Source organism: Chionomys nivalis, chromosome 1 (assembly GCF_950005125.1).
Source record: "Chionomys nivalis chromosome 1, mChiNiv1.1, whole genome shotgun sequence".
Lineage (NCBI taxonomy): Eukaryota > Metazoa > Chordata > Mammalia > Rodentia > Cricetidae > Chionomys > Chionomys nivalis.
The window spans coordinates 96,353,823-96,642,180 of NC_080086.1; positions in this window are offsets into that span (position 1 = coordinate 96,353,823).

Here is a 288,358-nt window from a genome sequence, read left to right on the forward strand (position 1 = left end):
TGATAATGCAAAGTTTCAGTTCTTAAAAAATTTATATTCTAGAGTGAAGAGATAGACAATAAATATCAAATATAGATTATCTTATTTGTTAAAAGCAGTAAAGAAAATTGAAGAGGAAAGCATAACTGAGGGTGAGTGAGGATGGAAATGAGCAAAGGGCCTCTCAATTAGAACACATTTAGGCTCAACTGCAAAGACAGATGTATCAAGATAATGGGAACTGCTGAGTTTATCCAGGGCTTTCCATGTGAGCATGGCTATTCAACAATTTATACAAGCACAGCAGGCTTTCCAGTGACTACACAACTGAAGATAATGGTTCCCGGGTTAGGAAGGAGGTAAGAGAAAGTGAAAGTAGTCATAGTCAGAATTCCTTATTTACTTGTATGAAATTATCGAAGAATAAATTTACCAAACACAAAGGTAAATGGGGAGAGTGTTTCCAGAAAAAGAAATGGGACCTGGTGCTAGAATGTATTTATTCCTTCAGAAAGCAGAAAACAAGGCCCTGTGGTAGAAGCTAACATCCTACAAGGAGAGAGAAGAAAGGTGGTTTCAGAAAGGACAGGAATCATGTGATCACTGCTGGGTGAGAGAAAAGAGTCAGGGTTTTATTTCAGGCTCAATGACAACTAGAGATCTTAAGCAAAGAAGTGACATACTTGAAAAGTTCAAAAAGTCTCTTGCTGTACAACAGTTTCCCTGGAGATAGAAACATTTCATTCTGCTGGGAAGCTCCTTAAGCAGAAAGGTAAAAGACTCAAAATAGCTTCAGGAAGTCCCTGAAACTGATGAGATTCACTAGACCCTTTCCAATTGAGCAATGAAAGCTGAGAGTCTGTCTCAGCCAAACCAAGAAGACTTTGAGGCCAGACTGACCATTGCCTGAAAGAAGCAAAAACCATCCCAGCTGCTGGGAAAAGGTTTAGACTTCTTAGGATACTCTTCAACCTGTTTAGTTACTTGCAGTATTACTCCTGTGCACTGTGCTCCAGGTTCCCATCTCCTGTGAGCTGTCACCTGTGCTAGGGTGGGTTTTGATTAAGTTGCTGTCTTTGAGCCATTTCTGTTCCTTTAAGTAGCCTTTCACCTATATTCCTGTAATTAATCCAATAAAACTCACAGGTTTTTAGGGTTGGATTTGGGGGTATCCATACTTTGTGCTGTGAGTTCCTTATCTGGGGGTGAACAAACATGTGCTGAGTCTCCCCAGGAAATGTGTTGTCATGCAATACTGTTCTGTAGGAAACTCATATGAGGAAAGTTCTCAAAATTCTTTAAAAGGGCATTACAACTGTTCAAGTAAGAAAGGCTGATGTACGGACAGGGTTAGAACAGTAAGATAAAGAGAATCTAGATACGATTGACAATAGAGCCCATAGAATTTGCCGAAGTACTGAAATATGGTCTTTCCACAAGGACCAGTGACATCCCAAGGGATGAATGATAAATATCTATATTCTTTTTAGATGGTTGCATGAACCTAGAATGGAGTATCACTAAGGGCTCAGGTAGTTTCTCAAAACTTTCTAAGATACAAACCTGGCCATGATTTTTTAAAATTGATTTTTATTGAGTTCTACATTTTTTTCTCTGCTCCCCTCCCTGCCTTCCCCAAGGTCCTCACGTTCCCAATTTACTCAGGAGATCTTGTCTTTTTCTACTTCCCATGTAGATTAGAACTATGTATGTCTCTCTTAGGGTCCTCATTGTTTTTATCTAAGTTCTCTGGGATTGTGACTTGTGGGTTGGTTTTCTTTGGTTTATGTTTAAAAACCACTTATGAGTGATTACATGTGATAATTGTCTTTATGTATCTAGGTTACCTCAATCAAAATGATGTTTTCTAGCTCCATACACTTGCCTGCAAAATTTGAGCTGTCATTATTTTTTCTGCTGTGTAGTACTCCATTGTGTAAATGTACCACATTTTCCTTATCCATTCTTGAGTCAAGGAGCATTTAGGCTGTTTCCAGGTTCTGACTATGACAAACAAAGCTGCTATGAACATAGCTGAGCCCATGTCCTTGTGGCACAATTGAGCATCCTTTGGGTATATACCCCAAAACGGTATTACTGGGTCTTAAGGAAGTTTGTTTCCTAGTTTTCTGAGAAATTGCCACATTGACATCCAAAGGGGAGAAAGCATATTTAACAAATGGTGCTGGCATAACTGGATATCAACATGTAGAAGAATGAGAATAGACCCATATCTATCACCATGCACAAAACTCAAGTCCAAATGGATCAAAGACCTCCACATAAAGCCAGCCACACTGAACCTTATAGAAGAGAAAGTGGGAAGCACACTTAAACACATTGGCATGGGAGACCACTTCCTAAATTTAACCCCAGTAGCACAGATACTGAGAGAAACAATTAATAAATGGAACCTCCTGAAACTGAAAAGCTTCTGTAAAGCAAAGGACATAGTCAACAAGACAAAATGACGGCCTACAGAATGGGAAAAGATCTTCACTAACCCTACATCAGACAGAGGGCTTATCTCCAAAATATACAAAGAACTCAAGAAATTGGTCATCAAAATAACAAATAATCCAAAAAAAAACAAAAAACAAAAAAAAAACAGAGTACAAACCTAAATAGAGAACTCTCAGCAGAGGAATCTAAAATACCTGAAAGACACAAGGATGTTCAGCATCCTTAGTCATCAGAGAAATGCAAATCAAAACAACTCTGAGATCTCATCTTACACCTGTAAGAATGGACAAGATCAAAAACACTTACGACAACTTATGCTGGAGAGGTTGTGGGGTAAAGGGAACACTCCTGCATTGTTGGTGGGAATGCAAGCTGGTACAGCCCCTTTGGATGTCAGTGTGGCGATTTCTCAGAAAATTAGGAAACAACCTTCTCAAGACCCAGTTATACCACTTTTGGGTATATATCCAAAAGATGCTTCATCGTGCCACAAAGACATGTGCTCAACTATGTTCATAGCAGCATTATTTGTCATAGCCAGAAACTGGAAACAGCCTAAATGCCCTTCTACTGAAGAATGGATAAGGAAATTTGGTACATTTGTACAATGGAGTACTACATAGCAGAAAAAATAACATCTTGAATTTTGCAGGCAAATGTATGGAGCTAGAAAACATCATTTTGATTGGATGAAGCTAGAAAACATCATTTTGTTTGAGGTAACCTCGATACAGAATGACAATTATCACATGTACTCACTTATAAGTGGTTTTTAAACATAAAGCAAAGAAAACCAGCCTACAAATCACAATCCCAGAGAACTTAGACAACAATGAGGACCCTAAAAGAAACTTACATAGATCTAATTTACATGGGAAGTAGGAAAAAACAAGATATCCTGAGTAAATTGGGACATTGGGGAAGGATTGAAGGGGGAAGGGGAGAGGCAAGGAGGGGAGCAGATAAAAAAGGAATGGGTAGAATTTGATTATGTATATAATAATGAACTGTGAGAATAATTTCTAGACACAGCTTAAAAACATCTTTTAAGTTTACTTATCTCACCAACTTTACTCATTAATGATTATTTTGCAATTTCAGATATATTTTTATTTTTCTGACAATTGTGATAATAGTGGTTGGTTTTGATTAAATCAATTTCTCTTTTTCTGAAGTTGTAATGTTTTTAGGAATAGTTTTTGAATCAAAGATTTCGTGACCTGGTACCCTCTTTAGCGATGCACTGAGCTTCTCAAACTCTACCTGTCGCCTTACTCTGATAATGAATGCCATATGCCTAGTCAGCACTCCCCACCCTGAACCCAAGGTTTGAATCCATCGCCATGTCTTTTTTGTCTCTGTAGATTCTAAGATCCTCAGAGTGAGGCTGAAACAGCTATGCCTGTTGGTTTGTTGGTTTGTGTGTTTGATTTGCTTTGATCTAACTTGGAGCCTGAGATCAGGGACAGAGTGAGGGCTGTGCACGAATTTGTTCAATAAACAAACCAACACTTCATCTTCTGGTTAGGGTTCTTCAATTTCCACCTCTGGGTAATAAAATCATACAGAATGATTTTCTAAACATATATCTACCTGAACTTGAAAAGGCAAAAAGGACTTACATAAATTAAAGACTATGAAATGTTATCACGCTAGGACTTTTGGGTATACCCTGAATCCCACAAGAAAACATCAGAGACTGAGAAGTTCATGTGAAGATTGAGATGGTATTGGACTTCAGTTGTCATGAACTAGGGAACATCTTAGGTCACCCAATGCAGAAAGGGGTAAGGAATATTCCTCTTGAGACTTCTAAAAAAATCTTGACCTTGATAACACATCATAATTTTATTGGGGGCCTTGACTACCAGCCTCAGTACCCACTCAGGGCCCAGAGTTGGATGACTGTGACAGGAGAGGGTAAAAAATTAACTTAAATACGTTACCTCTGCATGTTCTTTATTTTTCGGGAGAGGGGCAAAAGTGAAATGAAAGGGCACAGAGAAGAAAGAGGGGAAGAGTAAGGAGAAGAAAAAAGGAGAGTAAGGGGAAGAAGTAGAAGTGGCAAGGAGAAGAATAAGGGGTCATCTCCACCCCTTATTTTTTTTCTAGTTTTTGCAGAAACAGGTGGAAAATTCCATAGGTGAAGACAATGATAATATGCATACCAAAATCACAAAAAGGGCAGGTAGAACTTGACAAAGCAGTGTTTTGGAACAGGTAATGCCACCCAGGAAAGAGCCAGTATTCAAGGGGACATTTAAACAATTAGATAAAGTTACTAAAAATCCCTAATCCTGGATTCACCCATTCTCCTCATTCAATCTCTTTGGTGATAACCAGTTTTGGGGACACGCAGATTTGTTTATTAGCAAAGGTGGGGCATGCTGCCTTCCTGCTTAGTGCCTGTCTTCTATAGAAATTTCTATCTGGTTTGTTAACAGGTAATTTTGTGAGATTGACTCTATGTAAATTTGACTGTTAGAACAAAAAGTGAATGTTATTGCTCTAAGGCCTCTTGGTGTGGGGGAATGAAGCAAGGTCATTTGCAGAAGTCACACTGCTGAGGTGTTTTGGGATGAATCCCATTTTGAAGGGAAGAATCCTGGCTTCACAAGGTTTTTACAGATATGATAGTGACTTTCCCAAAAGACAAGTATTCCCGCAGCTCTGCAAAACGGGGTACCCCAAAAGTTATACACTCATGGGTCTGCCTTTATGAATCTGTCAGCTGTGCATTTACTGTATATTCTTGTGGGCTCTAACATAATTTGGGGCTTTTAGTCTAGAGATACTATGAGACAATAACATTTAGTTGTTGAAATACATTGGGGTACTTTGATATATCCACCCTTAAGAAATGACATGCAGCCTGTAGACACAGATCAATTAAGTTCTCAGCATAGAGCCTTCTGCCCAAACTTGCAGAGTCTGGGCAGTCTAAGAGAAGCTAGACTCTTTACCTGAAATAGTTCAAAGGGTCTTCAACTAAGCTCTTGCATGTTCTATGCCCGGCTTCACCAATGATTATCCACCCTAATTTCCAGATGGTGTAAGAGCATTTAGCAGTCACGACAATAAGAATATACCCACGGAAGTAACTTCATCTTGAATTTTAAATCCAATAGACAACTACAGCCTAGTCAACTTAAAAGCATTTTGATTGGAGTTAAAAAAAAATAAACCAAGAAATATTTGTATGACCTCCAGAGATAAGCCCCTGAGAGTCCATCAAAGCAGTTGACTAAGTTTTCGAACATTTCAGGCACCTCATTTTGAGAGGAGGGAAAAAGAAGAGAAATGTTCAGACTGTTGATAGTCGTGTTGATTTATTTTGATTGTCTCTGGTGTGCCAAACATAGACAATAAAGAGAAGTGTGATGTGGGGGAGAATAGGAATTTATGAGTGTTAGCAGTGGAAGTCCAAGGAAAAGGATGATGGAGGAAAAAATGATAAGCCAGAGCTCAGGACGTACGGGCATTTATCCTCAGCTGTTTTGAGTGTCAAAGTTATGTCACTCTGACTTGATATTGCTCTCTCTCTTTCTCTCTCTCTCTCTCTCTCTCTCTCTCTCTCTCTCTCTCTCTCTCTCTCTCTGTCTCTCTCTCTCTCTCCTGTTATAGTAATGGTTTGTAATGCAAACAAGTGAGCCACAAGAGTCTATTTCCAGACAAAATATTTCAGAAATGCCTCTCTTTAACTTGCAATGGAGCTAAAGGTTTTCTTTAACCCAAATTTGCACTTTATTGGCCTAATCTCTAAGAAAAGAAATTAAAAATCAAACATCCAAAGACCTTTTCCTGAGGATTCCAAGCAATTAGAAAGCTAGTACCATATAAAGTGAGGCAGATGATCCAATCACTGTGTATTTCATACAAAGTTTTAATAGCTCATCTTTCACATCCAACTTCTAAAATGTCTCCAATTGGCTGACAAAGGAGTGACATCTTCCTGCTCTTAAATCCATGATTAGGTGACTAGGGAAGTTCCCAGTATTTGCCTTCAGTTTATTTTTTCAAGTCCTTCTTTTAAAGAGGATACTTGTACAAATCACTTGTGTGTCCTGAAGGGCTCTAGCAGGCTCAAACATGGCAAACACGGCTCTGGCAGTCCTTGCCTTTCTCCTTTTTCCTTTTCCTTGCTAAAATCTGTGAGATGACATTCCTAGAGCTAGCCACCAGGGTCTTGATGGAGGAGGGTCATCTTTCTATCTGTTGTTTCATTGGTTAATTAATCAAGAAAACTGCTTGGCCTTTGATAGAACAGAAAATTAGGTAGGCAGAGTAGACAGAACAGAATGCTGGGAGAAAGAAGCCAAGTCAGGCAATCGCCATGATTCTCCCACCCAACACAGACGCAGGTTAAGATCTTCCCTGGTAAGCCACCTAGTAGGCTACACACATTATTAGAAATGGGTTAAAGCAAGATGTGAGAGTTAGCCAGTAAGAGGCTAAAACTAATGGGCCAAGCAGTGTTTAAAAGAATACAGTTTCCGTGTAATTATTTCAGGGCATAAGCTAGCCAGGCGATCGGGAGCTGGAAGGCAGAAAGTGGCCCGCAGCTCCATCAACAGGGTCTATTACCCTATTTAGTCACTCCTTCCCCATGAGACCTACTATCAAGGTCAAACTATCGAAGTATGGAAGTCCAACAATCAAAAGCTCTCTTTTAGATAACCTAATTGATCTCTCCAATAAAAACTAAACACTTCACCCTAACACAGGGTTTCCCGTTTATAAATTTCCATTTGCCTGTGGGGCCTTGTGTCTCCTCTTTATCCAGAGGTAGTCCTTTGTCCTCCCAGGGCCAATAGCCCTGCCCCACTCTCCCTTGTTCCTTTCCTCTTCTCATCATCTTCTATCTCCTGCCTTTGTCTTTTATTCACTGCCCTCTGTCAATGGAGAAGGCCACAAAGAAGTCCAGAAGGCCTCTAGGAGCCAAGGGTGGTCTTTAACTGGCAGTAAATAAGAATGCAAGGCTATAGTTCTACAAGCATATCAGATGAATTTGGGGAAGAAACTGAGAGAGCCTTGGAAGAGATGCTTTTCCAGTTAGGTCTTCCTATGGGAATTCAGCCATTCTGTAGACTGAAGTCTGTGACATGGTGAAACAGAGAAGCAAGAAAAGATTTGACGAAAGAAATGGGAGATAATCAGCGAACACTGCTCTCGGATTCTAACTTCATGCTAAGTTACTGCTCATCACAGCAAGTTCATGTGCCTTTGCTGTAACCCAGGTCCTGGGTTGGGCTACAGCAAATTTTAAAACCTCGCCACCAGTTTCTTCCGCTCTCAAGTTGGGAAACATTATAGAAGTACATCGCACATAATACATTTATAATTTTGTAAAAATGTTCACAGCAGTGACAGACCTGAGGTGACATAAGAAAATCCTCATCTACTCTCCTCATCCCAAGGAATCCTCTCCTCTTATTGCAGATTTATTTCTAGCCCTTTACTTTTACTGATAAGCAGTAGCAAATGACCACTCAAACTGACTATCTTATTTGTAGCTCTATAGCATAGACACTAAGCTAATCAACACCCATGACTTTCTTCTTCTTTTGCATTTGGTATGAAAAATTTTGCAGACTTCCCAGAGGTTGGAATTCTAGCAAAGGGGTACATTGATATACTAAGGGACAATACTTCCATGACAGGCTTTAAGTCCCCCATAAAAACCGGCTAACAGAAGGAAGATGGCCTGTTGACAAATTCCAAGCCCTGGAAATAGAAGGATCTGGGAGCCTTAAACCTTAGTGGGTACTTCCGCTGCTGCGAGAGTACATGGAGACAAATGTAGAGGGGGAACTCCATGTGCATGCACAGCTGTTTGTAACCTTTACCAAGGCAGGCAACAAGGCCAATGCTTCCAGCCTGCCCTTGGCATTGGCTCCTTCCCCAGCAGATCTGTGGTCTACCTTGTTCCTAGGACTCTACTTTCACAGAAGGGAGAGCCTTCCTAAAGGCAATTATAAACTCTGGGAAAGGAGCCAGAGTGCTTCATATTGTAATGGAAAATAATCCTTCTACCCTCAATCTGCACATTTTCTTCAAGGTGTGAAAAATGCTTTCCCAGCTTCGGCCGGGAGCATTCCGGTCTCCATGGGGATCTAGGCTAGGGAGGTGGGGGAGCCATGATTAGGTGAGGGAGAGAACACTCCCTGCATTGGGTTCCAGGGGAGCAGCAAGCTTGTCATCAAATAAAAACAAGGCTTGACCTCCAGCCTGCTCACATTACAGACTTCTCCTTCACCCTGGTGCCCAGAAGCTCCAGCTCAAACTTGGCTTGCAACCAAGGAGAACTGAATGGCTCAGGGAGACTTTCTGTGGACTAGGAATCCAGAAGTGATGCAGGCACAGGAGCCCGAGGGCAAATGAGGAACAAGAGACCCTCCTGCATTGGCAGTTGAAGGTGGTATACTAACATGCAGAATTCCCAAGTTTGGGAGGTGCTATCAAAGCTCAAGGTAAATCATTTTTTTCAAAGGGTCAAACAGGGCAGCCGGCAGCATAGTGTTTGTATTAAGTAGTGGTTAATTCTTTCATAGCTCTGTGTCCTCATTCAACCACTTCATTGTTGTATTTCCTTTGATATTTACATTTAAGTATGATGTATTTTCATCAATAATTTTCAGGCTACATGATTATTCTGCAATTAAAATTATATATGAAAGAAGTGAGGCACGGTTGTTATATGACACTTGTTGGGCATTGGTTATTACCTTCTCTGGATTATGTTTAAGGTTATTTAAAACTTCAAATGAATTGGCATCAACCTATGTCCAACCTGTGGTTTGGGGCAACACAGAATGAGAAGAGTTAGGAGAGAGACTCAGAAAAAAAATTATAAACTTAAAACATTATAAGATTTGTGTGTATATGTGTGTTTTATTGCTTTGCTCAATTTATTTGGTTTTATAGCTCAATTGCATGGCTCTTTGGTGTGAACTCTGTTGTTAACAATGTCTTCTTGCCATCTCAAAAAATTGGGCACATGCTCTAGAAATAAATAAAGTATGATTCAAAGTATGATTCCTTTTGGAAACAGTTTACAACTTCTTTTCACTTTATGAAGATGTTTTCTTCTACTTTGTTATCCATAATTTCTACAAAATGATGATGTGCCTTTTCTGTCACAGACTAGCACAATATTCATTTTACTCAGAGGCAACTATAGCTTAAGGAGGCTATTACACAATTATAAGTTGGTTTAGGGTAACAACATGAAAACTCTTTAATTAATGGCAAATGACTGCTCCCTGATTTTGTGTGCACCCACTGAGTAAAACTCCAGGGCTCTTGTTCTACCACAAAATGGATTCTACTTATCTTCTCCATTCATTTCCATATTCCCTTCAACAAGAGAAGCTTTCTTGCCCTGATTCATACCCATTTTCCTGGCTGCTACAGTGTGGAGGGCACCCTCCAATAGTACTCTCATTAGGACATTTCATCAGGCATGTCTAAACAGCTTATGAATTAATTTTTGCTGTGTATTGGGCTGTTACACAGTAAGTCCACTGACAATCTGTTTACAGAGTATTTTATAAACATCATTTTATTTGATATTTGTAATTCATTGAGGAAAGCAATTTTAACACTAGCTCCATTTTGCATGTGAGAAAAAAGGTTCATGGAGAGTGTTACTTGTTCAAGATCACGTAGGTAGAAAAAAAATCTAACTGGGCCCATGACTCAGTGATTTCCACCACTGGTTTCCTTGATTTCTCTCTTCTTACTCCTCTGCATTCCCATTCTATAAACTGATGATACTTATTTACCGCACAGCAGACCTTGAACACGAGTATGCCTTCCCATCTCTTCTACTGATGTCTTGTTTCATTCCTTACCTCTCTGGATGCATTCATGAGGAAGAGAATTCTCTTTGAAGCAGCCATTGGGCCAATATCTCATCAGCCATGAATGTCCAGCCCTCAGGGCCTCCTTTCTTATGTTAGCTTATCCAACGTGTTTCTACCTGTCTTTTCACTGCTTGGCCCCTACAGCTGAGGAGCTTCTCAAGGCCACACGTTCAAGTCAAGGGACAGTCATTAACTTTAGTTTGATCTCACCATCATTTTTCTTTCATTTTCCTTCATAACAATTTTTACTCAAAAATATAATAGTGGTACCTATTTCTTTGTCTCCTTTGACCATTTCTATAAAAGTAGTACCTATACATGTATGGACCCCTCCTAAATCTCTTTAAATAAATGAATAGGTATTTACTAAATTAGAAAAAATTAAATAAAGAAAAAATGAACTAGTCTCAGTTTCTCAAAAGTACATTTTTCAAATTACTTATTTCTGGTCTCTTATTTCCCAAAATAACACCTGACAGAAAGTATATGCTCAAAAAACCTTATTAATTAAATTAAGTCATTTAAAAGGAATCCTACAAAAGCTTAATATCCAAGGATAAAATAAAACATTTTACACACGATTATGAGCACACACATACATTATACGCTTATATGATTCTTTTTTTAAACCTTTGAAATTGAGTAGAAATAAGTACAGAAAGGAAAAATCTGTTCCTAATAAGCTAGAATATTAAATTTTCACCCAGGGTGTTGGTGGATGTGGAATGAGAACTGGTCTGGAGGTCAACAAGCCCAGCTGAGGGCATGTCTCAGTCCTTCCTCAGTCACTAGCAACATCCCAGAAGATTCCCAGAGCAATTTCCCAACCTCTCTTTAAAATGCGAAATTGATGAGTTCCTTATTTCCAGCCTAAAAATAATAATCTGAGGTCTCGGGAAGGGTGCTGATGTGCTCGCCTACATCTGAACTCCAGCTTGAAGACAATAGCATGTGGCTGACTCCGGGGCCGCATCCACATCACCAGGTCACTTTGAGTTCTGAGAGAAAGATTTGTTTACTACCTGCAGACTCAGTCCTTGTCAGCTTCAACTTTCCCTCATATTTAACACATTTCCAACATCTTTGGGTTTGCGGTACAATAAAAGGAGGTTCAAAGGCTTTGGCAGACAGTGGTCGTCAGTCCAGTTTCATCTTCCTGGGCACATAGTCAATCGTACCTCTCAGCTCTAGACTAGACAAGTCTGTGGTGTGTTGCTGGGTCTTGAATAAGGCAATGGCAGGCATCTCTTTTCAGACATAGTTAAGAGACAATGGTTTTTCTGTGGGGACCAAGGAGGTCATGGTAGCTGTTCCTTAAGACAAGACAGAAGAGAGGATACTTCTTCTATGGGGACTAAGGAAGCCATGGTAGCTGTCCGATGAAACAGGACGGTCCTGGGGTGATTTTATCAAACAGAGACTATGATAACTAAATTAGGCTAACACACATCAACAAGACGGCACATAATATATTCCTTTAAGCTAGTGATGTGTGTGGTTTTCTTTGTCAAGCTACTTCGTGATAATTGTTCTAATAGAAATGGTGACCTTAAAAGAATTGCTTACTTTGGTTGATCTGTTGAATGCTTAGGGTGAGGGTAAGAATGGGGATAAGGGTGATGACAGGGATGTTACTGTAACAGAATCATTTATTTATATATCTTCCATGTTTACGATGAGGGATTTTTTTATTTCAGTCTATATTAAGAACCAGTGGGAAGCTGAGAATATAGTGTAGTAGTAGAACTGTCTTAGAATACACAAAACCCTGGGTTCAAGTCTCAGTACTATACACACACACACACACACACCCCAAAGAGGTCAAATACAAATGTTTTCCTACCATGATTAGTAATAATATAATGAAGGTCAGTAATAAATAGGATAAAACTATGAATCTCCTGAAATTATTATTTCACACTTAAAGATACCTTTTACATTTTTAAATGCATATGCAATTTTACAATAAAGTATAAATGGAAATTCTGAATATATTGAATCTCACACACACACACACACACAAATTCATTTTCTGACCAAAACATGAGACATGGTGATCTGAAGTTTTTTCTTTTTTTTTTTTTCTGAGAAAGGAGGTATAGTTTATTTAGTGGGTTATGGAAGGAAAGGGAAGGGGGAGCAAGGGAGAGAAGGAGAGAAAGAGGGGTGGGGAGGAGGTGATCTGAAGATTTTCAAAGATTAGCTTTATGATTCATGCATGTCCTTTCATTCTGCCATAGTGAGCCCTAAATTACTAGGAGTCCATAGGTTTTCTTCTCCAATCTGTTTGTGCTTGTTCTACTTAACACTATATTTACACAATATAATAAAAGGATAAATAAGTGACAAAATATGAAGAAAGAGCTACTGTTTCTCTCAAAACTAGATAAAGGCAACCTACTAAAAGTAAATTTTAGTTGAACTAGATATGGGCAAAGCAGGATCATGCATCTTGGGAGTGTTGACTGTGTTACTAAGTGACATTTGTGGTATAACACAACAGCCATTTATTTATTTAGTGAATTGCTAGTCTGAAAGTCAATGATTTGGGTTAACCTAAGCAGTAATTCTCTGGATCAAGCTTGGCTGATCATGGTTAGGCCTGTTCATGTATGCCTAGTAGGCTGGTAGGTTGTGTGAGGACAGTGGAGGCGATTTTGACTTTCTTCACATAGTCCATCATTTGAAGGAGGGTACAGGGTTCGATAGTGCAAAGATAAGCCCTAACACAAAAACACCTATGCAGTTGGATATCCACATGTCTTCTACTTCATGTACCACTAGTCAGAGAAAATGACATAGTCTACACCTGTTGTCAGTATGCAAGCATGACTCAGATACATCAACCACAGGAAATGCTATTAAACTCAGGTTACAGTGTCACAGTCTTACACAAAGACACGTGCTTCTTCCCTGGGTCACTCCATTTTCTAGTAACAAATAGATTTTGCTTCCATGTTTTTTGTATCCTTTTGATAAAATTCAGTGAAGAGAATGTATGTCATGGACTATGAACTATACACATTAAGATAAAAAACCTCTTTGTCCATTGACCCAACATCATTTCTTCTTTCCACAAGCAATTTCTGTTAATGGTTTACCAGTCCTAACAATGCTCTAAAATGAATAATATTTCTGAATACTATCCCCCTTTTCAAACTTTCATAAATATGTCTGCATGATACAAACTGCTCTCTGTTTCATTTGGTTCTTATAACACTTTGGACATCTTTCTCTATTACTACATAAATCTGCTCAACATTTTAAAATAACTTGAAGTATGTCATAACTTTTGAAAATGTTTTAGCTTACTAGGCAAAAGTGATATCTCCTTGTTTTGAAATTCCTATTACTTAAAGTGTGCTTAAACGCTACTTTTCAGAGGACTAGTTTCCATTTTATTTCTCTACTTCATAATTTTCATCCATCACTGTTCTTGTATAATGGCTATAAAAGTCATTTTGGACAAAATGTACCTCACAGAGGTTACAGGAGAATATATTGCCTCTACTGTCCATTTCTGCCTTTGCTTCCAGGATAGGAGATCCTGTGGTGGTAACCAAGAACCTACAGACTCAGAGGCCTACAATGGTTCTCTCTCTCCTTTCTGGGTCTGGGAAGACGCATGGGACATACCAAACGTAGGCCTGGAAGTGATTGGTCCTAGGATAGCTAGCTTCTTGAAGATGTGTATGTCTCAGTTGTCATTGACTTCCAGGATGCTAAGGCAATTCTGAAAAGTTGCACTAGGTGTATTTTTCTTTATGAGTCAAGGATAACCTGGACATACAAAGACACAAAAGGAAAGATTCTTCAAGACACTTTTGCCAAAAGCCCGCAGTTGGTCTGCTTTTCCCCCATTGGTTCAAACTATCATGTGGGCTTTCCTGTGTTATATGAGGTTCACTTTCCAGGAGTGAAATGTTATATGAGGTTCACTTATCCCTCAGTACACACAAAAGTGAACCCTGCCCCCTTGTTGTTGGATGAATCACCTTACTACTGCCAGGCAATGAAATGTAACCTTAGGGTGTGAGTCATGTTTACATAATGCAAAAAAGTAAAACTCATAAAATATTGCAAGGATAAAATATTTGAAAATGAGGCCTAAGAAAAGTCATGAACTAAGAATCTAGAATGTGATAAAGGGTGGTTGGAACAAGTTAACAGGCAAAACATCACCAATTACTATAAACTTTAGAGTGAAAGAATAAAAAACCTTGAAGCAATCAATCAAAAACTTGAAGGGAACAAAAGTAGAAAAATCCTAGGCATATTTGGTGAAATATCTATAATCTAAATGTTTTTTAAAAATCACACACTTTGACTAAGAAAGTTGTATGATATGATTTGATGCAAGTTCTCACTGTAAGTAAACTAAATCTTATTTTAAAAAAAACTTCAAGACATTGCTTGGCAAGAAGACATTCCCCAAGCCTTATGAATGTTCTCTCTGATGCTGCAGTAAAATAAATTAGCAATGAAGTAAGAATCTCCCAGTGGTAAGCAAATGGTAGGATCAGTCTCAAGAAAAGCACTGACATCAGGGGCAGTCCAGGGAAGTGATGAGCCTAGCTTGAGGGTGTCCCGTAAGTAAGAACTCTTGAGGAGATAATGGGTCCCACACATTGATAGACATCCAGAAAAATCCAAGCTTGTGGGCAATGGTACATGGGTACATGTATGTTATGATGGTTGTGCAAAGGTGTGTGTGTGTGTATGTATGAGAGAGAGAAAGAGAGAGAGGAGATCTACAAAAAGATACTATATATTTTAAAAGCAGTAAACTAAAAGCCTTGTTTCGATCCTAATACATGAACTGGCTTTGTGGGAGCTTAGCCTGTTTGGACGCTCACCTTTCTGGACGTAGATAGAAGGACCTTGGTCTTCCCGCAGGGCAGGGAATTTGGACTGCTCTTCAGTATCGAGAGGGAGGGGGAATGGAGTGGGGGGAGGAGAAGAGGAGTGGGGATAGGGGGAGGGAAGTGGGGGGAGGGCAATATTTGGGAGGAGGGGAGGGAAATGGGATATGGGGAGCAGGTGGAAATTTTAATTAAAAAAGAATAAAAAAAAAAAAAAAAAGCTAGTTCCAGGACAGGCTCCAAAACCACAGAGAAACCCTGTCTCGAAAAACCAATAAATAAATAAATAAATAAATAAATAAATAAATAAATAAATATAAAAAAAAAAACCCACATATGAATGCAATTTAAAATTGGTCAAGAAGATAACATGTTCTCTCCCTGGTGGAAATATGCACATCCTCTCATTTTCCTTGTTAACATATGACAAGAACTTTAAAAGTATTCCTACCTAATTAATGAAAGTGGTCATAAACCCATATAAATGCTTTACATCCATTTAGATATGTGTTTAAAAACTCATTATAATGTAACGTAAATAAGTTCTGATAAAAAAAAAAGTCTTCACTGCAAAGATAAACAACCAGTGGTATTTGTAATTAAGGGAGCAATGGGAACTGCATCTTTTTCTAAAACTATGCAGTAATAAATTTAAAAGGTAAAATCACCTTACCAAAAGCATCAATGAGTTTTAAATGCCATTTATTACTTTATTTTAAAACATATACAATAAAATATGGAAGAAAGCATATTCATATTAACAATCATTTAATGAAATTATTATTGTCTATTCAAGGTCTATCTTGTTATTTTTATGCTAAGGTTTCATTTAATATTTTCCACGGTAGATTTCTTTCTTTTATACTGAGAGAAAAGTTATCTTACAAAAGAAAATCCTATGATGTTTTAAGTAATATGCATGATATCCCAACGAGAATCAATAACTTACCCTTACAATTCCTTGTAGTTAGCAGAATTGAAGACAATATTATCAATGACCGTGTAACTTTTCAGTTATCACTACATCATCCACGGTTATCATTGTGTCTACCATGATTCTACAGAAACAAACATATGACAAAACGCCAAGACTCTACCACATCTGTGTACTGGTAAATGTGCAAATCTTTCTCAATGTGCAAGTCATGGGGTGGCAGGAAGGCTAAATTGAAAATGAAATTCCATGGAAGCCTGAGGGCCTGAGTTGAACCCCTAAAATCCATGTGAAAAGCCAGGTATGGCTTAGTGCATCCATAATTGCAGCATTTGTACCTTGTCATGGAAAGCTGAGACAGGAGGGTCAACCTGGAGCTCAAGGACCTGCTAGTCTGTCATACTCAGCACAAAGGCAAGAAACAAGAGAGACTCTGCCTCAAGACAAGGTGAAGGACAGAATCAACTTTCAAAAGGTTGTTTCCTGACCCCCACAAGTGTGCCATGGTATGCATATGCTCCCTCTATACACGTTTTCACACACACACACACACACACACACACACTCTACAAAATCACAGCCATTTTGTCATTGTATCAATAAGTTGTATGTTTTGATAAAAATAATACTTTAAAAGGTAAACCAAACCTGAGTATAATATTTTTGTTTGATTTTTATATGGTTTGATAATTTCACACGTGTATATACCATGTTTCCATCAAATACATCCCCTAGTTCCTTCTCATCCAATTTCTTACCTATTCCCTGTGCCACTTTTCCCTCCCAACTTCATGTACTTAGAAAACAACGCATAGAAGCTCACTGAGCCCACTTAGTGCTAAACATTTGTTCATGCCTCTGTAGATGGCCCCACAGCCATGCAGACAGAGGTAACACTAAGCGCACTATGAGCCTGAGTCATTTTGAAAATATTCTGCTCTGCAAGAACCTAGAATTCTTAACGTGCTAAGCCTTGAATCAAGCTAGTATTATAATTACCCTATATTACTAGGAAATACCTACCTTGTTAAGTAGTTCTAATTTTCTGTCTCCTGAAACACTGTCTCTATGTCAATCCCAGTACTAGATTGGACTACATCATTTGAACGATGAAGAGATGGTTCTCTTCTTTGGGAGTCTTATATTTCAGAGAATAAGGAGGATAGAAAGGTGACCATAACTTAGCACAAAACAAATACAAATGTATCCTAAAGGGAGAGAAAGTATAGAAAAGGGTGTGGGAAGTTTGAAGAGAAGGAAAGATCGAGGAGCTGTTGAGAAACTATTCCCAAGGCCAGAAGTTGGGGTGGAGACAAGGGCTGGCTTTTTGCTAAGGCTACGATTCATATTGATGTTTGGGTGGTATTTGTTAGACAATCCTTAATTCAAGAACTGGATTGCAAAAGAAGAATTTTGAAAAATGGCAAGAGTCTCCCCCCATCTTTCATTATCCCACAAATGCTGCTAAGTGCTTATTTTGAAAATGAGAGAGAAACACAAGTCAGCTGGAGCAGGGTCCGCAGACACACCCCACACTCTGGCCGCTTTGTATCTCATTCCCTATTCTGCCTGCAAATGCAATCTAAAGATTCAAAGACAAATGACATTTACACTGTGCCAACCCCAGAAAACATCAGTAAGCAGCAAGCCTCTCTTTTCCTAAACCCAAGGAAACTCACAACAGTGGTGACTCATCCCAGACAATGAGAGTGTCTGGTCAAGCAGCTTGCCTTAGTACATGAGTGTGACACACTGGGACCTCTTGGCTCCTCTTTTTCAATGACAAGTTACCCCTTCGAACTTGTTGCATGTAAGGGTGATCTTATCATCTGTACAAAGGACTACAATAACCAAAGCGAGAATATCTTAGACTCCACATCTATCAATAGCTGTGTACAGGGAATGTTGTATTTTATAAGTGGTGACTCATAATATATGTAATTCTATCTGTTTTCACAGTGATCTTGGTGCAAGTTGATGATAAATCCTTTGGACTAATGTTTCTCTGCATTTCTTCCCATGTAACGCATAGGCTTGTAACTGAACCTACAGTTCACCTCTCCAGCCATTCCATCTTTCCTGCCTAATTGACTTCTTGGGTTGACTTTGCTAAAATGTGTTGAGCCAGAGCCTCCCAGTGCCAAAGCGACTCCCTCATAGACTTGGCCTCCCTGGGAAATTGCATTAATATTTCTTCAGGCTTCCAAGCAGTGACTGCTTCAAGAAGAGCTCATGGCTGCATTAGAAAAGTCAATACAGCTTGAAACAGGAATCCTTTCCAGACTTGAAATGAAAACATGCATTAGGTTTTTTTAAATGATGAACTGAGAAAATAGGGAGCTAAGAAAACAAAGAACACTGTGTAAAATCCCACTCATGGCTTTGAAATTTAAATTCTTGGTTCTGTGTGTGTATGTGTGTGTGTTTCAAAAATAAGCAATTCGCCCCCAGTACTGTATTACTCAGTATGTTCCAGAATGACCCATGCTAGCCATGGAATTAAAGCAATGTCACATTATATTGGAAATGTGCATGCTTGCAGACAGTTCTCTGCTAAACCCCATTTCTACCTCTTGGAAGCCATATGCCCTGTTAGGATATTTCTTATCCTTTTCTGAGCCACAAAACCCAAACCTAGAAAAGTAGAAATTATAACAAGTGAGATAATTTGACATTAACAAAGGGATGCCAGTACCATGTTTTAAACTGATTGCAAAAGTCCAACATGCCGTGGGATCTTTATTCACTGCTGGTGAAAATGTAAATTAGTCTGGCCACTCTGGGTATCACTACAAAGGTTTCTTTAAAAACTACAAAAAAGAATTATCATATGAGTCAGCTATTCCATTTCTGGGTATATGCCCAAAGAACTCCAGGTCAACCCATGGTAAAGATACTTGCACAGCCAAGTCAACTGCAGCATGGATAATGATAGTCAAGTTGTGGTACCAGTCCAAGTGTCCATCAAAGATTGAATGGGGAAACAAAAAGCATGTTGAATATACATAAGAGAGTTTTATTATCTGATAAAAATGAATGAAATCATGACATTTTCAGGGAAATGGACAGGACTGGAGATCACTATGCCAAGCAAAATAAGAAGACCAAGGAAATAATGTTTTCTTCCATTTGTGAATTCTGGGTTGTATGTAGATATACAAAATCATGTATACATATTATATGAAAGCAGAAGAGAAGGGAAAAGTCTAAATGTGAGTAGGAAAGGAGGAAAAGGAAGAAAGAAGAGAAAGAGTTGACTCTCGTCAAAGTACATGATATACTTGAAAGTGTATTTATGTGGTTCATTGTAATGTGCAATGAATCCCTGCTCATAAGATAAGTATCAGAAACCCATTATGGGATAAGCTGTGGTAGAACTTATTGTTCTAACAGAATGTCTATATGTGCATACATACAGAGAGAAAGAGAGGGGGTTGGAGAAGAGGGAGGGAGACAAAGAGGGAAGATGTTCATTTTCCTAAAAGTAGCTTACACCCATTTATTCCTTCATAAGCATATTGGGTCTAGCATTTTTATTTATTGTTTTTTGAGACTGGGTTTCTCTATAGCTTTGGAGCCTGTCCTGGAACTAGCTCTTGTAGACCAGGATGGCTCTGAACTCAACATCATTTTCTTAAAAACTTAGCATTTTGGCTTTTTGAGGTCTGCATGGCCTTTCATTTTCACTAAGTAATTCCATACAGTAATTTAATGCTGTATTTCATTGATTGATTATTACTGGTGGTGAGATATAGGACATTGTTTTTTTTATTTCCAAAACAAACAAACTTTCACTGATTAAAGAGGATGAACAGTGAAAAGCCTAGATGTTACTACATGATGGAACTTGGACTTCTTCCAATTTAAAATATTTTAAGAGAAAGTATATCATATCATAACAGAAGTACTGTATTCTATATGTTCCTAAATTTAAATTGTGTACCTATATCCTAGCACAGAAGATTATAATCAAATGGAAACTGCTCTGATTGGTTGGCCATACGCCTTCTTCCAGCAGTGACTCAACAGCTTCCCTTGAGACTCAGGCTTAGAAACAACAGACTACGTTCTTACCCCATGTAACACTAGCACGCATTTTTATCTGTAGAATCATATTCCTCTCGTTCTCTATGTACTCATCTCTCAGACACACATAGAATGATGCCCTTAAAAGTTGAAGGGGAGAACAAAACAAGTCTTTTTCCTGAACAAAAATCCCTACAAACTTTGATGATGAAAATCTGACTCAATAATACTATTTCCAAGAGAAGGAATTTTCCTATGTTTTCCGATGATTTAATTAGAGTACACTGGCATATTCATGCAGGCAGAAGCCAAGAAAACCTATATGTATTCTTTCAGTGCCAAGAACTAGAAACCAGGAGGTATTTAGAGTATTTAACAGTGATTTACTCACTCTGTACGATAAAATTTTCCAGTTTCAAGCTTAGCTAATAGTAATTTAATTACAACATTTTATAGAAACACAAAGCCAGATTTACTCAGTGGCCAGAAGCAGGGCCAGCTGGAATTATAGCACTGGTACAAGATGACTTAATACTCTCAGGCTTCTACGGTTTTTGCTTAGAAAATTTCCTTGTCTATAAAACTCGCTTCCTATGGACCTTCCTTCTATCAAGGAAACGGATCAAACTGAGTTTGTGCCGAAGCACAAATTGAGCCAAGAACAATCCAATTATCCTAAGAAATAGATTGTTAAGTCAGCCCTTCTCAGGAAGATGGGATGTCAGGGTTTTGGACCAGGGAAGTCAGGGAAATATCTAGTGTTGCCTTGGATTAAATTGTCTCCTGGCTTTATTCTCAGTCAAACTCTCTGCTACTGGCCTTAACTTTTGGTTCTGAGACTCCTTTGGACACTTAGAACTGTTGGATTCTGCTATTTCACTATACAGCATGAAATAAATGAACAGGGCTTTTTATATTCATTACTGACCTTAACCTTAACCAATTATGAGTGAGAAACTCTATTATTTAATGGAGAATCACAAGACAAGGACCATATTTTACTTTGAACAAGGAAGGTATAAGATAAAGGATTATCAATTTCCATAAGTTGTTGAGGTAATAAGGAATTGACTAGTCAGAAAGAGAACTCTGGATAATGAAGGCAGACAGAAGCAACCAAGTGCCTGGAGCTGAAGTGGAGGGTAGAAAAGCTTTTAACCCTAGGTTGAAGCCGGGCGATGGTGGCACACGCCTTTAATCCCAGCACTCGGGAGGCAGAGGCGGCGGATCTCTGTGAGTTCGACACCAGCCTGGTCTACAGAGCTAGTTACAGGACAGGCTCCAAAGCCACAGAGAAACCCTGTCTCGAAAAATCAAAAAAAAAAAAAAAAAAAAAAAAAAACAACAACAACAAAAAAAACCTAGGTTGAGGGGTGAGATCCAGACTTCATTGGAAAGTATGGCTGTGACTCACAGGGCAGCAGAGGAAGTTCTAATTAGGTAGTCATCTTCCCTTTGTGATGCCAAGAGAAAGTGGTTTACCTGAAGCCTTTGATTATAATCACCCAAGGGCATCATTTGGGAAAGTAGTAGGCTTGTGCTTCAGTTGTTTATGGACTGCAGAAGTCAGGTGCTATGAAACCACCCATACCCCAGGTACCAGGTTAAAGAAAATGCATGGGCTGCTGAAGCCAGCCACCAGACGCCCTGTGGACACCACAGGAGCTGAGCTGTGGCAGAAGGTCACTGCAAGGGAATACTAAACAGGACACAAAACTCTCTGCAAAAATGACTTGCAACAGCCTCTACTGACAAAGCTTAATATGGTGGCTATGGCAGGAAAAACATATCTGAAGAACCTATTCATAGTCTACTTGAGCAAGCAACAAAGAGGAATGTTGGATCTGATAGGCAATCGCTTGATAGTTGGCAAAGAACTCAGTGAGAAAGTTTCTTCCGATGGTCACTGAGAGCCATGTAGAGGAGGAACGGTAGCTAGGAGGCCATCTGAAGAGTGATACACTGTGTTTTCGTCTTTACCCCGACAGCCTGATTTATTCTCGTAGCATACCTTGATTGTTTGCAAGGTTGATGTTGTTGCTGCTGCTCTTCTCCTTCTTCCTTCTTCTCATTCTCATCTTTTTCTCCTTCTTTCTCCTCCTCTTCCTTCTTCTCTTCCACCTCCTCCTCCCCCTCCTCCTCTGCGTCCTTCTTCACCCCCTCATTTGTTGTTTGTTTTTATGTCTTCAGACTTCTCTCAGAGAAGTAACCCAGTCAGTGACTGCCACTGTAACAGCCCCACTCTCCTGGATTTATTGCAAGCAAGAGAAAAGACTGTGTGTATCATGTTGCTGTCATGTGTCAGGCTCTTTCATAGGCATTAGTCATCTCTAATGTTCATTAATCTTTGCAGATTATTGGGAGTTCATCCTCATTATTGAGGTTACTTGGCTTTAACCACATATTTAATATTTTATATGAATCTAATTTTCTACTAATAGACTGCAACTTTTAGAAAGCTACATATTCCTTAGATGCCTGTTTTCTCCTTTGTTCAGTAGAGATAAAAGTAGCATTGACTTCAGAAGATATTTCAAAGACTGATTTAGGTAATAGATGGTGCAAAGTCCTTAATACCATGTTTTGCACATTAGGCTACATGAATTCAGGAAGCATCGTGAGTGATGGTATTTATGGCGGTTCTGATAGTAACTCTCAGATTGGAATATTAATTTGTAGGGGTTGGGGTGGGGAGATGGATCATTAGTAAAATGCTTGCTGTTCAAACATGAGAACCTGGATTTGATCCCCAACACCAACATAAAGTGCCTTGAATGTCTGTAAGTCCAGTGCTGGGGAGGCAGACACAGAGAGATCCCTAGGATTTGCTAACTGGCAGCTAGTTAATCAAGAGGTGAACTCTAGGTTCAGTGAGTGGTCCTGTCTCAACAACTAAGAAGGAAAAGCAATTGAAGAAGACATTTGACATTGTCATCTGGCTTCCACAAAGCATGCCATTCATGTGTGTGCATAGTGCACATGAACACACACGTATATATACAAGAACACACACACACATACAGAATTCCTAGGTAGGAAGGCTCTGCAGTTCACAACCCTTTCCTTATGTGTCACTATTAACCTTTGCCTCCATTCTCCCATGGGAAGACCCTCTGTTTATTTGATGAAACAAAAATAAAATAAACTGCATAGGAACAATTTTTAAATCCAAAGAGGTATTGGCTTTGAAGGCTGTTTTAAGGCTGTACTGACTGATACATCTCTTTGCTGCTTCTCTATCCCTCCCTGTGAACCACAGAGATACCTTTAGAAGCCTGTGTGCTTGTGGGAGGTTTGTAACACTGCTCCACTGACTCTGCCTGTGACTGGCAATAATAACATTTAAGGTTTTAAAAGTAAAAGTCCAAAAAGCTGAGAAAGGGACTTGCCCAAAAAATTAAAAATAAAAATATATATACTTTTGCTCTGAAGTTTGGGAAAAATTCCCCTAACTGCCCACTGCCTTGGTGAGCTCTGAAATGCCATAGCAATTTCAAAAGTACCTTTGCACTTTTTCAGTGTTCAGTTTTGACAATATATATCTCTATTTTCGAATAGTTTTTAAATTATAATATACTTACATTGTTTCCTCTTTCCCTTACCTCCTTCCAAACCTCATCATGTAATCCCTTTCTCTGTCTCTCACGTTCATGGTCTCTTTAACTGTAGTTACATATGTACATATGTGTGTGTGTGTGCGCGCGCGCACATGTGTGCACGTATGTGTGTAATGTGTATTTCTAAATACATAAATGCAACTTGTTCAGCTGATACAATGTTTCATGTATTTATAGGATCTCTAGTCAGACCACTTGGCATTCTATATGAAAGTCTTCTTCCAAGATTCCAATCTCAGGAAATGCTCAGTGAGCCAACATTTCTGAGAAATCTTATCTGCTAGCATAAGCCATTCTGAGATAGACATCATAAGAAGCTACAATGTCAATAAAGCTTGCTCCAGTTAGATTCCAAGTTTCCCAAATACATGCTCTCCATTGTTCATATCACTGGTGACTGATAATATCAAAAAATGATGTTGACTAGCAGTAGGCACTGTGGGAACAGAACTTAGACCAATGAAATGTCTGACACTCCATCACTTTCCAGCAATAGAATGGTCATCCTAACTGTTGACTGTATTTGTCTTATCACTTCTTTTTCTTCTTTATGTAACAAATAATTCTGCATGCTAACCTGGAAGCCTACCATTGGCTAATGGATAATATATATATACTATATACCTCCTTTATTTGCCTTTTATAGAAACCACATTTTAATGACAGTATGAGCGATTTCCAGAATGGCTGACCCCAAACTGTTTTAGTAGTTACCAGTGAAGCTCATGAGCCAGTGAAACAACCCCACAGAGATGACTTCCATCTCTGACACAATAATTTAAAGGTAAAAATAATTACCTTTAAAAAAATGCCTTGATGGCACTCAGAATAGAATCTTACTCTGTTGTGTTATTGTACGAACAAAAGCCAATAAACCGCTCATTTTTATTAAGGTTTACAATACACGAGTTTTGTAGTATGAATATGAATGAACTACTTCAAGTACTGATAACAGAGGCCAGAGAGTTGTTTTAAAACTATCTTTTTCTTCTCTGCTACATGACTATAAACTCATTTTCCTGCGCTCCTTTCAATGAAGCATGGCCAAGGATGGGAAACACAATACAGACAGAAGTTAATTAGCTCATCCAGGACTGCTCTGTAAAAACTCTTTCCTGGTTTCCCATCCCGTCTCCATCTGTCAGCTGTGTGTTGACAATGTAACAGAGGATTCCAAAAGCCTGGAATTGGGAGATCTACAAGTAGAAAGACACTGGGTCCCTGAATCCCTCTGTGAAAGGCTACCTGCCAAATCCCCACACTGAAAATCACTGGAGTGAGTAAATAAAATGATTTTATGAAACTACTGAGGTCCGGGGCTTATTTGCTAAAGCCATAATCAATGACATATTGGAAAATGTTTAACAAGCAGCACTGTGAAAAACAGGCTCAGATCTATAACGTTTGCCAATTTCCATAGTGTAAATATTCCTATCTTGGCCAACTCCAAGTTACTAATGTGACGTTATTGAATACAGTTGCAAAGAGATTTGCACAATTAGTTCTCATGAGCCAGCAAGAGCTAACTGTGGGAGAGCATACTTGAGGCAATCATTCCTTAGTCTCTGTTGCCAATAAATATGGTCGTTTTTTGTTGTTATAGTTGTTATGTAAATTAGATACATTGTAATCAAACTTCAACTGGTTAATAACTGGTGGGACCTAGAAAATGTCTTGCTTATTTGTTTTGCATACTGAAGGGAAAGAAAGGAAAGAGAGAAAGAGAAAAAAGAGGAAGGAAGGAAGGAAGGAAGGAAGGAAGGAAGGAAGGAAGGAAGGAAGGAAGGAAGGAAGGAAGGAAGGAAGGAAGGAAGGAAGGAAGGAAGGAAGGCAGGCTAGATAGACCCAGACAGACAGACTATTTCACTATAACCAGGATTCTTATGGTTTGCTACTCTCATGTTCTCATTCTGGTGTGATCCTTTTGTTTTATGCTTTTTTGTTTTTCTACATAGACATCGCATTATAAAAAAACCTAGACAGAATTTAAAGTTTGTCTTGTCTACTCTGATTCCTCAGTACATATATAATGAAGCTTTTGTCTACACATTTCTCTTGGAACTACTCCAAAATTTACCCCCAAATGGAAAAACAAACACATGAATATAATATATTCTAGAGTCTTTGGATAGTGGCGCACTAGTTAGCTGTATACTTCTTGTCCTTATAGGCCAGCCCTTAGAGTTTCTTTCCTCTCAACTTTTCCTCCTAGAATGAAAAGTTGTTGTAGAGAAGTATAAACAAGTTTTTGTACATGAGGTCACTATGTAATCTGCTTGCTGGTGTACAGATCCCGGTTGGATAACAAATCTCTATTGAAAAAATATTTCCATGTGATTTACATAGAGATTATCTTCCTGGATCAATAGTTTCCTTTACACACTACAATTGCACGATGTTCAAAGCCTGCTCTCTTCAATATCAATGGACACCTCTATCTTGCAAATTTATGTTGAAAAAATGTTTGCCATGGATTTTTTTTATTCACACAGAGATAACCCCTAGGAAGAAACCTAAGTGATTGCTCAGTACTAATTACTTGTCATCTGTCAGGTTTGTGGCCATGATTTACCCTGTATTTGAGAAAAGGGAACAAGCTTCCAAACCTAGCACACTGAAATGATGGTCCTTTTCCAACAGCAGTCATGGCTTGTATTTGGGCTGCTGGTGAGTTCTCCCGAAGAGTTATGTGAAAGGTGAGGGAACACCCAGCACCCAGCCTATGTTGGTTGACCTCTTCCCAGATTTGGGGCATGGTGAGAAATGCAGGGAGTTGGCACTTATGATGGCCTGCTGAGTGCCCAACCCTGGGCAGGCTGAGTGCCCAACTCTGGACAGGATAGAGACACCCATGTGTCTCATTTACTCCTAGCACTGACTTTATGAGAGTGATTGGCCTTGTTGCCATCTGAGATTTAAAGACAAAAAATATGTCATTGATGGTCACAAAATGCAAGGGCTAGGCAGACATTTCCATGCCATTAAAATCAAGTTCCATATAATGCTAAGGAATTTTAATTAAAAAATTTCAATCCGAAGGACAGGAGATGAAAATTTTTTATTTATTCAATAATTATAAGAAAATATGTGATACATGGACATGTAAATCGAAATATATTCTGACAGGAAAAGATTTTCCCCAATATATACAAAGAAATAAAATAACTTAAAAAAATTAAAATTTAACCAAAAATCCGTATCACTATTTTTAACTATAGCTTAACTTTTTAATGAATTTTTTTTGATTTTTGAAATGCTAAAGATGAATCCCAGGACCTTGAACATGCTAAAAGATTGTTCTACCACAGAGTCGCATCGTTTGTTGGTTTTCTTCAAATAATCAAGTCATTTAGTGTATTGAAAGTGGTACTATTGACACACTCTGATCAGCACACATTTTGTAAACTAGTTTGTATTTGAACACCATTATAAGTCTTCACTCATGCACATGACATCATTTTATTAATTCCAAATAAAAGTAAACAATGCATGAATATTTATGACCAATGATATTAAAGCTTAGGAAGCATAGGGTAAAGTTTTAGTCACATGATTGGTAAACATGGGTCCTGGATATGATTGTCAAACCTTTCTGATCCCTAGGCTCTCAGTACCAGAGTGCCTTTCCCAAGCATGTCAACATGTTCATTTTTGTGGCAATTATCTCAACACACAGCAATGTATCTCCACTGCTACATTTTCCTAATGCTGCCAGCAAGCAGTAAGACCTCTTTGTTCTCACATTCAACTCAAGCAAATTGATTTCAATCACCTCTTGATATTGCTGATTTCAATTTCTACCTTTTTCTTTATGCCTTACCTCCTCTATGGAGTTTGCTAAGAATTCCATCAAAAACTTTAGTTCTGAACTTGTTGATCTTATTATCTCAAAAATTAAGTTTTATGATTCAAATTAGGCATGCAAAAGTAATTATTCTCATTAATTTCATTTTGAATTATTTAAATAACAGGAAGAAATATTATATATAATCTTTTTTGTTTTGTTTTTATTGTGCTATATATTTTTCTCTGCTCCACTCCCTTCCTCCCTTCTCCCCTTTTACCCTCTCCCATGACCCCCATCCTCCCAATTTACTCAAATGATCTTGTCTTTTACTCCTTCCTATGTAGATCCATGTATGTCTCTCTTAAAGTTCTCCTTTTGTCTAGGTTCTATGGGATTATTAATTATAGACTGGTTTTTCTTTGCTTTATGTCTAAAAGCCACTTATGAGTGAATACATATATTTGTATTTCTAGGCCTTGGTTACCTCACTCAATATGGTTTCTTCTAGATCCATCCATTTGTCTGCAAATTTTAAGATGTCATTATTTTTTTTTTTTTTTACCACTGAGTAGTTCTCCATTGTTAAATGTACCACATTTTCTTTATCCATTCTTCAGTTGAGGGGTATCTAGGTTGTTTCCATGTTCTGGCTACTATGAATAATTCAGAACATAGTTGAGCACATTTCTTGTATTATGACTGAGCATCCTTTGGGTGTATACCCAAAAGTAGCATTGTTGGGTCCTGAGGTAGATTGTTTCCTAACTTTCTGAGAAATTGTCATACTGATTTCCAAAGCAACTGTACCAGTTTGCACCCCCACCAGCAATTCAGGAGTGTTCCCCTTACCCAACATCCTCTCCAGCATAACTGAAATCAGGGGTTTTGATCTTTTTTGTTCTTTTTTAAATTACTTTATAAATAATACCAATCAAAATTTCCACTATCTCCCCTTCTCCCATTTCCCTCCAGCTCCTCCTCTCACTCTCCTCCCTCTCCCTCCAGTCCTAAAACACTGCTCAGCCTATTAGCTCAGGCTTCTTATTAACTAACTCTTGCCTCTTAAATTAACCCATTTCTATTATTTTACATTTTACCCTGAGGCTTGTAGTTTACTGAAAAGGTTCTAGGACATCTCTTTCTCCTTCGGCAGCTACATGGCATCTAGTTGATTCTGTCTACTCTCTCTCTCTCTCTCTCTCTCTCTCTCTCTCTCTCTCTCTCTCTCTAAATATATATATATATATATTTAGAGTTTGACTTAATCCTTTCTGATTTGTATCCGCTTGATCTCCTTTTGTTGTCTTATTGTTCTAGTTAGAACTTCAAGTACTATATTGAATCAATGTGGAGAGAGCAGACAACCTTTTCCTGTTCCTGATTTCAGTGGGATCATTTTGAGTTTCTCTCCATTTAGTTTGATGTTGGCTATAGGCTAGGTGTACATCGCCTTTATCGTGTTTAGGTATGTTCTTTGCATCCCTATTCTCTCTTTATATATAATCTTCTACAGTGATCCATAAAATATGCAATGGGCCAAGGAGAAATATATTTATTTAAAGGCTCAATAAAGGAAAAAAAATACTAAACCAATCTATTATATAGTCATAGATACATCTTGGGCTATGAAGTTATCAAAAGTACAAGCACTCGGTGCCAGTATCATCTTGGCCAAGCAGAGCCAATGGTAATTGAGTGCTTGCTATGTACTAGGTATTAAGCACAGATGCTGCTATATGGAAACCGTAAGCAGAATGAATAAGTTCAGACAGTCACAGCAGACTAGGCAAACACAAGAATGGACCAGTACAATAGAAAAAAAAAAAAACTTTAGCTTTTAGAGTTAGTTCCTAGACTACTAAACTAGTGGGTGAAATTTCGGTGGAGTAAAGTTAATGGATTTGAGCACTAGTTCAATGAAGGAGATGCTGAGTGCAAGGCACAGGACATGCTCAGATATACCCAAATATCCACAATGCAGGTAGACCTGATAGCATCTGGGAATAAAGATTTGAAGCCATCAGTACAGTGGAGTTGAAACACCACACACGGAAAATATGGGGCAGACAAGGCGTGAGTATTTTGAGGGACGTGGGTTAGCAGACACTATTTAAGTGACAAAGGAGGAAATTATCATAAAGAAGAATTCTTTAACAGAACAGAATAGAAAGATTCTTAGACACACATTTTTCCAATGCTTAGCATTTACATCTTCACAACTGGGGGGATGTTTGTATGCCTCTAGGGGGTGCTGTCTATGTCGCGAGCAGAGTCAATGGCTTCTTCAGGAGCTGTGTAGTTCTGGGATGGTGTGCTTTCCCAAGACCCCTATTCATTTCACCTAGTGCTTAAGACATAAAATGCCTTCCTCCATCTGCATTGATCACCATCTTGCAATCCCCATTGTTCTAGTCTCATTTCAAATTTCGCATTCTTTTTTAGCCCTGGGTTTTCTCTGCGCCTTCTCTGTATCATGGAAGTCAAGGCTGTACGAAAGCTGTGTGTGCATTCCAGCTTCCCATACGGGCGTGCTCAGAAACAGATGAGAAGCGAAATATCAATAAACCCTGCAGAGTCATTTCCACAGGGGTGTTTTGCCAATTCATCTGGGATTTGCCACGGCTGTGAGATATTTCATCTACTGCAGTGATAAAATGTTCAAAGGTATCATCAAATAGTGCACTCGGTACGTGCTCTATATGAGAAGATGTTCCGTTAAAGATGTGGCTCCTAATGCCCAATGTAAAATGCTTGTAGCTTTTATTATGTCCTGGATGGAAAACATGTTTTACTGCATACCAGAGTAACAGACGTCAACTCACTTTTCAAATTGGGAACAGCTTTTCATTTTGTTCTGTTCAACAATTTCTGGGTCCTAATTCAGCCCTTCCCAACCTCCATCCTACTCCCACCATCCTGAATTGGCCTCTGCTCCAGCAAAACAGTGTCACAAGCTGCGTCTTCAAAGGGCAAGAGAAATGGTCGCCGGGCAACAAGAGAAAGGTTTTTGGAGTTTAGGAGCCTACTGTGATCTATCCTTTCAGTCAGTTAGAACGAAAGAGTGGAACAGGAAGGTGAAATATTTACTACCTCAATATTGCCGACTGAACACAATCCACAGGAAACACAGATGTCCAGAGAAGTAGATCAGAGAGGGAAAACCATGTGGCTGCATTGCCAGATTTTCTAGGTTCCCCTAAAATGAAGAAGAAGAAAAAACGACTATCTGTAATGGTGTTAGATCCGTGCCTGGAAACAGTATCCATCATGGGATTCTTCCAAGTGCTACTTTTTTTTCTCTGATGACTAGTGCAAGTTCACTCCTTATAAAGTTTAAGTGTGTTTGAAGGTTTAATTAAGATTTCAGGGGTATAGTAATTCTGATATAAGACTTTTTGGAGTGTGAAGCAAATTGGTGCCTTTTACTCCTTGAAGGAAAAAAAATCAGTTCTAATTTGATTTTATAATTGAACACAAATGTTGAAACAAATGCAATTAATACACATTAGGCATGAAATTAACATTGTCTAAGCAGGGTATAACACAAACACTCATGTCCTGCGTATTCTCTACTTGAGAGACAAATAGTGTGGGCTTAATTTGAGGAGACAGGATAGATTTTGTATGGGATGTAATCCTTGAGATTCGGGCACCTGAATTCTAATACTGGCTCCCAATCTGCATGAGTTTGTAACTGTCCTTATTCCAGGCACATTTTCCCAGATGGAAAATGGGAAGATCTCCTTCTGCTCCATAAAGTTATTACAAACAGAAGTGAGGCAAATTGGTGTGAGGGCACCTTAACCTCTCCAGATAAAGAATGATGAGGAAATATAAGACAATGAAGTATTTCTTGAACAATGTATATTTTTTTCCTTCCGCTCTCTTAGATAGCCAAGTTGAAAGTCAGCGGTGCCCATTTAAAAAGAAAAATCGCAGAAACATTGAGAGAAATTTGGAATCAATTTATTTAAAGACATGTTCTTCACAGCTGTTGCTCATTAGGGAACTTTTATTGACGTGTCCAGAAATCGTTCCTAGTAGTTTAGACACGCGGGGGCTGTGAGCCCTGTGAAGTACAGCAAATTGCAGATGAATTGGTCCAGAAGTATAGGTTTGCGTTTTTTGAAAAAAAAAAATGCTTTGTAAAATAGAATATTCTCAAGGGGTTAGGGGTATGCACTGACACTCTCGATACCTTTGACCTTCTGGAATCTACATCGGAACTTCTGCAACAGTAGCTGGGAAGAACTGGAACTCGGCATGCAGAAAGAAAACCCGTAGACTAAAAAGGATCTCAAACCAAATGAACCAAGCATAATTAGTCTATAAAGGCCCTGCTTGCTTTAAGGGACCTGTTTACCTCAGCAGCCTCCGTGTCCCAGCACCACCAGTCTCCTGGGTTTCAGCAAGATTAACATTTTCTGGGTAGGTTTTGTTTAAAAAGAAATTGATAGAGCATAGAAAAGCCTAATTCAAAAGCTGACTCTTTTGTTCACTTTTTTTTTAACTCATGACCCAAGCATATATTGGGCTCCTACTGTTTATCCAACACCATGTTAGGTGGTTGATAAGAAACAGATATAGCACTGAGCAATTATCAGGGCAGTGGGGGAGATGGCAATACTGTATGTAAAGGTTTAGGTATGTATAGGAACAAGTCTCATGAGATCACCATGGTCACGGGGAGAACAGAGACTGTAAGATGGGTTATCAAGAAAAGACTTTCTAGGAACGTAGAGCACTTAAACTGAATCCTAAACAAATAGAAGGTAGCCATGGGGATGCTGGAATGAAAGCATCCTCCAGGTGTAAAAGCAATGCAGAGAAATAGATGAACAATACGTAAAATTTCATGTGATTTTGTGTGTGTGTGTGTGTGTGTGTGTGTGTGTGTGTGTGTGTGTGTGTGATTCTTCCTGGAATGCACTTATCTGGGAGGGTCTGGGTCTGATACTGGAGTCCTGGGTAAGAGAGGAAGTGTAACAAGAAGGATATGGAAAGGGCCACTGGAGGAGGAGGAAATCCCGAAGATCTTTAAACAGCATGAGCAGTACTAGACTACATTTGGAGTAATGAAGAATGTTATTAGGGACTCATGATGCTAAAACTAACTTTGGGAGAGGGAACTCTGTGTAGGGTATAAGCAAGGGGCACTCTGAGGAAGAGCAGTGGAGATTAGTGTACATTTGAACTACATAAAAGAGGGAAAGAGTCTACGAAACAAAGGCATCCACAGACATCTAAAGGCACAGATACCCTGGGTACCCACAGACATTCACAGACATCTGTAGGCACTCACGGGAACCCACGGGCATCCACAGGCATCCACAGGTATCTACAAGCACCCACAGGCATCCACAGGCATCCACAAACACCCATATGCATCCACAGGCACACACGGGCATCCATAGGCACTCATAGGCACCCATGGGTACCCATAGGCATCCACAGGCACCCACAGGTACCCATAGGCACCCATAGGCACTCACAGGTATCCACAGTGTGCACCTTGACTGCCTCTACTGTTGACCATGCCTTCTGACTCCTACAAGTTTGTATACACCACTCCCCCAGTACTCAAAAAATGCCCTATTCAGTTATTTTGGTTCTCTACAAAGGGTAGCTATATATCAGTTCTGCTAGGTTTTAGGATCTAGATTTTTCATTCATTAGATATTTACAGAATTCATTAGAATCTGATGTGGGGGTTACCACAGAGAACTGAGGTAGACTGTGGAGTGGAAATCCAGGACCCTAGCATGTAAAAGCTGTGTGAAATACCTACTGAAATGAATTTATAAACAAGCTGACAGTTCTTATTAGCATTGCCACTGGGTGCAGAGGCTTCAAACGGAGAGACAATCTTGTAGTTTGACCTACTGAAATAGAAACAGCATGTGCCTTTAGAGGTTGTGAGGCAATAATGAGATGTAATATAGGAAAAGGATTGAACAGGATTATAAATTCCTTAGTACACAGCTGAGTTTACCTGGGAATAGATAATGGAGATGATAACCCTCCTTGATCCCTCTTTGATGGCCTCATCGACTATTCCTGTTTCCTCACCTACATTTCCATAGTTGGCCATCTTCCCCTTGATTTACCGACAGGTTTTAAGGCCATTATACATATCTTCCCACATCCTAAGCTATGTACTCCCCCACTGCTGTCTTCTCCAATCAACTTCACAGAAGAGTGCTTTTCCCATCCCGAGGCAACATCTGCACACACTGCTACCCGAAGATCCTCTTTAATGATTCTCTCTCTTCTGACCCATCACATTCTCCTTGTCTACTGAATGGTTCTCATCAACTTACAACCATGCTTTCACATCCCCACCTTGAAATAAAACTCTCTAAACTATCTTTGATCCCCACCCCAAAAACCAAACACCTCAGAGTGCTCCAGGTCATGAAAAAACTTAATCGTTTTCTCCATCTTTTTCATCTCATTTTCTGTTCCTTATCTCTTATGATGGCATTGCATCTTTCTAAACCAAGAAGGATACTGTTTCAAAATCACCAATGCTCTCCATATTGTCAGATCCAATAGTTTCTGCATAGTTTTTTTTTTGCTTACTTGACTTCAGGAGCATCCAAAACAAAGGGAATGTTTGTTTTGTTTTGTTTTGTTTTGTGTTTTTTTGTTTTTGTTTTGATTTTGAAATCCTCACCTTTCTTTTAATGAATGATAATTTGCCTGTGTTTTCTCCTAACTTGTTCCTTGCTTCTTACTCTAAGCAAATGCTTAATCAGTCTTCCCCACCTAAGTTTTAAAAGAACGAATGCTTCAGTGGAAAAGGACCAATTCTTTTCTCTCCTGAATGATGTTTTCCAGCTTATGGTTGCATCCAAGTTCTAGGGGATCTCATCTAACCTGCCATTCACAGACCTCTCCATTTGTGTATACCTTCCATGTTTGCATTTCCAGCAACAAATATGTCAATTGCTAACTTGACATTTACACGTACAGATAATTAAAAAGGAAAAAAAGACTTTAGTTTTTGTTCGTTTTCTCATCACTATGACAAAAGGCAGTCCAATGGAGAAAGGATTTACTCTGGCTCACACTTCAGAGGAATGAAGCCCACCATGGTTGGGCAGGCATGGCAGGACCAGTCTGATCCATGGCATCAATCAGCAAACAGAGAAGGGGAAATGACAGCTTTCAGCAGGCTTTCTTCCCTGCCCATTTTTTTGTTGACCATAAAATGGTCAGGATTTATCTTACCTGTTCAGTTAAATCTCACTGGAAACACCCTTATAGATATAATCCAAGGTGTACCTCATTAATACCCTACATGCTCTTAATACAATCAAGATGATAATCAAAACCTACCATCACACACTCTATTACAGTGCTTATCTCGGAAAATGGTTTCATCACATCTACTTGGTATCTTTACTGTTGCATGGAGGCTGCTTATTGGTTCCCGGCCACTTAGCCCCGAAATAACCACACAGATAATGTACTAATTAAATCACTGCTTGGCCCATTAGCTCTAGTTTCTTATTGGCTAACTCTTGCATCTTAACCCATTTCTATTAATCTGTGTATCACCACAAGGTCGTGGCCTACCAGCAAAGTTTCAGTACGTCTATCTTTGGTAGCGGCTCCATTGCATCTCTCTGACTCTGCCTTCTTCCTCCCAGCATTCAGTTCTGTCTTTGCCACCTACGTAAGTTCTGCACTATCAACAAGCCAAGGCAGTTTCTTTATTCATTAATGGTAATCACAGCATGCAGAGGGAAATCCCACATCACTTGACCGTTTTCTTTCACTCAGCTGTGTACATATTTCAGAAGCCTGTGTTCTACTTGTTCCTTTTTACTCCTGGTCTACCTTGGTAATCTCCTATTTAGCTTCCCTTTGCTCTCATTTCCTTGTAACTCTTACTCCATATAATCCCAAGAGTGATAACTTAAAAGCTGACGATCTACCCATCCTAAGTTCAAAGCCCTTTAGGGATTCAGAACTGCATTTAGAATGAGCCTCTTCCCCCGGTGTAAATATCCTACTTGATATGGTCCTGTTCTGACCTCATCTCCTGTAAAGTCATTGCCAAGGGAAGAAAAACCTCCATGTGATCCAGAAGAGACAAGTTGATGACTCCAGTGCGTACAGTGGCCACCATTTAAGGACTCTAAACAAATCCACTTTCTATGACAATTCCATGATAAACTGCTATTAAAACCAGTTGCCAGATCCCTTAAAGCTAATATTTGTAACCATCCCTCCTTTTGTGTCATTTAACCTAAACAACAACAACAAGAAAAAAAACACAGAGGTATATGGGAAAGGATACTTAATAAATTTTGTTTAACAAAAAATCTAATTTTATATATTTATTGTGTATGTATATGATGGCATGATTAAATAAGTGGAGTTATATATTTACAACACCCAACCTTCACAAGAATTATAATCCAGTAGATTCCATAAGATCTTTAACAATCAGTCTCTCCTAATGGTACATTAATGAATGTCATGTGTTTTATTTTAGGAGAAAAGACATGAATCACAGGATATGCCTGGGAGTGGCTAAAAGATATCATCTCAGTAATCAACAATTTCTACTATTTGCTAATTCTGCAGTCTTTCAGGTACCCTCACAATGACTGAATTTTTATCTTCATAACAATGGAAATATTTTTGATGAGTAGATTATAGTTATCCACTGCTTAAACAGATTGAAAATCCAGAGCCACACCATGTAGCATACCAGCCATTAACCACCATCAAACTTCATTTTTTTTCACATATGATGAATACATTATCAAAATCCACTCTATGACATAGTATGTATGATTGACAATACGGGATTTGTGCACTTAGAATGTTTAGAGGATGAATATCATTCTGTGTGGCTGCCATAGAACAAAACAAGGTAAAACAGGTGGACATATGCAAGGTTGGTACAAGGAAATCTTTGATGATGATGGAGATGTTAAATCCTGACTCAGTTGACAGTCTCACAGGGATATGCAGATGATCAAATCCAATTTTTGTAATAGTAATGACCTCTATATGGCTACTTAAAATTTTATAGCAATAACATTTTAATATTGGAGCCATTGATTTTGTTTTATATCTCTTGCATTTGAGAGATCATTGGTTGACTGCATTATTTTTTTAATTAATTTATTTATTTATTAAAGATCTCTGCCTCCTCCCGCCACCATCTCCCATTTCCCTCCCCCTCCCTCAATCAAGTCCCCCTCCCTTGTCAACCCTAAGAGCAATCAGGTTTCCCTGCCCTGTGGGAAGTTCAAAGACCACCCACCTCCATCCAGGTCTAGTAAGGTGAGCATCCAAACTGCCTAGGCTCCCACAAAGCCAGTACATGCAGTAGGATCAAAAACCCATTGCCATTGTTCTTGAGTTCTCAGTAGTCCTCATTGTCCATTATGTTCAGCGAGTCCGGTTTTATTTCGTGCTTTTTCCGACCCAGGCCAGCTGGCCTTGGTGAGTTCCTGATAGAACATCCCAATTGTCTCAGTGTGTGGGTGCACCCCTCGCGGTCCTGAGTTCCTTGCTCGTGCTCTCTCTCCTTCTGCTCCTGATTTGGACCTTAAGATTTCAGTCCAGTGCTCCAATGTGGGTCTCTGTCTCTGTCTCCTTCCGTCGCCTGATGAAGGTTAATATTCAGGAGGATGCCTATATGTTTTTCTTTGGGTTCACCTTCTTATTTAGCTTCTCTAGGATCATGAATTATAGGCTCAATGTCCTTTATTTATGAAGCAAAGGACACTGTCACTAAGACAAAAAGGCAACCCACTGACTGGGAGAAGATCTTCACCAACCCCGCAACTGACAAAGGTCTGATCTCCAAAATATATAAAGAACTCAAGAAACTAGACCGTAAAAGGCTAATCAACCCAATTATAAAATGGGGCATGGAGCTGAACAGAGAATTCTCAACAGAAGAAGTTCAAATGGCCAAAAGACACTTAAGGTCATGCTCAACTTCCTTAGCGATCAGGGAAATGTAAATCAAGACAACTTTAAGACACCATCTTACACCTGTCAGAATGGCTAAAATAAAAAACACCAATGATAGCCTTTGCTGGAGAGGTTGTGGAGAAAGGGGTACACTCATCCATTGCTGGTGGGAATGCAAACTTGTGCAACCACTTTGGAAAGCAGTGTGGCGGTTTCTCAGGAAATTCGGGATCAACCTACCCCTGGACCCAGCAATACCACTCTTGGGAATATACCCAAGAGATGCCCTATCATACAACAAAAGTATATGCTCAACTATGTTCATAGCAGCATTGTTTGTAATAGCCAGAACCTAGAAACAACCTAGATGCCCTTCAATGGAAGAATGGATGAAGAAAGTATGGAATATATACATATTAGAGTACTACTCGGCAGTAAAAAACAATGACTTCTTGAATTTTGCATGCAAATGGACAGAAATAGAAAACACTATCCTGAGTGAGGTAAGCCAGACCCAAAAAGAGGAACATGGGATGTACTCAATCATATTTGGTTTCTAGCCATAAATAAAGGACATTGAGCCTATAATTCGTGATCCTTGACAAACTTCATTTTTAAATTAATTACCATGAAATAAAAGTAATAATTCAGTTGCTGCTCTGTACCAGGTGCACTTAATGTGCTAAATGTGCATATATATGCAAATATATATAGTCACTGGCTGTCATTTATACCACTTACCAGGAATATTTTTACTGCTGTAGAATACCATATTGCATAGTTCTGGCCTAGAGTTTTTCTGATCTTCTCTCATGAGCCAAGAAATTAGCAAGAGATAGATTTTTGTGCTCAAGTCTCTCTAGACTAAGTAGAAGAGACATTAAAACAAAATTAGTATTCTGTAATATGTAGGCTTGCTCTAGCTGGACACAGGGCCTGGTCCTGCCCCCAATTCTACAGCTAAAGGCTTTTGTCCAGAGCCTACCAGCTCTCAGGATCAGGGTCATGTTGCAATCAATACACGGGCTAAATTATTCACCCTTTACTAAGATTACCAAGAGAAAGGCTTACATTCTGGTAAAAGAATTTAATTTTTTTATTTATTGAATAAATGTGCATTGAAGACTTGTTCCAGATCAAGATGACAAAGATAGAACACTGGTCAGTATAGGCCAAGACTCGGAGTTCATATTGATCACGTGCTTAGGGTCTGGCACGGGCAATAGAACAATCAATGGGTATACCAGGTGGTGATCAGTGGAATGGAGAAAACTCGAATATAGCAGAACAAGGAAGTGTGCTAGGTAGTAAGGTGAGAACCGGAGAAGCTAGGAGAAGGGGTTTGCGCTTTAACAAAATGTCCATCAAACTCAGAGTCATAAGGTGATGTGATATAAAAAGCTAAGTGGAAGGAGTTATGATTCGATCTCTAGCATAATGGTGTCCTTTAGAAATTCATGTGTCACCAGAGACAGGGGATAACACCAACATACAATCTCCATTCATTTCCTGGGGACAGTATGCAGGCCCTTGTTTCTCTCTGATCCCCAGTGTCCCCTGAACATAGGAAGCATTTTGACAATGTAGTATCCAAGGACACTTCCGGTACCTTTAAGTTTCAGCTTGAGCACAGCAAGAGTGAGGGAGGAGTGCCAACGTTAGCTCACCCTCCTATTCACCAGGCAGTGGCCCTCCAATGCATGGAGAAGGTATGGGAACTACTACCCGAAGCTAACCCCCACTGTCACTGGGCTCCTGAGAAATGACACAGCAGATCCCTTTGTAACTTGGAGACTTGGTCTTTGCCTCTTCTCTGCTGGTTGAGAAGTGCAGGCTCGCTACCCTCCAGGCCTCCTAGTCATGCTACATAGTTGTGGTGGGGGCCACGGGCCCAAACCTATCCATCACCCCAAGGCTGGGGGCCAGACAGTCTGTCCTCCCCAGAGTCTAGCCTCTCCCATCAGAAGGGAGAACTGTCTCCATGGATGCTGATGGTGATGGATGGCCAGAGGAAAGCATTTTTCTTCCCCGCGCGATCCACGTGTGCTTTCTCATGCTGGGGCCAGACCTGGCCGGGATGCCTGCTGTTCTGCATTTGCCTAGCTGTTGTCACCTTTCCCTCTTTGCTGACAAATGGACCCATTTTACAGCCTGAGTGACTCATGACTGCTTGAGGAAGTCTAGCTTAACCCAATGTGGTGTAGGGGGAAGAGAAAGACACATTTTGTAGCTTAACGTCCTAAGCCCCTATCTTCATCTTAGCCCTCCACTCTGGAGGAAAAAATGTCAGTGGCTCCCTCTCAATTCTGGCATGTTAGCCAAAGCCTGTTTCCATCTGGCTCCAGCAATTCCAATCTTCTCTCCCATTGTGAAACTATGCAGGCGGGATGCTCTCAAACACACCCTTGATATTCTTACCTTTACACCACATTGGCATGGTTTATCCCCACCAATCACGTGGCTTTCTCTGGGAAACTACCACTGCTCATGCCAGGTCACTATCAGAGCTTGTCCTTTGAATGGTCATTCGGCACCAGCGGCACAAAGTGTGGATCTTTTGTTCTCTGAAGAAATTGAACTGCCAGGGAATTCTAGAGCTGAGGGGCTGTGTCCATCCATCCCCTCTCCAATGGCAGCAGCAGTAGCAGCAGGCCCAGTGCCCAGCACGTGGAAGTTGTAAAATGCAACTTAGCTGATGAATTCTTTCAAGTACCCTCTCTAATGTGCTCTAATTCCGTCAGTAAGTGGGCAGGGGACCAGGTTTCCTGCTTTCAGCCTTGGTCAGCCTAAGAGGAGGCTGGGTTTTCAGGCCCAACAACACAGCACATGACGCAGAGACGCCTGAAGTTCTGGGTCAAGGCTGACTAATACCAAGTGCTTCTGAGTCACTAAGGGCAGCTCTCTGAGTCGAAGGCTTTGACACCACCAACTTACCCACTGGTTCTACTATACCTGCACAAGTCTACCTTGGATAGCAGGTAAGTCTCTCTCGTTTCTGTTACCTGGATGTTTGCGATAGATAGATAGATAGATAGATAGATAGATAGATAGATAGATAGATAGATAGATAGATAGATAGATAGATAGATAGTCCAGAGGAGTGGGCTGCATTCCTGGCGCCCAGCTAGCTTAACCCCTGAAATAACCACAAGGAAATTGTATTAATTAAACACTGCCTGGCCCATTATCTCCAGCCCCTTATTGGCTAACTCTCACGTATTAGTTTAACCCATCGCCATTAATGTGTATTGCCACTTGACTGTGGCTTACCGGCATGAGTCTAACCAGCGTCCGTCTAGAAGAGGAGAGCCATGACGTCTGCCACATTATCTTCTTCCTCCCAGAATTCTGTTCTGTCTACCACACCCATCTAAGGGCTGCCCTATCAAATGGCATAGGCAGTTTCTTTATTTGACCAATGAAAGCAACACATAGAAAGAAGATCCTCCTATACCATAGATAGACAGATAATAAATAGATGATAGATAGATAGATAGATAGATAGATAGATAGATAGATGATAGATAGATAGTAGATAGATAGATAATAGATAGATGATAGATTAATTGATGGATAGATAGATATAGATAGATGATTGATAGATAGATAGATGATAGATAGATAGATGATAGACAAACTGATAGATATAAATGAGCTTTTATGCATATTACTTCAAGATTTTAAGCAGAAGAACTTTCATTTTTGCACATATGAAATTCTCAGTCCCTCGAGTAGTGGTTCTCAACTTATGAGTCACAACCCCTTTGGCAAATCTCTACCTCTAAAAATATTTATATTTTATAACAGTAGAAATATTACAGTGATGAAGTATAAACAAAAGTAATTTTATGTTTGGGGGTAATCATAACATAAGGAACTGTATTAAAAGGTCACAGTATTAGAACCACTGGTCTAGAGAATCGTCTCTCCTGGAGACATTGTTGAAACACAGGAGATTAGATCCATCTACAGAATTTCTGACACAGTTGGTCTGAAGTAAAGAAACTAATATGTTCTTCCAATTAGTCTCAGGTCGAAGGGATGCTGCTAGTCACAAATTGAAAGACACTGACCAATCAAAACACTTTTTTTTCACATAATTCTTTCTAGACTTTGATCATCAAGTGTCATTGTTTTACATAATTATTATCCAAGTATATGTGACATTGGTGCATTTTATTTCTCTTTAAGAATGATAAAGAGCCCCCCTTTGTTCAGGATATCTTCTTATGGGTTAGCATACCTCCAAGATTTCATTAAATTCAAGAACCTGTTGGACTTTGCAGATGAGAAGGCATCCAAAGAACACCTGGTAAGAATGTCATGGTCCTTCACAAAAGCAGACATGCCTACACAAAGTCAAGAAAACAGATTGACTTGGCATAGACTCATCTATTTTGTTAGTTGGTATAGTTCTAACCCCAAGAATAGTGGATGAACCTAGAGGTCATTCATTAAATACTTCTTGAATAAATGGATGGAGAAGATAAGTATCTCAGATATTTTGAAATATTTTAGAAACCTTTAGAATAGGTATGACGTCAGAGAGTTCATGAAGGCTTCGGCAGTGTTTACTGGATGCTGTGCTTCAACGTGAGTTATTGATGAAGAAGACTCTTCCCCAACCTGTATTTTATTCTCAGTCACTGTGAAGGATGTATGCCATTTGCATCCATGCTTAAATAAATATCAGTGTCCCAGCCCTGGTTTCCTTTCTGTCACTGTGATAAAAACTCTCTGGCCAAAAGCAACCTAGGAGAGAAAAAGAATGTATTTGGCTTACACTTCCAGGTCACTGGCTATCACATATGGAAGTCAGGGCAAGGATTCAAGTAGGAACTTAAAAAATCATGGAGGAATACTGCCAGCTGGCTTGTTCACAGACAGCTTTCACACACAGCACAGACCCACCTGTCTCAGTGGGCTGGACCCTCCAGCATCAATTAACAATAAAGACAACCCCGCCCCTCATATGCTCCTGCAGGCCAATCCAATTTAGGCACTTTCTTAATCTAGTTTTTTATCTCAGAAGACTCTAGGCTGTCTCAAATCATCAATTTACTCTAACTAGGACAGTACACAAGAGAAAAATATTCAACTCTTTCGTTGGCATCGTTATCCCAACAACCTTATATTCACTCAGGTGCCCTACGTGGCACACATATCTGTTGGTATCTTGATTGACACATAGAGATTATTATATGAATTGAGAAAAACTTCTGGATATAAAATCAGAAATTGCATGCAATGTGGAAAGCATTGCTCTTCTTCTGCCTATTATACATTCCATGGAGTTACCCATGCCTTTTATTTGAAGTCCAATTAAAGAAAATGTGATGGAGGTGGGTCTTTTATTTATCTGTTGCTTTCATTGGTTTAATAAAGAGAACTGCTTGGCCCTGATAGGACAGAAAATTAGGTAGGTGGAGTAGACAGAACAGAATGCTGGGAGAAAGAAGCCGAGTCAGGCAGTCGCCATGATTCTCCCATTCCAGACAGACGCAGGTTAAGATCTTTCCTGGTAAGCCAGCTCGTGGTACTACACAGAATATTAGAAATGGGTTATATCAAAATGTAAGAGCTAGCCAATAAGAGGCTGGAACTAACGGGCCAGGCAGTGTTTAAAAGAATAGAGTTTCCATGTAATTATTTCGAGGTGTAAGCTAGCCAGGCAGCTGGGAGCTGGGTGGAACGCAGCCCGCAGCTCCTACAACAAAAATGAACCAGGAGATGTTATTGGCAGACACAATGTCTTTTACCAAAACAAAATAACGTTCTCTACTCCTGTGACATTTAATATTTAATCAGGAACCCAGATGAGCCCCTGACTGTTGGAAACACCTGGCAGTAAATCTAAGAGAATGTATAAGGTGAGGAAAAATTCCACTATAGAGGTGACATTAGTCCAAGGCTTCCTTAGGACTGCAGGGACTTGGCCTTAGAGCAGGTGGGGAATTCCACAGAGCACAGCAAATGATGTGCACTGTCAAAACCTTCAGGAATAGCAATTCCCTTCCATCCTGCAGGAGACATTCCTCCTTGCAGCCACTGGGGCAGCTCTGAGGACCAGCTTTTGTAGACTGGGACAGCGTGAGTTTTCTCCTATCTTCCCTTTACAGTGGACATTTTGAAGGCTAGCAGTGTTTTCTCAAGCTTTCTCCTTAGTGGTCCAACTGTGCAGTCACTTGCCACCTGCTTCTCTGCAGCAGTCATTATGGGACTGTGTTCGCCTTCCTCACTCTCAGGCTAGACTTCCTCCATACCGACATACACCAAGCTTCATAAAAAGCAGAACTTTTATCTGCATAGAGGGGTTTGGAGAGTTAATTCCTCTCGCTCTGTAGGACGAGAGAAACCAATGTTTCCCACTTTGATTTAGAGGTGTGGTTTATGCAGGCTTTCCTGGAAGCCCTCTGTTTCAGACATGTTACTGGGGTAGGTGAGCACACATTTGCTTGGTTTTATTGACATGAATTTAATTCTTGACTTACAATCTGCAGGCTTCAGATGAAAAGCGGATTTTGATTTAGGGCAATACATTATACATAACTTCTCTTTTCTGCTCAACATTAACTACTAATTGACTTTAGGGGAATAATGAAGTATGGTTTTTGGCAAAAGACTATGTTCTGATGAAATTAATATGGACCTAAAGTGAAGCATTCCTGAACAATGCCCTGGAATGAGCGTACCTCTCCATACGTCTGACTCGTGTGGAGTGGTTCCCTTCACAAGGGAGAAGCCGAGTTCAACGCTCGAACCTTTCCCTCTGGTCACAGATTGGTTTCGTCCATCATTCACTCACAAAATACGGGCAAAAGCTGTTCACGTTATCACTACCACTCTGGGATAGGAAAAGGACCTTCTGTATGAAGGTCCCACGCCTTCTGATGCTACAATAAGCACCCAGAACTCTGAGTTAACGCAACAAAGCCAGTAAGTTAAAGCCTTGGGTGCCTCACATGTCATTCTTAATATACAAGTAATTTACTATATCCTGTGGGATCCAACCTACACACACAGCAGGGGCCGGTGCAATGGCTCAGTTAGTGATGTTGCTTGCTACCAAGCCTGACCACCAGGGCCAGGCCCTCAGAACCAAAGGGTAGAAGAACAGAGTGAACTCACACAGCTTGTCCTCTGACCTCCACACATGTATAGTAGAATATTTAAAAACAAAGACACACGATAAACACATAAATAAATGTAAAATTAAAAAACAAAATAAAGGTAGAATCCTTCCCAATATGGGGTCTAATCAAAGAGCTATGGCCTCCCATCTCTCTGATGGGAGTACCAGGCTGCAGTTTATATTAATATTACATAAAGAACTCCCAAATGGGAGAAAGACAAGCAGGCATCCCCTCTTACAGCTGCATACGCATCTATACTCACTTCACTGTTTTGGAGTTTAAATTTAATCAGGCTCAGTGGTTAAGAACACTAGTAGCTTTTGCAAAAGGACCTATGTTCAATTCCCAATACCCACATGGAGGCTCACAGTACCATAAACTCCAGTTCCAGGGCATTCGATGCCCATTTTTGGCTTCTGTGGTACCAAGCATGCACATGGCACACATACACACATGCAGGCGAACACTCATACACAGAAAATATAAAAAAAAAGACACTTAAAAAATCAGCTTTACATTTTTAAAATACACTCATCTCTTTAACCTGCTATCCATAGACTAAAATAGGACATAAATCAGCAAGTATCCCGGAAGTGGGCAGTTTAGTCAAATGTCTTAGGATGCTCAAAATAACGTCATCTACTTTGAATATCTTACAGATGGATTAGAAATATTTGAAAGTTCAGGATCTGAAAAACACAATAGGCACTCCAGAAGCCTCTTCTTGTGATCATAAAAACTATCAGTCTCAGAACACTAATCATGGCAGCGAGATTTGCTAAGCTTTCCCGTGTTTCGATATTCCTTAGGGATTATACTGGAAAACAATCGCCATCCTTGCCCCTCAACATGTACTCCCTGGCATCCTTTCACAGACCTTCAGGTCTCTCCCATTTACTTGGCCCAGGAGCAAAAATTAGGAAGAAATGGTGCCCTCCCTGAGGACTTAATAGTATATCTGCTCCTGTGTTAGCTCCTTGAAAGTGTCTTACACAGGATGAGGATTTTAGAGAGGAAACCAAAGGTTTATTGTTTCCAGAGGAAACAATAAAAAGCAACAAGAGTGACCATCCACCTCCGTGGCTTGAGAGTCTCTTCATGGTCTTTCCTTAGGTTTGTTAGCAGAGTCATCAGCCTTGACTGCCCATGCATGTTGCCTTTGTTGAAGGATGTCCCATCCTTCCAGAATGCTCAGCTCTTGCTGGCCTCTACCCTGAGGATGGCCGATCCATTTCTAGTCATGAAACCAGTCCATATCTAGATACTTACTAATATTGTCTGTGGGTAAAGTCATGCCTAGATACTCTGGTATAGAAAGATGCTCCAGGGCAAAGAGGACCACGGGAGCATGGTTTCCTGAGTGCCTGACTTCTTTAGCACAGTAGCATAGTGAAGCTCTCTGAGAGCAGAGTAGTTAAGGAGGCAGACTGAGGAAGACTGAGAAGGAGGCTGGATCATTGGTATTTGATACCAAAAGGACAGCGCTACCAGGGATCACAGGTTGCTACTGCTTCCAGGGTTCCACAAAACAGGCACAGTTTTACAGTAGAATGGAAAATTATATCTGAAATATATCTAGACTGAATAAAAGCATTGGTTTTAAAATCCATTCTTCGTAGCTCTCATAGTAAGCATGAAATAGCATCAATTACAGGTCTTGATTGCCATTCATACTACAGCAGATTGTTATTTTAACCTATATCCAAAAACTCTAGTTATTTCCAAATTCTTTGTAATTAGTTTTACTGGCACCTCACATGCATGCTTCATTTAAGCTAGCCGAAGACAAGAAGTGCACGCTAAGAATATTTTACACATCTCAATCTTCTCCATGTCTTTGCAGTTGCTTTAGCGACTCTTTAATTCTAAAAGGTAGTTACAGACGTCAGAGCAAAATGTCCTGTAAACGGAAGATACTGTTTCTGAGTCTAACACTGGAATTCACTGTCACTTTCTTTCTTCCTTTCATTCATGGAGAGCTGACCTGGGGTGACTTTGGGTTGGTCTAGGAAGCCTGACTGGCCCAGAAGAAGAGTTGAGAAGCTTACTTTTCCAGTAAAAACCAAGTAGACAGCAAAGAGCAAATGGGCAGAGCCCAGTAGTACAGCCTGGTATGTCTGCAAATGTAACATGGGCATGTGCAAAAGATGGGGACATGAGCAAAGGCCTGGGTGGAGCTAAGACCAGCATCTGACATTAGGGCTTTAGGAAGAGGCTGGGTCTAACTCTGCAGAGTGAATGCCTTGATCTACAGATTTTTCAAGGTCCCCTAGAAGACCAGAACAGACTGCATGAATGCATATTAAAGGGTGTTTTAGATATGCTTGAACAATTCAGTCTGGGTAGTCCAATGGTTGTCTCATACCTGAGGGTCTGAGAGCCACTCAGTCCATGAAGCTGGGTACTTGAGTAACCCCAATCTGGCACTGACAGTCCGGAGGATCCCTAGAGAGCTTCTGGTCTTCGGTCCTTCTTGGAAGCCAGAAATGAAGTCCTAAGTCCAGTGAAAGGAAGGCAGCGATGATGGCAACAAGGTAGATGAACTTGTCAGTAGGACTAAAAGCAAGCAGGCAAAAAGCAAAGCTTCTCCCCTCCGTCTTCTCAGCTCTGCTGTTATGGGAAGGTGTTGTGCACACTTAGGGTGTGTGTCTCCCCACTTCAGATGATTTGAGATCCTTCACTGAACTCCTAACTGCTTGTTCTTTGGTTGATTCCAAATCCAGTCAAGTTAAAACCAAGATTTTAAGACACAGGAAGAGCAGAAGATCACTGTCCTACCTCATGGGTCTCCTGTTGACACAGGTGAGGACATGTGGCAAAGGCACATCACAGGATCCACGCCCCCCTGCCACAGATGAAGTTGCCAGGTTGGAAAGAAAACAGAAACCCAAAAGTTGGTGGCTTGTCTGCATCATTTACCAGAGATGAGTTGTCTGAAGTGTCACTTTGTAGGAACGACCTGAACTTATCAGAGAGCCATGAAAAAGTCCAGAGAACAAGGAGAAAAAAAAAGTCAGAGAACGAGAAAGCTACTCTTCCTTTCCAGGCTCATTGATAACTCTAAGCATATTTATGACTTGCTATTATTAAAAACCCTGACCTCCTTGTATGTGTTCTCGCATTATCTAGGACCCTAAGGCTTCCTACAAATCTTTGGAAACACTTTAATAAATTATCTATATATTGTCATTTACAGGTGACGACATTTAATGGCATGATGTCTTTCCATGTTTAAGTTCATACTCCCCCGAGCTTTACTGAGACACTACTTTTCCAGATGCATAAATGATGCAAAATTTTCCTTTTAAGTTTTATCTATAAAAACAAGTAGCTTCAAAGGCTAAGAAAGAAAGGTGCAATCGAACAGCAAAGGTCACCAAAGCAATGGCATTAGTGGCAGAATGTCTTAAGTTTGAGAGGCAGTGGTTAAATGCAATTCACAGGGTCCTTGTACCCATGGGAATCTGAGGGGTGTGTAAGTACCAACACTTTCCCGTAGCTGCCAAGACTTCCACAGAAAACTGTGCCTATTGAAAGTCTCAAAAGGATAACTGGCTTTGGAAACGCTTGTCTCAGACAACAGGTAATAATGAATTGAAACACACAGAAACTTGAAGGAAACACCTGGCATATTCCCACTATGCACCAGTCCCACTGTGTGCCAGTGCTTAATACATCCATTCATGCTTAATCTTCACTAAAACTATGTGCTTGAATAGCCCAAAAGGACTGAGAGTTGTGTCATTGTTCCAAAGATCACTATGCAGTCAACAAAGAGAAAAGTGGAAAATCGAATAACCAACCTAGGATTAGGTGAGAGTCTAAATTTGTCAGAGATTCATTCTTTTAAATGTCCCCAGAAGGACATTAAGAAATAGGTGTGTCTCCTTTAAATTTGTGAAGCAACAGTTGGGTGTGGTGCTCTGCAGTGTGGGAAGGATAAGAAGATTCTCTGGACTGGTGCGTGAGGGAGGCAGTCAGACCCTTGAGACCCTGCAGTGGATCCCTGAGTAAACAGAATGTAAACATTGGCTACAGTCAGCTATTGTGGTTACCTTGTGGCCCATATGACTCATTGGGAATTTTCAATTCTCACTTCATCCAGTCTTCCATAGGATTCCAATAAGAATCCCAGTCTCCTAAGGATGCTTCAGCGTATTAATTGCACTGGCAAATGCTGCCATCTAGTGGCCAATTTCAGTTATCGCATGTAAATTCCACCAAGGACTCATCACTGCAAATTCTATTGCAATAAGAGACACACATTGTCCCTTAATGCCCAAGCATCCAGTTGTTTCTTAGCAGTCGCTCTCTGCTTTCTGGGCAGCCTTTGTGCCTTGAAGCCATCCAATCCCTTATGCTTCATACTTCATACTGCCTGCTCCTTCTCATTCGGGATCCAAACCTGTGGTTTTTCGTTCTTTGATATCTACAGACCTGTCCTGGAAGCCGATCTCACCATACATGCCTAGCGTTTATGTATAAAATTATCCAGATTCATTTTCTTCCTTGCCACACTTGGAACAAAACCCCACTCATGCATGCAAAATAAATACTTGGTGATTAGCTTTCTTTCCTTTTTATTCTCTTTATTTTTCGAGACAGGGTCTCTCAGTGTCCATGAAACTCACTTTGTAAACCATGCTGGCCTCTAACTCAGAGATCTGCCTGCCTCTGCCTCCTGAGTGTTCGATTGAAGGTGTGCACCGCGTGACTCTATTGGGAGTGACTGAAAGGAAAGTGGCATTGACAACAGCTGCAGCTGCCTGCACGACATCACATCAGTCTACAGAGAGCAAGGATCCGCAGGGGTGCAGGCTCCAACCGCTGGCTGAGAAGCTTCAAAGAGTTGGCGCTGCTAGGAAAGGGTGAGTCAGTGTTCTCTAGGGGTGTGGCCCCTGGTAGACTGAACTTGCTCCAGTGGCGGCCCCACACCCATGCTCTCCCAGAAGGCAACACTAATAATTAGACTTGGTGTGTAATTGAAAAAGAAACAAGCATGAGTTGAGGGTGTGATGGGGAGGTTCTAGACGAGTCAGAGGGGTGGTATAGGTAGTGAATATGGCTAAAATAATTGCATACGTGTATAAGATCCCCAAAGAATACATTTAAAAACAGTATACATTTAAAAAAAATCATCTCATGTTCCTTTTGGAGTCCACACAACCAGGTACCTCCAGCAAGAGCCACCAGGGCTTACACAGCCGAATGGAGCGTCCAAGACCCAACTGCTATTTCCCAAATAAATTGTACTTTGCTTATGCCAAGTTCTATCCCCCCCCCCGACCCCCGACCCGTCTTCACTTCCCAAATCCTCCCTCAGGCCCCAGCAGTCAGCTAACCTGCCTAGCTATGTGAGACACTATCGCTCTTCCCTCCAGCCCTGACTGGAGTAGCTATTACCCTCTCTCCCTCTAGTCCCTCGGATAAGGTTACAAACACAGATGCCGGTGTTGCTGCTGTGGCCAGTGCGCTCTTGTGATTCTCCAGTGGCCATTGGATGGTTGACGCAGCGGAGAGCAAGCCCAGCAAGGAAACACGGGAAGAGCTGGCCCAAGAGCCACAAGCCACAGGCTCAACGGAACTGCGCTTAGTATCCACTGGCCTTCTATGCTAGCTTCCTGGGCTTTTCTATCAAAACAACACGGTTTGGGTGTCTTAACAGAAATCACTTAACTTCTGTGTTCCAGAAGCTAGAAATACGGAGATAAGGTTATCACCAACTCCCACTTCTTCAGAGGTCACACCCAGCCGCCAGTCTTTCCTGTGTTGTCTCTTCTGCTGTGCAAAATTCCTCTGACAGCGCAAGTCATGTCAGCTGAAGACATTTACTGGCCTCTTTAAATGATCTATCACCAAATATAGCCCCACTCCGAAGTACTGACTTAGAGCATCCATGCGTGATTTGGAGGCAAGGACATATATTAGTTCTTCGCACTTGTTCATATGTTTCAGGATGGACAAACTCTCTGCTGGTTTTTGGGTTAGCAGGAGGCTTTAGATGTATTTGTTGCTCATTTGTGCCACATAGCTGGAGGACTGTGGTGTAGGGAACCGATGAAACATGGCAGTTACAGCCACCAATTAGATGCTGACTCTCTGGACTCCAGATCCTATTGATCTCCCCAGACAAGAATAAGACCACTACCACAACCATTGAGCCAATGTTGAAGCAAGCTTTATTACCTGCCAATACTGGCCAGCGTGATGAACACTGGTCAGATCCTTACCTAAGATCCCCAGACAATGACCATGAAGTATATCAGTCAAAGGCAAACCACACAGGCTATGTACTTCCCACCTTTGTCCAATTGGGGCACGCACACATCCTGACGTACTTCCTGCCAATATATCCCCTGCCTAAGTATCATCAAGCACATCCTGGGCCATTGGGATAACCAACCTTGTTTACAGAAGTGAAAACACGTAGCTTGCTATCTTACATGAATAACAGGATTCCAGGAAGTTATCCATCCTTGGGCCAGTATAGCTTACAGGTTAGAGGCATTTTTGCTTTATAGACCTCTTAAGCACAGCAATTTAAACTTAAAATGTAACTTTAGCCCTCACGATCTCTATCATCTATGGGGAGACACAGGTGATTGCTGGGGCTTTGGGTTCTTATTCGTTAAATTCAAAGAATAATTTCACCACAGAGAGTGAATGTAGAGAGAAGTTTATTTTAGATTCATAGGTGGGCTCTTAGGGGTGAGGAAACACACACACACACAAAGAGAGAGAGAGAGAGAGCTAGAGAGAGAGAGAGAGAGAGAGAGAGAGAGAGAGAGAGAGACTCAATAAGATGGGTCCCACGATAAAGGCTACACTGAGCTGTTAGTCTAAAATTTTTATACAAAACAAACAAACAAGCAAAAACTTATGAATGCCAGCAAGTTGAATGACATGGACGGGGGAGGAGCGAGTCCATCCAGTTGGTCCACCCAGGTACCTCCTCCAGGTGCTAGAGTAGGAGATAAAACAGGAACAGGAACCAGAACTCTCTCTTGGCATTCCTGACCTTCAGCAAAATAATGTACTCAAAACTGCTTACCTTGGGGAACCCTGCCCGACTCGATCAGCTTCTTAATCTAATCGTGAACACATTGATAAAGCAGCAGATTAACTTGGACAAGGTGAAAACACTTGCAATGGAAATAGCAAAGGATTCACTTCTAATTAAAGAGCTTCAGAGCACAGCACGTACTCAGTGGAGAAGCAGGGAAAGAGCTAACCGCTTCTAAGACGTAGAAAAGGCACATGAGGGGGGTTAGAGAGTGGGCTGGTAGCTAAGGGCACTCGTTGCCATTCCAGAGGATCTGGAGTTCAGCTCGAGCCAGGAACTTCCACTCTGGGAGATCCTCCAAGGATACACACACACACACACACACACACACACACCAATAAAAATAAAAATAAATCCTTCTTTTCCAAAATTAAAATGTATGAGGAGTAGAGTGGGGAAACGCTCCACCCCCAATTATCAAGGCAAGAAATGTGATTAAACATGAGATGTAACTTGTTATTATTTGAGAATATGAAGAATATAAGAAATGGCTGTTTCCAATAAGCATTGAAGGAGTGCAAATCGGTACAATTTCCTAGAGAAGCATTTGACAATATATGTCAAAACATGTCATAGGAATCTCCTTGGCATTTCTAGGATGTCAGATAACTTGACAAAATGCACGAAGAAATGTGCACAAAGTAGTCACTGGATATGAATTGAATTTGTTATCAGTCCATGTATAGCACTGATGGAAACTGAAAATATTTGTCTGTAAGAGAACACTGATAAATTAAGTTTTAAAAGACATATCTCATCAAATCCTTTATTTATTCCCATATGAATTTTAAAACTGTGCCCTTTGAGGAATTTGGCCATGTGTCTAGATTGGCAGAGAATTATTCATAGTATTATTATCTGGCTAGACCCTTGGGGTATGTAATGATGGCTCTGTTATGTTTCCCAGGTCACTTAATCAATTAATTCCATTAATATTTTCTGAAGTCACTTTTGCTTTTATTGCCCCTCCCCCCAACTTCTCTACTGTTTCGGTTTCTCTTTCACCCTGACCTTTCTTCCTCCTTACTTTGGGATTGATGTTCCCATCAGTTCTGAGTTCTTACTCTGTCCATCCTTGATGGCAGTATGGTGTTCTTTCCCCTTGACCAAAGGTTTACATTCTTTCGCAATGTCCTTCTTGGGAATTCTTCAGGGTTGGTGTGGAAGTTCAGGGGAGATTTGTGTGTGTGTGTGTGTGTGTGTGTGTGTGTGTGTGCGCGCGCGCGCGCTACTGTGTATTTGGAGTACCATTAGCCAGGGATCATAGATTCTGTGCTTTGGAAAGCTGGTTTCTGATGACCAACCATCAGGTTAAACAAATATTACATTTGCTGATAGTAACAGTATGTGAAGGTAAGTTCTTCACTAGTCCCTTCCATGTTGTAAGTAGATTTATTACTTTGTGTGCCATAAAAATGTAGTCATGGAGTCTCCATGAGGTGGGTGTGACGGTCCTTGTCAACTTGTCTAGATTTAGAGTCCTCATGGAAACAGGCCTCTGGGTGTGTCTGAGGGAGTGTGTCCAGAAATTCTGAAGAGAGAAGAGTCACTCCAAAGGCATCATCCACTCAGACTGGAACTCCGACCTGACTGAAAGAGCCAAGCCTGAGGTGAGTGTTCATCTCTCTGTTTCCTGACTACATATGCAATGTGATGGTCCCACTCACACTCTCTCTGCCTTCACTTCCTCACCACAACGGACAACACCCTCAAACTGTGAGCCCCAATAAGCCCTTCTTTCATTTCCTCTTTTTAGGTATCTTATCATAAGCAACATGAATCACTGTACAGCATGTGCTTCCTGGTCATTTACTGGACTGGCTTTGGATTATCTCCCCTCTCCTGATCCACACTCAACCACCAAATTCTAGAGCAATGGAGCTGGGCAGATTCCCCTGAAACAAAATCATTCACTGAGTTTGGGTTTCCCTGCCATCCTGCAGAATTAATTGATGGCTAAAGGAAAGGTTCTTTGTGACATGTTCAATAGGAATCAACAGTTCTTTTGGGGGGGACAGATGTTGTGGGGGGGACATCATGCCACAAGAAATGGAGTCAGTCTCTTTTCTCGGGGTTTCTTTTTTCCTTCTGCACTATCAACTGTACATGTGGATTTTTTTAACTTTTATTGATTCTTTGCATGCTTTACACCATGCATCCCAATCACACCCATCTCCCTATCCTCCTGCGTCCACCATCTGCTCTTGAAACACCCCTCAAAAATAAAAGGAAAACAAACAAAAAACCCAAACAAATCAACAAAAACCAAAGGAGGAAGAATGATAAGAATCGCGTAGTGGACGCTGCAGTGTGGCCCCGGGAGTCACACAGTTTACCCGTTAGTCCTTTCATCTTTACTCGCAGGTGTCCATTGCCAGGAGTCGTCGATCTGGTACAAGGCCTCTGGCTGTTGTCTGAGGTTTCTGTCCTCCACCAGATCCCACAGTCGTTTAGCCCCCAAAGAAATCACACAGAAATAAACTAATTGGCCCATTAGCTCAGGCTTCTTATTAACTCTTATAATTTATATTAGCCCATTATTCTTATCTATGTTAGCCACATAGCTCAGTACCTTTTTCAGTGGGGCAAGTCACATTTTCCTTCTTCTGTGTCTGGGCAGGACTGCAGAGAGAGCTTCCCTCTTCCCAGTATTCTCCTGTTCTCATTGACCTGCCTCTATTTCCTGTCTGGTTGTCCTGCCTATACTTCCTGCCTGGCTACTGACCAATCATCATCTATTTAAAACATAATTGACAGGATATAGACAATTGTCCTGCACCATCTGGCCTCTGCTACCCCATCACTAATGGGCTCTCACTGGGGCTTCTCTTGGGTATCCTGTTACTGTCCCCTTGATCTATAGGATCATCCCCTTTTCATGCTCTAACTGTTCATCAACAGGGTAGATGTTGCTGTGGGCCAACTCATAGCACTGGTCCTGGGCCTGGGTGGCCACTGGGATGGTCAGCCTGCCAGCTTTTCCCCATTGTCACCATCCTGGTGAGGTCCCCACACCCTCTCCCTGGGCTGGCTTACCCAGGGCGGTCTGCAGCAAAGAGGGGGGCTCAGTTTTCCTGCTCTCATGCCCCTGGTCCCAGACTCACTCACACTCACCACAAGGGCCAGCACCACTGCCCTGCCCAGGTGAGGCACAGGGCCCTCCGGGATCATGGCGGGTGAAGGGCAGCTCTCCAGCTCTCGTGCCCTCAGAGTTGATCCACCTGCACCCCTGACAACAGGGTCGGCTCTGGTATGGTGCCCTGGCAGGTGGCAGGGCCCGCTCTAAGAGGTCCAATTCTCCTGATCCTGGGGCCAGTTCTCTCACCCCTCTGGTGGGGGGGGGGAGGCAGATGGTCACATGCATCTCTCCCTCCCCCATGCCTCCACATACCATGTGGATTTTTGACTGAACATCTTCAGAGCAATTCCTTTATGTCTAGCAATTGTGTCAGAGCTGCAGACAAGACACGGAAGGGAGAGGGAAAAGACCGTTTCGTGTTGGTCTTTTCTTTTTCCTCAGGGAAAAAGAGCAGCTTTGCTGGAAGACTTACACCGACAATTCACTAAGTAGAATTATGCAATATGACCACCTTTGCCGAAAGAAAAAATAAGACATGGACATAATGCCGTGTGAACAATGGTCCCTGTCGGTTACCAAGGAGGAGTGAGAAATGGCTATCCGTGATGGACACAGGATGTGGCTTCCACAGCCTGGAATCACAATCACCAGAATAATAATTACGGATGTAATTTGTGCCATGCACAGTGATAAACTAGATTTGCAAAATATAGACAGATGATAAACAGCCATCAGAATTCCCCAAACTTAGCAATATTGACAATTTGGGTCAGGTGTTTTCTTGAAAGGGACTGACTTATGAGTGACTTGTGAGTGCAGGGTGCTGACGGAATCTCTGGTCTCTGTTGAAATTAATGGGGCACTGGTAGCTTTCAACCCTGAGGAAAAAAAAAATAAAGACAAAACAGTATAAGCTAAGGAGCCTGCAGCTTGTATCTTGTACATGAGTACTGTCTCGTACCACTGAATATCGTGGGTTCAGGTTAGGAATATACTCTTGTACTAAGCAAAACTCCATGTTAAAACCCTTTAAATTCCCTGAAAGCTTGCGGAAATTCCTCTTCAAACAGCAGTAGGAAGTGCATAGCTACATCACCCAAGAAAGCTGCCTAAAAGAGTCACCACGAATCCTTCCCAGATGAGGCATTGCCTCGATTCAACAGCAGAGGGCAGCAAAGCCCGCATTCTGACTCAGGGGCTCCTTGGGCAGGGATTTCCAACAGAGAACTTTTTCCTGTGGGCTTAAATGAGTTGAATTGTCATTCTGGAATGGATATCATAAAATCTTAGACAAATAACGAGTCCTGGAAGAATATCCCAGAGTCCAGAGGGTGGCTGACCCCAAACCCCAGAGCTCTACATCCTCAGTGCCTTCTTTTCTGGCTTCTTTGTCACCTAAAACGGGACACTGAGTCTTGGAGTACCTGTTTCAGCTTCCAGCTAACACGCTCTGCTCCCAAGGTTGATCACAAGGACACCTTGGCTTCTGCTCCGGGGCACATCTCAACTATAAGAAACCACCACCTCTCCAGATCCTGAATGGGTGGGCCTCAATCTTAGTTCTCAGAGGAATTCGAGAAATGCTAACAATTTTCACTTTGTGCAGTTTTATTTCTTGTCTGTGAGGCTGGGAATGTTTTCTGACGAGCATTTTACACGCGGACGCGGAACCCAGAGCTTTGGTTTGTTTTGCTTGTTTGGTTTTCAGCACTTAAGAGCAAGGGTAAAATTTAATCCCATATAAACATAAAAACCAAATGCCATCTGTGGTTACATAGCAAATGAGTCATTAAATTTTAGTTTAAAGGTGGATGGCAAGTTATCATTTCTGTTTGTAGGGCCACGACAATCCACTTAGGTTTTGATTTCTCAATAGGAAGCCGTCCTTCGTCGCTGAGGTTTTTATTTGCTACATTTTCCAGTTTGGTATAAAGCATAGATTTCTTTGTTTTTCTTTCATATACTGTATCTGGACTGCAACTTCCAACTGATAAAAACAGATGCAGAAACCCACAACCAAACATTTGGCTGAACTTGGGAAACCTTCAGGAAAAGGGGAGGAAGGATTGTAGGAACCAGAGGGGTCAAGGATATACTAGAAAACCCAAAGAAACAACTAACCTGGGCTCATAGGGGTTCACAGAGACTGAACTTACAACCAGAGGGCCTGCATGGGACTGACCTAGGCCTCCTACTGGGTTGCTTTGTCCAGCGTTAATATGGGTGATATTCCTAATCTTAATGAAACTTGATGTGTCATTTGAGTTGGTATCCCTGGGAGGCCTGCCCTTTCCTGAAGGGAAACGGAGGAGTGGATACGGAGAGACAGACTGGGAGGAGAGGGGGAGGGGAAACTTCAGTGCAGAAGTCTTGTTTTTATTATGCACTCTGCCAATCTTCTAAAATTAGAGTATTCTAACATTTATACTTCATGTATAAATATATGCATATATCAGTACAGTCAGGCTTTATACATACATACATACATACATACATACATACATACACATAGGTATCACATCTGTCATACATACAAATATACATACATACTTAGGGATCACATCTATCAGTATAGTCAGGTTTAAATCTACCTACCACATTCCTGCTGTTTTATATCTAAATCCTTCTGGTTTTCTTTTATTTCTTTTGAATTAATTAACTTGCAAACTAATTTATCTTTGGTGAGATGATTTTGTGTTTGGTTGCCTGTATATAGTTTTATCTCATTAGTGGTTGCTTAGGGGATTGGTTCATTGTTATACAAAAGACAAACTTTCCACAATGATAAAGAAAAATTAAAGGCAAAGTCTGTGATCTTCCCTTCCTCCCACCCATGCAGCCTATTCTGCCGTCAGACGCCTCTTGTCCCTCCTTACTTCCACGCCACACTGCTCTGAGTAACTTGTCATTTCCTGTAATTAAGTCACTGTGGTTATCCTCTCTCAGCCCTTTCAAGGTTATCACCACTGAAACACTGGTATTTCCAAAGAGGTTGTAATGTAGGGAGGAAATGGCCTTTAAACAGACTCGGGAGATCTTTAATTGAGATCCATAGTGCACATTAAGATGCAAATGTTTGTGCTGTTCATTGCAAGAAAGTACACTACCGTGCATTGCAATATTTAAGAGCCCGCAGTATCCCCTGGTACAGTTCAGTTGCAAGCACATTCCGGAGGAGAATGCGCCACCTTTCCCCTCTCACAGAAAATCTTTCAGTTAAGTATGGAGTGGAAAATGAAATCACAAAGCTCTGCTTTAATGTGGTCAGTTACAAACACCTCCCTTTAAAAACATTGCATTAAAGTAGCATTGAGACACCAAAGTCTATGCACAATTAATACAGTCAGCAAGATGACGCTAGAGATGAGCACACACCTTTGGAACCACCTCTATAACCTAAGCTATAAACATATCTGTGTACTCTAAAACTTTTCTCATGCTCTTTTCAGCAAGAGCATTCTTCAAACTTACTCATTGTGAAGAGTTCAAAGCAAATGAGAAGTTTCCTTTATGTGATCTGAAAACCCATTTCTTTTCCACTGGACCATATGAATAGTATGTTATAATGGTATCTTTCTAACTGTAATTCCATGGGATCTCAGAATTAACACCTCAAAGGCCAGCATTCTGAGCCCCTTCATTCACCTTGAGAATATAATCTCTTCATAAAAGGAGCATTCCAAAGCAGGTGCGCTTGCTTGGACTTGGTTCAAAGTTAAGCAGACCTTGACCAGATTCTTTAAGATTCCTCAAGGCCAGGTGTATCTGCAGCCTCTCCGGAGTCCTCCAGATCTTTCACATCAGTCAACTCACACTCTGAAAGCTATTCCAGGAGAGAAACTACAAACAATGGGGTGATAACCCTTCATGTCTTATGTCACAACCATTATATGAAGTCATGTGATTCAGTAAGGTATGCATGAGAGAGCTTGCTGGCTTTGGTGATTCTACCAGAAGACAAGGTACCTAAGAGAAGTGAGCAGCTCAGTGTATTACTGTGACTTCTGAAATGTTTTTCTTTGTTTATTTAATGTATATGGTGTTTCATCTACATGTACATCTGCATGCCAGAAGAGGGCATCAGATCGCATTATAGACTGGACCTTTGGGAAAAGTGGTCAGTGCTCTTAGTTGTTGAGCCATCTCTCCAGCCCCTGCTTGTGACTTCTGAACCCTGTTCAAGTTCATGTTTGATTTTTCAAAGAACTTTACAATGTACTGATAACTACATATATAGTCACTGTTGTGATATATATATGGATACACACACACACACACACACACACACACACACACACATATATATATATATATAAAATGTGTGTATATCAAGCACTAAGGACTCCTTTGGGAAACATGCAGACATACTTGTATAAAACATGAGAAATTGTACCCATAAAAACTATAGCTTTGTATTTCTAGGATCCAGAATCAGTTTTCTTGCCTGCTATGTTACTGATCGGCTAATGTCTGGATAGTTTGGCCTTTCTAAAACTTGGCACAAGGGAGGAATTAGCCATTAAGGAATTCAGGCTCACTATTTGTGAGAAAATGAATATTAATATTGGGAAAATGTACTACTTTAAGAGATTTCTTTCTTTCTAAGTTAGTGCATGTTGAACATTATGAAGACAGTCTTCCATGGGCGTTGGGGAGAAAGGCAATAACTACTTGCCAAACCCATTCTAAAATGGACCCAATGGATCTCAAACCCTTATGGCTGGCCTGTGTATAAGAGGTAGTCTGTGCTGCATGTCTTAAAAGAATCAGAGGAATAGTGGTAAATTCCAGGTCCCCCCTGCCCTCAATGAATGGGGCAGTGCTATGAGCAGGTAGCGCATATATTAATCCACTTAATTAGACTATAGCCATGGTGGCAGCCAGTGATGTGGTCTGAGAATGAGGCCCCACCCCATTCAACAGCAAGCCATGAATTCCTGGATTTGTCTCGTAGTTCTTTGGAAATTATTTACTCATTTGAAGATGAAAAGTAAAAGAATTATAAAACTGTCTTAAGGTGAAATATATGCATATAGATTTATTCCCTTCTTTCTGATATCTTACCAAATTTTTTAGAAGAATAAAAATAGTAAAGCAACAGTGGGAAACAAAGGAAAAGAAATGCCATCCATGTCTGCTAGTAAGCATTAGAAAAGATGACTGCAGGTAAAATCAGACCAACAGGTGAAATGAGTAGGCAAAAACAGCAGGGGAGAAGTAGCTGCCAACTATGCCAAAGGACCCCAGAGTGTCACTGCATTGCCAGCAGACATTCTACCCAGCTGTAAGATGCTTGAAAGAAAGGGATAAATACATTCATTGAAAGTGAAGATTTTGGCCAGATGGTGGTGGCACATGCCTTTAACCCCAGCACTCATGAGGCAGAGGCAGGCAGACTTCTGTGAGTTCAAGATCAGCCTGATCTATGAAAGCTAGTTCAAGGACAGGCTACACAGAGAAACCCTGCCAAGCAGTATGGCGGTTTCTCAGGAAATTCAGGATCAACCTACCTCTGGACCCAGCAATACCACTCTTGGGAATATACCCAAGAGATGCCCTATCATACAACAAAAGTATATGCTCAACTAGGTTCATAGCAGCATTGTTTGTAATAGCCAGAACCTGGAAACAACCTAGATGCCCTTCAATGGAAGAATGGATGAAGAAAGTATGGAATACATACATATTAGAGTACTACTCAGCAGTAAAAAACAATGACTTCTTGAATTTTGCATACAAGTGGACGGAAATTGAAAACACTATCCTGAGTGAGTTAAGCCAGACCCAAAGAGAGAAACATGGGATGTACTCACTCATGTTTGGTTTCTAGCCATAAATAAAGGACATTGAGACTATAATTCATGGTCCTAGAGAAGCTAATTAAGGTGAACCCAAAGAAAAACATATAAGCATCCTCCTGAATATTAACCTTCATCAGGCGATGAAAGGAGACAGAGACAGAGACCCACATTGGAGCACCGGACTGAAATCTCACGATCCAAAGGAGGAGCAGGAGGAGAGAGAGCATGAGCAAGGAACTCAGGACCGCGAGGGGTGCACCCACACACTGAGACAATGGGGATGTTCTATCGGGAACTCACCAAGGCCAGCTGGCCAGGGTCTGAAAAAGCATGGGATAAAACCAGACTCGCTGAACATAATGGACAATGAGGACTACTGAGAACTCAAGAACAATGGCAATAGGTTTTTGATCCTATTGCACGTACTTGCTTTGTGGGAGCCTAGGTAGTTTGGATGCTCACCTTACTAGACCTGGATAGAGGTGGGTGGTCCTTGGACCTCCCACAGGGCAGGGAACCCTGATTGTTGTTTGGGCTGACGAGGAAGGAAGACTTGATTGGGGGAGGGGGAGGGAAATGGGAGGCGGTGGCGGGGAAGAGGCAGAAATCTTTAAGAAATAAATAAATAAATAAATAAATAAATAAATAAATAAATAAATAAATAGAAAAGACAAAAAGAAAGAAGGAAGGAAGAAAGGAAGGAAAGAAGGTATCTATTCCATACCTTGTATCCAAAAGGTTCTGTTCCTGCTTTCAAATCCTAGCACCCAGGAGACACAGGAATGAAGATCAGTTGAAAAATATCATACATGGCTCCAAAGCAAGTTTAGGGCTAGCTTATGCTACATGAAACCCTCAGTCAAATAGAGACAGACAGACATACAGATAGACACAGAGATGATAGATATGATTGATTGATAGATGATACAGATAGAAAGATAATAGATAGATGGACAGACAGACAGACAAATAGATGATAGATAGATAGATAGATAGATAGATAGATAGATAGATAGATAGATAGATAGATAGATAGATCTGTTCCCACTCCTTGGATGCTTCTCACATCCTCCTTTTGCCACAGGCTTTCTTTGGGGAATACAAGTCATCAGCTTCCCCCAGAACCATGCATAGAACAACTTTTTAATACCTGATAAGAGCTTGCCCAGAAGCCAGTGGCTACCTTCACATTCATGAGGTGACAAGTGTCCCAAGTGGCTTCTGTCTGATCAGTTACAGAACTTGGGTTGTGGAGTAACACAACCCAACATTTTATTTCAACATTTCTAGGTAGAGCTGTGTGTGCTGAGATTGGCTCTCTCAGAACTTGCCCAAAGACCGAGCACCCAATATATACTGGCGACACATTCATTACCTGCCTATACCCATAATCCTCAGCCTGCCCACCTCTGCCACTCCAGAGACACTTCTTTCTTTCTGATCATACTTTTAGGTCTCACGAAATCTGCAACAGGATATCAGACCTGATTGGGATTTCAGTTACATAGGGTAAACCTCTCACTTTGTAAACTGAGTTGGGGACAGTCATAATCTTTATGTACACCTCTAAAGGTCAAGGTAAGGCAAGATTCACTAATCCCTGACTTCATGACTAAGAACATCCTCCTCGGCATCTAGAAATCCGTGTTACTTTGAACTCGGGCTTATAACCCCTCAGTTTCCATCTACTTGAACAGCTTCTTAGGATCACTGGGGACCTCCATGGGTGAGACTCTGCCATGCCCTCTAATATTAACTGTAATAGACAAAGGACTGAAGTAATCAGACACTTCCTATTCTTGGTCTCTGCAACCTTTCAAAAATCCAGACAGATAAATTTCCCTGACTGTGGGAGGTGACTGACAGGAAGGAGTCTGGCAGAGACTTGTCACAGGATGAATGACAGCTGAAGGCCTTCCTATAACCTTTCCCCATCAAAACAGGGAGACGGAAAAATAAAGCGTCTGCCATGAAGCAGGTCAGATTGTGTGCATGAAGGTAAGAGTAGGAACCGATGGTGTTCTCCTGGAGATGGAGAAATTGGTGTGGTCCTGGAGCACTGGTTTTAGGTCCTGCCTGAAATGAATGTCACACGAAGGATGAAACATGAAGGCACACTATGTAAAGAGCATCCGGTCCCAGTGGCAGCCAATTACTGATCTAAGGCACAGCACCTGTTTTCACGAGCTTGTCAAGTGGCTTCCTCCTGAATTAGAACAGTCTTACACACCAGAATGGCGATTCCATTCCTCTACGAGGAATGTTAATAATGGAATCGCTCATGTGGTAAGTCGCATAAAAATGCAGGTGCCAGGCTTTGTGCTGAGTCTTAGGCAACCACAAAGAGTGAGCATGATTCAAACAAGGCCTGTATCACAAACACTTTCTTTAGGTAAGCATGCATATGTGTGTAGCTGAATTTATAAACATGTGGACACACAGACTATACACATGTGTTGCACACATAATGTGAGCTTAGTAAGTGGTTGCATTTTATCAAGCCACATGTCAGGTGGCTCAACTACAGTTAGAACATAAAGCAAAATAACGGTTTAATGGAACGTAAAGATGCTTAGGAGTGAGAAACCCGATCTTCTCATTAAGCATTTACACCTCTTGTGAAATTATTTACCTTCCCAGATTTCCCCCAGCTCTACCCAACCTCCACACTTTTCTTCTCTGTTATGAGGCAAAACCATAAAGGCACTAGATGGGGCACCTTGCCGAAGGGCGTGTCAGACATTACTCATGGAGCACGGGGGATTTTGTAAGCCCCTCCCTCCATGTTGTCCATGAAACCAAGTCAATGCTGAAAGTATGTGTAGAAGGCATCTACCTCTGGTGTGGGAACCAACAAGTTGGAAGTGACGGAAACTTGGTGACTTCTGGGGCTGACTTTATGAAACCAATACAAAATGGTTTTATAATTTTAATAAAATCACAGAGCCAACTTTAAGGACATGGCTGCCTCTCAGGTATAAAGGAAGTGGGTTACAGAAAGGGACTTCATTTTCCTAGAAGGGACTTCCAAAGCATGACCAAAGTCAAACTAGCTAAGCACCACTAATCTTAAGAGGGGAGACTCAGGATGGACAATGGGGCTGTGGGTATCCCATTGCTCTGAGATAACACTTGACAAAAAATAGTTGTATAGGAAGAATGGTTTACTCAGGCTAGTGGTTTGAGGGCATGGCAGCAAGAGTGGAAAACCCCTCACATGTATTTGCAATCAGCAAGCAGAGTCAGGCAAATGATGGTTCTCAGCTAGCTGCCTCCATTTTCCTAGTTAGTCCTGGACCCCAGCACACAAGGCACTCCCATGTACATTCTGATGGGTTTCTTCTACCAAGTTAACCCTTCAGAAAATGTCTTCCATGGACACCAAAAGGTGTGCTTCATCAATGTCATGGACCTTCCTTAACCCATCAAGCTGACAATAAAGATTAACCATTACATGAGATAAAACTCCCAACTCAGAGGCAGACACTTGAACCCTTGACGATAATAGATTTAATGATAATCTGCCCAAGTTCTCAACTTTTTGCGTTCATGTATCTAATGGTTCTTCCTTCTAAAAAAAAAAAAAAAAAAAAAAAAAAAAAAAAAAAAAAAAAACTTCCAAACACACATATTGTTACCTCCCTGTTTCCACCACCACCACAGCTCGAGTCCTCAGAATTGTTTACTGGGGGTGGCATCTACTCCCCAGCTTCACCAGTCTCCATCCTCCTTCTGGTCATCATACGCACCAAAGCAGAATGCTATCTCTGAATCATAAAGTTTATGCTGTTTTCTTACCTAAACCCCTTCAACGGTTTCCAATTGCACTAAGTATAAAACCCAAAGGTCTCAAGAACTTCCGAAGCTCTCTCTTGCCCAGTAGGCATTCTTCTCAAATCATGAACCCACTTCCCCCTTCTGAGATGACTTTTCACCGCACTGTGCAAATGCTGTACTCCCCGGTGGTAGGATCTTATCCACTCTTTTCTAGAAGGCTTTGTGTGAGCATCATTTCCCAGCACCTTTGGCCCTGGGTTGTGCTCTTAGAACATCAGATTTCTGCCATCTCTGTGACTTTACAGCACTATAAGGGGTTACTTAGTGCTTGTGTGCTTTGCCTACTGGCCATAAGCAATCATTTCTTTCAAGGAGAGAGTATTCCTTCACCCACTCTACTCAAGATATTCATCTGAAAATTAGACCAGGATAGCAATGGCTTTATAGGGATGACATCGGGACCAAGAGGAAAGGCGTACATAAAGTACGTAGAAGTGCTGTTGAGACCGAGTATGATCTGTATCTGGATCAGCTATTCTCTCTAGCCGTAACAAAAACATCATCAAAAGCAACTTAAGGAAGCACAGGGTTTATTTTTAGCTTACAGTACCAGAGGGGACAAAGTTGATCATGGCAGGGAAAGAATGGCAGCAGGAGTGTGAGGCCTGGCTGCCAATCAGGAAGCAGAGAGATCACATTTCATCCATATCCATGAAGCTAAGAGTGAGAACAGGAAATGGGATCAGGCCATAAAACTCAAAGCCAACCCCCAGCTTCCTCCAGCAACTTCTCACCTTCTAAAAGTTCCTTAACCTCCCCCCACAGCACCAGCAACTGAGAACCAAGTATCTAAATATATAAACCCATTAAGGGCATTTCTCATTCAAACACCACAGTATATATGGCACACACACGTTAATTGCATATGTAGAATAAAGAAAGATACTTAGGTTTTATGATTACTACATCTATTTTACTATGATTGCATCCCTTTTCCTGCTACAAGTTCAGAATACAGTGTACTACATGTAAAACAGGGGACTCTTTCATTATTAATTTGTTGAGAATTCCATACATGCATATATTTTTTTATCTTACTTATAAAGAATTCTATAAGCTTTCCCAGGATGATTCAGCTCCCTAAGCCAGATCAAGTGTGAAGGGCTGAACGTGAAGGGGTTGAGGACCACTCGCATAGTAGGATTACTAAAGACGATACCTCTCATTAAAGTTGTGTCCAACTCTAATATGTATATATTCCATACTTTCTTCATCCATTCTTCCATTGAAGGGCATCTAGGTTGTTTCCAGGTTCTGGCTATTACAAACAATGCTGCTATGAACATAGTTGAGCATATACTTTTGTTGTATAATAGGGCATTTCTTGGGTATATTCCCAAGAGTGGTATTGCTGGGTCCAGGGGTAGGTGGATCCCGAAATTCCTGAGAAACCGCCATACTGTTTTCCAAAGTGGTTGCACAAGTTTGCATTCCCACCAGCAATGGATGAGTGTACCCCTTTCTCCACAACCTCTCCAGCAAAGGCTAGGCAGTTTGGATGCTCACCTTTCTAGACCTGGATGGAGGTAGGTGGTCCTTGGACTTCCCACAGGGCAGGGAACCCGGATTACTCTTAGAGATGATAAGGGAGGGGAACTTGTTGGGGGAGGGGGAGGGAAATGGGAGGTGGTGGCAGGGAGAAGGCAGAAATCTTTAATAAATAAATAAATAAAAGTGATGAAAAAAAAAAGTTGTGTCCAACTGTCCAAAGGATGCAGAGGCTGCACACACCCATCACACTGCTCTCCAAATATCCCAACGTAAGCCTTGTCAGACAGGCCCATGGTCACCTCCACAGCCTTTCTGGCTTCCTCATAAAAAGAGGGGAAGTAGACAAAAATACTAAAGAGGTGTAGAAATTACCTTCTAAGCCACTAACTAATTAAAGTGGGTTGGAAGATGCATACGTGCTTGGCCAATGGGAGCTGTGGTCCAGCTACCACACAGTAGGAGTGTGAAGTTGCACATCTACAATGGGTCAGCTGCAGATAGTGAACAACAGTAATTCCCTACATTTTCTGATGTGTGTCTTCATGGGGAGTTCGAAGCACCAAGCAGGCAGGTGCTGTGTCTTAGGAGACAATTGAGCAAGCCAGAGCTTAACCAATATTTCAGAAATCAAACAGCTGCTTGCCTTTGAGTCTTACACTATCTCCCTGTGTTCTCTCTGTTACCCCCTGTTAAAATGGGGTCCCTGCCATTATGCAATTGAATTATTGTGACCACTACAGAAAATGGCCATAGCAAGTGTATGGTGAAATATAGCTGCATTTTCCAGTCAGTTCTGGGCTCTCGGGCATATTTCTTGCTTTCTGTGGACTTCAGCTTCCTGGTACAAAAGGAAAAGTCTCAAGGAGCCAACCCAGGATCTCAGGCTCCAGCTTAATATTCCAAAGAGCAGAATTGTTTTCTATTTGAAGTGCTATTATGATGTCTCACTCCTCAGAGGCACTCAAGAGAGAGAGAGACCAAATCTACCTAATGGTCACTGGCATCTGTAAAGCTTGTGTCAGCTGAAATAGAGGCGCTCTTGCTTACCATAAAGACTGTCCTTCTGCTTGAAAAATTCTCTTTATGAAAAGGAAATTCAGAGTACAAAAATAGGAATGATACAAACACTTTAAGATGGAGAGACAGCCAATGGTTCTCATTATATATCGATTAGTGATTCATTGCAAACTTGGAACCTGATATCTTATTGAATGAGCAAGAGACCTGGCTTCAGATACACCTTGGGTAATATCTGTCTAATTAAGAAGCTTCAGTAACAAATTACACAGATTTTACCTGTTTTTGTGTCTTTCTATCACTTCAAAGATACCCTGTCTCTCTATATTGCAAGCATTGCCTAACTTTTCTATGACTTCCTTAGTGGACAGTTTTAGACCTTGTGAAATAAAGATACCAGTGTGGTTCTTTGTCCTCTTGCCTGGAAACCAGGGTTAGTCCTGCATGAAAGAGTAAGAAGGTGGAATTTGGGCCAAGTTGTCAGTTATCTGATGTATTCTCACTACACACACACACACACACACACACACACACGCATGCACGCACGCACGCGCATGCACACACACACACACACACACACACACACACCAGGAGCTCCCTTGAATGGTTTAAACCTAGGGAATACAAACTTAACCCTTCTCAAATCAAAGACAATTAGCTGTGCCTTCCAGAGAGGCACATTTTCATTTTGTGGTCATAAATGACTCTCTTCAAAAACCAAGAGGTCCCTTTAAGTTTTTGTGAGAGTTTTATGACACCGTGTGCTTCAGGGTTCAGATCATTTCATTGTGACTTTCAATAATAAAATTTAATGATTTTGGAAATAACTTTCTTCGGTTACTGGCAGGTATCACAAGCTCCTTTTGCATTATCAATGACTTACACCAGAGTTGTTGTGGTGCTATTATTCTATTCCGCTAGGATACTGTGTTAGCCAGCTTTATGTCACTATGACAAAGTACCCAAGATAAATAACCAAGAAGGAGGAAAGACTTATTGTGACTCATAGCTTCAGAGACATCTGTTCACGGTCATATGGCCCAGTTGCCCTTATGTCCATGGGAAGGCATTGCGTCATGGCAACAGTACATGATGAAGAAAAGCTGCTGAGGGTTCATGAACTCCAGGAAGAAAGGGAGAAGTGAAAGGAGTCCCAGAAGGTCTTCCAAGGACAAAACACAATGACCTGCTTTCTTCAACTAGACCCCTAGGCCCAAATTCTCCCACCTTCCAATGGTACCACCAGCTCAGGCAAAGCCTTCAACACATGAGATTAGAGGGGCCATTCCAGGTGAAAGATTAACATATGATTTAGACAAACTCAAGTATAGAGTCTAGATTTGTAGGGGAAGTTCCTGAAGTTTGCACAAAACCTAGCCCTATTCTTTCATATTTTCTATTTGCTAAGACAATACTGAATATAAGTGCAACATGCTTATCTTAAAGTAATCATAATAACGAATATTGATGACATATCCACCGCATTCTGGTACAAAACCGAAAGGTTTTTGCATGGGTTTTCTTTCTATTGCTATGATAAATACCATTACCAAAAGCAACACGAGAAGGAAAGGGTTTATGACATCTTATAGTTTATAGTCCTTCATTGAGGGAAGTTAGGGAAGGAACTCAAGGGAGTCTAGAGGCGGGAACTGGAGCAAACACCACAAAGGAACATTGTTTACTGGTTTGCTTTCATGGCTTGCCCAGTCTGCTTTCTTATACAATTCATGACCACCAGCCCAAAGATGGCAGCATCTCTGAGTTGTACTCTCCCACACTAATCAAGAAAATGCCCTACAGACTTGCCTACAAGCCAAGCTGATTGAGACGGTTCGTCAAATGAGGGTCCCACTTCTCTGGTGGCTCTTGTTTGTGTCAGGTTGACAAAAACAAACCAGCACAGCTTCATGGAAGTCTTATAATAATTGAATGGGAAGAAAAAAATACTGTTAAAACTTACTGTAGATGAAAAAAAACTAAGTTAGTAGAAGATGACTTATCCAAAATTCCATGCTGACCCTGGAGAAAGAAGGAAGAGCCATATGTGGTATCAACAAATACAGTTACATCTGCCCTGGGGCTGAAGGGATAAAATGTTCATTTTTGATCTATGCAAAACGGAGCTATACCTCACTGGGAAACAAGACTTGGGTATCTGGGGTGTCAGTGCTGGGGCGAATGGAACACAAAGATGGTACCCATAGGTTTTGTAATGATTAAACAAGTGGTATGTCGCTCAGAAATTGGACAGTTATGATCCTGGCAACCAGCATCTGATTACTGGAGCTTTCTTTTCATATTAGAAGTCTCATCAGTATTAGAGAGAGTAGCTCCCCTTTCTACACATTCCTCTGCAGTTCTTCAAGCCAGGCTTTGCTTAGTAGATTCTAAAAGGAATTCACTTAGGAAGAGTGTTGAGAGGGCATTAGAGTCTGGGACAAGGTGAATTTTGTCTGATGTGATGTCCCCTGTAATTCCACTGTTTTCTAGACTTGTTAAATTGATAACAAGGATTTGCCCTCTCTACGGAGGCAGAAATAATTTATGATGCCCATTTCATTATCTGGAAGGCTCCACATAGCTTTACATAATGGCTCGTGTTGTTTTTATGGATTTTCTTTCCTAGGGAACATTTTAATCTAGCTGGAGTAAATAATATCAATCACTTTGTTCATGTAATCATCATTGGCTTGGGTCTTTGATTGATTTTTAAATATTGTTTTCTTTGCTGGAGGCAGGCTAGTGGAGTAGAAACAACACTGGCCTAAAAACCAAATTGAAGTTCAGGATTCTCAGCCTGATTTCAATATAATAAGCTCAGGGTCTTCCCAAACTTTCCGTTTATACTCTGCTTCAAGCCCTTAATCGAACAGAATGCACAAAAATGGACAGGGACACCAAATAAGTGTGCACTGGGAAACTTGGTTTTTCAGAAACCTCTTCTACTCCTGCCTGGTTATGTGCACTGTGCGTCACTAGGGAAGCACGTCTCACATTCCTATGTCGGGGAAAGTGATAATTGAACTGATCATCCTCAGTAGTTAAAGAGTTGATGAGACCAGATTGGGAGTGTTCAGTGTGGTGCGACTGTAGACAATTAATAAAAAAAAAAAAATGGGGTACAGACCTAAACAGAGAACTCTCAACAGACAAATTTCAAAAGGCTGAAAGACACTTAAGGAAATACTCAACATCTTTAGCCATCAGAGAAATGCAAATCAAAACAAACAACTCTAAGATTCCATCTTCCATCTATCAGAATGGCCAAGATCAAAAGCACTGATGACAGCTTATGCTGGAGAGGTTGTGGGGTAAGGGAAACACTCCTCCTTTGCTGGTGGAAGTGCAAACTTGTAGAGCAGCTTTGGAAATCAGTATGATGATTTCTCAGAAAATTAGGAAACAACCTACCTCCAGACTCAGCAATACCACTTTTGGGTATATACCCAAAGGATGCCCAATCATACCACAAGGACATGTGCTCACCTATGTTCATAGCAACATTATTCATAATAGTCAGAACCTGGAAACAACCTAGATACCTCTTGACCAAAGAATGGATAAAGAAGATGTGGTACACTTAAGCAATGGAGTACTATACAGTGGAAAAAATAGCGGCATCTTGAAATTTACAGGCAAGTGGATGGATCTAGAAAAAACATATTGAGTGAGGTAACCTAGAAAGACAAATATAATATGTACTCACTCATAAGTGGCTTTTAGACATAAAGCAAAGAAAAACCATCCTACAATTTACAGATTCAGAGAACAGAGACAACAAAGAGAACCCTAAGAGAGACATACATAGATATACATAGGAAGGAGAAAAAAGACAAGATTTCCTGAGTAAATTGGGAGCATGGGGGTCATGGGAGAGGGGAAGAAAGGACAGGAGTAGAGAAAAATGTATAGCTCAATAAAAACAAATTTGATGAAAAAATTTCAATGAAGTACTTCAGAGAATTCCTGTGATCTCATACTCAACGGGCTGGCATTTGTTGTAGATATGTCCTCATTTTTGTTCCAGAGTACCCCTGTGTACCCAGCAAACACCTATAATGTCCCACCTATAAGCAACCTTCTGTGTGTCTTTTTCTGTCTCTACCTACATAGAATAGATAGATGACTTTCTCATTCTGATCACTCCAAAGACACTTTGACACCAAGACAAGAAGTGTTCACAAGGATGTGGGTATTCTGCCTGCTGCCATAATAAATCTACAAGGAAGTCACTGTATGGAGAGGTGGCAGGTGCACATAGTAGGGTAGCATGGTTTCATGAAGGTGGCATGCTTTCTGGTTCAGAACAGGAATTTCTCAAGCTGCAAATCCCAGGGTTAGTCTACAGGACCATGGAAATGGTATCAAGGTTTTCTTCTTGTCTCCACAGTATTCTCTTTCTCAACTTCCATTTACTTTATAATTTTCTCTAGTTTCTTCTCTTACTCATACTTAACGTCCTTTGGGTACTTCTTCCTACCTTCCTTCCTTCCATCCATCCTTCCTTTTCTCTTCTTCTTCCTTCCTTCATTCCTTCCTTCCTTTTTATCTTTCTTCATTCCTTTCTTTCTTCCACCTTCTCTGTCTTCTCCTCCTCCTTCTCTTTCTCTCTCCTCCTCTTTCTTTTCATACTCAGGCACAGGGGAACATCCAGGGAAGTCTTGTAGGAATGATAGTATCCAAGCTGAGTCTTCAAGGAAGAGTGGGATTTATACAATAGGTGTAATGGAGAACATTGGGTACAGATGGTGCAGAACAAAACAGAAGGACAACAGATGAGGTCCCTGGGAGGAAAGCACAAGAAAAAACTACATGAGTGGATAGTGAAGTGCAGAGAGTTAGCAAGGTCCAGGATGCCTCAAAGCTGGGCTGGAATTAACAAGAGAAAGTGTAAGCAGTTCGCAGATACATAGGCAATACTTGTCTATGGTGTGAGGTCCACACTGGGGCTTCAAAGGAGAAGATGATAGGAGTAAATCTGAAAGCCAGAAAGATCTCTATTTCTGGGTGTAGGAAACCAGGTACATACAGAGTGTTCAACTGTGGCCATGGGATCATCCAAGTCAGGGATGCTGAAGAAGGATCTGTGGATGTGTGGTAGTTAAGCATGTAAGTAACCTCTGCTTAATAACTAGGTCCTAATCCAGATTCTGCCACTCACAGAGGCCAGGACAAAGGACAGGCCACAACAATGCTCTACACTCCCAAGCAAATATCTCAGTGCTTGGAAATGGGCTTTTTGTCCAGGTGAATGACTATTCCATATCAAGAAACAGTGATTTGTATAATAGTCTATCCTTATACTTCATAGGTTAGGAAATGGGACTGACACTTTCAACAGTTATTTTAATATTCTACAGAAATGCCCTAAATGAAGGGTTTCCATCAGAAGGGAAGATGGGTCAAGTTTCTCAAATTCTGGAGATGGCATAGAACATAAGCAAAATATTAATACACATGGATGCCCTCATGATATAAGTGGGTTGATATTATGGAGCAATAAGAGTTTAATCAAATAAGGCAGCTTAATAAGCTATCAAATTTACATAGGATGGGAACTGAACACTCTTCTAAAGAAAATAAGTGAGAAAACTAGGCACGTGTTTAGGAGAAGAGTGTTCCAGGATAAAGAAACAGCAGATGCAAATGACTTAAAACAGGTATAGGGGTGACTTAAGCATCATCCAGGAGGCTAGTGTGGTACCTAGAGGGTACAGGGAGATGACTCAATGGGAAAGATACCAGAGCAGTGAGGGTTTCTTTCACTCTTAGCTTAGATTTGGTTCCTAAGTATACAGGGAAGGCATGGGGGCAAAAGGGGACAGAGAGCATTATTTATTGTATGACAACACAAATGTAGTCAAAGTCAAAATAGACCAAAATGGAGCAGAACAGACAGAACCAGCCTAAGAGAGTTTTGTCAGAGTTAAAAAAGAAGAGACGGTGGAATGGACTGGGATTCTGTGACAAAGAAGCAGTAGGAAGTGACAGAATTCTGGATCTGTGCTGAAGACAGAACTAACAGAACAGGCAGAAAGAATGAACATGAAGAAGCAAAAAAAGGGAGAGGGCTAGAGGGCTGCATGGTTGTTTCAGGGCTGAACCTGAGCAATGGGATAAAAAAAAAAAAAGCAGTGTTGAATTAAGCAAGAATAGGATGGAGTCTAATGTCCTGGGACTTGCAATTGCTTTTGGTTACCCACACTCCCTTCAGCAATAATGCATTTGACAGCCTAGTTCCTTCACATATACTACTACTACTACTACTACTACTACTACTACTACTACTCACACACACACACACACACACACACACACACACACACACACACGCCTACAAACAATGTATACAGATAGCATCCTGAAAACTCCTTCAGTCCCCACAGCTGCAGTGAGTCATACATACTTTCACCTCTGAACAACAGTGGGAGTTTACATGTCCCTGCTCTACCCAAATTCAATTTCCAACATTTCCAGGTATGAAGAATAAATAGGCTGATCCTGTTTGAACCCAATTTGGGTTGCAGTCACAGTAATGCAAAACTGTGTCCAGATCTATAACTTCATTCTGAATGAAGTCAATGTGGCATTTTGAATGAGAACAGCTCTCATAGGCTCATATATTTGAATACTTGGTACCTACTTGGTGGAACTAGTTTGGAAGAATTAGCACATATAACCTTGTGGTAGAGATGTGTCACTGGGAGAAAGCTTAGAGATTTTATAAGCCCACATCATTCCCCCCTCTCTCAATATCTCTCTGTGTCTCTGTCTCTTTCTATCTCTCCTTCTCTTTCCCTCTGTCTCTCACTCGCCTTCCTTTCCTCTTTCTTCCTTGTGCTTGCTTCCCAAGGTGGAAGATCTCAGCTATTGTTACAGCCCATGCCTTCCTGCTTACTGCCATGATTCCCACCATGATGTTCAGGGATACCAACCCTCTGAAATTATTAAAAGTCCACAATAAACTCCGTAGTCTATAAGTTGTCATGGTTATGTGGTCTTTTCACACCCACAGAAGTCACTGAACCCGTTAGCTTGCTTCGTTTGAAAATCTGTGTGAGCCCTTATTTTCAGTGCTTTATAGATAAAAGGCCAAAACCCTGAAAATATAGTCCCAGGCCAAGTGATCTGCAACAGTGTTGTTATAAGTGTGGTGATGGGAGGGATCTGAGTTTGGACATGATGACCTTGAGATTCCTAGTCTATACCTGAGGGACTGTATTAGTGCTTTTTTCTGTTTCTGTGGTATAATACCATGACCCAAGGCAATTTAAGGAAGAAATCGCTTATTTGGGCTTACAGTTCCAGAGGGAGACTCCATAAAGGTAAAGGAGGCATCGCAGCAGGTGGCCAGAATGGGACACTGAGAGATCCCATCTTCAACCACATACAGAAAGTGACAGAGAACTAGATGATGAGGGCTACAAATTCTCAAAGGCCACACCTAGTGACCTCCATACTTCCTCCAACAAGGCTAAATCCCCTGAAGTTTCCATAATATCCTCAAACAGAACTACTATACAGGGAACAGATATTCCATTATGTTAACCCATATAGAGGATATTTCTCATTCAAACCACCATAGGGACAAGGCAGATGGTAAGAACTGGTCCTAGACAGCCTGGAAATGCAGAAGCAAAGCCATCAGTAAGCATCTCCCTCTGGGACTTCATGTGCACATTACAGACACGAGAAGTTCTCAGGATAGGATGGAAACCTCGACCATTCCAGCAGACAAAGATTTTTCCAGCTGCAAAGAGGTGCAGCAGCCAATAACAAATGTAGACAAAGAACAGCATAAATCATTTCTGGAAGGGTAGAGGTTTTGAAAATGTTTGTGTGAAATCATCCTCCCCCCTCCACTTCTCATAAATCAGACAAACCCACAAGAGAATGAAAAGAAAGCTGTAAGCCACATATTTAATGGAACTCTCATACATGTTTAACCACAAACTGAGCAGCAGCATCCAAAAACAGCAGAGTAGTGAAGAGGGCTGTGCCAGGAGCAGAAAGGTGAAACCCAGGATTTCAGCTCTCAGAACAGAAGGCCAAGTGTACTTTTCTGGGTAGGAGAGAAGCTACGGTGCATAGCCAGGTCTTTAAGGACACTCCCCGGGCTCACATGCTTACAAGTCAAGAAATAAAAGGTAGATACAGATACCAGTCTCTGCTCAGTCAAAAGAAATGCATGCTAAATGAAGTTACATATCTAACCCTGGTGCATGAAACTGTTGCTAATCTTGTGTACCTTGCTATTCCTTCACCCAAGGAAGTCTTCCAAGAAACACCAGACCAGGAAAGAATCTACTACTAAAGATAATAAAAAGAGCCAATAAACGAAACAACAATGAAAGAATGAAAGAAGGAGAGAAAACACATGGGGGACAATGAATTTGCCAGAAAAGAAAAAAAAACTGTGTCCACAGAGAAAATGGAAATACTTCATGATCAAGTGTTTTGTTTTTTTTTTTGTGAAATTCTCATAGTTTTATTTCAAATAACTTATTAAACCTAAACCTAAGGAAGAACTCAGGCAAAACAGAATACCAGATAATCATAATAAATAGCTAGGCTCAGAATTATTTAGAAACAGAATGAGACAAACAACTTGAATTATTTCAGATGGCTAATTATACCCTCAGCCAGTTCATAGCTCAGCCTCATCTAATGCTGGTTACCAAGAAATATTTTTTAAAATCTCTTGTTTGAAGCAGTCAGAAAGGCCTACCTTCTCTGCCAGACTCTAGAACTTTGAAAGATACCTTTAATTGCATGATCAAGTGTTTTGTTGTAATGAACTATAGGCTGGATAATTTAAAATCAGATCCCATAATTTCTAGATTTTCTAAATTTCAAAGTATCATTTACAGACATTCATCTAGGGGTTTGCCCATGACAAAAATCCACCAGACACAACTATCACCTGCCATCTGAGGCAAGAATCAGCAAACAACAGGAACATAATTCTTGGCAAAGGCAGCTGTCAATGCTGCTCTCCATGTGCCTCCTACTGAATGGTTCTCAGCATCCTGGGTGCTGTGCAAGGATAGTAGCAACCACAGGTTCCTGTGAAAGCACAGACTTGGGCATTCTAGCTCTTCTGTCCCTAGCTGTCTATCCACGCTAAGTCCCCAGACATTCCAGGACGGTTTGCAAGCTTCCAACTGCCCTTTAATGAATACTTTTGCTTGAACCACCTGTCCTAAATTCTGTTTCTGGCAATGAGAGAGGCTGATCAATATTCATAGATGTAAAAAGGGAAAATTTAGCAAGGCAATTGCTGGTATTTAACAACTGGACTGAGCAAACCACACAAAGTTAGGGACTAGATAAAGATACATTAGAAAGAGATGTGTCAGAAGCTGCAAAACCAAGGTGATGAAGGGAGGAGGGGGTAGACAAATGAAGGCAAACAGAAAAATAGAAGAAAAGATCTCCTATCATGACTGCACATTGCAAAAAGTAAAACAGGATCGATCTGAGAATCATGAATACTAGCTCAGCCACTCATTAAAGTACAAGCACAAGGACCTGAGTTCAATTCCTAGAGCCGATGTAAAAGAAAAGAGAATGGTATTTAATGTCTGTATGAGGGGCATCCCGTGCTTCCAGATGTTCCATCATCTCTTACTGTGGCCCCATCTTATCCATGTGACAAGCACAACAAAAACCCAATTACATTGAGCAATATAACATGTTTTCATGTTCTTTCATCTTCTCTCACCTCTGAAAACTGCCATTTTTTTAAATCTTGGACCACATTCCTTATCATATTAGAAGCCATCCCTAGCCAGCCATGGTTGTGTTAAGTGTCCTAAGGAGCAAAATATGGAGATGAAAGAAGTATATGAAAACAACTTGACTTGGTGAAGTCGGGCTAAAATTGCCACATCTTTCTTCTCTTTACTTTCCCCATAATATGAATGGACTTGCTCCAAACAAGCAGGTAAAAGGCAGGAGAAACCACCAATAAAAGTGCTTTTCCAAAACTCTTCTATAACTGATTTATTCCCAGGGATACTGGGAGCATATGTGTTGTAGATAATTTTATAGGTCACAGGAAGCAAAGGGAACCTCAAGTGAAACCAAGAGCCTTAAGGAAGGAGAGCTATTCTAAGTTCTCACCATGGAGAAAATCACAAGGAAACTTGGGAACAAGGTTACATCTCATATGAAGTTCCTATAGATAACAACTTGACTCTTCAGCAAGTGTTAACCCTCAGTCAGTCTAAAAAGCCCACCCCAGGGTTGGAGAGATGGGTCAGGGGTCAAAACACTGGGTTCTTTTCCAAAGACGTGGGATCAATTCCCAAAACCCACATGGCATTGTCAGCTTTGCATTCATTTAATATGATGACTTGTCTCAAATGTGGATGTAATGAAATCACCATACTTCTAGACATAAGAAGCGAGAAGGGAGCCAGTGGATGGTGGCGCATGCCTTTAATCCCAGAACTCAGGAGGCAGAGGCAGGCAGATTTCTGTGAATTTGAGACCAGTTTGGTTTACAGAGCTAGTTCCAGGACAGGCTCCAAAGATATAGAGAAACCCTGCTTCAAAAAACAAAAAAAAAAGAAAAAGAAAAAAAGAGTGTGTGGGGGAGAAGAGTTCTCAATTGCACCATGTGCTAGAGAAAGTAGAGAAAAGTCAATGGGTACATAGTATGATGATACATGCATACAAAACATCACAATGAAGTATTTATTATTTATTTATTTATATTCTATGTAAGTAGATAAGCAAAGACATAAAAGTTAGAACATCTATGTGGAAGGCTGCATCTGGTAATGGCTCCTCTATTGAAATCATTCTGAGACGTTCTCCCTGCACCTGCAACTGCAGAATTGGCTGCTTCCTTCACTATACACAAAATGGGATTTTTATGTTCCTGGAAATAAACATTGCTTTAAAACCATACCAAACTTATCAAATAGACCATGGGCTTTCTGAGGGCAAAGGTGGTTCCATTTTTATCTTGCTTATTGTCTTAGTTAGGGTTACTATTTCTGTAATGAAATACCATGGCCAAAGCAATTTGGAGAAGGAAGGGTTTATTTCACTCATAGTTCTATATGATGGTTCATCATCAAAAGCAGCAAGGACAGAAACTCATACAAGGCAGGAACCTGGAAACAGGAGCTAATGCAGAGGTCATGGAGGGGTGCTGCTTACTGACTTGCTCTTCATAGACTGCTTGGCCTTCTTTCTTATAAAACCCAGGACCATCAGCCCACAGATGACACTATCTACAATGGGTTGGAGACTCCTCCATCAATAACTAATTTTAAAAAAATGCCTTACAGGCCTTCCTACAGCCTAATCTTGTGGAGGCATTTTCCTAATTGAGGTTCTCTCCTCTCAGATGACATTAGCTTGTGTCAATTTGACATAGAAACTATCCCATACAAGCTATTTGCCCAAGAATAGTCTCTTTTGACACTACAAACCGAGGGGTAAAACAATGGACATTTTTCTTTTTTTAGGGCATCAATATGTATGTGGCCTTTCCTTCTAAATGTATTACTAGAATATAAGCCCCATGAGGAGCGGAATCATTCTTCTCATTCACTATGGTACCTTCCTCATCTGAAACAGTTTCTGGCTTGAAGTAGACTAGAGTTCTCTTGAATGGATGGATGATGACATGAATGTATCCATATATTCTTCCTGTCGCTTTTTTCTTTGTTTTAAAAAGACTAACAATTTTTTTATCAATGTTACTCATTATTCTTCATTAATTCCCATAATACAAAATCAGGAAGATGGCAGTATTCTCCAAAGCTCCCGTGATGGTTGGTGTTGCCAACCTGACAGAATATAGAATCATGTGGGAGATGGGCCTCTTGAGGATTGGTTTGACTGTGTTCTTTGGTGTGAGAAGATGTACTCACTGTTGGTGAGTGTATTCATTGTTCTTTGATTCTCGATTGTGGATGTGTGACCAGCTCATCCAAAATCTTTATGGGTCTGGGTTCCAGGCTCTATTTGAAGATTTGAGTAGATGCAAGAGGTTTAAGGCTAATGGGACAGACTACCCAGGTTCAGTCTCAAAGAAAATAAAACATATCGGAAGTGAAAGATTTGGCTAAAATTAAAAACACCAATGATAGCCTTTGCTGGAGAGGTTGTGGAGAAAGGGGTACACTCATCCATTGCTGGTGGGAATGCAAACTTGTGCAACCACTTTGGAAAACAGTGTGGCGGTTTCTCAGGAATTTCGGGATCCACCTACCCCTGGACCCAGCAATACCACTCTTGGGAATATACCCAAGAAATGCCCTATCATACAACAAAAGTATATGCTCAACTATGTTCATAGCAGCATTGTTTGTAATAGCCAGAACCTGGAAACAACTTAGATGCCCTTCAATGGAAGAATGGATGAAGAAAGTATGGAATATATACATATTAGAGTACTACTCAGCAGTAAAAAACAATGACTTCCTGAATTTTGCAGGCAAATGGACGGAAATAGAAAACACTATCCTGAGTGAGGTGAGTCAGACCCAAAAAGAGGAACATGGGATGTACTCACTCATATTTGGTTTCTAGCCATGAATAGGGGACATTGAGCCTATTATGCATGGTCCTAGAGAAGCTAATTAAGAAGGTGAACCCAAAGAAAAACATTTAGGCAATGAAAGGAGACAGAGACAAAGACTCACATTGGAGCACCGGACTGAAATCTCAAGGTCCAAATCAAGAGCAGGAGACAGAGCACGAGTAAGGAACTCAGGACCGCGAGGGGTGTACCCACACACTGAGACAATGGGGATGTTCTATCAGGAACTCACCAAGGCCACCTGGCCTGAGTCTGAAAAAGCATGGGATAAAACCGGACTTGCTGAACATAATGGACAATGAGGACTACTGAGAACTCAAGAACAATGGCAATGGGTTTTTGATCCTACTGCACGTACTGGCTTTGTGGGAGCCTAGGCAGTTTGGATGCTCACCTTACTAGACCTGGATGGAGGTGGGTGGTCCTTGGACTTCCCACAGGGCAGGGAACCCGAATTACTCTTAGGGATGATGAGGGAGGGGGACTTGATGACTTGATGGGGGAGGGGGAGGGAAATGGGAGGTGGTGGCGGGGAGAAGGCAGAAATCTTTAATAAATAAATAAACAAAAAAAAGAAAAAAAAGATTTGTAAAATAAAACCTCTAAATTTCTGAAGAAAGAGATTGCAGAAGATATTAGAAAACGAGGAGATTTCCAAGGCTTATAAATTGGAACAGCTAATATTGTGAAAATGATCATTCTACAGAAAGCAATTTACAGAAATCACAGTCAAAATACCTATGACATTACTCATAGAAATAGGAAATAACGCCCTAAAATTCATATAAAACAAAAAAGACTCCATATAGCCAAAGCACTCTTGAGCAAAAGAACAATGCTATTAGGATCCAGCATTCCAGATTTCAAGGAATATTACAGTGCTATGATAATTAGAAAAGAATGTTCCTGGCACAAAAATAGACATGTGGGTCACTGTAACAAAGTAGAAGACTCAAACATAAATGTGTATAAGTACAGCCATCTGATCTTTGACCAAGATGCCAAAAGCATACATGAAAAAAAAAGACAGCAATTTTTACAAATGGTTCTAAAGAAACTGGATGTCCACAGCAAGAAAAAAAAATGAAATTATACCTGTATCTATTATGCTGCATAAAAAAGCAACAATAATTGGATCAAGGACCTCAATTTCAAACCTGAAATCCTGAAACTTCCAGATGCAGACATAGCCAGTATCCTACAAAACATAGATGTAGGGGACAATTTTCTGTATTGGAATCCATTTGCCCAGGAATTAAAGTCAACAGTTGACAAGTGGGACCTCATAAAACTAAAAGAACTTCTTTACAGCTAAAGAAACAATCAATAATTTATTCATGTGATCAGTCAGGCAGGCCACTGCTAGAAATTTATTTGAGACTAACAGGACCTAGGGACTAAAGTACATTCCCTACACATGGTTGGGTTAGGACTTGCCTCTCATACAAATCTTGTGCTGGGAAAGAAAGTCAAGGTCTAGTGCTCATGGAAAATTTTGCAGTGAAAAAAATTATAGCTTTATAAAGCGCTGTTTATTCTTCCTGAATTCTTACTTAGTGAATCGGTAATTTAAAATCCAATCTTTGATTTATAGACCAAATAATACTGTCTTGATTTAAGGACTACAATCACCACAGCTGTGAAAATAAACACCACCACTTAGACTGCCAGCACAGTGTGCATTATAAAACAAGTCCCAGTTTTGTTTATATTGAATTTGGATTGATGGGGGATGTGTCATCACCTACAAGGGATCATTCCAGGCTTCTGCTGCAGGAGGCTATATAAGTTCTCAAGAAAAGTCTACAGTTATGAGGTGCAACTGATTGAATTGCTCCTCAAGAAATGAATACCAGAATATCAGGTGTGTCTTAAAAGGACATCAGGATTCTTCAGGTACATTGATAGTAGGGAGAGATGCATGAAAAATCACCTGATTGGGAGCAGAGTTTTAATGCTCCCGTTTATCCTTGTGTGTCCTTGAACAAGTAACAAGAATATCAATTGCTTCTTCTGTATAACTAGTAAAACGGTTATCTACCTCAAAAAGTGGTTGTAAGACTTTTAAAAAGACAAGGTCTTTTTAGAGAAACTAAGTTAATAGCAGCTACTGTTCAGATTCAGTCAAACAATATTTGCATCGTCTTGATTAAACTATCTTTATTAGATCCTGTGCATTTAAATGTGTCCAGCACTTGTACATGGAATTCATATGAATGACTCTAAAGCTAATCTGCCATAAGCCCTAGAAGATTCTTAATCTATAAATAACACATGGTGATCACGATAGTTTTAATGTTCATGCATGTAACTGGATTTATTACCAGATTGTGATCTTTTTTTTTAATATAAGCAATATCCATCTGCTATGATTCATCCTTCTTTCTTTCTCCCTTCCTCACCAAATCAACTGGTCACAGACATTCTGTCCCATTCTACATGGCTTACCTTACAGCACATACATATCCTACTGGGGTGAATACTAACGGCTGATAGTTTTCAGCCATCAGCCCTCGCTAAGACTTCTATATTCCAGAAGTGCCTATCCAAGTGGACAATTTGAGTACAGTAACTAAACTGTGCAAGATTTAATGACCAAGGTGACAGCTTTCAATGTCCATCCTAGCTTTAGAGTCCACCAGAGAATGCTTTATATATGTCTAATATATAGAAATACTATATCTTTATTTCTCTGACATTCTGTCACTACCCGAGCCTTTCTTCCTTTACATCTGCACAGACACTGACCTCAAGAACACACCTGAACAATCCTTCAACTTTCTAGACTTCACTTCAAGGTCTGCCATATCAATGAGAGTTCATTTCCAGCCAATAGGATTGGCTCACCTCTCTCTTTGCCACTGTTTTCTCCTATTTCACCTCAACCTAATCTCATCTGCATCAAATTGCCTCCCACCTTAAATGTAGTCTTATGTAAGACGAATGATGGTCTATGCAATAAAGATCGAGATGTTTTAAATCAACTTCAGTTTAATATCGCGTAACCTGCTAAGTTCTTGAATGAAACACAGGTTATTAAGTTATTATAATACTCCTAGTGTATATGTGTTATTGAATCCTAGTTAATGTATTTCTCAGGTTAGTGTGCTACCACTCTTAAACAATACCATGTATTATTTCTTCCTTATACATTTCTGGGTCAGTTTTAGAATCAGTACTACAGCAGCCATTCAGAAAGACAGATACATGCTTCCTTGTCTCCTATTCTCCACAACTGTACAAGGCAAGTTAAGTTTTTTGTAGCTACTAAAACTCTAACTTAATGATTTTTTTGTGGACAATAAGAATTTTGCATGGGTATTATATGTAATAATGGAATCAACTTAACAAACACAGGTTTGCTCAATTTTTAAATTTGCCTTTTGACTCATTTTAGGTAAGAGTTTTCTAGAAAACTTTGGTTTACTCTAGGGTTGGAAACTCAATGATATGAACTTGTGACTATCAATCCATAATTATATCAGAAATAAATCTGATTATTTGAGATAATTGAACTGCCCACATATGCATATGTTGTGAATACTTGCTCCCCAGTGGATCACACTGTTTGGGGGAAGCAATGGAATCATGCGCATAGGGTATCTAATTGGTAGATAGATGATTAGTTGAATCTCTTCAGGTTACACTGGCCCGAGACCTGCCTCCTTCTCTTCTTCCTCATCTATTGTGATGTCACAGTCTTTCCAAGATGTCTGTTACTATGGCCCAAGCTCTTCCAAGCCTTCACTGGAATGCCTCTCCATTCCACCTCGAAGGACTGAGTTCTCTAGGCAGTGAGTTCTTAACTGGTAATTAGCATCTTTTAGTTGACAAGTAAATATATCAATTAGTGCATATTCATTTTGTGCACTGTATCCTGCTTTTCTGTGTTTCTCCATTTCCTGAGTTTTCCTAAATTAAAATTCCTTTATTAGTCTACTCTCTCTCTGTTCATTAGGATATTACATTTCCTCTTTATTCTTTTAAATTTTCTCTTAACATTTTACAGTACATTCTTCTCTTGAAATACATTTAGTAATGACTGATTCTTCCTCACTCTTTCTATGAAAGACTATTTAAAATTGTTCAACTATCTGTAATTACTTTATGTTTTGTATTTCTTTAATAACTTAGGATCTTCTAATTAGAAAAAATCCTATAAATAATGCAAAACTTGAAAAATAAATAGTGGCTACAAAATTTCCCCTGCCTCCAGATCCATCTATTTGCCTAAAAATTTCATAATTTAATTTTTGGCAGCTGAATAATTTTCTATTGTGTAATTGTACACAATGGATTTTCATTATCCATCAGTTAATGGACATCTGGGTTGTTTCTATTTCTTGGCTACTGTAAACAGAGCATCAATGAATATGGATGAACAAGTCCCAAGCCTAACTGGGAAATATAGACTGGACTTGATGAGGAAAGAAACAATCTCAAAATTGAGTGATAAAAGGTGGGAGGGTTGAGTGGGTAGTAAGGGGAGGAATTGGGGGATGTGAGCACATTAAAAATATATTGTATGATAGTCTCAAGGAATTTTATATAAATATATACATATATAAAATTCCTGTGGGAAATCGTGAATAGAGTAGTCCCATACTAGTAAAATAAAGGGATTTTTATTTAGGAGTGAATCACAGATCATAGTCCTCTGCATGAACAGGGAACAGGAACTGAATCCAGCAGCCAGGTGAGAGAGGAAAGAGAGAGGGTCCTTGAATGCTCACTTTTTTGGTACCCAAGACCATGCCCAACCTGGTTTAACCTCTCAAAGGCCATTGGCTAAAGGAAATTCACCAGGACTTACCTTTTGTGTCTAAATAAAAGAGTTCCAAATCCAAAACAAAACTATATACAATAAGAACAGATATCAAGTATAAAAATTAGAATTACAACCAGCATAAAAAATAAGCTAAATGTTTTAATAATTATGTTATCCTAAGGAGTCTAAGTCTTGTATTAGAAATGGCTTGCCCAACTCATGTGAGGAAAGTAACTACTATACTATACAGTCTTCAACCCCATCGAAGGCCTAAGAAGGGAGATAATATTACTTGAGTAGACAGGAAGTGCAATCAAGCAGCTTCCAAAAGATGATGACAAAGACAACCGGCTACCTGGGCAATCATCCAAAGTCTCATTTGTAACATTGGAGCTGTTGTGCTTTCCTGTCCCTTAAAGGGACAAGCCACGCCCACTCCCATTACCTCTGACCTGCTCATCCCCATCTTGCCCTTCCCTCTTCTGTTTCTTCGGCGTGCGTACGCGTTTTCTCTGTCTCTTTCCCTCTATCCCTCTTTCTCTCTTTCTCTTCTCTCCTCTCCTCTTCTCTCTCTCTCTCTCTCTCTCTCTCTCTCTCTCTCTCTCTCTCTCTCTCTCTGCCTCTCTCCCCAATAAAATGCTTTATGCCTATCTTTGTGTTTATGTGCCTGGTACCTGCTGCCACCGGCCGCACGGCGCGTGACCTCCCGCTGGTGGGAAACTTGTTGCTGGCTCCGCCAGCCCGCCTCGGGGAATGTTTTAGGAATAAGAGGAACAGCCAACTTTGACTAAGGCCTAGAGTAACTGACAGACCAATTTTTAGCGGCAGGAAAAATTTTAAAACTGTTTTACCCTGTTTTGGCAAGGTGTGGCAGTCTTTTTTCTTGTATCCTGCTTGTCCAGTCTGAACACCATGATTTTGTCACTGGTTGAGGTATGGGCAGTTTCTTGCCCAAAGGCCAGTTTTGTCAAAAAAAAAAACAAATTCCAAGTGGAGTGCTTTGGTATTCAACATTCTCTTGGGAATAGATCAGTGCTCCCAGGAGCAATCGTGTCTCACGTCAACAGAACCCTAAGTATTTGAATGTCATATTCTACAGTTCTTTGAAGTAGTTGAAGATTACTATCTATGTGTATTACAATCTCTATGTATCTAAAGGACCTGATTAGTCTAACTATAAGTATGACAAACGTGGATGACAATTGACCTATAATTCATAATACCTATATAGCCTAAAGACAAAGGCTTGATATTAAAACATTAAACAATCTTTAAACAACTGTGCAGCAAATGAGGAAAATGACCTCAAAATGTAAACAATGCATAAGTATCTTGATCAGAGGTAGAAACTTATAGTGCAATATGATAAATATATCCTAAAATTGTATCAATATACAAAATATCTCAAACAGAGGTAGAAGCACACATGATAAAATGTGACAAAATAACTTTGCATAGGTGTACAAATATTGTAAAGAGAAATAGGAGTATTTTCAATATAACAAATATAATTTGAATTTGTATCAATATACAAGAATCTATGTAAATGTAAATTGTCTATAAGTAATATCTTACAAGTATTTACTGTATTACTCACTATTATTATTAGAATAAGCTCATATTAATCTACCTACTATCCCATCCAATTTCCCTCTTTTTCAAAGAAGATCCTTGAGCCTACATGATTTCCACCCCAACCCCCAGCCCTTATACCAGTTATATCAACCACTAATTGATATTCCTAACCTTGAGAACAAACTTTGTTGGGAGAAAGGCCATTGCCTTTTATTGGCTGAAGGAGGTTACCTAGCAAATCCCCAATGTATTTGCTAGCAATATCTGTATATATACCAGTTTGTAAATGCTATATTAGGAAAACAATTAAATTATTTTTATTCAATAGTTACTCTGGCAATAAATCCTTAAGCAGGTTGGGCTTAGAATCTGAGTTTACAAGTGTGACTATGAATCAATGAGAACCTTCTTCCATGCCATAATCAGGGGTCTTGTTACAATGTAATAACCCAGATCTCTATCATCCTTTGACACATGATCTTAGCATATGAACATGGACCTCTTGAATGTGAAGACTGGATAGGAAATATGCCAGCCTTCAATAGCATCAGTTGGGACACAGATCATTGCTCCATTCATTATTGGTCACAAAGCCCTGAACTCACCATGCACACATTTAGGAATATAAAGGAACATATGAAATATTTGGAAAAGCTAAATCCCCATGCCATAATTCCAAAGAATGTCTGAGAACAGATGGAATCATTTGGTGATGGTAACCTTTGTATACTTTCACCTTCTGTAATACTGCTGACCCATAAAAGACTCACAGTTAACATGTACAAACAGTGACGGACAGTACAAATAGACAACAGAAAACTGCTCTCTCAGAGTGAGCCCAACCTCACAACATGAAGATCTAATCTCACTGTCCAGCCTTATCACCTTGCAGATCTCTGGGAACAACTCATTTGTTTTGTTTTCTCCCTTGTCTAGCAGACCAGAAGACTTAGGATTTTTACTCATAAATACACAGCAAGGAGCACCTCATTTTTTTATGTGTACATCCAAACAACTGCCTTAAGTTTCATCTGTGGGCTATAATTAAAGGCAAGAAACAGGTTTATGACAATGTACATTTAGAATAGCATCTCATATGTTTGACAGAGGATTTTAGAAGAAAACAAAGATAAATCACTCAACATAAATCTTATTCTTTTACAAAGCTCTTTTAATTTCTATTTATGTGTCCGTGTGTGTGTGTGTGTATGTGCACGGAGGCCTAAAGGGTTGTTATATCCACTGGAGCTGGAGTTGTGGCTAGTTGTGAACCACCTTCCATTTATACTTGGAACTGAACCCTAAACTTTTACAAGAGCACCAGCAGCACTTAACCTATTGCTTAGCCTGTCCAGTCTTCTACATCTTATTCTTGAGGATACAAGTGAGTGGCTTGTGCCTGTGATTCCAGCACCAGGAGGCTGAGGCAGTAAGAGTATCACAAGCTTGTGTTACATGGTGGGTTCATCCTGCTTAGATGAACAAACGAGACCCTACTCCTCCTAACTAGACCAAATAATGTACATTATTGAACTGTTCTCTGTGCTTCCAGAGTTTCCTGCCATCTGGCAGTAGGAGGAAATGATGGTTAAGCTGTAGAATCAACTTCTGCTTTCTCTACATCTGCAAGCTAAAAGAATCTCAAGAGAGAAGATGAGGAGTTTAGTAGCACGGCACAGCAATGTGATTTACATATATGTAGTATTAAGATCAATTTATGTGTTATCAAAATGGACCCCACCATAACATTCAAAAGTCATCATTATTTGTACCTTGAAAGGAACCTTCAGTTGTTTTATAAGAAATCTGAGAAACCTGAATTCCTTCAGCATCGTCATAAATCGGGAACTGAGGGAGATCCTATCTTAGACATTTAGCAGCATTGAACGGAAATTTCCTCCAAACAATAGCTTTCAGTGTGGTTAATTAGCCATGTTCCAATTTTTGGAAAACACTTTTTAATTGAAGAAAGTGAATATTCACGAACTTCGCTTCAGTAATTGCATGCACAATGGATTATCCCAGCTGCACAGGGAAAGCTTGCCTCTCATTTTGAGTGAGTCTTGGATCTTCATCAATATGTCAGTGAACTTCGTGTGAGGTCTGAACTGAAAGGCATCTCCCGAGTTTCTTGGAAAACATTACAGCTGCTTTAAAGGGACCGACTCAAATTGCTGCTGCCGAATGTCCTCTGATTTCACACGGTAATGTCACTGTTCTGAGATTACAAAAAGGACACATTCCTATGGCTTTTTTGTATTCTCTGAGGGCTGTACAGAAGACCTGTGTTATGCTTTCAATAATTCAAAATGAGTCACAGAGCAAATAGTCTTTTCCTCCATAACTGAAGACTTTTATTTCTAAGTATTTACATTGTTTCTGTCTCAAATAGCATCTGGAAACACTTGGAGCAGGATGTTGAAAAGTCTCTCGGCCTCCTTCAGTTCTTTATCTCAAAATTGTGGAAGATGGCAGAGAAACTGGTGCTGTTTTTCTCTTGGTGGGAAATTGAGTTTTGAAATTTTCATTACAAATACATTCTTGTTATTTAAAACATCAAATGATACCAAGCAACAGAAAAGAAAATAAACAGAGCTCTTGAGTCTCCCTATCCCAACCTCCAATTCCAGTAGAGGCAGCTACTGTTGATATATTGTACAGTAAGGAAAAAAAAATGTTTTATATAAAATACCCAATGTTAGTAAGTTAGAATATATTGTGTGATTTTTTTCACTTAATTATATATCTTTATATATAATTTTATATATAAAGTTAATACATAACATCAACTTTTTAAAGTCAGTCTTTTCATGTGTAATGATGAAGGAGGGTCTATGTGTTACTTTCATTGGTTAATAAAGAAAACTGCTTGGCCTGATAGGTCAGAACATAGGTAGGCAGGAAAGACAGAACAGGATGCTGGGAAGAAGGCAGGGAGGCAAATGCTATAGCTCTCCTCTCCAAGATGGACACAGGTTAAGATCCTTCCCAGTAAGCCACCACCTCGTGGTGCTACACTCATTAATAGAAACGGGATAATCAAGATGTGAGAGTTAGCCCGTAAGAGGCTAGAGCTAATGGGCCAAGCAGTGTTTAAAAGAATACAGTTTCCATTTCGGGTAAAGCTAGCCGGGTGGCGGGACACAGCCCACCGTTCCATCACTACAGTGTAAAAACAATATTTTAATATGGATTACTTTAATTAACAGTAATACTTGATTCAACCCCTGTGAATGAACATTTAATCATTTTCCAGGTATTTGTTTGTCCCTGTGTAGTTGAGCTACTTTTTGGATTGCAATATAATATGTAGTGAGACCGACTTGGAACTCACCAGACTTCTATTCCAGCCTCCCAAGTGCTGAGATTATGGGCATGTGACTCCCCTGACCTGATAGCTATTGACTTCATTCCTACCAAGAAGACTGATGCCATCTTTCATTTCTGCAAATTATGGTTGAGTTTTTATGGCTGTAATTAAGGGAATAGGACCTCGAGGTCTATTACTATTTATTAGTTAGTAACTAATTCTGATATCTTAAGCCAGCTCCAGGTTTGTACCATTTTTTTGTATTTATCATAAAATGGTCTTAATTTTGTGGGCCTTGTCACACATTTCATGGAAGTTCCCTCCTATAGTCTTTTCTAAATTGAAAACAAATGAAGATAATTCAAGTGAATGGTTACCGTGGATGATCCAAGGTACTTAGATTATCCAGACACAAATGAAATGCATTGCATATCTTTTTTTTTACTACATTGCTTTTCAAAGTGCAATGATGAGGGTAATTAATTTTTAAGTGTTAAACACTACATTGAATCTGCTGCTTTCTTATTAACTGGCTGTGTGATTGAAGAACATCAATTAATATTTTGAAATCTCAGCATTGCTTTCAAAATCTGAGTCATTTAAAAAAGACAGTTTTGTATAGATATAGGGAGAGCAGCGAATTTCAGAAGATCTACAAGCTAGCACAAAGTTTAGGACATCGTGAGTGCTTAGTAGCTGCCAGCCATTATCACATAACCAATGCTCAGCAATGTAAATTCTTTATTCTGCTTGCCTTGTGGTTGACTCTCTGGCAACTGCACAGTGAAGAGTTCTTAATACCTCTACCTGAGCATCAAGGACAGGTGTCCACGCTCTCTTTGGCTTTTCATTTCCCGGACATATAAAACGCTACCTCTCACATATGTTCTCTTTTTATTTGGGGGTACCACCATCTTAACCACAAGGGAAAATCATTCTTGATGTTCCAGGTTTCTGTTAAGCATTTATTCTTTCTGCTACAATTTTGGGCATCATGGATGTATGTTTAGAAGTAGCTATTTGTGCTAATTACTGAGTACAGTGAAAACTACAGGTCTATAACAGAAGTGTACTCACAGAACAATGGGTTCACCACCTCTGAAGAGAGAAATGGCTGCAGTGGGGATGAGAAAGCCATAAGATCTTTATAAAGAAAGGCTTTATGGAGAGTAATAGTTACTATCCTGTACTATTTAAATGCTAAGATTCTTTCCAAAATTACTTTTAAAAAAGACTATATGGAGCAAGGATACGGAAAAAATATGTCACAAACAGAGAAACCTAAGTCAATGAAAGTACAAAGGCTCAAACATGACTATGTGATGAAATCTGGCTTACTGGTTTAAGGCGAAGCTCTATGAACGAGTTATAAACTACTCCAGCTTTAAGTGTCAAGTTTAAGTCATGACCATAGCGGGCATAGCAGAAAAAAATTGACAATTTTTATAAAGAATCTGTCAGATGCTTAGGATTCAATTATTTATCCTCCTCTGGCCCTTCTCCAATTTAGTAGCAGTCAACTGAACAGATATAACCAAGTGAGAACCTAAAAAGGAAGATTTATCAAGGAATGTAGGGATATAGCCCCACCCATTGGGGGCGTGTTCTCCTCGGGCTAATGTTTACTGATAAATCTGCCGGGCGTGATCCCAGCAGCCCCTTTTCTCTGTTTTTCCTGTTCTCCGCTGGAACCTGTGGTCCTGAAAGTCTATTTCCCTATTAAAGCTGTATATATTTTTATAATCTGTCTGCATTCGTTTACGTCATCACAAAGGAAGATGTCTTTCCCTTACTCCTAATTTCACATGTGGAATTTACACCAAGCTCATTGTTTAATGTATTCCTGAGAAGTCTGATTCTTGACTCCAGTTGTTTTCAAACAAAAGCTACAGGAGACAAGAAAACTGTTCCTTTCTCTCTTGGCTTCAGACTTCAAGCCCTACTCCTCTGATGCTCTCCACATGAAAGCCAAAGACAGGAAGCGAAACAGAACATAGAACTCTCTGCTTTATACAGGAAAGCTGCACGTATATTTCATTCCACATATGTAGAGGGAAGACAGTTTTGTGTACATGTAAACGTGGTTAAATGAATGTCAGCCATTCACTGTATTAAGAGGAAGAATAGCGTCTCTCAGCAACTGAGGGACAGGGGGAATGGGGAGGCTCTACAGAGCCTCCCTGATGGGATCATGCTCGCCATAGATATTATGTTCTCAGTGGACTTGAAGAAAGGACAGGGAAAGAAGAAGTGACTCCTTCTTCTAAGGTGTGGTTCTCCTTCCGTGATGACATCTTCCCTGACTCTCTGGCAGATTCAGGGTCCCCTTACTCTCTACACACAGAACACAGCTGCTTTTGAAGAACTCATCACACATGCTCTAGATATTGTTCTCACGACTTTCTTGTCCTAGACTGACAATTATCAGCTTAGTCCAGGATGGAAGAATGAACTTAAGAATTCTTTTCAATGTAATGATTAGAGCTGTTTCTTTTGCTCAGTCTGCACCAAAGATCTCATCCCTTTAAAAAAATCTCATGACTCTGTGTGTGTGTGTGTATGTGTGTGTGTGTGTTAATGTATGTGTATGTTCATTATATTTATGGTGATTGGGGTTAAAAACCAGCACCCCAAATACCAACTTTGTATAGCACTTTAGGAATGTGATCAAAAAATGTAAAAATAAATTATTGCAACCTAAGTAATCACATGAAAATTATACTATGAACATTAAAAGAAAAAAAGTAAGATTTTTTTCCCACCTTACATCTCCAATTCCAGCTATCATGTTTGGTTCAGGAATAGCTGAAGTAACACTTTTTGAAATGGAGATTAAGGCACAAGAAAAAGAACATGCTGAGTAATACAATAGCCCCTATAATTCAGCACAATCCAATTTCATAGTTCTTTTATGAACTTCTGCTACTAACGTTAGTCCATTTCCTTCAGAATAATTTGTAAAAATAAATAAAGTTCATTTCGGGAGCTGGATAACTGGTTCAGTCCTTAAGAGCTCCTGTTGTTCTTACAAAGGACCTGAGTTCTAGTCCAGCACCTACATCAAGCCAGCAATAACTGCCTGTAGCTACAGGTCCAGGGACTCTGAAGCCCCCTTCTGGTCTCGATGAGCACCTACTTGCATGCTGTGTAAGACACATGCACATAAATAAGTAAAAGGACAAATAATTCATCCAGAATTAAGGGCTTCTATTTTAACTAATTTTAAGAAGCAAGAAGCGGGGTTTCAATGTGCTGTACACAGGGCACAGGATGAGCCGTATGGCAAACAAGAGGTGTCAAACAAATATCTGCAAGAAGAAACTGAGCAAACAGTCAAACCACCCACAATTTCAAACAACAGAACTCTTGTTCTCGGGCCCTTGTAACACAACACTATTGTGTACAAAGTTCACACTTGAAAACTACATAATCAAGTTACCAAACAAAACTGTAAAATAAAAATCTTATAATGTTTTAAGTCAATTCAGGATTTTATGTTGGGCCATGTGACCCCCTTCCACATGTGGTGTAGAAAATAGTGGTCATTGGGTCATGTGATTCCCCTTCCACATGTGGTGTAGGAAATAATGGGCATGCCTGCAAGTGTGAATACATGCTGCTCTTATGATGTTACCATGGCAACTAAAGTCAACTTCAAAATGCACACTCCACTTAAAGTATCATGTACAAAACAGTTTTTTTCTTTCCTAAAGTGGTAAGTAAATGCTGTACAATCACATGCGTGTATGTGAAGGATCTAAACTACAAGCCCAAGGTCTTCAATCAGAAGAGCCTGGAGCCTGGAAGTTGGTCTCAGAGTTTAGCCTATGACAGGAAGAAGCAGGGAGTAGGGGCTGTAAGAGTGGTTTGTCATCTGGAGGAGAGCAAGATTGTGACCCAAAAGACCATTTATTGCTGAATGTCCAGCTACACAATGACTTAAATGCCCGAGCCAAAAAAAGCAGAAAAGAAAAAAGAGGGTGTAGACGTGAAGAGACAAACAAAGGACACCTCACAAGAAGGATGCACCAAGTAGCCCAGATGGAAGTGACACTACACAGGCATCATGCCCTTGCCATCAGAGCTGGTCTGGAAAGTGACTTCTCCCCCACAAAACCTTATACAGAAGCTGCAGGAAACAACCAGCAACCTGCTGTGTTCAACTAGGTTGTGGGATGGGTGAAACGACATCATAAACCTTTCACCATACTTACTTACCTATGACCTTTTATAGTTCCACTACTACAGGGCTCCAAATCTAGACTGGAATTCTTTGAGCTTCAATAAATACAGTTTCTAACCAGATGGTCAGATTAGTGATTATCCAGTCATTCATTACCATAAGGAAAAAATTCTTTGAGTGTGTAAATGAAAAAAAAATACCTAATCTCTGCATTCTGGGTGCTTTAGAAGCCACGAGAGAGGTGAAGCCTCTCTTAGAAGCCATGAGAGGTGAAGGAGAAATACATGTCAGTCTATAAAAGTCAAGAAGGGAGTTGCTGCAGTTAATGGACAAGATGAACAGGTTATGAGCCTTAAAGACTTTTGGGACTGTTCCTAAAGGACTAGAACTTTTCAAAGTTCTAAAAGTGGATAGTTATCCCTACCACAACCCAGGGAGGGGACAACGCATTGAAAGCTTAGTGTCACTGCTGTGCCTCAAGCCTGTGTAGGACAGGACAGAGAAAGTGATCATGCTGGTGATAGCATTGCTGCCATCTTTGTGTACCCATTACATGCTGGATGTTGTTATTCTGCCGTGTTGAAAATTAGAATGCATTCCATTTATGAAACAAACTGACACGAAGTAAATGTGTGTTTTAAGTATTACATTCTATGCCATAGTATTCTTTCCAAAAATTTACAAGAGGAAATGTTAGCATTAGATTTTCTTGATTATGATGGTGATGAGGAGGAAGAAGATGATGGTGATCATGAGGAGGAGGATGGTATTAATGATGGTCAGTCTAGAAAAGTGATTGTCCATCTGTGGGTCAAGACCCTTTGGAGGTCAAATGACCCTTTCACAGGGGTCACCTAAGACAATCAGAAAACACAGCCACTTTTCTTATGCTTGGTTCACTTACCATACCCTGGGTATTTTGCAGACAAGATGGAGGATATCAACAACAAAAGAAAGACCTGTTCTCTGCTTCAGGAAATTTATGTGTGAGAACTTCTATTTCTTATCAGGCTAGAGAATATGAGCTAGATTCACTTTCACGTCTGACACAACTCAAAGAGCAACATAGCATAGTGTAAGGAATTGCTTAGACACAGGCCATGAGCAGGGAAAGGACTATGGAGGGGGAAACGCAACAGGTGATTTCCCACTGGTTCCTCAGGGTACTCTTTTGAGGGGCCATCCAGGGACCCTCGGTGTGCTCTTTTGAGGGACCATTCAGGGACTCCCTAAAGGGAGAGGGAAGCCAGAGTCTTAGAGTAGTGGAGACTCAACTGGAGCTACAGGACACAGAGACAGTAACTAGCTTCACAAAGAGTGAGCCCCAAGCTGCGTGGTGGTGGCACACACCTTTAATCTCAGCACTCAGAAGGCAGAGGCAGGCGGATCTCTGTGAGTTCGAGGCCAGCCTGGTCTACAAGAGATAGTTCCAGGAAAGACTCCAAAGCTACAGAGAAACTCTGTCCTTGTCTTGAAAAACAAAAAACAAGAAAAAGAGTGAGCCCCAGAATGTTCAGTTAAGCTGTACTTCATTAAAATCAAACATTTGTACTCTTGGAAAGTTAAATCACAGACTAAGAAATGGCTACAAATCATGTTTCTGATTGCAGACTTTTAAATAAGTGACATTCAAAGCTCACTAATAAAATGACCTTTGAAATTAAGCAAAGTAAGTCAGGTGGGTGGTCTACACCTCTAATCCCGTCTTTTAGAAAGTGGAGGCAGGGAAGAGTTCAAGGTTCCCTAGAACCACCCTGTCTCAAAACAAAAGCAAAATACTTGATTTGAGAATGGAAAGGAAGCACTTTTAAAATATGGCCTTCTTCAATAGTTGGTGTAGAAGTGCCCATTAAGGTCACAGTGAGGTTCTACTGTGCATCAGTTAAAGTGGCTCAGCCTGAAGAAGACCAGCCATGAGATACTGATGGAACAGAGATTTTCCCGATGCTAGGAGTGTAAAATTGCAGCAATCACTTTGGAAAGCCATTTCTGAGGCTCTTAAAAATTAAACATACACTGCCTGTATGATCTAGACATTGTACTCCTGGGAGTTTACCCCACAGAAATGAAAGTACAAGTCTTTGAAAAATCCTTATGCATTAAAATTCACAGAAGCCTGTTTGTTCCAGCCTCAAACTACAAGCAGCTCAAGCTCCTATTAACAGGTGGACGTGTAAGCGAGCAGTGTGCTGTCCACATGGGTAAGGCAACTTCTATACAAGAAAGAAGGTTGGCGATACTTGTTGTACAAGAGCGGAAGATTCGGTGGGTGTTAGCTGCCAGTCTGTGTGTGAGGTCCCTTTCTCAGATGTGGATGTGTCACCTCATCTGAGTCCCACAGCAGCTGAGAGACATGGGAAGTAGTCAACTGTTACCTGTCTCCTGCTAGTTCAGGGGTTCTTAACCTATGGGCTGTGAACCCCCACAAGACTCACATATCAGAGTATCAGACATCCTGTATATCTGATATTTACATTATGACTCATAACAGTAGCAAAATCACTGTTACAAAGCAATAACAAAATAATTTTACCGTTGGTTGGGGGTCACCACAACCTGAGGAACTCTATGGAAGAAGGGTCGCAGCATTAGGAAGGGTGAAAACCACTGTGCTAGAGACTTTTGTTTGTTTGTTTGAGACAGGGTTTCTCTGTAGTTTTGGAGCCTGTCCTGGAACTAGCTCTTGTAGACCAGGCTGGCCTCAAACTCAGAGATCTTCCTGCCTCTGCTGGGAATAAAGGCACATGCAAAGAGACTCTTGCCTACTTCTGTCAAATATATGCGATTTGGGTAGAACCAACTTCCCATCACCAATGTTTAGACCTGGAAAGGAACCAGTATCAGGCCAGAATATGTGACCACCCCATCCCCAATTCTCTTGACTCCAGTGACATATTTGTGGGAGGTTACAATACATATCCAGGAAAAATGTCTTCCACAGGTAATTGAGTGTCCTGGTTGGTAAAAGGCAAACTTGGTTCCCTAGGATTTTTCTCAAAAAGGATAAAATCAAGCTAAATGTTCTGAATGGAAAGTCTGTCTGAGAATCTAGTCAGTCCATAAGGAAGCTCAGTCAAAAGATGAAAGAGTTCTGCTGAACAGACCCACCCACAACACTGTTTACTTCTGGACGGAACCATGCAAAAGCCTCACTGTGCTTGACTCTGCAGTCATTAAACAGACTATTTCTCTCTCTTTCTTTCCTTTTGATTTTGTGTGAGTTATATTTCTGTCTCTTGAAAATCGGGTCTCAGGAACTGGAATTCTGATGAGGTCTTTGAACCTGGGGTGCAGCAGTGTTAAAAGCATGCGAACAATAAGAAAACATAAAGCCAGACACTTCCTCTTCCTGACGACTTTCTGACCATTTCCTGAATGTCTTCCGCTGACTCTTACTCTTCACACTACAGATGCTGTAACGATATCTGTTAACAGCGTTGTTAGAGCTAAAGATGCAACTCAATGGGAGAGCATTGGCCTAGGGTGCTCAAGACCCTTCAATTTAAACTCAGAACACCAAAATAGACAACTATTATTACTATATATATATATTATTTCTATCAAATCGCATAATTGCATAGCTACTGTGAATGATAATATTGTTAAAGCAACTATGCAAAATATCCTTAGTTAAAAAGCATTCTGTATGACAATCGTGTAGCTTGATTCCTTAGTAAGGCTTCTAACAGTGAGAGCTGGACCTCTCCCTGGTTTTTGGTAAACTGTACCCTATGCTGGATTACCTGGTCCTGCCTTGGCATATGCAGAGGAGCTTGGTAATGCCTCACCTTGATGTGCCATCCTTTGTGCAAGCCCATGGGAGGCCTGTTCCTTTCTGAATGGAGATGGAGGAGGAGGGGATGGGGAGAGGGGTACATGGGAAAGGGAAGGGCACTGGAGGAGAGGAGGGAGGGGAAACTGGTTGATATGCAAAATAAATGAAAAAATGCTATTTAAATTTTAAAAAATTAAATTAAAAAACATTGTGCAACTCAATCACCTTATAGATAAGGAAAATAATATTCATCCAGTCAAACTCAGAATAGTGGGTACTCAGATCTTTGCTGAACACATACTGCCCTTTCTGGAGGAATGGCCACCCCATCTCTTTGTGCTAAAGGACAGAAAGGGGCTGATTTACACCTCTGCTGGTTTCACAGCAGCTCTCTTCCATCTGCTAAAAATATGAACCCTTTACATCAAGAAATTTGGTTCAACCAGGCGGTGTTGGCGCACACCTTTAAGAGCACTCATGAGGCAGAGGCAGGTGGATCTCTGTGAGTTCGGGGCCAGCCTGGTCTACAAGAGCTAGTTCCAGGCCAGGCACCAAAAGCTACAGAGAAACCCTGTCTTGAAAAATAAAAAGAAAGAAAGAAAGAAAGAAAGAAAGAAAGAAAGAAAGAAAGAGGGAGGGAGGGAGGGAGGGAGGGAGGGAGGGAGGGAGGGGGAGGGAGGGAGAGGGAGAGAGAGAGAAAGAGAAAGAAGAAAGAAAGAAAGAAAGAAAGAAAGAAAGAAAGAAGAAGAAAGAAAGAAAGAAAGAAAGAAAGAAAGAAAGAAAGAAAGAAAGAAAGAAAGAAAGAAAGAAAGAAATTTGGCTCCTGTGTCCAGCTCCCCGAACACCCATGGAAGTGCAGGGTGGGCATGACATCTTGCGTGTGACCCCAGCATTCAGAAGGCAAAAATCATAAAGTCTCCAAAGCTGTCGAGGTAGGCTAGCCAAATCAATAAGCTCTGGATTCAATTGAGAGAACCTGCACTATAGTGTAAGGAAGACACTGATCAAGAAAGACACCCAACATTAATCTCTGTCCTCCATACATGTGTATACATGAGAACATATGTACATGTATACAGACACAGACAGCACATGTACATCTCACCAAAAATATAAGAAAAGAATAAAAAACAAAACTAGGAGGGGGAGAAAGAAGAAGACGGAAAAGGAAGAAGAAGAGGAGGAAGGGTGTCCAGAGACAATTCCAAAGCAAATCATCTAAATGTATTCATAAATAGAAGCAGAGATATTAGATTAAAAAAAGAACAGGGGAGGATGGCTGGCCCTTGAAGTTGATATGGTTTCTCATGATTGATGACTTCCTGCTGTTTATTTTTGCTGTTATTTTAAGTTTGTTGTTATTTTTTACAACTTTGGTTATTTGAAGATCTTTATTCTTTATAATCTAACAAACCTGATTAGAACTCCAAGCTATATGGTAGATACTAGCTTAAGGCAAAGTAAATACAGTGGCATTAAGAAAGGTTTTGCCTTAGTGCTAGCCGAAAGCTAATCACAGGTGACGGGACTGATTGCAGAGCCCTCTGAGAACTAAGGAGGCAGATGTGACCTAAGTTATTAGTGAATATTAGTTCTGGAAGATAGGAAAGGTATTCGAGCATGTAATGCATGAATTGTTTCGTCCTTCCATAATCTTCCTGTCATTGTCTTGTGTGATGAAAATTTATGTCTACAACAAGATTGGTCCAGGAGTTAACTTCAGAATTGCATGCCAGACTTTCTACAAAGTATAAATGAGCATTAAAAAGGTTTGACTAAACCAGGTATGGAGTGTTGTTCCATCAGTAAATCAGAAACACCAGACATCTCTGCAAGTTCACAATCCCCCCCACGCTGCTTTCCCATGGAGATTTCCTGGATGCATATCAAATTTGAGGCTGTGCCAAAAGAACAAATTGAAGCCACTCAGGGTGACATTTTGGAAGGACAGAAGAGATCTTTACCAAGGAGACTCCACCTCCAGAAAAGATCAGCTCCTGGAGCCATTAACTTCAGCTGAATCATTTATATTCCATGGGCCCTGTTTAAAGCCCTGTAAGGGGAAACCTTTCCATTAATGTTCAGCATCTTCCTTTGCTCTCTCCTTTCCACTTACAGATGCCCCCGGGGAAAAGCTGTTTGGAAATGTCCTTGCTCCATTGGGGAAACATTCTACAGCTGACACAGCATAAAGATGGCTGGGGCTGAAATTTATATTGCTTTTCTTGAGTCTGGATCAATCCTTAAACAGAATTTCACTAAGTTAAATGAGCAATGAATTCTCCTGTGAGAGTCTAGACCAGGTATTGTTGTCTGTTGCCATGGTACCAAATATACTAGAAAAAGGAAGGAATAGATGCTCTGTGATAGACACAGCACTTACCTGTCAAACAAATGTTGCTAAATCCTTTGTGTAACATGAGGATCAAATTATATAAGATAAGCAAAAGTAATTGAAGAAGTGTTATATCCATATAATTTTTCTCCGGTTTTAAGCACGTACTTTTTCAGCAAAATGCTTTTGTATAATATACTTTATGTCTTTCTTTTTATACATGCATCTCCTCCTAGTAGTTTTAGATGCTTAAATGTGTGCACTCTTAAATAAAACAATAACCACAAAACCTGAAACTCCCAAGTTAAAGCTTAATCAAATTGAGTTATGAATACACAAGTCCTAAATATGCATCTTATAATGGCAGGGTTATTTAGTTATTACAAACCTAACTTTCAGAACTCCGAGAAAAAACAGTCCCATAAAAAAATGTTTAGAAATATCTGGTAGAAAAGAATTCACCCCTTGGTGTCAGTACCACCAGGGCTCGGCTAACTTAGGGGAGTGGTCTTCAACCTCTGGTCAAATAGTTCAGTGTTTGCACTGGGAAGCATTGACCTCTTTAAAACTAATATAAGAAAGATTTGAATACATAAAAGATTAAAATCAGATGGGATCCTCTCATTCAGAAAATGTAAACTATGTCCCCAAAAACCTTTAGTCCCCAAATTGGTATCTCTAATGTTTGAAGCATTAATGCATAAGAAAAGCATGAACAGCTGTTAAAAGAAATGTTTGCAACTTCATTTTTCCCAGTTTACACCTTTTTAGTCACTACTTTATTAAGACAATAAAGAAAATGAACTGAACAGACTAAACAGTAAGTAGATAGTAAGTTTATTAGTAGTTATGTTGTGATAATAACATGTTATTTACTGAGCTTTCAGAATCAATGAAACCTCAAACATATAACTCAATGTAGCAGTTATAGACATTTAAGTGTATCTATCTCATTTTGGTTGTATGAATTATGAAGAATGCAACTGCCCATATATATAGTTCCTGGTCTCAAAGCACATATGTAACAGTAATGTGACAATGCCACATAAAAGAAAATTAAAAAGTAAAACCAACACAAAGTTTATTGAGCATACAACATAAAGGGAGGTCAATCAATATGAACATTCTGCTGATTTTTCTTCATTTCTGAGTCAGCAAGATCCATCCCAGACCTGTCTGGGAAGATGTGTCTGCTCACTAGTGCTGACCAACCACTTCATCCTCTCTACATCTCATTAGAGATGGTTAATGAATTGGAATAGCCCTTCTCAGCATCTTGGATCATTTCTTTTAGAAGCATATATAATCTGTATTTCATTAGACATCTATCAGATAGCCAGGGCTTTTTTTCCCCGTTAACATAATTGGTGACCTCAAATTCACTTTAAAAAACTCATCATACTTTCTCTCCTCATTAAAAGGATAATCACGGGAAAGATCATTGGTTCTCGTGATACTCTATCTCTTGCTTGCCTTTAATGGCATTCAACTGATGCTCAGAGATACCACATGAGTTTCCCCTCAAGGATTTTCAAATGTGTTTATCTTACGGTATTAAGAAACTTATGAATTATCTTGATACTTATTTTTATTTTATACATTTGAAAATATAAGCAACCTGATAAAGTACTAGGTAATGGACCCCAAATTACTGTTTTATTCATAGTTCAACCAATTTTTCTCATTGTATGCTGGAGCCTGTGATAAGGACTAAAAATACAGTGGTGATCAACCCAGTATTATCCTTTCATCAAAGTCCTCATGGTCCAGGGGGATACATGGACAGTTTGGCTAGAATTTGAATACTATCTACATAGGGTTTACATACTGATCTTGGTAATATGGCAGTGATGTCTCCAATTATGCAATAGATGTCCTAATATTTCACATTAGACGGCATTATGTTTTCTACCCACACTGCCTCTTATAATGGCTATGTAAAATATCTCTATCATCCTCGTTTTATAAAGAACATGAAACTGGAAGGATGTACAATTTGCTGATAGTTAATCGGATAATGTATGGAATTGATGTATCTTTCTATTGCACTGAACAGTGCAATCTTTCTATTATATCGTGCTTCTGGGATGTTTTCTTAATGCCTCACTTTCAATCTTCCCATGGATGTTATCAATAATAAATTATAAGCTGGATTTATAGTTAAAATTGAAGACTCCAAAGGTCTAGCATTTTAAGACCACACAGCAAAGCTTTCTGAGATGTTGTGCCACAGGGTAGCTTTCCAAAGAGCATGTCTTTATGAGCTGGGGTTGAATAGTGAACAAGTAAGAAACTCAATGCTTTCTAAAAGTGAAATGACATCATCGTGTCATGGGGAGGGGGAGATTTTGTAGCCATACTTGTATAGTTTTAAATCCCAGTATTGTTCTTCTATCAGTTATCTTGGCATGGGTCTCAAAAACTTCTATGTTCAGCTTTCTTGAATATAAAAATGTAGCTGATATTTTTTATACATAAGAGGATACAATGGGGATTAAATTAGGCCAAGAATGTGGTAAGCCTAAAGCAACACCTACTGTAGTGGCTGTTTAATAAAGATCCATCCCCTAAACTTGTCAGTTAACAAAGTTAGGAGACTAATGAAGACAATTAACTTCAGAAGTAACACACCAAGGTGGTAGAAGAAACACCAATAAAGCTCTAGCTCCTAAGTAGAGTGAACATCCCAAGAACAAGCTGGGATCTGGCCAGCATTCCTCATTGGAGAGAATTAGATGGGACCATTACATCGTTCTCTCTTGCTGGGAAAATAAAAACCTGTTCTTTCTTTCAAAAGTGATCAGAAGGCAATAAAGGCAATGGACAGAGTAGCTATGGTAGTATTAAAGGTGTCAGAGGGCCTTCTCTAGACCCCTGAAATCACCATATTCCCGAGCTTCTCTATCTTGAGGCTGGACTTAGGCTATGGAAGTAGCACACAGTGGGCTTTATCTGCCCAAGGGATGGAAAGAGGCCATGTTGGTATCTGTAGCCCAGGACATCTCTTTGCACTACATCCTCTCTTGAAAGCAAGGGTAAGCACCTTTAACAGAACAGAATAAATGAAACTGTGTACAATAAAAATCTACATCCTCTGTGAGAGACTGTAGAGCTGTGCTGTTAGGTACAATCTGGGCATTATATTAAAAACAAAGAAGTGAATTTTCTGGAAGACAAACCAAAATTATTTTCCACATACACCTAGAAGCTCCTTATTTCATGGACCCCAGTCTCATACAAACTAGTAACATATTCAAGGGTATGAATTTGACAAGGATGCTTTGATAAGCTACTCATGTGTTATCTGTGACACATGCATTAATCTTGCAGAGCAGATCATATTGTAGATGAGAAAACTGAATCTGGGAGGAGGCAGTAAACTGCGCAACTCTAAAAGCTAATGGGTGGTAGATCTAAATTGGGAACCCAAGTCTGTTGCACCTTTAACAAGTGACCCATGAACTTTCACAAGTACAGAAGTAAAGGCACCTAATTGATCCCACTCATTGAGAAAACAGTTCAGAGTATTGTTTAGATTGTGTATCAACTGTGAGAGTGGGAAATTCCATCCAATGACATGGGGAGATTGAGCAGAAGCTCTACCAATGCTATCATCAAATGTTAAATAACAGAGTATTTGGCTCTTGCTTTATCTACCCCTGTAGTAGCTGGGCCTTTTAATGAACACAACACTGCAGAACTCACTTATATTTCTGACAGATTTCAAAAACAAAACTGAAAGGTGAAAAGTATGTTTTCTGGATTGAAAACTGAATGTTTACAGCAGCTTACTAATAAAGATGTCCATTGTCTCCAAAGTCCCTGTACAGACCTGCCTACTCTGACTGAAGGCATCTGAAAGAACAAAGCCAACATCTTCAAATATTTAAATGATAAAAATGAAAATTAAAAATAGATTTCCTTTCAACAAAAGTTTTTAATTGAATCCATAAACCATGTTTGATTTCTAAAACGAGTAGGAATGCATGTTAAGTATTAAAGATATTTAACGTGAGACATGCATCCAATAAAAATAAATTAGTGACTCTCTTTTATATGTGGTTTCTTACTTGATTTGTTGAAATCAAGCTGCTATTGAGAATATGAACGTGGACAAACACTTCCCATATACTATCTGTCTAGGTACAATTAGTTTTCAGACTGTTGTTCTATATTTAGTTCCATGCCAGACATCATAATCACTACAGAAAGGAATGCATGAGCCTGCCTGTGCCCTTCAGGAACCAACTCTTAGGACAAGCAGTGAGGACTCAATCATTAAGATTTACCCCTGACATACAGTGTACATGACTAAGAGACCAAAGAAAGATAGTCTTTTCCTAAAAGTTGGATACAAGACACACAGAAACCAAGCTAAAAGCTGGAAGCCTGCTCCCCCCCCCCCAACGGCCGGTTGAAGCCCGTAGTACAGGAAGGTGATACCCAGGCTAAAGGGGGAAGTTACGTCATCAACAAACACATCCAACTGTGAACCCTGTCAACTACAACACCGAGCTGCCTAGCAAGATGTACCCACTAGGACAACAGTGACATGTATGTGTTAGATGTAAACAACCACCTCCCCATTGTGTCTGATGCTGGCTCCAAGAGAAAGAATGCTGCCACTGTAGAACTGATTGAAGGCATTGGACTAGGGAGGTTATAGGCCCTATGGGGAAACCTACTACTAACACTGCAGCAATGGACAACCAGTTAAAGAGCCTTACAGAACATTGCTGCTCATATCCACAGACTAGTGTAGCTCTCAGTCTTTATCAGAGAAACCCCTCTCGGCAAAAATCAAAGAGGGGATTAATAGCAGACAAAAGCGCTGAGGATAAGTAACTTGAGTGACAAGCACTAAACAGGACATCAGCATCATCCCCTCTGAAGCCCAGCGAACATCAAATAATCAGCAGTAGTAGGGAGTGAATGTGGTCACAAAGCACAGTGTGCAAGTTCAACTACCAAAAAATTACAAGGGAAGCCACCTAGATAAAAATGACAACTTCAGAGAGGCATTTGAGCCAGCCGGTCCTGAGAGATATGAAAAAGTTGAAGCTAGATCTTCTTTACAAATCACAGACAACAGTGACTGCATCTTCCTAGACAAGTGGGTGTTGCCCAAAGAAACTCATATAAGTCCTTGAAAGTCTGAAGCCATGTGATGTGCGATTTTATTCTGGTCAGATGATGCTATTGATCGACCAGACAAGTGCTCACTGTGTAAGAATACAAGAGAAGTGAATTTCTGAGTTTGTCTAATCTTTTGACTCTGCGATACAGCACTGTCATATACAAAGTTTTTGCTTAAGAATTGTATAATATTTAAGTCACACACACATACACACACACCTGTGTACATGCACAAAAATCTGTTAACGTTCTAGGTAACTGCACAATTTTGTGGTGAGCCACCATCCTCAGTTCCATGCAAACAGGCCACAATTTGGACACACCTGGAACCTTGAATATCTAGCACTATTTTCCTTTTAGAGATGTTTTATACTACTTCTTTTGCTCCTAAAATAATACCATAGACCATGCAGTGGAAATAGTTTTCCTGTGAACTATCACTTTGAAATCCACAAATTATTGGGCTGCCATTACTTCTATTTCAAGAATGAGGAACAATAGTCTTCTTGATTGCAGTTTCCAGTGTTCTGAGCTTGCACAAGGTATTGTATGAGTGACAGGGAGCTTGTGGGAGACCTTGCCAAGCTAGCTGTTAGGTCAGATCACTCTTTAGCTAACCACTGTACCTGCTAGTCCACTGACATGAGTAGATAAGTTCATTCATGAAGCAGTCATAGCTCTTAAAGCATCCACCTTTTAGTACCTGATAGTGGGACGTAAATTCCTATGAGTTTTAGAAAGGACAAATCACATTCAAACCATAATAGCCTCACTCTGGCTCCTTGAATGTCATCTCCTTCTCACAGACAAAATGTAATCAAGCTATACAAATAGCCCCAAAGCTCTGGTATTAACTCTAAAAGCCCAAAGTTTCATCTGAGACTCAGGGCAAACTTTATATGCTGTGAACAGATATATTTAAAAATATATATATATGTCAGCTCAGAGGCCTCAAGGCCTGCATCCAGAGTGCTGGTGTCTTCAGCAGTGGGGACTTATCTTCTACATCTGAGGGTTGGGGTGGGAACAACCGAGAGCTATATCAATAGCCTGTAACGTTTTGGGAGTCTCTTGTACAACCCTGACCAACAACTGAAAAAAGGGCTTCTAACACCAGATGTTGGAGATTTTGTTAGATGGTCTCTGGCTCATAGAGGGAGCATTGTGTAACGGCATAAATGAACGTCAGATGGAAGTTGTAGTAAAATATTCAGCTTTAATTGGTAAAAAGACTCACAGAGACCAAAGTTCCAGCGGAGAACAGGAAAGCTGAAGGGAAGGCAGGGAGCAAGCCAGAAGTGTGGACTTCCTTTATACAGAGACCAATGAACATTATAGGGTTTTTCTTCAGTCAATAATATGATTGTAAATTTTCCAGATGTTCTTACTGTAATTTTACCTTCCCTTCTCTTTCTCCCTTATTTAGCTTTCATCCCCCCATAATCAAAGGCCCTTCCCATTTTCCCCATTTTCCCACTTTTCCAAATCAGATCAATCTGGCATACAAGGCAGAGGCAGAGATAGATGCAAAACACAGTGCTATTGCAAATGGGATACTCAGGAAGTAAGGAAGAGTGAGTAATTCCACCCAAAGTGATGTGGGAAGGTTATTTGTCAATCTGTTGTTTCATTGGTTAATCAATAAAGAAAACTGCTTGGTCTGATAGGTCAGAAAATTAGGTAGGTGGAGTAGACAGAACAGAATACTGGGAAGAAGGGAAGTGATCCAGATACCATGCCTCTCCTCCCTGGTCAGACGTGAAGAAGCTCCAGCTCAAGATGAACGTACACTAGAATCTTCCTGGTAAGCCACCACCTCGTGGTGCTACACATATTGTTAGATATGGGTTAAAGCAAGATATGGGAGTTAGCCAAGAAGAGGCTAGATATAATGGGCCAGGCAGTATTTAAAAGAATATAATTTGTGTGTTGTTATTTCAGGTCATAAGCTAGCCAGGCAGCCGGTAGCTGGGTGGCAGGAACGCAGCCCTCAGCTCCTTCTACACCAAAGCAGTGGGAAACATATTATACAGACATTTAAATCTTTCTGTTGCTTTGAGAAAGATTCTCACATAACACAAATTGGTCTTGAACCTACTATGCTGCTGAGAATGATCCTGAACTCCTGATCCTCCTGACTTGGCCTCCTAAGTGCTGAGATTATAAGCATAGGCCACCATGCCACCTTAGACTCTTCACTCTTAAAATTCCATACTTACAGTCTTGTGCACACTAAGGTAGCAGTTAAACCCCCAAGACGTCCAGCACACCCACAGATGTAGCTTTTCTGGGCTGAGCATTTATTTCAGTTCTCTTGGTTTAGAATATCATAGATCTGGGATCTTTGTGGCAGCCTTGAAGTTTTAGACATTGCCTTTGTCCATGGTAAACAATAAACTAGAATTAAAAAGTGGAATTATTTCTGATTCATGACTAAATTACATATACTTACATATGATCTCTCTCTCTTTTATACACACACACATTCACATTCATAGCTACATACACGTAAAAGCCTTTTTTCCATGTGATTTCTAAGATTGTTCATTAACTTGACAGTCCAAAGACATAAACATTAAATGGTTCAAAATACTGGGTAACATATTCCTTGTCCAATAGTTGGAGGCAAGTTCTTTGAAAAATTGAACATTTTATTGAAGTTCTTGCACACAACAAAGATTAGGACTGGCTGTTCTCTGGCTGCCTTGGTAGATAGTTATTAGTCTTTGTGTGATCAAATGTATTAGTGACAAAGTCACTGCCAATGTGGAATTCTGATCATCCAGTTTGAACCCAACAAAAGGCTCTTCCAGACAATTGAACACCTTTGAAATAATTTCACTGGGCCAATGAAGCATTTTGTAAATATATCCACATAGTTCTTATAATTATTCAGAACTTTCTACAATCACTGACTTCCCTATCTTAAAAAGATAAACAGCTCAAGTAAGTTTATAAAATTCCTTACATGACTGGGGGTAGCTATTTATTTATTCACTGTATTCTGTCTCCCATGATAATTGTATGCACTCACATGGGTTACCTCTCATTTGTGCATTGATGACTAGGAAATATTTACCTCCAGCTCAGGCCTCTTATACATGCTTACTAGGCACCATCTTAAATGTTTTGAATACCTGTATAAACCTTAACTCACTTCTTCATTGCATGTCTCCTCTCTTTGTTCTTCCTCTGTTCCTTCTCCTCCCTTTGTTCCTCCTGGTTCACATCTTTCATTTATCCCACCCTTTTCCTCCTTCTGCTTTTCATGTTGTCTATACATAAACTAGACCTACCTTGCTGCGTGTCAGGCTATCTGAGAGCTCTCCGGTTCCCTTTTCTGACTTTTCTCAAATAATAGGAAATGAAAGCCCAGTGACTCCATCAACTAAGCATTCTCAAATCTTCATGATCACCTTCATCTTCAACACCCCTACTTAAGTTCAGGCCTTGCAGATAAAAATATTCTAAATGTCCTCCCAACCACAGTGTCCTTCTCTAACCTGCCTAATTTTTCAAGTACCACCAGGTAAAGATTTCTAAAATCAAATATCCAGACCACTTGAAGGTCTGATTACAATTACAAGACAGAACCCAGAGGAATTCCCAAGAGTTTAGGCAATATCATTGACAGAACATCTGTATATAGGGAGGAATACACACTGATTGTGTGGTTAGTTTTCATTGTCAAGTTGACTAGATTTGGAAGCACCTAGGAGACATGCCTGTGGGTGTATGTAAAAGAGGTGTCCAGAGGTCTTCAGGTGAGGAAGGATTACCCACTGATAAACCAGCCTGCCTTCATCTTAGGCTTGAAAGCTGAATTATAGTAAAGACAAACTAGATTCATTTCCATTTATAATAAAATCTATTTCTTGAGGATTTTCTATATGCCCCACTTGTAAACTGAACTACAAATAGTTCTGCACTGCCTCTTCCAGGAAATGGCAATCATGTTTCTGGTTCAAACATTATATCGCTTCTTGGCCTTTTGGTTAAGATCAAGTGTAGTAAAGATTATGACTACACTTATTTGACTGGCTTCCAACCCCCTCTATTGGAAACCCCCTATCCTGAACTAAAAAAACCTTATCTTCCCTACGTCCAATGCTGATCTCTTGATTCTTGCCATTGAGGGAGTCGGCCCACGTACACAAATGTTTAAAAAGTTTGCTTTAATTAATTGCTTGCTTTAATTAATTTGACCATGATTTGGGTCAGTGGTCTTTCTCCTCCAATCTGTGGGTTAATACCACCCTGAATGTGGTGGCCCAATGGTATCAGCTGAGATGCTGGACTGAGTAAAAAAGAGACAGTGAAGTGAATACCAGCATGTACCTCTCTGCTTTCTAAATGGAAAAAATTGTGGCTCACCGTTCACATCCCAGCAAGCCCAGCGGTAACAACTCTCACCACTGTCTGTATCCTCAACCCTTGAGTCAAAAGAAACCCTCCCCTTATTAAACAGCTTCTGTTATGTATTTCATCAGAATGGTGAGAAAATAACCAATGTAAATAAATAATAGTTACCAAAAGACCAGTTCTGTTGGCTCCTAGCCAGACTGTTACTTGCTGAGTTCTGGTTGGGGGTGGTGGTCAGTCTGGGGCAGGATGCTGCTTGGGCTACAAAGATTGTAAGGGCATCGATGTCAAAGATACATTGCTGGTACAGGTTCTGTGAGCTGGACTCTGAGCTGGCAGCATGGCTGCCTACTAAGCTGGATGCTGCAGGCAGTATCACCCCACACAGGTGAGGACACAGGCCCTTACAGAATGGGAGGTTTTGGAGTTGACAGGTGGCCCAGCGGAAGTGCCAAGAAAGCTTTCCGCAGGCCTCTCATACTGCAAGATTAATTAAAACACACTTTTGACAAATTCCATAGCGACAATTTAAGACAATCCATTTCATTTTTAACTCACTTATATAGAATAACAGATGGCAAATTTAGAATGTGATTAAATGCTTTTATAGGAAAGTTTTGTGAAGTCTAAAGCACATGGGCACTAAATGAATTTGTCCATCTTTTATCCCTGATCTTTTGCAAATATTAGGAATACATTACCACCTAAAATAGGCGTAGGCAGTGTTATAGGTGTGCTCTACGTTAGTATACCATCTTTAAGTAAATCACTTCACTTGTCTGTGCCCCAAATTCCTCATTATTATGTGGGAAGACATCCACTGCAGTAATTCTTTCTCACACACACGCAAGCTTATTTAAAGAGATCTTGATGGTGATAGTAATATTTATCAGATATGCTGTTCCACATGCTTAAAACCACTATCTCTGTTTCTCTCCTTGGCAGGCATCCATTTCACAGAGAAGTAAACTGAGGCAAAAAGAAAATATTTTTTTCAGTTTCTAGGTAGCTGTGTTAGTCTTAAGCAAGAAGCCTTTTAAGCAGAGAGGCACTGTGCCCTCCTCTTTCCCTCTTACCCTTGCTAATTGCAGAAAACAAAGACAACTGGACACGTAGTTCTCTCTTACTGGCATTTTTGCTAGTAGCCCTGTCCAAGAGCACATCACTCTCAACCAAGAACAACAGAAGCAACATTCTGAGCTGCTGAGAATGACTTCTATTGTTTATCCATGTGTGCAGTCACAGAATGAGTTTGACAGAACAATTACCACTCCTGTTGGCTTGCACGTATGTCATTGCTTCACATGCCTGACAGGAGCTCACAGAGGCTCCTGAATCCCCTGAAACTGGACTCATGGATGTTTTTGAGCCACAGTGTGGGTGCTGGGAACTAAACCCCATTCCCTGTAGGAGCAGCAAGTGGTCTTAACCACCGAGCCATCTCTCTAGGTCCTGTTTTTAATGGCAACACTTAAACTTTGTTTAGCTTTCCCTTAGAAGGTTTTGGACACTATTGATTTAAAATCCCTAACCAAACTTTTCATGATTTAAGAGGAAAACAAATGCCTAAATTGTTGGAATGTTCCTTGGACGATCCATGGAATATTTTAAGATGCCGGAATGCAAACTTAAATTCTCTTCATTTCTGAGAAGCTTGTACGTTTAAGTCAACTAGTACAACGTGAGGGAATTAACAAATCCCGATAAGTCAAAACAAATATGTTCTCTTCACTTGAAGAAAGGCAGTTTCTGTTTTAAACAAATGGAACAAGAAAGTTCTGTCAATGGTCAACAGAAGGAGGCACACAAAAATGCCCTGTCCCCTCTCCCTGGGACTGACAATGAAGAGACCTTCAGTAAGTTTATGATGGACTACACCAAAGTCAGAGTCCTAAGCCCCAGGACTCTAGGCTATTTCTAAAAAGACCTTTAGAAATGTATAGATAGAATGTATTTGTTGCTACCTTGTTACCTCCTGGGGTCTGTTCCCAGAGGTGCTTGGGTTTTATTAAGCATGTGTGTCAGAACAACTTCAGGCACCTAACTGCCAATCAAAACCTTAGTGCCAAAAGGGCAAGACAGAAAGTAAGCAGAAAGCTTCTTGGCTGGTGAGGACCTGAAAGCATCACTTAGGACTTCATTTCCAAAATATTGCAGCCCTGTGGCTATCAGTGGGTCTTATCCTGCAGCTTGCAGCTGTGAGATGTCATGTGTGCCTGCCTTTATAATCGCGTGATGTATCCTGTGAAACAAAGAGCCACCACAGTCACAAGTATATGGCATGTGGAAGAAAGTTATCTAAGCAGCAGCAGCCTCCTGCACATAGCTATGCATGCTTTCATGATCCAGTGTATGTCATGGGGAGTTAAATCTCTTTGGGACGCTTGAGAAACGTGAAATAGTAACGCAGCATGTAGCATAAAATTCTGGGCCAGTTTCTGACTGGGACACCAAGAGAAACTCCTGGAATTCATCTTGCACATCTGGAATGGGGATGATAACCTCTGGCCCACCTGCCCTAGGAGATGGGGGCATCCTTTATAGAGAGCCACTCAATGGTCCTCCTGAATGTGGACTCTCCCCTCGTTGGTGCTCAGTACACATGGTATGAGAGGAAGTATTCCAGCATGCTCTGCTTCTCATACCTTGCTCATGTGATTTGATGTCTGATCCCTACTTCTCTAGATAATTTCCACTCAGCTCTTAACTGACACTGCCCTTCCTTCCCCCAGTTCTAATCTAGACATTTCCTCTAACCATACCACATATCCCATCGCACTAAGATATGCCACAACGGTGTCCCCCTCGTCCACTCCACACTACTAGAGAGCAAGATGGAATTCTTCTGTGCTTATTGCGAGAATCTCTTAGAGCCATGGGCATAGTCAGCAGTGGATGATCAAGAGACTGGAACTGTCTTAAGTACTATCTATGCTTTGTGTATATTATCTAATCTTACCCTTTAAATAACTGTGTATAGTTAGTGCGATTGTTATCTCCAGGTTGAAAAGTGGGCCATGGATTACAGAAAGAGAATGGAAATGGATAGAGAGACATGTTCTCTACCCCTCACCCTAAGGCAAAGCTACATATAGGCCATGTACAGATGTTGGCAAACAAAGGGATGAAGGTTCAAATTTATAAATGCATTAAATTCTGCAATCCTGTCACCCAATAATCAGACTGGATGTCAAGCATGAAACCTACCCACACTGCTCCAGAAATTCATTAATAGTCCTTGAGCCCCGTGGATCATATACACCTGGCCTCCACCAGTTTTCCATTTATTTCCTCATTCCAGTGCTCTAGGACAGTGGGGGAAAAAAATCCCATTTCAGGTACCACGGGTCTCCCCACCACCATGGAAAATCTGAGCTGGAATATCACTTCCCTCCGGCACGTGAATTAACATGCTGTGTATAACCCTGCCGGAGAAACCACTACAATATTTTACATGTCTTTTAATTTATCTCCCTCTTGCAAAAGGATGGCGAGCTGCTCAGGGGCAGAGACTACATGTGACTTTTTCTCTATTCACATTTCTAGCTTAATTAAACCTGACACTAAAGGCTCAGCAGAATAGGCTTGTCATGCAAATGAGCAGGAAATGTTCATCATATACAGGAAAGTAATATTCACTGCTTGTCTTCCAGTCAATCCTTCAGAGGCCAGACTCTTTAGTCATCAATGGCTGGGATGGAGTCCTTGAGGGGTATCTTTACTACTCTTCCCTACATTCCATTATTTGCCACCTATTAGTGGAGAAACAGGCTATATTGGTTACTTTTGGTGGCTATGACCAACGCTGTGACCCAAAGGAACTCAGGGAGGAAAGAGTTTCAGAGATTACATACAGCTCATCACTGAGTGATACTGCCAGTACTCAAAGCAGAAACCTGGAGGTGGGAATTGGTATAGGCCAGGGAGAGTGCTACTCGCTAGCGTGTTTCTGTGGCTTACTTAGCTATGCAACCCCGGACCACCTGCCCAGGGATGGCACCACCTAAAGTAGGTTGGGCCCTCCCACATCAACTGCTCATCAAGAAAATGCCCCAGGAACTAGTCTGATGGCGGTAATTCATCAACTGAGATTCCCTCTTCACAAGTGAACCCTTCTTGGTGTCAAGTTGGCAAAAGCTCACCAGCACCCAGGTGGAGAGGCATGACATCACTGCGGATGTGGGGTGGAGGGTAGAAAGAAGAACAGAAGAAACCAAGGCAGCACCGCTGACTCTTCTACAGCTACTCAGTTGTTCAGCACAGCGCACTGATGAAAAGGTACTGGGCGTAGGAACAGCTCAGCATTTCCTTGAACACTTGCCTCAGCTTGTGAAGGGACACCATGACCACAGCAACTCTTAGGAAGGAAAACATTTAACTGGGGCTGGCTTCATTACTGTCACAATGGAGGCACGGCTGCATGCAGACAGATATGATGCTAAAGAGGTAGCTGAGAGTTGTACATCTGGGTCCATAGACATTAAGAAAAGGGAGTGAGCCACTGAACCTGACCTGAGCTTCCAAAACCTCAAACTCCACCCCTACTGACACACTTCCTCCAACAAGACCACACCTACTCCAACAAAGCCCACACCTAATAGTTTTACTCCCTGTGAGCCTATGGGAGCCATTTTCATTCAAACCACCACAGTCTGGTATGACCAAATATCAGTCTGAAAAGTGTAAGCTTCCTGCATCATTTGGAAGTGGTCTGAGAACCCTGCTATACCTGGCCCATATAGCAGGTGTGGATTTTGGATCCCAACGTTGCTAAGGAACCACCATGTCAAGTTCTTGATTTTTCCTGTACCACTGTGGGTCTATATTGGTGGGTCATTCTCATAATAGCAAAGAGAAATAGCAGATCTCGCTGTATGGTCCCAACTGTATGTTATTCTCACTTAACAAGCCAGATTTATGATCATTTAAAATTCCCAGAGTAACTCAAGCCAATTCAACCTTAAAGTATTATCAAGGAAGACACTGAAAATCTGAAAATCAGCCTCCTTGCTTCTGTTGGCTGCCCCGTCCATCAGAGAACTTGGTGATGGATTAAGACATTTCTCCCTGTGCCCTCGTCTGAGATGCTTCATCTACTCAGTCCTGCATGTTCTAGTAGGGAACTGAAACAACAGAACCCTGTTCATGGAAAATCATGGGATGCAAACTCTCAGCTCTCATATTTGATTCTCCTTCCACTGACAGCGCTCACCCCAACTTTAGCTACTTCCTGTGAGCTCCCATCTTCCGGTCTTGATGCTCTTTCTCACAGATGTCTGAGCAGAACATCTGTGGTCAGCAGGAAGGGGGTAGGCTGCATCGGAGGTGGATAGGCTTGGGGTTGTAGTGTGACCTCAGCAAGGAGCTACTACCCCTGAGCTCACTTCCTCACCTGTATCTAGGTCACGACATTGCTCTAGAGCCGTGCTTCTCAACCCATGGGTTGTGACCCCTTTGGGGATGGCATATCAGGTATTTCCATTACAATTCATTACAGTAGCAGAATTAAAGTTATGAAAGTAGCGATGAAATAATTTCATGGTTATGGGTTAGCACAACATGAGGAACTGTATTAAATGGTCACAGCACTAGAAAGGTTGTGAATCTCTGCTCTAGAGCAATATGGTTCAATTCAATAAGATGAGATTTGTAAATTCTCTGGCATATTCTTGGTATATTATAGTTAATCTGTAGAGGACAGTTTCTTCTGGGATACCATGCTGTTTAGTATGAATTAGAAGTGATTGAGTTACTATTTACATTGTAGACTAGGGTTACTTTTCCTCTTTGTAGGGAAGGTTTCCTTTATGGCCAGGGCTATTTTCAGCACCTTGGGGAGTCCTGGGAATGTGAGAGTTGGGATGATCATTCCAAAACCGTAAGTCACAGATCTTACTGCTCACTACTGTGATCTGAGAAATATCATTCACCCTCTCTCTGTCTTACATATTACCTTTTAAGATTATTATTTCAGTTGGGTGGTGCTAGCGCACACCTTTAAGCCCAGTACTTAGGAGGCAGAGGCAAGCAGATATCTGTGAGCTCGAGGCCAGCCTGGTCTACAAGAGCTAGTTCCAGGACAGGTTCCAAAGCTACAGAGAGAACATGTCTTGAAAAGGAGAGAGAGAGAGAGAGAGAGAGAGAGAGAGAGAGAGAGAGAGAGAGAGAGAGAGACAGAGACAGAGAGAGAGAGAGAGAAAGAGAGAGAGAAACTATTTCAAATATTATAGAAATGATCAGTAGATATACCAAATGGTTTAGTGTTGTATATTGTCTCTCAGCCCAGGAAAAGCCCCATGGAACAGCGTGTGTAAAGTCACTCCTACACAGCAATGTCTGTGAGCCACGTGCCAAGAAAATAAGCCTCTCTGCAGATCCACCAAATGTAACTGCAATTCACTGCATCTGATTCCTCCTCCACTGGACACTTGGAATTCTTGAACATTTCAGCTGGGTATCTCTGAGTCTAACATATCATTGATGTTCAATAAATGCTTGATATATGAAAGCATAAATAAATAGGATGTCCTGAAGTGAGACCTAAACAGTAGTAGAGGCGGGTCATTATTTAGTCCTGCTGCATCCCTCAGCATCCTCCTTTACAGTATAAATATGAGTGGTACCCATGGATGCCTCAGGAAGCAAATATTTCTACAGCAAAACATATGTTTACTTTCTTCCCTTTCATCCTGTGTTTACTTATTCACAGCCTATTAAAAGCTGTTAGCTGCAAACATTCAAATTCCTTCATTACATTCCCTAAAATGGGAAGCTATTTTCCCTTTCTTGTAACACCTTTCTCAGTGTTTAAAAAAATTTTCTAGGAAACGCTTGTAGAAGCTTATCACCAAGGGCCAGGAAGATGCTTCAGTAAGAGAAGTACTTACAGTCCCTGAGAACCTCAGAGAACAATGGCTTTCACAGAACCTCAGCAGAAACTTGTATCTGTGTGTATAAATACAATTACCAGGGCGTCCACAGAAGCCACATGGCCCAGCATACATGCCTAGCTGGGGAATATAGAAAAGAACTACCTTTATCTGACAGCTAGGCAACCTCAAGGATCCACATCACTTGCACAGACTTCTGTGTTCATCTTTCACCCATATCTTCAGTGTTAAACATTTTATCACACTTTACTTCTGTTCCCCTTCATGATTGGTCCAGAGACCTGAAGTCTTCTTAAAATCTAGTCATCTTCCGCTCACATTTTCTTCACCATCCCAAATTGATCACTATGTCTCATTATCATATGGCATGCCTTCCTTTCCCTGACTCTTGTCTTTTCAGTAATTATATAACCTATGTTACTCAAATACATCCATGAAGTAATGAGGTTAATTTTTCCATTTCCTTCCTTTGGGATGTCCCTTTGGATGGATTATTGAAAACATCCTTCAATTGGACATCTTTGCCATCCGTCTTGCTTCTCCTGATCTTGGTTCATGTTGATCCTTCTAAAACTAATGGGAGACTAATTGCCTTACTATGTCCTATAGTTAATTCTCAAACTTTGTAACCTCACACCTAGCACTCCTTTAACACAGCCATAAAGGTTTTATTGTCTACCTATTACCACTTGCACCTGTAGTTATCTAATTTCATGTTCCGTACATGCCTTAGCTTGTTTTCTGTGGCTATAATAGAATGCTCAAGACTTGGTAACTGATAGAACAAGAGGGTTATTTATCATGATTTTCCTGGTTGGGATGTTGGGAAGCATAAAGTCGGGCTTAAGCTCAGTCCTTTGTGAGGTCCTTCCTGCTGGGTCATGGTGCAGCAAAAGGTCTCACTTGAGGCAGAGGAAGAGCGCCACCTTCTCTTGTGGGTTAAGTAAAATATCATCATAGTCTCGGGCATTTGAATGCTTACCTCCAAGTTGGTGGCACTAATTAAGGAGGTTTAGAAGATGTGGTGTTGTTATAGAAGTCACTGGGGGTGGGCTTTGAGAATTTAAAGACATGCCATTTCTAGTTTGATCTCTCTGGTTCTTGCTAGCAGTTCAAGACCCAAACTGAGCTCTCAGCTGCTGCTTCAGCTGGCATGCCTACCACTACTGCCTCTGCTCCACCATCATGGATTCTAACCTTGTGGAACCATAATCCCCACTATACCTTCCTTCCATAAGCTGTCCTGATCATGGTGTTTTGTCACAGCAATAAAAAATTTTGGGACCAGCTCTAAAATGATTTCTTTTTCATTAAATTCTCACTTGTCATAGGTGTCCTGGCTGGAGAGTGACATTTTCAGCAGGCTTCAGAGAAGACAAAAGCAGCAAAGATAAGAATGTCTGGAGCTCTGGAAAGAATTTTTTTTTTTTTTAACAAATCTGATGGTAAACTGTTATCCAAAACATACAAAGAGCTCTTAAAGTAAACAGTGGCAATAATCAATCTGATTTCACAATAAATAAAACAAACCCACATAAACATTTAACCAATGAGCATATTAACACATGTATGACAAAGAAACACGTAAAAAGAAAGATGCTCAGATGCAAATTAAAGCAACAGTGAGATCACACCAGGTACCTAATTAAATGATCCATATTCTTAACAAAGGTCAATAGGGACATAGATGCTCGTTTGTTGCTGGTAGAAGTATAAAATGGTACAGTCACTTTTGAATACATTTTAAAGTTTCTTATAAAATTCAACATATTCCTACCGTGTGATCCAATAATCATACCTCTTAATTTTTACCTAAAATGAGCTGGATATTTAGGTCTACCTAAACACACACACAAACACATTTTTATTCATAATGAATTAAAATTTGCAAAGATTCCACATCTCCACCACAGAGGAAAGGAAAACTATGCTGTGGTACAAGCAGATAATGGACTATTACACAAAACTAGAAGAAATGAGTTATCGAGCCACAAGAAAGCACAGGACACAGGAAATGAATATTACTAAATGAAAGGAGTCAATCTAAAAGTGTTACATATTATATAATTACAACTCCAACATTTTGGAACAAAACATATGGTTATTTAAAAGAAAAGAGAAAAGAATGGTTGCCAGAGATTAAGGGAGAAGGAGGGCTGAGTAGTCAGAACACTAAGGATTTGGGGGACAGTGACAGTGACCACTACAGTGGTTACACTACAGTGGTGGATATGTATCGTATGCTTGTCCTCAAGTAGAGCCTCGTGTGAACTCTAAACTTTAGGTGCCAATTGGGCACTGTATATTCCTCAGTTATAACATGTTTTACTCTGGAGTAATGAGAGAATGAGAGATGCTCCGGTTATGGGGAGACAAGAAGTATAAGGTAACTTCATATTACATTGGCTAAGTGTTGTCATAAATCAAGAACTTCCCTTTGAAACATTAAGCATGATTAAGAAAAGGATGTACATGCTCACTAGATACCTCTGAATCATATGCTTAGTCCCAAGCTCCACAATGATTACAATGCAGTAAATCCTCCTGAAATTTTCCCTAGCATGCCTCTACCACTTTTAAATCTGTGATCTGCATTCATGACCAAATCTACCCAATGCCAAAAATCAATTCTCCCTCTTTTACAGCTGAGATATTCCAGTCATAATACCTTGTTGGATTTGATTTATTTCCTTCAAGTCAGCCTTCTCATTTGGGTTTCCTGGCACTGGGGTTCAAGGATTCCTCATTCTGCCCCTAGCATCCTTTCGTCTTCTATCTCCCCACACTCCAGTTCATGGAACTCCACAGTGGTTCTTGCAAATGCTGGATCTATGTTCACCTAGTGCTTTTATATATACTGGGTCTGGTAGTCATAATAATTTTCCTTCTTCCTATAGGCACAGCCCTCTCTTCCCTCCGATACATGGCACAGTACTCTCCTCTTCTGGTGAACAAACCTACAGCCCTTTACACCTTGCAAGGTTAAGAGGTCTTTTGGGATGTACACAGAGATTTTTTTCTGGATGTTACAAGGACACCATGCTGAAATTGTTATCATAAAACATGTGTCTAATCTACAACATCAAGGGCTTCCTTTTGAAAACTTACTTTTGTATTTGTGTGCATGCATATCTGTGCACCGCATGACCACACAATGCCCATGGAGGTCAGAGGAGGACACTGAATTGCCAGGAACTGGGGTTGCAGATAATCATTAGCCACTATGTGGGGCTGGGACTCGAACCCAAGTTCTCAAAATGAATAGCCAGTGCTCTTAATTACTGAGCCACCTCTCTAGTCACATCATGAACTTCTTTGCAGTGAGGGCCTGTCATAGTCAACTCTCAGATCCCTGTGCCTTGCATTTATGGAAGATTAATGCTCCATGATTTTCATTATTTATTGCTGGGCAGTTGAATGCTTCTGATAAGGAACAGTGTACTTCTGTGTAGAACAGAGTTCTACCTACATGGTGTCAAGACCACACAGGAACCCTTCAACACACACATTTTTACACATTACCCAGGTCAGGGCTGGCATACATCATTCTTCCCTGTCCATTCTGATTCATTCACCCATTCATATATTTCTTCATATTTGTGTTAGACCAAGAAGAGGGGTCCTTGAACAAGTCAATTTAGTTTTTCAGAAACCATATGCAAGGTAAAGTTGACTCTGCCTGTAGGTCTTAGGCTGTTTATAACTCCCAGCTGAGTGTTATGATCAACCTCTTCGTGTGAAGTCAATGTGGACCACAGCTGATCCTTGGCCACTGTTCTAGTGGTTGTCAACTTGTCCCAGCCTGGAATCACTTCACAGGCATCCCAATTGTGTCATTGCCCTTATCAGATTGGTCTGCATGCATATCTGTGTATGACTGTATTTATCATCAATTCAATGCAGAAGAGTCCAGGCTGGAGTCCTACTGGAGTGCCTGTCCCAATTTACCTCATTGATGGAGGACTGTGACCTGGAAGGATAACTCAGATGCATCCCTTCTCCATAAATTGCCTGTGGTCATGGCATTTGTTATAGCAACAGGAAACTGGAACCATTAGTTTGGACATCTTTGTCTTGAAACTCTCTTCCATAAAGTCTGAGTCCAATGTCTATGTCTAGTACCCTTTCCAGCAGAGAGGACTTTGAATAATTCAAGTATTGTATACTCATGTTATTTGTATCCTTTGGCAGCAGAATTTACAATGCCTCATTTAATGAGAAATTGAATGGAATATGTGTTTGAAAAATTAATCCATTTTAATAATATATGGCCCTGAGACTGGCCATCCCTGGCAGTGTTTAAACCTATAAACTAAGGGACCATGAATACCAATTACAGTAAAAAGTAATGAGATATGTAGTATTTCTCTAAGAAAATTACTTTTAAAAATATGTATTTTGACATCCTTGAAATTAATTGCACAATTATGCAGTTCCAAAGTGTAATGATTAAAACTCTAAGCTGTGTTGAGAAAGATGGGAGCACCCATATTTACTAAAAATCTCACAAGCCTCACCCCTGACAAAACGCAGTTACAAAGTTATTGAAGTTTAAGGAAGACAGCTTTCCAATAAAAAAAATTGATCAATCTTCCATTTAGCAAAACCCAGGGATTTGGGGTAATTTAACAGTTAGTAAAAGAATAATGGTTAGTAGACTATAAAACACACTGAGCTGAGACAGACTGGATATTGGAAAAACAAAACCAGAACAAAAACAAAGATTGTTCACCAAAGGGAGGCTGGATAAATAGATTTGAGAAGAAAACACGACTCCAGAAATGTTCTTCCATTGCCTTGTAAAAGTGCCGCTCTCAGCAGGCAGACATTAAGGTAAATAAATTGAGGAAGGAATTACAGGTGATAATTTAGCTTTAAGGTTTGGAAGTTTGCCATTCAGGATCTACAGATCAGAAATGCTGGGCCAAAAGTTGTCAAAGGCACACTTCCTTGAGTAACCCAAGAGAGTTGTGGAGTTTGCTGAATACCCACCTGGTTCCTGTGCGGTCGCAAAGAGCAATCAGGACTCACCTTAAAAAAAAAAAAAAAAAAAAAAAAAACCTTCTCCTACTACACTGAAGCTGAATTTAGTCAGGCAGCTCTCATGCCTAAAAAGTTCCCTCTATATTAAGCAGAATAAAAGCACATCTAATCCTTTTAAAGCAACAGCCCTATAGCTATTCTGACAGGAATGGAGATTTTCTAATGAGACACTTGTATCCTTCTCTTGGCTATCAGACTATTAGAACAATGGACTGCATACTCCATGAAATTGGTATTTCCACAGGAAACTTGTTGGGAGAAGAGAAAGGCTGAGGTCCTTGGGCCAGCCAGAAGGGTTAGTTAACTCCTGGAAAAAGATTTCACATGTCTGATCGTTTGTCAGACAAAGTCATAGGAGAGCCGCACGATGGGGGTGAGTGGTTCCATAGCTTGACAGTTTTACAGACCTTTCCTATGCATACTTTTGGTCTTCTATTCAAAGCTAAACCTCACATTGGAGGTGACTCCAGAGCTCGAGGGTCAAGAGCATGTACAGTTCTTGCAGAGGACTGCAGTTTGGTTCCTAGCACACATATGGAGCTTGCAACCTCCTGTAACTCTTGTTACAGAGGATACAATATCCTCCTCAAGGGTAACTGGCTCAGGGGCACTTCCCCCACACCACATCCACACACTCATGTGATTAAACTTAATTAAATCTTTAAAATCAAAGTCATGTTAGGATCCTGAAGATAGATTTGTGGGAAGATTTCACTGGATTTCCTTGCCATTGAATAAAGCTAATTTTTCTGCTTTTTTAAAACCATTTATTTATTACATGTTTATTTGGCTTATTATGGCTAGCTAGCCAAACCTAGTTTGTTAAGGGTGATCAAGGCTTGGGCTCTCACCTTAACTCTGGTAAAGTCTACATCTTCCCCCAAGACAACACTTAGAATAGGCACTTAGACCAAGAGCCCTGTACAACTGTCTGAAGACATCTACTGTGTCCCTTCTGCCAACTCTTACATCAGGACTATTCTTTCAGCAAAATAACACCAACAGGTCACTTCAAAACAAAGTTCTGATGGAATTCAAGCGGCTAAAATGCATATGGTTTTAATCCTATATTTTTTGAGTTTATAATTATGTTTCTGAACCATCCTTCTATAAAGAGCTATTTTAGTCCCCAACAATGATTGAAAAGGCCATGCCATGATAGCACCTGGATGGGCACTCCCACCACAGCTGCTTGCCAAGTCCCTCTGTTCAGTCGGCCTGCTCATGAGTGGCAGGGTGGGGCCTTGATGCTGCTCTGATACCCATGGCACCCAAACGTCATTGTTTATCATCCACACTGTGGAAGGGGAAGAGGCAAACAGCACACAGATTGCAGCTTGCATATTCACAGTAGCCTTAGGAACCTGACTATCGCATTCTGTGTGGGCTGGTCCCACTCTCACAGAAATGCTGTGAACCATTGCCTTGAGAGTCAATTGTCAACAAATAGACCACATCATCAAGTCGTGCAATGGATAAAGGGGATGCACATGTGCAGATATTGTGTTTGTGTGCCACTGGGACTAGATGTGTCAACATGCATATAGAGAGTATATATACATATTTAAATCAATATCTGAGATAAATGAAATTATATTCGTGCTTGCTTCATTTTAAGATTTCTGAAATGATGGAAGCTGGCAGACAAACTACATATGCGTATCTGAATATGCTACTATTATATGAGTGTATATGTAAACATACATGTATATTTATGTATGCATTATATATCCCTTCACCCCCTAAAAGTGGATGGTATGCCAAAATACCAACCAACAGGCAGAATGATTGACTGGCCTCTCTGCTTCCGAACATGAAAAAACAAGCTTTTTGATGGATGCGCCATAGTGAGTCATTGTGCTCTTTCCCCAGGGTTACAGTCACCATCAGCACCACTTTGGACTTGTACTCAGTTTGAGACTGGACTCTCTCTCGAGGAGTTTCCTTTCTTCATGAAGTTATAGCACACATCTTTTATTTCTATCATCACGATGGCTGAACTTGGTTGCCAACTTGACTACACTGTGCATTAACTAGACCCCAAGTAGTTTTGCACACGGTGCAGTGAAGAGTTTTTCTTGGCTTATTTGAGGTAAGCCAGGCCCCATCTTCTGGTGGCAACCCACATAAAAGGACACAAAAATATTTCAGTTTTTGCCTGCTTGTCCTCCCTCTCAGCAGCAAGTCCATTCACTCTGTTGCTAAGGCATCGCCTCGCTGGTGTGAGAACCTGTTCTTCAGTATTCCAACAGAGCCCAAAGCCTGGTGGCATTTTAGGACTCTTCTGGAACTTCAGCACCAGAGGGGACTACTGGGACGTGTAGCCTCATGGGCCACCAGATCCTTGACCTTTATAGTCAAGGGACAGCCATTGTTAGGATACTAGGACCTTACCTGTAAGTCACTCTAATAAATACTCATATTATATGAATAAATACATATCCATAAATGTGTGAATAAAGATATCTTGCATATATGTGAAAGTCTATAGATGAACATATATACATGATAATATAACATCACTATTAATATTCCTTATTGCATGTCAACTAGTCAAATTCTCTACATCACTTGTAACCATTTTCTACTTCCTTCACAGTTAATGTGGTCAAATAAAATCTTTCACCATTGTTAAAATAACACTAAAGACTTTTTCTATTAAAAATTCAAGTAATTAGGTAATATGCAAGTTATCACATGTTAAATCTATATCACATGCAGATCAATGATTACATCCAATATAACATATGTAAATAAAACTTTGCACATTTCAAAACAAGCAATAGTAACTGAACTTTAATAGTTTTATTTATGACAAATGAACTCTGGGTTTTAGAAGACTATGTGGGTTGGGGTCAAAGTCATGAGCATCCGGATACGGCTATATTTATCCTAAAAATGAGTCAAAGAATATAAAAGTGTCCAAATATTTGCACTGGTTGCTTTCTAGGGAGGAAAAGGCGGGATATTTTGCGGTTGATACTGTGATACTGGCATAATAATTTTAAGTTATATAGAAATATATATAAAGATGAACTGTCAATAAATATGGAATCTTCAACGCTGGAACTTTCTCCCTTTTTTTTCCCTAAACATTTAATTACTTTGAATTGGGGGAAGCATTTGCATTCCCCAATAGCACACTTCTGCAGAAGCAGTGCCTCGGCCAGTGGCCAGGGATCCCTGGGACATGCAGTGCCTGTAACCTGCGCTGAGAGTGGCTGGCTTGGAACACAGGTTCTCTGCACAAAGGATGAATAAGCACATCCACTTGTCCGTGGAAGGTTGGCTATGTGCCTTAGGATTGGCATGGTGAGCTCAGCTACTGTGTGTTTAGGTCTTTTGCTGCCATAGGAATCCTGTGGGGGCAGACATGCCCAGTCACTGAAGCCTGGGCTGGTTCCCTGTCTACTGTGTTCTCTGAGGGAGCACATCTTTGGTGAATGCCCAATTTCTCCTCTGGAATCCATCCAACAGCGGTCATGAGGCCCTGCTCTTCAGCAATCTGTCGGGTCATGAAGTGTCTGTCTGTTTACCACTGGCCCTCAGCTTTGTGTCACGGCTGATAAGCACTTGAGTTTTTGGGAGAGTTCTCCTGTACTTTGAATTTGGGGGTCAAAATTAAAAATATAAGGCTTTGGATCCTGTGCCCCAAGTTCTTTTGACAGTTATTTGGCCAGTATGCTTGGCCAGGACTCGTCCCTATAAGTTGTCTGTCCTGCCTAGGACTACTTAAGTCTTTTCTATTTTTGTATGCCATGCTTCCTGGGGTTTTGAAATCTTGGGGACATTCCTTTCTCTGTACAGAAAAGGATTCCTGTCCTGGGAGCCTGACTTCGTTGTAGTGGGCACAGTCTTGAAGTTGGATTGAGAGGTCCTGGAGGCGAGGATATCTGCAGCAAGCAGAACCTCGGGGACAGAGTCTTGAAAGAACTTCCCAGTGGCACAGTCCTGCAGGACAAACGCCAGCGGCCAAGCAGTGAGATATGCTCAGGCCCGAGTCTTCTGGATCCTGGGAAATAGTCTCCAGCAATTCACTGATTTGTGAGTTACCCATCTTGCCAGATTCCATGGGGAGTGCGCACTCACAGGACTCTTCCTCTTCTGCGTCTTCCAGCTCCCTGGTATCCCTGCTACTTGGTGACTGGGATGTCACACTGATTTCCCAATCTGACACCCCTTTGTACATTTCTCCTAAAGCTGAACCCTCACTCTCCTCTGACTCAGACACCCTTGAGTAGGCCTGAATTTGGCTCTGGGTTGTCTGTCCAAATTCAAGAACCGTATCACTGTGCCAGGCTCTGCCCACAAGGTTCTGTGGGGTGGACACAAAAGTTATACTGTCCTCCTGGACAGCTGTAGGGGCCTCAGTGGACCCAAAGTTCTCACTACGTGGAGCCTCTCAGGAATTCTGGCTGAGGGCAGAAGGACAGTTCTGTGTGGACAGAGATTTTACAGTGGAAGCTATTCTTGTCACCTCCTTTTTGGGGGCTTCCTGAAAAGGTTCTCCCCGGGCACTGGTCATTTGGACTATGGAGTCGTCTCGAGAGTCCCAGGACAGAGAGGCATTGGAGGACTGTGCAAAGGGCAAAGCCATAGCTATCTTCATGTTAAAACACATATGATCTTGAGGCCTCTGAGGGGCAGGCTCCATCTGTTCCTCACCAAGCATCTTGTAATACATGCTTCTAGTACCTTCTGAGTGCTCGGATCTAGAAAGGAAGGCCTATTATAAGTTTTATTGCTGGTGATTGAATCATTGAAGGATGTTTTTTCCCCAAGTTTCCATATATGGCTTTGAGATTTCAGGAGGGACCAATGCATGGTCTACACACACTCTATAACAAATGCCCATGGGCACCTTACTGTCATTGGTTTGCCTTCACTTGCTGCTTGAGTGATTTTTCAGGGAGCCTTCTAGATGTTTCTTTCCTGCTCCCACAGGGCAAACACTTCGCCCACCACTTCTTGTGTGTCTCATGCGGCAAGTTTCTACCTGTTTCAGAGACAGCCTCGAGAACTTTACCTAGGGAACCTTCAGGGCTTCTGTAGAGATCTTTCAGAGCTCTTCCTGGACAGATTGTCAGATCCTTGCATGGGGCCCTCCAGAGTTGGGAGTATCTCTGGACCCTTTGATGAGATACTCTGTAGAAGCTGACTGCTTTTGTCTGCCTGTGTTGAGGGACATGATGTCCCATGATTAACTTCTGTCTGATCTTGGTCCATAGATAGCTGTGGGGGGGGGGTGGGAACCATTTGCCCTGCTGCTTTGTGAACCTCTTTTTTTTTTAATGCTCTTCTAGTTTCTCCCATTTCTCAGGGTTAATGAAATCTTCTTGGAGGCAGACAGCAGAACCCTGGCCCCGGGAGGCCCAACTGTTGGACACCAGTTGGTTAAATGCTTCCTGTGATTTTTTTTAGCTATGGCCAATAAACAGCTCCTACTTTCTAGGTGCTTCTTCAAAAGGTGGCACGCTAGGTGTCGAACAGCAGGTGGGACAATTGATCGGGATCTTGATGCTGGATAGCAGGAAGCCCATAATCCCTAATTGGGGCTGAATGATGTGATAGCTTGAGGGAGAGAGGATGGGTCATGGGTCTGGGTTTAGATTCCAGCCAGTGGTGGAGATCCGGACAAGGATAACCTCTGAGTTAAAGGTTGGGATTTGACCGAAAGATGAAGCAAAGGTTTTGGAGGAAAGAACTGTGGAGATATGCTAGACGGAAGAGTCCATTGGACAAGATGGAGGGGCGATCTAGTGGGGACCCTGCCATGTTGACAGTAGCCATAAGGGATTCACTGTGGAGAAAGGGAAGGACCCCCAAAAATCTGGCTACATTTATCTTTTAATTTGCTGGCTAAGACCGTCTGGTAGAACTGATGATGACCTGTAAACTGCTGATGACCTGTAAACTGCTCAGAATGGGCATGAAATGGTGGTAGCCTGCTTTCTGCCCCAGAACTCTGGCATACGGTCCATATAGCCCAAGGCATGGTCAGATCTTTCTTTTCCTTGCCCCTTCCAAACTTTGACTTCAACGCTCTCCCTAATCTGAACTTCCAGTGACTCCTGGATATCAGGGTTGATGAAAAAGGGCTCCCCAGCCTGCCTCTATCTGCCTGTATGTGGGAACTGTCCAGAACAAGGCCTCTTGAATGGTGAGAGAAAGATTCTTTTAAAAGGAGTCACCATGTGATGAGTTGGAGTGGCACCAGGTTTTGGCAGCTCCCTGGTACCTGGAAGGGCCTTATGTAGGCCTGCTTGAATAGTCCAGGCCTGGGGTGGTTGAGGTAGGCCTCCTTGCGTGGACAAGGCCTGGGGTGGTTGATAGGCCTGTCTGAAGGGTCAAGGCCTGGGTTGGTTGAGGTCATCTTCCTTGAGTGGACAAGGCCTATGGTGGTTGAGGTAAGCCTTTTCGAGTGGTCAAGACCTGGGATGGTCGGGATGGGAGAAGGAAAACCTGGCAGAGGGGTGCTCTGTGACATCCCCAGTGCTTTCCAGTAACGCCGAGTAGCTGCTGTGCTTCAGTCTGACATGGGTGGAACACAAGCCACAGGATCAGCAGAATGAGAAGGTAGGGAAGGTGCCCATGGTGGTGAGTGGCTTCTTCCAGAAGTCAAGGCCTCTGGTGGCTGAGAGGCACTCATAGCCGATTGTAACACCATGGAAACTGAGGAATTCAGCAGGACAGGTGACAAGATTTTAGAATCTTTGGGCAGCAGATGTTCCTTGAGAGGAGCAGAGGAAGCCAAAGGTGGCCACAGATACCTCTGTGGGCTGCCTATGTGGTAGGTGGGCTTTGGCAGCTTCTGGTTTGGACGCTTCACCTGAGGCATCTTGTCTTAAGTGCTGGCAAAAGCTGATGGTATTGATAAGCCTTTCTATGGTGCTATGTAAAAGTGAAACCAGTACGTTGTCCTTTGATTTCTTCCTGCTGTCTCTGTAAGCTTTCAGGGTCCCGATTTTCTTCCTGACCTTGCTGTGATCTTTCTTCATCACCTTTTTTAGTGGTGGTGTTTTCTGCTGGTGAAGGTGAAGGTAAGTCAAGGTGGAGGATGGGTAATAATAGATGGAAGAGGCCCAGCCCCCACACAAAGGCAAAGACCATGTCCATTGCCCATGTGGTGAAGCTGGGGATAAGCAATAAATGATCAACACTTTGCTGAAGAGAGAGAAAATTCTCCATCTGAATAGCACTGTTGCTCTCAGGCAACTGAATGCTGAGAGTTCTCTCTGGAGTTGGTAGCTAGGCCCAGACCTGCATCACAGAACTCCTGTCTCCCTGTCACAAAGGGCTCCTGGGTGTGGGGGAGGGGCACTAGGAAGAGCTGACCAAACAATCACATGGGCTCCATCCTCCACAGCCTTTTGTGTCTGTTTCCAATTCTATCTGCACACTTCATCAGGAAGAGAATTTTGTGCATTATCTCTTCCTCTCCTACCCCCAGAGGGAGGTTTATCCATGCTCTGTAGATTTTGGAGACCTCCAAGCTACCCCAGTGACATACCTCCTCCAAAAGACCCCACCTCCTAATCCCTTCCAAAAGTTCTACCAAGCACTCAAATACATGAGCCTATGGAGTTTATTCCACCCACCACCATCCATTCTCTGGCCCTCCACAGGTTTGTAGCGATATCATAAAGCAGAATTCACCTTGTCAAACTTCCAAAGTCCCCATAGGCTCTCACAGTCTCAACACTACTTCAAAGTCCAAAATCTCTTCCTAGACTCAAGGCAATCTCTTCATTGTAACCTCAAGTAAAAGCAAAACTCAAATTCCATATTTCAACATACATTGTCACAGAATACACATTCCCATTCCCAAAGAGAGGAAGGAGGGTGTCTTGAGGAAATACTGGACCAAAGCAAGAGTAGAACCCAGCAGGGCAAACTCCAAACTCTGCACCTCTATGTCTGATATCAAAGGGCTCTTCAGCTCCTCCCAGTTCTCTCAGCTTTGTTGACTGCAGCACACTTCCTTCTCTTGGGCTGCTTCCTCTCCCTGTCAGCATCTTTCCTTGGCAGATATCCACGGCTCTGGCACCTCCAACATCTTGGGATCTCCAAAGATTCCAGGCTTCCCCTTCACAGCTTCACTTATTTGCCTCTCTAGGCCTCCATGCAGGGACACCCCTGACATATGCTCTGTCTCAGCAGCTTTCCTTAAGCACAGAGGATGATCCTTCGTGACTCTAGCACCAGAACCACATAACCCAAAGTTGACCCTTCTTGAATTGTATTGGCATAAGCTCTGGTTTGTTGTTGCTCTTTAGGGACAAGTCATTCCTGAAGGCTTTTTCTTCTCACAAACTGCAGGATTAGCTGGCTGGGGTCTTGCCCTGTAGGGATCCTTCCCTCTACTCCATTTCTCTTTATCTCTTTCAGCACCAAGCAAGGCTCCAACATTGCATTTCTTGTGCTCTTTGTCCCCTCCAACTGTACATTTGTATTTCCTTTTGCCCTGTTTTATCTTTTTCATTGTAGATATTCATAGCAATGATTGATCTCTAATAACCACACAACAGAGACAATAGCAAACTGTCTTAAAATCTTCTCTGCCTTGAACGCCTTGGCACGGGAGACCACTTCCTAAATATAACGCCAGTAGCACAGACACTGAGAACAACAATTAGTAAATGGTACCTCCTGAAATTGAGAAGCGTCTCTGCCTCATACCGAAATGGATGATCCTGCCTCCATGAATCCTCAGAGAGTGAGACTCAGAACTTTCTCTTGTAGTTTTAGCAGAGTTTTTTTTTCCTAGTACCCTGAATCATGCCATGCAGTTTTTATATGGTCTATGACTTCTAGACCATATGAAGCAATTCAGTTTCAGCATGGCTCAGAGAAAAGGATTCTGGGTCATCTTTGAAAGGATTACAACATGCCAACGGGCCTGCTGAGAATCCGTGTGGCCTCATGCTGAACTGCTGCTCTTGGGAATGTAAGACCTCACACTCTTAATGACTTCTCATCCATCTTGTGAGCTGCTCTGGATGCAAACCAAGGCTTCAAACAGAAACTTGGATGGCTAAGAACTTGATTAACACTGCAGCCACAGTTCAGGGATCTGAAGTCAAGTAGGGACAGCAGCAATGGTCTTGAGAGCTGTGCCACATGAGCCAGATCTACACTACTGCTTTCCAAGTCCAGGTCGCTGGGGGGGGAGAGGTAGGGTGGGAAAGCCAGATCTACACCACTACTTCCCAAGTCTAGGTTGCTGTTGGGAGAGGGGAGAGGGGGGAATCCAGGACGGAAACTGGAAAATGAATTACCTATTTCTGTTTCCTTAACTCTAAATCTAAAATCTTCTGAGACAGCAACAACTCAGCTCATTTCACTGAACCTAGTTTCCAGAAACAATAGATAACATTCTTTCTATAATTGCCAAGTATTCCTGAACGTCAAACAGTGATGTAAATGGAAGGGTTAAGCCTCTGAGAGACACCATTTCAACACAGAGAAAGATGACATTGTCCCAATTTCAAATATAAACAATGATTTTCCATATTTATGAGTCAATCTTTACGCATATAGGTTAATGCAAAGAAATAGACAATAACTTTAGACCTGACATTGCTTCAAGGAAATTGTTGCAGCCTGTGAGGTTTCAACATCCAAGTTTTCGATTGGATAATCTATTCATTGTGTTTAGTCAACCTAAAAAGGCTGTATTACCCTTCAGTTCCTTAGAATCAGAGTTAGCCCATATAATTTACATCATCAACTGAGATGAAGACTGGTCAAAGACTATTTGCATGATGCCTTGTGGCACATTTTCCCCCAATACCTGCAATGCAATAATACTTCACTGAAGACCAAGGTGTGAGGTGTGCAGACCAAGGATGATCAACTCCTGATGCAGGGGAGAACAGTGAAATCTAACCCGTTTTAGCAGACAGTGATGGAATAGCTTAGTGTCTTTCAGGTAAAAAAGGCAATGCTGAGAATTACTGATAAAACAAACAGTAACACCTATTGGCCACCGTCTAATAGGAAAGGCAAGAAGCTAACTGTGCAATATAGTAACTTCCTTCTTAGCCCATTTGTCTGGGTCAGAGCAGTAACACGCCTGACTGAGAGTAGCAGAAATGAGTTGAGACAAGGATCCCCCTGTCCAACCATTAAACTAATTCCTTTCCACTCCCTCACAGTTGATGCTCCATATGCCTTCAGCAGATGGCTGTGGTGCTTCCAGTGTGGTCAAAAGGCATGCTCTTTCATAGCCCAACAGGTTATTTTGGTTTATATAACAAGATAATTTTAAAAAATGAATCTTCCTCAGGGGCATCCTTCTACTAGCAAAATGTACAAACTATTGAAAACTCTAATTTTTCTATTGAATTGGTAATAATTATTCATCATCAATCACAAGCAGGTCTTAGGGCTAAGCATACAGATAAGTTGTTAAAATGATTCTCTGGCGTGCACCAAATCCTACTCCAGATCTCTACTCCAGATACACAGGGTATGGTACCATATTCCTGTAATCCTAGCATGCTGGAGGTTGGGGTAGAAGCAGAAGTTGGAGATTTTCATCAGTTACAAAGAGTGTTTGAGACCCAGTTATTTTAGATTGTGTCATAAACTTTAAATTATTTTCCATGAATAAAAATATTTAGAAAAAAGCACATTGAGAAGCTCATATATGCCTCTGTGTGTATAGATAGATAAATAAATAATTACACAAGTCATAAATCAAGCCATTCTTAAAAACTAAGTATAGCTGATAATAAGCTCCTATTCTTAGAAATGCCTTTCCTCTGCTCTCTATAAAATATACTTCTTTTTGAATCTGGTCAAATTGCATGATTATTTTTGGCTATGCAGATGCAACCTTTTTCTTTTTACTTCCTCTTGTGTAGATAGAAAGGAGATGAGATTTGTAATCATATCTGAGACAGAATCTGTTACTAATAGTGTTACTCGGAGAAAGTTACATTAAGCTTTCATTTCCTCATTTGTAAACTTATAAACAATTGGCCATTTATAAAGTAAGAGTGTGTGCTCACAACACACATACATACACATATATGTCCGGAAAAAAAAAAAAAAACATTTACCATTTACCACACACATTTACTGGAAGAATTAAACAAGATGCAGTTTATTGTTCATATGTTTAGGTTTTCCTCTTCAACTCTGAAACTTGCAGTGTCTCATCAATTGAATATAAGATACTGCTGCAGGGACTCTTCCTATAGCAGCCAATAGTTAGTACCAAGTCAACATCCACATTACCGTGGATGAAATTGCTGAGTGCTCAGTGCTCTCATCATTCCTATGACTTATACAATTATGTCCAAATCCCCAAATACAAGTTGAACTGTTGAAATCAATGGGGGTAAGTGTTTTCCTGCATAGCCAACCCACAAGCCTGTAATGGCATCAGCCTGAATCAATACAATATGAATTTACAATAATAAAAGAATAGCTTAGGTGGTTCTGACTACAGAGACACCAGTGCTGTTATCAGTCTCATAATTGAACAAAATATTTATTTTCACTGATCTCTATGACCCTAGTATAAGTCCTTGTCTCAAGATTTTGAGAAACATTCTCACCTTATGTTTCATAAGATCATCTAGAAAGAACATTTTTAATAAAACTCATTGTAAATGGTGGTTGAAAAAGCATCAATAGGTAATGTGAAAAGAGTGAAAGATTTGTGACTGAAACATTTTAACAGAATTTGCTAATTTTACTAAGTATTTGATACACACACACAAACAGAGAGGGGGAAGGGAGGGAGAGGAAGAGAGGTACTTCAGTCATGACTTGACCATAATCTTAAATTTTCTTTGGGTCCCCAAAAGATTATCAGTGCCTCCAATCAGCAGAAAGTGCCTAGAAAACTATGCCCACATTCTTCCCCCCCCCCAAAAAAAATAGATTATAGATGTTTGTCTTTGATTAGAGTCTTGGTTATAAGTTGTTATGAATAATGGTTAGAAAAAACGCTAAACAAAGGCTGTACACTGTAAAGATTTGTCATTCATATTAGTTTAATAAAATGCTGATTGGCCAGTAGTCAGACAGGAAGCATAGGTGGGGCAACCAGATTAAGAGAATTCTGGGAAGGAAAAGCAGAGAGAGACACAGTCATCAGCTAGATACAGAGGAAGCAAGAGGAGAATGCCTTACTGAAAAAAAGTACCAAGCCACATGATTAAACATAGATAATATTATGGATTAATTTAACTTGTAAGAGGTAGTTAGTAATAAGCCTGAGCAATAGGCCAACCAGTTTATAGTTAATATAAGCCTCTGTGTGTTTCTTTGGGACTGAAGAGCTCTGGGACTAGGAGGGACAGAAACTTTCATCTACATTCCCAGATTTTAATATTTAATAATTTTCAAATATTTATTTAGTTTTATTTTAAGTGCGTGAGTGTCTGCCTGCTTTTGTGTGCATCATGTGTGTTCCTGGTGTTTTAGAAAGTCAGAAAAGTGTTTCAGATCCTGTAGAAACGGAGTTATGGGTAGTTGTAAGCCACTATGTGGGTGCTAGGAATCAAACTTAGGTCTTCTGCAAAAGCAGCCAGTGCTCTTAACAGCATCTCTCCAGCCACTATACTACTTCCATTCTTTAAATGAAAAGCATACATCTGAGGAATAAATTCCACTACAGAAAAATCAGGACCATCATATTCAAACTATTTTTATTTCATTTTCTCTGGATAACACAACACTGTGTACATATGAGTTGATTTCTGTTAATTGTGTGATTTCCCTGTTGCATGTCAAGTAGACACCTACCTTTACAATCACATGGAGAGTGTTATTTTCACATCAGGAAATGACAACTCTACTGAAGAGTTTAAGATCCGTAAAATGACCTTGCATGCATTCTTAGATTTCAAACTTGAATGAGAAATTTCTTAAATAATACACAAAAAGCCCTGTCCCAATGACCTAAGAGCATTCCTTGGGCCTCTGAGTTCCATCACCTCCAAATAGAACGTCCCTGCTTCAACATCTCAGCCGTCCAGGGACTTTCAGTACTCAGACTTTAGCAACCATCAAACTCCAAGTCAGAAACACACGTACTTCAAACAATCCTCATTTACTGCTGTTTGGCTTTAAAGTGTTAGGATGAGTATTTTTTATTACTAGAGGAGCAACGTGACATAAACATCAATTTTAATATTGCCTTTCCTCTAGTTAGAATGATTTTAGCTCAGTTTTCAAGTACCTTCACCTCATATTTGTACAGTCCTTCAGATTCCAAGAATATGATCTCATATTAGATCTCTGTAAAACTCAGTAGATATCACTATTTTTAGGTTACTGAAAATAAATATTGGCCCAGTAAGGCTGATTTCTCTTGGGAGCACAAGGGTAGCAAAAGTTCAGAATATTAACATGGCTCCTGTTTATTAGTCTGTTTATAATAATGCCTAACTTTTTGGTCTAATTTATACCTTTTCTATTTTTACCTGCTAATTTTTTCTGAAGATGTTGGGTACCAAGCAAAGATGGAAATTAAACAGGTCTCCCATCAAAAGAAAGATCACAATTGTGTATTCACCAGACGAATTTAAATGTTTGAATGCCAAAACAGCGCTAAGGTGAGAGCAGAATGTTACAGGTGTGGGAGAAAAATGTCTGCCTCATTATGGAGAATCCAGCAAGAAAGTGTGAAAACACCTCTGGGGCAAATGAAGGGGACGCATCAACACACTCTCAAGGAAAACCGAAGTACTGCTCAAGCTGAAATACGGGTTTTCACAACACAGTTCTCTGTATCACTGATGATAAAGCAGCAAACAAAGACCAAGAGAAAAGGATGAGCCAAGGTCTACGTCATTTCAGAGCATTTGTGATGTATCTATCCTGTTTTGGATTTCCAAGTTATTAATTAGAAGTCAATGTATTACGATGTACTAAAAATGTTCTCCTTTTATTGTTTTCAGGTACTATTTTAGTCAATGAGTGAAACATGTCTAAAAAAATACTCCTGAAATATTTTTCATTGTTGTTCATTTGTTTTGCCTCTGCAATGCACCATATACTGCAAACTGTGATGCTGCAACTTTTAGAATTATAGATCTGCAATAGATTGAAAGACAGACGGATGGATGAATGGACGAACAGACAGACAGACAGACAGATAATAGGTTCTTCTCTCTGGTTTCCTGTCCAATCTCTTTCATTCCTATTACCTAGAAGCATTAAGAAATCTTTGACATGTTATGATGAAACATGACCTGTGGCTAAAGGTTGAAGAGATTACCAATGGTCAATGATTTAATAAGTTATACCTAAGCAACAAATCCTCCATGAAATCCAAAAAGACTAGACTTGGAGAATTTCTAGTAGTTTCCCATAGGAATGTTTGAGGGTATCACCATAGAGGGCACTGAAGCCCCACCCCCAGATGGTACCTCACTCCATCCATCTCTTCAACTGGCTCCTTACTTTTTTCCCTTTTGATAGGTTCTATAATAAACCAGGAAATGTATTCTCAGGGGTTAAACTAATTAAGGCCAACATACTGACTACTTACTAGTAGCATCCCTAAAGCAATGTGCCTGACCCTCTCTGAGGAGTGGATGGGGGAATAGGGTGTGGGCCTAGGTGGAGGGAATAGGAGGAGGGGAGGAAGTGGGAACTGGGATTGGAATGTAAAATGAGAAAAAGATAGTTTTCTTTTTAAAAAAATAATAAAAAAGAAGAGATAAAAATATAATCTACCAATAAAACTTTTAAAAAAGAATTCTAACAGAATGCTATCTATGCTCAACATTGGAATAAGTGTTAGTGTTTGTGGAGAGTGGGAAGTCTTATAAAAATGTGTGTTCTAATGTTAGCTCCAAGTATCCAGTAATAAGATTAAAATAAATTTAGTACTCGGTATCTTCTAAAGAGATTTTTTTACCTCCCTACATGAATTTTGGTGACGAGAGATAAAGTGTTCTGTATCAAGTGTTGTGTTAATTGCTTGAATGAATAGGAAAACACTTTGATTTTTTTCCCATACAGCTCCCTTACAAACATGTAGTTATAAGATTCTTGGAGACTGACAGCCAAGATGCATGTCTGTGAACAAATCAGTAGATGCATGCACTCCTCAGTGGCGTCAGTAGAGTCAGTGTGCAGAATTATCCTTTCTACAAGTTCATTCAGGAATGACAAGTCTCTGCTACAAAAGAGAAGAAAACAAAATCTGATAAAGAAATTTATCTTTCTCTATATTACAGAGGTGTTATTTTAAAAAATATATGATAGTTAAAGATCGCTGGTTATTTTAGAAGTTCAAAGTCATTACCTTCTAAGTTTGAAGCTGGCAATAGTGACCCAAAGGAGGTTAGCCTGCCCCTTATTTAGCAGAAAAGCAGAGAATGCAAGACACTTGGAATTTATGAGCACACAAAATTATACATTCATGAATAGAGCCCATGAGACAAGAGGAGTAAAATTTGAGTAACTCTGATTTATAGCTATATTTTGTCTATGAGCTTATGGAAACAGATGGTGAGAGGAAAAAGAAAACCAGTGTTCACATTCGGATTTTAAAAGAGAAGCAACATTAAATCCAGAAAGCCTTGATGAGTAACCCATTTGAAATGTACTCATCCGTGTTTCTATGGTTTCTATTGGAGTGTGTTAAATATGGTGCTTTTATTTTTTCTAAGAGAAAGAATGGGGGTGGGTTAACTAATCTTCAGTGAGATCCTTTACACATAGCTGATGGCAACAGGAATCCCAGACATCAACCTGAAACACCTCCATGTGTCTCTTTAGTCTATTCCTGTCTGCCTCTTGTTTCCCATATGACCCTGAAGACAAGTATAAATGTTTGCATATTGATAGCTCTTCCTTAATCTAAGACTTACTGAACTTTCACCATTATAGAGGCTTCACAGTGCTTACTGAGAATAAGTAGCTGTTTCATAGCCAGCAAATCTCACCTCCTTAACCAGAGTCTGTTCATTAGGATGCTCTATTATCTGCAGCATTGCACAGCAAATTGCTTGCACTGAGAAGCCAGTGCACGGTCTCTGCAGAACTAGAAATTAATCATTTACTTTCTTTTTTGCTAATAAACTAATATTTATTCTTACAATATATCACTTTCAATTCATACAAATAGCTAATTAGAGAAACGAAGATAAGTGTATAAACAAAACTCAGTAAAACAGACGTCAACACACTGAGCCCGTTAATCGGAGGTATGCATACCAATGGGTCCACCCAAGTTGGGCCATGGAGAAACACAGGTAGTCATAATAAAGGTAACGTTTTCCACAAATCTTGTAAAGGCTCTTATTTTTATCTCTCTCTGTTACCACTACAACCCTCACTTTGTCTCTGCCAAAGTCATCTCCTATCCTTGAAGGTCAAGCAATTATAAGAAGAGCAAGAAATAACCCCGAAGTTCCAGAAGCTTCCTATAAACTAGTGGTCTAATGTGAAGGACTGTAGTCAACACAGATGCCCAAACTGATCAATATCCAGAGAGCAAACCACAATGGCCTATCACTAGAGAGCTGATAAAGGAGAATCCTGAGCTCCAAATGGGAGCACTTCAGGATGCTGAAGCCCAGAACCTAGCCCACATATCTTCTCACTTAGGAGGTTGAAGTTAAGGTGGCCAAAGATCATGGTATACCACAAGAGGCAAGAGGCAAGACAGTCACTGAAAAAAGCACTTTCCTATTGTGCCAACAAGTATCTGTTTTAATATCTGTTTAGTGTGTTTGGACAAACAGACACTGTTTCTTACCATGTAACTCATTACGTCTTTCTTACAGGAGATGCAACCTGGTAATGCTAACAAAAGCCCTAAAAGCTTGGACACAAACAGGCTGTCCAGATAAGCTAGCACAGCCCTTTCCCTTCTTCCCTGTTCCAGGGTAGGGCAGTTCCAGACCGAAACATCAGTCATTCAGGGACTGGCAATGATAGACCTCTCATCATTCTGTTTCATGAGGGAGCCTGGTTGACTGGAGGAGCTAACAGTCAGAGGGCTGCCTGCATTGGCCCCCAGCTGTAAAACACTCTCCTGTGAGACCCTGGTCAAATCACATTGTCTCGGAAGCTTGCTTTCCTGCTCTGTAAAAACAAGCCACGGAACTAAATCTAAATCAGCTCTACCCATGTCCCCTGACAGGCTCCCTCAGACCTTGCCAGTCATTGTCACAGCACCACAGCTGTTATATTATTCAATTAATCGCAGAGTGTGTGATGGAAACAGCCATAATAATATCCTTATCCTAAGGCCAGAGTGAAATGCAATTACGTAATTAACTAAATAGTCTGCCTAAAATATAGCAACATCCGATTACTGATTTTATTTGTTAATGAGAAATAGAATAGACTTTTCTAAAAAAAAAAAAAAAAAAAAAAAAAAAAAAAAAAAAACTTAAGAGTTAAGTCTTTGTACCAATTAGTAAAGAAAAAGTACCAGAAAGCCTAAAGTGGAAGACAGATGCAGTGAGCCCTCCACAAGGGGTGGGCATGGATTGGATGGGCAAGAGGGTCTAGGGCAGTGGTTCTCAAGCTTCCTAATGCTGTGACCCCAATACAGTTCCTCATGCGGTGACGACCTACCCACCACAAAATTATTTTCCTTGCTAATCTATAATGTAATTTTTCTACTATCATGAATCATAAGGTAAATATCTGACATGCAGGATATCTGATATGTGATCCCTGTGAAAGGTTCATTTAATCCCCAAAAAATGTTGCAACCCACTGGTCTAGGGTATGGCCAGGAACCTTAAAGCACATCTCAATATACAGGACAAGGACCACTTAAATGAAGATTCTCAGAGATACTGCCAGTGTGTGGGGGTGAAAAAACAGTCACAGATGGGGTCAAGCTTCTAGACTACCAGGAGAAAATGGTTTAATAGTGCTTATTTAGCCATTACATTTACATTTTAGTATATATATTTAAATAACAGGTGGTAACATTTGTTATGTCTTATAAGATATTTTACTAAAATTATTTTCATTCCTGTGCCTTGAAAAAAATCCCAATTCCTCCATTTTCTTCATGTTTCTAACTCCATCCTGGACAGCTCTGAACTTGTAGAGAATGGATACGGATGAAGTTAAGAAATTAAGAACCACAGCAATGCTGGAAAAAATATATAATTTCCCAGCCATGGAGTCACATTCTTCCCCCGAAAGTCTTTCTGATTAACTTATCTGTGCCCCCCCCCAAACAAAAACAACAAAAGCACATACAGAACTCAATGTTTTGCTTTGGTAGAAAAGGGAATAAATTTCACAGTGATCATATGTAATTAGCTTTTCTGAGCTTGCAGATTTCTTATTGTGCTAAAAATGTTGTTCCAATAGTCAATGAAATTCAGCTTCTGGAACACTTCGATTGTTGGCTTCCCAAACTTATGAGCCATTTCATTTTATTTGAAATTTTAACAGAACAACTAAAGGCCACATGATATGTGCACACACCTCAGGAGAAGATTCTTTGACCTTTATACATTAGATGCTGCATAGTCATACTAGAAATAAAATGTCTTATGAATAAACCAATAATTCCAGTCTCCTTGACTGTTTGAGGAATTTTATTCTGTATACTTTCTTAATGCAAAAGAGAAAGGAAGTCAATGTTTCTTTAGCATCCACTCTGGTATTTTCTCAAATCTAGCACATAGGTTTTCTGTTCTACATTTTCATGTTCTACAAATAAGAAAAGAATCCCCCAAGTCAATCTCTCCACATGAGATCCCATTGCTGCCTCCTCCCTCTCCTGGACCAAACAATTGATGTATTTTAAATGACCGATTATGTTTTGGAATACAGGAGATGTGCATCAAAGCTGAAAAGATCACATATGCTATTTCACTTCAGTTTCTAAAACAGGTACACGCGCCCTCGTTGTATTGAAGCAGAAACCAAGACAGAAGTTGCTTCCTTCACTTATCCAAAATGATTTTCCCAAGGTACACAACATAGATAGGGACATAAACCATTAGAACCTGCTTTTATCTTCCTCCTATTGCAGCTACACTATGCTATTATGGAGACAGGAAACAGATTCTACCCGGTAAAACTGCAGCTGAAAATCCTGTCTTCTAGAAGTAAGACCCGATTTTCTACCATCGCTCATTGCTTTCTTGCTCCATTATCAAAATTAACTAGATGGTTATAAAACATATGTATATGTGTGTGTGTGTGTGTGTGTGTGTGTGTGTGTGTGTGATTCCTGGGGTTGTGTTGTAGTTTTAATGGCTGATTATTTTTCATTATTGTAGGAGGTAACGGGCTGCGTCCCGCCACCCAGCTAGCATAATCCCCGAAATAACCACCAGAAATTGTATTAATTAAATTACCACCTGGCCCATTATATCTAGCCTCTTCTTGGCCAACTCTCACATCATGATCTAACCCATTTCTACCAATCTGTGTTCACCACATGGTGGTGGCTTACCAGGAAAGATTCTAACCTATGTCTGTCTCAGGCAGGAGCTTCATGGCATCTACCACACTGCCCTTCTTCCCAGAATTCTGTTGTCTTCCCTGCCCACCTGAGTTCCACCCTATCAACTAGGCCAAGGCAGTTTCTTTAATGACCAATGAAAGCAACGCAAATACAGAAAGCCTCCTACACCATTTCTTCATTTCTTAACCAATGAGTGAGAGGTATAAAGGATGATTAGCTAAACATCTTCAAGATTGGATGCTGCCCAGATGCTGAGAAAAGACGTGAGAGTCCTGATATGACTTCTTGGGTCTGTAATTTACAGTTTCCAGGTAAGAAGGTGAGTGTTGACATCACAGTCTTCCAGGCACACTGAGAAGGTGGAACCATGTCTAATTGGTCTGTGGTGCCTCCCAAATTCAGTGAAACTTCCCTATAAGCAGTTTCTCTTTTCAGTCACCTCTTTCTTCCTAAAAACCAATGAAACCCACACACATTTCGGTATAAGGCTAATTTAATTCCTATTGGCATTACTTCGAAGCAAGATACATATTAATAGACTCCATTAATTAACTAATCTTAGAAATGAAATGTCAATTATCCACATTCAGGTTCTGTGGAATGAAATGACCTAACACCACACATCTCAGCTTTTCTTCCCTCACTGTAGAAGGACATAGGTTTATTTACAGTCTCTGGACAAAATTTGTAAGCTATTTCCAGAGAACAGCTTTGAGTTTTGGGGGAAAAAAATACCTTCTCCTTGCTTTCATTAGAATTTATCTAAAAATTTTAAATGAAAGCAAACAGTGAATGGACCTGGTATCAATTAGTCAATAACTAGTAATCTATTTGGTATAAATGTATCCACCCTATGCAATCACTGACAGAATGCCATTTGAGGGTTTTAGAAGGCTTGTTCAACTTGAAGAGAAACATATTCATCTGAATTATCTCATTAATGTTTATGAGGACTGGACACATACTATTGGATGGTGTGTAAGGATAGCGACTCAAGAGCATCACACACAATACCTCTGTGAGAAACAGACCTGTTCATTCCCAATAATATCCAGAACTCAGGTTTGAAGATGTGGAAAAAGAGGTTTGATGTGTGATATCCTTCTGTATATGTATTGCTTTTATCCGTTACTAAATTAATCTGTTTTGGTAGAGTAAAGACAGGCAAGAAATCTGAAGAGAGAGCAAGAGAGCGAGAGAGCGAGAGAGCGAGAGCGAGAGAGCGAGAGAGCGAGAGAGAGAGAGAGAGAACGTAGAGTCAAAAGAGACACTATGTAGCTATTAAAGAAAAAGATGCCAGACCATTATCAGTAAGCCACGGCTTTGTGGTGATACATAGATTAATGGAAATGGGTTAAATTAAGATGTAAGAGCTATCTAGGAATATGCCTGAGCCATTGGTCAAACAACTGTAACTGAAAATAAGTCTCAGAGTGGTTATTTCATAAGTGACTTCGGGAACAGGTGGACAGAGAAAAACCAGTCCAGGGGAACTAGCAGGATAGAGAATACTTCTAGCTACAAAGGTTATGATAGTGACTCACTCTTTGAGAAAATCTTCCCCTGAACTTTGATACAGATGAGGATAGAGCATTGAACACTTAGAATAAGTTAGCCCAGGGAAGAAAGGGAGAGAGTGTGGTAAGAGCAGTCAGCAAGAACTTCAGAGACTGTGTATGCCCAACACAACCATCTGTGTCACCTGCTGTCATTTCAGGCAGCAGCAAAGCGTGCCTCCTTCCCTGCCCCCTCTCTCCTGCCTATGCAGCAGCTCACTATAGGGCAGAACTCAGGTCCAGGGGGCTGGATGAAAAAAAGTACAGAGATCAGGTCTATCAGCACAGCCAGATAATCTTGAGCACTTGCGTTGTGGACATCATGGATGTGCATTATTCAATAATCATCAGTCAGTGAACATCCTACCACGGAGTTAGAACTGTGTGTGTCATGCCCAATGTCCTGAAACCAGATGCTCATGCATGTGAAGATTACTCAACAATACTGTCGCCGGACTTGTTGGTGACAGTCAGTATGGCTTTAGCATGGTTGAATAAAAACGATGACAGATCCATATTTACACAAGAGGTCGGGGACATTTTTGTGTGAACAGTCTTTAACTTACAGAAAATTAAGATTATTCAAAAAATTAGAAATTGAATTAAAGGTACTTTCATCTCCTTTATATAAATACACTTAATTTTAGAACTTAATTGAAATGAATTTTACATGTAAATTGTTCCCTACATTTATGTATGTGTGTGTGTCTGTGTATATAAATCAAATAATTATTTTTCCAGTTATAAAAAGAAAAGCAAAACCTTTATTTCATTAAATGGTAAATAAACATTGAAAATTTATATTAAATGAATTTTTAAAATTAGTCACCCTGGGATCCAATACAGAATTAGAAAGAAACAGTGGACTGAAAGAAACAGTAAATAAAGAGATTTAAATGCTGCTAGCTACACATTTGGCAATCAAGACAGATATATACCAGTGGCTCTCTACCTGTAGGTCATAATCCCTTTGGGGGAGTCAAACGACCCTTTTACAAGGGTCATCTAAGATTATCAGAAAACACAGAAATCTACATTACAATTCACAGTAGCGAAATTATCGTTATAAAGTACCAACAAAAATAATATCATGGTTGGGAGTCACCATAACATGAGAAACTGTATTAAAGGGTTACAGCAATTTCAGGAGGTAACTATTAAGATTGCCTGCATAAAATACATGCACTGTGAGATAGATAAAATCAGAGTAAGAGTGAGGAATGTTGGAAGAGTAACAAAGAGACATATTTGGTTGCAAATATAACAATTCTTGCTTTTCAACATAGCACCACTTCTCTGCCTGTACAAGCGACCTGTAAGCATCCTGTTATGTTCACTAGATCAGAAAAGAGATGGTATTGAGAGCTTCATCAAGTCATTAAGCCCTCATGGGTAAGGTTTTGCTCCACACATGTCAAGAGAAAGAACACCCTGGCAGTGTGCAGCCTGTTTGCTAAGGAGGGGAAATTTCAATCTCAATGGAGTATCTAAGAAGAGTGATTGTTTTGTGACTGACAGCCCCACCAAATAGTTCCCAAGTAAAGTGATGGGTGGCTATGGTTACGGGATTAGTGACAGGAGCGGTAGGTGTTGAACAACATGGAGGTCCAATACACTGGCACCATTTTCCATTTTACGGGGGGGGGGGAGAGGAGAGAAAAGAGATTGATTTTATCCAGACCATTTACTTATTAAATGACTTATAAAAACTTTAGCCCAGGTAAATCTAATCCAAGTAATATTTAACAATCCAATTTCATATTATCAGAGCCCCACGTTTGAAGAAATAATGGTGAAATTTTCCCAAATTTGTACAGACATGAATCTCAAAACTTAAAAAGCTTAGAAAAACTCAAGTCAGATAAACTCAAAGAAATCTATGCCAAGACACACTGCAATTAAACCTCAGATCACTGAGAACAGTATCTGGAATACAGCTGGAGAAAAGCCATGCGTTAGCCACAGAGAAAATCAAGGTGAACACCTGCTGCTCTTTCTCTTCTAAAATAATGGGACCGAGAAAAGAGAGACACTGAGTTTTCAAATATGGAAAGAGAAGAATGGTTGGCTGCCAATTTGACAACTGGCAAACCAGTTTTTCAAGAATCAAAGTGAGAAAAAAAGGCATTTTCATCTGAAACAAAACTAAGAGAATCTGTCACTTACCCCAGTTTTTCTTACTTCCATGTGCATGGGTATTCTGTTTGCATACATGTCCGTGTACCATGTGCACATCTGGTATCCTCAGAGGCCAGAACAAGATATGGGACCCCTGGAATTGAAGTTACAGACAGTTGTGATGGGCTGGACATTGAATCTGTGTCCTCTGCAAGGACAGCCAGTGCTTGTTACCACGGGGCCACCTCTCCAGCCCCTAACCCATTCACTCGTAAAGAATGCCTAAGGTAAGTAATTTAAGCCAAAAGAAAGTAATACAAAATTCTCTAACAACAATGAATAGAACCCAATGTGGATAAACATGTAGACTATTTTTCTCCTGATGAATTTTATGTCATAATCAATCCAAATAAAAATTATTACACAATCTTTATCAGTTATCTCAGATGACCACACAAAATGCCATAGAGTAGATGCCTTAGACAGCAGGAATTCATTTTTGACAGTTCTGTGACAAGAAGGTCCGAGATCACATTTCCAGAGGTTTCTGTTCCTGTCATGAGAAGGTACTTCTCTGTCTCCACAGCCTGTCTTCATATGTCTCCATTGCTGCTAGCTTGCTGAGGTGGAGCTGAGAGAGAAATGCTCTCTGGTGTATTTCTCTCTGTAAGAACAATAATCCTTCATGTTTAAAAACCACCTATGAGTGAGTACATGTAATAATTGTCTTTCTGTGTATGGGTTACCACACTCAAAATAATGTTTTCTAGCTCCATCCATTTTCCTGCAAAATTCAAGCTGTCATTTTTTCTGCTGTGTAGTACTCCATTGTGTAAATGTACCACATTTTCCTTATCCATTCTTCTGTCAAGGGGCATTTAGGTTGTTTCCAGGTTCTGGCTATGACAAACAAAGCTGCTATAAACATAGTTGAGCACATGTTCTTGTAGCACAATTGAGCATCCTTTGGATATATACACAAGAGGGGTATTACTGGGTCTTGAGGAAGGTTGTTTCCTAATTTTCTGAAAAATCGCCACACCGACATCCAAAGGGGTTGCACCAGCTTGCGTTCCCACCAGCAATGCAGAAGTTTTCCCTTTCCCCCACAACCTCTTCAGCATGAGTTGTTATCAGTGTTTTTGATTTTGGCCATTCTTACAGGTAAGATGCAATCTCAGAGTTGTTTTGATTTGCATTTCTCTGATGACTAAGAATGTTGAACATTTCCTTAAGTGTCTTTCAGCCATTTTAAATTCCTCTGTTGAGAGTTCTCTGTTTAGGTCTGTACTCCATTTGTTTTTGGATTATGTGATCTTTTGGTATCCAATTTCTTGAGTTCTTTGTATATTTTGGAGATCAGACCTGTCTGATGTGGGGTTAGTGAAGATCTTTTCCCATTCTGTAGGCTGTCGTTTTGTCTTTTTGACCACATCCTTTGCTTTACAGAAGCTTTTCAGTTTCAGGAGGTCCCATTTATTAATTGTTTCTCTCAGTGTCTGTGCTGCTGGGGTTATATTTAGGAAGTGGTTCCCTGTGCCAATGCGTTCAAGTGTACTTCCCACTTTCTCGTCTATAAGGTTCAGTGTGGCTGGCTTTATGCTGAGGTCTTTGATCCATTTGGACTTGAGTTTTGTGCATGGTGATAAATATGGGTCTATTTTCATTCTTCTAAATGTTGATATCCAGTTATGCCAGTACCGCTTGTTAAATAGGCTTTCTTTTTTCCATTTGATATTTTTTGCTCTTTTTTTTTTTTTTATCAAAGATCAGGTGTTCAAAGGTAGTTTTTAAACAAAGCAAAGAAAGCCAGCCTACAAATCACAATGCCAGAGAATTTAGACAACAATGCAGACACTAAGGGAGACTTACATAGATCTAATCTACATGGGAAGTAGAAAGTAGAAAATGACAAGATCTCCTGAGTAAATTGGGAGCATGGAGAGCTTGGGGGAGAATTGAAAAGGGGAGGGGAGAGGCAGGAAGGGAAGCAGAGAAAAATGTAGAGTTCAATAAATATCAATAAAAAATGTATAAAAAAAACCCATGTCCATCAGTGAGTGGACACACACGTGGGGGTGCATCTTGACACACAACTCCTTCTGAGTGCTATTATCAGGGTCTTGTTTATGGATCCAGGATTACTATGCTTTTCCAAGCCCCCCACCCCCACCCTTTTTTGGAACAGACTTCCCAGTTTTAGCTAGCCTGGAACTTGGGATCTTCTTGCATCCTCAGACTCCCAGGTGCAGGATTATAGGCACACATCACCATACCTAGCTTATTTTTTTCTGTATGTGTGTTGTGTTCAGAACTTCCCTTCTGTGTGGCAACTTCTAATTGTAACCACGGCTTTTTAGTGACAAAAACCAGGCTTTGGTAACCCAAAAAAACTGCTTGGCAAACCATCCCAACATGCTAATGCTGGGGAAGCTTTGTTAAACTTAATCTTTAAGAGGTGGGCTAAATTAAGGTGTGGCTCTCTGGAACCCTGAGAAAAATGGGCGGGGCACACTGCCCAGGGAATCACTCTCTGTGATTCCTGTGGGGCACAGCGGAGCTTGGACTTCTCATTTCTGTTTCATGAGTTTTCCCCTTATATTAAATTAAAATATAATTGTTTTATCCTAAAAAAATAAAAGAACATTAATCCTGTTGGATTAATCTCAAGGTGTCATTGAATTCTAATTCCCACTTTGGACACTGTTCCCAAACATAGCCACCCTGGGCATTAGGGTTTCAAGGTCTGAATATGGAGTGGGGGGAACAAGTGACCATTCCCTTCTGACACTCAAAACAAGGGTATTTTGGTGACTAGATGATAAAGAGATCAAAGTGAAAGTGAGGTTTTTTGTTACATTGGAGAGGTATAATGTTGGTACTAATAGATGGTGATTGGGGGGGGGGGTGCAACACCAAGATCATTGAAAGAACTATATAAAGCAATACACTCAGAAGCATTATAGATAAATCAAAATAGAATCTTAATTCATATTCCAATAACTCACAGGAGAGCAAGGAACAAGAAGCAAAACTATAATACAGAAGAGATCAGAAGAGGGGATAAACAAATGCAGAAAATCCAAAACTGAAGAACACAAGGGAAAGAAGTTCTTAGTAAGAAGATGATAAAGAAATATTTATAAAAACAAGTACTGGTCTAAGGCAATCAACTTCTAGCCTCTCCCCCATGTTACCCTCTGAAGTCAACATGACTTTGTATTTTCCTATTTACAATTAGAACCCCCACTAAAAGCTAAGCCTCCAACTTGGACACCATGTACACTGCCCACATCAATTGGTAAAAATATTTAAATAAATAAAGATGGACTGCCGGGCTCTTCCTGTGAGATACTAAAGCATTCCCCTGCAGAGAAGAAATAGAAGCAGCTGTTACGTAAGCTTGATATTTGCGGAGGTTAATTTCATGTGTCAAGTTGGCTTGACAGCCACACAGCTGGAAAGATGGTGCCTCTGGGTGTAACCAGGCAGGTGTTTCTGGAAGAGGTTACTGTTCAAATCAGTAGAATGAATAAAGAAGGACCAAGGTGAGCAGATGATAGCAAATATTTTGATGCCTGTATAGAACACAGTAGAGAAGAGAATATATTCTCCCTGCTGCAACCTCCAACTCTTCCAATACATCTATTATTTCCTAGGAAAACAGATCTCTGGGTTTTCAGACCTTAAGAATCTAGGACTTACAGCAATGCCTTTCCCTCAGCCCCTCAAGCAATCCCACCAAGAGCTTCCATAATTCACCAGCCTATAGATGACACACATTTTTGGATTTTTTTTTAACCTTCATAATCACATCAGCTGGTTTCCATAATAAATTTCCTCTTAGAGATCTTTACACATCCTATTATTTCTGTACCACTGGAGAATCTTGAAACACATATATTATCCGAATAAAACTAACCTGAATGGTGTTTCTCAATTGCTCTAAAATAATAAATATTTCAAAAGCTGGTGGTAGAAGTTTTAAGATTTTCATCTCTTTTCTACCTCAAGTAGGTAACCCCTACCTAAGATAGCACTTCAGCCAACAACTACAGTCAAGGTGAAGGGCACCCCCCCACACACACACATACACACAGTATGGGTTCCGTTGCACAACAGATTAGGCACAAACCACACCCAAATACCTGTTTTCACAGAGAGATCCTTTATTAAGCCACTAAGAAAAGTTAAAGTGACTGCTGTAGCATGGTTAATAGAAATTCAGAGATAGAAATTGAGATTCAACCTGAAGGTCAGAAAAGCAAAACAGCCAGCCACTGGCTCTTACCTCTACCTCAGTCTGAAATGGCGATCCTGTCTCCAAAAATCTCAGATTAAGACTGTGTCTGAGAGCTGTCTTCTATCTAAGTTTCCTTTCTAGAGCTGGATTTAAAGGTATGCACCACTACTGCTTGGTTTCTATGGCAAACTAGTATGGCTACTGGAATTAAAGGTGTGTATCACCACTTCTTGGTCTGTAAGGCTGACCAATGGGGCCGTTTTACTCTCTAATCTTCAGACAAGCTTTATTTTTTTTAAATACAAACAAAATATCACTACAGGTTGTTTTTTGACTCAGGCAGTAAAACAACAGCACATGACTTTGCAGTTATATTTATAAAGAAGAGAAAAAGGGGAGGTCTGTATTAGAATGGACTAGGATATGATGGTAGAGGAGATAAAGGATGAGGAAAAAGGTGAAGGGGATAAGGGAGAAGGGGAAGGGGTATATAGAGGGATGAAAGACTGCCTCTGGATGGAGACGAGACAGACGGGGCCACAGGCAAATTATAAAGGTAAAGTGGGAAATCCTGTGTTAGGATGAGGTGTTTAATTTTAATTGGGCATATTAGTTAGGAGAACAAAAGGGGATGGACAAAATGTCAGCTTACAGAATAGGAAAAGATCTTCACTAACCCCACATCAGACAGAGGGCTGATCTCCAAAATATACAAAGAACTCAAGAAATTGGCTATCAAAAGAACAAATAATCCAATAAAATTGGGAAACAGATATAAACAAAGAACTTACAACAGTGGAATCTAAAATGGCTGAAAGACACTTAAGGAAATGCTCACCACCCTTAGTCATCAGAGAAATGCAAATAAAAACAACTCTGAGATTTCGTCTTACACCTGTGAGAATGGCCAATATCAAAAACCACTGATGACAACTTATGCTGGAGAAGATGTGGGGTAAGGGGAACACTTCTGCATTTCTGGTGAGAATGAAAGCTGGTACAGCCCCTTTAGATATCAGTATGGTAATTTCTCAGAAAATTAAGAAACAACCTACCTCAAGACTCAGAAATACCACTTTTGGGTATATACCCAAGGGAAGCTCCATTGTACCACAAGGATATGTGCCCAACTATGTTCATAGCAACATTGTTTGTCATAGCCAGAACCTGGAAACAACCTATATGACCCTCGACTGAAGAATGGATGCAGTAGATGTGGTCCATTTACACAATGGAATACTACACAGTGGAAAAATAATGACATCTTGAAATTTAAGGGCAAATGGATGAATCTAGAAAACATCATATTGAGTGAGGTAACCCAGAAAGACAAATATCATGTGTACTCACTCATAAGTGACTTTTAAACATAAAGCAAAGAAAACCAGCCTATTCACAATCCCAGAGAACCTAGAAAACAACGAGGACCCTAAGAGAGATGTACTTGGATCTAATATCTATGTGGGAAGTAGAAAAAGACAAGATCTCCTGAGTAAATCAGGAACGTGGGGACCATGAGAGAGGGTAGAAGGGGGGGAGGGGAGGAGATTAAAACATATATAGCTCAATAAAAACAATAAAAAAACAAACTTTTGATTGCTGGACTTTAATACTTCAATAGCTGGACATTGGTAGTCAGCTTCAGGAGGAGAAGTGGCCAAAGAAGGAAATAGATCTTGGTGCCTAGCTGTAGAGGAATGTAATCTAACATTGATTTTGGCAATGCAGACAGAATGAGGGAGAAGTGCAAGGCTTGCCAGAGCCACATGCTTGAGTAAGCTGGTGTCCCTTCACAGTTCACATGTGCAGTAGAGATAGTTCATGTTATCCGTATGTCCTCCACAGAAGGGTTAGTGTGTTGTGGGAAAGACTTTCTGGGGAGACTTGAACACTCATTAACCCAATCAGTGAACTGATAACCAACTGAAGTATGGGTATCACCAATGTAGTTTTATTGGGGTTACTTACAAGAATGTGGGTGAAAGACTACTTAAAGAAGCAGAAATTACTCAAAGACAGCTGCATCACCAATGCCCACCCCAACAGAGGTAACAGTTCACCAAAGATAGAAGCCTGGAGCACACTGCACCTCTTCCAAACATCTCAGTTAGTCTTTGACTTAGGCAGTTTGGATGGTCTCTGTATTTTCATCTGAGTCTTCTCAGCAGCTTCACTTGTCTGATTGTAACTCTCAGTGAGGGAAGAGCCTGGTGAACCTGATCAGTTTCAGGGACTTCCTGAAGCTATTTTGAGTTGCTTACTTCCTGTCTCATGGAGCTTCCCTGCCAGATGGAATGTTTCAACCTGAGAGGACAGTGCTACAGAGCAGTGTGACAGTCACATGGCAGATAGTCTGCAAAGACCGAAGGCTTTCCAAATTTCCTAACAGTCCTATGGAGTCTCACGGTAAAAAAACTAAGACCGTTGCTATTATATAGCAAGCAAAAGGAACGAAGGCTGTCATTAGCACAGTGGCTTATAATCTTCAGAGCACTTTTCATCTTTCCAGAGATTTAAGAGGTACAAGTGTTAGGTGTTCCCAGAAAAATGCAGCGTTTTCCACCCCATTTAGTTACTGAATTGGTTTGATATTTGCAGTACTTTATATGTCAAAGCGTAACCTTTCATGTTCCTTTAAAAAAAAAATGGCTTAGAAACTGAAAAGTGACTTTTTTTTTTTTTTTGAAGCTCAAGGTTGAAGAAGGAGACGTTTAGTTCACTGGAAGGAAAATCAAACATGAAGATCACCATCAAGGAGACCCAGGATTGAGGGCTACCTCTCTAAAACACTTGACTAGACAGTCTCTTGATCTCTCCTTACCATAGAGAAAGAGCAGCGAGGGCATTCTGGAAAAAAAAATTAATTGAAAGCTACTTTCCACACCTCAGGAAAAAAAATACTTTATATTTTTATGGGGAAAAACAACACAGAAATGGTTTTTCCTGTAGATCTCCCAGAACAAAAACCTACTTCTCTTATGATCTTGAGGCAAGTTAGAATATACAGCAACACGTTTCCTGAAAGTAGACAAATGACCCAAAGATAGAGCCATAGACATCCTCTGCAAAAAGATCCCAGCACTGTGTGTCACAGAAAGTACTTTTCTAGAAGGTGGCATTGTCTGACAAGATGCAGCATGGTTCTCTCCATAGAAAATGAGTGAATGTGACAAGACTAAATGAGAGAGCTTTGACTGAACCTTCTTCTTCTATCTGCCATCATTTCCTGTCTGCCCAGCATCAATAGCTTTCTGACTGCTAAGGTGAAAATCAATGTCTAAAATCTGATTGAAAAAGCAAGAGTTTAACTCTTCGACCTCTCATGTTTACATTGCAAGGTGGAAGCAGCTGTGTCATATTCCAAAATAAAGAACATAAGAAAAAGCTAATTTTAGCGCTGTTAAAGTCTATGTCCTCTGTCATTGGCAAATGTTTATCTTCAATGTTTCCGTGAGATGCGAGATGACAGGTGGGTTTTGCCTTCTCCACTGGAAATGTTTATTTTTGCACTGTTTGAATCTTTTAAAGCCCTGATTAACCAACAAGTAACTTACACAAGTTTTCCAAGTGACATTCTTGAACTTGGGAGTTTTGATCAAACCTAAGTCTTGAGAGTTAATATCTGACACAGTCAAAAAACAGAAATTCTGGTTGCATGTCAATCATCTGAGTGCCCTGACTAACCCATAGCTTCTAGTGCAGTAGTTATGAGACTAGAGGAATCTGTACAGGGGTCTGGAAGTGCTGAATTAATCTGCACCATAAATAAACATACACAAAATAAAGCAACCCTAACAATGACCTAGTGGTGGAGAAACAACAAAGATACTAAAGTTATGCCAAGGTGTTTACTAAAGAGAAGAAGAATTGATATCTCCAAGTGGGGGGAGAAATGACCACCAGAAGATTGCTTACTAAAAGAAAAGAGAAAAACATTAACACTTATTTAGGAACATGTTTAGATGTTTAGATAGTGGTTACTTATCTTCTATTTTGTACATAAGAAAAAATATACTAAAAGAAATAAGTGATATCTCAGGCTGACTTCCAACTTACTAAGTAGCTGAGGATGACCTTGAATTTTGGAACTTCCGTCTCCCGAACACATGCACACTGAGATTACAAGCAAGTACCACCTTGGCCAGCTTTATGCATTGCTGGGGACTGAATGCAGGCATTCCTGCACACACATGAGGCAAGCATTCTCCTACCTGACCTACATCCCCGTCCCTGAGTACTTATTTTCTGTATACCACACTATTCTTTTCCACTTAGGGCTAATGGGAAAATAAACATTAAGAAAAATGAGTGAGAACTTATTTTTTTTAGCAAAAGATTGTAGGGTTAAATAGATTTAGTGGAGAAAAGAAATACTTGATAAGGGAATAAACTAACCATCAGATTAACAAGTATTAGTTTATCTCTACTATCTAAGAAAATGAAAATGACTACAGTGTTAAATAAAATCCAAGTAAAAAAATCTCTGGAGTCTGAGAAAAGTCTGTAATGCAAATTAATGGTTTTACAAAATTTTTATTTGCCTTTTGTAAGATGAGGAAAATGGGGATATTGAGCTTGAAGCCAATTTGTCTCTCATGAGAGATAGTACAGTAAGAGTGATAATTCATTTCCCTACAAATTTTAGAGTCAAGATTTATTAGAAGCAAAAGATAACCCTGGGCTACAAGGCAATTTTAAATGACAGCAGCTCTTCCTGCAAGCTCAGGCAATTGTCACTGAAAATATCAATGCCGCAGATACCTGCATATGCATTCACAGAATAACTCTTATCACTGAGGCTGCCCATAAATGTCAATGACATAGATTACACTTCACACAAGTGGCGTCCCCAGTACCTTCAATCATATTGTTAGCATCCAGCCATTATGTTGGCCCACCCCTGTCACCTGGTAAAGGTGCAGCTGATGTGGTAGGTACTTCTGTATATGTGTTACTTTTATTGGTTAATGATTAAAGCTGCTTTGGCCTATGGCAGAGCAGAATATAGCAAGGCTGGAAGAGATGTAGAGAGAGAGTAGGTGGAGTCAAGGTGATGCCATGTAGCTGCCGAAGGAAACAGATACGCAGAACTTTTTCTGGTAAACCACAGCATCATGGCAATACACAGATGAATAGAATGAGTGAATTCAAGATGTAAGAGCAAGCTAAAAATATGCCTGAATCATTTGGCCAAGCAGTGTTGTAATATAGTTTCTGTGTGATTATCTGGCTAAGGGCGGCCAGGAAATGTAAGAGCAGTCTCTCACTACATGCACCTGTCAGCATTCAGGCAAATACTAAGTCAGCCCAGGGCCCTATGGATGTCCATAACCAATCATGCACTGCACAGCTATGTAAGGCTCTGTACAAAGGGCTAAAGGTCCCTTTAAGAGATAATCTCTACGCATTCCTGCTCTCTCTTTCCTACAGCTCCTCTGAAGAGGTAGGCAGACTTTTGTGTCACCCCCCTTCCCTCCCTCCCTCTCTATCCCTCTGTCTTCCCACAAGGCTGCTCTGTGCTCCCCTTCTCTCTTTTCACTCCCTTCCTCACCAATAAAACTCTCCACATGAGTGAGTTCTATATGGCATGTCTGTCTCTCACCTGCCATGGAGTCCCTTGGCATCAGTCCACCAATATCCCTCTCTCAGTGTATCATAATATATATTTCTATAATCTTCCCACTGTTTAATCAATTCATGGAGCCTAATTCCTTTCTCTTTCAATCTTGGCATGTAAGTGACTTGCCTATAACCTATTTGGTTATTTATTATTTTTATTTATTATTTACTGATTATTTATCTGTGTCCCAGGGATGATACTGAATGACAGTTAGGTTTTATCTTTGTTACATAGGAGACACTCTTACAGATTCCCACCTCTTTGAAAGGAGTCCAAGTCAGTTCGCACAGACAGGCAAGGAGACATTCTGAGATGACCTTAATGAAATGAATTGCCTGCCGGGTACCAGCACTCGCCAGCTCCGTGTGTTTCTAACTCTAGTCACTACCAAACTGGAACTTCCAGAGCCATGATGGCCCAGGCAAGACACCCGGAAGACCTGGTCTAGGGATACCAGAGAAATAACAAAATGATTGTTTTGGCTTCAGACTGAGTTTGGAGTCGATCTTATTTTTTCCCAACAATAACTAATAACAAATATGACCAAAGCTCTGAATAGAAGAAAATAGTGGACAGAAGAGAGGGACAGGGCCACACCTACATGAATTACCCAGTATTGTTTCTATGTGAGTCCTCCTCCCACTGCTGCTGGGCATGCACAGCATGGCTGGAGTGTCCAAGATGAGAGTCTCAGAGCAGTGTGTTCTCAATCTGAAAAAATATCTGGAGCTACCAAGTGTGCAGAAGAACTCCTGGAATACCAGTCACGGTCTGTGTTCTCACCACAGGGAGATGAGATGCTTTGTGAAATCCAGCTGCCTATGGATGGAGAAAGGAAAGGACTGAAAATGAAGTCATTATGATGTTACTTACACATTCTCTATATCCAGTCTCGAAAGTTAAGAAAACAGATAAAAATCAAAAAAAAAAAAAAAAATTCCAGAAACCCAGCAGGGAAAGTGAAGATATCTGGCATGAAAGCATGCGTGATGTCATGCGCACTTGGATATTTTAGCCAGGTCAATGTAAGAGTAAAGGAGAGTCTTCCTTGGTGCTAAGAATGCCATACCTCAAATTCAAGGAGTTGGAGAAGGCTCTGAACTCGCTATGTTTATTAACAGAATAACAACCAAAGAATTGTTGCAAGGAAATATGAGACCTATGTAGCCTGCTGGATCCTCCCAGACATATTTGTTTGCTTGGGGGTGAGGGGAAGCATGAGGATTGAGAAAGAAATAGACAAGAGACAAGAGAAAAAGCCAGGGGGACATCCAGTAAATACCGAGATAGGCCTCTATGGGGAGCTACTGAGTTCCATCCTCAGCACTCCTTTAGGGTTCAGTGAAGATAAAAAGAAAGGGCTTTGCATGCATGATTTAGTTTGAAGTAAAGAGGTAAGCCTGGAGCAGGATCCATGTTCTGCAGGCAGTGAGATAGTGAGGAGAATTTCAATTGTCAGTGGGAGAAGGTAAACAGTACACATTCCTATTGAAAGTCCTGGGAAGGGAGAACCCTTCCTCTCCTTTAAGCCCAGGATCACATCTTCCATTGCTGTGGATCTGCATAACATGGCTCAAGTATCTAAAATTCAAGTCTTAGAACAGAGCACTCTTAATCTGAAGAAAGCTTGGTCACATCTGGTGCTGTGTGATATTTAGTTTGTGTTCTGACAAATAAGACTTGCCTGGAGATCAGAGGGCAGAGCTAGGAACTAGTTAACCATAAAAGCCAGACAGCGGTGGCACATGCCTTTAATCCCAGCACTCAGGAGATGGAGGCAGGAAGTGATAAGGTAGGGTGTAGACAGAATCTCTGCCCTTTTGGACGGAGGAATGAATGGGCGAGGAAAGAGCAACTGATGGCTGCTCATTGTTCTTTGATCTTCCAGGTTTTTACCCCATATCTGACTCCTGGTTTTTATTGATAAAATTAGGTAGATTAACACTTCAATATTGGGCTACAAAGCTTGTGAAGTGCTCTTAAAAAAGCAGTCATGTTCTGTGCCCTTACCTTGCCAATGTGTTTTTTGCGAACTCCAGCTACAGATGGAAAAAGAAAAAAATAAAAACAAAAGCAAGACTTTGACAATGAATTTAGAGAGAACCTGTCTCAAAAAGTAAAAAGACCTGTGCAGATCAAAGTTAATAGTAGAACATGGGATTAACATGTGAGTCCTGGAGTTCAAAGCACAGTCCTGGGGAGAAAGGTGTGGCCAAGCTGTTTGATATTCGTCATGGTCACCACACTATCATTGTCACTTTGTATAAGAAATGAAAGGCATGCTTTCTCAACCCCTCTTTCTGCCTCTTACCACCTAGTCTTAGGTTGATATTCTTATTTTTGGAAAAGATAAATACAGGACTGGAGGTGACACATGGTTTGGTATTACCCCTCCTGTTTTTTGTGTGCTCATTTTCGACAGTCATAGCTAAATTCTAAGGTTGCTGGATAGCAAATCACAGATTGACCAGCCTGACTCCATCTTAAGACTAGAAGCCATCTTATTACAAGATCAAAATAAGTTCATTCCTGTTTCCTACAAAACTTGGATTTGGCCAGGTCTTGGCCCATTTTCTGGAACTTGGCAGGTTCTGCACCCTATACCCTAACGATCACCCTGATAAGATGTTCTGCCAAATAATTTTGAAACATTCAGCCAAGTCCCTACATAACCAAAATGCCTCTGGAAATCCTTGAAAATCCCCAATCTTGCAGTGTTGGGGGCTATGTAAACACCACTGTCTCCTATGTTCTCTGACATTTTCTCCAACCTCACTTTAGGGAGATAGCTCTATCTGACAGAAAACAAAGCTTGTATAATTTGACCAAAGAATTTGGGTAATGGTCTTTACTCTTATTGGGTGGGATCAGTATCACCAAAAACACTTATTTGGATGTTTCCACATACTTTCAAAGTCTCTATGGATCAAGTTCTATGGAAGTGATGGGGATAGAGAGTCATGGAGACACAGCGTCCTCAGGAGGCTCATTATCTTGGAAAGGAAGGTCCACTCCAGCATGGGGTAGTGGAGCAGGCCTATTAAACACATCTACCCATCTATCACATAGCTGAGGGAGATAAACTCCCATTCTGCAATGGTCCATATTACCCATGTGGGAAGTATTAGTGAAGGTAGTTCCACTCTTCACTCTTAGTCTAGTCATCTAGAAATATGAAAAGCATGCATCTGATCTCTGAAGGCCCTTTTTTAAAAAAATCGAGGTTTACTCTTCATCCTTCTGCTACTGATACCCACATCTCCTTGTAGAATGCAACTAAATGTTCTTGGGCAGCAAGGTTTAGGGTATGAGAAATAGCACTGGGATGGAAACAGCCAGCAGAGCAGCGCATGTTGCCTGGATGCAAGACCACCTGTCAGGACCTTGATTCAGCCAGAACTGTAGATGTCACAGACAAATTTAGCTCATCTGAAGAATGGGCTCTTCACAGGTCTATCACAATGAACCAAGGAGATGTTAAGAAATAAGAACTCCAAAACATCCAAGGCTTTCTAATAGAGGTTAGAAATTTGTGAAATACCAAGGAATCTTTCTTTAATATTTATTTATTATGTATACAATATTCCATCTGCATGTATGCCTGAAAGCCAGAAGAGGGCACCAGACCTCATTACAGATGTTTGTGAGCCACCATGTGGCTGCTGGGAATTGAACTCAGGACCTTTGGAAGAGCAGGCAATACTCTTAACCTCTGAGCCATCTCTCCAGCCCCAAAGAATCCTGAGAACTCATATTTTTCAACTCCATTTAGGGATGCTGTTGAGCTAGGTTTGGAGAATATTGCCTTGAAGGTAAACATGCTCTGCCAGAGTGAGGAACTAGGCCACCTAGGGTGTCTCTCGCGGCTGGGTAATAATAACTTAAGGGGGTGTTGTGCATTCACCAGACATGACCTAAAGCTATTTTGGGGCCAACAGGTGTATATGTGATTGGAGAGAGAGAGAGAGAGAGAGAGAGAGAGAGAGAGAGAGAGAGAGAGAGAGAGAAATATGGTACCTCTTTGTAGTAATATTTTGTTTGTGTTTTAACAAATAAAGCTTACCTGAAGATCGGAGTGCAAAACCAAGCCACTGGAGACCAGGCACACACCTTTAATGTCAGGACTAGGGAGACAGAGGTAGAGGGAGCTCTGTTAGTTCAAGGCCACCGGGGCTACACAGATCGAATCTGTCTAAAAGAGAAACAGAGCTCACACAAAGGTTGGGATCCCATGCCTTTAATCCCAGCACTAGGGAGGTGGAGAAAGGAGTGATATGCCTGAGTGGAGAGAGGAATGTGAAGCAGGAAGAGACAGAAGCTCAGTGCAATCTGAGGAGCAGAACGGTCTGAAGAGCAGTCAGTCTGAAGATGCAGTTTGAAGACAGGATCATCCCTTCAGTCTAGTGATAGAGTGGCTGGCCACTCCACTTCTCTGATCCCTCAGCTTTCATCCCCTGATAGCTGACTCTGAGTTTTATTATTACTACCAATTAGAATTTGTGCTACATTCCTTAAACCAAGAAACATAGGCACAGATCTCTCACAAATTAAACAAAAACAAAGAAGCATTGTCAACCTAGAGTTTTAAAAAAAAAAAAACTCACATCAGAAAAGAGAACAATAAATTAAGAGAAAAATCATTTTTTTTAGCTAAGCATAATAGCACAGCTAGAAGAAGAATGTCAAAATATAATTTCAGAGTTGGAAATACATCTTTCACAATATTTCAGAATAAAAACATGTCACTTAGCTAGTAGAGAATCTGGCCAGATAAATCTGGCTTATAAGAGAACTCAAAAATATATACAGATGAATATGGATGCATATGATGTCAAGAGAAAACTTGAAGATGATGGTTGCCGGCCTGAAAACATGACTCATGTTATTCTCACAGCAATGAGACTTCAGTTAATGATTTTATCTTTGCTGCTGAGTGGAAACATTTTATCTCTACAGGACAAAAATTCCACAATTAAATGTATAATGTCCTAAAAACTTGTGTTAATACCTTCTAGAGCAGCGGCTCTCAACCTGGAGGTCTAGACCCTTTGGGGTCAAATGACCTTTTTGAGGGGTCACATATCACTTATTCTACATATCAGGTATTTACATTATGATTCAAAACAGTAGCAAAATTACTGTTATGAGGTAGCAACAAAATACTTTTTTATGGTTGGGGATCACCACAACTTGAGAAACTGTATTAACAGGTATCAGTGTAGGAAGACTGAGGATCACTCTTCTAGGGGAACTTCAAAGGCTATGCCATGAAAAGACAGGCGCCAACATACTTATTTTCAAGTTTGGGGTATTTTTTCTTAACTCTGATGGTCAACACTTATAAAGTTGATGCTTTACCACAAAAAGTGCTGACTCCCTAGGGTGTCAGCCTAATTGATTCACAAACAACAGTATGCTATAGCATTTAGTACAACAAAATCTTTGGAGTGACCCATGGGCTGTTACTTAAGAGGCTCTGCGCTGCTTTTTAGGCAGCTTTTAAAAAGACTTTTGCTTTTTGCTTGTCTACTCCAAGGCTAAGAAACCCAACCCCAAAACTTGATTCTCACATTATTTCATCTGATTAATTGACACAAGGGAGTGAATTTCTCCTTCCTCAGTGTCCCCCAAACTCCTAATTTATTCCCTTTGGTACTTAGAAATAAGACTCTCACTCTACAGCCCAAGCTGGATTAAACTCACTGTGTGACTCAAACTAGCCTCAGGCTCCTAACAGTATTTTCACTCAGCCTGCCAAATGTTAGGATTTCAAGCCAAAGCCACCATGACCAGATACCTCCCAAATTTTCCAAAGTGCTTAGCCTACCAGGAAGTAGGCCTTTTTTGATCAGCAAAGTTGGAATCCTTTCAGCCATACAACAGGCACCAGAACAGACCTCCAGAGGGATGTTTTGCATGCCAGTTCCTTTCAGGAAGTATACTATAATTCCATAATGGTGAATTTATCATAACTAATGAATTAGATTTTCAAAGATGATCATCAAGAATATCCTTTATCTCATGATCATCTCTTTTATTGAATCTTTGAAAACAATCATCCTACTAGAACATGAAGAAACCAAATAAAACTGGGGATTTTTGGTAGAGAGATAAAACAGAGTACCATTGTTTTAGGTTGTCTACTAATAGGAGAGTCAAAAAGAGAAAAGGCTTCCTCATATTTCTGTAACACAAGAGAGCATTGAAAACGAAGCCAGCGAAATTCCGGGATGAATGACCACAATTAGTTTGCGTTTATCAGTTCATTTAATTCTGCGTAATTAATTTTTGTTTAGCTGGATCTTTTGCCTTCAGCCTATCATAAATTCATGTGGGATTTTATTTTTTGCTATACAGAACTCTAAAAATAGGTGCCTCTTGGTACCCTGTACCAGTTATCTAAGCAATGTCAGGGTAGAACTTACCTCTATGTCAATTCCTTCTAATAAGAGTTTAAAGTGCCCAACGCAGGGCTGGGAAACTGAGCATAAGGACCTCCATTTAAAAAGGCATGGAAGCCGGAGAGAATGCTTAGCAGTGAAGAGCGCTTGCTGCCCTTCCAGACAACCAGAATTTGCCTCCCAGAATTCGCATCTGAGGCTTCACACCTGCCTGTAGTTTCATCTCTAGGAGACCCAATGCCTTCTCCTGAATTCCTCAGGCTCCTGAACACACATAAATATCCACAAAAATAAAATAAGATAAATTGGGCAGTCGTATGACCATGTACAACTGTAACCCCAGTACTGGAACCACTCGAGGGATAGTAGACACAGGAAGTTGACTGGAACTTGCTGCCAAGAAAATCGTCTAACGAGACACCCTGCCACAAGGGAATATGTGGGGTATAAGACAGGAAGATTCCTGGCATCCTTCCCAGAACTCCAGGCCTACACACATAGATGTGCACACACTTGCATACATCACACACACATGCACGCACACACACACACACTATCTGACAGTAATTTTTACACAACACTGACATTGTTCCTGTAGAAACCTCAGTTTCTAATCTGTAGCTTGTACCAAAGTCTCAAATATGTGAGAAGAAAATATTCCCAATATTGATAAGAGAAAGAGAGAGAGAAATCTCCCCAGGCATACCACACAGCTCTTCCATTGGGGATAACTAGCGCTTAATCTCATGTTTTTCAATATTAAAAACATGTTAGGGACCCAGATTCATTGATTAATTGCTAGCACCTATGGCTCCATCTTGAAAATGCAAAATTTAATAACCTTTTACTACACAAAAGAAACCAGTACCTACACACTGAAGAGGCAATATTCCCCTTTTCACTTGCCGTGGCCCTTAGGCCATGGTGTTAAACCATGTCTAAGAGAGAAGCATAACATACTCATATGATTATAAGGTAAAATAATGAATCTTTATATTTTCAGCAACTTTTTGGGAAAGCCAAAAGGGAGCTAAGTTGTAGGACATCTGACATATTTTCTTCCTGGATGAATGGCTGACCTTGGAAAAATAAGGTCAAAATTATTATCAGAAGGCAGATGGGGTTGCTCAGTTTTTGGTCGCTTGAGATTTTATTATGGGGTCACTTAACATTTGATCAACAAGAGATAAATAGACGAAGAGATATTTCCATCTCATGGAATATTATTTGGCCTTTAAATAAAATGAGGCACAATGTTCCATACTACAGTATAAATATTAACTTAAACAGGCATGCTAAGTGAAATCCCACATGATACATTTCATTTACATAAGATGTCCAGAGAAGGTAGATCCATAGACATAATAATATGTCAGTGGGCCGGAAGAAGCTGAATGAGGAGTGGCTGCTGCTGAGCACAGTGATGAGATTCTGGGAGTAAAGCATCCTCATAGGTCACAAATCTGAATGTGCAAAGTACACCTGATCACGCAACTGAAAGGGCTGAATCTGATGGGATGTGAATTATATATAAGAAGGCATTATGCTTTAATTACCATGTAATCAATAAATGTATTATGGTTGTTTGAATGAGATGTTCTCTTTAGTCTTTGGCATTTAAATGTTGGGGCCCCAGTTGACAGCACTGATTTAGAAGGTTTAGCCTCATCAAAAGTGTATTGCCAGGGGAAGACTCTAAGAGTTTAAAGACTCACATCATTTCTGTTTTACTCTCTCTGTTCCTGACTTGCATTTAAAGATGTGAGCTCTCATCTTGCAGTCTTCAGGCTCCAAGCCTGTTGGAATTCTCTACTACCATGGAATCTAATCATGTGAAACTGTAAGCCAGAATCACCTCTTTGTTCTGGTAAGTTTCCTTGGTCATGGTGTTTTGTCATGATCATAGAAAAGTAACTAATACATATGTGTTTGTTTTTTACTTCCCTACCCAATCAATAATAATTCTAATGATAATTGAGTTAAATCATGTTTTGACAAGAATGTGTAAAGGCTGTGAAAGAAGAGTCATCATTTTCCATTGACTGTTAGGATAAGTTTAGAGGGTTTCACCTTCATTTTCAATGGCTGCTGATACATGTGTCATGTGTTGCATTTATTAGTTATATTTTCTATATTTGTATGTACATATAGTTCACGAACTGTTGTTCTATATTCAAAGTTCTATGATTCCAGCATGGAAGAAAAGGAAGCAGAATATTACTGTGGAACAATGGTCCTGTACCCTGTAAAGATTTGTCACTTATATTAGTTTAATAAAACTCTTATTGGCCAGTGCCAGGCAGGAAGTATAGGCAGGGCAACCAGAATAGGAGAATGCTTGGAAGAGAAAAAGCTCAGTCTGCAGTCATCACCAGGCACAGAGGAAGCAAATGAGAATGCCTCACTGATAAAGGTACCAAGTTACATGGCTAACACAGACAAGAATTATGGGCTAATGTAAGATGTAAGAGTTAGTTAATAAGAAAGACTGAGCTAATAGGCCATCTAGTTTATAATTAATGTAGGCCTCTGTGTGTTTGTTTGGGACTGAACAGCTGTGGGATCAGATGGGACAGAAACCTCTGTCAACAGAATACTCAGTAGACACAGCCTTCACTTCTCCAGCTATAAAGTGACATTATTTAGATTAACTTATACTTCTCTTATTTCAAAATGGTTTATTTAATTATATTTTAGAAACTTTAAAAACTGCATTATTATTTTATCAGTAAAATATTTTAGTAAATATTAAAACAACTAAACAGACCAACTACCAAGAAACAGAAAACCAATAACTACAAAGGAAATCTAAAAATCATAAAGCAAAGGAAAAGTGATTCAAACAACCAACCTGTTAGTGTGTTTAATAATTTAAGCTACATAAAATCTATTCTGAAAATCAAATATATCATATAATATTAAAAATATACATTGCTCATAAGGGACACACTATTTATGAAAGAATTCTGAAGCACAACTGTGTAAAGCAGATGTAAATGAGGCATTACTGGTACATTAAAGTGTCAACAGAACTTAAGATATTAAGCAATAGAGGAAAGGGAATAAATTAGCCCTAATTAATGGTTTCTGTCACAATGTCTCATTCAGAAAATCCTATGTGAGAAACAGCAGAGGTTTGAAGTATATGAAGCAGTCTTTAAGAGGGTTAATAATAACAGGCTAATGCACATTGAGGAAGAATTCTATACAGCACACGAAGACCATCATGCAGCCATCAGTAATTTGAAGGACAAAACAAGAGTTAATCAATAGGCCTTGTTGATTCACAAATGCTGTACTTCCCTTTCAAGTATCCATGATATATTTATAAAAATTGATTGAAAATTACTGGAAAACAGAAGGATCACAATAAATTCTGACTCCAAAGAGCACATTCTACCAATGCCCTCAAAAAATTTAAGCTAAGTGCTGATACTATAAAAATATCCCTGTAAAGTATTATTAGTCCAATGGAACAAAAGAATTCCATAATTGCTTAGATCAGGCTGTGCCTTGATTTAAGTTACTCAATATTTTGTAAAGCAGTGGTTTCTTTTTCAAACATTACTGCTCTGAGAGACTTAATTTTACAGTAACTTTTGACTCTGTTTTGAGGGTAGGGGGTAACTGCTTGAGTGGGCCCACATAAACATCATCTGTACCTCAGTACTTCTGAGGCACAGACTGATGTAAAAAGATCGCCACCCCATGGATTTATCAGGGTGAATTAAGACTATGGAACCACAGAGGCCTATTAAATTCGTACCAAAAACATGGAGCCCCCAAAACTTACCAGAAACATCAGATCAAAGAAATGATGCAATATTCTCCTTTAGACCCCATGAAACAGTAGACACCTACCGCTCTGATAACAATGCCGTGTCCTCTGACATCTAGTATGGTCATAAAGAATTGATGGGTAAAGAACTCTTAACTGCCTCAAGGGCTGCTTGATTCACTTTGTTGACATGTCCTCCTCAGCTGTTCATCTTCCTGTCAAACAGTCAATACCTATCATTCATCTGTCTATCCACCTGTTCCAACCCTGGACCCTGCCCTGCCATTTCTCTGCCTAGTTGGACTCAGCTCCACATCCTTACTCTCAAACTTCCGCCAGAACATTGGCTGGTTCTTTTCCAGCTGGTCTGGGTTTGACTTCACGTCGATACAGATCACATTTATATTTTTATCAGCCTATAACTGAAACCTCTTAAAACTCAACACAGCATGTTCATCTATGCTTCTGGCACGCTTCAATCGTGACAATAATAGCATTATAGAAAGTGTAACAGAATAGTAATTCTCTAAATTTCTGGGCTATAGAGACAGCTATACCCTGAGTTCAACTTATAAGAAAGAATGGGAGGGAGAAAGGAGGAGGAGGAAGAGGAGAGGAAAATTAAGGAATGAAGAAGAAAAATTAGAAAGGAAGAGGCTAATTTTAAATTTAAGAAGCCATAATCACCACCTTGGACATTAAGTTAAATATGTAAATAACTAAATGGCATCCTAAGGAAAACATAAATTAAAAATATAAATAATTTTAAATTAATAATTTAACCCAGTAATTTAAATTAATAATTTAAAATAAGCTCAAGAATCTTGCTTCTCTTTAAATAATAAAAAAAGTTGAAATATAGCTCACACTAATTTAATTCAAGAAGGAATTTCTGAGTTAAATAAAACGTGATAAAATGTCACAGAGCAAAATGTGGAATCTAAAGCAGGAGACTACTGTGTCCTACTCTATCACGGGCTGCTTAAGGGAGCTCTCCCTAATGCATCTTTTGTGCTGTGCACACAGGAGTGAAAAGACTTAAAAGCAAAGCCTGTTTTTGCAGAAGTCTTCCCTTTTTTGTAGAGCATTAAAGGATAAATTTTTACTAAATAGGTTTTTTAGCAACACAGAGGATTCCTGGAATTTTACCAATACACTCTATAACTGAGAAGCATTTTATTGCTGTGGTTATCAATACTGTGGAAGATATCAATATTTAGGAAGATTCTTGGCCAAGCACATTATTTGGTTAGGTAAGATGCCTTGTTCATCTTTCAGAACATAGATTATGATGAATAATGGATCAGAGTTTTTTTCTTTCTTTCTTTTTTGCATAATATACCTTTAATATGTAGCAAAGAAGAGCTTTTCAAAAAAATAAATTTAATCAAAAGCAGAGTATTCACAAGCTATGGAAAGGAAGTATTTGGGAATAAAACTGCAAGCAGGTTCTGCAAGCAGGGCCCAGGAAAAAGTCAAGGGGTGGGATATGCTGCTCCTATTTGCTCCTATTTTCATTCAGTTGTTCCAAGATAACTTAAAACTCAGGCTGAGTTTTCTAGACACAACAGCAGGACTATAAAGCATCAGCCTGAGACAACAGGGAGAGAGATGTCTCTAAGCATGGTCTTCACAGCTGGCTTGTATCCTAAGCCCTCTTAAAACACCAGTGTCAGTTTTGTCATGGGAATGACACCCTAAGCAAAAGACCAGGCTCTGCTTACACACCCCTCCCAGGTCTCGGGACAAAATATTATGAGAAAAGTAAAGACTTTAATTAAAAAAAAAGGACACCAGAAATCCACCTGACTTTGACATATATTCAGAAATATGCCTTAAATCTCTTAAGAAGTATATAACAACGTTTTAATCAACAACATGAAAATTGAAATACGCAAAAATTTTTACCTTTGCTTGAAGTAGATTTTTCTCTAAGAAATCACAACAATAACAAATACCCTGGTGGTCACCTCTATTAACTGCCATCATTTGAGCACACAACACGATTTCTAAAGTTTGTTCTGTTTAGTTGGTCAGTTTTGTTGTTTGTTTTTTATTTTATTTAAAAGCTTTGAACATATTAATACTCTTTGACACTTCATATATAAGCATGCATATGTAAAGTACTTTTGATCATATTCATGACCATAGCTCTCTCTGACCTTCTCTCGTTACCAATGGACACTTTCTTCTTCCCAAGCCCTGCTCTGCAATAGTTTCTGTGATATAATGTTGCTGTGATAAACATTCTGATGAAAGGATTTATTTCATCTTATATTTCCAGTCATAGTCCATCATAGAGAGAAATCAGGGCAGGACTCAGGACAAGAACCTGAAGGAAAGACTGCACTATCCCTGAGCAGAGTTTACTCATTTCCAAGGAAGTACAACTTGATGGCTTATTCTCAGGCTTATACTTAGCTAGCTTTACTATACTATACCCAGTACACTTGCCCCAGGAATGGCGCTGGTCAACATTGGCTTAGCCCTCCTATATCAATGAACAATGAAGACAGTCTGGTACAGACATGAACAAAGGCCAATCTGACCTGGGTAATACCTCCAGTTGTAACTTCCTTCTCAGGAAACTCTAGACTGTGTCCAGTTGATGGTTAAAGATAACTATGACAACCTTCTATTTTTCTTAAGAACCACTGAGTTTCATTGGGGTTACCTGTATGAATGTTAGTGGGAGGTTATTTACTGCAACTTACCAAAGGCTAAAACACTGAGGGAAAATGACTTCTACTTCCCTGGCAGCAATTAACTACTAATAACTCCTTGAGAAGAGGTAGAGTCTCGTAAAGACTTCCCCGTCATGATGGAATGTTGACAGCCCGATTTTGTGTGGCTCTTGTGCAAACAACCACAACTGCAGGGGCTGGAGAGATGGTTCAGAGGTTAAGAGCACTGATTGTTCTTCCAGAGGTCCTGAGTTCAATTCCCAGCAACCACGTGGTGGCTCACAACCATTTGTACTAAGAGCTGGCACCCTTCTCTGGCGAGCGGGCATACATCGAGGCAGAATGTTGTATACATAATAAATAAATCTAAAAAAAATAAAAATAAAAATAAAAATAAAAAAAAAACAACCACAACTGCTCTTGTTTATGAGTGAAGTGGACAAGGTATGCCCACAAGAAGTATTTCTCAGAATTTCTCCCCATCCGCTAGAATCTTAAGTTTAGCTGCCTTCTCTTCTACCAGGTTTGCTGAGCCTTTGAGGAAGTGACACACGTCTCATTTGGGGATGAACACTCAACAGTCACTTGTTCACAGCATTTTGATCACTTATTAGCCTACGCATTAACTGAGTCTCACTACAATAAAAAGCTTATCTGGCCAAGGCTAAACACAGCATCAATCTCTAGGTATAAACAAATACCGAGAAGGCAAGTTGGCATCTTGTTCATTGAGCAAAAGAGTGGAAGGTTCCCCCAAAAGGCATATGACTTCTTCAGCTTCGGGCTTCTGGTCCTGTTTATAGTTCCATAAATTCTTTGCTCCACTGGGACCTCAAACCCAATCAGAAAACCATTGTGGACTTATATAGAAGCCAAGTCACTATTGTACCTATGCTGATTGATTATTTTGGCAGCTCATAACAAACTATAATTATCTGGAAAGAGAAACCTCAACTGAGAACATGCCTCTAACACATTGACCTGTAATCAGCTCTGTAACACATTTTCCTGATAAATGTAGAAGATCCCAGCCCAGGTAGGGTGGTGTCATCTCTGGGTTAGTGGGCCTGTAGGAAGCAGGCTGAGCAAACCATGAGGAACAATCCAGTAAGCGGCACACCTCCGTGGTCTGCTTCAGTTCCTGCCTCCAGGTTTCAGCATTGAGTCCCTACCTTGGCTTCTCTTAGTGATAGACTGCTAATGGGACATATAAGTCAAATAAACCCTTGCCTCCACCAAGCTGACTTTAGTCGTGGTGTTTATGACAGCAATAGACACAGACTAAGACATCAACAGTGGGTATATCTTACCTGAAGAGTCAGTGTTTTAGTGTACAAAGCTCACCTCTGGACAAGACCTCTGGAGCCATTTCTATACCTTTCCACACTATGAAATCTAGCTAACAGGGAAGAAGCTTACACCTCTCTTCCAGACTGATTTCTCTGTGTCCTATGATGGAAATATGTAGTGTCTTCAGTAACAGGCTCTTGCTTTTAGTTCTCGTAAATAAACAAGAATATGGACAATCTTTTGATTTTTAAGTTTCTTTATCAACAGTCAGTCAAGATCAGAAATTAGAAACATTCTGTACCAAGGGATTCGGCATTTGGCAGAATTTCTAATAATAATGGTCAGCCTGATTTCTGAAGACAGTCAATTTCTAGCCACTGATCTCAGTGAGAAGAGCATCATTATTGTCATACCACCATCTACCAGAAATTCTAAGTCAGTCAGTCCTGCTTGGTCTTATATTGTGGTCACTATCTACATGTCCCACTGTGGATTTAAATTTGAATTTCCCGGAAATTTCAAGGCAAAATTCAGTTCCTTATATTCTCCACACTTCAAGTGCTCAGTAACAGATATAAAACGTTTGCATGATGAAAGAAAATTCTATTGGTACTACTATTCAAAGGCAGAAACAAAGGCATGCCTGTGCTGTGTAGGTCCCCAAGTCTTCTGTGATCCCATGAGTTCACCATTTAATCTCACATCAAGAACTGCAAAGATGATGATATGGCAGCTATCCAGAATCTGTCAGGGACCAGCTTCATCACCAGAAGTAGTTGACTATAATTTTTGCTCCATCATCTTAAAAAGTAGAATTTTTTCTTAAGTTAAATGTTTCTCTTCTTGAAAAAATTAATACATAAAATCATGTGTACCTACCTATACAGTATCATGTAGTGTTTAGATACTTGTATACATTGTGTGATGATGAAATCAAGTGTCTTAGTTAGGGTTTCCATTGACCATGACCACAGCAACTCTTATAAAGGAAAACATTTAATTGTTATAATTAAAAAACAAAAACAGCATAAAGGAGTCCTGCCATACAACAGGGCTCAAACAGAGGTTTATTGGAAGAGGAGAGAGAAGGGGCAGAAAAGGGGGCAAAGAAGGGGGATGGGAGGACAGAGATCTGTCCCTGGGGACAAGAGTGACAGGAGACAGAGAGAGACAGAGACAGAGATAGACAGGGAGAGGGCAAGGTTCACCTTTTATAAGGGAATATAGCAAATATAGCTCTTAGTGGCTGAGGATGTATCCTGTCAGGACCCCAAGGACAGGCCACTATAGATGCCTAAATACTAACAGTGGTGGCTTACAGTTTAGAGGGTCAGTCCATTTTCAGCACTGGTGGAGAACATGGCAGCATGCAGGCAGAAATGGTGCTGGCTACATCTTGATCAGAAGGCAACAGGAAATGGACTGACTGTGGCTTAGGCATAAATGAGACCTCAAAGCCCACCCCCACAGTGACATACTTCCTCCAACACAGCCATACCTACTCATACCTACTCCAACCAAACCACACCTCCTGATGGTGCCACTCCCTATGAGCTTATGGGAGCCAATTACATTCAAACCACCACATCAAGGAAATTAGTATATCAATCAAACTAAGAAACACTTATCATTTCTTTATGCCAAGAACATTAAAATTTTTCTCCCTTAGCTTAGTGTGGGCTTATTAGATTTGTTTTTTGAGACATGATTTCATATAGCTGGCCTGTGACTTATTTTGTAGCCAAGTATGGCCTTGAACTCCTGCCCTTTCTGCCTCCTCCAAAGTGTTAGGATTAGAGATGTTCACCACAATTTCCATCCAGAGTGTTATCATTATCATCTACAGTCACTGAACCATGCAGAAGAATGTCTATCTAACACTAACCTTTCTAAATGTAACCTCACTGCGACCTAGGACCTGTTGACCTATCTTTCCTCAACCCTCACTCTTTCTCCTCTAGTTATCAGTCTTTGGGTAGCTCTAGTGAGTTTCTACTGGAAACTTCTAACAGATCAGCTTTTATTGTGAGTCCATATTTAAGTGTGATCATGTGTGTTTATACAGGCCCAGCTTGTTTAACACAGCATAGCATCTATCAGGTCCAGCTACATTTCTGCTAGCTAACAAGCAGACCTTAGTCCACACATAGACTCATATTCTGCTTTCAAACAGTTGGCAGTGTTGCATGCCCTTCCTCATCTACCCATCTTTCAAAGGCCATTTCAGGGCTTGTCTGTTACCGCTCCTATCTCAGCCTCTGCCCTAGTTGCTTTCTCTCTTCATAATATTGCAAACAAAACATACTGTGTTTCTTTGAAAAGAAATATGATTCATTAACCATGAATTAATTATATTCTACCTCTTCCTTCCCATTCTGATTTAATCAGTCTTTAAGCTGACATGTGAACTTCTTCCATAAAGATGGGAACATCAATGTGCCCCCCCCCCCAGCCCCTGAAGAGATTTTCAGTATTACTCTTGGGGAAAAGGCACCTGACAGTGGCATACAAAAGTCACCCTGACCTGTATCATGGTGGTTTCTTAGACTTCCTATTACCCACCAAGGTTTTCTGTGGTGAGGGCCACTGCCCTGGCCATATTGCCCCCATAGCAGAAATTGTAACTCTAACTCTTTTTCCATTTTCCAAAATGAAGAATTTCTCCTACACTTTTTGATTGATAAGAAGCAACTTCTCCATTTTGCTTTGAAAAAGTGCAACATTTTCAACAGTTAATATTCCCTTTCCAAAGAGATTATTCTCTACTGGATTTCTTCACTTATCAAACCTCAGTGACTGAAACTATGTAAATCAATAATAGAACTTAGATTTCTTGGGAAATCATGATCTCATCCCATCTCCTCCCACTCACTACCAGCATTCCACACAAAACTTCTCTTTATTTCAAGTAAGTGACAAATAGATAAAAATTGCCTGGAATACATGCAATCCATTCTCTGGGTTCCTTGAGAACTTCCTGCTGCTGGTCTTGACACTGTAATGCCATCTGCCAACATGAGCAGAAAGTTCTACTTCCACAAACCACCAACCAAGCATGAGTCTGCTAGATGAGGCTGATTGATTCAATGAAATGAAGGAAAAACCATGGAAAGATAAGTCAGAAAAGCAAAAGTTTCCTTAAGGTTTGTGCCTCTGATAAAGGGTTTTGAAGACTATCCAAGAATGCTCAAACTTTTGACAATGTACCAGCTGATTCCATTTATGAAGTTCATACTCAAGAACTATATACATTTGTCTAGGTCTAGATGCACAGCTAGGCTGGGCTGTGTGTAGCCTCGGGTTGAATGTGTTTTTCAGGGAAGCTGGGATTTGTTTGAATTTGATTACTGTTTCTGAAGCTGGATTAAGAGAGGCAAAAGTTTAACAAGGATTCTGATCAAGAACAAGTGATATAGTGAGATTAGATATCTAGTGACCAACACCAGAGAAGAACCAAATGGATCTTAGGGAGCTACAAGCAAAAAAAAAAAATCTATAGGGGTGGTTCGTGAAGACTTCCGCCCTTGCTGCCTCCTTCCGTCCCTCCCCTTTTCTCCTTTCTTCTTTCTTCTTTCATTCACTGAATCTAACTCAGGGCTTTATGCATGATAGGCAAGTACTCTCCCACAGCCCTTCTTAGTGGAATTTTTGCCACCAAATGATCTGAAAACAAACAGTATTTTATTAACTTCCTCTACATCTGCCCTCCCTGCTCCAGTAAGAACTTGAGTCAGTACTCACTCCTCAATCCTCCACAGCTTTTATGATGTTAGCCACTCCGAATGGTACCTATCATTTAATATTTTAAAATTCTCCACATGCTTTAAGGAGAGTCCTGGACCTTTAAGGTGGAACTCGGGTCTGCTGTTTCTCCTGAGAGCTAGCATTTACAACCACACTGCAAAGGCCATGCCAGCTCACCTGCCAGCGCTGCTAAAGGAGCGAATGTAAGTGTAATGTGGTAAAGAAGCAATATTAAGATCCTGTACACTTTTTTCCATACACAAATTGCCAGCCAGGTTATTCTGAAACTGTCAACCTTCAGATAATTTTAGATATGATGTACAAAGCTCCCAGATGAACTCATAAGGTCAGAGGACTATCTTTCCGGGGTGTCTAGCTCTTAGGTAATAAAATCGGGCTACTTCAAGGAAGCCAAGAGAGGTCGGGACTCATGGACGCAAACTTGTGTTGCATAATTCCTCATTCTCACAGTTGCCGAGTGGAGTTATTTCTTCTGTCAGCTTTACAGTCCAGGAGATAAAATGAGTTCTGAGTGGTGAGGTTTTTTTTATCTGAGTCACTGACTGGTTTGGCAGAATGGCGATGTAAGAAGTCATTTTCACTGAGAAGGAGAGGCATACTAGTTAGGTCCCCTCTCACTGTGCTGTGTAGCAATGCCTCAGCCCCTAAGGGTTAGTATTCACCTTGTTTCTTTGTTTTTCGTTTGTTAATGCTATAGCAGCTCCCCTTGGGCTCTTGAAAATCAATGCTTCTTTTAGGGTGATCCCTTGTCCCTTCACTCTGCTCTCGACCAGGTCTCTCCTAATTTAACAGGAAGGTTTCCTGCACTCTGAGGAAAATGCTTGAACTTGGGTCTCCTAAACATTCCAGGGCCCCAGGGTGCCACTCTGCCTGACCGGTCTATAGCAACCTCTGCAGACCCAAAATCTAAACACAAAAGAAGCATCGGATTTTGTTGGGACACCATCAGGCTCAGGGACTACCAGTGCAATTTAAATAGAAGACAAAAAGAAAGGCTCAAAACCAGGAGCTCTCTGCTAAGATAAGAATTTGGCAGGGTGGAAGCCTTAGGGTCAGAAATCCTTTTCCTCTCACTCAGAAAACCAATGAGGAATGGCTATAAAGCTAATGTCAAAACTTCTTCCCGAGAAGGTGAGCTAGTTTGTTCTTTTTCTTTCTCCAAACAGCTAAAGCTCTTGATGTTTTTGCATGAGCCTCTGACAAAGCAATCTAGTTGCAGTTTGAGTCTATCTGGTTTCTAAGCTGATGTAAAAACTGAGGAGACAATTCTACAAAGCACATACTTTTTTGTTTTAATTCTGTGAGAGTGTTGCCTACCTGAAAAATGTTGCTGAGTAATGAATGATCTGGGATTCTTGGAAAATAGCCTGCCTGCTGATATTTACACACATGCTTATGCTAAGGTGGAGTAACATAATGGAGGGGCCTTAGGACTTTAGCTGCTTGCCATGAAGGCTGTCAAGAAGGCTCCTCCCCTTTGAAGCGATAAAACAATTGAAGATTGTGCCTATAACTACAGTAACTTTAGACTTGGAAGGAAAAATGGATGGATTCATGGCTCTCCTTATGCACGAGCTGCCTCGAGAGTAGAAGACAATTAAAATGATGGAGGAATGCTGGGCTATCTTTGAGAACATTGCCTGTCTTGGGGAACTGGGCAATGAAAACTTGATGGCAACCAAAACCTCCCTCAGCCAGTGTTCTCAGGTTCTTACCTTGTAAAGTTGACTGATACTCATGGGACACAGAGGGTAGGTTATAGATACAAGTTTATTATAGATTCTTAGGCATGAGTTTACGAGATAAAGAGAGCCATATATAAACAAGTAGTCACATAGCAGCAAAAGTGATGGATCCTAGAATATCAGAAAAATAATACTTAGGCTCTAAGTATCACCAGAGAGAGAGAGAGACTTTGTCACTCAGGACCCAACACTACTTCATGGTGACTCATAAGGACTGTGGTAGGTGGTAGGAATTATGGGGCTGAAAATGTATTATCTCATTAAAGGGATGATTATTCTTCCCACATCTTAGTCATAGCTAAAGGTGGATCTGCCTTCCTAGGGGTGACCCCTTGGCTAGATGATCAGATGTTCAAAGTCACCTTTGACTACATAATAAATTTGGAGCCAGCCTGGGATACACTGTCTCAAATTTGAATTAAAAAAAAACAGAGGAGGAGGAAGAAGAAAAAAGAAACAACTCAATACCAAGCTAGAGAACTACAAATACCTAGGAATACCCTAGGTAGAACTGTATGTTCCCATGTGGTTACAGTGAGAAGTCAACAAGCAACAAGAACTACTCTGCTAGACAAGCACCAGGAACTTCATCAGTGAGTACCAACATCCCAAACCCAAGATGACAAAGCTGGCGTCACCAAACAGGATAAGGACAACCCATAGGTTTGCAATCAGTTCCTGAGCATCCATTCAGAGAAACCAGAGGGACCTCTGCAAACTCCCAGACAGAGGCCCAAAGGGACACTGGAATAGATCCTTGGGGTAAGAAGTTTATTGGAAGACTTACTAGTGCCACAGATAGACAGACAGACAACATGTCAGAGGCTCTGAAGATAGGAGAAAAAGTGATCTTTTCTTTCACCTTTCTAAAGATGGGGTTGGGAGGAAACTCCTCTGCTGCAGTAGGAGTCTGCAGCCAGACTCTCAGATGTCCAGGAAGGCGGCAAAGAAGGGATGAGGAGCAAGGTGTGTGGCCACCAACGCACCCTCCTTTTGAGCTCTTTGATATAAACTTGAAAGGTCCTCACACCATGCTGTCTGTTAACTAGAGATTCACAGTGTCTCAACAGGATGCCTGTTGGCTCCATGAGAGGGGAAGGACTACTGCAGGTCCTGTGGCCCGCACAGCCTCTGAAGGCTAACATTACATTCTTACAACATGCATTATGAAACCGGCTCCATGGTGGACAGGTCAGTTCAGCCCTTCATTCCTCTGGAGACGGCTTGGTCTATGTCCTCGATGTCTGTCTCAGTCACCCTGACTTTGACTCACTTCTGTCACTTTATTGCTTCAAACCAGTTCCTTGAAGAAATGTTGAAATTGTGGAAAAGCCTCACATGGGACACCATTTCCTTAATTCCTGGCTGATTTTGTTTGATTTCTCAAAAAACAAGCCCTTTATTAAAATGTAAAATAAACATGAAATCAGAAAACCAAAAAAAAATCATAAAGAAAGAAAGAGAGAAGGAAATTAACACTTTAAAACCATAGATTCATAATTAAATTAAAAAGTGATCAAGGATAAGACTTCTAATTATTAGTAAGTGGAGAATAATCATGGATTACTAATTATTTCCACATGATCCACTCTAGGGAAATGACAGAACATAAGCTAATATAAAAGCCATGACAGATCAGAAGACTTCTAAGAATAACTGCGTGTACGTGTGCGCGTGTGTGCATATGTATATGTATGCAAATGTGCATTGTGTGTAGGTTGATTTAGCTGTTGTCAATATTCTATCCCAGAATATCTTCTACTTCTTTCAGTATTTCATTATTTTTTACAACTTAATATTAAATGCATCACTAACTCAAATTTTTATTAAATGTGAACAAGGACCTAATATTTTTCTCTAAATACTTCACTGGGAATTTACTAGACTCTTCCACATCACAACCAGTCTGTGCAGTTGCCACCTTACAAATTTTCATCATGTAACAACTCAGTGGAAATCACAATCCATCAACATCTGTGAAAGTATTAAAGTCAAAATAGACCATGTCTTAGGGTTTCTATTGCTGTGAAAAGACACCATGACCACAGTAACTCTTAAAAGGAAAGCATTTAATTGAGGGGTCTCACTTACAGTTTCAGAGGTTCAGTCTACTACCATCATGGCGGGGAGCACAGCAGCATACAAACAGATATGGTGCTGGAGGAGTGGCTGAGAGTCTTAAATCTTGCAGGCAACAGGAAGTCAACTGAAACACTGGATGGTATTTTGAGCATAGGAAACTTCAAAGCCTGCCCTCACAGTAAAACACTTTCTCTAACGAGGCCATCCCCACTCCAACAAAGCCACAACTCCTAAGAGTGCCATTCCCTATGAGATTATGGGAGCAGATTACATTCAAACTACCAGACTGTGCTTTCCTTATGCCAAAACCCATTGTAAACATCTCACATGGTACTGTCTTCTTTAATTCTTGCAAATATCTCTTGTGGAACTGTCTTCTTTAATTCCTGCAAATGTGTCTTGAGAGCAGCATTATTTCCATCTTACAGATGAAGAAAATAATGATTTTCAGAGTCACATAGGAAACAAAAGAAGCTATGACAGTGTCTGTTATTATTTAACAGACAAAAAAAAATGGCTTTCACAAAAATTGTAGTGAGCTCAGTACACACACTGCTAGTCACATGCGCCTGAACCTTGAAGTATTTTGACTTTGAAACCATCGTGGTTTCTACCTATGTGATGCCTGTCAGTTTTTTAATAAGGCTCCTGAGATCAGAAAATAGCATTGATCTACAGAACCTGTAGAGATGGACAGATTATTATTGGAACATTGTAAAATGTACACCTGCCTATTCATCCATCAGTCTACAGAAGACAACTGTGGATATCACTTATGAAGAATCCCAAGGAAGAGAAAAATCCTGAGCCCGTCTCTACTTAAAATTCATATCAAGGATGTCACAGGTTGACAGAGGTAGTTCTTATGACAGTTTTAGATTGATGACCACAAAAGCAGTCTGCAGTATTAGCACAAAACAAGCACGCATCCTTCCACGGGGACACCTGGCAGACATACAGCCAGCCTGCCATGTAGCCAAGATGTCAGGGACACTGTGTCCTTTTCACATGCAGGAGATTCTTTGTTGACAGGAACTATAAATGGTTTCTTTAAACTCAGCTTTTAAGATGCTACTGGAGGTTTCTACCTCTGTGTATCTTTCTAGTTCCACCTCCCCTTTCATACCAAAGATCTATCCAATGCCCACAACTAATCCTAGCATTTCTTGCTTCCTGAAGACCAGAAAGCAGCTTGCTTTCAGTATCTACCTTTGCTTCCTGTTTCCAGAGCAACAGTAAAAATGCAGACTATGTTTTGACTGACCAACTCTCGTTCTACAGAGATATAATCCTTGCACTCTCTAGTTGGAGACTAGTTCTAAAACTACTATGGTCGTGAGTGCTCTTAGTTCTTGTCTGCACATCTGATGGTCAGTCCAGTGGGGAGTATATCTTTGACAAAAATCAGGTACAAAATGGTGTCAGTGCTTAACAACTAAAGCTTCTATTTGGGAGGATATACACAAGAGTCTTATGTTAAAAGGAAATTTTATTGAAATTACTAAAGACCTTCTCACTTAAATGGGGATGTTTGGACTTCTCAGTTTGGTGTTGCAAAATCATAAAGAGGAAATTCCAACTCTATAGGGAAAAATGAACCAAGCTTCTTGACAGAGAATCCCCATAGAAACAGAGATGAGATAACGAGACGCCACAGGCCCCATGTCTAAGTTTCAGATGGTTTCTAGAAAGAGAACTGAGCTGGTACTAAAGGAGACAGCTTTGGTTGAGCCAAAGGTGCAGTTGACCCTTCTCTCATTTCTCTCCCCAATGATAAGTGTGATCCTTGTGTGTTGCTGTTGTTCACTGTCATTCTCATCTTCCTGAAAGATTTTTTTTTCAGTATCCTACAGGGTGCTTAACAAAGGTATAGATGCCTCCTCTGAAGGTTTTCAACTAGAAACTAACTCTGGAAATTATCGGGCAGCTTTATAGCAAGAAACCAAGAAGCTCATTCTGAGAAATGGTGCCAAAGCTGTTTAGATGGTGAAACCCTAAACCCAACAACCATTTGTCAGTCAATGACTGTACACAGATTCCCGCATACACTCCCATGTGGTTCTAATGGACTAGCTCCTGTGTGTTGCTTTCTGATATGTGAATAATGGTTAATATTTCTGTATGCCTTGGACTTCCTCCAGTGTAAGAACTTCAAATATATCCTAAACGTATCAAAGGATAAATGATGCATGATTAAATATTACATCTGACTTCATTTAAGCATTATTAAAGGTAGTAGGTCTTGAACAAGCCTATAGCTCTCAAAAAAAAATAATAAATGTGGAAGCTGAAAAAGATCCCATTAAGGCTTGTTCTTTTGGAAACTGGCACAAATTAATTTGATAATGATTTTTAAATGCCCCAAATCATCTAATGCTAATTCAGAAGGTAAAGATTACAGTTACTCAGGGGCCCGATAGAAATGGCAAGTACGGCTTACCCCACTGCAATGAATTGGAAAAATATTCTTGCTTCAATAGAGGAGAAACCAGTTGCAAGGGCTAACATGAACTCTTGAAACTTACAGACTGCAAAGAGGGCTTTGGATTAGGTCATTGGGAGCCACACTCAATAAACATAGTCCATTACCTACTTCATTTACTTCACTAATTTTTAATCATATTTATTTATGTGTGTCTGTGTGAGTGTATGGGCACATGTGGGTATGGAGCACATGTTTGTGAATGAACATGGAAGTCAGAAGAGGACACTGGGTGTTCTATTCCATTGTTCTATGTCTGTATCTCTGAGAAAATTTCTTTTCCTAGATTTAGGGCTGGAGACTCTGATGGGCCAACAAGTTCCAGGGAGCCATCCTGTCTCTGTCTGGCTCTGAGCTAGAATTACAGGGTTTTATGGGGAATCCTCTACAGCTTGATACATGAGTACTTGGACCTGAACTCTGGTCTTCAAAAATTTGGTGCAAGCATTCTTCAGTCATGAACCATCTCTCCAGTCCCCTCTTCATTTCTATTGGTATCAGATTCTGTATTGTATGTCCATTCATCTACTATTCATCTTTTACTGTACTCCTGGCACATGATAAACCACAGTTTTGCCCTCAGAATTGACTGCTATAAACCTTATGCCTAAAATGATATTAGACACTAAGTTGGCATTCAACAAGTATTTTCAGAATATGTGAAATGCTGGGGAATATTATGTTAAGGTATATTGCTTTTGTTTATGTTGCATTTATTTAACTCTGTGAAGTCGTGATATTTTGCCTGTCCAGAACAGCTGATGATCTAATAAAGATTTGAATAGACAATAGCAAGGCAAGAGAAAGGATAGGTGGGGCTAACAGGAGGAGAGCTCTGGGGGGAAAGGAGAAGTAGCTGGAGAAGGGGGAGAAGATCAGGGGCCAGCCATCTAGCTACACAGCAATCCATGGAGTAAGGGTAAGATTTACAGAAGTAAAAGAATGGGTAAAGTCTAGAGGCAAAAACGTAGATGGAATAACACAAGAAAAGCTGGTGAGAAACAAACCATACTATGGTCGGACATTTATAACTAAGAATAAATCGTGGTGTGGTTTATTTGGGAGCTGGGTGGAAGCTCCCCCTCCCCAACAAAAAAAAAAAAAAGCCAGAGGAGTTAAAAACATCACACTGCTACAACAGGAAAGAATGAATAGTTCAAGTAAATGTGAGGCTCTTCTCAGGAGCTGATTATGACAGGATTTTGAAATGAAGCCTTTGATTGGTGTCTGTACCACGAACTCACTCTGGCACAGAGTCAAGCTCCTTTGTGAGTTCCTCTCACTTGGGGACTAGTATGACCTATGATGAAAAGCAACTTTATACTTTCTTCCCTTGCTTATCTCCATATATCCTCATAACTGACATTTCACAAGGTCAAAATGAAGTATTACTATGTTTATAAGATCCTTTAATTCTGGTAATATTATGAAGTGAGAATAAAATAAGTCAATTTTCTTTTTTCTTCTGTGGGTATAGGGGGTGTTTGTGTGTATGTGTTGGTGTGTGTATGTGTGTACTTGCACATGCAGTTGCTGATACCCACGTCTATAGATCCATATGAATGTCTGTGCACACGGAGATCTACTTCATGCATGTACCCCAATTATCCTTCATCTTATTGAGACAGGGTCTCTCATACTTCACCTGTAGACCACTGATTTAGCTAGACATGTTGGCCAATGATCTCCAGAGGCCCGCAAGTCTCAACTCCCTCCAGGAACTAGGGTTAAGGATGACCACCATCACTACATGCAGCTTTGACAAGGATTTAGGGATCCCAACATAGGTTTTCAGGATTATATGGCAACTGACTGAGCAAGCATCTGCTCATACAATAAATCATCATTTAAATGCATTTTTATACCACGAAGACTCAACTATTGTTTTGTCAGCGGTTTGAAAAATAGGGGTGATATGACCGAATAAGATACTGGAGCCCTATTGCAGAATCAGCAGTTGTGACAGGAGAGAATCTGGAGTCTGAGAGGGACAAGAAGTAACCCCCAGGAAGCACAGACATCCCAAAATACATCTGGGGGGGGGAAGAGAACAGAATGGGGAGGGAGGGAAGAAGGGAGTAGGTTAGCGAGAGAGGTTTGAGAGAAGATGAATTTTGAATTTTGTAAGAGTTTGCCCTCTGGAAGATTGGCATTTAAGGCCAACTTCTACCTCTTTGGGGGTGACAACTCACAGAAGGGAGCTAGTCAACTTCTAGCCTTGTTTTCTTCATCTCTAACACTGTGATGCTTGTATTCAATGGGGAAGATCCAAGAGGATCTGAGAAAAGAATCCAGGGTCACAGGTGTTCACCAAAGCATGGGAAACACTGATTAACAGAGGGCATCACTGTATGAGATAGAAACAGTCTTTTCAAGTGAGAATCAGTGAAGAGTATCCTACCAGAGGGAAGAAGAGATATACAACTTACACAGGTTTGGGTGGGGAGGAGCAGCAGTGGACTTTTACAGTGAAAACCTGGGGTTAAGAAATGATGGGAGAGGCATGTGATATCTGTCTAATGCTGTAGAACAATCTTTGTTCACTGTAAACATGTATTACTCTCATTGGTTAATAATGAGATGACTGGCCTATAGCTGGGCAGGAAGAGATTGGGCAGGAGAGCCAGACTAAGAGGACTCTGGTAGGAAGCAGGATTAAAGTCTCAGGAGTCACCAGCCAGTTGCAGAAGAAGCAGCATAGAAATAACATAGATGAGGTAAATGATCCTCACAGCAGTATATAGATTAATAGAAGTGGGTTAATTTCAGTTATAAGAGCTAGCTAAAAACAAGCCTAAGCTATCGGCTGAGCTTTCATAATTAATACGTCTCTGTGGTTATTTGAGAGCAGGCTGGTAGAACAGAGCTGACTAGCAGTCCCAACAAAACTCCACCCACAGACTATAATGTCTAAGTGTAGAGCTTATGATTTAGATGTCCTTCTGTATATGTGCTGCTTTTATTGGTTGATGAATAAAGCTGTCTTGGTCAAGGGCTTAGCAGAGTAAAGCCAGGTGGGAATCTAAACAGAGATAGAGAGTTACTGGAGTCAACGAGATGCCATGCTGAGAAAGCAAAATGTGAGGTAACAAGCCACAAGCATCATGGTAAAATATAAACTAATAGAAATGGGTTAATTTATAGTTAGAGCTAGCCAGTAAGAAACCTAAGCCATTTGGTCAGACAATTATATTTAATATTTATCCTCTGAGTGATTATTGCATAAGGAGCTGGGGACCCGGTGAGCAGAGAGAAACTGGTCCAATGGGACCACAGGAAGGAGAAAGGTTTTCATCTACAAGTTTACGCCTGGTTAGCTGTTGTATGGAGCGGCGGTGGGCCCCTTCGCCACCCAGCTAGCTTTACTAGAAATAATTACAAGGAAACTGTATTCTTTTGAACACTGCCTAGCCCATTAATACCAGCCTCTTATTGGCTAGCTCTTACATATTGATTTAACCCATTTCTAATATTCTGTGTAGCACCACAAGCTGGCTTACCAGGAAAGATCTTAACCTGCATCTGTCTGGAGTGGGAGAATCATGGCGACTGCCTGACTCGGCTTCTTTCTCCCAGCCTTCTGTTCAGTCTACTCTGCCTACCTAATTTTCTGTCCTATCAAATCCAAGCAGTTTCTTTATTAATTAACCAATGAAAGCAACAGATAGAAAGATGACCCTCCTCCATCAGTTAGCTTTCCTTTTTTCCCCCCTCTTTTTCTTTTTAATGATTCAGACAAAAATGACCAGTGAAGTATCATAGATATTTGATGAATGGGTTTATTCTACATGGAAGATCCTTTAAGCTAAAGAATTTGCAAGTAGTTCATTTTGTTTTGTTTTCATTTTGGTTTTTCAAGACAGGGTTTTTCTGTATAGCTTCGATGCCTGTCCTGGAACTAGGTCTTGTAGACCAGGCTGGCCTCGAACTCACAGAGATCTGACTGCCACTGCCTTCTGATTGCTGGGATTAAAGGCATATACCACCACCCATGGCCCTATGTAGTTCATTTTATTCTCCTCACAGCTGATCTATATAAAGACTTTTTTCTTTGTGCTAATGTCTCTGAAGTTAATTGCAAGTGCTGAATATATATCAGTGTAAAAGTAATTCAGTAGGACAAGACTTGATTTCAATATACCAGGAGCAAGATGTGGAGACTGTGTCTCATTTCTCAGCCTGGTCTCACCTATGCAGTGAGAAGCAAGAGAGCAGGAACCACTGTCAGGGACCATCCTTAACAAAAATACATCTTACCATGGTAGAGGCATGGGATTTAAAAAATATTAGTAAAGAATATGAAGACATGCATAAAAATAATAAAACAGAGAAACAGAATATTTTGGGGAGAGAGTTCCAGTAGTACTGGATTTCCAATTGCTTTAAATATCCCTGACCCCAAAAGGTAGGAGTAAGACAAAAAAACTGCATTAACAAACTTCAAGGAAATGACCATACCAATTGAATGTCACAGGCTACATCAATAGTTAAACATTCTGTTGCTACAACAAAACAAGCCACATTTACATCCTAAACCAAAACATTCTCTAGGCAAAGCACTCCCTGGGTGGAATCCAAAGTAATCTCCTTAGCAGAACTGGAACTTAGTTGAATCCATAGACTTTTGTTTGAGGTAGAAACATATCTACTTCTCTACACTTGAAATACAAGGTCTGGTTAATAGCCACACCTGTTGACGCTAACCCTGAGCGAGCAGAACTTTCGGCCCTCTACAAACCATACATTTCCCCCATAAGCCTTGTGGTGTTGCTGTTTTCATGGGTTTTTACATTTTCAGCTATGGTATAAACCCTTAGTCCACCAGAGTCCCACTGGCTCCACTTTTTCTCATACTGTCCCTGCCACTGCTGCCAACAAGATTGGTTGGATTCACGAGGCAGCTGTTTTCAACTCCAACCTTTTGCTCCTTGCGACAGCTTGTGGCATGGTGGCTCAGCAACAGGGCGGATCAAGCCTCTACGTTTCTCTTCCATACAACATGTGACTGCTGCCATTTTGACTGACGTCAGGTGACCTTACCACCATCTTAACTGAGAACCAGGTCAGGTGACAAAGTTCTGCTATCTTTACTGAGGTATTCCCTGCCTGTTTCCCAGTGTTACCTGTTACACAGGTGATCTTACCACCATCTTAACTGAGGTCAGGTGATTTCACTATCATCTTAACTGAGAGCCAGATTAGGTGACCATGTCCCATCATCTTTACTAAAATATACCCTGCCTGATCCCCCAGTTTACTTATGTTTTTTCTTTAAATTCCTCTTGCTGACTCTGCTGCATGTGTATTTCTTACAGTGGCATGCCTTTGGTAGTGCCCACCAAAGCATCCACTTGGCCCAATTCCTGTTAATTGTGTGTATGTGTGCACACCACATGTACCTGTTAACTGTTAAATGTTATAATTGTCTGTTCCTTGTATCTCATTCCAGACTAACAAAGTAACAAGTTTCATATTTATATTGGTATGTACTTTTAAGTCTCTTTCAAAAAAATACTATGTATTTAATCCAAGCCTGCTTTACCTGTTGAAAGCCAGTACAGTCACTCAGACCCATCCCTCCAGGCAGATTCTATAACTTATCTATAATCAGTAAATAGCCCTCAACTGCTCAGAGATCTGGGGAATATGGCATTTAAATATTTAATTATTAGAAACTTTTCATAACAAAGAGAGCCAGGTTGGATCCTAGCAGCAGCACTCTACTTCCTCCAAAGAAGACAGAAGATAAATGGGCACAGAACAATGTCCATCTGCAATTCACTTCAACTGCCAGGCACTGATCACTGGGGAAAACTGCCTTTTACCTAAACTGAAGATCTCCAGACAGTGGACAGGATTGCTGGAATCGACAGCCTAGCTGCTCAGGTCAAGGTAAGCTTGTCTTCCTACAGATTTCTTAGCCCACATGATCTTCTGGAGCCTGGCAGGCCCTGTGCTAAACAGCAAAAAGCAAATACAACCCTCAGCGACCATGGAAGACCTTGAGGAGTAGCTCTAGGTGACAACCAAGTAAGTTCTCTATTGTTTTTTTAATTAATAACGCAAGTAAAATTTTATCCTTTTCAAAGATCTCTGATGCAATTTGACAACTGAGAGGTTTTGTCAGTTTAAAAGGACAACCTTGGCCGGGCGGTGGTGGCGCACGCCTTTAATCCCAGCACTCGGGAGGCGGAGGCAGGCGGATCTCTGTGAGTTCGAGACCAGCCTGGTCTACAAGAGTTAGTTCCAGGACAGGCTCCAAAACCACAGAGAAACCCTGTCTCGAAAAACCAAAAAAAAAAAAAAAAGGACAACCTCATCAAATGAATTTCAGCCAGACACAAATACAAGTTATTAAGTTGTGCCCCTGTAAGTTATAAAGGTGTGAGAACAAATACAAGTTATCAAATTTCTCTCTCATGCTGTTTTTTATAGTTTTAAAAAACGTTTCATTGTGCAAAAATATCTGTCACAGTCATTCTGACATAAATATGTTACTGCTTACATAATATATATGTCTAAAATTTCTGTTTTCACAAGCCTAAAGAATTCTTGTGAGTTCCAGGGAGCCAAATTGAAGGATCCACCTTAAACAGATCAGATAGACCCCTCTCAATTCCCTGGTCCTAAATTTTTTTTCCAAAACATAACTTTGTCCTTTGTTTTTCCATACCACCGAATAGGAGCAAAGAGACCAACTACACCAGGATGTGACCAGTACCCAGCCATCTCAGGTTCCCCCCAGACAATGCCCACAAATAAGCAGGAAGCAGTCTTTAGAATCCGCTGCCCCAGTTCCTTTAACCTGTGGTGCCTAACCTTCTGCCTTTTTATTGTAAAAAAGAGATGTAAATGCAATGATCTGTCTTGTCCCTTTAAGAGACAAGCCATGCCCACTTTCTCCCCCCTTCCACCGAGGCAAGCTGATCTTTAGCTTCCAGTCTGAGTCCCTCCCTTTTCTATCTCTCTTCCAGAGAGGTAGCTGCCGCTGTGGCTTCCCCCCTTCTTTCTCTGCCTCTCTCTGCTTTTCTCCTCTTTTCCCTTTTCCCCTCCATAATCCACTAAATAAATATCCAACCTCACTCTACATGGTGTACCTATCCATCTGTCTCTTACCCACCATGTGACTCCCTGCCTGGGACTTGCTGCCCCTTGTGGCCCACTGCAGACACTTGGCTGCTCTCAGGACCTGCAGTAAGCTACCTGCTGCCTCTTTGGGGACCTTTGGCATGGTTTTGGGACCACTGCCCACTGCAGCCACTAGGGGACCTGCAGCATTTTATTTAAACCATAATAGTATGATCAGCAAAGACTATGAATTTCTTTTGCATGCCCACTGAAATCATGTGTTCAGAGTTTTCTGAAGGTACAAATATAAATACGGCACATTTTGTTTGTAGGAAATGAATAATTGCTAAGAAATACTAAATAATTTTCCAAAGTTTTTGCAACTTATATCCCCAAAACACTCTATGTGAATTTCTACAATTCCATATATATACTAATACTTGATATTTTCTGACTTGTGGTTTTTTTGAGAAATTGGTATGTATAATAATTTATATTTAAATGTTTCTTCATGATTCAGCATTTCCTTCCAGGGTACAAAGGAAAATACTAACAAATACTATAATATAGTTTTGAGAGCATTTGATTCTTAAATTATAAAATTATTAAATTATAAAAATGCATAAAATTACATGTCATCCTAAATCTCTATCTCAATGGTATCAAGTACACTTATTTGAATCTAGTAGCTTTTCAAGTAACCCCTGGATTGAGAAAAATCTAGTGTCTAGACCACTTTAAATAAATAAACTCACTGAAGGTGCTCTGGTAACATAATTATTCCACTGCAAGCCAAACAGAAGGCCAGAGAAGACCCTGGGTTAACCAAGAGCACACACATTGCTACTCTTAGGACGACAAACAGGACAGAAAGAAATAAAAACCCCAGTGTTACAAATAAACATGTCAGGAGAGGGAGTGTCAGCAGGAGAGATAGCTAATACATTTCTGAACTCAGAATGCTGATTAACTTTGTGACTGACTAAATGGAGGGGCAAAAATAGAGATGGAGAGCTTGTCAGCAAGATAGAGAAAGGCCCACAAGACAGACATGGAGGATATGAGGACATAGAAATGGGGAGTAGAGAGGAAAAGAGGGATGGGAAGAAAGGTTAACTGTGGTTCTGAGATACTGTCTCCACCTTCACACACTACTGTGCATAGAATGAATGAGACATAGCCAGATATTTAGCTCAAGACAAATAAAATAAGCAATAAAAATAAGATACCCACTTCAAATGGGTTCCCTTATATAATGTCCTTAGACAGGGCTCCAAAAGAAACCGACTCTCAAATAAGTATTTTTGGGCTTTCAAATGAGAATAAAGTTTGTGGGGAGCAGGCTTAAGAAAAATGAGAAAGCAAGAAATGTCACCGCAGAATACCAAATACCTCAGGTAACCCTAGAAGATACTCAGAAGCTGAGATGGTCAGTTAAATAGTTCTAGGCCTGAGCAATGAGGCCAATTCATTTTCTAGCCCCACCCAACTTACACAGGGGTGATTGTTGATCCATCACTAGTTTCAGACACCCTCAAGGAAGTACTCTAAAAGCGACAACCTGAGCAGCAGGCAGGGCAGGGAGGAGGCCTCGCTGTGGGGAGAAGTGGGGGGGTATCCAGGTAGCATATAAGTAGCACTCCAATACATTCCAGAAACTATCACTGTATCAGTAAAGCGATGACAAATTGCTGTAATAAAAAAGCAATGAGAAGAAAGAAAAACATTAATTTAATATTTAACGTGTTTGCCAAGTAAAACATACTCCACAGACATGTGTGTTAGGCAAGAAATCTTAAGTGAGCAACAAAGAATGAGGTGAAATAAAAAATAAAAAAAAAATGAACAGGAGCTGTTACGTGAACCCATGAGAGTCTGTTAAAGGGTCTCAAGACACTACCTATGGTTCCCAGGGACTGCCCAGAGCAACACAGAGTTTAAGTCAAGAATACCAATACTGAGGAGAGAGAAAAGAAAGGCTGACAAGAAATAAATATTAATAGAATAGAACTTACAGGAATGAAGAGGGGAAAGGCAGAGGAAGAGCAATACCGACACAAGACTTTTACAATAAAATCCATTGCTACCCCTGTCTGCTTGTATAAAATTTCAGAACCCCCAAAATTAATCTCTTTAATATTAAAGATTATAAAGCTGTGTGGAGAGGGGTCAGGGGCACATAGAATAAACAGTTTTGTCACCAGCAACACAGTCATAAAGGAAAGTGAATTTTGACCTAGACTTTTAACCCAGACAGCATGCGAATCAATAATGAGTTTATAATAAAGAAAATGGAGAAAATTCTCCTCTCACTTAGTTTTTTAATTAGGAGTTCCTTCCATATGTGTTCCGTGAAAATGTGGGGGTAAGCCAAAAGCAAGATGATTGAAAAGTCAGAACCCAACCTAAGAAAGGGAGAGAAGGCAGGCCTGAGGAGATGCTGGATGCCTAACATTAGTGCTCTCGATTGAAACTCCTTCAGCACAGCTCTTCTTAATTCTAGCTTTTGTTTTCTTGCTCATTTACGATTTCTTGCCTTACATACACACAATCTGTGGAGTACTTTTTATCCGGCAAATACTTTCTATATTAAATTGTTTATCTTTCTCCTCATTGCTTTTATTAAATAAATTTGTTATTTACTATAAATCCAGAAGGGAGACCTTGTACCAAGAAAGTAGTTCCTGGCTTTGAAGGCATTTTTACTGAAAGCTGATATACCAGAGTGGAAAAAAATGGACTTTTTCTTTCCTTTTCCCTTTTTTTCTTTTTTAAATTGGAAGCAACAGGAAAAAAAACTCCAAATTGTGATGTAAAAAGAAAACCAAGTCATTGGCGTATGCTGGATAGTTTTCATCGACAAAATAAATGCACTTTATTGATTTTAAACTTTTAGCCAACCCTGTAGACAACGCACAGGGCATTTAATTAAAGTTACAAAGAAGAATGAAGAGGTTGAAAATTTAAAAGTAAAGGTGAAGCTAAGAAAAGCAGTTTGGTTTCACAAGAAAGAAGGAACGAAAACTGGGTTCCTCAGTTCCCCTGCACCACGTAGGCAGCCAGGAAACGCTACTGAGTTAGCAACCAGCCCAGAAGCAGAATCTCAGGCATATCAAAACATGAAATTAACTAACAGAGAAACTAAAAATAAACTGCTTTAAGTATGAGAATGGGGGAAAGTCTCAAATTATTATAATACATAAAATGCACATCAGAAAATCTACAGCTAATATTTGAGATGTATTAATAACACAGAAGCATGTATTGTTTTAAAATATAGCATAAATTTCAGAGGAACACAAGTATAAATTCTATAAAGAACCCAATTTTAGTGTATAGTTGGGAATTTGTCAAAGTGGGGCCAGAAGACAATTGCTTATAAGTCCTAATGCACATATTTGACAAGGAGAGCTAGTGGGAGACAGAGAAAAAGATAATAGATGCTGGGCGGGGATGGATAAGTAGGTAGGGAGAGGATAAATAGAAAGATGGAAATCAGAACAAAAAAAAACTTGGAAAAACTACAACATGATCAGTTTCATATCTATTTTGCAATTATTATGAGCCATTTTGATCCAAAAATTAAAAATGAGAACTTCCTCCTATTACTAAATCATAGCTCTCACGGGAAACAACTCAAGACAACAACTATTCCCTGAGCACTTCTTATGAGGTAGGGACAGAGGTCATTTCTGTACAGTCACAGATATAAATGCACCACAGGACATGGCTTCAAACTCATTTGCCAGTTCTTTACAAAGAGAACACCAAGTTCACAGTAGGTAAAGCGAAAACTAAAATGTGTATTTAGAGCCAACTTACAAAAGACAATAACAAAGGCAGTGAAGAGGAAGTACAGGTTGATTGCATGACATAGAGCAATCAGGCTGGAACTGATTAAGAATTGTCTTCCCTGTCAACTAGATTCCAGAGAGCTATGCAAGCTTCCAGGAGACAAAAGGCACTAACACTCTGACCTAGCAATGAACCCTACTAACTAGCAGACCAGCATGCCAGACAAGATACAATAATGATACTCCTGGTATGAATTTGATGACCACGGGAAGTAATCCACGTCTGGCACTGTGAACCTACAGAGAAAAAAGGCATGGTCATTCAAACCCAGACCCCAGGAGGAGACCGAATAAAGCCATTTAGCTGAAGTGACATCAAAGAGGGATGCATTAATGGATGCCTTCTAAACATTCTTTGTTGGTATCCATAAAGGAATTCTGTTCTCAGTCTTATTCAGGGCAGCCCCTCTTTCCAGTGAATGGTGATGAGGCTGATGGCCACATAGTGCACTTGAGGATGAGGGCTCAGTTTTGAAGAAGACGTTTCTATATACAATCCTCTCTAGAACTTGGAACAATAAAGAGGATGGAGAAGAAAGAGTGTAAGAGTGAAAGATAGGAAGAAAGTCTGCACTGTTCTGTCTCCTGGGCAAGACACAGACATTGAAACATGAACTTACTGTGGGTGTCTACACCAAGTCTGTACAAGAATGGGCCCATCAACAATCAGGCATGGATGGAGGAAGGCTCATGGGTTCCCAGCCTTCACTGCTTAACTATTTGCTACATTAGATAGAATAAGTAGAAAGTCATTGCCTTTGCTTGGGTGACAACTGGTGACCACACCCTCCCAGATTTCAGTAGACAGTACTAATACAATGGTCACGTAGATAGTCTTAGTTCACCCAAATGGGTCATGAAATCAAACCCAAAAGATGAGAATCTGGGAAAAGGACTGGTGTGAGAGGTAAATAAAGGAGAGCAGAAAAAACATAATAAAACTTCATTCTATACATGCATGAAATTGCCAAAGGAGCAAATGCACAAGAAGGAAGAAAGAGAGAAGAACAGAGAAAGCAATGAATGAAGGAACAAAGGAAGGGGCAAAGGGAGGAAGACAGGAGAGAGAGAGAGAGAGAGAGAGAGAGAGAGAGAGAGAGAGAGAGAGAGAGAGAGAGAGAGAAATCATTTCCCCAGCCACAGCAGATTTGTTCGTTTCAGCATCACAAGACCTTGGGGAGCATTTAAGATGGATTGTGCCCACCTTTTTCCTCCTGCTTTGCCTTCTCTGCACCCAGGGCAAGGTGTGTACATCATGTTGAAGTTTTGAGCCATTTTTGAAATTAGAACATAGACCGCCACCGCTGGTGGCCACAGGATAAGATGCTGAAGGAAGACAAAGTGGTCCATTACATATGGTGGAAGGAAGCTATTTAAAAATGCCTTTTCTGAGGAAACGTCTTCTGATTAAATAGGTAAATTCTAACTTCCTTTTAAAAGGCCGATGTTTCCTTGACGTATTTCAGCATTTGTGCCGCAGTTGTCTTATTTAATGTGCAAAATGGAATGAGGGGTCTGTGCATTAATGGTGAGGTTTAATTTAAATGTTTGAAATGATGCTTCTTCTCTTACAACATTTTCTACGTGAATAACTCGCTGTACTTATGACGCGTAAGTAAGTCTGGCTGGAATTGCTTGTTAAGACGATTATAAATAGCACCAACCAGCGAAAAGTATAAAAGCCAAGGACACTCAAAACTGATTGATGAGGCCGTCAGCATTCACCTATTAAGGGTTCTAAAAATAAGTCTATTAACGTTGTCAGCATCTATTTTTTCCACTCTTAATGCCGCAAATTCACAGCAAAAAGAATAATAAAAAACATTCCATTTGAAACTGGCAGTTCAAGTTAACGCCATTTAACTGCTTTATAATGTCACGCGATTATTTTATGGTAATCAAAAAGCACTTTAATATGTATATTTGAATGTTTTTCCTTTATACACAAAATCACAGTGTCCTTGGAGTACTTAGCTTGATTTGAATATTTAGGTTCAATACAAAAGCTCAGATATTAATTTAGTAATACATCTAAAAGAAAGATCAATATAAGACACAAGTTTTCCCCAAAGGCTCCAAAGAGATCAAGACATGAAATATGTGAATCTGTGGCTGAGTAGTACAGGCTAAGAACAATTGGAACAGAAAATTCTGCGCTATAGAGAAGGCAGGCTTTTTGCCTGTGGTGGAAAAGCTATTAAATTCCTTAGCATTTCCAATCTCTAAGTTCCTTCTCTATGAGGTAGGGATAATATCTACTTAACAAATAACTGGTTGAATGAGCAATTGTATGTGAAATGTGTATCACAGCACCCGGGCACAAGTGACAATAAACGTTAGTAATTTCTTAACTGCTGTAAATTGATAATTGATGCTGTATAAGGTGTAAGAGAATATTGGTATAAAGTCATCTGAAGTCATCCATTCCTCCCAAAAGTTAAAGTTACTTGCCGATTCATCAAAGGATTTGATGTGTTATAGACAAAAGCCACCAAGATGAGCTCCTGTTCATTCCTCTAAGAAATTCATGAAGGAGCCACCAAAGGAAACAGCAGAGTTGTGGCTCGTGGATCTTATGGTGAGTGTGAGCAACTGGGGAGACCGCTGAAGGCAGTGATGGTGTGCAGTGTGAACACAAAGAAATTACTGTCAAGATAGACAGAACTGGGAAGGGAAAATCTACTTGAAAGATTACAGCACTCGGAGTTGTTCCTCAAATATTAAGGAAACTGGAATTTGACAAAGAGAATGTTCTCCTTTTATCTTCATTGAATTGGAGTGAGTAAAGAGCTTCCAAAATGGGGAAAGAGGTCAATTTATACATTTAGGAAGTCTACCCAGTTTTACACTAACACCACAAAACTTTCTACCCTAAAAGCAAAAGTAAATTGAACTTCAAAACAACTAAGAGCTTTTAAAATGTAAAACATACCCTCATAAATGTTGCAGTCAAGTGGAAAAATAATTACATATTATGTATACAATAAAGGACATATCGAGAAGATAAATATAAAGAATGTTCCCAATTCAATATTAAGAAGATAAATGACCAGCATTTATAGTTGGCAAAATATTTCAATAACTACTTCACTAAAATAGATATAAGAAAGGCCAATAAGCACATAAGAATGTTCAAAAGCATACATCACAAGAAAATGCAAATTAAAGCTATGAGATATTGTCTTAGTTTGGGGCACTGTTGCTGTTACAAAACACCAAGGCCAAAAGCAATCTGAGGAGGAAAGGGTTGACTTGGCTTCTACATCCATAGTCCATTACTGAAGGAAGTCAGGACAAGTATTTACACTGGGCAGGAATCTAGAGGTAGAAGCTGATGCAGAGGCCATGAAGGGATGCTGATTACTGGCTTGCTCCCTATGACTTGCTCAGCCTGCTTTCTTATAGGCTCCAAGACCACCAGCCTAGAAATGGCACCACTCACCATGGGCTGGGCCCTCTCTAATAAATCAATAATTAATAAAATATTCTACAGTCCCATCCTACAGAGGCATTTCTCAATTGGGTTTCCCTCTTCTCAGATGACTGTAGCCTGCCTGTTTCAAGTCTGCATAAAACTAGCCAGCACATTTGACCCTTGCCAACTTGACACTCTATACTTTTTAAGATAAAAAAATCTTGTTGTTGTTCATCCTCAAGATATAAAACATATTTCAAACTTAAAATTTCCAGTCTTTATCAACTCAAACACTTTAAAAGTTCGGTCTGTAAAAATCTAATCTCTTAAAATCTTAAGATCTCCCAGTTATGGACTTTAATGATATAAAAAATAAGTTAAATACTTTCTTACTTCAAGACAAAAGAACAAAAGAATAGTCACAATAGTCACAAAGCAAATCCACACCCCAACAGTGTAAATAATTCAATGTCCAATATCTGGGATTCACTTACAATTTTTTAGGCTCCTCCAAGGGGCTTCGGGTCACTTCTCCAGCTCCGACCTCTGAAACACACCTTGTCTTCTAGGCTCCAGCTGTCTCTCCTTTACAGCTGTTACTAATCTTGGCAGGCCTCCCATGGTGATGCCATCTCCAAAATGCTGGGGTCTTTTGCTGCAACTGAGCTTTTCTCCTACTGGTCTCTCCTGGTCTCTCTTTACGGTTCCAAGCCTCGACTTTTCCCTATTACTCCTTCAATTCTGGGGTCTCCATTGCTACTCTGGCTGCTCTTCACCAAGGCCTCTCCTGTCTTCTTGTGGTGCCAAGCCTAAGCTTCTCTCCATGACCCCTTCATGCCTTCGAAACCAGTATCACCTAGGATACTTTTAGCCATGACCAGGTTTGATTGCCAGCAAAAGGTACAACCTTGGCTGTCTCTGGAGCACAGCTTCTATGTGCTGACTCTGGCAAAACACGTCTAGGTTTCAACTCAATGATGTTGGTCTCTTAATCACAACAGATTCTTCAGCCCCAGCTGAGCGGCATCCATCGATCCAGCAAAACAAAGGTTTTACTTTTGATCTCTTATTACTCACAGCTGATTCTTCAGCTCCAACTGATCAGAACCACAAGATCTTAATTCAAATGGCCCTGGTAGAGTCTTTAAACCTCCCTCTGAAACTTCACAAACCAGGTCTCCATTGTCTGTACTGCTCTCAATGTTCTTATCTTGCAAGCTCTTACAGAACATTCCACTGAACTCTCAACACTCAATGTCTTCTCTTGAACAAAGTGTCAAAGCTCTTCCACAATCCTCCCAAGAACAAGATGCTAAATTTTGTCTCCGTCAGATCCATCATAGCAATACTCCACTACCCCAGGAACAGTCTCTGTCTTAGTTAGGGTCACTATTGCTATGATAAAACACCAAGACAAAAACAAACAAACAAAAAAACAACGTAGGGAGGAAAGGTTTTACCTGGCTTATTCTTCCACGTCCATGGTCCAACACTGAAGGAAGTCAGGACAGGAACTCACACTGGGCAGGGTCATAGAGGCAAGAGCTGATGCAGAGGTTGTGGAAAGTTGTTGCTTACTGGCTTGCTGCCTATAGCTTGTTCAGCCTGCTTTCTTATAGGACTCAGGACTACCAGTCCTAGGGTGACCCCACCCACAGTGAGCTGTGTCTGCCCACATCAATCACTAATTAGGAAAATTCTCTACAGGCTTGCTCACATTTCAATCTTAGGAAGGCGTTTTCTCAACTGGGACTCCCTCTGCTCAGATGACTCTTGCTTGTGTCGAGTTGACATAAAATTAGCAAGCATAGATGTCATTGTTAGGATCATAATAAACACAAACAGTAACCATTGTTGTCCGGAGTATAGAAAACCCTGGAGGACATCTGAGAAATTAGCATTCCCACATATTACAGGTAGACATGTAAAATGGTGCAGCTACTTTAGAAAAAAGTTTTGTTAACTTTAAAAAAGGTTTATTAAACTATAAAATAGACTTACATAACACATTTATTCTACTTCAGATTCTAACCAGGAAAGTTAAAAAAAAAAAAAAAAACACAACAACCCATGTGCTAGATAGCTTTGTCAAATTGACAAAGTCTAGGGTCACTTGAAAAGGAACTGCCCACTGAGTTTGGCCTGTAACATGTCTGGAGGGGTAGTAGTCTTGATCCTTAATCAAAGTCAGAGGACCCAACCCAGAATTACTTGGGAAGATTGTCCTATGCTAACTAATCATAAGAATACATAAGAGTCAGAGACTGATCCTTGAAAGCAGCGTTCCTCCATGGTTTCTATTTGAGTTCTCTGACTTCCCGTAATATTAAACCATGACCTAGAAGCAGAAGCCAATAAAGTCTTTCCTACCCTGAGTTTCTGTTGGTCAGAGTCTTTTATCACAGCAACAGGAAGGAAATTGGAATAGCATCCAAAGACATGGTATTCTAGAACACCATTCATAATAACCCGAAACTAGAAGCAGCCCAAATGTCCAGCTCTAATAAATATAACGTATCAATGTAATTGTGATCATCAATATAAAGAAATAAAACACTGGAACTCACGTGCTATGAATAAGTCTTCCAAACATCACACTACAGCAAGTACAACAGATTAAAACCTGTATTGTTCAGTACCACTTGTATAAGTGTCTAGGAAAGCGATCTATAGGAATAGAATATAAATTTGTGGTTTTCAGGGACAACAGCATGAATGAAGAAAGAATGGAAAGGGCACATAGAAGGGATTTTTGGGTTAGTAAAAACTGCATTGTAGAGAAGACTGCATGACTCCAAATTTATTAAAAATCTTAATCAAATCTGCTTATAAGCAAATAAATTAAGAAGTAAGTTGACAGTATTACTAGATGTGTACATCCAGTGAGAAACTTTCATTTTTCCAGCAATGTCAGCTGAGGTATTTAAGGGGCACAAAGATATTCCTGGGCATCAGACAAGGATGAGCAGAAGAGGCAAACGCAGGGATTAGACACATGAAAACTAAGACTGTACCTAAGTTTTCAGACTTTTAACTTGGAGTTGCTGCACACTAAGCACATAGAGTTCTGCGTGCTTAAACTGTGTGTGGGGACTGAAGGGGGTCTCTGCAAGTATCAGACAGGTAAAAAAGTAAACAGCAAAGAGGTGACAGTGAAAACCTTGTTCAGAATGATTTTGTCAACCTGAATCAAGACTTTGGGAAGTCTGATCCCAGGTGGCTTATTCCCAACAAACTAAAACATGGTATAATTTGGGGGTAAAACATTTCCTGGTATAATACAATTCCCAGTGCATAGGAAAGCATAATTACATCAAAACTCGACTCAGAGTACATATCATTTCTTCCAAGAAGATGGGTTCTAGACATAGGCTACCTGTGATTGCTAAAGGCTAAGATAAGGGGCTGTCCCAATCTCCATAATACACACAACTTAGAGGTCATTTTGGGTATTATCCCCCTCTGATTCCTGGTTGTGGGAGCTTAGCTGAACCCTGGCTGTAAGGGTCATTGCTAGCCACCACTGGTCCTGGTTGTAGGAGCTTGATATGACCTAGCCCAACAGACAATGCAGATGACCAGGCTATTATTAATCACTTCTAATTCCCAGCTTTCTGGATGGAAGAACAGATTTTTCATCTTTCTCATTAGAAAGAAAATCCTGTGTGCTTAAATTCCTCGTTTCTCTGGAGCTCTGTGAGCACAAAAGTGTTCATGCTATGCTCCCAACATCTCATCTCTTCTAATTTTTTAAAGAAAGAAATAGTGGCTGTAATAGAGGTCCAGGTTGAATGCATTGGCTCTATAGATGTTCTAACTAATACAGGCAGGCATAAGAGAATTATAAGAAGAGCTGAGGACTGAGGAAAGGGCAAAGCCACCTTAAACAGGATAGCCATTCAGAGGTCACTTGAGTTTGTCTATCTCTTTATGTAAGTCATTAATAAGATCATCCTTCATATGTGGAAAAAACTGACATGTTTAAGAAACACACACCAGGAAGTTGTTGACAACCAAAATAATACTTGAGTAACAAATAATCTGTAGTAGCTCTGTTCTGTAAAATTGTGGTTGTCAATTCACCCATTTTTAGATGGATTTCTGCTAATACTTTTGCTATAATATTAATAGTTTTGTTAAATAATGGCCATTTCTGAGACTTTTCTGCACCCCAGTAACTATTGCTGGGATAGGCAATAAAAGAGTCAGAACATTCCTGGTTTCTCTGGAGATCTGTGGGCACAAAGGTGTTCATGTCGTGCTCCCAATATCTTTCCCCTTCTAACTTTTTAAAGAAAAAAAATGAGTTACAACAGGATTAAATAAATGCAAGAATCATCACAATTCTAAGGAAGTGCTCTCATAATTCTATTGATTAATTGTAAAGATTTATTGAGCAAAATGGGTGTAATACAGCCTAGTCCACATAAACCTTTATAATGCAGGTAGGGCAGTATAAGTAACGTTTTTCATACACACGCACACATGCACACACACACACACACACACACACACACAAAGTTCTAACCCAAAGGCAGTTGTTTAACAGAGTGAAGATTGTGAACAGAAGTGGAGCTTCAGTAAGGAGGGGTGGAGGGAAATAAGTACATTCAAAATATAAACAATGTGATAGAAAAACATTGACAGGAATATCAGAGGAGCCTTATGAATATAGAAAAGGGTGGATTCTTTATTGTCCCGTTATTTGTGCATAGTGCCTATGAGTGATTCCTATGCCAAACAAATTTCTTTTCAAGACCCTGGAAATAAAGGGTCTTTTCTGATACATAGATTATTCCTCTTGACTGCCATAATCCAAATGAAGCCAGGGATTCTGTTTTTTTCTTTTTTTTTATTGCTTTATAAATAATACCATTCAAAATTTCCACATCCTCCCCTCCTCCCATTTCCCTCCCGCTCCCCCATTCACCCACCTCCCTCCCCCTCTAGTCCTAAGAGAGGGCAGGGTACCCTGCCCTGTGGGAAGTCTAAGGCCCTCCCCACTCCATCCAGGCTTAGGAAGGTATGCATCCAAATAGACTAGGATCCCAAAAAGCCAGTGCATGCAGTATAGACAAATCCCAGTGCCATTATCATTGGCTTCTCAGTCTGCCCCAATTATCAGCCACATTCAGAGGGCCCAGTTTGGTCCCATGTTCATTCAGTCCTAGTTCAGCTGGATTTGGTGAACTGGGTCCCATTAGCTAAGGCACACTGTCTCTGTGGGTGGACCAACCTCTCGTGGTCCTGACTTCCTTGTTCATATTCTTCCTCTTTCTGCTCTTCAACTGGACCTTGGGAGTTCAGTCCAGTGCTCCAATGTGGGTCTCTGACTCTATCTCCATTTGTCACCGGAGGAAGGTTCTATGGTGATATTCAAGATAGTCATCAGTCTAACTAAGGGACAAGGCCAGTTCAGGCACCCTCTCCTCCACTGCCCAGGGTCCTAGCTGGGAACATCCTTGTGGACACCTGGGAACCCCTCTAGAGCCTAACCTCTTGCCAACACCAAAATGGCTCCCTTAATAAAGATATCTTCTTCCCTGCTCCCATATCTGTCCTTCCTCCATCTCAACCATCCCACTCCCCCAAGCTCTCCCCAATCCTTTTCTTCTCCCTTCTTTCTCCCTCTCTCCCCTTCCCCGAACCCCACACCCACCCTCATGTTCCCAACTTTTGCCTGGTGATCTTGTCTGCTTCCAATTTCCAGGAGGATCTATATATGTTTTTCTTTGGGTTCACCTTATTAGTTAGCTTTTCTAGGATCATGAACTATAGGCTCAATGTCCTTTGTTTATGGTTAGAATCCGCTAATGAGTGAGTACACACAATATCCATATTTTTGGGTTATCTCACTCAGGATACAGCTAAAAAATACGTTCAGTGATGTGGCAGAATACAGGATCAACTCAAAAAAAATCAGTAGCCCTCCTATACACAAAGGATAAAGAAGCAGAGAGGGAAATCAGAGAAACATCACCTTTCACAATAGACACAAATAACATAAAGTATCTTGGAGTAACACTAATCTATAGAAAGATCTATTTGACAAGAACTTTAAGGCTTTGAAGAAAGAAATTGAAGAGGATACCAGAAAATGGAAAGATCTCCCATGCTCTTGGATTGGTAGGATTAACATAGTAAAAATGGCAATACTACCAAAGGCAATCTATAGATTCAATGCAATCCCGATCAAAATCCCAACAAAATTCTTCACAGACCTTGAGAGAACAATAATCAACTTTATATGGAAAAACGAAAAATCCAGGATAGCCAAAACAATCCTATACAATAAAGGAATTTCTGGAGGCATTACCATCTCTGACATCAAACTTTATTACAGAGCTACAATAATGAAAACAGCTTGGTACTGGCATAAAAACAGAGATGTTGACCAATGGGATCGAATAGAAGACCCAGATATTAATCCACAAACTTATGAACACCTGCTTTTTGACAAAGAAGCTAAAATTATACAATGGAAGAAAGAAAGCATCTTTAACAAATGGTGCTGGCATAACTGGTTGTTAACCTGTAGAAGAATAAAAATAGATCCATATCTATCACCATGCACAAAACTCAAGTCCAAATGGATTAAAAACCTCAATATAAATCCGACCACACTGAACCTTGATAGAAGAGAAAGTGGGAAGTAGCCTGCAACACATGGGCACAGGAGGCCAGGGGTTATTTTCTAAATCATTGGCAATAGTGTGGGTCAGTCAGAATAGGTGGGACGTAAAACCAATAAAATGACAAAGAAAAAGAAATTAAATTAATATGGAAATAATATCTCAACCTTAAAGACCTAAATATGATTATATTTTAAGTGTTTTCAATCACCCTTAAGGAATATAAAAATGAACTATTTCCTTTCTCTGAATTTCATAAATGTTGTCATTCTGCCTGATAATTTTCCTCAGTTGGCTAAAAGCTAATCTTATTTAAAGTTAAAAGTGAGAATACATTTTCCTAAGGGAAGTATTATCCAGTTCACATACTCTTACTCTGGATCTTCACCCTGGAAAGGATGAAGTAGGTGTTGGAAATCTACTCTGGGGCAGCTCCGGGTTTTCCTAGTCACAATGATGCATGAAATGCCCTTTAAAACTTACTGCAGAATTTCTGATATGAAAGAAGCTATCACATCATGAATCTGCACCATTCACTGCAGGTCAGGTCTTAATGATAACTGTGCTGGAATGCAACTGCTATGTTCACTTCCTTAACTAGGTCCACAAAAGCAAAGTTGACAATTGTCCTTCTTGTGCAGAACATAACAACCATCCACATATAGAAGATGTCGGCCCAGGAGCCTTGTGAGCCCAGAAGACCTAAAGACCGGTCCTAACAAGCACAGCATGGGTTTCCTCCCTGAGGATTAGAAGAATATAGGGATGATGAGTAGACCTGCCCTCATTATGTGGTTTTGTCACTCAAACACATTCTTGGCGTCTGAGATGGCTCAGTCACTAAATGCTAGACTCATAACCAAACAGTTGGTCAACAGATCACATTATATGGAGTCTCCAAAGGAAAATTAGCTTAAAAGACAGACCCCATCACCACCCTGTCAGGCATCTTTAAATTCTAACCTTCAAGGGAGAATTAAAGGAGTATTAAAGGAAAAAGTGGGACATAATTATCATCCTTTTGCCTTCCCCTTGAAAAAAATACTTCTGAAATTACTGTAGTTCCCTTCTTCTTAATCACTGCTCCCCTTCCCCCAACATAGAATAGTCATCTTGTGTAAAAGATGCAAGAAAGCATTAGGGATGTGAGGGTAAGTGGTACTACATAGGAGCTGGAGGCTCATCCATGGCTTCCCTATAACCCAAATCTAGATCATGTCATCAACTGTTTCTCTCTCTGTTTTTTACCCCTCATCCTCAGGGGGCGGGGTCTTTAACACTGACCAACTTTACATAGTTGCTCAGGGCTGGACAGATGGCTCAGCCACTAAATGCTAGACTCATAACCAAACAGTTGATCAACAAATCACATTAAATGGAGCCTCCAAAGAAAAATTAGTTTAAAAGACAGACCCCATCACCTGTCAGGAGGTGGCTGTGGACATATTTCTGTCTGTTTCCACGCTGTCCATCAGTATAGATCTACTTATTCATTCTTGCTTCCCACACTTTCCTTTGTGTGTCTGGCACCCCAGAGAGTCTCGACAGTTTTAATTAAAGTGACAATTCCAAATATCAAATTTTCCTGGGTATTTTGACCACCAACTGTTGATTTCACCACTACTTCAATCAATATTCAAGTTCTAGCACTGTCTTATATGGGGTAGGGACACCTTACTCCCTTTAATAGCTTCCTCCATTCCCTTTTTCTGTTCTCTTTTTAAAATTTTTATGTGAGTATATTTCACCTGTGTGCTGAAGCCCATGTAGGTTAGCCACTGGTGTGAGATTCCCAGGAGCTAAAGTATAAGGTGTATGTGAGCGGCCCAATATGGATTCGGGGAACTGAACTTGGGTGCTCTTGAAGAGTAGGAAGTGTTCTTAACTACTGAGAAATCTATCTTTAATGACTCTACTTGTATCTTTTACTTTTTCTGTGTGGCTACAAGCTCTTTCATAGTAGAACCCTTTGACATAGTAGACAAGTTGACATGCCCTGGAGAAGCTCAGTGAATGTCTATGGTTAAAAGGTTAAAGGAATTTAGTAATTTTGAAGAACAAAAATTTAGCACTTTGCAAAGCCAAGTCAGTCAAATTTTATTATTTGAATATAGTTTATTTAATCTCACAAAACATTTGAGACATAGTAGAGTTTAAAGATGACGTCATCATGCCAGCCCTTTATTTCTCAAAAAGAGAAAGAATTAAAAAATGAACAGAATAAGGCAGTGGATGAGATGAAAAGGAAAAAAAAACAGCAGAATTAGAGAATACTATCTCTATGTCATCTGATACTCTTTGGTGATAATGAGGCAAATAACCTGGCAAAGAAGAATTGAATTGAACACAAATATATTTAGCAAGCTGAAATACAATCAGCATGTTTTCTTGTTTCCTGGTACTCATCTGCAAATAGCATTTTGGTAAGAAGGTTGCAGGCTTGGTCTCAAGTACTGATTCCATGGTTGTATCTCTTGATCATATTGATGGCAATCAAGCCTGTTTCCTTGTAGCTAAGAGGGAGGTCATTTGGAAATACCTTAGAATCCTTGGCTAAGGAAGCAGCAACTTAATGTTGGTGTTCAGAAAACATGTGGCCCTTTGCATTTCACTATACCTTAGGCTGTGAGAAAGCTGTTGGGCTTGTTTCCTCTGGGACATCTCTTACAATTCGTTTGCTCCACTTCTTTCCCCTTTAGGGCTTAGGGCTCTCTCACAGAATCCCCATGCCTTGAATAATAAGTGGAAAAACCAGTTACTCTGCTTTTGAATTTTGTATGTCCCAAGTAAACATCCTTAATCAAATCTCTGACATTTGGGATGCCTGGAAGGGAAGAAGCCAGGAAAAGGTCATGTCTGGTGCTTAGCTGTTGTTTTGAGAAAGAAAATCTAGCTTCAAGTTTGATGGAACCAAAGCATGGAAGAGTAATTCTAAGGTTGATCCTGAGAACAGAGGTGACAAGGCAACTCCACTGACCCAGCACACACCACACTGTGGGCACCCATGCACAGTAGGTTGGTCATAGTCGGCCATTTCAACTACACTGGGGATAACTCTGCAGAAAAATAAAATTAAAATTCAGAAATCTGAGGTTATATGCTCAAATGATAAAACTAAGCATATTATGGGGCTGGGTTTTGAACATGGGTCTTCTAACAGTGAATGTCCTGCCCATTATATTACCCTCTAGTGGCAAAAACACTTCCTTAAAGAAAACAAGTAGAATTATACTATGGTATTTTGAAAAAGAATGGCCCACATAGGCTCATATACTTGAATGCTTAATCACCAGTGTAAACAGAAGTTTCTGTCCTGGTCCCCAGTCATTCGGTTCCAAAAGAAGACACAGAGGCTTATATTAATTATAAACTGTTTGGCCTATTCGTTCACGCTTATTACTAACTAGCTCTTACAACTAAAATTAACCCATAATTCTTACCCATGTTTCATCACGTCGCTTGGTACCTTTTCTCAGAAAGGCATTCTTACCTTGTTTCCTCTGCATCTGGCTGATGACTGCATCTCTCCCTTTTTTTCCTTCCCAGAATTCTTAGTCTGGTTGCCCAGCCTATACTTCCTTCTGACTATTGGTCAATCAGCATTTTATTAAACTAATACAAGTGACAAATCTTTACAGTGTACAAAAAAAAAAAAAAATACTGCACAGCACACGAAGCAACTATTTGAGAAGCAAGGTGTGTCCTTGCTTGAGGAAGTGTGTCCTTGGGGGTGACGTGGTATTGCAGGATTCAAACACTCACACCAGACCCAGTGCTTCTGTCTGTCTGCTGCCTACAGATCAGGATGTAGCTATCAGAAATTTCTCTAGTGCCACATGTGTGCTCCCCACCATGATGATAACAAACTAGCCCTCTGAAACCAAGAGCAAGTCCCCAATTAAATGCTTTCTTTCATAAGAGTTTCTTCAGTCATGATGTCTTTTCATAGCAATAGAACAGTGTCTGAGACAGATGTCCCCAGTTAGGAAGGAAATATCTTAAAGACGAAGAGGTTGTGACCCTCAACATATACTTTCAATTATTATCCAATGCCGCTCTCCTTCAGAACCCCTAGCATCCTCTCTTTCATAGCCAGGACTCAGGATGGTTGTTACCACACAATTGGTATCTCAATGGCTTTTTTCCTGCTAAGTCCCCTTACCATCTGATACAAAATAGGACAACAAGAAAACCAAAAACAGTGGAACTGAGGAAGAACTTGTTTCCAGATGGCAGGAGCAGCTGAGGAGTCCAGACGGTGGTAGGAGTGTAGGAAGAAGAGTGGTCCTGATCTCCACTCTGCAGAGCTCAAGTAGACTGAAAACTGAAGGAAATCTGGACTTTGGGTGGATACTCTAGAGTGGGGTTGTTGCTGCCCATTGTTTGTAGAAAGCTAATCATATACAATAAAGCTCAGAATAGTAGCTAAAAAGAATGGAGTGGACGTTCTCTAGGAAAGAGGACTGAAACAGGATTAACTATACAATTAACTATCTGTCTACAACTAAGGAAGTAACCCCTTGCCCCAAGACAGCCCTGTTCCGTGGACAGGGTTCTAGACTACCTTTGTGACAGAGATAAATCAAGAGTCTATAACTCATCACTAAAACAATAAGAAACTTCCGAGAGAGAGAGAGGGAGAGAGAGAGAGAGGGAGAGGGAGAGGGAGAGGGAGAGGGAGAGGGAGAGGGAGAGGGAGAGGGAGAGGGAGAGAGAGAGAGAGAGAGAGAGAGAGAGAGAGAGAGAGATCACTGATTCCATATGAGCCGTAACATTTCTAATGGGACCATTGACCATGGCTGTCAGATTATAAGTTTTTGCCTTTAGATAGTGAAGTGAGCTGGAATAGGAAGTCTTTGTTCACACTTAGTCTTCTCTTACACAGATGGCTTAAAGCTCCAGAATTATTAAACACGGGCAGAGCCTTATGCCTATGGTTTTAAAACTTATAAATCCTATTCCCATTTCATCACAATTTCAAAAGATGAACTCCATTAGCCTAAATAAAAAGGCTTCTTTCATATATTACAGTGCAGATACAAAGACTTTGTAATTAGCTAGAAGTCTTGGCTCTGTGGTTTCCTAGATGGGTACTGAAGCTGTATTTTATATAAGAAAAATCACTGAGGATCGAAGGTAGAGAAATTACATTATAACATAAATGAAGAAGATAGTAATGCCTTTACATTATTTATAAGAATCAAGAAAACCAGCGTTGATGGCATCTTCACTGGATTCAGCAACAGATTGTGTCTTGACATAATCAGAATTATAAGATAATTAATGCAACAGCAGCTGAAATGCCAAAATCCTCAACAAAAGTTTAGCAAACAACTGAATTGAGCTTTGACGACAAGAATTACATGTCAATCACAAAGTCTACACGATTGGTTTAACATTTGAAAAATCAACATAACCCACTACTACATCAATAAGCTAAAATATCAGTAATATTTTACCATCACAATAGATATTTTTTAAATTGGCAAATTTCACCACCCATTCAATAATTTAAGAAAATGGTTAGCAAATTATACCTCTCCAGAAGTTAGAGAAATTGTTAGGGTCCAAGAGAAGTCCTCAAGAAAAGACCAACAGTCATAGATGTAATAAACAAGAATACTTTATTAATTCTAACATGTTGGGTTGGCACATGGCAACCCCAGAGAAGTCCATAGGCTTCTTTTAAACTGATTTAGGGGAATTCCAGAGGAGAGAGATTAGTCTGGGAATTTATTTGTGTCTTTAAACAGTTTATGGGTTGTTATAGGATTAGTTGGCAGCTCAGTGGTTAAGGCTTTTTCATCTGCAGAGTGGGAGAAGCTATCTTTAGTTATGCTTGCACAAAATTGTGGGGCACCCTCTGATTGGTTGCCCCTGGGTGGCAGCTTTCCCAAGAAATGCCTGCTCAGCTCCAGTTGGTTCCAGTAAACTGAAACTAAGGCCTAGTCCCTGGTACGGGCCATTAAAAACCTGTCATGGCTCTGGTTGGGCTCTCTGGCCTTCTCAAAACAACGGAGAAATCAAACCAAACACAGTACAACTGAATAAAAAATTATGGTAACAGATTTATAAAAGATAAAAACAGAGCAGAGCGATGGTGGCACATCTTTAATCTCAGCAATCAGGAGGCAAAGGCAAGTGAGTTCCAGGTCAGCCAAAACTACACAGATAAACCCGGTCTCAAAAAAGAAGAGAGAGAGAGAGAGAGAGAGAGAGAGAGAGAGAGAGAGAGAGAGAGAGAGAGAGAGAGAGAGAGAGAGAGAATACTGCCACTGCCATAGTAATTTGTAAGCCATAGTATCACAGTCTGTTCAGGAAGACCTTTAAATTACAAGAAAAAAGATAGTAAATATAGTTAGATATAAATAAATTTCAAAGTTTAGAAGAAACTGGTAAAGTCCCTGAAAAAAAAAACACAAGCAACCATATGCATAGAAGAAGTAATAGAAAATCTCAATCATATGTATCTACTTAAAAACTAAAATCAGGCCACTGAAATTTCCCTTGGTAATCTATCAGAAACCCAAGGTAAGATCTTATTGCCAAAAATCACACTCAGGACATAGAGACCAATCAATCTTAAACCAACCTAAAAGCCTCTCCTCTGCTGGCTTTCACAGTGCCCATAGGTACTCTGGAGGCTGCTACGAGAGCAAAGATCAACCATATTCCCCAGTGATGAACACTGAGGACAACAAAACTGACCTGCCAGGCCACCATGGAATAACTGTTATGGCGTAACTAATCACTTTCTGATTGGATTTGGGGCCTTCTCCATAGGAAGAAATGTCATACTGTAAGCCTGCTCAAAGACCTGTGTCTAGAAAGGTCATAGGCCTAGGATAGAAACTGTTATTGTGTTTAATTTTGCCCCAAAAGAAAAGTGGCCATGTCATCAAATCTCCATCAGAATATTGATGTTTATACCAGTAGACACAAGCTGCTTTCAACCTTGGTCAGATTAGCTTCCTTTGGCAGTGAGCAGTAGTCAAAGGAGAGATGAATAACTGTGTTTAGGTATAAAAATGCATAGACTAAGAGACCAAGTGCCCAGCCCTAAATGGAACATACACATTAATATTCCATCACCAGGGAACATTGTGGAAGAGGAGGTGCAAAGAATGTAAGAGCCAGAGGATGGGGAGAGGAGCCTTGAAATGCTGTCTCTGGCACATGGCTACCATGTTCATGAACTCACAGCAGATCTGGTTGCCTCTACCAGATCAAGCCAGCCTAAATACCTCCACAACTGATGGTAAAGAGGATCTCCAAGCCCATCCCTTACAAAGGAGCTAGTGACAATAGATATTTGCTAAGGGAGTGACAGTCAATCACTCTCTTTTGATGATATAATTCGCACTAATAAGTGAAAGGACCACATCTGTGCACTTATGCATCTCTAACTAGACTTAATGGGTTATCCAAAAAAAAAAAAAAAAAACTAAAGACATAGAGTTGGGATGTGGGGGTGTTTATGGGATTATAAATGGATTATAAATGGAGTTTGAATGTGGAAATGAGGGGTATGGATGACCACATTTTATTTTAAGCATGAATAAAATTCTCAAAAAAAAAAAAATAGATACAGGTCACACACCCTCCACAAAGAGAAACCTAGAAAAGGCACACAGAAAAATAACACACCAATCTACAAAACTCCTAGGTCATAACAGAAAAACTCTAGATGACCTTCAGTAAGACATGACACTTTTAGATGAAATAGCATAGGTCTGACCCATGATGAAATAGCATGATGAAGAACTGTTGCCTAGAATACAAAAAAAAAAAATTGTTCAATCTCAGAAATAAGAAAATAAATAACCGAGTCATTAAATGTGCAAAAGACCTGATCAAAGACTATACAGGTATGAAAAGTGTTCCACATGATGAGGTGTGTTGAACAATGGGAGGAATGTCCCCATATACCTGTGGAAATTATTTGAACCCAAAAAAATCAATAGCCCAAAATGCTGATGAGGCCATAAGCAACAAAGACTGCAATTCCTTACTGGGGCAAGTATAAAAATAACAGAACTGTCTTGAAAGATGATGGAGGAGGGTCATCTTTCTATCTGTTGCTTTCATTGGTTAATTAATAAAGAAACTGCTTGGTCTTTGATAGGACAGAAAATTAGGTAGGCGGAGTAGACTGAACAGAAGGCTGGGAGAAAGAAGCAGAGTCAGGCAGTCACCATGATTCTCCCACTCCAGACAGACGCATGTTAAGATCTTTCCTGGTAAGCCAGCTCATGGTGCTACACAGAATATTAGAAATGGGTTAGATCAATATGTAAGAATTAGCCAATAAGAGGTTAAAACTAATGGGCCAAGCAGTGTTTAAAAGAATACAGTTTTCCTGTAATTATTTCGGGGCATAAGCTAGCCATGCGGGTGGCCAGGTGCCGGGGACATAGCCTGCTGCTCTTATTACAACAGAAAGATATTTTGTTAGTTCCTGCAAAGGTGAATGTCCCCCTACATCCAACCCAGTGATTGCGCTCCATGGCATTTAGCCAAATAAAAACTCATTTTCACAGAAAAACTTGTATGTGGGTGGTTATTATGTCTTTATTCACCACGGCAAAGTTTGGTCTCTCTGTAGATAAGCAGCCAAACAAACTGTGGCAAATTCAGGTTATGGAATATTATTTAATATTAAAAAGTAAATTAGCTTGAAGGAGTCTTAAATTCCCATTGTTAAGTGAATAAAGCGATCTGGCAAGGCTGTGTGCTGGATAATTCCAATTTCATGGCATCCTAATTCGGGTAAAACTCTGGAAGGAAGACCATTGCCTGGGAGGGACTAGATGGAAAAGAGGGGTAAATCGGTAGAAAACAGAGGATCCTACAGGCACTAAAACTATTCCATGTGGTATGATAATGCTAGATACATAGCATTTTGTAACTGTCTCACCCACAGAATGCACATCTCTTCGCAGCAAATGCGACAGAAAAGAAAGCACTGAGAATGAAAGTGGAGCCTGTTGCACAGGCTCAGCAGTGGCGACAGTGTACTCTGTAGTCTGCTGCCCAGTGCTGACTGTAGGGGACAATGCGCCTGTGTGGTGAGGAGCTCTGTAGAGAGGTACAGGAGAGCTAGGCCTGATTAACTTAATAAATGATGGTGTATTGTAGCACGATTAATAGAAACCCAGAGACAGGCATTGTGGTTCAACCTGAAGGTCAGAAAAGCAAAAGAGCCAGCCACTGGTTCTTACCTCTACCTCATTGAAAATGGCAATCCTGCCTCTAGGAATCACAGAATGAAACTGTCTGAGAGCTGTCTCCTCCCATCTTATATTCCTCTCAAGGGCTGGGATTAAAGGTGTGCACCACGACCACCCGGTTTCTATGGCAAACTAATGTGGCTACTGGAGTTAAAGGTGTGTGTCACCACTGCCTGGTCTGTAAGGTTGACCAGGGGCACTGTTTCACCCTCTGATCTTCAGGCAAGCCTTATTTATTTAAAAAAAAAAAAAGTGAAATGTCACTACAGTGTATAGCATTAATACCCCTATGATGTTACCTGCAATATGTGCTTAATACCAATGTGGAATAACAGGTTTTTTTGACTTAATGTTCTGCATTCTTAGTATCAACACTAAGATACGCAAAATCATCCCAACCCATTACATAATCACACAATCTAGGAACTATAAGGAAAACATAGTCTATGTAAAATCAGGTTGAAAACTCGGTTGTGTGTGTCACAACAATGAATTTTCTTGCCTTGATCTTGTGATCATGAAGATTTTTGGAACTCACAAAGAGTCGAATAATGAGACCATGCATAGTAACAGAATGCTCAATCTAAATCTCAACTAAAAATAAGTACCAAAGTTGATATTGTGGCAATATAATGAGTTGTTGATCAATCATTTTTAAGCTCTTCTGTGGTCTAATTTTGAAAAAGAATAGCCACAAATTACTTGAGCATTGAAAGTGATATTGTCAGGTTTTAGGGACTCTGGAGGGAAAGAAAACACTCCTTACAGATACTGAGAGATGAGTAGAGACCATACCATGTATTCTTCCAAATTTTTCCTTGGTCTGAACCTCCTCATCTGGCAACATCAGTTGTACAGCCCAGTTCAGTGGTTTAAGTCACACTCTGTAGTCAGACATATGGAGCCTCCAAGTCTTTAAGTAAACTGCTTATATTTTCTCAAACTCAGTCCCTTAGTCTTAAAAAGAGACATTTACCAACTTTACATGTTTGTTTTGAGAATCAGAGAAATAATCTCAAACAATACATTCCTATAGTTTATCTGTGTGTTTCTGTCTGTCTGTCCGTTCACTTATTCATTCAGCTCAACAAACGCTGAATCTCAGTATCAACTTTGGCACTTATTTTGGTTGAGATTTAGATTGAACATTCTGTTATTATGCATGGTCTCATTACTTGGCTAGTTGGGAGTTCCAGAAATCTTCACAATGTGTAATTACATAGCATTTAGCAAATGCATCATAAAGGGGAGCTATTACATTTAGTATTAACTTCAGAGACTCTATTTTAATCAAACAATACACTCCTATAGTTTTTATATCTGTCTGTCTCGATCTATTCACTTACTCATTCAGCTAAACAATCACTGAATAGCTTTAATCAGCATAACTCCAAATGATAAATAGTCACAGTGTACCATCCAGAATGCTAAGAACAATAAGAGATATGGATTAAATGTCTGCCTCGCTATAAAGCATTTGTTCAAGTTTAATCAATACTAGGATGTGGGTGCAAACAATGAAAATATAAAACACACAAGGGTGCTGGGTGATACAAGCTGCTCTGGTTAAAATTTTGAGGTGCTGAGAAAAAAGAGGAGCCTCATCCATAGAAGAACTGAAAATGACTCTGAGAGGACATGATGCTTAAGCTAACTCTTACAAAGAAAGGGGAGGCTAGACTCTTAGAGATGAAGGGGCCAAAAACTCCTCAGGCAATCTGCTGCCTTCCCTTTGCAGGGGACCCCTTTACCACAAAATCTTAGGTTGTGGACTTAAGAGGCACCCTCCTGCCAATTTACCCAGCAGAAACTGAAACCCAGAAGAGGAATTAGCTCCAGCTTACAAGTTTGGTTAGTGGCAAATACAAGTTGAAAATTCAGACAGCCTGACTCCCAATTCAGAATCTGTCAAGTTTATTAGCAATCACTGAACAGCAAGTGCCTGCTTAACACCCTGTTTAGATATTCATTTTCCACATGTCTAGTTAGAGGAGCTGAATTACAATAGGACCTGACCACCGATAACTTAGCTTGTATTTGGCGCAAGCACTAATCCATAAATGATGTGCAACTCTGGTCTAAATTAAGGCATATTACCTGACTCACACAAATTACATCATTGCTCCTCATCACTGCTCTTGTATTGATCCTGATAGTGAGATTAATTCCACACCAATCTGTATTCCATATGAGTGTTCTTTATCTCATTCCACTAATATATATTGTGTCACTCTTATGCTAATAGAAACAAACACCTAGAAGGTATTCAACTGTACATTTTCTTTAGCACATATACCTGGAGGGATGGATCTCTTCTGTTAATAATAACTAACATAGAACTGTACCCCTCAACAAAGCAAAAACATCAAAATTCAGGACTGGGGATAATTAAAAACGACGGAGTCACCAACAAATAACCAAGGTAGCCTAGTAAATTAAGAATAGCATAGTGTGAATTTAGATAGTAAAAGCTGCACGAAGTTCAGATCCAAGATACAAGGGAGAGTAAAATCAGAAGAGGCACCACATGCAAATACAGGTGGAGAAAAAGAAATCCCTTGTTTTCCACTTGTTCTTTCCATCCTTTTCCTTGCTGTGATGAAAGCTATACTCATAAGTATTGTGCATTAAGAAGACAGAGCCCGGTTGTAAATCTTTGATTCCATTCTTCCAACTCTCCTCATCAAAGGCCCACACTGGGTTCAAATCCAAGATTTAACTGAGTTTGGAAATGAAACAGAACAGCTGGCCGCATGGTCTGCCTTGGGCTCGGGCCTGATGGTTTAATGGAGAGTTCATTTATACATGGTTTGGATGAGACTGTCAGAATGCTCTGTATCAGGTAACAAGCCAAATCTAAGCTAATGATAATGTGCTCTCCGCTTCTGTTCTCCCTGATATGACCCCTGCTTCCCCCAGGGCTCACAAGGATCAGGATATTGGATTCATGCTGCACAAAAGGATTCCTGACCTGGTCATTACAGGATCAAGTTATTCAAAGATCTGTCCATTTATTTCCCAATGCTAGAGAGACCTAAACTTAAACTGCAGCTCTGTTAGTTCCAAGTAATTAATTCGGATGTTTTCCTCATATTTAAAAAGGATATTATAAAAGAAACCAAAGTAACAGAAGACAAATGAACTAACAAAAGTGACTCTAGCTCATAAACTGCAATTGTACATGTTGTGTTTTAGAAATGACACTCACTCACTTCAAGATCAAGGAGAACTATTTTAAGCAAAACATCTCAAACAGGTCAGCACCACTGAAGCGAAGGCTGCTGTGCTTCCCTGGGACAGAGTGGAAAAGACCTCAAGGTCAGTGCACAGAAGTTCCACAGCTGCAGTTCAGGAAGCAGGGCTACATCTGGAGCTGGTAGCAGAAATTGGCCGTGTAAGCATCGCCCATGCAGTACTCATTTTAAAGGCATTAAAGATGCAAGATTGAGAGAGTCCTGGAAAGTAGCCGAGGCCAGGCACTGTGTGTAAGGGTTTGGAGAGACCCTAGAAAACCACTGAGTAGGACAATTACCCAAGGAACTGACCGATGTATCATTTCCGAATACTTCAGTTGATCAACCCATCATTTGCAATAAAAAGGAGTGTTCAGCTCTCAGAGTGAAAAATCCTGCCTTCAAGGTGCTGTGTGGTGTAGACCACACAGCCCATGTTTTATTTGAAAGGTTTTCTATGGGTAGAATTATTTTCTTTTTATGTACATGAGCTTAATCATATGAATTTAAATTATTAGAAAAGAAAATTATTCTTAATTCTTAGTTCCTCTCCTGGGTTCTTTTATTGTTGGGGTGGCAAGAGAGACACAGTCTCTCACATCTCAGGCCTCAAACTCCTCCTGTAACAGGGAATGCCCTTGATCACCTGATCCTCCTCTGTCTTTATCTCCTGGTGTTTGGGTTTTGCTCCTATGGCACCATACTCTGTTGTCATGCTGCTAGGGATCGACCTTATGGCCTCGTACATGCTAGGCAAGTACTCTCCCAACTGGGCTACAACCCCAACCCACTTCACTGATTAAAAAGAAGAAAAACTATCAGTTCTATGTATTGTCCTAAATTTTGAAATTTAAATAATTTAAGTATAAACCAAAAAGAATATGACATTTCATACAAACATTTAACATTGTTTTATCTTCTCCCATATTTGTTGACCCATTCCATACATAATGAACCCATTTTTATATTTAATTAGTGACACGTGGAAGAGAGCCTTCTGCAAATTTATAAACCAGAAGCTAGAAAAGCAGTATTATTAGCTTTACATTAAATACTCTTCCAGCCACTGCAAGCAGCCATAACCACTTTGCTCTCCATGGCTAAATAATCCCCTTTCACATTTAATACCAGCCAAGGTAGAAAAAAAACCAATCAATCCATCAATATTTGATCTTCTCTAGAGAAGTTTTTAAAATATATCACAAAGAAAAAGCGAAAGGTTATTTCTTTCTAGCATGGTTTTCCTCCCTCTGGCGGCCTCAGTTTCTCTATCAGTAAATGAGAGAGATTAAACTTGTTGGGTCTCTTCTCTAATAATGGTCTCACCGCATCACACCATCCAGGCAGCATTCTGCTTCTCTCTCTTCTGCTCTCAAACAAATGGAGAGAGGGGAGAACTAAAGGCCAGTGAGGGTCAGGAAAGGCGTGGCCATGAGAAACAGTGCGAGACTTCATCGGAAACCCTGATGTCTTCATGCAGTCCTCGCCTGGAACAAATAACAGTGAGGTTCTCTTACAAAACAACGGACTGTTTATGTGTGGAAGTCTGCTCTGGCGCTGCTACTTAATTCTCACAGTGGCTCTCATAGGCAAGGGTCATTGGCCTCATTTTACAAGAGAGGGAATCAGAGCTTGGGAATGCTAGGTAGCTTGTTCCTGAAGGCAGAGCAGCAGACCTAGAGCTGTGAGGCTGGGGCCATCTTCAGAATTACTTGCTATATTTGTCTCAATTTCTCTGTCATAGACTGCTTTGTGTCACTGTAACCGAACATAAGATGCTGAGTGATTTATGAAGAAAAGAGGGTTACTTAGTTCATGGTTCTGGCAGATAGAAAATCCAAACGATACAATACCAACAGCATGGCAGAGAAGCAGAAGTGAAAGTTTGCATATAGAAAGAGAACAAAGCAAGAGAGCTACATGAGAAGGTTGACCACCCATTTTTGGGGAATGAATTCCAAGATTAGACCCATACCCGTAATAAGGTATTCATCTTTTTCTAAGGTGGTATGCTTCTGACCTAATGATCTTCCTCTAGGTTCCACCCCTTAAATATCTTCTGCCTTTCAATTCTCTGATACATTGGCATATGGCCCTTTTATGGAAAAACCATAATACTCTCCTTATAAAATGGGCTTGTGTGGCCCACTTTATCAGAAAAGAAATAGTTAAATCAGGAAAGATGGGAAATGATTTGAACAAACATCTTATATACTCAAAGAGAAACAATTATGTCCAATTAAAGAAAATTAAGCCTACAAACAGCTAAGCAAAGTTCTCTAATGCCTCTATGAGTTCTGTCATTTAAAAAAATTCATCACTTAGAGATTCAGGCACAGTACAGGCTGGAACTGCTGAAAGCCTCTTTTGCATCCATCCCTTCTGCATCCATCCCACCAACTCTCTGACACTCAATATGCTGTTCTCATAAAGCGGCAGGAGCAACAAGGTGTGATGTCCCTCTTGAGTTATTTGGTCTCAGAATTCACATATTTTTTTTTTCAGCCTCATTTGTTTTGTACATAGGCTTCTTAGTTCATGAAGCCGCAGAAAGATGCACACTCCCATCTATTCAAGAAAGACACAGAGAGGAGATCTCAAGCCAGGGATGAAGAGGAATCCTGACCTGGGTACAAAGAAGTGTCTGCACAGCTGGACATTCTTCTACACTTGGAAGAAATCTGGAAACATCAAATCATGTTATTGTTTGGTTTTGGGTGATGATGGTCATGCAACTACCATTACAGTGAGCACCTGCCCATTCATTAGTAGAGTATATAGTTGACATTGGTTTTTCCATTTAGTCTGTCATTTGTCCATTATAAAGCACCCCCACACAGGAGGTTATATTAGCTATTTTCTTTATGCTATTATAAAATACCAAGCTAAAGCATCTCAGGGGAGGAAAGATTATATCTCGGGCTTTTAAGGGATTATGGCAGGAAGAGCACAGCCATGAGTGAGTCCATTCAAAAAGAGGCACCTGTTTGCATTGCTTAAGCAGACAGGAAGCAGGAATAAAAACTGGATCAGAAATGAACTCCAAGACACACCTCTCGGTGACTTCTTCCAGCAAGGTTCCATCTCCTAAAAACTCCATCCTCTCCCAAAATAGCCCCACCAGTAAGGGTCCAGGTGTTCAAACACAGGAACCTGGAGGTAAGAGTGGGGTCATTTAACAATCAAACCGCAACAGAGATGATACCCACTTTTCATTTAGGGGAGTAAAGTCATGGTGGATGAGCTTCTCTGATTCTCATTGGTCCATTATTGAGCCAACCCAGGAAGCGCTCCTTGGTCTTTGTATAATACATCACTCTATTGTCCCCCACAGTCATCAGTGATTAGCCTGTAAAGTCCATGATGACGCCATATTGGTACACGTCCTACCAGAGTAGCAGCATTGCATGAGGTCTCTCTCTGTTTCCCCTTCTCCAAGCTCAGACTTTTCCTTATGAGTCTTGACAACATTTGTCATCTAGATCTTCCTCCCTACCTCTGCTGTAACTTTAAAGTCACCATCCTTACTTTGTTGAGCTACTTCCTGGATTCTTTTACTTGTCAAGGAAATAAATGGAGATCTCACATAGTTATTCCAGCTTGGAGACATCTGTCACTCATCACTGAGTATGTTACTAACAGATATAAGAACCTCAGAGGGTACTTACAAAGACTTAAAGAAAATAGTCAATGTGAGCATATGTCATATGTAACTAGAATCTATTTCCCCATAATCTGAGTTCCTGTGTGCCTATTCATAGATGTTTATGAACTACTAGAGGATCTTTAGTGCAGCCTTGCTGTTGCTTCTAAAAGACACAGGCTTTGTCTTGGCCATTCTCTGTGACATGTGTGCCATGTGCATGACTGCCTACTACCGAGTACCTTCATGAACTTAAAGGCTATTGTGACAAGGTCATGTAAAATGGAAGAGTCATTGTAAATGCAAAGACTTAAGACATGGGTACTATTTTAGGATCCTGCAAATCAAGCCAAAGAAAATGAGAATAAACAAAATACCATGTTCTCCATGTGTTCTGGAAAGTGGAAAGTCATTATTGTGACTGCAGGGATTAATGCCATGTGTCTAGTCTCTGTAATTGGACTGATTATATTTCAAATGCAAATGTGTAATCTAATGCAACCAGACAGTCATTTGAGACTAATTATTCTGTCTTCTTAATGCAGCACAGAGGAGCGGGTCTGTGATTCAAAGTGCTGTAAGCCAAGGAAAGAACCCTCTGATAACTACTGAAGGTTCCCTAGTGGTGAGGGATAAGAGAAGAGAGCAGACATTTTTTAAAAATACTCTGTTGCATGCAAAGAAAGCATATAGGCATGCCTACGTCTTAGGATATGAATTTTGACAGGACTTTAGGATTTAAAGCTGTATATAATTTTGTCCCACAATCATGGAAAACAGAATATTCTGGAGGTCAGTACTCAAAATAGCCAGATATTGTGAGAGCTCTATTACCCTGAGGACATAGAAAATATAAGGAAATTAGAAAAAGTACTCCCTTCATAAGGAAAGAGAACCCTTTGCTGAAATTATTTGAATTATGTTTCCATGGTAACTAACATTTCCCTGGTACACCAAGTAGGGTATGCCAGGGAAAGAAAATACCATACAACATTTGGGCTAGAAAGGAGATGGGACTAGGGATTTGAAAAGGCTTTTGGAATTTGGGGAAACAGCAAGTTCTCAGCTATTTCCTCCATGCTACCCACTTACCCATCTTTTGGAAAGAGCTGTTTGTTTGCTTAGGACAATCCCTAGGAATCTATAGAACATGTGGTTTCCCGCCTACTGTTACTCAGTCCTGGTAGAGGGAAGCAAGAACATTCAGATCTTCATGCTGCTTCACTTCCTTCCCTGACCCTCTATTAGAGAAAGAGAGAGACCAGAAGGCCTGGAAATGACCACAAAGCTGAATTTACCTCATGTCTTCAGAAGGTTTTGAGTATTACCGTTCATTCCCATCCTAAGATTTGACCACACACGTAGACTCAAGGAGAACTAAATGCTGGCTGGAAGCCCTGGAGGAATAAAGGGAAAGCAAGGCTTTTAGAAGCAGGTAACCTTCCAGGGGGCAAAGCATTCCTTTCATTTTAGACTTTCAGTGGAACTCTTTTCTAAATCATCACCTGTATGTATTTTTAAAAAATGAAGCTCACTTCTAGGCTATGAAAAATTTCAAGACAGAGGGAAGAGAATAGATGAAATCACCAAAGGCATTCTAAGAAGAATGAGCAATCCAATAACTAGTCCAGAGAATCAATGACTTCCGCCAACTTTCCTCAGTCCGCTCTATACTTTAGACATATTATCAATCTTTAATCTTCGAGTTTAAAAACTTACTTTTAACTGTTAGCCTATATGAAATGTTCAGTGTCAACAAAAAAAGAATGGCTCTTATAAAATATTAAAATAGGAAGTAAATAGAAGAAATGTGATTCTTCCAAGTCCTTATACAGGCAATGTGTACATACAAAAAAAATGGCAAATTAAGAAGAATTCTAGAAAGCATTATGTATACAATTAAGAACGTTATTTCTTTTCTCTTTGGGATCACCTCCATGTCTATTTTTCATTATGTATATATATGCATATATCCTCTTGTCTAAGGTTTCCACTTTCTGTGGTTTCAGTTACCAACTATGGCTTAACAATACAGTGTATTAGGGAGCAGTTAGAAATTTTAAGACAGGTTCACATAGGTTTTATTTCAGTAAGTATTCTGATTTTGTTTGTCATTAGTACGTCCCTAACTTTTAAGATGAACTTTATGACGGCATGTATGTGTGTATAGTAGATTATAGAATTTTGGTACTATTCGTGGTTACAGGCATCCATGTAATGTTTTATAAAATATCACATAAGGCCGTGGTTCTCAACCTTCCTAATGCTGTGATTCCTTAATACAGTTCCTCGTGCTGTGGTGTGTGTAATTTTCTCCTGTTATGAATTGTAGTGCAAAAATCTGATATACATATGGCCTTAGGCGGCTCCTATGATAAGGTCATTTGGCCCGCAAAGAGGTCACAGCTTACCGAGAACTGATGATCTAAGGCTTATTAAGTCTTCCCCCTCAAACCCACACACATACATACACACACACACACACACACACACACAAACACACACCTTTCTAGTCTCCTAGTTGTACATGCCAGAAATGTCATTCTAAATCCTAATGAAGCCAGAATTTGTCTCTATTTATTTATTTATCTGGTTGGTTGGCTTTTCAAGACAGGGTTTTTCTATAGCTTTGGAGCCTGGAACTAGCTCTTATAGACCAGGCTAACCTTGAACTCACAGAGATCTACCTGCCTCTGCCTCTGCATCCCGAGTGCCGGGATTCAAGGTGTGCATTACCACTGCCCAACAATTTATTTTGGTTTTTTGTTTTGTTTTGTTTTGTTTTTTGACACAGGGTTTCTCTATAGCTTCAGAGTCTATCCTGGACTCGCTCTATAGACCAGGCTGATCTTGAACTCACAGAGATCCTCCTGCCTCTACCTCCTAAGTGTTGGAATTAAAGGCATGTGCCACCACCTCCCAAACTGTCTTTTTTATATAGACCTGATGTGGGAGTGTCTTCTTTCTATCTGTTGCTTTCATTGATTAATTAATAAAGAAAACTGCTTGGCCTGATAGGGCAGAATTTAGATAGGCAGAGTAGACCAAACAGAATGCTGGGAAGAAGGGAAGTTAGGCAATCGCCATGCCTCTCCTCTCTAGGTCAGACGCCATGGAGCAAGCCGCCAGGTCAGACATGCTGAATCTTTCCCGGTAAGCCACCACCTAGTGGTGCTACACAGATTATTAGAAATGGGTTAATCAAGATGTGAGAATTAGCCAATAAGAGGCTAGAACTAATGGGCCAAGCAGTGTTTAAAAGAATACAGTTTCTGTGTAATTATTTTGGGTAAAGCTAACTGGTGGCTGGGAGCTGGGAAGCAGGAAGTTGCCCGCTGCTCCATGTTACATAGACCTTTCTATTAGACAATATAAACAGAAATACCAAGATTGAACTTCACAATTATCCCAGGTATGTGCCCTTTAAAAAGCCCACTATGAACCATGGCACTGGGAGAGGAGAGCCCCAAACAGAGCAAGGAGATCTTCCTGCACCAAGGAGACAGAGACTAGAAGACGAGACAGCGGGAAGTTTCAAGGAAGAGTTCTAGTTTGCCATATGTTGTGGGGAAAGATTCCATAAGTATTACTCAGTTGTCCAGAAGTATTACTTGGGTTGCAGAAGTATTACTAGGATATCCAGAAATATTGCTAGGATGTCCAGAAGACTCGGGTGTCCAGAAGTACTATTAGGGTATCCAAAAGTATTACTCGGGTGTCCAGAAGTATTGCTAGGGCATCCAGAAGTATTTATTACTCAAGTGTCCAAAAGTATTACTCAGGTATCCAGAAATATTACTAGGGTGTCCAAAAGTATTACTTAGGTGTCTAGAAGTATTACTAGGGTGTCCAGAAGTATTGCTAGGATTCCAGAAGTATAACTAGGGTGTCCTTGTGTCTTTTCAGTAGATACCTTTTCCTCCATAGGACCAAACAGTGCAAGGCCAAGGGAAAGATAGATGAGCATCTCTAAGCTGAACAATCTTCAGTTATATACTAGCACAGGACAGTCAATTTTTAATCAAGCAGAAAACATGTTCCTCATCAGCTGCCCGGGAAATTCAGAACAGACTCATGAGATCACAGTATAGTTTAAAAACAAAACAAAAACAAAAAGCTCTCATTCCCTGACAGAAATGCAATAAATACAATCACAACTTATATTAAAGTTTCAAAGAGAAATGTTAACAAGTAAGTAGTCTTCTACCAAGATGAGAGCCTGGTGCTACTTGTGGGAACCAAAAAAGTCCTGTTACTCAACAATATGGTTTTTCCTTATCCAAAATGCATTTTAAGGCACAGACCTTTTGGTAAAGTCAAGAGTAGTAACTCATAACCATGGAAAACTCAGTTCATAAACTTGGATTTGAGGACATAGAGAAAGTGATTGAGATGAAAAAAGAAATGCAAGGGGATATTTTTAAACCAAATAGGACTTACAGAGTAGGGAAGTAAAATCTGCATTAAGTAACACACTTTGAGCACCCAGGAGCGCTCATACTTTGACACAAATCCAGCCCATGTCCCATTGCTTGCATGCTGTTCACAATTTCAGCTGCTTTCTTGTAACAGCAACTTTTGTCTCAACTTCCTAACATGTAGGAAAGTCAAACAAATAAAATCACAAGCAAGGAGGAAAAGCACCAAAAATCCACATGTGAAGTTTAGTTGTAGGTTAAAGAAATTCCTAAGACCTTGTCAAGGTTTGTAACTAGTTGAAATGGTTTTTTATTTGTTTGATTTGCTTTTTTGTTGTTGTTGTTTGGTTTTCTGTTGTTGTTTGGAGTTTTGTTTTTTTTTTGGGGGGGGTTGTTTTGTTTTGGTTTGGTTTATCAAGACATGTTTTCTCTATGTAACTGTCATGGCTGTCTTGGAACTCACTTTGTAGACCAGGCTGGCCTCAAACTCACTGAGATTCACCTCCCTCTGCCTCCTAAGTGCTCTGATTAAAGGCATGTGCCGCCACCACCTGGCTAGTTGAAATGTTTAAAATCAAATACTGGATTATCATCTATTAATTCCTCAAGGTAATATGAACAGAATTTTATCCAGCATTTAAGTATTATCCAGTAAAAGAGGACAATATTGAATGAAAGATTGAAAGAAAAAAGAAAAACCAAATGGGATTACCAAGAATGGGTCAAATACAGTGGAAGATATCAGTGAAACTGAAAACGTAATCATAGAAAATATCAGAATATAATGCACAGGAAGAAAATGCTGAACTCACTGGTTTGTGAGATGGTGGGAAGCAACCTTTGAAACAAAGGGTCAGGAAAGGGCACAGAAAAGAAAGCCATTTAAGTAAATAATTGCTTCAAATTTCCCAAATTCTGTATGTAAAAATCATAGACAGATACAAGAAGCTCAGCAAACCCAGGAGAGACAAACACCCACAAAAACCACACCAAGAAATACCATAATCAAATCAATGAAATCCAGGAATCGAAAGAAATGTTTAAAGCAGTTAAAGACATTTAATTCAAAAAACAAAACAAAGATAACAAACTACAGACTATTCTTGCAAGCATATGAAAAACAGGAGGCAATGGATAGACATCTTTGAAGTGTCTTAATGTTATAAAATTCACCCTACATAATGAGTTCCAGGTCATTCAAGGCTATATAGTGAGACCCTTTCTAAAATAAACAGAAAAATAAAACAAAACAAAAGTGTTGAAAACTTCAGTCTACATTATTGTTCAGACACAGGATTGGTCTCTAACCTACACGTCAGGTACTTGCATTTCAACTGGGAGTCTACTGAAAATGCACAATATAAAATGTCAACTAAAAAACAGGAACAGGTAGTTAAGGAGAGAAGTTTTGGGGTGTTTTCCCTAGGCTTTATAAAAACAAGGCTACAGTTTTGTATAAGTGAAATTCTCATTCAAAAATTAAAACTAAATAACAAAATAAAGACTTTTTAAGCAAGAAAACCTGCCTTCCAAAAAAAATTGACATAAAAATTTGATTCCAAACCAGGTGGTGGTAGTGCACACCTTTGATCCCAGCACTAAGGGAGACAGAGGCAGGTGGATATTTGTAAGTTCCAGGCCAGCCTGGTCTACAGAGTGAGTTCTAAGACAAGCAGAGATGCACAGAGAAACCCTGTTTTAAAAAAAATGGTTACAGAGCAAAGAAGATACCACTGAGTATATTTAAAGGGGATAAAAGTGATTGGGGTACCCTGTATGAAGTTCCCAAATAACCAATAAAAATATTATGTTGGAGAAAAGGGGATAGAACCGCATGAAGAATACATATAAGTTAAAATTTTAATTTATTAAGAGATAATTTATTGTAAAAGAAAGATTATAATGATATATATTTTGATATATATAATACATAAAAGTATAATGTGTGAAAATAACACAAGAGATAGAATGAGAAAATTAAAATATATTGTGTTTCCAATATCTTAAATTTTAATGGTAGTTATATGATATTGCATAAAAGTAGACTACAGTAAAGAAAGCACACATTTTGAAATCTGGAACCACCATTGAAAGGATAAAACAAAGTGTATAAACAGTGTACCAAATGAAACACTAAAAACCTGTGAGGCCTTATCACCAAAATCTGACAAAACTTCTTAAGAAAAATATAATCCAATACCTTGGTAATTTTTAAATGTATTAGGAAATAAAACCCAGAAACATAGAAAAAGAGCTATGCAATCTGAACTATTTTTCCAAGGGATACAAAGTTGGATTAGAATTAAAACTTGGCAATGTAATCTACTATAGTCACAAAATATAAGAGGGAAGGCCCATGGTTGCCTGTGAGAATGCAGAAAATATATTGTCACAATTTACCACCCACTCATAATTATTAATAACTCTTTTAACAGACTAGAAATTGAAAGTAACTCCTGTACATGAATAAATGGCATCTACAAAAAGCTAACAGCTAACATCATCATTGCTTTTTTTTTGAGATTTCTAAATTACTTTTAATAACACATATAAAGTAATGAGTTTCATTATGGCATTTTCATACAGACTTTCTCTAACATCATAGTTAATGGTGAGAGGCTAAACATTCTAAGACTAAAACAAAAAATCATTAATATTCAGTGTCAAAACTTGAACTTAGAATTCTCTATGAAGTCCTTAGCCAATGCATTAATTCAAGAGAAAAATTAAATTTGCATTAACAACATGTGTTCACATATTGGTATGATTCTAAATCTAAGAAATCTTAAGAAATCCATGAATAAAAGGCTACTAAAACTTATCAATTTAGATAGATAACAAAAATATCAGTGACTCTATATGTAAATAACAATATTTAAAAATATGTACATACCATATAAATGTTAGAAATACTAAACAAATAGAAGTTTATAGAAGATTTTTTTATATAACAAAAATTAATTATTTAACAGGAACAGATACTTTTAATGTAAGTCAACTCTAAAAGGTCATTTACATGTATATTTTAAAATTATTCAAAAGAATCATTAACTGGAAAGATAAAAACTTTAAAATGAATGAAGAAATACACATTAATAATCTAGGTTTTTAACTTATCAGAAAAATATATTTTTAACTTTTGGGTACCTAATAATGTCACTTCAAAATTCTACTAACCATCACTGATAGAGTTATAAAATCAGCTTCATCTTGGGATAATTTGAATGAATAACTTTAAAATAAAAATGAATCATAAAAATCCCTTTCGTTATGTTTTTTAAAACATAAAGGATTAGAGAAAACTTTAGCAAAGTATATATAAGTTGTCAAAAATAACCCTGTGATACATATATTGTGATTTAGAAGATAGAATGTTGAAATTATCCTTTCAATTCCTCTCTGATCCATTTTCAGTAAAATCTCGAGAAACATTTATCAGTTTTTGAAGAATTCTGGAATTGACATAGAAGTCCAAACTCCACATCCAAAAGAAGCACTGCCTGGTTTCAAAACATTAAAGCTACAATAATCAGAAGACTGTATCTGGTGTGTGAACAGCCAAGGAAACAAAACTCCAGACACAGTTTTGTGCCCATGTTCACAATTGAATTTCAACTATTACATCAAGATAATTCAATAAGGCAAGTTTGAGCTTTTCAATAAATGGTTCTGGGACAAATGACTACCCATATTTTTTTTAATGACCATCAATTCTTTTCTCACCTACCCATCCCACAACTAGCATATCACAGATCTGCACATACAAGACAGAGAGAAGGAAAGCAAAAGAGAGAATATCTTTAACTTTAGAATGGCTGGGGATATCTCCAACAGAATAGAGCATGTTTAAAGTTTCTGTTCTCTAAAGTACAAATGAGGATTGGCAAGAAAAGAGATTGCTATTTAGGCTGAGGACCAAAGTTTGATCCCTGGGTTCCACACAGTTGAAGGAGAGAACAGACTTCCACAAGTTGCCCTCTGACCTCCACACATGTGTTCTGGCATGTATGTGCCTACACATACAAATTAATTAATTAATTAAATGAATAAATGAAATAAAAATACAAATGAATGGTGAAAAGATGTTTACTCTCTGACTTTAAAGTGTGTGCATATATATATATCATGTGTTTATATATATTTGCTTACATATTTCACTTATACTTTCTATATACAATCACATGTGGATCAACTATATCTCTACTGATATCTTTCTACATGTATGTCTGTAGTAGAACAGAACAAGACCCGTATATAAATATATAAAATAACTCACAACTTACAACTTAATCATAATTCAAACATCTAATAAAAAACATTCAACAACAATTCATATGGAGGTGTGGAGTTGCAGCTTACTTGGTAGAATTCTCTTCTACACAAAGCCCTGGCTTCTAGTGACAGTTCTATATAAATAGGGTGTGTTGTGCATGCACATAATCCCAGTACTCAGGAGGAGGAAGCAGAAGGATCAGAAATTCATGGTTGCCCTCAACTGCATAGCAAATTGCTACATGAGACTCTGTCTCAAAACAAGAAAAGAGCAGCTAGGTGATGGTGGTGCAGGCCTTTAATAGCAGCACTGGGAAGGCAGAAGCCAGCCAATCTTCGTAAATTTGAGACAACCTGATCTACAGAGCAAGTTCCAGAACAGCTAGGGTTGCTACACAGAAAAACTCTGTCTCAGAAAAAAAAAGAAAAGAAAAAAGGAAGAAAGAAAAAGCAAGATTTAAACTGACATTTTACAGTAGGCAATCAAAGGATTGATATAATAATATATAGGAAATAATAAACACTTCCACACCTAATTTGAATACTTAATTCAAGAGACGACCAAAAATGGAGGCTGCTCATTCTTTTCCTAGCCACCCAGACCTGAATAATCACACAGAAACTATATTAATTGCAACACTGTTTGGCCAATGGCTCAGGCATATTTCTAGGTAACTCTTACATCTTAAATTAACCCATTTCTATTAATCAATGTATCACCACAAGGCTGTGGCCTACCAGTAAGGTTCTGGCATCTGTCTCCTTCATTAGCTACATGGTATCTTCCTGACTCTGCCTACTCTCTCTGTATATCTCTGTTCATATTTCCTGCTTGACTGTACTCTATAAGCCATTGGCCAAAACAGCTTTATTCATCAGCCAATAAAAGCAACACATATACAGAAGGGCATCCCACACCATACCAAACAAGTATTGGTTCTATGTGTATGCTAAATCTTTTATATGCTTCTAGTAAACAAAACTGAGTACTTCAATCATATTTTAACACAGCTTAAAATGTTCTTACAAATTTAAGATGGATTTTATTATGACTCTTGGGAACTCCATGGCCAGGTATGTACTCAAGAAAAATGAAAGCATGATCTACATAAAGACTTATCCATTTACTCTATGGCATCAATATCAGTATCAAATAATAACCCTAGATAATTCTGGATGTTATTTACAGAGGGTAGATGAAGGCATAAGTCACAAAACAACCAGTTTGGAATTATGATTAATAAAAGGGTTGTTTATTTAAAGGAAGAAATAGTTAGAGATCACCATCCCAGACAACAATCCTCTGTGCAATCAGGAACAAAGTCTAACAGCTGGAAGCAGAGTTGGGAAGCAAGAGAGCGAGCACACAGTGACCGCTGCTTTTTAAAACAAAAGAGACCATGCCCAAGTGGGCTGGTATCTTAAAGGCTATTGACTGAAAGAGCAGAAGTAGCTCCTGCAGCAGGTTGATAGACAAACTTTCAGGCATACATGCACTAGAATACCATGGAAGGTCCTGTTTATGTAAGTGAGAAGATAATGACTGTTGAAATCGTGCTAAATGGAAGAGGCCAGACATTAAGAAATCTATACCTCGTGATTCCATTTCTATCAAAAATCAGCAAAAATAAATAAAATTTAAATTGACAGAACATGGGTAAGTGCCTGGGGCCAGGGACAGGGAATATCAAGATTGACTGCCAAAGGACATAAAAGAACATCTCTAACATGATAAAAAAATGTCCTTTTTCCCAGTAGTGGTTTCTTGAGCATATGCATTTTTAAAAACTAATAAAAATGTACATATAAAATGAATGGTCTGTACTTATTTGCTTATAACTTATAACTTAATAAAGGTTTGGCGTTTGGGGGGGTTAGCTTGCTTGTTTGTTTAATGCACTGGTAGAGTTGGAGGGATGGCTCAGCAATTGAGAGCACTTATGACCCTTGGAGTTCAGCTCCTAGCATCCACATCAGGTGGCTCACAATCACTTATAACACCAGTTTCAGGGGACCCAAGCCTCTCTTCTGACTGCCAGAGGTATCTGCATTTATAAGAATATACCCACATATAGCTGTGCATACATATACATAATTAAAAATAAATAAATCTTTTTCTTAAAAAAGTGCACAAGTTCCCTCCCCTAATTTCTACTTCAGTGTTAAGGAGTTATGTTCTACATTTAGGATTTGACTTTTCTGTTCTTTCTAGAAAATTTATCTTACTTTTAAAAATTAAAATAAGACTGAATGTGGAAAACTAAGACAAGTCACTTAGCCATAAAATAAAGATTTATCCCACCAGAAAGAAAAAGTTTATACACTACTAAGCAGTGCAGTGTGTAAATCACTAGGATTCCTGCACAGTTGTCACAGGGCAGACAACCACCCCCAAAGGTGGGCCAGGCAAGGTCATTCTGAGTTTGTCTTTCTGCTGTTGCGTGGCACCCTGATGCTGACTTTATGACCCTGCCTACTCAACAGCAGCCTTACTCAGGTTTGCTTTTCCTCCCTGGCCCCTTTGCTCTGCTACTGGAAGGTTAATGGTTAAGTCTGGCTCTGGTTATTTATTGATGAGTCTAAGCTGATTGATGACATTATTGGCTCCTTCCAAGTTACTTTCCACTCCTGCCCGCTACAAAAGGAAGAGGGGTTTGATATTGGGTCAGGGCAAGAAAAAATATTTAGAGTTGAATTTTCTAAAGTTAAAGTCTGCATGGCCAAATCAACATCAGAATGCGGAAAAATACTAGAGACCTAAAATTGCATATATTGTCCAGCAAAAACATAAAGAGCCAGGAGAGGGGAAGATCTATTCTGTTTTGTATTTCTGGATGAGAGTTGCTTATATTTGTGTTCTACAGAAACTCTCCCTGTAAGAAACAGAAGTTTAGAGTTGCCATCCACAGAATGAAGTAGACCTTCCCATTTCCAGCAGCATAGACCAAACATAGAGAAAGCCTGGAGGAAACAAGATGGCAAGTTCCTCCTGGTCCTGCAGAGAAGGCTAGGAAAGAGTCTCTTTGCCATTTCTGTAAGGGCTATGATTTCCACGTAAACTATTATATTGGAAGAATGCAGGACAGATTGATGGGAGTTATAAAGACAAATATTGACCCACTTTTAAAAGTTTCTAGCTTTAAGCTGCCTAGCAATGCGTTGGAGACGCAGCATTTGGGCATGTACACCTTGACCCAGAATAACTCCCTTCAGGGCAGTCCAGGTCCAGATCACAGGTCACTTTCTACTGTTAGTTTTCAATTCTTGCTGTCAAACTTGAAAATTATACAATTTGATGATAACCCTTTTTGTTTAAATAGCATTTTTTCCGTTGATTTTGTATACCAACCTTAGCTTCCCCTCCCTCCTCTCCTCCCATGTGTCCCCTCCCCCTGTCTCCATCCAGAAAGAAACAGGCCTCCCACAGGTTTAAACAAAGCATGGTGCATCTAGTTGAGGTCCTCCCCTTGCATCAAGGCTGGGCAAGTTAATCCAGCATGAGAAAGATGTAAATGACAAACGCAAAACACTGCTCATGATTAAGTGACTGCAAGTCCCATGGCCACTCTGATTCTCTACACATTCCTATAGCATCGTTTACCACACTGGACTTGCCACAGTTTCCCTTAGCAAATGAGAAGCCAGTCTCCTCCTCATTGTCCAGCTCTAATGATATGCACAGCCCAGAAACCAACCAGTTTAGTTTGCTTTTTAACTAAGTCCAGGAGATGGTAAGATGGTTCGGTGGGTAAAGGTCCTGCCTCCAAGCCTGAGGACCCGAGATCAATCCCCAGGACCCATGTGGTAAAAGGAAGGAACTGACTCTGCAGTAAACTCTTAGTGCAAAGTGCTCCTTCAAGCGTGTTTCCAGAGAAAATGAACCATAGATGCTATTTCTTAATTTTTAAATTGTATTTCTTTCTTTTGCCTGGAGGGGGTGCATGAGTGTGACAGTGTGTCTGTGATTGTGTGGTAGTCAGAAGTCAGGTTTTAGGTGTGATTCTCCTCTCCTACTATGTGGGTCCTGGGAATCACTCTCAGGTCACCAGGACTGGCAGCAGGTACCACACCCACTAAGCCATCTGGCTTACCCGATTTTCTTTCTCATGGCCCTGGAGGTATGGCATTGTCCTGAGAAGTGACAACCCAAGTCTTCCTATTCTGATCTTGGAATTTCCTCTAAATTTATCCTGAGAATGGTTTCAAGCTCACCACTTTCTCCAAGAGATATACTTGGTAGAGGTGAACAACCACAAGGACATTTTCTTTATTTGCTTATTTTATTTACTTATTTGTTTATTTGCTTGTTTGATTTTACAAGACGAGGTTTCTCTGTGTAGTAGCTCTGAATGTCCTAGAACTCACTGTAGATCAGGCTGGCCTCGAACTCTCAAAGATCTGCCTGCCTCTGCCTCCTGAGTGCTAGGATTAAAGGCATGCACCACCATGCCTCCCCCATTTTGGAGGATTAATAAGACATAAGAAAATCGGGTAAAGAGTCAGTTATGCTCCGGGGTATCAGAGAACCGAATATCAACAATATCCATAGTCTTTAAAACGATGCCTCTTCCAAATAACAAAAAGAACAAATTTACACACAATCTTAATCAAGTTTAATTTTTACTTGCTGTTATATTTCAAGGGCAAAGGTGATCTCGTTTATGAATCGAATTTATGGCTTGGAACTGATATACCAGCTCCATTGATGCCAGTGATTTTGTCTTGCAGCTGTGTCCTGCATTTCCGATCTCCTTACTTCCTAACCACCAATCTCTGCCCACCCTGTGTACAGTTGCAACATGAGGAATGAAACAGGAAACCTTATTTCCCGTGTGTTAACTGGTCTGAGCCTGTGCAAAGCTTCTTGAAGATTTTTGGCCTCTTTCTACATTTAAGACTTTCATAAAGGTAAGAACTCTGAAAGTCATGAATTATAAAGTGCCTTTGACAACAAAGATGACTTCTGACAACATCTAATGTTCCTGTCACATTTCTCAGTGCATCCTGAGAGGTGACCAGCAGAAAAGTTAATGATTATTTGTTTCATAGCGAAGTTAGGAGCAGACAAAATTGAGTCCAACCGAAAGCCCTTCTATTTATTATTCATTAATTCAAATGGCATCTTTTATGGTTCATAGCACACAAAACCCATTCCAGTCTCTATTTTATTTTTATTTTTTTTTCACTTCCCCAAAGAGATCCGTAGTTTCAAAGATAGCAGATGGACAATCACTCAGCTAATGGCTAACGGATCTAAAGACCACAACTTTCCTTCCCAAAGGAATAATTTCACCGAAGTTAAAATGGATTTAACTGTTACAGCTCCTCGAAGACATGCTGGAAGCCCCACATTTCCTCCATCTTCCAAGATAGGATGGGCAGCGCCTGCAGGCTGTCAAAGAAGCATGGACACTCTGCAAAGGGGTCCGTTTCCTGCTGGGGGATGTACAGTAGGCATCTCTCACACTATGCAGCTGCTAGGCTCTTCCCAGACGCTGCTTAGCATATGCATCCTTGCTCTGGGCTTTTCCCACCTGTTTGCAAAGAATTTTTCAGTGCTCAAATTTTTAGGAAAAAATTTATGAAGTGTTTTAAGGTGTGAGGGATAGCAATGGACCACTGGGGTCCTCAGTGTGTCCTGCCGGGGTGGAAGGAAGGGACTCTAGTAGTTCACATTTTTACCACCCCTTTTTTCCTGCTGTAAATCAACACTACCTTAGGACAGGTTTTCTGCCCTGGGCTTGCTGTTCCTTTGTGGTTAATGTTCTTTTTTTTTTTTTTTTTTTTAAAAATTAAAGATTTCTGCCTCCTCCCCACCACCGCCTCCCATTTCCCTCCCCCTCCCCCGATCAAGTCCCCCTCCCTTGTCAGTCCTAAGAGCAATCAGGGTTCCCTGCCCTGTGGGAAGTCCAAGGACCACCCACCTCCATCCAGGTCTAGTAGGGTGAGCATCCAAACTGCCTAGGCTCCCACAAAGCCAGTACGTGCAGTAGGATCAAAAACCCATTGCCCTTGTTCTTGAGTTCTCAGTAGTCCTCATTGTCCGCTATGTTCAGCGAGTCCGGTTTTATCCCATGCTTTTTCAGACCCAGGCCAGCTGGCCTTGGTGAGTTCCCGATAGAACATCCCCATTGTCTCAGTGTGTGGGTGCACCCCTCGCGGTCCTGAGTTCCTTGCTCCTGCTCTCTCTCCTTCTGCTCCTGATTTGGACCCTGAGATTTCAGTCCGGTGCTCCAACGTGAGTCTCTGTCTCTGTCTCCTTTCGTCGCCTGATGAAGTTTAATACTCAGGAGGATGCCTATATATTTTTCTTTGGGTTCACCTTCTTATTTAGCTTTTCTAGGATCATGAATTATAGGCTCAATGTCCTTTATTTATGGCTAGAAACCAAATATGAGTGAGTACATCCCATGTTCCTCTTTTTGAGTCTGGCTCACCTCACTCAGGATAGTGTTTTCTATTTCTGTCCATTTGCATGCAAAATTCAGGAAGTCATTGTTTTTTACTGCTGAGTAGTACTCTAATTGTATATATTCCATACTTTCTTCATCCATTCTTCCATTGAAGGGCATCTAGGTTGTTTCCAGGTTCTGGCTATTACAAACAATGCTACTATGAACATAGTTGAGCATATACTTTTGTTGTATGATAGGGCATCTCTTGGGTATATTCCCAAGAGTGGTATTGTTGGGTCCAGGGGTAGGTTGATCCCGAATTTCCTGAGAAACCGCCACACTGCTTTCCAAAGTGGTTGCACAAGTTTGCATTCCCACCAGCAATGGATGAGTGTACCCCTTTCTCCACAACCTCTCCAGCAAAGGCTATCATTGGTGTTTTTTATTTTAGCCATTCTGACAGGTGTGGTTAACGTTCTATCCTGAGCTCAGATTTTTTCCTAAGCTCTTCTTTGCCTTTTCTACCAACTGCCTGTCTCCTGGGATGCAATCTTCTCTCTTTTATGAATCCATTTTCTTTTCCGTTACAGTACACCCTCCTCATTGTATTTGGTTCAACCTCCACAAGATTCTTATTTACTCTCTTTTTTCAAATCAACTAGTTTGTATAAAGACTTCAAGCCCTTTTCCCTCCCTATCTACACAACTAGAAGATAAAGGAAAAAGAAGCCCTCATGTGCTCCTAGCTCCTTTTTTAGAACTTTGCAAATGTCAGGAGAGAATCAAAGTGAAAATTCTAGGCTGAATTTTCAGTCAGATATTCAGCAGATAAACACTGGCAAGCAACCCTGTGCCCTGCATTCGGAACCTCCGTCACCACCCACCTGAACAGAGCACTGTTCACATTAGAGTTCCGGTCACAGGGAATGAGTGAGAGGGTGAGGTGTCCAGATAAAGTACCCTTTGCTGTGAAGTATTTTATGTGTTCAATACCAAGAAGGAATGGGGATCTAAAGTAGCATTTCCACTGACCTCATCAATCAGCTAAAACAAGGTCTTTCAGGCATTACCCCAGCATCTCTGATTAAAGTTTTCATTCAACTCTAAAAATCAATATAATACACATTCATGTTCCTTCCTAGAATTTTTAACATTCCAAGAGCTCCAGAAACCAGAAATTTTGGGCAAATAACCTGTTGTGATGGAGAAATAGATCCCCTTAATGGAAATGTAGCTTTAACTTTAAACATTTAATGGGTGAACTTTTCGGTCATCCACAAACCTCACTGTGACCTGCATTGGCTTTACAGCTCATCTGACTTGCACTCACAGGGTGAACCAACACTCTGTGCCTTATAGGGAGCTGGTCTTTTCTTCTTGACGTTGTCAAGAACCATGCACCCCTTCTCTGGGAAGATAAGGTTTTTGTTTTGATTGGATTTGATTTATATTCTGTGTTGGTTGAGAGACGACTTAAGCAGGAAAAGTGCTAGGAGCTCTTCAAGCGTGGATTCTCATTTCACAGATGAAGAAACCATCATAAGAAAACAGTGATGGACAAAATCCACTCAGCTAAAACATGGATCACTCAACTCCTAACCTAGTGCAGTGATGTGCCAACTACCTCTCCCTGGAGCCATAATGCAGATAACCACCACTGAAACTGAATACACTGAACATCTCTTCACTACACTGAGTAGGGCTAAGGCTCTGGAGAAGAAAAGAGGGGTAAGCTACAAGAGAAACCAGGTCTGCCTTGTCCTCTAGAGAGCCCTGGAGTCAGTGACTAGGAGATGGACCAAGCACTTACAGAATGCACACTGATGAGATCCTCCTCTTGGCTACTTCAGAACTCTTTATACTTCTTGAGTATGTGACCATAAGCATCTGCCTTTCCTACTGGGTTTGATTGTGTTCAGAGCTGCAATTATGCACCCTTTGCCCATATTTACTATGTGCCAGGCACATAGGAGCATCATGCTAAATGATGAACACCGTGAATGGTGTTCATATACTTAGATTAGCTGGAGGGTAGAGGATGGCTGGAAGACGAGTACTAACAAAGCGGATTTGGAGGGTGTATCTGCCTTTCCTCCCATAGCTGCTCCGAAGGCCCTTTACTCTGACCCTTTGCAAGCATTATAGCCATGGTGTACACAGTCAAAGCAGGTACTTTGGAGGTAAAGAATACAGCAACACCTCATCTGGGCTCCTTCCTAGCCTAAGTCTAAATCATCCAACTGCAGCTGCCTTTCGGTGCCTGCGCAATTTGAAGCCAGGAGCAGAGACCCAGAACAGAGGAGATAAAGTTACACAGGAAAGAAAAGCTAACTCATTCTGTCAGCTTCTACTGCACATTCATAGTGGGAAAAACAATAGGGAGGTTTTCAAGCATGAAACAGCCTTTCTATTCCAACTATCAAAAAATAATCAGAAAAAGAAAATGCTTCATAAACAGCACCTTCCCATAGGCACCAAATTGTTCCGCTGACAGTATTTTTAACCAAAAAGTCCAAAGGAAAAGGATGAGTGGAATTTACAAAGGAGCACTCAGAGAGAATAAACGAAGACATTTGCTGTGCTTCTACAGGAGAAAACAGCAAATGCCGGCATCTTCCCTCTGTGGTCTCTGAGACTTTCTCTTGGGTAGTTTATGCTGAGTCCCCAAGTACACTGACCCAGACAGAATTAGCATTCCTCTGAACATAGGATGCCACCAAAATTCTTTCTGTGCACACTGATCAGAAGGAGGGAGTCACCACTTGGACAGGAGCCACCTCCCTGGGGTCTTTAATGCTACGGGGTCATCTACATCCTGAACTTCCAGTTCTAACCAAGTTAAGTGACTTTCTCATTTATTAAATCACTTAAAAATGCAAGATGAGTCACACTTGGCTTCCTATAGCTCTGCTTGCCCCAGGAAGTGTCTGAAAATGAAGAAGATCTTTATTTACTATAAAACCTTAGCAGTTTAGATAGTAGACATCTGCCACTCAGAAGGAAAGGAGATGAGGGTGAGAGAGGAGGAGATTACATCACTCCCTGTATTATCCCAGGACCCTGGAAACTATGAGACAGCATCAACTGTCAGCTACAAGGCAGAGAGGAGGAACTACTGGTCATAGCTGGAGAGCGGGGTTTGTTGGAAAGTGCTTGACTGGCAAGTATGAGGACTCGAATTTGAACCTTAAAATTGATGCCGGACATATGGCATGTAATCCACTAGTGTAATCTAAGGATGCAGAAACGGGCAGATCTCTGGAACTCATTAGCTAAAAAGCCTAGCCTGAACTCTGAACTCTGGTCTAGTGAGAGACCCTGGCTCAAACAGATGGAGAGAGAGGGGTGGCATCCCAAGAAACAGCACCTAAACCTGTCCTCAGCCATTCACACACGTGCACACACAAATAAGTAACCATAAATCTTCTCTTACATTTTCTCCAACATTCTTTGTAAATTTTCTAAAATCCTGATATGAAAGTCGTGATTCTTTTCTTCCCTGGGATGAATGCAGGCTTCAGCTCATGGTGGATTGTTAATCCACCGTGGGTATTGTGACATGCCTGGAATCAGTTTACAGACAGCAGCACAACTTTCAACAGAATGTCTCAAGCCCTGTGAAATAGATTTTCTTCCTCCTCTGGCTCACCGATAACACAATAACATCATATCAGAACACTCAAGGGAGTTGGAGATCCTGTTTAAATTCAATGCCATGAGTCCTAACCACCGGAAGGAAATAATTCATCCTGTTAAAAATAAATAACTTGATTCTTGCTAGCTCCTTCATGACTGGGCCTCGGTGAATTCACAGAAGGAAAAGGCAGTGAGCAAACCACGGGAGACAGGAAGATGTGTGAAGCATAGGGCTGCCTTGAAGAGCTCGTGGTTTTAGGTGGAGAAAAGAAAGACAAGCCAGACTCCTGTGTGGCCTGATAACAGCCATTGAGGAAAACAACATGTGTGAGAAGTCAGAGGATGGGTCAAATAATTCTGCATGTAGTGGCAAGACTGGAAGGTGGAAAGTTCTTTTAAAAAAAAAAGGTACCAATTCAGTAAAAATGTAGAAATGTGCAGTGTGTGTTGATGGGCTTAACGAAGAGAAGACAAGAAAGCATTATCATCCAGGATCCCAGGACACAAGAATGAAAGGATGCCAGGGATCGTGTTGTGTCCAGTACAAGGCAGATACTAGTTTTATTCCATCCAACCTTGAATGTTAATGTTGTTTACTCAATACAACCTAGAGGCTCCTGGAAGAGAGCCCTCAGTGATAGATTGTCTGCATTGAGTTGGCCTATGGGCACATCTATGAGAAATTGTTCAAAGTTAGTTGATGTAGGAAGACTCATCCCAGTATGGGCAGCTCCCTTCCCCAGGCAGGGTATTCTGAACTGCAGAAGAGTAGAGAGACTGTGCTGAATGTAAGCAAGTGAGCAAGTGCAGATGCATGAATTCATTTCTCTCTGCCCTTGTGGAGGTGCTAAGAATAGCTGTTTGAAATCCCTGCCTTGACTTACCCACAATGATGAACTATAACCCGAAAATGCTTTTAGCTCTGGCATTTTATCCCAGCAATAGAAATAAAATTAATATACCAGCATTGGAAGTACTTTCTTGGAGAAATATTGTCCAACAGGATCCTAAATTAGTTCTAGTTTTTCTTGAGTCTAATAGATCATCTTCCTATCTTCCTGCCTTCCTAAGCTCTTTTCTTAGACTGAGCTGTCATGAAGTTCCAGTTCATACAACTGTAGAGCTCCACAGAATGCACTCGAGGAGGAACGGCTCCCTCAGGTACTGTAGAATCTATAACCCACACAGCCATGGTCACACTTGTGTTCTAACTTCACAAAGAAAGTGCAGTCAACCAATATCTAGCTGACTGACCAGTGTGGACTCCATAGATGAGCATGTTCTCAGCACTGGGGATACAGCATCTGCCACAAAGTTCACAGATTAGAACCTGAGGTTCGAAGACTAGTTGGCCTGCCCTCATACAATGGAATAATCAGAAACCCCGAACTATTCACGTAGGTTTCTTATTCATCCTGTGTGAATTCCAAAATGATATTTCCTCAAATCTGGTTGTACAAAAATAGAGATCAGAAAGTACAAGGTCATTGGAAACCGATGTCTGACTTCACCTCCACAGGCACTAGCCAATCCAGTCAGGGCATCCTGCCCATCTTCCCTCTCTGTTAGAACCAAAGTGACAGATGCTGACAGGAATAAATCGGACTCCATAGACCTGTGGCTAACAGTCTGACCACCTCATCATGACTTCTCCTCATGGCTTCCCATCATGACCCCAGATTGCTGATTCCCTGACCTTATCTGTCTGCCCAGCCTCCCACATTCCATTTCTGATGCCTCTGTGAGCACACAGGCTGCCTTCCTCTGACTGCCCGCTGAAGTCAAAGGGCAAGAAGCTTCCTTTCCCGTATAACCTGAGAATCTTCCAGAAGCCCAAAGTCTCCTGCCTGCTAGCATGTTCTTTACGAGACCCCAGCGTCATATGCCACTGGCTATAAGACATACATAAGACTATAAAATTGATAAACATGATGTCAACACACCTTCGTTTTATTCAAGCCTCTCCAATGACCAGGGACATGAAAGCATGGGTGAATTCTGGAAATTCGTGGTGCCATTGCTACATGGTCATCTTACTTTGTTAAGTGGATGGCTATATTTTCTCATGAATGTTACTTGATCTGATTGCTTTTACATAGATATATTTTTTAAAATAAGGGTCAACACAAGCAGGGTCCACTTTGGAAATGGAGATCCCTAAAAACAAGAGGATCCTTTGTAGAAACGGCAAAGAACCCTAGAAATTGACATCCCAGGAAAACTTCCTATCCTGCCTGCCTCTCCATGAAACTGGTTTATGACAAGCCCAGCCCCTGAGGCAGTAACCTCCACCAATGCAGAAACATGTGAGCATAAGCCATAACTGAGCTCCATCCATCCCTAGCCAAGAACCCTGCTCAAAACCTGATGGCAGATCTCACTTCTTTGTAATAAAAACAGAAGCTGACTTCTTCTGATATATTATACATCCCTTCATTCTGTGTACACATTTGTTGACACAGACTTCTTTATACATGTCCTACAGGGTGAAAAGTCAGCCTCTCCCTGCCAATACAGGTCAAGCACCGTGTGAGTGAGGACTATTGCCAAAGAGGCTCTCAGGACCTACAAAAGTTCATGCTCCACTGATGCTTCTCTCTCTCTCTCTCTCTCTCTCTCTCTCTCTCTCTTTGTCTGCACTAGAATTGATGCAGCTAGAAACTAGACTATGTCCTTCAGCGATGCATTCTTTGAAATGCTTGGATTATGTGGCAGTTTTGGTATGAGACCCAATTCATTCCATTACACAGAAAGACGCATCGAAATCGTGAAATGAAAAAATCCAAGAGAGACACTGCACTCCACTGTATCCATGTTTCTCAAGGATACCTCAGAAACTTGGCTCTCACTGTGCTACCTCTATCCTTAGGTATCTCCCCCTACAGAATGGCAAAGTTGACAGGATCCATTCTAATTTACTACCTTCAGGGCCAGCAACCCTACAGGGGAATGGGCATGTTTAGTCCAATCTCATCATAAAGACACTTGTTGATCCGCAGCTCCTGATGAACCTTATGGCCAAAGAGAAGACATACGTTTCACAGGCCCCATGACCCACAAGGGAGTTTCCGACAGGGAGCAGAGATTCTATGGATCACAAAAGAAGCAGTTTCTGGACCTGCTTAAATGACAAGTATCCAGCTAAAATGTAACAAAGTAGCTGAAGTTTTAAAAACAAAAGGGAAAACATTGGTCCCACCAGCTCAGCCAGTGCAGAGGAAGCTCATGTCTGATCTTACAACACACATGACAGTAATCAAGAGGAGATGGTTTCCTTGCTACATAAAATTAATTTTCATTGATGATTTCTAAATTAACTCTAGTAAAAGTATATAATAAAAAATGAAATTATGACTTAAAAACCACCCAATACAAAGTGTTTATCTGACAGATCACTTGATGGACACTTTTCTTAAATTCTAAAGCAAATAAATAAATGATATATTAGTAATTTTCAGAATTCATAAGCAAACACAAATCCAAATGTTTGAAAGGAGGACACATATGCACAGAGACTCTCTCTTGTTTTCACTTATTTATCCAACAGTGGCTGAGTGCTTGTCAAGTCTAGGAACGGCATGCTGTCCCAGGCAGCCAATTTAAAAGATAATATCAGGCTACATCTCATTGCAAGGTAAAATATGTATTATTTTGGTCCCCATGAAAGCCTAATCTTAAGTAGGGCAGTGGTGGTGCATTCCTTTAATTCGAGCACTTGGGAGGCAGAGGCAGGTGGATCTCCATGAGTTTGAGGCCAGCCTGGTTTACAAGAGCTAGTTCTAGGACACCAAATTCACACAAAGAAAACCCTGTCTAGAGAAAAAAAAAAGAAAAAAAGAAAAACGAAGAAAATTTAGTCTTAACAAACCAAGGAGTGGCATGGTGAAATAGTTAATTTCCTTAGCAGGAATGACAGACAAGGTCTTCTTAGATAGTTGGTGTGTCTCAATGTGACAAATGAGAATTAAGACTCAATTCCATAAAGAGAAATCTTTGCCTTGATGGACTCCTCTAGTTCATAATGATAGACAAATCAGAAAAAATGCATAAGTAAATAATTCACGTCTAAGAAAGTAAAAATTGTTGATAGTTGGGGTTGGATACCTCACAGTCACTTATTCTCTGAATTCTGACCAGTTGTATATTTCTGTAATAGTCTTCATAGAAGAAAAAGAAAAAGGAGGAGGAAGAAGAGAAGGCTTATTTGATGAAGGGTGAGAGCTATAGTTGTCTGTGAGTAGATATGAAAGATGTATGTGCAGATTACACATACACAGAACACAGGCTTAGGAAAATGGTAGTAATAGGTCCTCCTCCTGGGTCCATGACCTCGTCAGTCATGAGTAGTTAGTTAGCTAGGTTCACAGGACACGACAGGCATGAGACGACCTGAAGTCCAATTAAATGGCTTTTGGTTATCCCCATGGCACTAGTACCACTATTGCACTCTTGAAGCTAGCTTGCCACGTTGGTCATTGCTATGGTGTGTAAGCATTACATCTGTGTGAGACTATTGACTTGTTGCCTCTCTTGACAGTTTGAAAAACACCTTCTAGTCCTATGAGAGCTAGTCCTCAGGGAGGAGGCTTCCAGATCAGTTCCAGATGGTCCCTTAAAGTCCTATGTCTGAAGTGTGTGGTGTCTTCAGACACAGAGTCTATCTCTAAGTTCTGGGAGACAACAAAAGGCAACAAAATAGCCAATACTGTTTTAAGAGTCTCTTAGACCACCCCCAACAGCAACTAGAAGGGAGGAATTGATGGAGGAGGGTCATCTTTCTATCTGTTGTTACATTGGTTAAGTAATAAAGAAACTGCTTGGCCTTTAATAGGACAGAAAATTAGGTAGGCAGAGTAGACAGAACAGAATGCTGGGAGAAAGAAGCCGAGTCAGGCAGTCGCCATGATTCTCCCACTCCAGACAGACGCAGGTTAAGATCCTCCCTGGTAAGCCAACAGCTCGTAGTGCTACACAGAATATTAGAAATGGGTTAGATCAATATGTAAGAGCTAGCCAATAAGAGGCTGGAACTAATGGACCAAGCAGTGTCTAAAAGAATACAGTTTCTGTGTAATTATTTCAGGTAAAGCTAAAGCTAGCCGGGTGGCGGGAAGCATCCCCGCCACTCTTATTACTACAAGGAATCCTTTGCCTATCATTGGAGTATTATATAGTCTATTTACCCTCAAGGGGGATGCTATCACCCTGCTTGGAATAATTCCATCAGATAGATAGGTAGACAGGTAGGATAGATAGGTAGGTAGGTAGATAGATAGATAGATAGATAGATAGATAGATGATAGATAGAATATATTTTGTATTATATATGTATATATCTATATATACATGTGTGTATATTATATGTGTATGAATGTATTTTTAGGAACTCTTATAAAGTAATATTTTCCTGTGACTTTTTTCAAATATCATTAGAACATATAGTTATGAATCAATGGAGGGTAGTTATGTGGGAATTCATTGAGCTGCCACTAGAGGGAGATCTAACAATGGGCTGTGCATAAATACAGGGGCATCTGCTTTTTTATTGTTTTTATTTGATGTATATTTTCATTACTTCTTTGCACTTTCATGCATGCACACAATACATAGAAGGAGAGATGAGAAAATAGAAAAACAGCAACACTAGCTATAGAAGCATGACTTTTCCAAGGAACTGGAGTTCATAAGGAATAACACTGTCAAAATAACTTGCAACATTTCAACCCCAGCTTCTTCCATCTTTACTTAAGTTGATCCTGATGCCTTGCTTGACCTCAATGGGCCACTGACGTATGAGTATGGGAGGCAGTGACAGGGGGCAACCTCAAGTCTTGGTCTTTGTTTTTCTACCTTGTTAGAGACACAGTCTCTCTGTCATTTCATAACCCAGAGGCTAGCTGGTCGGCAGGCTTCTGGAGATTTCCTTGTATCCCCCTCCCACTTCCCATTAGGGAGGCTCTGACATTACAGACTTCTGTTACTACTTTCAGCTTTTAAGTGGGTTCTGGGGATCCCATCTTGGGTCATCAGCTTTGTTCAGAAGACACATTTACCCACTAAGCCATCTTCCCATATACAAGTTGTTCTCTGGTCCATAACTATATTATTGGTTATGTTTTTCATTTATCCTGTAGCTTGCTTTTTTTTCTGGTAAGATTCTTTTTTTTTTCCCCTTTCTTTCCTTTTTTAGTTGCAAAACAATCTCATTTTACATACCAATCCCAGTTCCCTCTCCTTCCCATCCCCCCTCCCCCACGTTCTCCCTACCCCACTTCCCATCCATTACTCAGAGAGGGTGAGGCCTCCCATGGGGAGGCAATAAAGGCTGTCACATCACTTGACACATGGTGAAGGACAATTATCTCTTTAGATAGTCAAAGGTGTTCCTCACCTCCCCTCAAAAAAAAAATCTGTTGAGCTACATGGACTTTTCCAAAACCAGAGAAATGGAACTTTGTAGCTAATTGAGAAAAGGATTCTGTTTTCATAGGAAAACCAGAATAGCAAAGGGGGCAATAAATGGCATGTAAATTAGATATTATCCATGCACAGGAGCCTATAATACAGGCACACAAGCACTAAGAAGAGCATTGTGGGAGCTGTGGAGCCATAGAAAGTTACATTTTTCCCTATGGCCTTTGACTAATTGCCAGATGTTGATCAAGATGCCCCTCTTTACCTTCGTTTCTTCCCCCATAAAACCATCCCACAGAGGCAGCCTGTATGTGGGTGACATTGGCACCCTGGAAAAGGGGCCAAGGTCATAAAAGTTAGGCTCTATCTGGAGAGAGAAAAGGAAGAACAGTAGAAATAACCAAGAGACAATAAGACAGCTGGAAAGTTCAGGCTGTACGGTAGAAGTGAGTGGTCAGTCCACCTGGCTCACCAGCAGAGGAGGGAAGCTGAGGGCTCTGAGCTACTAGTTAAAGCAGGTAGCCATGGGGTAAAGGACTGACAGTCCTAACCAATGGACAAGTTCATGGTTCTCAGAAATTGTAACCCAGTTGGCTGATGTTATATGATAATGAATCCTCTTGCATGGTTAGTCAGCTCGGGAGAAGAAACCCATTCTATCACAGTCCATACCAGGGACCACTATAGCCAGGTGGTAGCATGGCAGGAAGGGATACTGTTTAAGACTGAGCTACTCTGGGCAAACAAGTAACAATCCAGTCCCCAGCCAGGGCGCCTAGGATCACCTTGCTACATTCTCTGAGAGAAAAGAGGCCACACAAAGAAACCCTGGGTAGAAGAGAGCATGAAGCAGACAAGCTGAGAAGTTCAGGATGCTGGAGGCTTGTGTTGGGTAGAGGACAGTGGTTGGATGTCCCAAATTCCATGAAAAGGAGAAAACTGCATCACATGAAGATTCCTGGAAAATGACATCTCAGAGTTAGGGATCATCAGTGGGCACCAATTCCGGAGCTGCATGCAGTTTTCTGTAGGCAAGACTAAGAACCCCAAAGTTCAAGTGTAGTTGAGTGCTCAACTTCAGTATCCTCCGCCCCTACATGAAGCATTCAGGATGCTTCATGCTGACAAAGACTTGAGGCACTGAGATTGGTGCTTCAGTTTAGATCTCGGTTCTCCTGTTACTTCCTCCTCTCCCCCAGTATGTTAGAGAGTCAGTGACTTCAAAATAGAATAAAAGAGGTAAATGAAATAAGGAAATCAATTTGAGATCCGGATATGAAAATTGGTAGTTAATAAGAAAGACATCATCTTTGGTTAAAAAAAATTAAGCAAGGAAATTGGAGTTCTTGAAAAAACTGGAAAAGTGAATTGAATTAAACACATAGTAGAAAGCTTCACCAATAGCCTAGGTCAAGTAGAAGAAAGAATATTAGAGACATAAGACAAGATTGAGGAAATACTCCATTCAGACATAAATAAATGTAAATTAAACTAAGTAAGCATTACTCCAACCCATAAGATCTTTGGAACATAAAGATTCTCAATCTAAGAATCTATGAGTTAGAAAGAAATGAGATAAAAGCCAATATTATTTTTTTTTTAAAAAAAATTTATTCAGTAAAACTACAGCAGAAAACAGGTATTGTGGCATGTGTCTTTATTCCTAGCACTCAAGAAGCAGAGCCAGGCAGTGTGGTTGGTTTTCTTTACTCTTTGGGGGTTCGCAACCCAGATCCCAAATAAATGCATGATTTATTCTTACTTATGAATGCCCAGCCTTAGCTTGGCTTGTTTCTAGCCAGCTTTTCTGATTTAAATCATCCCATTTCTCTTCAACTACATGTTGCCTCTGGGCTTTTTACCTTTCTTTAGTCTATATATCTTTCTTCTCTTCTCACTCCGTGACTGGCTGTACGACTGGGCGGCTGGCCCCTGTGTCCTCCTCTCCTCTTTCTTTTCCCACTCCTCACGTGTGTTCTGGAAACAAGGGTCATCCTCCTGTTCAGCCCCCACTGCACTTGCCCCCCCCCACCACCACCACTTCCTGTCAGCTAGTTGCTGATGCAGCCTCCTGATTTCAGGTTAATTTTATTTAATCAAACAAATGTAACACATCCTTGAATCATTTAAAAAAAAAGCAGCAGAAACAAATGTAATATGCCTTTACACAGATAAAATAATGTTCCATAACAAGGCAGAGATCTGTGTGCCTCAAAACTGGTCTACACAGCGAGTTTCAGGCCAGTCAGAGTGAGCTACCCAGTGAAACTTGTCTTAGAAACAAAATAAAGCAAAACAACGAAGGGCAGGAATGTAGTTGTACGTTCTCGTTGAGACTGCCAGCTGCACATAATGACACAGATGTGTCTTATTAATTATGAATGTTCAGACTTAGCTTAGGCTTGTTCCTTACTCGTTCTTATAACTTAAAGTAACCCATTTTTTTTAAATCTACATTCTTCCACATAGCTCATTACCTCACCTGTGTTGTCCTTCCCGCTTCCTCTGTGTCTGACTGGCAACTCCACTCTTCTTCTCCCCAGAGTTCTCTTTCTCTGCCTGGAAGTCCTGCCTATACTCCCCTGCCTACCTATTGGCCGTTCAGCTTTTTATTACCCCAATCACATCTTCACACAATGTACAAATATCCTATAACAGAGCCAAGCACAAGAGGTATTTGACCCAAAACAGGTTCAGAAAGTAACCTGGCAACAATGCATTATAATTAAAACACGATCTATAAGACAAAGGAGTAATACTTATTAACTACATGTAGACGACACAAAGTCAAACAATGTGAATGAATTACAGCTTGAAAACCCGCTATCAAAAAGCATGGAAAGCTTTTACGGGACTTAACTTCTCAAGAAAGGTGTTGAATGTTTTAATAAAAGTAACAATGACTGGTAGGAAGCCATTTTCAGATTTTTAAATACATACATAGATTTACAAAGGTTTGCTACAAGTAGCGAACTGTTTACACTTCTATTGTCTTTCGATCAGAGGCTAGTTTCAGACAGAACTTGGATAGTGCAATGAGAATGTCACACTGGTGGAAGAAGAATGAGATGTTGACCAAAACTGCAATGGTAAACCATTTGGAAACAGGAGACTAAAAGAAGTGATAGCTGGGTCACTGAGAATGGGTTAAGTTTTATTTTCAATTTGCAAATACTACGGATGAGGAGCCAGACAGTCTCAAGAATGATTTCTATCATATGGATTTCTAGCAACACTTTCTTGCTTAGCAAGCTGCCTTTCTGTATTGTGTTTTCATTGCTGTAAAGACGTCTATCTTTGTACCGTTTGCACCAGAGAAAGAAGAATCAGAACAGATGTTATTCTAGCATTTAAGAGCTAGAAGTTGGGTGTTTGGTTTAACGTAAGTAGTTTCATGTATCACCAAACGGAGCCTTGCTTTTCAAAGGGAGCTTCATTCAACACAATTCGTTTGGAAAGAACAGGGGTTGCCATCGTCTTTACAGTGGTTGCTATTGCATTAATTGATGCTTCAATTTCAGTGGGTGCATTTGGCATGTGGAACTCAATTATCTTTCTGGAAGCCTGGGGGGGTCTTGAAATAATTTGAAAAATTAAATCTATTTAATATAGACAGAATTAAATAGCTGTTTGGAATAAGATTTTTTTCCCCAAGGGGCTTTTGAGAAATTTAAAATGATAATTGTAGTCTTCTTCCTCCCACATTTGGAAAACACGGGAAATATATTCACTGAGTAAATAGTAAACAAACGATGTCAGCATGAATCTAATAGTATTAGAGTTTATCTGAAGTGCACTAGACCTCTGTAGAGCAGAATGGACTGTGCCCATCTGTTGCCTTCCTGCTCTGTATTCCTAACTTAAGAGACACGGTGGATGCTAAAGGATGTTATTAAAAAGCAAAGACGATTCTCCCTTATCGAATAAGCTGAGAAAAATTGATGTAAACAGCATGAGTCTTCTGTTCAGTGGGGATTTTCCTGCGCAGAATGAGCTATAAAGAAGCTAGAAAACCCTTAGATGGGGGCATGCAATGTAGGGATCACTTGGCCCACGAACTAGATCATTGGTCCTCCCATCAACACTTCTTGGGGACCATGTTTTATTAGGAAACAAAGATGTCAAGGCCACATCTCCACCTAGGGGAGGCCTGCTCTCAAAGCAGATGGTAAAGTAAAGACCCAAACCCTCTACAAAGGACACTCTACATTTCCAAGATTTGGACAAAGTTCTAAGGCTATCTCTCAAGAACATTATTAAATGTAAGCTTAAATATACTGTGTTGATCTGTTCTTAAATCTGGACTTTGTTTTTTTATTAAAATGATATCTCAGGGCTGGGTTGCTGCCCAGGCTTTCTAATTGTATCCCAGTACTACCAAGAAAAATAAATAAATACAAAGAAGTTTAAAAACATTCTACAAATATAATCTATTAGAAACTACCTGTGGAAAAGATTCCCTTCTATATGCCTTCAGATACTGAAGGTTAGAGGATTACACTTTCTTGACCAGTCTTAGACATGCATCCCTCTCAATGCCTGAGATTTGCTGTCTGCTCTACCAGGTTCCAGAACTGGAACTCTTCCCACTCACAGCAGTAAGAATGTTTAATAGCCTTTCCTTTCAATGATACCTGTGAAATAACTGAGGAATGGCAGAGTAAACGATGAGGATGGAGCAGATAAGAGCTCTGACTGTTCTTTGAGAGGTCCTCAGTTCAATTCCCAGAAACCACATGGCAGCTCACAACCACCTATAACTATAATCTAAGACAGCTAACAGGAGAATGAGCAGAATCAAATGCAGAAAACAATGAACATTCAGCCACATATCCAGTCTGTAACCCTTGCAAATCATGAGCAATTCCCTTTGCTTTTCCTCATTTCCAAGGTGTTTGCTTTCAGTTCACCTCCATCACACTGGAGTTTGCCATGCATCCATTTCAAGCTTATTTTTAAAGAGAATAATTTATAATCTGACCTTCTGCATAGAGTCAGGTGTGGATAATTCCCACTTCCCTCACCAAGTCAGAATTCCAATAGCTTTGTTCGTCAAGAGACTGAAAATATAAAATTTAAATATCTCATCCACTCCAAGGCCATGCCTCAGTTTCCATAAAAATGCTACTCCTGTTTTTTTATTAAGTTCAGAATAAAAGGGAAGGAAATAAAATATTTTGACATAGAAAGATTAATAGTATTTTGATGGTAGAAGACACAAAATAACCCCATAGTAGTTCAGAATTACATATAATAAAGGCTTATTTATTTAGGGGAGACTTACAGATCACTGTCCTAGATCACAATCCTTTGTATGAACATGGAACAGGAACAGAGTCTAGCAGCTGGAAGTGAGAGCCAGAAGCAAGAGAGCAAGCACAGGCTTTACAGCTACATTTATAGTATAAGAGACTATGCCCAAATTGTCTGGTATCTTAAACACTATTGACTGAAGAAGCAAAAGGAACTTCCACAGCAGTATTTTAATATTCTCTATGTTTTAATGTGTGTGTGTTGGCATATGTGTTTATCTATGTATGCATGTATGTGTGTGTGTGTCTATGTATGCATGTGTATAAGTTTGTGTGTGTGTATTCCTATATGTCTGAATGTGTTTGTGTGTGTGTGTGTTGCCATATGAGTACAAGTGATTGTGAATGTCTACACATGGATGTTGGGAACTGGGAACTGAACTTGCATCCTCTGGAAGAGCAGCAAACTTATATTTAACTACTTAGCCATCTCTCCAGCCCAGAAGTCTGTATTGAATGTCTTTGTTAAATGAAGTAGGATTATGAATGCCTACTCAAAGCTAACTCTATAGATTCTACCAAAGTATTAATATCTCCACTGGGAATGTGTAACAAAACGATAACAATATAATGATGATGGGCGAACAGTTCCTTATTCAGTGTTTAACCCAAAAATATGCATACTCACGGGCAAACAAAATCCTTTTAAAGATGTCCGTCAGATTTTAAATTTTATACCACAGCCAAGAATGTTTTTGTGTTCGCTTAAGTAGCTAAACGCAAATATCAAAACCAAAAATCAATCTTAAAAATCTGGCAAACAAAACACAAAAGCTCACCAGTATTCTCAAAGCACTCAGTCCTCAGTCTGCAGTCTCACAGATCGGCTCTTTCACAGAGCCAGGACCTGCTGTTACTGGAAGGCTGGGGACATGAAAGAAAATGAATTTAGTCTGCAGTTTCATGAGACAACCAAGTCCCATCGTCTCCAGAAACTTCAGGGATAATTAGCATTCTGTCGCTCCTCCAGGAGGGACACACCATCGCTGCTGCCTTATCCACATCTGTATCTTGTCCCGGAAATATATGTGAGGTCCTTCAAAGCTGCCTACACGCTGTTGGCAAACATCCCCCCTTATTTCAGATGTAAACGTTAATAGAAAATTGGAACAAACTTCAGCTTCGCCATAGGAGATCATTCCCCGGCCCCAGTCTCTAATGGTACTTTAGCCTTACCTGCAGGCTTACAATCCTTGTTTCAACCAACGGATGGCATCATGTGGCCTGCAACGGTGCAGATGAAAAATCATCCAGAAAACAACAGGCTGGCTGCTTTGTTTTGCTTTCTGCTGTTCAATTCATATGGTTTATAAGTAAATATTTAGAGCACTGGACAGAAGTGTGCTCCTAGGCGCACCGCAACTTTATCTATTTCAAGAAGCCCCTCTCTTTTTCCTTTAAAGCTTTGTCGTGCTTTCCTAAAATTCTTCAGTCTCTCTTCCTCAAGACTGATTCATGTTTAGTGTCTGCCTCTCAGAGCATGTCTGACTGTTAATTGTGCCTTCTCACTTTAATGGGACATTCAAAGTCTCACCATTGTAACTGACTCTGCACCCTCTAAGCCGCCCACCATGGCTGATACACCCAGGCCTAGGTAATGACAAATCAGTGACGATTGATTCCTACACACAAATCCTTACCAACAGTGGGGAGCCCCGACCTCGACCAGTTCTCCAGCTCACTCCCACACTCACTCACAGAGGCAAATCAGTCCTGAGAAAGAATCATCTATACTTCCATTTCGGTTCTTATTTATTTACTTTTGGAGATGGCACAGAATTGATCTTGGGGATGTGAGTGAAATAATCAGTTTTATTTATCTTACAGGCCACATGGTATGTTTCAAATGCTTAGAGAATGTGCACACTCCCTCTCTTTCCCTCCCTCCCTCCTCTCTCTCTCTCTCTCTCTCTCTCTCTCTCTCTCTCTCTCTCTCTCTCCTCTTAATGAATTCTATTCCTTATGTCTACACAAAATGACCACTCAGCCTTTGCTTCCAGGCTCTGGTTTTCATTTTAAATGAAAACATCTCAGGAAAACACTAAGTCATAATTGCATTTTTACCCTTAGAACCCTACTTCCCGATTGCCCCACTCTGTAGGAGTGGCAGGCTGCATTCCTGCTCAGCTCCTGCACGGCTAGCTTTATACCCAAAATAACAACACACAAATTGTATTCTTTTAAACATTGCTTGGCCCATTAGCTCTAGCCTCTTACTGGCTGATTCTCACATCTTGATTAACCCATTTTTAATAATCTGTGTAGCACCACAAGGTGGTGACTTACCAGGAAGGATCTTAACCTGCATTCATCTTGGAGAGGAGAGCTATAGCATCTGCCTCACTTCCCTTCTTTCCAACATTCTATTCTATCTACTCCGCCTATCTAAGCTGCTGTCCTATCAAAGGCCAAGAAGTTTCTTTATTAATTAACCAATAAAAGCAACAGATAGACAGATGACCCACCTACATCACCACTCACTCTTGCAATGCCCACCAACAGCACATAGCACGTGCATCTGCCCAGTTGGGCTCAAAGGCAGTCAAAAGATGACTCATCTTCCTGTGTGCTAGTAATTTAGAAGAAATGTATCATTCGCCTAAAGTAGTCCATAAGAAGGGCCCCAGCGTCACTAGAATGGCAGTGCCCTGGTCCCGCAGAAACAGTAAACCAGCAATCAGAGACCCAAATGTCCCCCCCTAAAGATGTCTGAAAGATCTCCTCTCTGCTCTGTTCCAAAGAGCAAGGCCCAGGTCCACCAGTGAGAGCCCAGCAAAGGAGAAGAAAAAAGCACCTTGTGAAATCAGGAGCCCATCTGCTCTCCAGCCTTGAGTAGCCCGCCATAATATTTACACAGTGCTTATTACTGGCCAGTCAGCATTTCAAGGGCTGCACAGCTATTATCTTGTTTATATTCCTCATCATCAGTCTTTGAGGAAGGCAGCATCACATCTGGGGGGAACTGAAGCACAGAAAGCTGAGCTTGCTTCTGAAGCATCAAAGGCATCTGACAGAGGGAAAACACCAGAGCCCAGCCCCTAACTACAATCGTGGTTGGAATGTAAAGGGTCCCCCAAAGGGTCATGTGTTTGAAAGTTCGTTCCCCAGCTGGTGATCCTATTCTGAAAGGCTATGAAGCTATTCGAAGTTGAAGCCTTTCTGGAGGAAGTGAGTCACCGAGGCGGGACCTTGAGATGTGAGATCCCAGCCCCACGTCCTGTCTGCTCTCTATCTCTTGGCCAATGATATAAATGTGACCAGTCACCTCAGCTCCTGTGTGAGCTTTTCCCTCCTTGATGGAGCATATCATGTCAAACAGTGAGCTTAAAGAAACGCTTCCACCTTTAAGCTGATTTTTCTCAAGCACTTGATCACAGCAGTATGAAAAGTCACTAACAAACACGCTCTATGAGAAGGGGAGGCGGATTGGTGTGATCTGGGAAGGGGAATGCATCCCTTAGGGTTTCCATTGCTGTGAAGAGACACCATGACCACGGCAACTCTTATAAAGAAAACACTGAACAGTTTTAGAGGTTCCATCCGTTGTCTTCATGGTGGGGAGCATGGCAGCGTACAGACAGATGTAGTGCTGGCTACCATCTTGGCTTGGAGGGAAGAGGAAGTCAACTAACTCCCTGGGTGGTATCCTGAGCATAGGGAACCTCGAATCCCCCACTGTTAGGATTCAGGCATTATGCTGCCCCTGTCACCTGGGCAGGATGTACTCAGGAAGCAACCTGGCCATCCCAGGGTCCTATGGCTGCTATGACACTCACAAGTCTGTATGCAGGTGCAAAAGATCACTTTAAGAGACAAGCTCCGCCCATTCCCACTCTCTTCTTACTGTTCTTCTGAAGAGACAAGCAGGTCTCTCTCTCTCTCTCTCTCTCTCTCTCTCTCTCTCTCTCTCTCTCACTTTCTTTCTCTCTGTCTCTGTCTCTCTGTCTGTCTCTTTCACTCTCTTTCTTTCTCTCTCCCTTCCCATTCCCTTTGTCTCAATAAAGCTCCCAAGTCAGCTCTGCTTGCATGGAGTGTTTGTCTCTCACCCACCATGAGGCCTCTGTCTCTCACCTGCTAAATTCCCTCTAGCACAGAAATTATTACACCTCCAATAACACACTTCCCCTAATAAGACCATACCCACGCCAACAAAGCCATACTCCTAATAGTGCCACTCCCTGCGAGCTTATGGGAACCAAATACTTTAAAAACTACCACAGGGAAGATGGCCATTCATGCCCACCTGCATCAAATCGTACCTCAACTACCCGATGCAGTGTGACCATAGACTGCTGAGCTGTATTTGTTTGATATGTTTCATTGATCAAGACAAAGACCTGCTCTTCTCATTTGAGAAGCCAAAGCAGCGGCTGAGGAGAAAGTGTATGACAGCAGCGAACACAGCAGACTGCTCTGTAGGTAGGGGAGACTGGAATGTAGGTGCATACAATCATCTTAGGAAGAAGACTTTGAATATTCATGCATCTTCCCTCCAAAGGTTTTGAATATTCATGATATTTCTGCAACAGAGGGCAGACGTTCAATATACATCTGCCACTGGGTACACGGCTCAAAATGTGCCTAGACTTGTGCCAACTCCCCATTGGGACACGTCTCTTACTATGTTAATAAAGCAAAAGTTTATTTCCAGGCAAGAGTATGTTCAAGGTTAGGGGAAGCTTGGCGAATCTTAGAGCCTGAAGGTCAGTCAAGGGTGGGAGGCTTAGGTGAAAACCCTCTCTCTGTTCTTCATACCCTAGACACAGATGGATATTTTTAATGCCTCAGGAAGCTGGCGATTGCTATACCTTCAGTCTAGTGATTTAGGTCTCAGCCGCTGCTTCTTTTAAACACCACACTCTCAATTAACCCCAAACACAGTTTACACCTTCACTGAGTCCCATGGCTTTGCTTTCTTGACTGCCACAGCCAGAACCTAACTGAACAGTGCTGGGTTCCTTCTCTGAAGATATAAAATCTACCTAATAGCCCAAATAAAACAGCTGGTCCTGACTGAAGTATGCAGTTTTCTTTCTGCCCATGCCACTAAAGTGTCATCAAGTGAAGACAGTCAGTCTCCCAGCTGGCCCCTTAGGCCCATCCCCTCTGCTTCCATAGCTGCTGCCCTGATGTGGTTGCTCATCGTCCATCATTCACAATCACAGCAATGGCTAAAGCAGCCTCTTTTTTCATCACCACCATCCCCCAAGCCTCAGCTCAACCTCTCTGGACCATCCTCCATTAAGCATTAGGAGACCTTTTTAAAATGCAGACCAAACCGTCTAACTCTAGGAAGAGAAAGTACCCAAGTAGCTTTCCAAGACATACACAAAGAAAATAAAAGGGAAAATGCATTAGCATAAGAGCGCATAGCATAACATCTTTAGTTAGTAAACAGCACGCTGGCATTTGTATGGTCTGCAAAACATCTTCACAGATATTTCCTCCTTTAATCTTCCCAAGAGAATCTGAGGCACCAAGAAGTGCTTTAGCCTTTGCCTACATTGTCTTTGCTCCAATTGCACCAACATGCTTGGTTTTCCCACCTTTGCCCTGCTCTTTCATAGACTACTCTATTGTCAGTATCAAATACTTTCCTCTATATTCTACATCTTATGAAAACTGCTGTTTTCAACCTCGGCTATGCCCTTTGTCTTTTTATCTTTCTATCAGCTCATAGCAGCAGTCATTCCCCAGCTTTATTGGAACATCACCACACTCCCTAATTTAAAATTGTCTATGGCGACCATCACATGCTATCGAATCATTGATAGAGTTGGAGAACTATGTCAGAGGAATCACCCTAAAATATTTTATATCTGACCCTTTACAGAAAATACTTGACCATTTTGCTTCATTTTTAGATCAACTACATCCTTGAGGCATGGCAAGACACCAGACTATGTGATCTTAGTAGGATGGTTATGACCAAGCTATGGTTCCATGAGGGAATCTTGACAAACAGGTCGCTGTACAGGTTATATTTCTTTCATGAAATTAAGCTGCTAAAATGTTCCCATGACACTGGTTCTGGGGTGACGCTCTCACAACAGACAATGACTTCAGGGTTCCAAATTAGCACCAGCCCACCCTTTGGGGTAAACCTACAAGTCAAGTGTTAGGATCCCACAACACCTCCCACGTAGATGCCCATCACTCACAACACCCAGGAGTAGAGATGCTGAAAATGCCTCTTTCATTCCTATAACCAGTGTGTAGGGCCATATTATAAAGCCCATCCATATTTCTACATTTTTATGGCGACCAGACTTTCAGGCCACAGTTTGCCCCTGCCACACAAGAGGTGGTCATCTAGCCTTTTGAGACAAACTGACACCATCCTAAACAAAGGGTCAAAATATGCTAATGTCGCTCTGCTCCTTCTTTGTAATTTGGAGATGTCTGGGAAAGAAATGTTAATTCAGTCTACTTAACAGAGCAGGCATACAGAGCAGCCATAGTTGCGAACTTGACCTAAGTCCTGCTACCCAAGAAACAGAATGCTAATAAACTTCCCCCTTAGTTTATGTTTTGGTATAAACGCTGTTTGGAGAATAAAGGCAGGTGAATTTTTAGGATGTGAACTCAGGATTTCATGAGGGATCCCTGAAAACTCCCTCTCAAAAAAGTCATGCAAATTGTGTCTTTATTCTCACGCCTCCCCACTGGTCCGAGAAATAACTTATAGTCCAGGCTGGTCCCAGACCTTGATACCAGTGTGTCCCCTTTATGTGACAATTCCCTCCATGGCCTCTGCATCCCATCCTGGGGAGTCCCCTGGGAGTGCCCTGTTCAATTCTTCTCAAGAATTTACCCAGCAGTGACTTTTAAACAACTTTGCTTCTTGCCTTACAATGTTGGAGTTACAGTGTGCTCCCCAAGACTGCTCTTGATCAGTTTCCTCAGCCAGCAAGAGGATTCCTTGTATGAGTGGACCCTCTTCTTGTTCTTCCCCTGGTCCCTTATCACTTTCTCCAATGGTGTCCATGTGTGGAGGACAAGCACAGGGACACACTGGAAGAGGGATCATAATCTAGGAGGGCAGCGGTAAAAACACTACATTCTACATTTATGCTAGAAAATCCTTGCGCATGACGACAAAGCAAATGAACAGTCACATTGCTCAGCAGTATATGAGAGAGCTCACTACATTGATGACCACCGACCTTTAAGCCAGCCAGTGGTGGTACAGGCCTTTAATCCCAGCACTTAAGAGGCAGAGGCAGGTGAATCTCTGTGAGTTCAAGGCCAACATGGTCTATAAAACAAGTTCCAGGACAACCAGTACTGTTACACACAGAAACCTGTCTCAGAGAGAGAGAGAGAGAGAGAGAGAGAAAGAGAGAGAGAGAGTCACTGAGAGCCAAGGTTCAGAACAGCACAATGGATACTGTGAGTGATGGTGGTGTTGGCCTTAGATAAATGGGATTAGAAAACCACCATGATAAGAGGCTTCAACATGAGCAGATTCTGCAAAATATCATCACGGTGAGTGACAAAGCTCATCAGCTTTTTGCTTGTGGTTAGAAGATGTTAAGTTAGCCTGGGATGGCACACCCAACAAAGGACTTGACAAGCTCTCTCCTGGACTGGACCGGAAAGAGAGTTGCCTGGAAATGAATACAGAATCTTCACATGTGCTGATTGGAAAATAACAAAACAGCCAGTAGCTCTCTCTGCCCTGATCTCAAATTTGCAATGATCTGCTTTATCTAGCCTGAGCCCATTAACTTTTTAATATATTCTTTAATCAAGTTGTTTATACACACAAGATCCTTACCTAAAGCATTTGTATGTGTTCATTATTAAACAATCCCCCATGACTGTTTGGCTAGATCATCTGCATTTGGCAACCACTGATCAAATCCAGGGCTTTCAACCTGGCCAGGGCTGCTTGCCAACCGAAGCCTGGGAGTGATTCTGGCCCCTTCCTCCACCAGCTGTGTCAGGCTAAGCAATTCCACCTCTCAGCATCTGTTACTTCAGGTATTAAATTTTCTACGCTAACAATTTCCTCGCAATGCTGACGCTAGTGTTTAAAGAGAGTGTGCATGAAGGACTAAGCCTAGTTAGCTATGAGGAGTTATGGGAGATATAAAGGACCCAGAAGCTTATTTTATATTATTTTATTTACTTGTTTTTAACAGGCTTCACAACAGCATTTATTATATGAAGACAATGTGCCAAGCCTATCAATATGTAATATCAATATAAATATTCCCTCATTTAATTAGAAAGCATAGTCTAATCTGATGAATTAAAAAAATTAAGGCCCACAGATTTTCAATACTTCACCCAAGGTCACAAGCTAATAAAGCAAACTATGCCAGAATTCAAACCCATCTTTACTATGCTCTGCTGCCTCTTGGGGTGGGGTGGGGGGACTGGAGAGAAGCTATTAATATCACTCAGTAAGTGGTAATATTTTATTGTGATTATTATCACAAAGAAGAAAATTGAAACCAAAATAGAAGCAGAGCTAAAAATAAAGCATGGTTCTAATGCTTCCCAGCTCCCCATCTATCCACTCATCTGAACCATACCCTACTGAGAGGAAATTTGTGTGAGAAGTAATACAATCGAGCCTCTTCTGGTGAATGAGAATGTTCATTCGTCCAAAATACCAGGTGTTGGAACTGAAAAGGGGGAACTTTCATCCATAATAGATTTGGGAAGCCAGCTATCGAGATAAAAATGAGAGACCATCCCACACCCAAACATAAGTTTTGAGAGTTGCTGCATCAGGTTATGCAAATAGCAATTCCCTGACTCCTCATCTATAAAGCACATGAGTGACCCCCACTGGGTGTCAGTGTCTGAGAGGATTGGAGAATGTGCTATGGAGAAGACCCTGCAGGGGTGAAAGTTAGGGTTAGTCCTAAACTGTTGAAACTACAGGCAAAATCCCAAGGCAGAGAGTGGATTCCAGCTTTTCCTTGAATTCCTCTTCTCCCTGTTCTTAAGAAACCTACCTTTCTCTTCTGTGATTTACTGAGACCATTGCAGAAAAGACCCAGACAGGAGCCAGTGGCATGGCTCAGGAGACAAAAGCGCTTAGTTCCCGACTGGATGAGGTTAGTTCTGTCCCGGAGTTCACAAAAAGCTAGATAAGCTAGGAGTGATAGCTCCTGTCCAGCAGTCCTAAGGCAGCATTGGAGGTGAAGATAAGAGGACCACCCAGAAGCTCTAGAGTCGCTAGCTCACAGTGCAGAGCTGCAGAGACTGTCTGAACAAGGTCAAAGGAGAAAAGTAATTCCTGAGTTACCCTCTGACATACACCCATACATGCACACATTAAATAAGAGGCCCACACAGTGACAGTCACATAATTCTTTTGAGAATTCTGAGGTTAGTCACAATTACTCAGCAGCTACAGCAAACATCCCGTGGAACTTCGGTGGCTACACCCCAGTAAACCTATTCATAAACACAGACAGAACGCAGTTTTATCTGTTGTCTCTGACCCCTGGCACAAATCCTTCTCCCATGTGGACTTAGTACACTAAACCCAACACCTCCTCTGCACTCACCAAAGCTTGCGATTAACACCTTGACTGGTCCATGTCATTTGCATCACGTCATTTGCATCACGTCTTTGCATGCTTGGACCTCAAAACCTACTTTCACTTTCAATTCATGTGAGACACTCAGACCCCTTTTGAGGTCAGTCCGATATTTGGTCTCCATCTTCTAAGCCTCTCTATCTTTCTACTACCTTCACTTCTTACTTCCTCTTCTCATTTCCAGAATAATCCTCAGGCCTGTACCTTGTAATACAGTAACCATGGGCCCCATATGGCTGTGTGTTCTACATCTTTAACAATGAACGAGTCTAATGCTTGCAACAGAGCTAGGAGTAAATTTTCAAAGATTGTGTAGCATCAGGCCTAAACCCAAGCTGTGCCAAATATTTCAGCATAGAGTGACATTAGAATTAATCATGAGTTTTTAGTTCCAGGAAAGCACAGCTCTTAAATCGTCTATAGCCAATGATCCATAAAAATAAGTCTGTGATCTCCCAGAGGTTTTGTCAATTTATTTGAGCACAGTAAACAATAAATGGGTAGGAAAACAGAGTTGAAAATGAAAAAAAAAAAAAAACCTCTGTTTTATTTTCAATAAATAAAGGAGAGTTAAAGAGCAGAGACCTGTGTTCTTGGCAGTTGCTAAACTCAGCAAGCTCTAATCATCCCACTGCTGCCCATTACCTACAGGCACCCTCTTCTCTCCCTTGGCCAGAGTGGGTGAGGACCCATAGACATGTAGGCAGAGTGTGCTTCAAGCCTGATCATTCTGCTCACATGCTTCTCCGGCCAGGAGGAGCCAAGCCACATGAGAAGCTGAAGACAGATCCAGAAAGGGAGTCCTGGCATGGCATGATAAGGGTTTGAGTTGCTCTACGTTCCATCTTTTGCTCTCAAAGAAAAATCTGTGAAAGCACCACATGATGCCCAGACAAGTGACATCAGCGTTGTCAGTGAATTTCCTAGAAGTACAAATAATTTGGGGGCCCCATGGCAGACATGCAGAATTCAGAAGTCCAGTCAATGCATTTTAACTACTAACCCATGAGATTCTAAGACTCACCGAAGGTTGAGAACCACTGACCTCACTCCTCTCAACATTGACTTCTTCCCAGACAAGTAAGTTAATAAAACCTAAACTTAAAGGAGGATTGGTGAGAAGATGAATGTAAAGAGCCCTGCAGTCAAGTGTACACAAGGGATCACACGCATCACTGTTTTCTCCCTCAAGATGTTTTAGGGGAAACAGAAACTTAACTCAGGCAGTAGAAGGCTAGGTAGTGTGAGCAAAGCCCCGTGTTCAGTCCCTAGCACCAAATAAACCAGGTACGGTGGCCCAAGACATGATCTCAGCTCTAGGAGTGGAAGCAGGAGAATCAGAAGTTCAAAGTCACCCTAGCGAGGTTGTGGAGAAAGGGGTACACTCATCCATTGCTGGTGGGAATGCAAACTTGTGCAACCACTTTGGAAAGCAGTATGGCGGTTTCTCAGGAAATTCTGGATCAACCTACCCCTGGACCCAGCAATACCACTCTTGGGAATATACCCAAGAGATGCCCTATCGTACAACAAAAGTATATGCTCAACTATGTTCATAGCAGCATTGTTTGTAATAGCCAGAACCTGGAAACAACCTAGATGCCCTTCAATGGAAGAATGGATGAAGAAAGTATGGAATATATACAATTAGAGTACTACTCAGCAGTAAAAAACAATGACTTCTTGAATCTTGCATGCAAATGGGCGGAAATAGAAAACACTATCCTGAGTGAGGTAAGCCAGACCCAAAAAGAGGAACATGGGATGTACTCACTCATATTTGGTTTCTAGCCATAAACAAAGGACATTGAACCTATAATTCATAATCCTAGAGAAGCTAAATAAGAAGGTGAACCCAAAGAAAAACATATAGGCATCCTCCTGAATATTAACCTTCATCAGGCAATGAAAGGAGACAGAGACCCACATTGGAGCACTGGACTGAAATCTCAAGGTCCAAATCAGGAGCAGAAGGAGAGAGAGCACGAGCAAGGAACTCAGGACTGCGAGGGGTGCACCCACACACTGAAACAATGGGGATGTTCTATTGGGAACTCACCAAGGCCAGCTGGCCTGGGTCTGAAAAAGCATGGGATAAAACTGGACTCGCTGAACATAGCGGACAATGAGGACTACTGAGAACTCAAGAACAATGGCAATGGGTTTTTGATCCTACTGCACGTACTGGCTTTGTGGGAGCCTAGGCAGTTTGGATGCTCACCTTACTAGACTTGGATGGAGGTGGGGGATCCTTGGACTTCCTACAGGGCAGGGAACCCTGATTGTTCTTAGGGCTGACGAAGGAGAGGGACTTGATTGGGGAGGGGGAGGGAAATGGGAGGCGGTGGTGGGGAGGAGGCAGAAATCTTTAATAAAGAAATAAAGAAATAAAATTTTTAAAAAAGTCACCCTAGCTAAGCTACTTCTGATTACAAAACCATAGGACTCCATATTCCACTAACTACAGAGATACTTATGTGCACGTATGTGTTCTATGGCCCCACTACAATCGCTAGCAAATGGAACCTGTCTACACACCCGTCAGCTGATGAGTGAGTGAAATGAAAAGCGTGGTGCATATGCAAATCAAACTTTCAGTCAGCTGTCTTCTGAGATTCAGCTAGCCAGTGGTGATACTTATTCTCCAGTGGAGGGTTTCACTCCCATGGCCACATGAGGAGCCCTCTTTGAATCCTCTGGCACACAAAGAAAAATACATGAATAAATATGAGAAAGTAAGACAGGGACTTGGCAGAAAGAGGAAGGTTAGTGGGCATAGGACGTAGAGAAGAGAAGATGTGGGGAAACACATAGTGTACATATATGAAATTATCAAAAATAAATTAATTTTTAAAATGAAAGCAAAAAAAAAGAAGCACCATGTTATCCTCATACCCTCATCTACCTAGCAAGTGTTGCTGAAATTCTTTCCCGAAGGCAGATGGAAACATCTACCTTCCTTACTGAGGTTCCACTGACAAAACCAGGTACGTTTCTGTCAAAGTTCAGTCTGGAGAACCAGTGGGTTTATCAGGCTCACTTTCAGAGCAATGCGTAGGGGGCTACAGGCCAGAAGGAGCCTGCATGGCCTTGAAGCAGCCGCATTGGAAGGTCTACACTCATCAGAGATGCTGACTCCCTACGGCTCTGTAGATAGAGCCCCTCCCTGGGGCTTCCCAGCCTATATACTTCTAGGCCCTCCCTGAGACCACATCAGTTAGTACAGAACTGCATATGGCTGGTTGGGAGGAGTGGATGGACACTCACATGAGGGTCTCATAACCCTTTCCATGCTTCTCTTCTATGAGGGGAACAATCAGCAGAGCTGTGAGGAGCATTTGCACAGCCAGCTTCACATATACGAAACTTTGTCTCTAAAATAAAGAAGTAAATAAAACTTGACACTTTCTATTTGGAATAAGTGTCTTTTCTTTCTAACGCATTTAGTTATTTCCCTCAAAGAAACAACAGACAGGCATCTGTTTGAGGTGACAAAAATGATATATTTGACAGAGATAAGCAAGACATCACCTTGAGGAATAATGAGGTGCGGTGCCCACACGCCTCTCTTTTCTAGTCGATGTCTTCACTTGGAAATCCCCTATAAACACCCACACATATACACACATGCACACACAGAGAGACACACAGACACACATGCATATATGTATAATATATATTATATATCTGCTTATCATGTCAATCAACCTTCCAAATTCTCTCTCACTCAAACCCAGACAATAGAGTATCATTGCCCCTACTCACCAGATTCTCAGATTCAGTGGCCAAAACCATAACCAGAGATCCCCACTTTAAGTGGTATTTCTCTGCCGTGGAGATGTCTGATGATAGTCCCATGCCACAATAACAGATATAATTACTCTGCACTGAAAATGTACGAGAACATTTGTTTAGTGAGACTCTGCTGTCCTTGTGACCTGGAAGTCCATCTTCCTCTGCACACTTGTTTCCCAGGGCCTCTGGAGGTAGTGGATCACTAACCCATGTTCTGGGGTCAGGAATCTAGAACGTGCTCTATTAGACAGAAATCAAGGCACCTACAGTTGTGAGCCTTATGGAGACTCCAAAGGAGAATGAATTTTTTGCCTTTTCTAGAGTCCGGACTGTGTCCCTTACCTGGCTTTGGCTGCTCCTACCAAAGTCACAAGGCTAGCAGTCAGTGGCGTCACATTTTTCCTCTGCAGTCAAGCTCCCCTCTGCCTCACCCTCATGAAGACACTGTGCCCACATTTAGGACGTGACTGACTAGTCCAGGACATTCTCCCAACCTTAATAAGCTTAATAAATCACATCTACAAAGATCTTTCACCACGCAGGTAGTATTTACAGATCGCAGCAAGTAGGACTTGGGTGGCACTGGAGGCCTGAGTCAACCTGTCATTCAATAAAAGATGTTTTTTTTCTGTTACTGTGAGAAATCTTTTCTCCAATAAGTGACAAGTCTTTTGGAACACTACTTTTCCTAGCAACTGGTTTATAAAGATGAAAAATAAGCCTCCTGAGTTAGCATGGTGAAGAACATTTCGTGGTATGTGCGCAGGTTTGAGTGGGACGGTAGATAGGGTTTCTTCCCATCTGTACTCTCAGGTCTGGGATTCTGCCTGGAGAAACAGAAATAAAGAAGTCTCTTTGTAAAGACAAAGTGAGTCAGTGTGTGGCAAGGGGTAGCTTTACCTTGTAGAGCAATAGCTATCTGTCTCAATTTCTTCCTCGGTCTGTAGTTGCTGTCTGCAAGAAACGGGTTGCTGGGGAATAACTTCTTAGACCCAATGAACCTTGGCATTCTGTCGCAGGTACCCTAAGTAAACTGGGGTGCCTCTTCCTTCTTCATGTTTCCATGGATGCCAGTCATCCCTAGGGACTCCTTTGCCAGTCTTCCACCTTCTAGCTGTTCCTTAATGAGCCTAAGATGACAATATTCCCAAGAATACAGGCTGACTTCCAAGCTGCCTGTTCCCATTCTTATTTCCCTCTTTCTCCTTCCCACTCAAGTCTTCTAGGCCCTGAAATATGTGAAGTAAGAAGAGAAAAGTACTCTATTCCCCCTCTTGTGGGACTGAAAACAAAGCTTCTTTAAAAAGCAAGCAGCTTGAAGAGCTAGATTGGCTGACTAGAAATTTGGATTTTGCTGTGTCGTTCTCTTTTCTCCCCTTTCTGCTGACGCGACTTTGTCTATTCATAGTTTGGAAGCTGATAAGCACATTTGAGTGTTGTAGGGAATGGACGGTTTATATGGTTACACCACAAAGATGCTGCACCCACTGCAGGCATTTCAGTCTCCAGAATACTATGCTGGAATGTCCTTAGAGCACTAAGATACTGAGTGCCTCTGGGTGCTAAGATGGAATCAGGGTGTTAACCCATAATTCCTGGAATCTTCAATCTTTACTTAACAAAAGAAGACCAAGACTTGGGGATAGTCAAAGATTTCTTCAAGACCTTGCAGCTTGATAAATGTGAAGCTTCACTCTAGTGGGTTAAAATGCATCGGATGGAGATCACAAGACCAAGGCTTCACTGGGTCATTGCATGGCTATCAACAAAGCCCTCTCCTTCTGAGACTCAGCTCTCAAGCGCTGACTTGGGTGGAGATGGTTTTCAGGTCTCCTCTGTAATCACCTCCCCACAGCTGGCATTTGATATTGATGCACACAGGCAAACACATCTGCATTATCTGGGCATGAAAACCACTGCTCTAGGCACATCTCAGCTCTTTGCCAGGGGCCCATGAAATAAATGATTAGCCAGTATTTTCTTCCTAGGCGTGAAGGGACTGGAGATATTTGAAGCACTTTTGGAATAGAAATGTGGGAAAATGTGGGCTGCCTGTTGAGAAAAGATAGAACAAGATGGCTACCAGGTACAAAGAAGGGAAGTTACTAAGTGAGAAACCATTAGCAGCACCAGTAACTCAGACCTTTCCCCTTGAGAACACTGTTCTCATCATTAAACCAAAGTCAAAAAGAGTGGTCTACTGACCCTCTAATGCTTGTGAAACATTTTGTGTGCACATCTGAACATGCATGAGTAGGGTACACATGCATCCACACAGACACAGAGGCTAGCATTGATCCACATTAACAGACGCATAGCCATTCCTCTCAATTGAAGCATTCCTTACTAGAGGGATGTTCCTTAAGGCTCAGGAAGTAAAGAAAACTCACAAGTCTCAGGAGGCTACTGAAATTTACAAGGGGCAAAAGATCCCATTCCAAGGTTGTATAAGCACTAAAAGTCACTGGACAGAGGAAACACTCTGGCTGAACATGCCAACTGAAATTCCTACAGGGAGATCTAAGGGTGCATCTTTTGTAAGATGTTACCCACGCTAGGGTAGACTATTCGGAGATGCATTTGCCTTTGACATGCCATGCTCTTTTAAGTGGTCTCTAAACAGAGGCTGCTTATTCATTTCAAATAATCACATAGAAACTATATTAATTACAACACTGCTTGGTCTATTAGCTCAGGCTTCTTATTAACTAGCTTTTACATCTTTTTATTGAGCTATATATTTTTCTCCACTCCCATCCCTTCCTCTCTACTCCCCTTCTATCCTCCCCCATGATCCACATGCTCCCAATTTACTCAGGAGATCTTGTCTTTTTTCTCCTTCCCATGTAGATTAGATCCATATATGTCTCTCTTAGGGTCCTCATTGTTGTCTGGGTTATCTGGGATTGTGAATTGTAGGCTGGTTTTCTTTGGTTTATGTCTAAAAGTCACTTATGAGTGAGTACATATAATATTTGTCTTTCTGGGTCTGGGTTACCTCACTCAATATGACGTTTACTAGATCCATCTATTTCTCCACAAATTTCAAGATGTCAATATTTTTTATACTGTGTAATACTCCATTTTGTAAATGTACCTCATTTTCCTTATCCATTCTTCTGTCGAGGGGTATTTAGGTTGTTTCCGGGGTTCTGGCTATGACAAACAATGCTGCTATGAACAGAGTTAAGCACATGTCCTTGTGGTACAATTGAGCATCTTTTGGATATACCCAAAAGTGGTATTGCTGGGTCTTGAGGAATGTTGTTTCCTAATTTTCTGAGAAATTGCCATACTGATATCTAAAGGGGCTATACCAGCTTGCACTCCCACCAGCAATGGAGGAGAGTTCCCTTTACCCCACAACTTCTCCAGCATAAGTTCTCATCAGTGTTTTTGATCTTGGCCATTCTTACAGGTAAAAGACGAAATCTCAGAGTTGTTTTGATTTGCATTTCTCTGATGGTTAGGGATGTTGAGCATTTCCTTAAGTGTCATTCAGCCACTTTAGATTCCTCTGTTGAAAGTTCTCTGTTTAATTTTTTATTGGATTATTTGTTCTTTTGATGAGCAATTTCTTGAGTTCTTTGTATATTTTGGAGATCATCCCTCTGTCTGCTGTGAGGTTGGAAAAGATCCTTTCCCATTGTGTAGGCTACCATTTTGTCTTGTTGACTGTGTCCTTTGCTTTACAGAAGCTTTTCCATTTCAGGAGGTCCCATTTATTGATTGTTTCTCTCAGTGTCTGTGCTGCTGGGGTTATATTTAGGAAGTGGTCTCCTGTGCCAATGTGTTCAAGTGTATTTCCCACTTTCTCTTTTATAAGGTTTAGTGTAACTGCCTTTATGTTGAAGTCTTTTATCCATTTGAACTTGAGTATGTGCATGGCGATAGGTATAAATCTATTTTCATTCTTCTAGACGTTGATATTCAGTTATGCCAGCACCATTTGTTGAATATGTTTACTTTTCTTCATTTCATTTTTTTTTTGTTTTTTTTGCAAAAATCAAGTGTTCATAGATGTGTGAATTGATACTCAGGTCTTTGATTCGGTTGTATTGGTCCTCCTCTCTGTTTTTGTGCCAACTGTTAGTAAACCCAATAAACTCAACGGTTCACTAAGATGGATTTGGATAGTCATTTCTTTGGTATGTCATTGGTTCTCTATCTAGCATAAATAGATTCATGTTCATGGTCCCTCAAGAAAATCCATATAACAGAAGACATACTAACCATCAACCTGATTCTAAGACATGCTTAACAAGGTCTGGAGAGATGGCTCAGTGGTTAAGAGCATTTCCTGCTCTTCCAAAGGTCCTGAGTTCAATTCCCGGCAACCACATGGTGGCTCACAAACATCTGTAATGAGGTCTGGTGCCCTCTTCTGGCCTGCAGATATACACATAGAGAAAATATTGTATACATAATAAATATTTTTTTAAAAAGTAATAACAAAATGTACTTCTGGATCCTCGGGCAATACTCTGTCCCTAGCTGCAACAACACAAGTCAAATTGGTTATCAGGGACACTAGTCATGGCAGAGTAGTTCTACATGTCTGTGTTTTATGGGCAATCTCATGGAGTGGGCATATGAGAAAGGGGGTAGAAGACTCTTATAAACATAGAATGAAAGACATATCCTGAAAACCCGGAAATGACTGTAAGATGACAGAAACCCTTACATAAGTATTTTCACGAGTGCATAGCTTCTTTGTCTTTCAAAACATGGGTACAAATAACATAAGACAGATGTTTCATTATACTAAAATAGATATATTTTATATTTAATTTGTATTAATTTATTGATTCCATGACTGTTGATAGACTAACTTTTACATCCCATGCATAACAGTTTAGAGAAAAGTTTCTTTTACCCATTAGGAAATTTCTTTCTAATATGGAAGAAAAGTATATTAAATGGTAATTATGTCAGATAGGGTGTCATTTACCGTGGTACATGTTCTGTCCAGTAAAATGTGAAACTAACTTAAAATAAACAGGCTAGTCATAAATAGTGGAATAATGATATCCTAGTCTATGTCTCCCAGAAAGTCAAGTTTTGATAATTAGATATATGGAGAAAGACATAGCAAACGGACAAAAAAAAAAAAAAAAAAAAAAAAAAAAAAAAAAAAAACATGGATAGCCTTAAAAATGTAAACTGGTGCAACATGGGAACATTGGTCAACAAATTTTCCTGGAGTATAGGGAATACCTGATTGTATAATGATAAGAAAAGATTTAATCAGATTTCTTGACTACTTGTGATGTTGGTGCCGAATCTGAATACAACTGTTAGCCACAGAAAATGTTTAATGACTTCAGCAGTACCCTAGCAGGATTTGCCACCCAGAAAAGTCTAACCTGGGCAAAGGGAAGACTGAAAGCAGGTGAACAGGTGTGAAAGATGACTCTGCCATGATGCAGACAAGAAAATGAAGGCACAATGATGGGCCAGGGGCACAGAGACCTGATGGGCATCTCTTGTCTACGGTGACTTTAGAGCCCAATGTTTCTCTCCCCATCTCAGATATTTCCCCCATAATCATATGTTCTGTATGAGCAATGAGAATTGAAGAGGAAACATACTGATAATAACAGGAAAAAGTCAACCACCTAGAAAATATTTGTAATTAAAGTTCTACTGCTTAAGATTCTAATCATAACAAGAAAACCAGTAACATACAAAGGGAAGATCAAGGCACACAAAAAGAATCATTCATTCCACACAAATGAAGACTATTTGAGATATATAAGGATGGCTTAAAATAAGATTCTGAAAGAAATTCTACAAAATTAATAGAATGTCATACAAGTATGACAGATAAAAAGAAAAGTTCTTCAAAGTTAACTATAAAGTCAAGGCTGACAGTATAATGCTTAGTCATGTTCAAGGCCCTGAGTCTAATACTGATGGTCACTAAATAAACCAACAAACAAAAATACCATTTACAAAATACAGCAGGAAAAAAGTGAAATTTGAGCAAAATTTGAGAGTGGTAGATGATTTTAGGATGTTATGATCACTAAGAGCTTCATTAGCTAAAAGGCAGCAATACAGTAAGTTGTAGGATAGAAATTTGTCTTAGGTATTAAATCTTACAGAGTCAGGTCCTGAAAGACAGTTTTAAAAGTCAGAGCAGCCAAAATCCAGGCAGCCAAGCTGAGGAACTGTCTATGACTGCAAAGGAAAGGCTGTTGGAGAGATCTCTCAGGAGCTGGGCCACTTAGAAACTTCTCAGGTCTACCTGCACCAATCTGATGCTGTGTGTTTGTTGTGTGGTAGTGGGCTTGCTTGCTATTGTCAACAGGTATAATAGGGAGAGACCTAGACATGGCAGAAGATGACAAGGATGGGCTAGAACCCACAGTCACTGATTGTGACTGTCACCACCAGTCAACCACAGCAACCCCCCGGGAGCTGTAGTTACCATTCCACTCTGACCTTCCAGCTTCTCACATCACTATTAGCCAGACCCAACCCAGCCACAAGGGAAGTTCCCACTTAACCATGTGGGTCGAGCACAAATCACCAGAATGGTCCAAAATCTGGCTGATAAAATCTTGAAAGAACAGAAAAAAAAAACCCACTGGAGAAAATGGTCACCAAAATAAAGTCTTCAGATTAAAACAACACAATAAAGGGTAGATAATATTTTTATAAATATCCACACTTAACACATCTTGGTGGAATTTCCAAGCATGTGATCATAATTAGATGTTCGTATGTGCTCTCAGAAACAATAAATCACATAAAAACAATGATGGCTGTCTCGAAGCACTTTGTCAGAAATGATACAGTGGATCCACGCCTTCACAGCCCTCATGCAAAATGACGGAGAAGCTCAATTCTATACCCCAGTGCAAGGGCAAAATAAAGTCATGTAGAAATGCAAATAGCAAGGTACCTTGTTTTCAATGTAGGCTTTCAGTAAAAGGCAGGAGATTTTTGAATATCATAGAAAGTCTAAAAAAAAAAGGATATGTGAGACACTTGAAATGTGCCATCTACCCATGTATCAGAGAAGAATCTCCCAAGAGAATGGCTGTCAGTAAGACTTAACAAATTGGAATGACCTGTTTGGATGTGAACAGGAAGGCAGTGGATCCCACAATTCCATCTTTACAAGGTGCAGGCACACTGTGAGCTGAGAAAAATGGTCAGCAACAGAAATTTAAAATAAAGTTTCATAAATACATATTCAGAAAATCTTTTAAAAGCCATTGCTAAAACATAAAACCAACTGAAATCAGCAAATGGTAATAAAGGAAGTATTTGATCTAGATGTTGAAAATATTCTGTTAAATAATGAATATGTACAGGCACATCAAGTAAAATGACTAAAATAACAATTATCAAAAGTCATGGAGAAAATATATATGTTTGTGTGTGTGTGATATATATGTATATATATGTGTGTTTGTGTATATGTGTGTATGTGTATGTCTGTGTGTCTCTGAGTGTGTGTGCTTATTGATACCTTGACAGTTGCATTTCTAAACTATGTATTTTTCCTAGAAAAAGGAAAATAAATATTTCTTAAATAAAATTTATGTATAATATAAAATCATATACAGACATGGACAAAGATAAGCAACTCCACAAATGTTTATCAGAATTAGTGGAATAAGTGAATTGCTTAGCACTAGGGACAAAACTCACCAAAATGAGGACGAGCAGAAACAATGAATGTTTAATGTCTCTTAGACCTAGGAAATAGAACTGATGTGTAGGAGGTTTTGTTTTCGTTCTAAGCACTTCTATGTTATCACATTTTCATCACATCTGTGCATTACTTTGGTTTTATAAAATGAAAGCAAATTATCTTGGTTACTGTAGCATAGTTGTGCGAGAGAATTATTTAGTTGCTTTTAGGAAACACGTTTAATAATTTAGTCACAAAGAAAATCATATCTGTGACTTGTTCTTAAATGCTTAAGAAAAATATAGTATATGAGTGTGAAGACAGCTTAAAAAGACAACCTTAAAGGATTCTGAGTGGAATCCTTTATGCAAGAATGTCTTGTACTGCTCTTGCAACCTCCCACAAACTTGAAATGATTTCTAAGTATATAGTAGTAAATAAAATAAAAGGAAATTTTTTAAATCATTCAAAACATATTAACAAGACATAGTGACATCTTAACTTGTCCAGAATATAATTTAGAAAACCATCTACCATCTTTGTATAGTCTTCGCTCCTTAACTATAATAAAACCAGACACTTGGGGCATGATCGGCAACAATGAAAACTGTGACTATAAAGAAGAATGATGAAAGGGAGATGAGAGTGGGAAGGGGGCTGAGAGAAAAATCAAGTGTACCCTGAGGTATGGACGAGAAAGAAATAAGCAATAATGGGGAAGAGAAACTTGAGTGTGGCAAGGTCCCAACAGTTGTAGAAAGTCTAGGATAGGAGGAAAAAATGGAAAACATCACTGTGCTGGGCGGCTTTGTAAACTTGGCACAAACCTAGACATATCAGGGAATCTTAATTGAGAAAATGTCCCCATAATATTATTTTGTAGGCAAAAATATAGGGCATTTTCTTACTTGATGATTGATATTGGAGTACCCAGCCAAATGTGGACGGTGTTACCTCTGAACCAGTGGCTCTGACCATTGCAAGAAAGCAAGCTAAGAAAGTCAACAGGAATGAACCAATAAGCAGCATTTCCTCCAAGGAGTCTGCTTCAGTTCTTGCCTCTAGGTTATCGCCTTGAGTTCTTGTCCTACGTTCCCTTCCTGATGGACTGTGATCTGAAGTCCAAGCCAAATAAATAAACCCTTTTCTCCCCAAGTGGCTTCTGGCATAGTGTCTTATCACGGAAACAGAAAACCCTAACTAACAAAGAGCACTACAAAGAGACACGGAATCCCAGAACATAGTAAGGGAAGTTGGTTTTAACAAATAGAAATTTATGGTCAACGTTTAACTAAAGTGTAAGTGTGGGAGGGTGGCAGCCAGGCTATAAACTAGGAATGAGGGAAGGTGGAGAAGTGACAGTGGGACAAGTGCAAAAAATGATTAAAAAAGGGACTTTGTCACTGGCTACTTTTCTCCTCGCTATGACAGAGCACCTGACAAGAAATGACATCAGGAACTCACAGGTTTATAGCATGGGAGGTGTGTAGGAGGAGCTTGCTGTGGTGGCCGCAGTAGTTGAAGACTGCTTGATCACATTGTGGCAGACCAAGAAGCAGAGAGAGAACTGAAATCAAAGCTAAACTTCAAGGTCCATCTCCCATCAGTGCACTTCCTCTAGTTAGGCTCCATCACTCAAAGGTTCCAAAACTTCCAAAACAAAAAAAAAAGGCACCACCAGCCAGCCAGGGATTATGTGTTCAAATATATGAGCTGATGGGGGACATTTGTGCAATGGTGACACGTTCTCTCATTTTATTATCATTTGCGACACAGACTCTGAGAGAGTCTTAGTGCAAAGATTTTCAAGGCCCAACTGCTTGTCTTCCCTCCCTTGGAACCCAATCTGGAAACACAGCATCAAGGTCTCAACAATGAACCAGGAGACACAAATTTGTAAGAAAATTGAACACAATTCTTAGAAGAGATTGTAAGCATCTTTTAAATCTGTTTCTCCAAATGTAAAACAACTCATTTAATATGGAAAATATTTTATTTGACCTTTTAGTTAGAGGTCTAACTCATTATTTTGTTTGTTTTACCTTTAAAAACTCTTGGAGCTTTTCTGAGAAGGTTTAGATTAATATTATTTACTGCATGAAACAGTAAACAAAAACATATTCAGTGAAAGATAAAGAAAAATATTGTTGAATTAAAACATGAATGTTGCTTTATTTTTAAAGACTGTTCCATTGAAGGGCATCTAGGTTGTTTCCAGGTTCTGGCTATTACAAACAATGCTACTATGAACATAGTTGAGCATATACTTTTGCTGTATGATAGGGCATTTCTTGGGTATATTCCCAAGAGTGGTATTGCTGGGTCCAGAGGTAGGTTGATCCCGAATTTCCTGAGAAACCGCCACACTGCTTTCCAAAGTGGTTGCACAAGTTTGCATTCCCACCAGCAATGGATGAGTGTACCCCTTACTCCACAACCTCTCCAGCAAAGGCTATCATTGGTGTTTTTGATTTTAGCCATTCTGACAGGTGTAAGATGGTATCTTAAGGTTGTCTTGATTTTCATTTCTCTGATTGCTAAGGAAGTTGAGCATGACGTTAAGTGTCTTTTGGCCATTTGAACTTCTTCTGTTGAGAATTCTCTGTTCAGCGCAGTGCCCCATTTTATAATTGGGCTGATTAGCATTTTACAGTCTAGTTTCTTGAGTTCTTTATATATTTTGGAGATCAGACCTTTGTCAGTTGCGGGGTTGGTGAAGATCTTCTCCCAGTCAGTGGGTTGCCTTTTTGTCTTAGTGACAGTGTCCTTTGCTTTACAGAAGCTACTCAGTTTCAGGAGGTCCCATTTATTCAATGTTGCCCTTAATGTCTGTGCTGCTGGGGTTATACGTAGGAAGCAGTCTCTTGTACCCATGTGTTGTAGAGTACTTCCCACTTTCTCTTCTATCAGGTTCAGTGTGTTCAGACTGATATTGAGGTCTTTAATCTATTTGGACTTGAGTTTTGTGCATGGTGATAGATATGGATCTATTTTCATTCTTCTACAGATTGACATCCAGTTTTGCCAGCACAATTTGTTGAAGATGCTCTCTTTCTTCCATTGACCTAGATGCCCTTCAATGGAAGAATGGATGAAGAAAGTATGGAATATATACATATTAGAGTACTACTCAGCAGTAAAAAACAATGACTTCTTGAATCTTGCATGCAAATGGGCGGAAATAGAAAACACTATCCTGAGTGAGGTAAGCCAGACCCAAAAAGAGGAACATGGGATGTACTCACTCATAATTGGTTTCTAGCCATAAATAAAGAACATTGAGCCCATAATTCGTGATCCTAGAGAAGCTAAATAAGAAGGCGAACCCAAAGAAAAACATATAGTTATCCTCCTGGATATTAACCTTCATCAGGCGATGAAAGGAGACAGAGACAGAGACCCACATTGGAGCACCGGGCTGAAATCCCAAGGTCCAAATGAGGAGCAGAAGGAGAGAGAGTATGAGCAAGGAACTCAGGACCGCGAGGGGTGCACCCACACACTGAGACGTGGGGATGTTCTATCGGGAACTCACCAAGGCCAGCTGGCCTGGGTCTGAAAAGGCATGGGATAAAACCGGACTCGCTGAACATAGAGGACAATGAGGGCTGCTGAGAAGTCAAGAACAATGGCACTGGGTTCTGATCCTACTGCACGTACTGGCTTTATGGGAGCCTAGGCTGTTTGGATGCTCACCTTACTAGACCTGGAAGGAGGTGGGAGGTCCTTGGACTTCCCACAGGGCAGGGAACCCTGACTGTTCTTCGGGCTGCTGAGGGAGGGGAAGTTGATTGGGGGAGGGGGAGGAAAATGGGAGGCGGTGGCGGGGAGGAGGCAGAAATCTTTAATAAATAAATTTTAAAAAATTTAAAAAAAGACTGTTCCCAAACAAGTAGAGTTTTCTTATCCATTTACTAATATAATTCATGGCAATGACTTTGGATCTTCAAGGCACAAAAATAGCAAAAGCAAGAGAAATTTCAAAACATGCCCAATCAGTAGAAAATGTAATCCCCATATTGCAAAGACTTCATTGGTTCTACAAGGAAGGTCCTAGCCAAGCCACGTTCGTAAACTGTGCCAAACTGACTTAAGACAATCAATGTTGCTCTTAAGAAAGTCCTGTATAGTAGGGGTGGGAAATAGGGGGAGGGGGCAGGAAAAGGGAGGCAGGGAGGAGGCGGGAATTTTTAATTAAAAAATATTAGAGACGGAGATCTGATCTCGGCACCAGGAGAGACAGCAGGGCGGTGAGTTTGTGACCAGTGGCGGCAGAAGCAGCCCTGGACAGGGAGCTCTGAAGTTCCTCATCCCCTCCCTATACTCCCCGGGCTCCCTGCAGGGGCTCTACCCCCCCATACTGCCTCTCTCTTCTTGTCCCACCCAGCTTGCATCCAGAACCCTTCTTCCTTCTGTCCCCTTTCCTCTTTGGGCACATAACACCATCCAGCTCAGTCTGTCTGGCGCTGGGGGCAAACCCTCAGGGCAAGTAGGCAGGCGAGACCTCCTTTGTCTCACTGGCCCGCCTGCACCAACCAAGGTAGGCGCTTTGTTTACGAACTACCCAACCTGCACGGAGATCTGATCTCGGCACCAGGAGAGACAGCAGGGCGGTGAGTTTGTGACCAGTGGCGGCGGAAGCAGCCCTGGACAGGGAACTCTGAAGTTCCTCATCCCCCTCCCTATACTCCCCGGGCTCCCTGCAGAGGCTCTACCCCCCCATACTGCCTCTCTCTTCTTGTCCCACCCAGCTTGCATCCAGAACCCTTCTTCCTTCTGTCCCCTTTCCTCTTTGGGCACATAACACCATCCAGCTCAGTCTGTCTGGCGCTGGGGGCAAATCCTCAGGGCAAGTAGGCAGGCGAGACCTCCTTTGTCTCACTGGCCCGCCTGCACCAACCAAGGTAGGCGCTTTGTTTACGAACTACCCAACCTGCACGGAGATCTGATCTCGGCACCAGGAGAGACAGCAGGGCGGTGAGTTTGTGACCAGTGGCGGCAGAAGCAGCCCTGGACAGGGAACTCTGAAGTCCCTCATCCCCCTCCCTACACTCCCCGGGCTCCCTGCAGGGGCTCTACCCCCCCATACTGCCTCTCTCTTCTTGTCCCACCCAGCTTGCATCCAGAACCCTTCTTCCTTCTGTCCCCTTTCCTCTTTGGGCACATAACACCATCCAGCTCAGTCTGTCTGGCACTGGGGGCAAACCCTCAGGGCAAGTAGGCAGGCGAGACCTCCTTTGTCTCACTGGCCCGCCTGCACCAACCAAGGTAGGCGCTTTGTTTACGAACTACCCAACCTGCACGGAGATCTGATCTCGGCACCAGGAGAGACAGCAGGGCGGTGAGTTTGTGACCAGTGGCGGCAGAAGCAGCCCTGGACAGGGAACTCTGAAGTTCCTCATCCCCTCCCTATACTCCCCGGGCTCCCTGCAGGGGCTCTACCCCCCCATACTGCCTCTCTCTTCTTGTCCCACCCAGCTTGCATCCAGAACCCTTCTTCCTTCTGTCCCCTTTCCTCTTTGGGCACATAACACCATCCAGCTCAGTCTGTCTGGCACTGGGGGCAAACCCTCAGGGCAAGTAGGCAGGCGAGACCTCCTTTGTCTCACTGGCCCGCCTGCACCAACCAAGGTAGGCGCTTTGTTTACGAACTACCCAACCTGCACGGAGATCTGATCTCGGCACCAGGAGAGACAGCAGGGCGGTGAGTTTGTGACCAGTGGCGGCGGAAGCAGCCCTGGACAGGGAACTCTGAAGTCCCTCATCCCCCTCCCTACACTCCCCGGGCTCCCTGCAGGGGCTCTACCCCCCCATACTGCCTCTCTCTTCTTGTCCCACCCAGCTTGCATCCAGAACCCTTCTTCCTTCTGTCCCCTTTCCTCTTTGGGCACATAACACCATCCAGCTCAGTCTGTCTGGCGCTGGGGGCAAATCCTCAGGGCAAGTAGGCAGGCGAGACCTCCTTTGTCTCACTGGCCTGCCTGCAACAAGCAAGGAGAGACATCACTATAACACCAGGAGACTAGCACTGCAGAGAGCCATCACTGGGAAGGTACATCAGTAGGCAAGGAGACCTGATCCGGTAAAAGAAGATCCAGAGGGGAGCATTCGGAGAAAGAGATGGGCAGGCGCCAATGCAAGAATTCACCTAACAATCTGAAAAACTATATGAAACCACCAGAACCCAGCGACCTCCCAACAGGTGGACATGAACACCTTAATCATGAAGAAGTAGATAAAATTGACTTTATGAAAGTGATTGACGCCCTTAAACAACATGTAAAAAATGCCCTTATAGAAATGGATGAGAAGTATAACAGAAAGTTTGAAGAATTGAGTAAATCAGTGAATGATACCCTAGGAAACCAAGGAAAAGCAATCAAACAGATAATGGAAACAGTTCAAGACTTAAAAACTGAAATGGAGGCAAAGAAGAAAACACAAACAGAAGGTCAGCTGGACAGGGAAAATCTAGGTAAACGAATAGAGACTACAGAAGCAAGCATAACCAACAGAATACAAGAGATAGAAGAAAGAATCTCAGATTCTGAAGATACCATAGAGAAAATAAACACGCTGATCAAAGAAAACAGCAAGGCCAACAAATTCTCATCACAAAACATTCAGGAAATATGGGACACAATAAAAAGACCAAACCTAAGAATAATAGGAATAGAAGAAGGAGAAGAAGCGCAGCTCAACGGTCCAGAAAATATATTTAATAAAATTATAGAAGAAAACTTTCCCAACCTAAAGAAAGATATACCTATGAAGATTCAAGAAGCATACAGAACACCGAATAGGCTGGATCAAAAAAAAACATCCTCTCGCCATATAATAATCAAAACACAAAGCATACAGAATAAAGAAAGAATACTAAGAGCAGCAAAGGAAAAAGGCCAAGTTACTTATAAAGGTAAACCTATCAGACTTACACCTGACTTCTCTATGGAAACCATGAAAGCCAGAAGGTCCTGGATAGATGTACTGCAGAAACTAAGAGACCATGGATGCAAGCCCAGACTACTATACCCAGCCAAGCTTTCGTTCACTATAAATGGAGAAAACAAAATTTTCCAGGATAAAAACAAATTTAAACAATACGTAGCCACAAATCCAGCCTTACAGAAAGTAATAGAAGGAAAATCACTAACCAAGGAGTCCAACAATGACCACAATATCTCAGACAACTAGAGACCCTTCACCAGCGCAACACAAAGAAGGGGAACACACAAAATTTCCAACTTAAAAAATGACCGGAGTTAACAACCACTGGTCATTAATATCACTTAATGTCAATGGACTCAACTCTCCTATAAAAAGGCACAGACTAAGAGATTGGATACGAAAACAGGATCCAACATTCTGCTGTTTACAAGAAACACACCTCAACCACAAAGACAGGCACCTACTCAGAATAAAGGGTTGGGATAAGGCTTATCAAGTAAATGGACCTAAGAAACAAGCAGGGGTGGCCATACTAATTTCTAACAAAGTTGACTTCAAACTTAAATCAATCAGGAGAGATGGAGAGGGACATTTTCTACTCATAACAGGAACAATTCATCAGGATGAAGTCTCAATCCTGAATATCTATGCCCCTAATATAAAAGCACCCAAGTACGTAAAAGAAACATTGTTAAAACTCAAGGCAGCCATCAAACCGCACACATTAATAGTAGGAGACTTTAATACTCCTCTCTCACCAATGGACAGGTCAAGTAGACAGAAACCTAACAGAGAAATAAGAGAATTAATGGAGGTAATGAATCAAATGGACTTAACAGACATCTATAGAATATTCCACCCAAATAGGAAAGAATATACCTTCTTCTCTGCAGCTCATGGAACCTTCTCAAAAATCGACCACATACTCGGTAACAAAGCAAACATCCACAGTTACAAAAAAATATTAATAACCACCTGTATCTTATCAGATCACCATGGATTAAAGCTAGAATTCTGCAACAATGCTACCCCCAGAAAGCCTACAAACTCATGGAAACTGAATAGTCAACTACTGAACCATTCCTGGATTAAGGAAGAAATAAAGAAAGAAATTAAACTCTTCCTTGAAGACAATGAAAATAAAGAAACAACATACTCAAACCTATGGGACACTATGAAAGCAGTTCTGAGAGGAAAGTTCATAGCACTAACTGCCCACTTAAAGAAAACAGAGAAAGCACACATTGGAGACTTAACAGCCCACCTGAAAGCTCTAGAAAAAAAAGAAGCAGACTCACCTAGAAGGGGTAGAAGACTGGAAATAATCAAACTGAGGGCTGAAATCAACAAAATAGAGACACAGAAAACAATTGAAAGAATCAATGAATCAAAAAGCTGGTTCCTGGAGAAAATCAACAAGATTGATAAACCCCTATCCAAACTAATCAAACGGCAGAGAGAGAATTTGCAAATTAATAAGATCAGAAATGAAAAGGGAGACATAACCACAGACACAGAGGAAATTCAGAGAATCATTAGATCTTACTACAAAGGCCTGTATGCCACAAAACTGGAAAATGTAAAAGAAATGGACGCTTTTTTAGATAAATACCATTTACCAAAGTTAAACCAGGACCAGGTAAACAACCTAAATAGACCGGTTAGTCGTGAAGAATTAGAAGCTGTTATCAAAAACCTCCCTTCCAAAAAAAGTCCAGGACCAGATGGTTTCAATGCAGAATTCTACCAGAACTTCCAAGAAGACCTAATACCTATTCTCCTTAATGTATTTCACAATATAGAAAGAGAAGAGTCATTGCCAAATTCCTTTTATGAAGCTACAGTAACTCTGATACCAAAACCACACAAAGACACAACCAAGAAAGAGAATTACAGGCCAATCTCACTCATGAACATCGACGCAAAAATCCTCAACAAAATTCTGGCAAACCGAATCCAAGAACACATTAGAAAAATTATCCATTATGATCAAGTAGGCTTCATACCAGAGATGCAGGGCTGGTTTAACATACGCAAATCTATCAATGTAATCCATCATATAAATAAACTGAAAGAAAAAAACCATATGATCGTTTCATTAGATGCTGAAAAAGCATTTGACAAAATTCAACATCCCTTTATGATAAAAGTCTTGGAGAGATTAGGGATACAAGGGTCATACCTAAATATAATTAAAGCTATATACAGCAAGCCGACAGCTAATATCAAATTAAATGGAGAGAAACTTAAAGCCATCCCACTAAAATCAGGAACACGCCAAGGCTGTCCACTCTCTCCATACCTCTTCAATATAGTTCTCGAAGTTTTAGCAATAGCAATAAGACAACATAAGGGGATAAAGGGGATTCAAATTGGAAAGGAAGAAGTTAAACTTGCATTATTTGCAGATGATATGATAGTGTACATGAGCGACCCCAAAAACTCCTCCAAAGAACTCCTACAGCTGATAAACGCCTTTAGTAATGTGGCAGGATACAAGATCAACTCCAAAAAATCAGTCGCCCTCTTATACACAAAGGATCTGGAAGCAGAGAGAGAAATAAGAGAATCATCACCTTTCACGATAGCCACAAACAGCATAAAATATCTTGGGGTAACTCTAACCAAGGAAGTGAAAGATCTATTTGACAAAAACTTTAAGGCATTGAAGAAAGAAATTGAAGAGGATACCAGAAAATGGAAGGATCTCCCTTGCTCTTGGATTGGGAGAATCAACATAGTAAAAATGGCAATTCTACCAAGGGCAATTTATAGATTCAATGCAATCCCCATTAAAATCCCATCAAAATTCTTCACAGATCTTGAAAGGACAATAATCAACTTTATATGGAGAAACAAAAACCCAGGATAGCCAAAACAATCTTATACAATAAAGGAACTTCTGGAGGCATTACCATCCCTGACTTCAAACTCTATTACAGAGCTACAGTAATGAAAACAGCGTGGTACTGGCATAAAAACAGAGAAGTCGACCAATGGTATCGTATAGAAGACCCGGATTTTAACCCACAAACCTATGAACAACTGATTTTTGATAAAGGAGCTAAAAGTATACAATGGAAGAAAGAAAGCATCTTCAACAAATGGTGCTGGCACAATTGGATGTCAACCTGTAGAAGAATGAAAATAGACCCATATCTATCACCATGCACAAAACTCAAGTCCAAATGGATCAAAGACCTCAATATCAATCTGAACACACTGAACCTGATAGAAGAGAAAATGGGAAGTACCCTACAACATATGGGCACTGGAGATCGCTTCCTATGTATAACCCCAGCAGCACAGACATTAAGGACAACATTGAATAAATGGGACCTCCTGAAACTGAGAAGCTTCTGTAAAGCAAAGGACACTGTCATTAAGACAAAAAGGCAGCCTACTGACTGGGAGAAGATCTTCACCAACCCCGCAACAGACAAAGGTCTGATCTCCAAAATATATAAAGAACTCAAGAAACTAGACTTTAAAAGGATAATTAACCCAATTAAAAAATGGGGCACTGAACTGAACAGAGAATTCTCAACAGAAGAAGTTAAAATGGCCAAAAGATACTTAAGGTCATGCTCAACCTCCTTAGCGATCAGAGAAATGCAAATCAAAACAACTTTGAGATATCATCTTACACCTGTCAGAATGGCTAAAATCAAAAACACCAAGGATAGCCTTTGCTGGAGAGGTTGTGGAGAAAGGGGTACCCTCATCCATTGCTGGTGGGACTGCAAACTTGTGCAACCACTTTGGAAATCAGTGTGGCGGTTTCTCAGAAAAATTGGGATCAACCTACCCCTGGACCCAGCAATACCACTCTTGGGAATATACCCAAGAGATGCCCTATCATATGACAAAAGCATTTGTCCAACTATGTTCATAGCAGCATTATTTGTAATAGCCAGAACCTGGAAGCAACCTAGATGCCCTTCAATGGAAGAATGGATGAAGAAAGTGTGGAATATATACACATTAGAGTACTACTCTGCGGTAAAAAACAATGACTTCTCGAATTTTGCATGCAAATGGATGGAAATAGAAAATACGATCCTTAGTGAGGTAACCCAGACCCAAAAAGAAGAACATGGGATGTACTCACTCATAATTGGTTTCTAGCCATGGATAGGGGCCACTGAGTCTATAATTTGTGATCCTAAAGAAGCTAAACAAGAGGGTAAACCCAAGGGAAAACATATAGATATCCTCCCAGCTATGGGAAATAGTCATGACTGATGGGCAAAAAATTGGAATCTTGGGGGTGGGGTGGGATGGGGATGAGGGGTGATGGGGAGAGAAAAGTGTGAAGGAGAGGATGAGGGGAACTGGGGGAATCGGGGTGAATGGGGATAAAGAAAGGTTGGATAGGGGAGCAGGGAAACTCATACCTTAGGTAAGGGAGCCACCTAAGGGGTGACAAGAGACTTGAACTTGGAATGGCTACCAGATGCCCAGGGCAATGTCCCCAGTTAGTTCATTGGGGCACCTGAGGATAGGGAACCTGAAATGAACCTATCCTATAATCTTACTGATGAATATCTTGCATATCGCCATAGATCCTTCATCTAGCGATGGATGGAGATAGAGCCAGAGACCCACACTGGAGCACCGGACTGAGCTCCCAAGGTTATAATGAGGAGCAGAAGGAGAGAGAACATGAACAAGGAAGTCAGGACCATGAGGGGTGCACCCAACCACTGAGACAGTGGGGCCGATCTATTGGGAGCTCACCAAGGTCAGCTGGACTGCTACTGAAAAAAACATGGGATAAAACCGGACTCTTGGAATGTGGCGGACAATGAGAGCTGACGAGAGGCCAAGGAGAATGGCACAGGAACTTTCATCTGGCGATGGATCGAGAGAGAGACAGAGACCCAATTTGGATCAACCGTCTGAGCTCTTAAGGTCCAAATGAAGAGCAGAAGGAGGGAGAACATGAGCAAGGAAATCAGGACCACGAGGCGTGCACCCACCCACAGTGACAGTGGAACTGATCTATTGGGAGCTCTCCAAGGCCAGCTGGACTGGGACTGAATAAGCATGGGTTGAAACTGGACTCTCTGAACATGGCGGACAATGAAGGCTGATGAGAAGCCAAGGACAATGGCACTAGGTTTCGATCCTAATACATGAACTGGCTTTGTGGGAGCTTAGCCTGTTTTGATGCTCACCTTCCTGGGCCTGGATGGAAGTGGGAGGACCTTGGTCTTCCTGTAGGGCAGGGAATTTGGACTGCTCTTCAGTAGCGAGAGGGAGGGGGAATGGACTGGGGGGAGGAGAAGAGGAGTGGGGATAGGGGAGGGGAGAGGGGGGAGGGGGCAATGTGTGGGAGGAGGGGAGGGAAATGGGAAACGGGGAGCAGTTGGAAATTTTAATTAAAAAAGAATAAAAAAAAAAAAAAAAAAAAGAAAGTCCTGTATAATTTGAATTCTACCCTTGAAATTTCAGAAGGGGTGACAGATATAAAGAATACAAGTGGCAATTGCTAGACAAAAAATTCATGTCACACATTTTAAGATTTATTTTCTTATCCTGGAGCAAAATATCTCTCTCTCCTTCTCTCTTTCCCTCTCTCCCTCCTTCTCCTCCCATCTTCCCCTCCTTCCCTCTTCTCCCTCTTTTCTTCCCTCCCTGTCAGCATCTGGCTCAGCAGGAAACATAGAACAAAGTATTCTTTATCAAAATGTCTTCTCAATCTTCTTTTCCATCTCAGTTTTAGTCCTGGGGAAATAAAAGCAAGCCACAGCTATACCATTTCTAAGCCTAGAGCTATTTCATTTTTATTCAAATACTTTAAGCTCCATAAAGTATATGAAGCTATATTTTCAGACTTCAAAAAATATAGCAAGTAGGTCTTTTCTCAGCATCATTTAATATTCGACAACTTGTTCCTAAATGATTTTGCCATCTGAATATACTCTTTATTATAGAGTTTCTCTCTAGTTGGGCGGGGTTCTTTGAGTTTGCTTTCACTACATAATTTTAAACTCATTCTTTGAAGCACAGAAAGATGACTTTTTGTTGCTGACAAGATAGGAAATAATTCTTTCAGATCCATTATGTTCAAGAACCATATATTTGTTCCAATACCCAGGAGTGAAATGCTTTTGAGAAATAGCATGTTTGGTAATAGCACATTCCAGAAGTAATAGGGGAAACAGCACTTGGAATGCTATTAGATGACTGCCTACATCTCTTAATCAAGTTCACGTTCACAGTTTGAAAGTCTGTCCTTCCATGACTCCTTCCTCAAACTGACACTTTCCCACTGCCTTTGGTCTATTTTGCTATCTGGCATGGCATTTTATAATACTTTCTATGCACTTCGATTATTCCGAGACTATCTAATTCATCCTGATGGCCCCCAAGCCAAGTTCAGTATCTGGATTCTTTAAAAAAACATAAGGAAAATCTTATGGAGAAGGAACTAAACATTTAATCTTTTTTTCCAACTCCAACTCTGGCTAATCTAGTTGCCATTTGAGTGAAGGCACCAGAGCATGGTGACAGTGGTTCTCAGCATTCTCCGATACCCACCAGACAGAAGCAACCATCAGGCTTGTTCCCGCCAATTCCCTGGTCACAGATCGGTGTGGCCAACACGACTTACTGTGGAGAATTTAAAATGTAGCAGTACTTCAGATGCAGGTTTCACATCCGCTCAGCCTTCTCAGTTCAGAAAATCTAAGCTGTAGAGAAAGGAAAGTCAGATCACCATTCTGTGGCCAAACAACATGTCATGGCAGGTGCTCTGTTCACCCTACTAGGTGTGATACATAAAATCAAGGAGTTGGTCCACATAAATCAAACTGTTAATATCTAAGACGCTTGATGCGGCCATTTTTGCAAGGCTTAGTTAAACAGCTTTCTTTATGACGTCAAATTTGTCTCTTGCTATCAATGTTTGTTGGCTTATGTTTTTGAGACAGGGTCTTATGTATCCCCGGCTGGCCTTATTGTTGAGGACCTTGAACCTCCAATTCTTCTGCCTCATTTCTCAGGTGCTGGGATTCTAGGCAGGCACCACCATGTCGATTTTATGGTGTGCTGGGGATCAATCCCTGGTCTTCACGTTGGTAGACAAGCACCCTAGTAACTGAGCTATAGCCGCAGCCTTCCCACTTGCTACTTTCATTTGCCTTTAACCGGCATGCTTTTCCCTAAGGCCTCTTCACTCAAGCTCTCACGGACTAGAAATGACCTCCACAGATGGTTTCTGACATCTATCTATTGTTTGAAATTCACTTCCTTTGCTCAGTCATTGGCTCATCAGGTTAAATCTACTCTTTATTTAGCATATACTAAATATCCACTACACACCATTAACTACACCATACCTGTGCCTTTGCCAAGATCCGGGAACGTTTTTGCAGTTCACAGTCCAGTGGTCCTCAACCTGCAGGTCATGATCCAGTGGGAGTCACAGATCAGATTTTCTGAATATCAGATATTTACATTACAATTTAAAATAGTAGCAAAATTACAGTTATTAAGTAGCAGTAAAATAACTTTATGACTGGGAAGTAGCCACAACATGAGGAGCTGTACAAAAACATCAGAGCACCAGGAAGGCTCTCCACCCTTCTCTTCCTTCCTTTTTTTATCCTTCCAGCTCTTAGGCACCCTCCAAGGCATCAGTTCAAGCCTGCTTCCCCCACGATCTGCCCCACCACCTGCCCCAAGACTACAACGGGTTCTCATCTTCTGATTTCCTCGAATCAGTCGGTGTACCTTGTTCAACCAGGGAACCTCTAGCATCAACTGAATTAAATTGAACTATATAAAAACATTTTTCATAGGTCAAAACCTAACACAATAGCCATCATGCATGCTACTCTCACCTAAGGAGATGGGAAATGAAGCAGTATGGACTTCCTACTGATGCTTTGGAATAGGCAGTGCTGACTTGGCTGCCCAAAATTTAAAATAGTTGGGTGCCAGTTTTGGAGCAGGTCTCTGGTTAAGGTCCATAGGACACTGCCATTGTTCCTTCAGTAGTCTTTATCAAGACCTTCAGAGAAGTCATGTGGGCCAACAGAGTACAAAGCCCCAAAGTTGGAAAATAGAGTGGCAATATTGTACTATCTTGAAATTAAAATTAATTTTAAAATATCTTGACCAAAATTCCATCTTGTCAGATGGAATTCAAGAAACCATGCATACCCCGCTCCAGGTCCATTTAATGGGGTAAGTATAATGGGTTCCCAGGGAAGTAGTATTTTTGTAAGTTGAGGGTGGTTACTAAAAAGTTTAAAGAATAATTGGACCTTAAGAGCTCAGACCGTTGCTCCAAATTGGGTCTCTGTCTCTCTCTCGATCTATCGCCAGATGAAAGTTCCTGTGCCATTCTCCTTGGCCTCTCGTCAGCTCTCATTGTCCGCCACATTCAGAGAGTCCGGTTTTATCCCATGTTTTTTCTGTAGCAGTCCAGCTGGCCTTGGTGAGCTCCCAATAGATAGGCCCCACTGTCTCAGTGGGTGGGTGCACCCCTCATGGTCCTGACTTCCTTGTTCATGTTCTCTCTCCTTCTGCTCCTCATTATAACCTTGGGAGCTCAGTCCGGTGCTCCAGTGTGGGTCTCTGGCTCTATCTCCATCCATCGCTAGATGAAGGTTCTATGGCGATCTGCAAGATATTCATCAGTATGATTATAGGATAGGTTCATTTCAGGTTCCCTATCCTCAGGTGCCCCAATGAACTGAGCAGAAGGAGGGAGAACATGAGCAAGGAAATCAGGACCACGAGGCGTGCACCCACCCACTGTGACAGTGGAACTGATCTATTGGGAGCTCTCCAAGGCCAGCTGGACTGGGACTGAATAAGCATGGGTTGAAACTGGACTCTCTGAACATGGCGGACAATGAAGGCTGATGAGAAGCCAAGGACAATGGCACTAGGTTTCAATCCTAATACATGAACTGGCTTTGTGGGAGCTTAGCCTGTTTGGATGCTCACCTTCCTGGGCCTGGATGGAAGTGGGAGGACCTTGGTCTTCCTGTAGGGCAGGGAATTTGGACTGCTCTTCAGTATCGAGAGGGAGGGGGAATGGACTGGGGGGAGGAGAAGAGGAGTGGGGATGGGGGAGGGGAGTGGGGGGAGGGGGCAATATGTGGGAGGAGGGGGAGGGAAATGGGAAACGGGGAGCAGTTGGAAATTTTAATTAAAAAAGAATTAAAAAAAAGAAATTAAGACTAGTAAGGTTATACATGTTATTGGTCTAATTTAATGTCACTTTCTAATTTCTAAATATCAAAATTTATATGTTAATTTCTACATAAATGTTGTACATGCAAAAAAAAAAAAGAATAATTGGAGTAATTCCATTGCTGTTGGGGAAGGGAGGCATCAGGGAAGGTGACAAGACAGGTTTCCAATTCAGCCTGCAGCACCAGCCATGTAGGTGAGATCAAGGAGTAGCCTGTGCAGGAGGTGGGCAAGGACCATGCTGCTTCAGTGCTTCCATGTGAGGTCAGTACTGCTGTGACCACTTCGAAAGGGACCCCTGGGCTGCAGATAGTCTTAAGAATTGAGAGCAACATAAATAAATGAAGACATTTCTCCCATTAAAAATATATGAATTGTATAAATAAGCACAAGGAAGGGGATTGAACTCACAGACTACAGGGATGAACCCCCTAGTGCTGAGCTGTTGAAGTCTGCTTCATATCAGACTGCACTCTAAATGCTGATCTCTCTACCCGTGGATTAGTGCAACTCTCAGACCTCATCAGAGAAGTGTCTTCAAGCATTGAGCAGTGGTAACATGGGAACTTGCACCTGATCAAAGGACAGAGAGTGAGTGCCGGTGGAGTGTTCATCCACAAATAGACATTGAACATCACTCCTTCCCTGGATAAAAAAAAGATCATAAGACCTAGAAGTCGAGAAGGACCAGAGTACGACAGTGCTTTCTGGAAACGCCAGGACAGCGGCACTCAGGAGCTCATAGCAACTATGGTTGCCTGCACCAGACCTGCACGATATAAAGGCCACCAGAGTCCCATCATGAAGTAGGGAGGGTGTTCAGAAGGCCCCAGATCCAGCCAAGAAGCTATTGACAGCTGATGACTTCTAAGAGAGTCAGTTTTCTTTATGGGTGTGGTCTCTGGTAGGCTGACCACCACGCTCCAGTTAATGAGCTCACACACAAAAGTATATAGTTGGTATAACTTAGACTTTATGGGTTATCTAAAAATAAATGCAAATAAATAGGATACGAAGTTTGAAGTGGGTAAAGTATAAATAGTGACTCTGAGAATAATTAGGGGGAGGATTGGGGTAGTATGACCAAAATACACCATTGTATGGGAGAGGTAAAGAACTGATGAAAATGCTATACTAAAAACAAAAAAGAAGGGTGACATATATTGACAGAGGATTTTAAATGTTGTTTATATTGAGAGTTATGAAATATTTCAATTATCGACTGACCACAAGCATTATCTTGAGCCAACAGTAGTCTGTGGCTAAACTATAGCTGGCAGAGTCCTTAGGCAATAAAAGAAGTCCAGTGCCAACTCAAGGGAAACCATAGAACCCTGGGGTCACCCTGCATGGGACACCTCTGAGTAGTCAGACTCCCACAGAAGCCTTGAAAACAGAGCAGTGAGGCATGATGCTCTGAGGACAAGGATGTAGGCTGAAATACTGGAGGAACGGTATCTGCAATATGTGGGTATGCTTGAAGGAGCTTAGGCTGTTTAATCTGAAGGAAATGAGGCTCAGGGGAGCTGTGGGAGCTTTCTCACCATGATTGAAGGGCTGTCATGGGCACAAATAGAATTGACTTATTCTTTTGGATAGAGGGCTTATAAAGATCAAGGAACAAAGTCATAAGAGAAAGTAGAATGCAGTACAGAGTAGGAAACTTCTAAAGATAAGAGTTGACCAGAAATAGTATGAGCCACTAGACCAATGGTTCTCAACCTGTGGGTCTCATTTCGACTCATAAGAGTAACAAAATTACAGTTATGAAGCAGTAACAAAATAATTTCTGGTTTGGGGTCACCACAACATGAGAAACTGTATTAAAAGGATGCAGCATTAGGAAGGTTGAGAACCACTGGAGTAGAGGAAGTAAATGTCATGCCCCAGTCATCTATCAGTTGCTGCCCCCTAGAGGTGATATGTGAATTCCTAAAACTGAGAACATTGGGATAGATATCATAAGAGTTCTAAGTAGCCCTATTGTTTCTCGATCCTGACAAACTATAAACTTGAGTGATCAGTCTAAAACAAACCATTTTTTCTCAAGCCCCATTTTATGGATGAGAAAACCAAGATGACTAGAGATGAGTGGAAAGACCACAGGAATGGTAGAGTCTAGACCAAACCTCAGACCTCGTTGGACATTGCTAATTTTGCTTCCCCTCTGAACTCAATACTTCTAAAATTGATCCTGACCCATTGACCAACTTTATCTTTTAAAATAGTTGAGTCAATGTGAAAAATAACTGTGCAATGCACTTGAATACATTTCCCACTGCATATTGAGAAAATACATTCTACTGGAAAATAAAAAAGACGTGTGTGTGTGTGTGTGTGTGTGTGTGTGTGTGTGTGTGTGCCAGCTATCCTCAGGCTGACATTGTTCACATTTCTTAATATCTATGCACCATTCTCTGAACTAGTCTTATAACGACAAAAATAAACAAGACACTACCTCTTTCCAGGGGGTTCATTGATGAATTGTCCAGGAGAGAAGCAAAGAATGCCCACGACAATGCAGTGAATGAATGTTTGATAAAGACAAGCTTTATAAAGTGCTGTGTTAGAAAAAGGACATGCAGGAAAACTAGAGAAGGAATCACGGAACCTGTGACACTTGACTCTCAACTTGAGATATGTAGAAACGAGGCCTGGGAGAATAGAACATACCATGATAGAGGTGGGAAAGATTAGATGGGGCTTGGGGAGTCCCCTGGGGCTGAAACATTTCCATGGATGTGATGGGGGGCTAGGACCATGTTAAAACCTGCACTTAAGAATTCAGAATTGACTGCATACACAAATACTTGGTTACATGCTTGTTTTTAGTAGAACTTATGAAAGTTCTACTCAAGATGGGCATCATCCTGATCATGTTTGACATGGCTAGACCAGTAGTATGACTGATACTCACTTGCTTATTGGTGGACTGAGTCTCTTTCCCACCTTACTAACAGCATGACATTCAAATTTCTTAGAAAAATCATAAAAGGAGAAAAGTAAAACATCATAAATATCTAAATCTCCCTTTCTTCCTTATTTCAAATGACATCCAGTATTTCAGTCCAGGGACAATGTCACTATAATTTGCATGCCCACCACTGGTCTAGGCCATGGGAGACCTCACCAAAGGTCTAACAAATTTACATTTTTAAAAAATACCACCATTTAGAGAACTACAGATGAGCTACTACAAAGGAAGATTATATTTTAACTTTAAAACAATTGGAAAAAATCATGTATTGGCAAATGATAATTACACATATACTTATGGACGACAATGTTTATATGTATGTGTGTGCAAGCCTGTTACAAGATTATTAAATTAAACTTATTAATGTATTTATCCCCTCTCAAAATCATCTATGACATGAATATTTAAAATCTACTTCCCTAGCGATTTTCAAATCAAAGTTACATCATTATGAATACGATCGCCTTTCTATGAAGTAGATCTTAAGAGCCTCATCTCTCCCATTTGATGGAAACTTCATACCATTACCCAGGTTCTCCCCCTTCTCACTCACCTGCCCAGTCCTGTCTCCCACTCATCTCTACGCTACTATCTATATACTAAGATCATGGGATATTTTATTTTTTTAGTGTCTGGCTTATTTCACTTAGTATAATGCCCTAATTTTTCTCTAGCCACTGCCCTTAATACAATCTTCACCAATGGGTCTTCCTAGATGAATGTGGTCCATTCTTTTTTCCCACGCTAACTCTTTTAGATATCTTTGGTGACCTATATTGAGTTTTTTTCACCTTCTAGCCTAGCTTAGCATGGATATAGTTTGATCAATTTCTACTCTAGATGCTGATCCTTGTTGGTTAGTACCCATCAATACAGTGCGTTCCTTTGGCCACAATAAGTTATTTTGAGATAGCTGCCACTCCTAGTGAAGGACACAGGACACTAGGAAGCACTTGCAGAGAAGAGACCCACAGCCTCTTCCATGAATTTGAAGGGGAAGAAAGGGAGTGCAATGCTAGGAACTCAGGCAGCCATTCTCTGATCATGAAGCAAAGACTTTGCTAAGAATTAGCCCTTGTCAGAGCCAATCGGTAGAGAAAAGCCACCGCCAAAGGGCAGGTGTGAGCCAAGTTCACCAAGGGTACTTCCATCACCTGCTTTAGCCACACACCTTCTTTTACCTCAACTAATCTGAATAAGATTCTCAGTCACCCACAACTCAAATCTCCTAAGAGATGTGACTTCGGGAGAAACTGATAAGATGTTATGATTTTACCCCATGTGCCAATGTAAAAGGTATTTGGGAGTTCATTTTTCCCCGAAAATCACATCTGTATGATACCTTTCTAGATCTGTAAAGAGACATTCAAAGCCCATTCCCCAGTCTCTGTACTTCCAATTTCCAATGTACCGTGCAGTATCTCTGGCATTGGCTACGGCCAAGGGAATAGACATTTGCTCCCTGACTTCATGTGTTACTGGTTTGTAGGTTTCTAGTAAACAACAGCAGTTTCATGCTTCTCTTTGGGTTTCCCACAGGCCCCATATCAGGTCCTGTTACAAAGTAGCTGTCAATTCAGCTACTTAACATGCTAGCTGAATTGATATGCATCTGTTCTCTCCATTCCAGTGAGATACCCTCCCAGGCTGAGCACCAAGCTTGCAATTGTCTGGCTCTGTTGTGCTTCTCAAAACCCAATTTAAAAATCATGAACTTAGTGAAATGTTTTCTTTGGAATCACTCTCGCACATGTGATAGGAATGAGGATCCCAGGAGGAGCAGAACCAGGCACATATTTTGGAGAACAAGGTTAATATTTGTCTAAGTGGTATTTTTAGGAACAAGACAGTATTTAAAAAAATTCTTCCATCTTATTTTTATAGACATACAGAATAATGACTTGTCAAGACGGAAATACAAAGCAAACACAGAAAACTGCTAGGGTCAAGGTTCTTCATACATAACAACAATAATTCACTTTCTCTGATTTAAAAGACCAAGGCAAAGACTTTTGAATCAATTAACATACACTATCTCCTTTTGCACGACAATCATTTTTAGCTGTCATCAGGGAAAATCATGTCAATCAATTAGTCTGACTTCACGTTGTCATCTTGAAAACTGTTTGCAATGAGGAGAACAGAAGGAGAAGAAAGAAATGAACTTTCTGCAGTGTTTCCTTTGTGGGAATCAGTTTTTAAACTAGTTTGCCATTCCACTTAATGGCCATTCTCCATTCATCACTCAATGGACCTCTTCAGTGATGGACCCTGTATAGCAGTAAGCAATACAGGACTACAGAGGGGTAAATGACAAGAAGAATTGATGAGTCTTTGCAGAATATTGGTGGCAGGAGAGTGGGAACTGAAATGCTAAGGTCACTAGGTGAAGCTCCTCTAGAGAGGAGCTATTTTAAAGGATGGACTATGGAAGAGAAGCATCCACGGAGCAAAGATGGTGATGTCAGCAGAAAGAAGGATGGTATTGACGGTGCTGAGGTTGTCGTGGGCTGAGATGAGATCCAACAAGGTAGGATATTCTTCACCCCCTTTACAGACAAGGGCATTGAAGAACACAGAGCTGCACTAAATTATGGTCCCAGAGCTGGAGTACTCTAGATATAAGATTTAAGTTCAGACGTAAGAGTCCGTGCTTTTTACAGT